The following is a 267,799-nucleotide window of genomic DNA, read 5'->3' on the forward strand; positions in this document are numbered from 1 at the left end:
CGTTCCTTGCTTACCATCATCTTTCTCATTTGAAGATCCTAATTCTTTAGAAAGAACTTTGCAGTTATACTCCAAGAAATACATGTTCATTATAGGAGAAAGCAGGTAGAGTTAAGTGTTATTTAAGGTATTTTCATGATGACTCCCCGTCTCCTCTCCGTTCCCTCCAGTCTACCTCCGACATCCTTCCCAATTCTGGGTGTATGTGGATTATTAGCCCTCCAAACAGTAGGACAATGTTTTGTTCTCTTTTCAGTAATTGTCAGCATAATGTTTACAACTCTGTGGATCTTTCTGGACAAGGCAATCGATCAGGCCATGTCTTCAGGGAAGTCCTATTTACATGCGCTAAAACAAATCCAAGGACACCTAAGGCATTTGGTGAAATGGGCAAAATATAAACTCCCAAGTCTGTGATCTTAAGTCAAAATGTTCCACTAGACCAGGAGATGTGGCCACTTTTTATTCACAAACTTTCCTAAGAACTCTGGACGTTACATTATATTCTTTTTACTTAGGTAAGTTGAAGCCAAAAAATGAAGTCTTAGAGAGGCTATTGGTTCGGCCTCCTGGCCTTTGTTCCTACTGCTTCCTCAGCCAGGACCTCTCCCAACATCTGCACCCCCTTCCCAAACCCTGCTTCCTACCTGACCTTCCTGAAACTCCTCACACGGCCCCTCCTCTGGGAAAACTTTGACCTCCAAAGCGGTTACGTGCCCTTCCTATATATACCCAGTGACCAGCACTTAATATCTATTTCAGTTGTCTACTTATTTCTCTAATTTGTAGTTGGAATTTATGTAGTAATTATACTTCTTAACCTAACTGGTACATGAAATTTATGCAGTAACACTTTATTTCTGGAAAAAAGTTGTGCCCTTGAGCTTTTAAACTTGGCTGTTTATTTTACAATCTCAAGAATAGTAAAAATATATGGGTTGTGGGCTTTGGCATTGAACTAATGTGGGTTTGGCATCCAGCTCTAGTTCTAATGGCTGTGTGACCTTGAACTGAGGCAGTTTTATCCTTTGGAAAATAAAGACCTACTGCTCTGTGAATATTAAAGCTTAGGAGCGCAAGAGCACATCACCTGTCCAAGTTCGTGCTAAGTGTTAACTGCTGTCGTATTTCTCAAGAGTAATTTAATTTCATCAAAAGGAGAGATTTAACCAAAAGAATAGAAAAAATAATGCCAGCTGATTTGGAACTACTCAAATGCATTTTATGATAAGCAACTTTACCTACATTGAGATTAATACTTAACATTTGTTATCTGTTGCTCTCTACCTATTCAATATCAAAATACATCTTAAATGGTTTGAAAAATGTATCTGACTCCTTTAAATGCTCTAAAAAAGAGATCTGAAAAACGAAAAACAATGTTGGCACCATCTAAGGGAGTATCTTTTAAGCCAGGAAATTAATAGTACAGTAAATGTCACCGAATAAGACCCTATCTTAATCTCTAGGAGACTGGAAACGTCAGTTCATCCAACTCTCTAAGCATCAAATTTCAAACGGCTTAGAAAGTATTTTGAAATTATTTACTTAAAGTAAATTGGCTTCTGAGCCAGTAAAAAATCCAGTAATCCAGTTGAGTGTTTAAACCCCTCTTTTTAACCCTTCTTAGACGGGAACTAAGATGCTTAGCGATTGATTGCTGCCAGATTTAACCTGGTAAGACCCACAAACAATTCTTACTAATAAAGACTATCTCTAATGAACTTTTCAACTCTGGACCATTCAGAATCCCACGAGGAAATGTGTCCCATTTCCCTGGATTTTCCTCTTTTAGATAAGCTTTAAGCTCTCTAAAGCCACAGGATTAAATAAGAGGATATTCTTTCAGCATCAGTATAAACCAAAAGTACACTAACATAAACAACAGCATTGTATGTTCATTCATTTATACATTTATTAATCTCCACTTGCTCTAAATCAGAAGCCATACGAGGTGCTGGGGGATCCCAAGATGAATAAAACAATCTATTCTTGCCCTCAAGCAGCTCTCCATTTGAATTTTATTTGCAAAACTGTAATACTTTAAGCCATCATTAATTCACAATTGAAGTAGGCACTAATTCATAACTGAAACCAAAGATTTGAGATGGCATAGAGAAATGGTACAACAGAGGTGGGAGTGGGCAGGAAACAAGACCACTAAAAAAAGAAAGGAAAAGGAAACTAGGGCATAATTCTGGTTTTAGGAGTCAGAGACTCATTCAGAGTCCAGATCTGCCAACTACCAGCAATGTAAACAATTTTGGTTTTTGCAATTAGTATGTTTAATTAAAATTTTTTAATTACCAAAAATGTTCCTTGCTTCAGTTTTGAAGATCAGATGAGAACACTGGAAAGTATACAGCACAGAGCTTTTTAGTGGGAAGCTCAACTAGTATAGTAATTTTTAAAAATGTAGTATCCCCTTAATGAATGTTCAATACAATTTTGTTAATTTACATTAATACACATTTTGTTAATACAGTTTTGTTCATGATGATAATGCTCAATAATAGAGAGTGAAACAAAAGGGTAAACAAAGAAGTAAAAGCCTTCAAATCAGCCAGATGTAAAGTCAAATTAGGGTTCGAGCTCTTGAAAGAAGTTATTTTATCATCATGGTCAAATTTTCACAGGGTGGTAAAGATTAAATGTTAGAGATATAAGGCCCTCAACATAGCGACTGACACTCCTCAGATATAAACTTCACTCTTCATGATCCCTAAATAAATGCATTTCCCAGCTGTCCTGGACGCCTGGGTTTTGGCTGCTCAGAATGCAAACCCAGTACTTCCTGAGCCCCTTCCCCATTCTTCTCTAAGGCTGAGGACGGGAGGAGACGTGCTTCCCCCTGCCCTCTGGTGGCTGAAGCGTGGCCTGCAGCCTAAGCACAGCTAAAACGATGCTCCCTCCTGGGGCTCGGACTCTGCAGGGATAGCACAGCAGACACTGTCTGGGCTGCTGGTGACAAGGGCGGTGCCTGCAGCAGAATCGGGGCAGCACGGCCCCACAGCAACTTCTCATTAATTCTGTGACCTACACACTCATCCAGTAAGTGAATTTTCTCCTTAGGTAAACAGTTCCTGTTGTTCGTAAACAAGAACCCTAAGCTCGTACACTTTTGTAAAACTAATAAAAGTAAATATCAGTGCCACGAAATTATTTTAATATCTTTTTCTCCATGACTGAATATACAAAGATAATGGAAGTAAAGTATTCTTCTGCTGTAAAGATGGGTGGAATATATCAAAATCCACTTGTTGAATTTTCTTTAAATAGTCCTCCAGAGCAACCTGAAAAAAGAGAATAATGGTCACTAGATCACAGAATGATTAAGTCTTTAAAAGAAACAAAAACAAACCCAGCAGGTATTAAGGCTATTGTAGTTTTCCTGAGATGGTCTTCTACATACTAAGAATGTAAATGAAAATTTTAAAAGAGAGAGAGAATAAAGACATCTTCTAAGAAGTTTTCTATGAAGCCAGTAAAACTATGTCACAGATCTAGTACTAGAAACATCAAGCCAATTCTGATCATAGTTTAGTGTTCTGGTCAAAATGTGAAAGAGAAATTATTTGTCAGGTCTTATTACTAGATTCTGTAGAATACAAAAGGGGCGTTTCATTTGAGGAAAATGAACCCCCCCTCCCCACACACACACAGAAATGCACAGTGCCATGACGGGGAGCTCAAGTTGTTTCTTTAAAAGATTATTTGGTGCAAAAGTTTAAAGGGTCTCCATGTTCTTGCTGGAAAACAATTTGCAACCAGGGAGAACAATCACAGGTCCCTATAAACGTCACACCATGCTCCCCCCCATCACACAAAACTTGACAAAGCTTTCTCTGGGACCGGGGGCCAGGATGGAAAACAGTGACGATGGGCAGTGCTCCTTATGCTTTTCAATCTTATTAATTTGTAAATTTTTATTAAACAGAGAAGCCACCTACTTTTGCACTGCACAATGTGAAGCGGCCCCACCGCCTTCTCAGCCCACGTGCACAGCTCCCCCTAGAGTTCTGCAGCGCAACCTGTGTGACCCACAGAGAGCATGCTTGTCCAAAGGACTGTGTGTTCTCCCAGACTTCTATACACTATAAACGGATGAGTGTACATACAAACAAATTCACTCTCTACTTTTGAAACCCTACACTTATATATGTACAGCAATAAACATGTGCATTAATGTGCACAGATGCAAAAAACCTGGAAACAATCCAGAAGTTCTTTGACAAAAAAATAAATGTTCACACAATGAAATATTAAGCTGCCATGAAATAAATGTAGCTAGATGCAATAATATGGATAAATCTTAGAAACACTCTGTGTGTGTGTGTGTGTGTGTGTGTGTGTGTGTAACCCAGAAGACATAAACAGAAAATGATCCATTTTTATACAGTTCAAAAAAAAAAAAAAACCTAAGGGACTTCTCTGGTGGCACAGTGGTTAAGAATCCACCTGCCAATGACATTGGTTCGATCCCTGGTCCGGGAAGATCCCACATGCCACAGGGCAACTAAGCCCATGTACCACTACTGAGCCTGTGCTCTAGAACCCTCAAGCCACAACTACTGAAGCTCGCATGCCTAGAACCCGTGCTCCACAACAAGAGAAGCCACCGCAATGAGAAGCCCGCACACCACAACAAAGAGTAGCCCCCGCTCTACGCAACTAGGGAAAGCCCACACGCAGCAAAAAAAAAAAAAAAAAAAAAAAAAAAAAAAAAAAAGGCAACATTTTGGTTAGGAATACATAAAATAGGGAAAAGCTTTTCTAGAATAAAAGCAAGATAATAATAAATACAAAATTCAGGATAGCTACTTGGGAGGAGGAAGGCAGAGGCAAGGGGATGAGATTGGGAAAACACATGAGCACAATTTAATGGTAACATTCTAGTTCCTGGATTAAGTGGTGAGTTCATGGGCATTCATTATGTTATGCTTTATAATACATGCAGACATATATATTCATCTGTAGACATCAAATAAAAAACACGTTAAGAGAAAAAACTTTGAAGATATTTTAGTGTACTTTCACATGTTCGCTTTTATTTTTGGAAAAAAAGAGCTCATGTTATTCATAATGTTCTGTAACTTGCTTTTTTTAAAAATCAATTCATATACTGTTATTAACTTTCCACCTCTAAGAACGTTATTATGTTCATTTTAATAGTTTTATAATATCCAATTATAAAGAATAATGAAATTAAGATACAAGCACATGAAAGAGTATTATACAGCCATCAAATATTGTATTAATAAATATTTCTAATGATGTGGTTAAATGTTTGATAAATAGGACACTGCCATATAAAGTGTGACTTTAAATATACAGAGAAATTCATTTAAAAGAAAGAACAGTGAAAAAAAAAAAAAAAAGAAAGAACAGTGTAAACAGCATTTATCTCTGGGTCTGGGAATTATAGGTGATTGTTATTTTCTTCTAATATTCTTTTTATATTGTCCAAATCTCTATTATGAGAATGTAATGCTTTTATAATTAGGAGAAAATTCCATTAAAATACAGATGAAACATGACCTCAAAATTAGGGCTCAACTGGGCATTCACAAATTAGGATTTGGTTCATGGTTAATGGTAAATAAATTGTTCAAAGTAACAAATTCATTGTGAAATTCTCAAAGATGTTACAATCTCTGAATATAGCTTCTTAAAACCTCATGTATAGAGCACAACATACTCTACCCTAGACTAGTCATTTTCAAACCATTTTTAAACAGCAAAACCTTTTCTTTGAACAAAGTAATTAACAGATGCTCCATATATAAAACAAATGAGAAGAGACGTGCCCCAGCTGGACTTCGGGTGTAGGATAGAACCAGCTCCTCGGAAACTGCCATGTAGTCCCTCCACTCTCTCCTGGCACAGGACGGAAACGGAGCTGGGCTCCAGCCCCTAGAGTTTCTGATCTGTGGTGGATCCCAAGATCTACATTTCTAACAATATCCGAGGCATATATTGCTGGCGCGGGGACCACACCACTAGCCTAAGATAGTGGTTCTTAGGCCTAGCTGCACTTCATGATTACTGGGGGAACTTTTAAGAAGTATCAGTGCCTAGATCCAACCTCTTAGGTATGATTTAACTGGTTTGGGGACGGGCCCAACATTGCTTTGTTTTGCTTTCAAAGTTCCCCAAGTGATTCTAATGGACAAGCAGAGTTGAGAACAACCTATTCCACAAAAGTGAACAAAACAAAGTCTTGAACTTTCTTGGAGCTTATAAGTCAAGACAGGTGATAGGGTACTTCCCAAGAGGTCCAGTGGTTGGGACTCCACACTTCCACTGCATGGGGTGTGGATTTGATCCCTGGTTGGGGAACTAGGATCCTGCATGCTGTGTGGTGCAGCCAAAAAAAAAAAGAAAAGGAAAAAAATAGAAAAAAAAAAAAAAGAGAGACAAAAGAGATGATAGTATATCACCAAATAACCAAATAAATAACAATTAAAAATGGTGATATAGAACAATGTGTTGACACAGAAAGAGATGCTTGGCACCTCATTTATACAAAAAATACATATATAATTACATGAACATAAGAAGTCCAGAAAGATGAACAGACATTATCTCTGGAAAGGACAGAACTGTGAGACCATTCTAATTTCTTTTGCCTCCTCTTATGTGAACATCTAAAACATTAACATATTACTTTTATAATAAGTAAACCCAGAAAAGAAAGAAAATGATTTCAAACACTCAGATCTGAGACCCAGGATAGAAGATGTGAAAGGATAGAAATGAATCTTTAAATATATTTTAGGGAAAAATGGAGAAGGTATGTTTGGTACTGTAGAAAATGCATGAATTTCCCTTTTCAAACATCACAAATCTTTGAATCTTGGTTTCTATCTATAAAATGAAGTAAACCACACCTAGGAATAATGTATGCAATGACCTAGCTCAGAACCTGTCCCACAGGAGGTGCTACTAACCGGAAGCTATTCTCATTTCTTTATGTATTTTACCACAATGGTTCCTGAACCAGGCTACACATCAGAATCACCTGGGGAATTTTTAAAAATCACAGATCCTCTTAGAAATGCTCCCTTCCCCAAGCTCAAGAGTCTTATTTGGTAAGAAGACCCCAGGAATCTGTATTTTTGAAGAAGCCTTCCAGATTATTCTGATGCAGCCAGCTCAGCACTGGTCTGTGAACCACTTTCAGGAACCAATGCTACAATATGGTCACTAAGGAGAAAAAAAAAAATAGACTATTAAGTCATACTTACATGGCTATAAGTAGCCTAACACTCCTATGAGGTGGTTTCTCCTATGATTCCCATCTTACCTATGAATAAACTGAGGTACATAGTGATTAAGGAACTTGCTCCACAGCTAGTAAGTGGCAAAGCAGATTCAAACCGATGCAGTCTGGCTGCAGCCAGTGCTAATGACAATTCCACTCACCTGCCTCTGGGGAACAGAGGCATGACCTTCACCAAAAGCAGAATGTAACTAACAAAACATACCATAGGGAGGAAAACAAAACAAAGACTCCAAACTAAAGAACTGCACTGGGAACCTTATAAAATAGAAAAAAAAATTATACACATCTGCTTCATTAATTAAACAACCTTCTCTGTTAATCTACTTACTGTCTGAAGGAAAGCAGGAAATGCTTTCACAGGAACACTTCTGTGGAAGGACCTAGCCTAGAAAAGGAAGACAAAAGGAAACTGGTTTGAAATACAAATATTTCTGGAAATAAACACTCTCCCTCTTGAAAGTGCGCACAAAGCAACACCAGCAGTTTAAATCAGCACTGCTAGGGACGCTCTCGAAAGCACGAAAATAGTTCTCATCTCCTGCCGGTTGAGATTAATTTGCCAGATCTAAAGGAATCAGGAAAAGGTACTATATTAAGAATTCTCTTCTTTCTTACATTTGGTTTTGGCATTTCCAACTGCCTTATAACTTTGACACCCCCAGCTCTGTGGTAAGGGGTAAATGAAGACATACAGGTGACCCTAGAATAACATGGGTTCACTTACACGCAGATTTTTTTCAACAGTAAATACTACAGCACTACACGATCCTTGGTTGGTTGAATCCAACTTGGATACAGAAGACCACCTATAAATTATACACGGATTTTCAACTGCGTGGAAGGTTGGAGCCCCTAACCCCCGTGATTGTTCAAGGGTCAACTGTACTTGCATACAAGTCCCAGCACCTCCCCAGCTTGGATGTCATTCCCTCCTGTCTAGATGAATATAAGATCCTTCTAGCTGATCTTCCTGCCTCTGTGTTCCCCAACCTTTAATTCATGCCCCCCAGTCAGCCAAATTCATGTCCTAAAGTCACTGTTTTACTTTTTCTTTCTTTAACTTAACCCCCTGATAGATCATGTCCCAACTATTCATCTTGGAATTCAAAGGCCTACACATCTTGAATCTAACCTCATCTATCCAACCTAACACCCTACTACACTGGACTACAGAGCCCTGATCCACTCAGGCTGATGCCCATCATCCAGGCCTCACCAAGCCCACTTCTGTCTAAAGGGCTTTGTTTATATTGTCAGATATCGCTTCTTATTCCTGACTCAGTTACCACATCTACTACAATTGCTCTCTTCAAGATCATCCACAATTTACTAATCATCATACCTATCTTTTCTCTCAATCTCTCCAAGAAATGCAAAACTTCAGTATTCCCCATTCTTGGAACTTGCTCCTCCCTAAGTTTCCAAGACACTGACTCTGAGTTCTCCCTCTTCTTTGATCATTCTTTCCTTCTCCTTCTTCCTATTAAATGGTCCTTCCTCCTCCTACCTGAGAAATGGAGGTGGGCTCGAGGTTCTGCCTTTGGTCTTATTGTTTAAATGTATATTCTCCTTGGACAACAGCATAGCCACACTTAGAGCTTTAAACATAAGCCTTCCATCTGGATGACTCCCCAATCTGTATCTCCAGTTCTGACCTCCTTTTAAAGTCACAATCCTGCAATCTGCATTTTAGCCCACCTCCCTAAATGCCCTCTAATCCCCTTACATTCAATGATGTCCAGCAGCTACCGATCAGCACCCAGCACACCACTGCTTTTGTATTGTAGTCTCGGACTGGCACCATCACCATCTATATTTGAACTCCATGCAGCCTTCGACTTTCCTGCTTCCTGATTCTGCTACAATCCAATCAGTTATCAAGTCTAGTTGATTCCTCCTCTGTTATATGTGTGTATGTATGTATATATGTATATATATTCACATATATACATATACATATAAAACATCTACCCTCTCTAAATCACTCTTTATTTTTTAATGACTTATTATAGCTTAATTAGTTGGTTTTAATATTATAGTTTTAATATATTTAAGTTATATTAAATATGATAATCACTTGTTTGTACTTTCTGGGCTTTAATAATTTACGTGTAAATTTTAGTTTCAGAAACTATTTTGACTGAGCAACCTAGATAAGTTACATTCGCTCATATCTTGGAAGCATTTAGAGTAAAGCTACCAAGAAGGTTTAAGAATGCAACAAATCAGACACTTCTTTAAATGTGGCAGTAAGGAGATGATATACTAGAGATTATTATTAGAGTAAGCAGGATGAAAGCCAAATTACACTATGGTGAATGGTGCCATGGTGGTGAGTGCCTTGAGGTAAAATGAATGTAGAACACTTATGCAAAAAAGGTTAATTGGGAGGGAAAAATAAGAAACAGAAGGGTCCAATGGGCTGCCTGTAACTTCAGAAGGCAGTAGCAACAAACCAGAAGATAAAAGGGGCAAGTTATCAGAAAGGCCAACTGAAAATGCCAGCTGGGAACTGCTGACGATGCAAGGTCCTGGAAGAGTAGAAGACGCATCAGCCTTGACAAGGCAGAAAGACACACCGTCCCCTGAGAGAGAAAACAGTGAGTGGATGGATCAGAGAGGAGCCTAACTGAGGAAGCTGAGAGGGAGAAGGAGATTTTTTTTAAGTAGAAAAAGTTTATAATAATCCCTGAGATAAATCTATTGGGATTTCAGTGAGCGATGGATATGGACTGCCAAAGAGAGAACACTACAACCATGCTCTAGGAGTAGCCACAGCTAGAAATGATAGTTTCCTAAATGATTTGGCCAAAAGAGGCTACTTACATGCTTTAGGTGCAAGTGTGCCTGGCTGGCCATGTCATATACCACATCTCTCACATTTTTATCTTGGCTCTTCCGTAGAAAATCCTCTTGTGAAACACCATGCTGTGTGGGAAAATGTACATTACATCAGGATTCAAAAAGCACAATTAAAACTAGCTCAAGAAAACTGGTGATAGAACAGTATATACAGTATAATGCCTATTTTGTTTTCTTGTTTTTTGTTTTTCTTGGCCACGCCGTGCAGCTTGCATGATGTCAGTTTTCTTTTTTTTTAATATTTATTTATTTATTCGTTTGTTTCTTTGTTTGGCTGCACCGGGTCTTAGTTGCGGCACACGTGGCATGCAGGCTCTTTCATTGTAGTGTGTGGGCTTCTCTCTAGTTGCGGTGCGCAGGCTCAGTAGTTGCAGCGCGAGAGCTCTCTAGTTGCGGCGCAGGGGCTCCAGAGCGCACAGGCTCACTAGGTACAGCGCTCAGGCTCTAGAGCATGCAGGCTTAGTTGCCCCGTGGCATGTGGGATCTTAGTTCTCCAACGAGGGATCGAACCCACGTCCCCTGCATTGGAAGGCGGATTCTTAACCACTGGACCACGAGGGAAGTCCCCTATTTTGTTTTTTTAAAATACATCTATATGTATGTGAGTGCGTATATAGACACACCCACAGACACTCTCTCTCCTGGAAGAATATGCAACAAGATGCTAACTAATGACAGTTGTAGGTGAAACAAAATAAAGCAAGAAACAAACAGATAAGAAGTTTAATAGAACAGACAATAATGAACCTCCTCCAGAAAACAAAAGTTCTCATAAACAGTATTCTTTTTTAATGGATTATTTCCTCCTTTAAAATAAAATAAAGAACAGGCTAAGGTGACCACTAGGAATAATTACTGTAATTGCTTGAAAGGGAGTAAGGCATCAACATGAAGGTACACCAAGTGAGGTTCTCTGAACCTTCTTACTCATAGCTCCACCACAGACCTAAAATGCCTGACTGATAAAATTCTGACTTGATAACTCTGGAGCAAAAAAGCAATAAGCATGTGTTTCAAAACGGTCACTTGAATAGACTAAGCAAAGAACCAAGACAGGACCGTCCCTCCCCATATTCTTGAGGTAAATAATTACAGGGTACAAACAACGGCCTTACCAGCATACAAATATCCATGGGAAGGAATACTCTTCTTCTACTACCATGATACGGCGTTGCTCTCAAGCAAGTTACAATGCCTTGTGCTTTTCCAATGTGACTTGCGGCATGATCTGCATGAAGATCCTTTATACCTATAATTTTAGAAATCAACTGGGCTGCTCTTTTCTCTTTAAATGCATAACAAGTCAACAGAAGCAGCATAGAGAAATGACCTAAACATGTAAAAGGTGTTTCTCCCATGTTTTATATCTGAAAAACAGGATTTATGAGAGCAAAACTGGGCACAAAGACAAGCTGACCATTTACCATAAACAGGTTTCTGAACGTCAACTTTTAAATAAAAGAGTTTTCCTCAGAGTACAGCACACCAAGAGCACATTTGGAATTTTAATTAGCTATTCTGGAAAAACACTGCAAGTCTTGCATTTCTTCTCCTCAGTGCAATTTCCATATGACCTCATTTTAAGTATATGCTTAACAAACATTCTGCTCTTTGCTCCCTCCTTTCATTGTGTTGGCAAACATGTCACTGAATGTGCAGGCAGAACAGGTCCGGGACATTTGGTAGGGACTTGTGTTATTCTTTTAGGGTGACATAAAGACATATTACCTTCTTCAAATGGATGATATTGTCCTTGTCCCAAATAATTTCCTCGTTACAATAAGACCTCACCAACTTAGAACAAAATCAAAGGAGGAAAAATACCATCTAAATGGCATAGTTTTTTTATTTTTAAGACAAATCTCACAAAAACTTTTAGATATACAGTTTTATTTCTTCTACCTTTTGTTTTTAAACATGGGGAAGTATTATTGACAGAGAAGGAAGGAGTCAGGCCACAGGCCTTCCAAATTGTAGCAGATGCATAAAGAAATAAAATCATCTGCAATTACCAGATTATTAATTACAGCATTCTCATGAGGTAGCTAAAGTCCTTTTATGAGAGCCTGGGTATTCTGATTAGCCTGCATTCCATTCCAAAGAAAGGTATATATTATATTCCCCTTCTTACTCAAAAAAAAAAAAAAAAAAAAAAGCTATTCCTTTCTAGTTGGTGCAAAGAAAAACTTCAGTGTTAAACTGGTTAGACTGTCAAATTATGAAAGAGTGAAGTCTAAAAGGTGTTTTCGTAACAGTATTCAGAGTTACCACATCATCCAGCAATCCCACTCCTGGGCATATATATCTGGAAAAGATGAAAACCAATTCGAAAAGATACATGCACTCCAATGTTCAACGTAGCACTATTTACAATAGCCAAGACATGGAAGCAACCTAAGTGTCCATCAACAGAAGAGTCAATAAAGAAGATGTGGGGTGTGTGTGTGTGTGTGTGTGTGTGCACGCACACACACACACACACACACTGGAATATGACTCAGCCTTAAAAAAGAATGAAATATTACCATCTGCAGCAACATGGTTGGACCTAGAGATTATCATACTGAGTGAAGTAAATCAGATAAAGACAAATATTATATAATATCACTTATATGTGGAATCTAAAAAATAATACAAATGAACTTATTTACAAAACAGAAACAGACTCATAGACTTAGAAAACAAACTTATGGTTACCAAAGAGGAAAGAAGGGGAGGGGGATAAATTAGGAGTACGGGATTAACAGATAACACACCACTACACATAAAATAAACAACAAGGATTTACTATGTAGCACAGGGAACAATATTATCTTCTAATAACTATAATGGAAAAGAATCTGAAATACAATATATACATATAACTGAATCACTTTCCTGTATACCTGAAATTAACACAAATTAACACTTTCCTGTACACCTGAAATTAACACAATTCTAATAACTATAATGGAAAAGAATCTGAAATACATATATATATGTATAACTGAATCACTTTCCTGTACACCTGAAATTAATCACTTTCTTGTACACCTGAAATTAACACAATATTGTAAACCAACTACACTTCAATTTTTTTAAAAAAAGGTGTTTTCTTTAAAAAAGAGAAGTATAAAATAGAAAAAAAAAAACTTACCCAATATTTCTAGTGTTAGATAAAGAAGAGAGCTCTGTGTGTTTTCAGCATAATTTTCCAGTTCCTGGATGTTACGATATGCTTTGTCATCCAAATTTTTTTCCTACAAACAAAATGCTTTATTTGCTTGACGAATTGTCAATATTTTATTTTTAAAAGGCACTATTTTTTTGCCCTAAAGAATTGAGTAATAAAGAATAAAAACTTTTAGTATAAATTGTTTATTACACAATAAAATAAGATTAAAATAAAATTAAAATATTAAAGTCCTACATGTTCAGTACTTACAAATCACCCCTCAAAATAATATCTCAGGAATAATCTCAATGCACAAATCACCACGGACATGGGGTTGGCTTAATTTTTACTTCCTTCTAAAGCCTAAGATATCATTAGAAACTGACAACTGAGCTCTTACTTAAGTACTTCAGACATTATCTCCTTAATCCTAACAACTCCCTCAAAAGGAATTGATACTTTTTTCATTTTGCAGATGAAGAAACTGAGTTACCACGAAGTTAAGGAATACGCCCAAGGTCGCATAGCGAATTAGTGGTGGGGAAAAGATTCAAACCCACATATTTTGACCATTAAGCCCGTGCTCTTAATATGGAAAAGGTGCCTAGAAAAAGAAAGGAGATCACAACCAGGCACTGCACCCCATTCTCCACAAAAGAAACTATGCTCAATAAACTAACGGTTGATTACCAGAACACACTATATCCAAGAAACAGAAAAATGTAAATCTTAGAACATCCAGCAACTTTTATAATAATACATTTACAAAGACTTGATAGCCAAGGTAATATTATTCCTCCACCCCTTCCTCCTTTTTTACAATCAGGAGAAACTGGCACCAGCAATGAATCCCAGGGGAAAAAATATGCTCCAGCTCCATTACATTTAAACAAATTGGAACATAATTCATATACCATAAAATTTACCCTTTTGAACTATACAATTCAGTGGTTGTAGTATATTCACGAAGTTGTGCAACTATCACCACTAATTCCAGAATGTTTTCCTTTCATCACCTCAGAGAGAATCCTGTATCTATTAAGCAGTCACTTCCCAGTTCTCCCTTTCCTTATCTCCTGACAAACCTCTAACCTACTTTGTCTCCATGGATTTGTCTGTTGTGAACATTTTATAAAAATGCAATGATACAATATGTGGCTTTTTGTATCTGGCTTCTTTCAATTAGCATGTTTTCAAGGTTCATCCATGTTGGCACATCTTTTAGTATCTCATTCCTTTTAATTGAAGAAAATATGAATAATATTCCATTGTATGGATACACACATTTTGTTTATTCATTCAACTATGAGTTGTTCCCACTTTTGGACTATTATGAATGAACATTTGTGCACAAGTTTTGTGTGGATACGTTTTCATTTCTCATACCAACCTAGGAGTGAAATGCTAGGTCTATGATAACTCTATGTTTAACTTTCTGAAGAACTGCCAAACAGTTTTTCCAAAGCAGCTGCACCATTTTACATTTCCATCAGCATTGTATGAAGGGTTCCAATTTCTCCACATCCTCACCAACACTCATTATTGTTCATTCTTTTTATTATAGCCATCCTAATTGGTATGAAGTGGTATTTCATTGTGGTTTTGATTTCCATTTCCCTCATGAAAAGATGTTGAGCATCTTTTAAGGTACTTATTACTCATCCGTATATCTTCCTTGGAGAAATGTTTACTCAAATCCTTTGCCCATGTTTAAGTTGGGTTATTTGTCTTTTTATTGCTGAATTATAAGAGTTCTTTATATATTCTAGATACTAGTCCCTTATCATATATATAACTGGTAAATATTTTCTCCCATTCTGTGGATTGTCTTTTTGCTTTCTTGAAGTTTTTACTTTTGATGAAATCCAATTATCTATTTTTTTTTTTTTTATTGCTTGTGCTTTTGGTATCATACCTAAGAAGTCACTGCCCAACAGAAAGTTACAAAGATTTATGTCTAGGTTTTCTCCTAAGACTTTTACAGCTTTAACTCTTACATTTAGGTCTTTGGTCCATTTTGAGTTAGTTTTTGTATATGGTATGAGGTAGGAGTTCAAATTCATTCTTTTGCATGTGGATAGCCAGTTGTCCCAGCACTGCTTGTTGAAAAGGTTATTCTTTCCCTCACTGAATTATCTTCATACCCTTGTCAAAAATCAGCTGACTATCAATATATAGGTTTAGTTCTGGACTCTCAATTCTATTTCATGCCAATATATATGATCTATATGATCAGTATATATTGATCTACATGTCTATGGCAGGTCAATACTACACAGTTTGATTACTGCAACTTTGTAGTTAAGTCTCAAAATTGGGAAATGTGAGCCCTCCAACTTTGTTCTTCTTTTTCAAGATTCTTTTGATGATTCTGGGTCCCTTGCATTTTCATATGAATTTTAGGATCAGCTTGTCAATTTCTCCAAAAAAGGCAGCTGGAATTTTTATAAGGATTATATTGAATCTTTAGATCAATGCAGGGAGATTGATCCCAGTCCTTTACTTTTAAATATCCCTCCATACAAAAGCCAAATGTTATATTCCATTAAACAATGGAAAAACTGCTATTTTTTCATTAAGAAAAAAAGAGAGATTTTCCATTATCTGTCTTGAGTTCTCAAATTTTCTTTACCTCATGAAAACTGAAGACACCTGAAAAATACATTTTCTTAGTACTAATTAATTCTATAGGCCAACTGAACAATTTTTTAAATGTTAAAGTCATTATCTCACTTTTGCTTATATTATTACTACTATAGCCTATGGTTATTAATAGATTGTATCCAAATAAACTAAGTAAACTTACATTTTCAGGACAACAGTATATGATAAATATCAGGCCAACAAGGACACTTAGACAACAATGTGTCAGAACGATTACACAAATCAGCCCAGGTCATCAAGCAATTTGCATGCTTGGTTAGAACTAGAACTTAGTTCTAAGAACTCAGTATAAGACTCCATTTGCTAGAACTGTTGAACTTTCCTTATTCCCTCTATTTGGACAGAGATCCAAGCACTGGGTATGCATAATGATGTGTGTACAACTACTCAAGTTTTGATGATATTAAGGAATTATCCATATTTTTTTTAAGGTCTGGTAATCATATTATAGTTATGTTTTATACAAGTTTTTTTCTCTCTTTTTTTAAATTTTTATTTATATTGGAGTATAGTTGATTTACAACGTTGTGTTTAGTTTCAGGCATACAGCAAAGTGATTCAGTTATACATATACATACATGTATTTTCAGATACTTTTCCCATTTTAGGTTATTACAGAATATTGAGTAGAGTTTCCTGTGCCATACAGTAGGTTCTTGTTGATTATCTGTTTTATACAAGTTTTTACCTTTTCAAGATACATGTATATGTACAGATCAAATAATAACATGTCTGGGGTTTACTTTAAAATAATCTAATAGGGTTTAGGGAGGGAAGTTGGTAGAATATAGATGAAATAACATTGGACATGTATTTATAACTATTAAAGCTGGGTGACAGATACATGAAAGTATATTACACTATTCTCTCTACTTTTATATAAGCCTGAAAATTTCTGTTTTAAAATATTTCTGTTTTTAAAAAACAAACTAGTCGAGTGTGGTGTGCACACGCATGCCTCCGCCTGGGTGCCTGTCCTTGCTTGTCTGTCTCTAGGTACGGGGGTGGGCGGCTGAGGTGGGTGGCATGCAGTGATGGAGAATGGATAAAATGGTACAGTTCTCTGAAAGTTTCCTTCCTCCAAATTTTTCTTTTTTAATTTTTATTTATTTATTTATTTATTTTTGGCTGCGTTGGGTCTTTGCTGCTGCGTGCGGGCTTTTCTCTAGTTGCAGTGAGCGGGGGCTACTCTTCATTGCGGTGCACGGGCTTCTCATTGCAGTGGCTTCTTTTGTTGCGGAGCACGGGCTCTAGGCACGCGGGCTTCAGTAGTTGTGGCACGCAGGCTCAGTAGTTGTGGTTTGCGGGCTCTAGAGCGCAGGCTCAGTGGTTGTGGTGCACAGGCTTAGTTGCTCTGCGGCATGTGGGATTTTCCTGGACCAGAGCTTGAACCCGTGCCCCCTGCATTGGCAGGTGGATTCTTAACCACTGCGCCACCAGGGAAGCCCTCTCCAAATATTAATACACATACTAAAACAGTTCCTCCCTGAAGATTAGCTTAAGGATTAAAAAGGAAGAAAAAACTTAAGACTTGAGCAATTTCAACTTACTCTTTCATCAATGATTTTCATAAGCCATCTTTTAGTCAGATTATGTCTTTTGACAGCCTAAAAAAACAAGAGTTGTAAGTTTTAGAAAGTACTAGAAATGACTTCTGTAGACCCGAATAACATAAACAAACCAAATACAAAACTAGGTAAGGGAGCATTTGTAATAACGCATCACCAGATAGATAGCTCTGTTAAAGAACTAGGGAAAAAAGAGAATGTCCCTAGAAAACATTTCAAAACATTTCCAAGTAAAGATAATATATCCAAAACTTTTCCCCTAATTTGTCTTTTTTTTCTTATACTATTAGTAATTTAGTGATTCCACTTTCAAAACAAAAACGAAACAAGAATTAAGCAGAGCGGAGTTTCTCTGCTATGTGATATGCCCCAACTTCTATGCTTACTTATTACACACAAACTTTTTTCCGTAAAAATGAAGATTCTATTTAATGAAAATAAACACTTTCCAAAAAGAAAACAGTAATAAAGTTCCAAAGAAAACAATCTGCAGGGTACAGTGTTATCTTACAAGTAAAGACACTCTAGTAAGAAAGAGAACACTAGTGCTCAGATCTTGGCCTCTAATACCACTCCTCGCAAAGGAAACAAGAGTCTAGAAAATGGGTGATTCCAGAGCTGGAGCAAGGGAGATTCAAGATGATTCAAGACTATTTTATTGTGCCAGAAAATAGAAAGTGCTCAAAAAAACAATGGGAGGCATGTCAGGACACAGAAGCCAGTTTGACAGGACTCCCACTGTCCAAATCTGGGACTATTTGAACACCAAAATAATTAAGTATAGTAATAAGTTATAAACTACTGAAAAAAACAGGAATTCATGAGTTTATACCAATAATTAATAAACAAATAAATAATATAGGAGAGCGAGAGCACTTGCTCATAGTAGAGTGCCAAGAGGTAAATGTGAACAGAGCATCAGAGTTGCGAAATTATCATTCTGCAATCATAATAATAAAGACTGGATAAGACAAGAACCATCAGTGAATGCAGGAAATTTCACGAGAAGCTGATGAGGAACAGGGCATTTGCATTGTCTTAAAGTTGATTAGTTACAAGGGGAACTATAATTATACAGTAGATTACACACTGGGAAAACCAGGCAACCTCTTGACCGTTAACGAAAATGAACAATGCCAATAAAGGACAGATGGACAAAATGTGTCTCCAGATGTGATACCCTGAGAATACATCACCTATGCAGTATTCTGGCCAAGAATGCATAACCTGAATCATTTAATCATGAGAACACATCAGACAAATCCAAAATGAGGAATGTTCTACTACCAAAAAAAAAAGAAAGAAAGAAAGAAAAAAAGAAGGGGTTACATTCTTCAAAAATATCAATGTCATAGAAAACAAAGAAAAGCTATGGAAATGTTCCAGATTAAAGTAAGCTAAATAGACATAACAAAAAAAATACCTAACTGGATCCTACACTGGAGGGGGAAAAATACATTAGTGGATATTATTGGGTCAAGTGACAAAATTGGAATATGAATGGAAAATTAGATGAAAAGTGTTATATCAAAGTTAAATTTACTAAAGTCAATAACTATTCTGGTTATATAAGAGAATGTCTCTATTAGGAAATACTAAAGTATTTAGGGACAAAGGGACATGATGTATGTAACTTACACTCAAATGATTTAAAAAAATGTGTGAAAATATATACAGAGAGAGCATGCTAGCACACACACACTTGAGTGAGCACACAAAATGATGAACAAATGGGATAAAATGTTAACAACAGGTAAATCTAGGTAAAGGATATAGAAATGTTCTTATACTATTTTTAATTTTGTAACCTTTCTGAAATTTTGAAGTTATTTCCAAATAAGTTTTTAAATCATTGTTTTCTTACCAAGTCAACACTAAGTATAATATATTTTCACAATAAATAAATATAGTAGTGAAACAAAGTCTTAGGAATATCCTACACTTCAATTGAGACTCTAAGATGTCACTGATACTAAAATGTAAAGGCTGACATGCTCATCAATACACATTGATGTGACAAAGGGTGGATCTGTGGAGAATGGAGCCCACTTTGCCCTACAGGAACTTAACAGAAGCTAAAAGGGCTACATGGAGCTGGTTTCCAAGTGCTCTCAGCATTATAACTACATAGCAGGACTCTCTACAGGCCTCTCTCCCCAGGGCCAGGAATCAGCCTGGGATACCTCAGTCATTAGAGTCCTGCTCTTGCTTTATTTTGCACATGTCTGAGTAGGGCAGGACTTGTTTGATCTTTGTAACCACATCATCAAGCACCATTCCTGGCATAGAAAAGTACTCAATAAATACTTAACCACTGAAAAGTCAGACTCCTATTTACTCAAGACTGACGCTATAACAGCTCCAGTTCCTTGACCACAAAATATAGCTCTCTTGTCTGATTCTGAAGGAAATTGGAGATCAAGATAAAAAATAAATATTTATAAGAAGCTGAAAACCTGCTGAACAAAACTATCAAAACTTTGGAAATAGAAGCCAAATAGAACAAAAACCTTGGCTATAAATATTAGAAATTATAGATATTCAACTATTTTGTACCCTAAAGGCAACAATGAAACAGTGTGGCAAGAATGTACTCTTTGGACAACATGTCACTCTTTCCCTATTTAATCTTCTAAAAAACCTGAAACTCTTCAAAGAATCAATTGAAAGTTTGACTGGACAGTGGCGCAATAAGGGTATGTTCCAACAGAATGGGGAGGGGTAGGGAATATGCAATCAGGACAACTGGTCTGAACACTACCTGCTTCTTTCAAATACTCATATTAACCTTCAATACCTGTCATACTAGAAAGCTGGCCAGGGACTTCCAGCCAGTCGCACAGTGGTTAAGAATCCACCTACCAATGCAAGGGATATGGGTTCAATCCCTGGTCCGGGAAGATCCCACATACTGCAGAGCAACTAAGCCCATGTGCCACAACTACTGAGCCTGCACTCTAGAGCCCGCGAGCCACAATTACTGAGCCCGTGCACCTACAGCCTGTGCTCCGCAACAAGAGAAGCCATTGCAATGAGAAGCCCACGCACCGCAATGAAAAGTAGCCCCCACTCACCACAACTAGAGGAAGCCCGTGCACAGCAACAGAGACCCAATGCAGCCAAAAATAAATTAATTAATAAATTAAAAAAAAAAAAGAAAGTTGGTCAACATTAATCAACAAAATTTAAGCAGCTATTAAAACTGGACAAATTGGCATACATGTAAACACTGTGTAATTCAGATATGTTTTCCAGAATTTTTTTAAGAGAAGCGAAGGCAAGATAAATTTGTGTTAAAGAAATCTCTGACCTTTCACATTATTTCCTGACAAAAGTCAGAATCTTCAGTGCAAGTCTTAGCATAAACCTCTAATGCAATCAGGTTTGTATATAAAATAAATAGAGTTTCTGGATTTTTAGAGAAACTTTTTTCTAAACTGAGTCACCTAGGATGAGATTCTTGAAGTGGGATGAATAAAGGTAAACAACTAATCTAATACTCACAAGCTTCCCATCCACTCTTTCTTCTCAGTCCCCGGTGGAGGGGCCTGGCTTTCCATCCTTACTGAGGCTCTGTGAAGTCAATCTGGGGCCCACAAATGGGGCCTGCCTCTGCTGGGGCGCAGACCTGAGAAGAGGCGTACCACTGTCAGGTCTGTCAGTGGCTCCCATGACGGAAACTATCTTTTGGCATTCATCATATTACAATGGGGACACAGATCAGTGATGAAAGGCACCTAATTCCCTTTCTCTGTTCATAGTTCAGCGTATTTCTAAACTGTGCATGGCTGTTTGTGAATGAGGAATCCATACAGCTTTAATGTAAAACTAATTACTAAATACATCTAGTTTACAAATAATACCCTAGCCCATAGGTTTCCATTCTCGGACACCTAAAATTCATCAACAAATACGCAATTCTATCAAACTAGACAAGGCAGTTTTAGATTTGTGTCTGGACAATGATGAGAGCACGTCTCCTGTCACAAAAGATCAATGCGTGATTTTCTACTGCCCAGAGTACGGATTAAAGCACTGGAATAAGGAGCTGCTGGGCGGTCAGACAGAAAATGTACCTGCCACTGCTTCAAAATTTGTACGGTTTAAATTCTGCAATGAAATATGTGGAAAATAACTTATAAAGAGACCAGATTCCTCCTTCTTCCTTTAATAAAGAAATACACTGAAGATGTGTGCAAATTATTCATGGATGATTTTAAATTCTGTCAAATCTAACATATATCTGAACGTTACATGAGCCTAAAACTATTTTCAGGATAGATTCCCCATTGACACTATCCAAATGGTATGTAACAAAAAGTATGCTCAAATAACATTCTTGCAAATGAAAAGTAGGGGTCTTTTTTTGTTTTGTTTGTTTTTTTACCTTCCATAGTTCAATGGCCACAGGCTGATGTGGTGGACTGTCACAGTATACATCATCCACAGTTTTTTTCCAAAACTGCATTCTCATCAGTCCAATTGTTTTCTCAGAGACGGAGTCCTTAACCTGTAAATAGTGTTTAAAAACTTTAATAAATGCACTGTTCACAGTCTCAAAAACCAGCATTTGTAACTGCATCATCATATAATTCAGCCAAAAATTAAGTTTCTCTACATTTAATTTTTCCTTGAAGTTATGTATCATTTAAATTATCATCATTATGAGTTTCCTAAGTAAAAGCTACAAATTATTTGGTGCTTATTCAAAACTATTTTCAAGGTCTGCATTCAAAAATAGGAGCAATTCTTCTAGAAAAAAATTGTAAGAAAAAACAAGGAGAGGGAGGGGGATCATTTCGTTTAAAAGAAATTTAAGAGAGAGATCAACCAGTCACATGTAGACCTATCTGAATCCTAATTTAAAGAGACAGAGACAACTAGGAAAATCTGAACACCAGACGTTTAATGATATTAAGAAATTATTGTTAAATTTTTAATATATAATAATGGTATTGTGGTTATTTTTTTAAGTGAGTTCTTTTAGAGATGCAAGTGAAATATTTGCAGATGGAAAAATTTGAGACTTACTTCAAAATAACCTGGAGGTGGGGATGAGGTGGGTGGGGAGTAAAGATGAGAAAACAAGACTGGCCATGAGTTAGTAACAGTTGGAGGTGGGTGATGAGGTATATGGGGGTTCATTATGCTTCTCTCTCTACATATGAATATATTTCATGCTGTATATGACTGAAGTTTTCCAAAACAAAGTTTTTACATAATAAGTGGAAGAGAAGAAAAACAATCCTCACAGGGTTAGTGATAGTAAAAATATTTTTGAGTCTTAAGATAAACCTAGGAAATAGAACCAGAGGCTTTTTAGAGGAAGCAGAGAAGGAACTAATATTTATTTATCAAATGTCAACAGGTACCAGGTACAGTACCAGAGGTTATCTGATCACAATCCTCACAACAAACTCACAGGGTCCTTACAAATACACCCATTTTACAAACACAGAAATTATGGCTCAAAAAGGTAGAAGTTTATCCCATGCTCTGCATACTCACAGCTCTTATAATGGAACCAGAAGGATATGTAAAAGATTGTGGGTGAGGGGAGGGGTTGACTACAAAGGGACACATAAGGGTTGATGGAATTGCTCTGTATCACGACTCTGGTGGTAAATATGTGACTCTAAGCAGTTCTCAAAACCTACAGGACTGTACACCACAAAAAGTGAATTTTACTGTGGTACATTTAAATAAACTCATTTATTTATTCACTAAGTAACTTTTTAAAAGATGATTATTAGACTCTCTCCCTCACTTACTACTGATTAAGAATGGCCCTGGGTCAAGCAAGAATCACCAATGCATGCTAAATCTAGGAGGTAAATTTTTTATTTTTAATTGAGCTATAATTGACACATAACAGTATCTTAGTGTCAAGTGTACAACATGATTTGATATATGTATATATTGTGAAATGATCACCATAGGTCTAGTTAATATCTATCACCATACATAATTAGGAATTTGTGTATACTGAGAACTTTCAAGATCTACTCTATTAGCAACTTTCAAACACATAATACAGTATTAGCTGTACATTACATTCCTATGACTTATTTACTTATAACTGGAAGTTTCTACCTTTTGACCACCCTCACCCATTTCACCCATCTCCCACCCACTGCCTCTGACAACCAGAAATCTGTTCTCTGCATCTATGAGTTTGGGGGGTTTTTTGTTTTGCTTTTGTTTTTGTTTTAGATTCCACATATATGTGAGATCATATGGTATTTGCCTTTCTCTAACTTACTTCACTTAGCATAAAGCCCTCAAGGTCCATCTGTGTTGTCACAAATGGCAAGATTTCCTTCTTTTTTATGTCTAAGTAATATTCCATTGTGTAGATATACCACATCTCTATCCAGTCATCCACCAATGGACACTTAGGTGGCTTCCATGTCTTGGCTATTGTAAATAATGCTGCAATGAACAAGGGGGTGCATGTATCTTTTCAAGTTAATATTTTCATTTCCCTTGGATAAACACCCAGAAATGAAATTACTGGATTATATGGTAGTTCTAGTTTTAGTTTTTTGAGGCACCTCCATGCTATTTTCCACAGTGGCTGCACCTATTTACACTCCCACCAACAATGCACAAGGGCTCTCTTTTCTCCACACACTCTACAACACTTGTTATTTCTTGTCTCTTTGATAACATCTATCCTAATAGGTGTGAGGGGATATGTCATTGTGGTTCTGATTTGCACTTCTCTGATATTAGTGATGTTGAGCACATTTTCATATACCTATTTGCCATATATGAGGTAAATTTTGATGAGGACCATGGTCTTAAAATGTCTCCTCATATTTAACAAGGAAAAAATTGTTAACACCTTGACTAGTGACCAAAATTGGTATCGCCAATAAGAGGCATACAGACCTGTAATGCCTCCTTGTGATTCACGGAGGAGGACATACACCATTTAGGTAGTTAAGCATTAGACTAGATATATATAAATATAATCATGACAAAAAATAAACTCCAAATGAGAAATACTCAATTTTTGAAAAGGAACAATATTGTTTTTAAAATGTCAATGTAATAGAAGACAAAGAAAGGCTGTGGAAATGTTCCAGATTAAAGGAGGCCAAAGAGACATGAAAACTAAATGCAATACATTATCCTAGATTGGATCCTGTACAGAAGGGTTAAAAAATGCCATAAAGGACATCATTGATAATCATCTGACAAAACTGGAAACCAGAAGGTAGATTAAATAAATGTACTGTATCAATCTCAAGTTTACTCAAACTGATAACTGTTATGTAAGAGAATATTCTTATGGTAATGAAATACAGCTCAAGTTTACAGGGATAAGGGCCATGGTGTAGTCAAGTTACTGTAAAATGATTCATAAGAAAAACAGTGCATGTACGTGTGTGCATATTTGTGTGTGTGTGTGTGTGTGTATATACACAGAGAGAGACAGAGAGAGACAGAGAGAGGGAGAGAGAGAGGGAGAAGGGGAGAGGGGCACAATATGATAAAGCAAATAGGGCAAAATATTAACAAAAGGGTATATGGGTATTTGTACTATTCTTACTTTGGTGTGTGTGAAATTATTTCCAAATAAAAAGTTTTTTTTTTTTTTATGGTCTTGGTGCTGGGTAGGTCTCTTAGCAATGTTTAGTGTTCAGATCCCATGGCATACGGTCTAGTCTCAATACAGCATCAAGAGTAATCCTTTAAAGAAGATGTGGCATATATACACACACACACACACACAATGGAATATTACTCAGCCATAAAAAAGAATGAAACAATGCCATTTGCAGCTATAAGGATGGACCTAGAGATTATCATACTAAATGAAGTAAGTCAGAAAAAAGACAACTACTACTTACCAAAGTGATATCATTTATTTGTGGAATCTAAAATATAACACAAATGAACTTATCTATGAAACAGAAACAAACTCACAGACATAGAGAACAGATTTGTGGTTGCCAAGAGGGAGGGATGGATTGGGAGTTTGGGACTAGCAGATGCAAATTATTATATACAGAATGGATAAACAACAAGGTCCTACTGTATAGCACAGGGAACTATATTCAGTATCTTGTAATAAACCATAATGGAAAAGAAAAAAATAAATAAATACATTTTTAAAAAAGAGTCAATCCTTTTAGGAGGGAGATCAAGAAGGCAGAGCAGGAGGACACTGAGCCCACCTGCCCCCATGAACACATCAAAAATACATCTACATCGTGGAAAACAACCTGGAAACTGGCAAAAAGGCTCTTCTACAACCAAGGCTGAGAAGAAAGATGCACATGGAGTTGGGGAGGAAAGGAGAACCAATTAGGTTGGGACCCAGGCCCTTAGCAGGGGACACAGAAGAGGAGGGGGATATCACACACAGGCTCAAGGAACCACCCTGGGAAGCAAGGGGTTTGAGCCACACATCAAGCACCCCAGCCCAAGGGTCTGACACCGGTAACACAATTACCCTTAGCTGGTTTGAAAACCAGTGGGACTTACTGGAGGGCTGTAAGAAACCAAGACTCTGCTCGTGAAGAGTGTGCACACACTTACTTATTCCCGGAATAGCATGGAGGCTGCAGACTGAAAACTGCCTGCGGCTCTGACCAGCTGCCTGCTCCAGCCTCTCCTGCTCCAGCACTGCCCTCCACTAGGGCGAAGGCCATCATGGCTAAGGGGAGTGCACACACTTAAAGAAAAGGAAGCCAGCTTGGGCCTGACTCTGCCTCTGAATAGGGTGAAGGCAGCCATTAACAGCATGCACATCAGGCTGCAGGCTGAAAACTGCCTGGGGCTCTGACTGGCTTCCCAGACCATTCCAGCATGTACCCCAGCCCACACCGGGCACCTGCTCCAGCCCCTCTTGCTCTCGACTAGGGCTAAGGCACCATTGCTAGAGGAGTGCACACACTTAGAAGGATGGGAGCCAGCTCAGACCAACCCTCAGGGCTTGTGCTCCAGCACCTTGGGCTGGAAGAGCAAAAGAAAAGCCCCAGCTCACACCTGGCTCTGGCTATAGCCCCTTCATCTATAGCCCTACCTCCCACCAAAGTGGTAGCTGCCAGCACACCCCAGGAGAAGACATGACCTATGCTCACTTCAGATCCAGCTCTCCCACCAAAGTGACTGGGCACAAGCAGACTGCATAGGGGCAGTCCCACCCAAGGACACCCCTTCAAGATTGGGACAGGTAACCAATCTTATCACCTAACTCACAGAGACAGAGAAAGTTAAACAATATGAGAAGACAAAGGAATATGTTTCAAATGGAAGAACAAGAAAAAAACCCTGAAAAAAACCCTAATGAAACAGACATAAATAATTTACCACATAAAGTATTCAAAGCAATAGTAAAAAGAATGCTAACTAAATTTGGGAAAAGAATGAATGAACACACTGAGAATTTTAACAAGGAACTAGAAAATATTAAAAAGAACCAGTCAGAGCTGATAAATACAATAAATGAAATGAAAAATGCACTAGAAGGAATGAACAGCAGACTAGGTGATAGAGAAGAACACATAAGTGATCTGGAAGAAAGAATAATGGAAATCACCCAATCAGAACAGCAAAAAGAAAAACAAATGTTAAAAAATGAGGATAGTTTAAGGGACCTCTGAGCCAACATCAAGTGTATTAACATTCACATTATAAGGATTCCAGAAGAAGAGAGTGAGAAAGGGGTAGAAAATGTATTTGATGAAATTATGGCTGAAAACTTCTTGAAGCTGAAGAAGGAAACAGATTTCCAGGTACAGGAAGCACAGAGAGTCCCAAGCAAGATGAACACAAAGAGACCCACACCAAGACACATCATAATTAAAATGGCAAAAGTTAAAGATAAAGAGAATCTTAGAGGCAGCAAGAGAAAAAAAAAACAAAAAGAGAGAAAAGCAGAAAAACATACAAGGGAATCCCCCTAAGGCTATCAGCTGATTTTTCTGCAGAAGCTTTGCAGGCCATAAGGGAGTGAGTAGCATGATATACTTAAACAGCTGAAAGGAAAAAACCTACAACCTAGGATACTCTGCCCAGCAAGGTTATCTTTCAGAACTGAAGGAGAGATAAAGAACTTCTCGGATAAGGAAAAAACTAAAAGAGTTTATCAGTACTAAACCAACCTTACAAGAAGTATTAAATGGTCTTCTTTAAGTGGAAAAGAAAAGGTTACAAGAAGTAAGAATTTATAGGGAAAAAAAATGCCACTAATAAAGACAAATCATATAGTAAAGGCTGTGGATCAACCACTTAAATATTAAAGCCAGTATGCAGATTATAAAAAAAAAAACTGTAAAAGCAACCATAACTACAATAAACAGTAAAGAGACAGACATGAAGATGTAAAATATGACATAAAAAACACAAAATATGAGGGAAGGGAGTAAAAAACGTAGATCTTTTAGAATGTATTTTAACTTAAAAGACTATCAGTTTAAGTCACGTAGATATAATTATTGGTCAACACATATGAACCCCATGGTAACCACAAATCAAAAACCTATAATAGATACACAAAAACCAGTAAGAAAGGAACCCAAGCATACTACAAAAGAAAATATAACCACAATGGAAGAAACAAAATGAAGAAGAAATTAACAGAGAAGAACTACAAAAACAATTGGAAAACAAGTAATAAAATGGCAATAAGTACATACCTATCAATAATTACTCTAAATGTCAGTGGACTACAATTACTTTAAATGTCAAAAGACACAGTGTGGCTGATTGGATAAAAAACAAGACCCTTCAACATGCTGCCTACAACAGACTCACTTCAGGGATAAAGACACACACAGAGTGAAAGTGAGGGAATGGAGAAAGATATTTCATGCAAACAGAAACGACAAGAAATCAGGAGTAGCAATATGCATATCAGACAAAATAGACTTTAAAACAAAGGCTATAACAAAAGAAAAAGAGCATTGTATAATGATAAAGGAACCAATAGAGCAAGAGGATATAACATTCATTATCATATATGCACGTAATATAGGAACATCTAAATACATAAAGCAAATATCAACAGACATAAAGGGAGAAATTGACAAAAACACAGTAATAGTAGGAGACTTTAACACCCCATTTACATCAAAGGACAGACAATCCAGAAAGAAAATCAATGAGTAAACAGTGGTCTTAAATGACACATTTGACCAGTTAGAATTAATAGATATCTACAGGACATTCCATACAAAAACAGAATACAAATTATTTTCAAGTGCACATGGAATATTCTCTAGGACAGATCACATGCTAGGCCACAAAACAAGTCTGAAAAAATTTAAGAGGATAGAAATTATATCAAGCATCTTTTCTGACCACAACAGTAGGAAAGTAGAGATCTATCACAGAAAGAAAAATGGGAAAAACATTTAACACATGGAGACTAAAAAACCAATGGGTCAATGAAGAAATCAAAGAGGAAATCAGAAAATACCTCGGGACAAATGAAAATAAAAGCACAACTTTCCAAAATCTATAGGACACACAGCAAAGAAGTTCTAAGAGGAAAGTTTATAGTGATACAGGCCCATCTCAAGAAACAAGAAAAATCTCAAATAAACAACCTAACCTACCATCTAAAGGAATTAGAAAAAGAAGAACAAAGCCCAAAGTCAGCAGAAGGAAGGAAATAATAAAGATCAGAGCAGAAACAAATAAAACAGAGACCAGGAAAAGAAAAAAGAAAAGTTCAATGAAACCAAGAGCTGGCTTTTTGAAAAGATAAACAAAATTGATAAGCCCTTAGCCAAGCTCATTAAGAAAAAGAGAGAGAACACAAATAAACAAAGTAAGAAATAAAAGAGAAGAAATTACAACTGATATCACAGATACAAAAAAATCAGAAGGGAAAACTATGAACAGTTATATGCCAACAAATTGCACAATCTAGAAGAAATGGATAAATTCCTAGAAACTACAATCTTCTGAAACTAGACCAAAAGAAATAGATAATCTGAACAGACAGATCACTAGTAATGAAATTGAATCAGTAACCAAAAAACTCCCAGCAAACCAAAGTCCAGGACTGGACAGCTTCACAGGGGAATTCAACCAAATACACAAAGAGGAGCTAATACCTATCCTTCTCAAACTACTCCAAAGTATTGAAGAGGAGGGAAGATTCCCAATCATGAGGCCACCATTACCCTGATACCAAAACTAGACAAAGACACTACAGAAAAAGAAAATTACAGGCCAATATCTCTGATGAATGTAGATGTAAAAATCTTCAACAAAATATTAGCAAACCAAATTCAACAATATGTAAAAAGGATCATACACCATGGGATTTACTAAATCCAATTGGGATTTACATCCCATTTACAAGTGGGATTTACTAAAATGATGAAAGGATGGTTCAATATCCACAAATCAATTAATGTGACACCATATTAATAAAACAAAGGATAAAAATCACGATTATCTCAATAGACTCAGAAAAAACATCTGACAAAATTCAACATTCATTCATTCATGATAAAAACTCTCATCATGGGGCTTCCCTGGTGGCACAGTGGTTGAGAATCCACCTGCCTATGCAGGGGACACGGGTTCCAGCCCTGGTCTGGGAAGATCCCACATGCCGCGGAGCGACTGGGCCCGTGAGCCACAACTACTGAGCCTGTGCGTCTGGAGCCTGTGCTATGCAACGGAAGAGGCCAAGACGGTGACAGGCCGGCGCACCGCGATGAAGCGTGGCCCCCGCTCGCCGCAACTGGAGAAAGCCCTCGCACAGAAACGAAGGCCCAACACAGCCAAAAATAAATATAAATAAATAAATAAATTTATTTAAAAAAAAAAAAACTCTCATCAAAGTTGGTATAGAGGAAACATCTCAACATAATAAAGGCCAATTATGACAACCCCATAGCTAACATCATACTCAATGGTGAGAAGTTTCTTCTCTAAAATCAGGAACAAGACAAGGATACCCACCCTCGCCACTTCTATTTAATATGGTATTGAAAGTCCTAGCCACAGCAATTAGACAAGAAAAAGAAATAAAAGGCATCCAAATTGGAAGGTAAGAAGTAAAACTGTCACTATTTGCAGATGACATGATACTATATAAAGAAAACCCTAAATCTCCACCAAAAAACTATTAGAAATAAGAAATGAAGTCAATAAAGTTACAGGATATAAAATTAATATACAGAATTTTTTTGCTTTTCTAATACACCAATAATGAACTATAGGAAAGAAAAAGCAAGAAAACAATCCCGTTTAAAATCACATCAGAAAGAATAAAATCCTAGGAATAAATTTAACTAAGGAGGTGAGAGACCTATACTCTGAAAACTAAAAAACACTAATGAAGAAAACTGAAGATAATACAAAGAAATGGAAAGATATCCCGTGTCCATGGATTGGAAGAGTTAATATTGTTAAAATGTCAAGCCTACTCAAAGCAATCTACAGATTTAATGTAATCCCTATAAAAATACCCATGACATTTTTCACAGAACTAGAACATATAATCCTAAAATTTATATGGAACGACAAAAGACCCTGAACAGCTGAAGCAATCTTGATAAAAAAGCATAAAGCTGGAGATACCACACTCCTTGATTTCAGACTATACTACACAGGTACAGTGATCAAAACAGTATGGTACTGGCATTAAAACAGACACATAGATCAATGGAACAGAACAGAGAGTCCAGAAATAAACCCATGCATTTATGGTCAATTAATCTTTGACAAAAGAGGCAAAAATATACAATGGGGAAAGACAATCTCTTCAATAAGTGGTGCTGGGAAAACTGGACAGCTACATGTAAAAGAATGAAATTAGAACACTTTCTCATATTATATATGAAAATAAACTCAAAATGGATTAAAGACCTAAATGTAAGACGACACCATAAAACTCCTAGAGAATAGGCAAATCACCCTCTGACCTATGTCATAGCAATATTTTTTTGGATCTTTCTCCTCAGGCAAAGAAAACAAAGGCAAAAATAAACAAATAGGGCCTAATTAAACTTAAAAGCTTTTGCACAGCAAAAGAAACCATCAACAGAGTGGAAAGACTACCTACTGAATGGGAGAAAATATTTGCAAATATTTGCAAATGGTATGTCTGTTGAGGGGTTAATATCCAAAATATATAAACAGCTCATACTCGATATCAAAAAAACAAACAATGCAATTAAAAAATGGGCAGATGACCTGAACAGACACTTTTCCAAAGACAATATACAGATGGCCAAGAGGTACATGCAAAAATGCTGAACATCACTAAGCATCAGGGAAATGCACATCAAAACCACAATGAGATATCACCTCACATCTGTCAGAATAGCTGTCACAGAAAAGACCACAAATTAAGAAATGTTGGCATGGATGTGGAGAAAAGGGAGCTCTAGTACACTGTTGGTGGGAATGTAAATTGGTGCACCCACTGTGAAAGCAGTATGGAGGCTCCTCAAAAAACTAAAAATTGAACTACCATATGATTCAGCAACTCCAATCCTGGACATACATCCAAATTAATCAAAAATAATGTACATTATCACTTGTATGTAGAATCTAAAAAATAAGACAAATGAATAAACATAACAACAAAAAAAAAAGAGAAGCAGACTCACAGATATAGAGAACAAAGTAGTGGCTACCAGTGGGAAGAGGGATGAGGGGAGAGACAAGATAGGGATAAGGGATTAAGAAGTACAAACTATTATGTATAAAATAAATAAGACACAAGGATATACTGTACAGCACAGGGAATACAACCAATACTTTGTAATAACTTTAAATGGAGTAAAATCTATCAAAAATATTGAATCATGGTTGTACACGTCAAACTAATATAATATTGTAAATCAACTATACTTTAATAAAAAAAAATTTTTTTAAAGGGTAATTCTTCAGAAACATGACAAACAGGTGATGCCTTTCTCTGCTCAGAACCTTCCAATGGTTTTCCATCTCACTCAGAGTAAATGCCAAAGTGACTGAAGTGGTCTCCAAGACCTTACTTTTCTGGCCCAGATACCTCTAACCTAATCTCCTCCCACACTCTCCCTCCTTTCTCTGTTGTGCCACACTGGCCTTCTCGGCTTTGAATATGTCAGGCACACTTACATCTCAGGGCCTTTGCACTTGCTGCTCCTTCTGTCTAGAAGACTCTTCAGCCACGTATCTCACTCCCTTGCCTCCTTCAAATCTTTGCTAAAATGCCACCGTCTCAGTGAGGTTTTTCCTGATCACCCTACTTAAAACAGGAAGCCCTGCTATACCTAGCCTTCCCTATCCTCCTTAATTTTTCTGTACAGTATTTACTTGTTCCTTGAATACAGGGACTTTGTATGTTTTATTCAATGCTATAACCCAGTACTTAAAATAGTGCCTAGCATATTTTGGACAATACCTGTTGAATGAATGAACAAGACTGTGTGTGTAAAAAAGCAGTAAGACAGACAGCCATAGGGAGATGGAAGTGGCATCTTGTGCAGGGCAGTGGGACCAAGGGGCAGCCAGGTGGACACTGCCTGGAGTGGCACACAGGTGAGAGGCTACCTGCACAGTTGAATTTATTTAAATTAAAAAAAAAAAAAAAAAAGCAAGACATTCCTATAAGGTGACAGAGAATCACGGAAAATATGGAAGATTTATTTATTAAAAATGGAATTTTAATTATTTTAAAGTTATAATGGAAGATCACATTGGGTACTATTTATTGTTAAATTGTGACTGACTTAAGATGCTGAAGTGTAGTTTATACCTGAAAAAGGATGAAGTAAAAAAATATAGACCCATGACTTCTAGAAATATACCGAGGACAAACAGCCAGACTCTATTACTCTCTGCAGATTTATAGTGTCTAACCACAATTATGCCTCAGTACTATACTCACATCCTTTCATTTGCCCCTACTTCACGTCCTATCATATTCACCAGAAAGGCTGTGTCAAAACCTGTCATACTCTTCAAGATTCCAAACCCTCCTGTGCTCCCTCACTCTCAATAACTAACCTCTCCATTTCATTTACTGAGAAGATCAACGCCATTCTATCTCAACTCCCTCAATTACATTCTCCATCTCAATTTATCTTATATCAGCACACATTCTGTCCAGTCTAAGAGAAAGAAGAGTCGCTCCTTTGTTTGTAATTCTTTAGAAAAAATGTGAGTTAGTATGATATAAGGTCTGGGTTTGCTATAATTGCTTCAATTTCCATTTCACTTTAAAGCTAAAAACTCAATTTAAAAAGTGCTTTGAAGAACTGCCATATACATGTAAATTATGCAAATGTTGTAAAGAATAAGCAGTAATACTCTGATTAACCTATTCAATTAACAGACAAATGTGCAGTGTTAATTGCATAGTTTTATAATATCCTTAAAAATAGAAATTCCAGGATGGTCCTTCCAAAAACATTAAGTTCATTAGCTAGTTTTACTTTTGGAATTGAATTGTTACGCAGGAGAAAGAAATCACCAGCAGAAACCTTAAACACATCTAGCATATAAATTACAACTATATTTCTTTATTGTTCAGCATTAAACATATTACATCACTATTTTTACAAATAATTTTTAAGGTATTTTAATACCAGCCTGAGCCAGTTCCACATTGAAAGCTCTCAGTGCAAAAGCAGAGCTTCTGGATTCTGCAGGGAGTAGCAGGGAGCATAAATAGCCTTCATAATCTCGTTTCCTATAATAAATAAGCAAAAAAAGATAATTACTTTTCACTTTCCAAACTGCACACAAAAAAATACTGACCAAAATGAACTGAAAACAAGGCTTCAACTCAAAATAGCCCCCAAGTTTCCTATATTTTATATGTTTCTCTACAATTATAAAAAATTTATGTGCTTCCAATCCCAGACCAGTTAAAATGAATAATCAATCTCTACTAATTTATTTTGACTTATATAATATATATATAATTTTAACTGTTTCAGAATCACTTTGGTTTTAGTAAGAATTCAAATGAGTTACAGATGTAGAAATCAAGAAAACAGTGCCAGCAAGTACTGGTATGAACTCATGGTTTTGAATGCATAGACAAATATATACATAAGACAAAGACAGAGAACAATATGCGAGGTGTGTGGGAGGGTGCACCTGTGTGTATGCGCGCACACTCACACTTACTTCTATTTCCCTACAGCATCTGCTGACAAAGCCTAGAAACAATGATATCCGTCCCCCCATACCCACAGTGTCAGCGAACACACCTTGATTTCTCCACTGAAAGAAACTAAGGCTCCTTGAAGGAATGACTGTCTCCAGGGCTGGTGCAAGGAAAATACCAGATAAGCCTGAAACATCTTCTTGAGCAGAAAGTAAACAAACGTTCAAAGAATGGAGTGACTTGTTAAAAGGACAAAGAAATTGGCTTGATGAAGTTCTATTGGCCAAGTCTGGGACAATTTGAGCAACAAAAAAATAATGACAGTAAAAGATTGTAACAGGACCCCATGAGCTCATACCAATATAAATGAATGAATAAATACAAAGAGAAGGAAAAACTTGACAACCAGTACAATGCCAACTGATAAACCTATAAGACATGATTGAATTTTTAAAATCACCACTTGATAACTATTAAAGTAAAAACTCATTCAAGCAAATATCAATAAATGTCTGAAAATGTTAAACAGGTGAAAGTTTGAAAGAAAAAGAGTATTTACATAGTATTAAAGTATCTCCTCACAAAATAAATATTATTTGCTAACATTCTTATTAATTTACAAGGGAGAAACCTGAAAGACACTTGAGAACCAAGTAACAAAAAGTTCACTCCACAGTAGTAGGATAAATCAACACCATGTGCTTTCTGACATGATACTGAGAAAAGCACAGCATAACTTCTGTAATATTCCTGCAAAAATTGTGTAAATCATGAGTAAACATTAAAAAAACGCAAACTGAAAGTCTACAAAGTAGCCTGTCCTGTTCTCTTAAAAAAAAAAAAAAGTCAAGTTCATTAAAGATAAGGAAAGACTGAGAAACTGTCCCAGATTGGAGAAGACTAAAGACACATGACAACTAAATGTAGCACATGATCCTGGATATATGAAAGACATAACAGACTAATTAGCAAAATGTCAATGGAGTCTGTGGATTAGATGGTAATACTGGATCAATTTTAATATCCTGATTTTGATGGTTATACTATGGTTATATGGGAGAGAATCCTTGTGTATTAAAAACACACACCAAAATAATAAGGGGGGTAATGGGGCATCTACATCTTATTCTCAAGTGGTTCAAAACGTTAACAATGAGGGAATTTGGGTGAAGAGTACATTGGAGCTCTGTGTACTATTTCTGTAACTTTTATGTGAATTTGAAATTACTTTAAAATGAAAAGTTAAAAAAATATAATCCTTACTATATTCATTCTAGGATGACTTAAGTATAAAGTGCTTACCAGGGCTTCCTTGGTGGCACAGTGGTTAAGAATCTGCCTGCCAATGCAGGGGACACGGGTTCAAGCCCTGGTCCGGGAAGATCCCACATGCCACGGAGCAACTAAGCCCGTGCGCCACAACTACTGAGCCTGTGCTCTAGAGCCCACGAGCCACAGCTACTGAAGCCCATGTGCCACAACTACTGAAGCCCGCGTGCCTAGAGCCCGTGCTCCGCAACAAGAGAGGCCACTGCAATGAGATGCCCGCGCACCACAACGAAGAGTAGCCCCCACTCACCACAACTAGAGAAAAGCCTGCGCACAGCAACGAAGACCCAGCGCAGCCATACATACATACATACATAAATAAATAAATATAAAGTGCTTACCAGACTGCCTATTGACAAGGCTACTTTCACTGTAATACACTGGAACCTTACTATAACAGTATTTCCTATAAAACAGTACTCAGCATAAAATGGGTCCAACCTCATTCCATGGAGTTTAGGTTTTGAAATTCAGACTACTCCCACTTTTCAACTGGTTCACACTTTGTCGTGTGGCTAACAGAGAACTTAAACCTTCACAATTCCCCCAACTTCCACATAAACAAAAGGAAGAGATCATGAATAGATAGCAGTAACCTTGTTATCACAAGACAGCTCTACTAAAAAATCTCACCATATGCGGTTTCAGCTACAATATGGAGAGTTCAGACAAAACTTTATAGCTTATACTTGTAAATATATATAGATGTAAACATTTCTAAATTTTATTTTATTACAAACAGTCTCTAAACTCGGCTGGCTAATCTGAAGTTATAGCCTAGTATCTTGTCTGATATTTGGAGGCCTTGCCTAAGATACATGTCCAGAACAACCCTGCACACACAATTTCGGAGGCCAAATCTTGCAAAGATTAACGGACAATTAGAAGCTAAAAATTCTAATCTTCCTTTCAAGTTCATTTTGTTTTTATTTTAAACTATTTATTGAGCATTTGTTATGTACCAGCATTTTTATATACATCATGTAATTTAATCCTCACAACCATGTTATAAAGTAGAAATCTACAAATGAGGAAATAGCTGAATCTTAAAGTAATTAACTTTCCCAAGTGACAGAGCTAGGATTAATAAACTCAGATAAGGTCTGCCTGCTGCCTACTTTTCGATAAATCGCTAGAGTCAACAGCCTCCATTCCACTTAAATACCAATATGGACAGATTAAGTATCTGGCCATTTATAAATATATATTTGAGAAAAACTGTTATGCGATATCCACAGACTATTTCTAGAAGAATATATAAGAAATTAGTAAGACCCTGGATAGGAAAGTTAGGACACTATTGGTGTCAAAGAAAAACTGCACTGAACAAGTGGATATGGATGGTATACGTTTTGGTAACTTAAATTTCTTATCATCAAAAAATGATAACTTAAAAATATATATAGATGAATATAATCTTTTTGGCTTTTACAATTCTTAATGACCTGATTTCCACTAATGCTACCATGTTTCTCCTACAAGCAATCAACAAGTAAATAAGGTGGGGTAGGAACACTATTTTAAAAAGTGATTAAAAACAAAACAAAATACTGAAATGCATGGGAATGTTGTCGTTATGCTACATTTTGCTACAATGGAATTCAAACAAATTGGATTTACTAGCCCAATCAAATTCAAGATAGTTTAACTATTCTAGCACTTCTCAGAAGTCCTTGAGACCAGGTACTTTGAGACTTTTTGCCACTGTTACGAATTAAGGGCAGCAAAAGGGCAGCGGGGGCGAGGCCGGGGGGTGGTGGTGGTAAGCCATTCACTCCTGAAGTCAGGCCTGGATTCCAAGGCAGGCCCCTGCCCACATGTACCAGGTAACCTGATTCATCCAATTTATCCCACAAATGATTAACAGCGACTCCGATGTGCTATGCCTTTCGCATGTTACCACAATAACTGACTTTATGAGGCTTAGATTCCACTGAACTCAGGTAAATTCCAGAATCTCTCTAAACCTTCATTTCCATGTCTGTTAGATGAGATAATAAAGTTTACACCGTACTCACTGTACCCCTGCTTTGCGCCAGGCACTGTTCTAAATGCTCTAATCCACATAACTGTAAGTGGTAGGTCTACAACTGTTCCCTCATACTTTGTAACGAAAATTAGATAATTTACTTGTAAACTACTTTGCATAGTGCCTGACACATAGGAAGAACTCAAAGTTAACTACTGCTTAATTAAAATTAGTTACTAGCCATCTTTCGAATGTTAAAAAGCAATTCATGCAAAACGTTTAATTAGGTAAAAGCTAAGGCTCGGGCCAAGGGGACAGACGAAGGAATTTTGCCACAATTTTGTGACCAGTCTGAAAGCTCCTGTTGCTTCACTCCCCCATACACCCGAGCTCACACGCTGAGGGACACGGGGAAGGTGCAGGTCCGCCCCGAGGCCCGCCGCGCCCACCAGGGTCCCTTTCGGCCTGCTCCCCGACCTCCCGGCCGGGGGCAGTCGGGCTCGCTCACCGCAGCAGCTCCAAGCAGTAGCGGTCAGTGCCCGAGGCGCCAGGTCCGCTGACCGCGGCCACGCTCCGCCCGGACCCCGCGGGCTCCGGGAGCCGCCGTGCGTGCGCCCACAGGCCCCTGGGCGGCCGGCGGCGGCACAGGCCGGGGACGCCGGGCCGTAGCGGGCCCCACGCCGACACCAGCGCGGAAGCAGCCATGACAGGGACGCCGCCGCGCCCTTCGACCTCGCGCTGTTAGCGCGCGGACACGCCTCGCCTCGCCACGCCCCGCCACGCCCCCGGCAGCTCTGTCTGCGCACCTCTTTGCGGCGGGAAGGAGACCGCTGGGCGCCCCTCGGAGATGAGACAGGTGTCGCTGTGGTCCCCTGCATCTGCGCCTCCGCCGCGCTCCTCGGCCTTATAGGTTCCAGGAAAGCCCCGCCTAAATTCGACGGATCTCGCCCGGGCTCTCCCCCTTCCTTCCAGGTCCTTCTGAAGATGTATTGATATTTATCGAGGCAGGAGGAAAGAGAATAATCTGACAGTTTACTAGCTTGATTTATAACTTTTAAACATTTATTCACATGGTATGTGAGCCTCCTTTGGCACTCTTACCATCAGGCCCCTCAAATATTAGAGTTGGGTCTAGTTGCCACCACCTGACCTGGTCCAAGCCAGCAGCTGCCTACATCTGGATCCCAGTAACACCTCCTGCCTCCAGATTTGACCAGATTTTTCGCGCTGCAGCCACACTTGTTCTTTCTAAAGGGTGCCTCTGATCATGGCCCCTCCCTGCTTGACCAGTTTTACTGCGTGTTGGATAAAGCTCCTCCACGATAGTAGCCTCTTTTTACCTTTCAGCCTCAACCCTAGCTATCTGCATTTGTGACCCCATTTTAATGTTTCTCCTTAAACCCATGGGAGAGTACTCTGTTGTCTGGACCTAAGAACTCCAGCCAATTCACCCTGCTTTGGTTTTCCTCCCTGACACTGGCTCTCTTCAGCCTATGCAGGGCCTCAGTCCCTCCTGCATAATATTCTGTTTTCTCTCTGGGCTTCTGTCCTTTAGTTCTGACAGACACACACTAGTGTTTCTGATACCAAAGTTTAATAAACCTGCTCAGTTAAAAAAAATCACTTATCTACATCTCTAGTTCTGGTCTCCTGCCTAGCTGGACTTTTCCATCTCCACATCTTGCCATTACTTCAAAGTTTATGTCTAAAAACCAAATTAAACTAACTCCTCTCCTTAGTCTTTTTATCTGGACAGTGTCCCCCTTCTCACAACCAGGGGAAACACTTTGGAGTCACCATTACCTCTTCCTGCTTCTATATCTAATGTAATCTAACTTGTCAGGTCCTGTCAATTCTTTTACCTTCCTATACTCACATCCATGGCAGCATAACTTATGCAAAACTACCTGGATTCAGATCCTCGTTCTACCTCCTACTATCACTGTGACCTTGGGTGACAGACTTACCTTTTCTTGTGCTTCAGATCCCTCCCCTGTGAAATGGTAATAGTAATAGAACCTACCTCATAAAGTTCTTGTGAGAATTAAATGAGTTAATATCTTCCAGGCATCTAGGGCAATGCCTGGCCCATAAATAGTACTCAAAACAAGTCATCTGTGTAGGGAAAACATTAAGAAAGACTGTTTAAAGGGACCAAAAAGATTGCTGGGTGTCTTAATGGAAAGTTAGACATTGTCCAGTTTATCTGATTTTATGGGGTTTTTGTGCCTTTCATTGTCTTTGAACTATTTTACAATTCTGTAAGTTGCAGAATATTGACAATAATGCAAATAATTCTTGTCCATAATTTATGCAAATTATATCCATAGGAGATTCAGTTGATTATTGTTCTATAGATATTATCTGTTTTTGCCAGTTTCATATCTATTAAGCAGATTTACTTAAGCATTCCTGACTGCCTATAGATGTCTAGTAGTTTGAATACTTCTTTTTTTTAATACTTCTTTGAATTGGTTGCAAAATCTTACTGTTTCCCCCACTAATTAATGAGTTAAATGAAATTTTTAACATGTGTTGACTTTATATCTGTACGAGATCATGACTATACAGTTTTGTTAAAAATTATTTCTTAACAGTTATCATTGGCTATTATTACCTTCTCTTTTGTTTTATTTCCCATACCCAATTTCACATCTTTCTGATAGACCTATTTCATTTGTTTTCTTGTCTCCAGGACAGTCAATCTATTTCAAAAAATATAGCCATTTCTAATAATTCACATAATCATAAATGCATAATAAAGATGTTATGAGCCTTTAGATATTTAAACTTGAAGGCAGAATTTCAATTAACGGCAATAGAAGAAAAATTAAGAACTTTTAAAATTATTCTATGGATAACACACTGTCACCAACTAACATTTATTGAACATCTATTATTTGCCAATCTTGAAGTTAATTTTTTTTTAGAATTATGAATACATGAAAATATTTCCTTAGTGTAATTTCTTGGTATTAAAATCAGTATATTTGAAATATGCATACACTTCTCTTCAATCAAGGTTATAATCCAGACAGAAGCTCAGTGCTTAACCAAAAAATTAACATTAAGAAATAACTGCCCACAGAAGCACAATTTGTTAACTTGGCCTTTAGCTGTGACAGTTGCTTACTCTGTCATCTTTGAGTTTATGACTGTCTTCATGGAGACTATAACTGATTCATCTGTGTAATTGTGAATGAAATATAATAAAATTTATTTCCAAGCTTTAGCCCAATAAAGATTGTCCTATGGTTGTTGCTACATTGTAAAGAGCTGTGCATTATTATTCCAGAGTATTGCTCCACGTCTTATTTTTTTCCATGGCCTCTGTTAAGAAGCGAGTGTCATTCTTTATGTTAAGAGTCAGGCTGGCCTGTTGGCTTTTTTTTTTTTTTTAATAAATTTATTTATTTATTTTTGGCTGTGTTGGGTCTTCGTTTCTGTGCGAGGACTTTCTCTAGTTGCGGCGAGCGGGGGCCACTCTTCATCGCGGTGCGCGGGCCTCTCACGATCGCGGCCTCTCTTGCTGCGGAGCACAGGCTCCAGACGCGCAGGCTCAGTAATTGTGGCTCACGGGCCCAGTTGCTCCGTGGCATGTGGGATCTTCCCAGACTAGGGCTCGAGCCCGTGACCCCTGCGTTGGCAGGCAGATTCTCAACCACTGTGCCACCAGGGAAGACCCGGCCTGTTGGCTTTTATATGACACCTTGAGTATCTAAAGGGTCTGAGAGGGTCTGCACCAGACCACAGCTGGTTAAATCTCCCCAGACAAGAATACTCCACACACCTCCTCCAACTTTTCCATGGCCCTCAGGGATCAACTAACTTCTCCTAGGTCCATTTTGTTTTGTTATATGTTTTTTATTATATATATGTTTTCTTTTTCTTAAATCTCATTAAAGGAAATTTGGAAAATATAGGCAAAAGTAGGAAAAAATCATGCTAGAGCCTATAATTCAAACAGTTACTATTCACGTTTTGTATTTTCTTCCAACCTTTTTTCTATGCATAGGCTTTTTGCTTGTTTTTACATACTGCCTGTACAATGTTATTTGATTAGCCTAATATGCTCATGCACATTTTCTTATGCTATTATTTCATTCATTTTGAAACATTTATTAAGAATCTACTCTGTGCCTACACTGTACCAGTTGCTAGGATTCCAGTGAACAAATACCTATGTTCCATGTCCTCAAAGAACTTAACTCTTTAGTGGTAAAGACATTTAAACAAACAAAAATCATCACAAATCAATATATAATTACAAAATATGATAACTGCTGTTGTATTAATAAGGATATAGGTTCAGCTGCTCAAATAAAGACACAAAATAACACTGCTGTAAACAAAGTAGACATTATTCTTCTTTGAAGTAGCAATTTGTATGTAAGCAATCCGGGGTTGCATGGAGATTCCAGGGTCCCAGAGACCTAGGCTCTTCCAGTCTGGTTGTTCTATCATCTGAAGAGGTGTAATTCTCACCTGCGTGTCCAAGATGGCCCATTGCTAGTTCCACATGCCAGCCAGCAGCGAGAGTGAAAGGGGAAGGGGCAAGATGCCCTTCTCTTTCAGACAGGAGCTCCTTAATCATTTTTGTGCCATGGCATATATGTGCTTCTTTAAGCGTTAAATAATAAGATTGAGCAGTGAGTCTAATTTCAAGTTTCATAGTAGTGATGAACATAAACAATATTGAAAAACTATTTGTGATTTCATTTGGTGACAAGATCACAGTTACTCCCAATACTTTTGTGCTTTGTTGCCTATATTCATAACTGAAGCCAATGCTAAATTTTAGTTAGCAGTTAGTAAAATCAGATGTCGTTTTTTTTTTTTCCTATTCAAGGTCACAGACCCCTGTGAATTCTGTGCACAGCTTCCTTGAGTTAAGAACCCTCTGCTATAAGGGCACAACCCTGAATTTGCACGTATCGCATCTGCTCATATCCCATTGGTCAGAATTTAGTTTACTACAGTGGAAGCTGGAAATAGTCTTCCAGGCCGCCATGTGCCCAGTTAGAAATCAAGGACCCTATTATTATTGAAAATGAGAGGAATGGATATTGGGGAACCACTAACAAGAAAGAACCAGTTACTATGAAAGAGTTTAACAGGGAGTCCTAATCCAGATTATGGGGTCAGGAAAAGTATCTCTGAGAAAGTGACAGTTAAGCTGAGTTCTGAAATAAAATTGATAGTAATAGTAACAATACCTGTTACTTAGTGGGTGCTTACCATGTACTAGGCATTCTTCTAGATATTCATTCAGTCTCACAACCGCCATATTCAGTTTAGGGTGACTGTTCTGGTTTTAGCACTGAAAGTCCTGCATCCTAGGAAACCCCCTGGTCTGGGGCAAACTGGATGGTTGTCACTCTATTGGTACTATTGTTATCATCCCCATTTTACAGAAAAGGAAACTAAGGCATGAAAAGTTTAAATAATTTGCTAGTAATTGTCAGAGGCAGGATTTACACCTAAGAAGGCTGCTCCAGAGCTCACCTGCTTAACTACTGTGTTAGTTTGCTAGCAAAATACCACAGATGGGTGGCTTAAGCAACAGAAATTTATTTTCTCACAATTCTGGAGTCTAGAAGTCCAAGATCACAGTGTTAGCAGAGATGATTTCTTCTGAGGCCTCTCTCCTTGGCTTGTAGATGGCTGCCTTCTTCCTGTATCTTCACATGGTCTTCCCTCTGGGTGTGTCTGTGCCCTCATCTCATCTTTCATGAGTATGCCAGTCATATTAGATTAGGACTCACCCTAATGATCTCATTTTACCTTGAATTACCTCGTTCAAGATGCTGTCTCTAAATAACAGTCATATTCTGTGGTACTGGAGGTTAGGACTTCAACATATGAATTTGCAGGGGGACATAATTGAGCCTGTAACAACTGCTGTATAATACTGCCAGGCAAAGGGGGTGAGGGTGGGGTAGTGTCTCACAAGAGGGAACTGTATGTACAGAAGTCCTGAATCAGTAAAGGGTTCAGCACACTCAAAGAACAGAGTGAAAGCCTGCGTAGCTGGCGCTTACTGAGTGTGCAGGAGGGTGGACCATCTGAGACTGGAGAGTTCTCCGATGGTGATGGGACGTTTTGTAAGCTAGATTGAAATTGGAGGATTTTATCTTAAGTGCCCTGGGAAGCCACTTAAGGAATTAAAGCAGGGGTTTGACATAATGGGACTTAGATTTTAAAAGACAACTCTGATGACTGTTTGGAGAAGAGATTTGAAGCAGGGAGATGGGTTAGGAGTTCATGGCTGCAAACTGGGCCAGAGCTGTTGGTGACTTGGACAGGTGCCGTAGTGGAGATGGAGAAAAGTGGGTGGATATCAGACATGTGGTGAAGATGGCACCAGCAGAACACAGAAGGGGTCAGGAAAAAGATACTGCCTGCTTCTTCCACCTGGCAGAACCCTCTTTGTGCATTTATCGGAGGAGCCGGGTACCATCCTCAGTCCACAGAGGAACATCCAATGAGCTAATGAGCCTAAGCATAGTGTTTCGACTTGCATCACCAGTGACTGGTCCAGGACTGTGCATGTTTCCCCGCTCTGGCCAAGGACACTTATGGAAAAGTCCACTATGGGGTTTCTGAGAAAAAAGCCTCACTACTAAAAGGAGACATAAGGTACAATATACTACTTATGAAACACTCTTGCCAAAAAGATTTAACATAAGTCTAATTAAGCTTCTAAATCTAATTTTGAAGTTTATAAGGAATACAAAGACAAGAGGAACAAGATAAATGATACCGTGGGGAAACATATCAGAATAATTCAAAAGAAAATCTCAGTGAGACAACAAACTGGGAGAATGTTCTAAATTAAAAAGGACCAAAGAAATATAAACCAAGTGCAATGTTTGAAACTTGATTGGATTCTGGCTTGAAAAAGATAAGCTATAAAACACATTTTAGGGATAACTGAGGAAATTTGAACTTGGGACTGGACGTTAAGTAGATGTTAGGGGATTACTAATTTTTCCTCAGTGGGATATTGTGGTTCTACAGGAGACATCTACAGGAAATATAGGCTGAATTATATAAGGGTAGAGTGTTGTGATATCTGCAACTTATTTTCAAATGGTACAGGAAACAAAATATAAATATGTATACACATATCAATCACAGAGTGAAGAAGAGAGATTAAGCAATTGTGGCATGTGGCAAAATGTTATCAGTTGCTGAATCTAGGTGGAGGGTATATGGGAAGTCATTGCACCACTCTCAACTTTTCAAAATGTTTACAGTTTTTCAAAATAATACCTCTTCTTCCTCTGGATTTCTGAAGGAGACACCTGTAACTGAAGCAACCATCCTGCAGCAAGACTAGTCTGAGGATCAAGCTGAAATGCTGACATGGCTCTGGGTCCCTGCTGACATTAGTGAGTAGATGCATTTTCAACCACCAGAGCTGCCCTTCCTCAGCACTTTTTGTTCTGTGAAATAATCCATATTCCTTACTATTTAAACCATTTTGAATTGAGCCATTATCTCTAGTGAAGACAGGAAAAAAAGACTGAAAATAGAGTAGTCAAGGAGGCAGCAGGGAAGCCAGGAGACAGTGGTGTTACAGATATAAATTGTTAATTCACATACAAGTTTGCCTTCTGTTTTTTAAAATATTATAACATGAATTTTCCCATATCATTAAGATTTATTTATAAATATTTTTATTTCATATGTTTGAATAGGTAATATATTCCTGTGGTAGATTAAATATGACCACAGATTTTTTGCAGCTACTCTCATCAAGAGGTAGAGTCTGTTTCCCACCCCTAGAATATGAGCTGTCTTTGACATTTGCTTTGACCAATGGAAGATAACAGAAGTGACGTTGTGCAGGTTCCAGAGCCTGCACTTCAGAAACCTTGCAGCCTCTGCTTTCCCCTCTTGAACACTTCTCCGAGTCTGCCATTAAGGAAACTGATTTAACCTACTAGAAGAGAAGAGGTCACGTGGAAGAAAACCAGGCAAGAGCCAAGACCAACTGCCAGACATATGAATGAAGTCCATTTGGACCTTTGTGCCCACCAGATCTCCCAGTCGAATTCCACCACATGACTGAGGCCAGGTAAACAAGCAGAAGAACAACCCAGCCAACCCACAGAACCAGGAGAATTAATAAATCATTGTTGTTATAAGTCATCCAGTTTTGGGGTGGTTTGTTATACCGCAGTTGAGTACTAATGCAATTTCCATGGTGCAAAATATTTTAAATATAAAAATATACAAGTGGTCTTCCCTGGTGGCGCAGTGGTTAAGAATCCATCTGCCAATGTAGGGGACAGAGGTTTGAGCCCTGGTCTGAGAAGATCCCACATGCTGCAGAACAACTAAGCCCGTGCGCCACAACTACTGAGCCTGGGCTCTAAAGCCGAGCCACAACTACTGAAGCCCGCATGCCTAGACCCCGTACTCCACAACAAGAGAAGCCACAGCGATGGGAAGCCCGTGCACCACAGGAAGAGTAGCCCCTGCTCGCCGCAACTAGAGAAAGCCTGCACACAGCAGCGAAGACCCAACGCAGCCAAAAATAAAATAAATAAATTTCAAAAAAAAAGAGAGAGACAAATTACTTCTCTGTTGAGGACCAACATCTGCATTCCTATAAAAAAAAAATATATATATATACAAGTAAGGACTTGAAGAGATATTTGTACACCCACAGTCAGAGCAGCATTTTTCAAAATTGCCAAGCAACCCACATGTTCACTGACTGATGAATGGATTAAAAACGTGGTATACACATACAATGGAATGTTATTCCGCCTTAAAAAGGAAGGAAGGAAATTCTGACACATGCTACAACATGGATGAATCTTGAGGACATTATGTTAAGCAAAATAAGTCAGTCACAAAAGGACACATACTACATGATTCCTCTTATATAAGGTACCTGGAGTAGTCAAATTCATAGAGGTAGGAAGTAGAATGCAGAGGGAGGACTGGGGCATTACTGTTTAATGGGTACAGAGTTTGTTTTGCAAAATGAAAAGGATTCTGGAGATGGATGGTGGCGAAGGTTACACAACAATGTGAATGTACTTAATGCTACAGAACTGTATGCTTAAAAATGATTAAGATGGTAGATCACAGCTTTTTCCCAGTTTGTTTTTGGTTTTGGTTTTTCTTGTGGAATCTTGCCATGTAGAAATTTTGTAATATATTTTTATATAGTCAAACTTATCAATATTTACTTTTATGGCTTCTTTTATGTCATCATTAGAAAGGCCTTCCTGATTCTAAATTTTTTTAAATAATTTTTCTCCCTTGTTTTCTTCTAGTACTTTGGTTCCTTCTATAGGGCTTCTACAGGTCCAATTTATATATATGTGTGTGTGTGTATGTATATGTATTTATTTTGGAGGGAGTAATGTTACAAAGGCATGGATCCAACTTTTTTCTTTATATCTATCTAGTTGTCTTACCATCATTTATTCAGTAGCCCACCTTTTCCTCCTTTGATTTGAGATGCTTCCTTTTTCGCAGAGTAAAGTCATGTATGTGTTTTTTGTCTATACTCTTCCATTTGTCTCTCTATTAACATTCTAGTGCTACACTCTTTTAACCATTGATGGCCTAACATATGTTCCCATATGTATCTGGTACTATTAGTTCTCATTGCTCTTATCCCTTCCCAAAGTTTTCCTGGCCATTCTTGTTTATTTTTTCATTTGACTTTTTGGATCAGTTTTTTCTACTAAAAAAATTCTGAAGGTATATTTATTGGAATTATGTTAAATTTGTAGCTAACTTATATTTTCTCCAATTTTTGTTTTTATAAATCATTCTTAGATAAGCCATTATATTTAGTTGAATCTTTTCCCATAGCTGTGATTATTGCCTTATGATAAATTCCTAGAAATAAAATGTGAGCTTTTGAGATATCTGTCATTGCCAAAATCCTTACCAAAGAAATTATATACTCCTACAAACTGTGGATGAAAATGATAGATTTATTAAATTTTTTAAAAAGTCTTGCTACTCTCATAGGCAAAAAGTGTTATCTCACTTTTAATTTTCACTTATCTGATTATTAGTGAGATAGAAAATTTTTTGTTTGCTACCTATTTGTATTTAATTTTCAGTGATTTAATATTAACATCATTACCCATTTTTTGGTTAAAAATCAAAGTTTTATTTCAAAGTACAACTTTCCTTATGCATTTTAATGCTGATGGTCTTAATGTTTTTCTTTTCGAGCGTATAAGCTTATATATATTATGTCTATCAAATCTATTTTAAGTGTTTATCATATTTTTGTCAAATACTTTTCCAGTTTGTTTACTTTTAGTTGTTTATAGCATGTTTTATTGTATGTAATTTTTTAATTTTAAAAGTTGTATAGGACTTCCCTGGCACTCCAGTGGTTAAGACTCCACGCTTCCAATGCAGGGGGTGTGGGGTCGATCCCTGGTTGGGATCCTTTTATTATTTTTAAAGTTGCACTTTTATTCACTGAATAAATTAAATAATACAGAACCATTTGTTTATACTTAGAAAGACATTCCCACACAGAAGTCAGAGGTGGAGGGGAGGCAGAGCGACTGCAGAGAAACCAGTAGGTGGGCTCCTGAGGTTGTCTGGGCATGAGATTATTGTGGCTTGGACTGGGATTGTGGCACAGAGATAAAAAGAGGTGGACAGATCAATACGTAATTTGGAGGTTGACTTACAGACTGATCAATGGGGGGAGGTAATGAAGAAAAGAGAGAAATAAATGATGGCCTAGATTTTTGGCATAAGCAACTGGTGGAATGGGGATATTTTTTCACATTCCTGAGCTAAAGAATGTGAAGTCTTTATGGGGTGATTAAGGGTATCTTGGTATATGATACTTTCCCAACGATATTCGTCAACATGTGATCCCCTTTAGCAGCTTCCTTAAATATGGACTGACACACCCCTCAGCTCTCTGTGGCTGCCCTCTTGGACCTGCCATGTTTTGATGTGCCTGCTTACTTTGTAGGAATCTTCTTTTTATGTTTACAAAGTGGTCTTGAGTTTGTCACGCATTCTCTTTGACGACTTCTTTCTAGGTGCTGACGTGGGCTAACGTTTTCTATTCCCCAGTCAGTGGGAGCTTCAGAAGGAGTGTTTTGGGCACCAGAGGATCACAACACAGTCTGGGAGGCACTCCTCAGTGCTTTCTGCAGTTATCAGATTGTTGCAATGAGGGCCCTCGGGCAGTTCCTGAGAGCTGGTGCTGTATAACTCACTGCCATCTTTTATTTCAACATTAGGGTCATCAAAGGAGAACTTGGTTTATGAGTGTGTGGCCTGGAATAGCTAGTCTGGAACTAATCAGTAAAAACGGCGTCAGCGGGTTTATTGTTGGTGTTGCTATTGTACAGAACAGTGCCCAGTGAAGCTTCTCGTCTGCCTTGAACTCCACAAACAGGTTCAGAGAACACCGTCATTTCAGAACATCATGACAATGTCAGAGGAAGAAATAAAGTTCTAGGGGAAGAAAGAAAGTTCATTGCCTCTGACCCTTGCGCCCCAATACAATCAGTCTGATGCCTGTGTATGACTGCTCTCCCTTAATGACCCAGAAAAGACATCCCTGACTTCCTGCCAAAAGGACACACAGAGAGCTGCTTCTCTGAGAGTGACAGTGGCTTGTGTGGAGCTGTGTTTTCTAGCAACCAGTAGCATGTACTAACAAGGGAAAAGGTTTACTAGAGTTAGAAATGTCATCTGTGGTCTTGGAACAGCTTTTCTGGGCAAAACTAATTGATCCTTCTAGGGAAACAGCAGTCTAGGGCTTTCAAAAATTACATTCTAGCTAATCCACAATTCTATTGCATAACCAAAGGTCACACCTGCAGGCAAATTAAGTGTTTGTCACTAATATTTCCATCTGGCAAACAAAATACTGTGGGATTATGCTGCTCCCTCTTCCTGGAATGTCCTTGCATGCTGTATCTTCAAGGAGGCCATTTGGCCACGCTCCCAAATCCCCAGCCTTTGACCAGTCACCTCCTGCCTCCTCAGGTGCCCAAGAGAGAGCTATGCAGGGGGACAGTCCTGGCAAATGAACACTATTTATTACTCTGTTTATACAAGCCCCACTGCTGAGCTTGTCTGGATCACTCCAAAGGCAAAAAGAGACATAGACAAATCCAACAAAAATGGTGGGACCCAAGACCTAGATCAAAGGGATAAAGCTGCAGCTGAAGCTTTATTGAGTTTGTGGGTACCAGAAGAAACCCTTGAGCTCGTCCTTATCACCAAAAGTCCCAATACCCTTTCCCACCTCATAAACGTCCACTCATCACACATTGAACCCCAATTCAAATGCCTCTTCCTTTCTGAATTTTCCCTGACTGCAGCCACATCCAAGAGAAATGAGTGGTTCTTTCATTTGTGATTCAACAGCAATCTCTGTGTGTTTCTCTTTGATCACTTTACTAGGTCTTATTGTGGTAATCTGTTTACATGGCCCTCTTCCCAGTCTCCAAAAGTAGACTCTGTTTTATTCCTCTTTTTATTTCCAGTACCTGGCTGAGTGCCCAGCATTGGGAGGTGTTCAGTGTATTGTTCTGATGCCAGTGCCATGTTTTTTTGGCACTGGCATCAAGGCACCTGGTTGTGCAGTTTGTGCACTGCACAAACATGCCTGGGAGTGGGGGTGAGTGGGGCTGGTGTATGGTGGTCTGGGGCTGCCAAAAGTGAGGGGAGCCTTCCTCTCACACAGAGGCACAAGTTGGCAGGGCTGCATGAGCCCCGAGGGGGGCATCTCCTAATTTGCACCAAGATGCTGTATAGGCTTGCACTCTTCCTTATTGGAAGAGGAAACCAGCCACTTTAAGAATGGCAGAATGTGAAGAAATTCAAGCTTGAAAGGAATAGTTCCCCTTGTGAAAAGTTTCCACTACTCATTTAATAGTCAACCAGTGACCTGATTTTGGAGAACTTATTGTCAATTACGAGTAAGAAGAATTTGAATGCATCATGCTTTTCAGTGTAGTGTACTTATCCTCAATTACTATTTTTTTAAATACACAACTATACAGTTTTAGTCCTGAAAGAAAGTTATCTACTGATGTTTTTTTCTGAGCATTTTAATGCTGGCTATATGCTTACTATGGACTAGGCACTAGAAATTGTAATAAAGTTGGCCAAAGTCAAACACTTAATTGGTGGTGAGTTTCTCATTTGCTAAAAAGTTGTCTATCATACATTTCTATCAGAAACAGTAAGAGGAGGGACTTCCCTAGAGGTCCAGTGGTTAAGACTCCACACTTCCACTGCACGGGTCACGGGTTCAATCCCTGGTCAGGGAACTAAGGTCTCACATGCCAAGTGGCATGGCCAAAACAAAAAAACAAAACACAAAACAGAAAAGAAATAAGAGACAAAGTGGTCACTGTGTTAGTGCAATTGCAGTTTTATCCATTTTACTCTTCAGTTTCCACTGTGGCCTTATATTGCCAATTTTTCAATGCAGAAGCTGCTGCTTCTTTAGTTTGTTTGTTTGTTTCTCTCTGTGTTCTCACCCACCTACCACAAATATACCGTCAACCATTCTGGGGATAACACTGCTAAATACTCCACAAAATTATGTCTGTGAAGAAGGAAGATAGGTGGTGGCCCCTGCACAAGACGCAGACATGACCTGTCATGGTTGTCATGTGGTTATGGTGAGTTGCCTCTGCACAAATTGTTTTGAATCAGAATTAAAAATTCAAAGTTTGAAAATAGTTTGCTTTTCATATATATTAGAGATGATTCCAGGTTTTCCCTATGATAATGTCGTTCCAATATGGGAGAGAAAAGAATGGAGTTTCAGTTTTGTACCAGAAATTGCAAATACCTTCCTAAGCCACAGCCCCTAAATCAAGTGCCCTGGGGGGAATGGCGTATTTGTGAACAATGCCATGGATAGGTAGGGGGAAATAGTTAGTACCCCAAGAGCTTATGATGTCATTTATTTTTCTTCTTTTCCTCTTTCTTCATCTCTTCCTGTTTCTTCTCTTCTTCTTTTCTCTTTTGGCACCCACATTGGGTTGCCACCCACAACTGTTCCAAGATCAGTTCAATACAATTTGTATTTAATGAGCATCTTTACCCATGTGTTTTTATCCTGGTGTCTGGGATCTACATTCCTTCTTTCCCATTTCCATACACATTCTTCCCAGGTGTTTTCTTATCTGCTCCCACACTACTAGATTGGGAGCACCTTCAGGAAAGGAAACAAGTCTCAATCTTATTTGTTTTTACTCCCTGGATTTATAGTAGAGTAAGTAGTTGCTAAATACGTCTTTTTTTAAATGAAAGTTAATGAATGAAGGCATTAACGAATGAATGGAGGTGATAAGTGACAAGAAGCCTTCCAATCTGTGATGTTTTATTTAAAAATTCTGAAACAAACATCAAAATATTAACATTTTCTAAATTAGGGTGGTAGACATGAGTGTACATTATCTTATTCTCCATAACATTTTTCATATTTGAAGTTTTCTGTAATATTTAAAAACCAGGATGAGCAATGAAGGTGGTAGCAGTATGATAAAAACGCCTTTCTTCAAAGATCTCATCACTTAATTAGGGAATTGTCCCAAGAGCACATGATTGCAGAAGTCTATTGGACTGTACATTTTTAGGAGTTGACTGGCTAGCTATTTAAAAAAAAGCAGCAAATAACTCTAAACCTAGAAAAGCAGGAGTTGACATTACTTGTCCAGTTTGCAGGGTATCCTAGGAATCAGCAGATAAGCACTTCTGGTATTTTTTAATACATATCCAGTCTCTATGAACTATGAAATATAGTCAACAAGAACTGGATGGATCTAGGCAGCATGGTATTGGCTAGCTATATACCTGGGGGTTGGTAGAAAGCCTGTTGAGAACTATGGCAAAATATCTCTGTTTGCTCCTTCAGGCTAAACAGGTCTACTCTTCCTCTTCTCCATCGTACTCTCTGCCTGGAATATTGACCCTGTATGGACCACATTAGTGGCTGCTCATGACTCTGCTTTCTGGTTGGGTTCAGCTAGAAGTCAAAGGAAGGGAAGAAGGAGAAGGAGGTCAGGTTGCTTAATCCCTTTGTTTCCTTCCTATAAAGTTGCCTCCAGCTGGCTGTGTTTCTCGAATAAAGGTCACTGCTCCTCTCATATAGAGTGGCAGCGCTACATGACTCTGTGTCTCTGTCTCTGTCTCTCTCTCTCTGTGTCTGTCTCTTGGGTCCAGGAAACATCTCTTCTCCTCATCTCTTTGGGCCTGGGTATTAAAGGCTCATTAAGAAGCGCCAGATGCCTGCACACACACACCTTTGAAAACAGTCCCTTTGTATATAAAACATCCCAAATTAGCCTCTTCTGAGTGTGCCATCTGTTTTCCGTTGGGAGTCTGATTAATCAAGGGCCTAGACCACAACGTCCAAGTTTTACCTCTTCACCAGTGGTTAGTACCCAGGTTTCTGTCCTTCACTTAGCAGATGCCAGGAGGGAACTTCAGAGAATTACCTTTAAATACTAAACTCCTGTATATACCTGGTGTCCTCAGCTCTTTCTAAACCTCTTTTTTTTTTTGGCTGCATTGAGTCTTCGTTGCTGCGTGCGAGCTTTCTCTAGTTGCTGCGAGCAGGGGCTACTCTTCATCGCGGTGCGTGGGCTTCTCATTGCAGTGGCTTCTCTTGTTGCGGAGCATGGGCTCTAGGTGCACAGGCTCAGTAGTCGTGGCGCACGGGCTCAGTTGCTCCACGGCATGTGGGACCCTCCTGGACCAGGGCTCAAACCCATGTCCCCTGCATTGGCAGGTGGATTCTCAACCACTGCGCCACCAGGGAAGTCCCCTTTCTAAATCTTATCATCTTCTTTCCTACCACAAAGTTATAGAAACCAAAATATTAAATTACTATGAAACACCACTTGAAAACATATTGTCAGCGTGAACTAATTACAATCATCCTTTAATAAATTCTACCTTCTGATCACTTTTTGTCACTTTGTGATCTTCATATTTTAATACACTAATATATGCAAATAATAATCAGAGGGGGAAATCTAAATATTCATTCTACCATGTAATGATGAAAAGGGAATGTGTGTGATTTATTTAATTTGAAATATAATGGGGACTTCCCTGGTGGTGCAGTGGTTAAGACTTCGCCTTCGCCTTCCAGGGTGCAGGTTCAATCCCTGGTTGGGGAGCTAAGATTCCACATGCCTCACAGCCATAAAACCAAAACATAAAACAGAAGCAATATTGTAACAAATTCAATAAAGACTTTAAAAAAAAGAAAAGAAATATTATGGAAAGCAACAAACAATGGAAATGTAAGTGTCTGGGATAATGTCCCTGGGGCTGGCCAGGGATGTCTGGTGATACCCAAACTCTTTAAGGCCTTCGCACATGCCATTCCCGCTGCCTGGAATACTCTCCCTGCCTCTCCCACTCTTCATCTGGCTAATTCCTATTCATCCTTCAGCATTCTGCTTCAATGTCACAACCTCAGATAAATCCCTGATCCTAATCTAAATTAACCCCCCACCTCCTGTCAGGTCTCTCTGATAGAACCCAGTTCTTTTCCTTTTTCATACTTATCACAGTATAAAGTATATATTTATATATGTGTTCATTGTCCAATGTCCATCTCACCCATGAGCACAGAAACCAGGTTTGTTTGGTTCCCCCACTATATTTGCAATTCCTAACACAGTGCCTGTCCATACTAGGGGCCCAACCAATAGTCATGTAATAAATGAATGCACAAAGTTCTTAGAAAGGAAGAGCCATTGAATTTATGAATTATAACTCGATTTATACTGCTGTTATCAAAGGTGGATTATTGACATTCCTTAAGTTGAGTATGCCCCTAGATAAGTTAAAATAAATGTATTTAGATATCTACTGTAGATTTGCATTTTATGAGTCATATTTTGTTCCAGGAAGGGAAAAGCCCAGCGAAGACCTTGCCATAAATAGTCTTTAAAAAAATAAGTCCTTTCTTAAAGTTATAATTAGATGTACTAGGGTATACCTGCTGGTTTTGCCCGCACAGCTTCCTTTCTCCCTTCTTTAGGTTACAGAGCCAAGGACCACCATCTATGGCCTCTCCTGAGTTGTGCACTCCCCAACTCCAAGAGGTCCCGTTCACATACACTATAAGATGAATTAGAGTTCTGAAGCTGTGCAGCATGGTGGCCCTGACATAACTCTTTCTGTTGGTAAACGCTCCTCACCCACCATATCATTCAACCTGTGGGTCAGCTCCCTTGCCAAAGAGGTGGACATGTGATCCAAGCCAGTCAATCAAAAAGCTCTCTCTAGAAATCACCATTGCTTACTGTAGGACTATATATAAATTGGGATTTCCAATACTAAGAAGGATGAAAGTCTAGAGCTGCTAGGGGTTCTTTTGCCACATAACAATAAAAACCTATCTGCGGGCTTCCCTGGTGGCGCAGTGGTTGAGAATCTGCCTGCCAATGCAGGGGACACGGGTTCGAGCCCTGGTCTGGGAAGATCCCACATGCCGCGGAGCAGCTGGGCCCGTGAGCCACAATTACTGAGCCTGTGCGTCTGGAGCCTGTGCTCCGCAACAAGAGAGGCCGCGATAGTGAGAGGCCTGCGCACCGCGATGAAGAGTGGCCCCCGCTTGCCACAACTAGAGAAAGCCCTCGCACAGAAACGAAGACCCAACACAGCCAAAAATAAATAATAAATAAATTTTAAAAAAAATTATAAAAAAAAAAACAAAAAAACATATCCTTTAAAAAAAAAAACAAAAAAAAAACCTATCTGCAAGTAAAATCAACATAGAGGAAGGCAGAACTGAAAAGAAGGAGAAAATGAAACAGATTTTTGATGATAAGGGTTGATCCCCAGCTCTGCCTAAACTATTCATGGGCTTTTTGGTTGTGTGATCTAATAAGTAAGTTCCCTCCCTTGCTTAGTTGAGTTTGAGTTGAACCTCTGTTAGTTACAACTCCAAGAGTACTGGCTAATACAGATACATAACTGAAACCATAAATTAGGAACTTGGACCTTGCTTTCTACTTAACAGAAACTAAATATGCTACTTGTGACAGCAATGATGTCATTTCTCTGCCCATAGTCCTCCAATGGCTTCTCATCTTACTCAGAGAAAAAGCCAACTGTCCACACATGGCCAGTCGGTCCCTACATGGTGTGACCTTTTCTCCTCCCACTTTCCCCCCTTTTGCTCACTGTGCATCAAGAATCCTGACCTTGGTGATCCTTATACCTGCCAAGCATGCTCCCACCAGAGGGTATTTGCACTTGAGGTTCCCTCTGCCTGGTACATGCTTCTCCCAGTTCTCTGTTCATATGTGAACTTCCCTCATGACCCCATCTAAAAATCTTACTTTCCCTCTCTGTCCTAGGTCCCTAGGGGTTCCATAACAAAGTACCACAAATTGGGTGGCTGATTCAACAGAAATTTATTGTTTCACAGTTCTGGAGGCTGGAATTCTGAAATTAAGGTGTTGGCAGAGTTGGTTTGCCCTGAAGGCTGTGAGGGAGAATCTGTTCCATGCCTTGTTCATAGATTCTGGTGGTTTGCTGGCAATCACTGGCGTTCCTTGGTTTATAGAAGCATCGTCCAGATCTCGGCCTTCATCGTCACATGGCATTCTCCCTGTGTGAATGTCTGTCACTGACTGTATCCTAATTTCCCCTTTTTATGGACACCAGTCATATTGGATTAAGACCTACTCCAACGACCTCATCTTGACTTGATCATCTGCAAAGATCCTATTTCCAAATAAGGTCACATTTACAGGTACTAGGACTTCAACATCTTTTGGTGGGACACAATTCAACCCATAACACTCTCTTGTGCTATCTTATTTTTTCTTTATAGTATGTATCTGACATTATAAACTTATGTTTATACTGATTTAATGTCTCTCTCTCCCTCAGCGTACGTCCCATGAACATGTAGATGTAATATTATAACCACAGTTTTTAAAACAGTGCCTAGTATACAGGCAGTAAGCAATCAAAATATGTTAAATAAGTTAATACTATACAGGAAAATGGGATCTCCTATTTTAAAATATATAGTCTGAAACTTCTTTTTTTTTTTTAATTAATTTATTTTATTTTTAATTTATTTCTGGCTGCGTTGGGTCTTCCTTGCTGTGCGCAGGGGGCTACTCTTCGTTGTGGTGCGCAGGCTTCTCTTGTTGTGGAGCACAGCTCTAGGCACGCGGGCTTCAGTAGTTGCACCACATGGGCTCAGTAGTTGTGGCTCGCAAGCTCTAGAGCACAGGCTCAGTAGTTGTGGCGCATGGGCTTAGTTGCTCCGCGGCATGTGGGATCTTCCTGACCAGGGCTCGAACCCGTGTCCCCTGCATTGGCAGGCAGATTCTTAACCACTGCGCCACCAGGGAAGCCCTGAAACTTCTTTTTGCATAGTCAGCTATTTGAAGACGCTAATGCTCCTCAGATGGCTTTAATGTGTATATTAAGAGTCTAACACTCACTGGAGATGTATAAAAAAATCTCTATCACAAACTGACAAATACCATTCCTATGAAAATAGAAGGGTGGATAGAAACACTCTGAGGAAGAATGGAATTTGGGAGTGATAGGTTGAGAGGGGACATGTGAGAAGTGTCAGAAGTTGAATAGGGTTAAGAGTGGTCAAGCTCTGGCAAAATCTAACAGTAGCGATCTTTTTGCCTGACTTCATGATAAATGTATGCCAGTGGCCTTCAATGGAGTTACATTGTTTTCATTACCAATTGAAAAGTAATACTAATGTGAAAACAAATTTTGCCTGCTGCAGATATTAGAAGTGCCCCCTCAGGCATTTATTGAGATGTACAACCTTATCAAGTTGTATTATCATTATCTGTCTTTCATCTGATGCCCGCATCGGAATACGAGGTAAGGGGTAGGGGTCTGTGTCTTTGTTAGCCCACAGGCAGTCAAAAGACAAGTGATAAATTAAGTATATATGTATTTGCAGCATACACATACACAAAAAGAGTTAGGAGCCCTTACTTACATAAGGCTTTTTGGAAATCAATAAGAAGACAGATGACCCAGTGGATCAAAGGAAGTGCAGTTGCCAGTAGGCAGGGAAATGCAAATTAAAATAATAACAAAATTGAATTTTTGCCCATCTGCTTGGCAAAAGTTGAAAAGATTGATAACTTCCAGGCTGGTGAGGGTGTGGATGATCAGTCATTCTCATACTTCTGGTTGTGGGATAGTACACAGAACTATATGTTCAAATTCAAAATACACTGACCTTTTGACCTAAAATTCCTACTTTTAGGAATCTATCCTACAAAAAAGGCAGGCTTCAAAATAATACATATCAATAAAGCTCCAGAATTTCAACATGGGAAAGACATAGGGGTCCCATTTGGTTTTAAACAAATCAAGAATATGATATTTTTGTACTTCTGAGTTTATGTAGTAAAGTTCCTGCTCTCAACAGAATTAATTACCAATTAAATAGCAAAAGCAACATTTATCAAATGTCAAATGTAGGCAAAGGGTGTTGTTTGATTCCCTAACATTCTGTTTAGTCATGAATAGTTAAGAAAGTAACTCCTCAGCTTCTACCAGTCTAAGCCACCCTAAACCAGTCTCTGATGTACATGAACCATTAAGCCCCAAAGGCGAGCTTAGAAGGTGGGAAGTCAAATGGGCATGCAAGGCAGTAAAAGTCTCAGCTTTTGCTTCCAAATGTCCCTCCGTTCCCAGCATCCCTAGTTGTTCGTGTGTATAATAAAAAGGGGAAAGTGCTACTTAGAACAAGAATTGACACAACTATTTTCTCCTACTAAGGGAGTAGCTTAATATTTTATATTTATATCCAGGGAAGATACCAGGTAGGCCTCTTTGAATAGAAAAGATGACTCCTCCCACTAAAAAAGAAAAGTTATTTTTATCATACTGAAGTGCTCTGCCTAACAAAGCGAGAAAAACCTAGACTTTTCCTAGGGATAGGGAGGAGGTGAGGCTCAGGGAAACAAGGGAGGTTTGAGGGGTTTGGGAGGGAAAGCAAAGGCTCCCCTCGGCTAGCGGGGCACCGGGGGCCGCGGCGGTGCTTCCATGCGCCCTGTACGGAGCAGCGCGTGGGCTGAGAGCCCCTTCCCCAGCCGCTCCAGCAGGGAGTGAGGCGGGCGGTGCACAGGGCCCAGATGTTTCCACCAGACAGAGGACTACTTAACTGTACAGGCGGTGCCCCGAGCGCCCCTGGTCCCGACAAAGCCTTTGTCAGGTCGGCCTGGGTCAGATGACTTCCCTGCCCAGCCGGCTTCCCTCCCCTTTCCCACCCCTTCCCTCTGTCAGTACCTGCTCCCCTGGAGAGCCTGGCTGGCACAGCCAGAGACCCCTGCCCAAGTTTCACACCAGTGAGTTTTCTTTTAAAAGACCCTGAAAGGATATATTTCTCATTTTAATTTCAAGTTCAGGAATTAAAACCGAGTAATTGCCAGTTTGTCTCTGCCGCAGTCACTGCTTCACTTAAGATGATGACTGGCTTTGTCTGGGGGAACAATCGCAAATTCCCTCAGGAATATATTCCTTTTCTTTTTTTGTTGTTAAAGAGAAATGAAAGAAATTCTGGGGGGAGAAAACCTGCAAATGTTGATACAAAAGCTTCTAACTTTTATGAGCAGTGGAGTCCTAACTTTAGCATACAAAAGTACCTCCCAGTTTATCCTAATTAAAGACCCTAGCTTTGCATCAGAGGGTTGGTCCACAGAGCCCTTGAAAATTGTAATCTAGATCTCCAGTTACAAAAGCAAGCAAGTAAACAACAAAAAAAACTTTGCGACCGTCTTAGTAAAAACAGTTAACATTCCAGGTAATTATAACTTGTGTTTGCATTATTCAGAATTACTGTACTACTAGGTGGTAACACCCATCTAGATAAACTAGCATTTATGTTATTAAAGTAGATAAAGCTCAGTGTTTAGGATCTAATGTTTTTTTCAGTTGGATGTATTTTTCTTTTCATTGTTTTCAACTTACCAATTGTATTTGTTAAAGGGACAATTCCATTTTCTTTTTCAGAAAAACAACACGTGAGGCCACTTGGCATTTCTGGTCTATGTGCTGGGGAAATTGCAATCATATGAATTCAGTGCAGTGTATTTATTGGGGGAGGGGCATTCTGTGTTTTGTTAAGAAGAGCAAAAAAGCTTAAAAATCTGTAACTTTTAAAAGAAACAAATAGTTATTACTTGTTTAATAAACTTTTAAATATATCATGGTGGAAGCTGACATTCAAAATGGTTTTTCTGAGTGTTTATTAAGGGAATATATTTGTCAATTCCGTTTATTCTCTAAACACTCCTTTCTCTGCCCTCTTTTGCCATCTCTGCTGAAATTACATCTCCACTTGGCTTTTTCTCCTTTACAAAAAAGAGAAGTTCACCTGCAGACCCAGGCTGCTTAACCTTCATTAATCCACTTTCTACCTGGCCTGGAGCTTATGAGGTTATGGTGAGATTTCTCAGCGTCTTAGGAAGACCACAGTCCCTAGACCTTTCAGTTGCTGCTTTGAGGGTCCTGCTGCACCACCCACCCTCTCTCTTCTATGACCCACTGACCTAGTAGTTCCCAGGGCAAAATGGCTGATGATCTAAGTCCAACTATATCTGGTTTCTATTGACACCATAGAACAGCCAACTTGTCTACACAAAAGGGTGGTTTCAGCTACAAATTACATGCAGATGGTCAAGTATCTTTTCTGTGCTACTAAAATGGAGACAGAATTTTTTAAATCAAAGACAATCACTTGAGTGAATGATATTTACTTATATATGTATGTATGTATGTATATGTGTATTATATGTTGGCTAACAGTGATGGTGTCTGTGTTCAGAAGCACGGGGTTCAGGATATTCCCACATCTATAAATATATGTGTGTAAATCTTAGTGTCGCCCATGTAATAAATAGAAAATTGTTTTTCTGTTTAAATCTTAAACAGTTTAACTGGGAATTACCCAATACTATTAATTGCCATTTTTAGTAAGATAGAGTTTCTCTATAAGGAGCTTGTGATCTAAATAAGACATAGCAAACCAATACCTATAAAAATTAGCTCAGAAAAACCTAGGCTTCCGCACTTGGGGGAGAAACTGGCCTTAGAATTTGCCCTTTATTGCGTTTACCCAAGCTAGGATTATTCAAAGTTTTTCTTTACACCACTGGAATGCATAAGACTTGATGATGATCATCTTTAATTCATGATGTATTACTAAATAATAATGTGAGGGAGAGGAAGAGGAGGAGGAGGAGAGAGCACAGAGCTGGAAGGCTATCTGGCTCAGGTCCCACATTTATAAAGGGCCTGGAATTTAGGCTTTTGATTCATCTCCAAAGGAGGTAACACAAAAATATTCTGATGGTATTGAAAGAAGATACCCCCATCCAAATTCAAAACTGAGATTCCCTAGCTAAACTACATCACCTTTAGTGTACTACAGACTTTTAAATTAAATCTTTTAATTATCTTCTGACTAGCACAGCTGTCTTGTGTTGTAAATTTTTTGTGTTAAAAGTATCAATTGTTAAAATTTAAACGTTCAAAACATCACCAATTTTTAAAACTTTATTTTAGTATTTTTAAGAAGTTTAATATACTGGGAACCTCAAAAATAATGGAGGCAGCCTGGATCTCCCTCAGCCTTTGAGAAGCCTTGAAATTATTTGGTTAGAATACAAATATTTCCATGAGGTAGCAGGAGCATTTTCATATAAGCCTAAGAACTGTGACGAAGAAATCTGGAAACAAGGAAATTGTAGGAAAGAATGAGTTATATGTATCAAATGAAAACTCAATGCATGCCGTTTTGTTTTTCCTCTATGCTGAATTTTACAGACTTCAAGAAGTCTTACTATTCCGCCTATTAATGCATATTAAAAATATATACAATATTTACACCTTTAAAGCATGCTTTCTCAATCTGAAGTCACAACTAGCCTTGGTAATCTTACAGAAATGGCATGTGTGTGAAGTTGTGAATGTTCAACCAGAGTAAACTGCATGATGAAAAGTGTTCTTGAACACTGAGGCCTAGAGTGCTAAAATAAAACCTGATATGTAAGATTCTTTGAAACACAAGTCTTACAGAGATGCATTGAAGGAGAAAGGGGTGACAACTAGAACAATAGGAAAGTCAACTTTCATGAGCTAGAAGGGAAGGTTAATTCTGGGTAGCAGGTCAACAGAGGTCATTATTTGAATTATAAATATCTTGAAAGGGAACTTCTTCCTCTCATCTGCCCAGTTCCCACAACTGCATTGTTTCCTGGGGAAGCATTCATAGTTATTTCAGCAAATCCAGTACAGCAGGGGTTCCCAGCCCCCTGGCCACATACCGGTACCAGTCCTTGGCCTGTTAGGAACCGGGCCGCACAGCAGGAGGTGAGCGGTGGGCAGCGAGCGAAGCTTCCTCTGCCGCTCCGCGTCACTCCCCATCGCTCACATTACGGCCTGAACCATCATCCGCCCGCCTCCACCACCCCTCCCCCTGCCACTCCCTGTCCGTGGAAAAATTATCTTCCATGAAACTGGTCCCTGGTGCCAAAAAGGTTGGGGACAGCTGCAATCCAGAGTACTGGAGACGACCATTTGGGGACTGAAATATGAAGCCAGCTGCCTAGCTGGGGTGGGGAAATTATATCTTTGAGACCAATAGGAGTTGGTCTAAGGACACTTAGAGAAGAATGGAGGAAAAAAAGATACAAAGGGCACAAGGGTGAAAGGAGGGTTTGAGTCTGAATTCCATCTCTGCTATAGGGTTAATGTATTCCTAATGGTCTTAACTCAAGTGCTTAAAGTAAAAACACAATAAAAGGAGGAAGGCTCATATCATTAGCCACACCCTGAGAAGTCCAGAGTTCTAAATGCTAAAATAGAATCTATTGAGTAATGATGGCACAAGTTGTAACTTTCTAGAATTCCACAAAAGGCAGGTGGAAGGAAGATTTAAAAATCCACAGTGATAGTCCAGGAAAGAATGTAGCAGACACAGGTAACTAATGGCTTGTTTTATGGTGACAAGAAATATACTTCAAAGGAAAACTCCGTGAATGGTCCCTGATGTCTTTGGGTCTCTGTGTCACATCTCAATATGTCTAGCTTGGTGAAGGTCTCTCTCAGGGTGGGTATATGCTCTCCATATGTGATCTCAAGTATTCCTCATAGCAGCACTATGAGTTGGTGGTTTTTATTCCCATTTTATAGACAATGAAACGATCTCAAAGAGGGATGTCAAGTCATTTACTCAAGATTGAGTGGGAAAGTTGGGCTTTAGATTCTTCTGACCCTAAAAATCATGCTATTTCTTCAATAACATTCTGTGTCATTCTCACTGTTACTTTACTGCTTGCAAATTAACCTGACTGCTCCTTTCTTTAAGGGGAATCACCCAGCCTTGAAACTTGGAATCATCTTTGCCCCTTTCAATCAATTATTTATTGGGTACCTACTCCAAGCTAGCCATTGGGATAAAGAATGAATGAAATATAATGCCTGCTCTCAGAAAGTATGCAGTTCATACACTGAATCAGTTACTAAACCTTGTAGAGTTCATTTATTGTACATCTATTCCCATCTTTCTTTTCTGAGTGTCTCCCCCTGCTCAGGCCCTCGCTCCCTGCTGCTTGGACAATAGTCTTATAAATGATCTCTATCTGTTATTAGCTAGGGTCACAGGAGAACTACTCACAGAGTTGTGAGCACAGTGAAGAATTTTTTAAAGTAATGGGGAACTCACAATGGCTTAAAGACTTAAACATAAGACATGACACAATAAGACTCCTAGAAGAGAGCATAGGCAAAACATTCTCCGACATAAATCGTACCAATGTTTTCTTAGGTCAGTCTCCCAAGGCAACAGAAATAAAAACAAAAATAAACAAGTAGGATCTAATCAAACTTACAAGCTTTTGCACAGCAAAGGAAACCATAGAAAAAATGAAAAGACAACCTACGGAATGGGAGAAAATATTTGCAAATGATCCAACAGACAGGGCTCAATCTCCAAAATATACAAACAGCTCATACAACTCAATAACAAAAAATCAAACAACCCAATCGAAAAATGGACAGAAGACTTTAATAAACATTTCTCCAAAGAAGACATACAGCTGGCCAGTAAGCACATGAAAAGATGCTCAACATCACTAATTATTACAGGCATGCAAATCAAAACTACAGTGAGGTACCACCTCACACCAGTTAGAATGGCCATCATTAAAATGTCTACAAATAACAAATGTTGAAGAGGGTATGGGGAAAAGGGAATCCTTCTATACTGTTGGTGGGAATGTAAGTTGGTACAGCCACTATGGAAAACAATGTGAAGGTTCCTCAGAAAACTAAAAATGGAATTACCATATGATCCAGCAATCCCAGTCCTGGGCATATACCCAGAAAAAACCATAATTCAAAAAGATACATGCACCCCTATGTTCATAGCAGCACTATTCACACTAGCCAAAACATGGAAACAACCTAAATGTCCATTGACAGATGAATGGATAAAGAAGATGTGGTACATATATACAGTAGAATACTACTCAGCCATAAAAAAGAATGAAATAATGCCATTTGCAGCAACATGGATGCAACTAGAGATTATCATACTAAGTGAAGTTAAGTCAGAAAGAAAGACAAATACCATACGATATCACTTACATGTGGAATCTCAAATTTGGCACAAATGAACCTATCTACAAAACAGAAACAGACTCACAGACATAGAGAACAGACTTGTGGTTGCCAGGAGGGAGGGGTGTGGGTAGGGAAGGACTGGGAGCTTGGCGTTAGCAGATGTAAACTATTATATATGGGATGGATAAACAACAAGGTCCTACTGTATAGCACAGAGAACTATATTCAATACCCTGTGATAAACCATAATGGAAAAGAATATAAAAAAAAAAGAATGTCTCTATGTGTGTAACTGAGTCACTTTGCTGTCCAGCAGAGATTGGCACAACGTTGTAAATCAACTCTACTTCAACTAAAAAATATATAAAATAGGGGCTTCCCTGGTGGCACAGTGGTTGAGAGTCTGCCTGCCAATGCAGGGGACACGGGTCCGAGCCCTGGTCTGGGAAGATCCCACGTGCCGCGGAGCGGCTGGGCCCCTGAGCCACAACTACTGAGCCTGCGCGTCTGGAGCCTGTGCTCCGCAACAAGAGAGGCCGCGATAGTGAGAGGCCCGCGCACCGCGATGAAGAGTGGCCCCCTCTTGCCGCAACTAGAGAAAAGCCCTGGCACAGAAACAAAGACCCAACACAGCCAAAAATAAATAAATAAATAATTTTAAAAAATATATATATATATAAAATTTAAAAAAATAAAAGTAATGGGGAGACATTCAGAAACTAGCAACAGTAGGAAGCAGTGACCACATCTAGGGCCAAATTGTTGCAGAGCTGCCACCCCTTAGGAGCTATAGTCATGGAGGGGGGCGGCTAAGAAGCCTTTCTGCTTCCCTCTGATCTGCTGGTGCTGCCCTCTGCTCAAACTCAGAAGCCAGCCAGCCCCAGGTCTGAAATCTGCAGGCGTCAGGCTCCCTGTGCAGAGAAGTGGGGAATGAATCAAGTAGCAGCAGGTGGAGAATAACCAGTTCTCTATCTATTCATTGACTCAACAAATATGTACAGAATGCGTAGTCCACAACAGGCATGGTGGCTACAATAGTGAGCAGAATAGATCTTTCCTCCTTGGAGCTTACAGTTTGGTGAAGGACACTGAGAAAAATCAAATAAAACACAAATGAGCCTAATTCAAATGGAAGTAGAGCTGTGAAGAAAAGGAACCCAGTTCAGTAAGAGAGTACAGTGAAGGAAACTGAAGCAAATTTGAAAGCCAGGAAGGCTTCCTTGAGAAAGGGATAGTAGCTGAGAAATGAAGGAGGAGATTAGAAAGGAGAGAAGGAACTGGAGAGCGCATCTAAGCAGAGGGCACCGTAGGGCAAAGTGCCCGCCCATGGGGAGGGAGCAAGGCTCATCCAAGGAACCAAGAGAAGTATAGTGTGGAGGACAGGAATGCTGGAAGGACAGAGACCTTAGTGAAGCTAGGAGGGGGGCCAGGGCAAATCAGGGGAAGCTTTGTGAGCCAGGTTAAGGATTTTGGTTTATATTTTAACAGCAAGTGGAAAACCAACAGAGTTTTCATTCAGGGAAGGAATGAGGATGGGAGTGGACGCAGTCAGACGTCAGAACTGTTTGGGAAGATTATTCTGGGTACAATATGGCGCCTGAATTGGAGGGAGGTAGAGACCAGCTCTAGCCTATTGTGGAAGTCCAAGTGAGAGAGAATGAGGTCATGACCTATGATCGTGGCAATGGAGATGGAGGGCAGTGAAGATGTTAGGAGTGATTCAGAAGCTATAACAGGACTTGGCAGTGCATTGGGCATGGGAGTGGGGGAAGTGAAGTGCCAGGATGACTCCTAGGTTTCTCACTTGAACAAATGATTAAAGTATTCACTGGGCTAGGAAAACATGGTAGGCCAGGTTTGGGAATTGTTATCAGTTGAATTGTGTCCCCTCAAAAAAGATATGTTAAAGTTCTGGGGACTTCCCTGGTGGTCCAGTGGTTAAGAATCCGCCTTCCAATGCAGAGGATGTGGGTTCAATCCCTAGTTGGGGAACTAAGATCCCATATGCCGCAGGGCAACTAAGCCTGAATGCTGCAATTACCGAGCCAAAGGGCCACAACTAGAGAGCCCGCATGCCGCAACTACAGAGCCCACATGCTCTGGAGCCCATGCACCACTAGAGAGAAGCCTACACACCACAACTAGAGAGAAGCCCGCGTGCCGCAACAAAAGATCCTGCGTGCCGCAACTAAGACCTGATGCAGCCAATAAATAAATAAATAAATAAATATTAACGTCCTAACCCCAGTATCTCAGAATGTAACCTTATTTGGAAATAGGAACTTTACAGAGATAACCAAGTTAAAATGAGGTCATTAGGGTGGGCCTTAATCCAAAATAACTGGTGTCCTCTTAAAAAGGGGAAATTTGGACACAGACAAGTGCAGAGGGAAGATCATGTGAAAACACAGGGAGAACACCATCTATAAACCAAGAAATGCCTGAGGCTACCAGAAGCTAGGAGAGAGACATGGGACAGATTATTCCTCCTCATCATCAGAAGGGACCAACCCTGCCAGCACTTTGATTTTGGACTTCTAGCCTCCAGAACTATGAAATAATAAATTTCTATTGTTTAAGCCACCCAGTTTGTGGGACTTTGTTATAGCAGCCCTAGCAAACTAATACAAGGATGAAAATCAGAAATTTGACCCTGTACAAACGGAGTTTAAGGGGTTATTTGAGAAGCAGTATAGCAAAATGGTTGAAAGCATGGACTACGCAGCCATCTACTTGAGTGTGAACCTCTCTCTGCTATCTACCAGCTGTGGGAGCATGCACAAGTTAACGTAAATCTTTTAGCCTCAGTCTCCTCATCTGTAACTAGGAATAATATTACCTTCCTCACAGAGTTGTTCTGAGGAGCAAATGAGCTGATTGTTAAGCACTTAAAACAGTGCCTGGCACAAGTAAGCACTATAGAGGAGTTTATTTAAATGTAGGCTATAAATACATAAAGCATCCACATATTGAGTAAAGTTGGTTATAGGAGTCTGGAATTCAGAAGAGAGTTCTGCATTTTAAAATTGGGAGTCACTGGCATGTAACTGAAGTTGTAAGGGAGAACACAATGGCCTAGAGAGAGTGTGTGGGATCGAGAAGAGGATAGGGCTTCTGGCCAAGTCTTGACATCTCCAACATTTAATGGCTGAGTAGAGGTGGTTGAATGATCAAAAGAGATAGAAAAATGGCTAAAGAAAACCACAGTGAGATACGATCTCACACCTACTGGGATGGCTATTAGGGACTGACTTGTGTCCCCCAGAATTCATATGTTGAAACCCTAACCCCCAATGCAACTATATTTGGAGAGAGGGCCTTTAAAGAGGTAATTAAAGTTAAATGAAGTAATAAGGATACGGTCCTAATCCAGTAGAACTGATGTTCTTATAAGAAGGGGAAGAGACAACAGAGATCTCTTTCTCTACCTACACAGAGGCCTTTTAGGCCATGTGAGGACATGGCAAGAAGGTGCTGTCTGCAAGCCAGGAAGAGAGGCCTGATCAGAAACAAACCCTGCTGGCATCTTGATCTTGGACTTCCAGGCTCCACAACTGTGATAAATTTCTGTTGTTTAAGCTACTCAGTCTGTGGCATTCTGTTATGGCAGCCCAAGCAAACTAATACAATGACTGTAATTTAAAGAATGGAAAATAATAAGTGTTGGTGAGGATGTGGAGAAATTGGAACCCTCATACTTTGTAGGAGGGATTGTTAAATGGTGCAGCCACTGTGGAATGTATTATGGGGCTTACTCAAAAAGCTAAAAATATAATTACCATATGACCTGGAAATTCCACTCTTAGGTGTATATCCAAAAGAATGGCAAAGAAGAACTCAAACAGCTACTAGCATGCCGGCAGTCCTTGCAGTGTTATTCACAATAGCCAAAAGGTGGAGACAACCCTAGTGGTCATCAGCAGATGTGATATATCCATACAATGGAATATTATTGAGCCATAAAAAGAAATGAATTTCTACTACATGCTACAACATGGATGAACCTTGAAAACATCATGATAAGTGAAATAAGCCAGACACAGAGGACAAATATTGTACCATTCCACTTATATGAGGTGTCTAGAATAAGCCAGTTCATTAAGACAGAAAGTAGATTAGAAGTTACCAGGGGCTGAGGGAGGGAGAGATGGGAGTCATTGCTTAATGGGTACAGAGTTTCCATTAAAAAAAAAAAGTTATAGAAAGAGTTAGTGGTGACTGTTTTATGGCATCATGAATGTAATTAATACCACTGAATTGTACACTTAAAAATGGTTAAAAACACAAACTATATGTTATATATGTTTTACCATAATAAAAAATAATAGCTAGAGAGGTTGGAAGAAAGGAAGAGAGTGTGGCATTGTGGAGGCAAGGAAAAGAAAGTTTGCAGAAGTAGAAAGCAGCTAATAGTGTTAAGAAAGGTGAATAATGGAACTGATTCACTTAGTAAGAGCTACTCAATGGAAAGATGGCAGCAGAAGTCAGATGCTGTGGGTTGAGGAATAAGTGAAAGAGGAGAAAATAAGTGAAAGAGGATGGTTGTAGGTAAGTCCTTCAAAGAGCTTGGTGGTTAAGAGAAATAAGATGGGGTAGTGGCTGGAGGGGGCTAAGGAGTTGGGACTTTTCCTTTGTAAGATGAAAGAGTTGAATACGTTTGACGTTGATGGGAAAGAGTTTAAAAAGAGTAGTTACATAAGAAGGATCAGCTAAGGGTAAGGCACTTGAGGAGGGGTACAGAGTCCAAAGCCTGGGAGCAGGGATTGGTCTGGGACCGCAAGAGGAATCCACTGCTAAAGCCAGATGAAGAAAAGGGGAGATGAGGGCGGTGGGAAGTTGAGAGGATTCAGTTCTCTGGAGTGGAAGGTGAGGTCCATCAGCTTGGAGGTAGCAGCAGGGTGAGAAAGGAGGATAGAGGTTTAAAAGAGTGGAAGAGATCTGAAATCTTCATGTGAGAAAATGAACAGAAGAGCAAGGGTGGGTTGTCTGGCCAGGCAGAGGGCTCATTGAAAGTTGGCCATCTTGAATTTATCTTGCACAGGTTTGCCCCGGAGCACTGCTCAGCTAATAGAGTCAGATATGGGGAAAGCACAGAAGGAAGGGCTCACCCTGGGTTAGGGTTTTCCCAGGTGGAATTGGAGGTGCAGGAGAGTTTAAGGCTGAAGAGGCAGAGACCTCAGGGAGGTTCCTGGGGGGCCCAGGGTTCTGGAGGTGGGGGAGGAGTGGCAGGCAGAGGTCAGCGGCTGGGAAGCACAGAGCATTGCTGTGTGCCACACACACTTGTCAGGGGAGCGTTTTTAAATTATGATTCTAATCACATCCCTCCCTTTGAACACACCAACTTAAGTATAGACTGAGCTTGACTGAGCTTGCTTTAAAGCCCTTCCCCGGAAGGGCCTAAAGTCACCACTTTAGATATATCTCCAAAACCTCCTCCGTCACCATCTACCCCTTCTGTTCTTCTTGGTATACCTACCTGGTGCTGAACCAAATCGGACCATGCGTATCTCCATTGCTTTCTCACCTCTGTGCCTTTGCTTATGTATTTTGCTCCTTCAGGAATGCCCTCTCCATGACATAAGTCACTCCTTTATCAGTGCTCTTATGGTAGTAAATGCACATCTCTATTACAGCCCGTGTCACATTTGTAGTTTTTTGTTTACATTTGCAGAGTTTATCTGTTGTGCTCATCTGCCCAACATCCCTTCCTCCTTGACCCCTCCCTTCCTTTGACAGCAAGTTCATCCTGCGGTTAAAGAACTGACCCTCCTTCACGCATTGTGGATCTAGTGTGACTCCCAAACGTGGCTCCAGGACTGTCTGGCTATAATTATAGGCACTTGACCCAACCGGGCCAATCAGCATCCCTTCTCAGGATCGTATCCGTGGAAAGTGAAAAGATCTCTCTTTCTTTAGGTCTACTAGCTGAGATGACATAAGCCCAAAGTTATCTGTGGCCAATTTCCACACCATAACTTCTAACCATTACCACATAGAGGAAGCCCAATTGTAATGGGGAAAAAAGAGGAGAGCCGAACAGGGATTACATTATTTAACTTCTGAGACCCGCTTATGCCTGATGCCCTCCTGGGCCTCGCAGTTGTACAAGCCATTCAAGTGCCTCTTTTGTTTAAGTTGGTCTGAGCTGGTTTTGTTTACTTGCCCCCAACAAGGCCTCGATGAATACACGTTATCTCCTGTGCTAGACCATAGGCTGTCAACTAGATGCAGAGACTGTATCCCAGCACCTGGCTTAAAGAGTGCTCAATAATGTGAAATAAATGTTGAAATCCTAACAATCATTCCAGGTTCAATTTAAATTTCATTTACTTCTATAAAAATTTACTGAAACCCCAAGTCAATTCTGATCACTCTCATGACCCTAAAGCTATTGCCTGTTGACTCCTGCTGGCACTTTATAGATTCTGCTTCAAATTTTAGTTGTGTTCTTGGCCATCTCTCCCTACCAGATAACAAGTGAGTTGGGTGCAGGACTTAAGTCTGTGAAGTAACTCAGTAACAGTTAACTGTTCAAAATTGAACTCCTATGTGCCAGCTGTTGTGCAGGGGTAAAAAGAAAGGTGAGACTCGGTTTATGCTCTGAGGAGCTTACAGCACATGTTCAACAAATAATGTTGTGAATTGCCTTGGCCTGAATAGAAAATGAATAGAGAAGAAAGGAAGTAACATATATCCCTTATGGAGAAACAAAGCTCTAGGCTGAGAGCAAAAGATATTTTTATCAGGAAGTGTCAAAACAATGCGGAACAAGCTCGGAAACATTTATAAATAGATCAGGGACCAAATATACTGGAAATATAAAACCACTCATAAATAAAGTCAAACGCAACATTTCCCTGAACATAATTTAGCAAGTGTGCAAGTCACTAAATCCTCTTTCCACCATCTCCAGATTTCTTTCCAGCTAAATAAGGGTAGGTTAATCTGATCCTCTGTGTATGTTTAACCCTGTGTAAACACACTGGCTATAAAATGCTCTGCTTCTTCAGAGAACACTTGATGAAGCTGACATTGTTCCAACTATTCCAGCTCTATGTTAAATATGGTGGCAGAAGTTTGTTCAACTTGGAGGCCCCCTTGGTTCCCCAAACAGAGAGTTGCAATCTGCAGATGCTCTGGCAATGTGTGTTGAATGAATTGTGAACGACTCAAACCAAATCTTCTCCCCCTGAGATGGGATCGTATCCAACTTCCTCACATTGTTTCCTCTTCTGCCCCCTTTAGAGGTTTAAGAGCCCAGCCCTGGACAGCCAAATGGAAGCAAAAGTTTATGCAAGGATCCAGGACTCTTACTTAGTCTAATCTCTAGAGAGCCTTGGGGAAATCAAGCAAAAGGCATCTGGGCAAATACACCCAAAGTGATTATGTCATGTCAGTAGTAATAGTGTTGTTCAGTGCCCTCAGTTGCCTGAAAGCTTTCTGTTTGCAGTTAAGATGTGGAGTGACCAGCTGGCTGGCAGCCTAGTAGGATGTCATCACAAAGTGACATTACCAAGCTGAGGCACCAAAGGCTCAGGACCTCAACTTTTCTGGATCAAAAACTTGATTAGACCTACTCTTTCAAGATAGGTGTATTACTCAGGGTTCTCCAGAGAAACAGAACCCACAGGATATACAGAAATATGTAAGAGGAGATTTAGTATAGCAATTGGCTCGCTTGGCTGTGGAGGCTGAGAAGTTCCACAATGCAAGCCGGAGAACCAGGAAGACTTGTGGTATAATTCTGTCTGAGTCCAAAAGCCTGAGAATATGGCAGAGGGGCTGATGGCTAAGTCCCCATCTGAATCAGAAAGCTCAGGAACTAATATACGCAATATCTGAGGGCAAGAAAAGATGAATGTCTCAGCTCCAGTTGAGAGAGCAAATTCACCCTTCCTTTGCCTTTTTGTTCTGTTCAGGACCACCACATTGGTGAGGGTGATCTTCTTTACTCAGTCTGCTGAGTCAAATGCTAATCTCCTTCAGAGACATCCTCACAGATACACTTAGAATTCATGTTTTACCAGCTACCTGGGCATCCCTTAGCCCAGTGAAGTTGATACATAAAATTAACCATCATAGTAGGGATAGTCAAGCTCTGGGAAATGAAGTTGTACTCCCCAAAACATTTCCCAAAGGCTCAGAGATTCAACCAACCTGAAATTCAGTCCTTCTTTCCTAATGAAATAAATACAGAAATTTTATGCATGAAAAAGTAAGGGTTTTTTTTTTCTTTTTTTTTTTGCTTATAAGAATAGGGGATTCATAAAAGATAAAGAATAGGGGATTTGTATTTTATATGCTTTTACATGCTTTGAACTTTTTTACAATAGGTATGTTTTACTTTTATACTAAAATATGCATTTTTAAATTATTGCAGCAAATAATTCATCTGTGGGACCAAATTTTAGTTCTGTGAGGGTAGGGACCATGCTTTGTTTTGCCTTGCCCCTGTACCTCCAGCATGTAACGCAACGTCTAAGACATTGTAGGTGATGAATAAGTATCCAAATAAGCTTCTTGACTCTTATCAATCTAGTCTTATTTAAAAAGTGGTCACAGCCATGTAAATCAGGGAAAGGCTGACCATTTTATAGACTATCAGAGTCTTTAGACACTAAATACTCCATAATTTCCCAACTTGCAGATAGTGCCTATTAGTGGTTTGTGAAATCAGTGTAGTGAGTCATGACTGGCATTATAAAAAAAATAGAATGGAATCCAGTAGAAAAAAAAGAGTACATATAATAAGGGTATTGTTTCATGAAATATTGTTTCCGTTTTGCACACACTGTCTGATGATGTAAAACATGTTTCTTAACTTGGGGTTGTGGTCAAAGAGTTTGAGAGCCACTGATCTAGTTTAACACACACTCTCTCTCTCTCTTTCTCTCTCTCTCTCTCACACACACACACACAGACACACACACACACACCCTGCTGTCCAGCGATAACAAAGCACTGTCAGTTCCCCAAAACACCAGGCCATTTTCTACTCTAGAGGACTTGGCACTTAGTTTTCCCTCTACCTGAAATGGACTTGCCCTCCTTGTCTACCTGGGGCCCCTGGCTTATTCTTCAAGATGCTGCTCAAGTATCTTGCCTATGAACCCTCTGTCCCCCTTCTGAGCCAAGCCAGGCTCTCTCCTGCGTTCCTCCACCTCCCCTTCCACCTGACACAACTCAGTGCTGTGCACTTCCACAGGTGGCCGCCTCTTCTACTAGTGTGGGCTCCTGAAAGCATGAACTTTGTGGTCTTTACCTCGATACAGGGCCCCACACGATGCCTGTAACACTCAGTGCATGACTGTAAAATAATTACAGGGAAAGGCCTTTGTGAGGAACAAGGCAGCTCTTCATTTGATGAAATAGAATAGCATCCAGATTTTCAGTAGTAAGTAAGTGAAGTGAAAGTAAGTGAATAAAAACAAGGTGTAATACAGTATGCATAATATACTGCCCGTGTGTGTGTGTGTGTGTGTGTGTGTGTGTGTGTGTGATCACAGAGAATGGCTTTGGAAGAATACAAAGGAAAGTGGTAACAATTGTTGCCACCTCAGGACAGGCATAGAAAGGAGACTAATACTTCGCTGTCTGCCTCTTGTTTTTTGCGCTATGTGCATGGGTTACTGAGCACTAAAATTAATTAATAAATATTACTCCAAAAATTTTTTATAAGCAATGAATATGAGAAAGACAAGATTTATGGCTTCCAAATATTTCATAACGTAGAAAGGCATAATTGTTTTTTCCTGACTGATTTCTTTAAAAAAGCCTTTATTCTTCTGTGAAGCTGAATAAACCTAGACATCTTCTGATTTACAGCGAAAAGGAGAATTGGCATTTCCCCTAACCAGGGGAGCAGCCCGGGTGTAAGAGGGAACCTGGGGCGGATGGAATTACTATTTCTGTGAAATAAGCAAGCCTCCAATCTTTATGGAATATGCAGATCCTAGGAAGGCCTGACTCATAAACACTCAGCAGTTGTCAAAGAAGGCAATTGTAACAAAGAATAATCTAAACTAATTTTGTAACCCTTTGGAGAGCAAGGTTCTTCCGCCAGTCCTCTGGCTGGGCTCTCCAAATTCTTCATCTCATTAAAATATTCTTTTATATAAGCCTAATTGTCAGAATTTAAAAAGCTGCTTATTACAGACTTGGGTTTCTATGGCAACAGTTAAATAAATGCCAAAGTGTCTGAGGCATTGAGAAAAATAATATACACTAATAATAGGTAGCCCTGTGAATCCTTTCAATAAGACAACTAATTGAAAGCCAGGTACCCTACATGTTGTAACAAGAGTGGCTATGGAGATCTGCAAACTTTTTAAAACCCAGCAAAACGTCCTCTGTTAAAGTCACTGAAATGATTCTAAGTCAAAATATATGTTCCAAGTATATCTGTTAGTGAAAGAAAAGATCGTTTTCCCTTTTACATTGTATGTTCAAAATCTGTTTCTTGCATTTTCTCTCTCTTTTTTTCTTTCTTCCTTCCTTTCTTTCTTTCTTTCTTTTTTTTTTTTTTTTTTTTTTGCTGAAGTGCTCCCTGAAATCCTGGCAAGGGTGATCTCGGCCCCAGGTTGGGGCCTGCCCTGCGGCAGTGTGTGAAAACACAGGGGAACTTACTCCCTTCTGCTGCATCTGCCATGTTCCTCTTCTCAGAACGGAGGATGAACTCTAAACAGAGTTCAACTTCAAACAGGGTCCCTGAGATGGGCCCTTTTTGGTCCATGTTTTTGAACATAAGTTCTTTTCTGAAATAAGTTATTTTCTTGATTTATTGTAAAGCAAATGGCATAATTCTTTGTATTAGTTTGCTAGGGCTGCCATAACAACTACCACAGAGTAGATGGCTTAAACTCAAACACTTATTTCCTCACAATTCTGGAGGCAAGAAGTCCAAGATCAAGGTGTAGGCACAGTTGGTTTCTTCTGAGGTCTCTCTCCTCGACTTGTAGAGGACCACCTTCTCCATGCCTTCAAATGATCTTCTCTCTGTGTGTATCTGTGTGCTAATCTCCTCTTCTTACAGGACACCAGTCACATTGGATTAGAGCTCCCAGCCCAAAGACCTCATTTTAACTGAATTATCTCTTTAAAGACTATCTCCAAATACAGTTACATTCTGAGGTACTCAGGGTTAGGACTTCAACATATAAATCATGGGGGCACAATTCAGCCCATAACAGTAAGCGTGCTCATTTACAATGTGACTTTGATGTCCTTCCCATCAAGGTAAGCTCTACCCAGTAAAACTGGTGGCCTTGCAAGAAGAGGGGATTAGGACCCAGACATACATAGAGACATAGAGGGAGAATGCCATGTGAACATGAAGACAGCCATCTGCAAGCCAAGGAGAGAGGACTCAGAAGAAACCAGGCTTGCTGACACCTTGATCTCAGACTTCTAGCTTCCAGAATTGTGAGAAATTAAATTTCTGTGTTTTAAGCCACTCAGTCTGTGGTATTTTGTTATGGCAGCTTTAGCAGATGCACACACTTAAAGAGACAGGAGGAACTCCAGCAGCTACCTTTTCTGACCATCTGCCACACCCCCAAGACCTTAAGCTCCCTGTGGCTTGGGATTCTGTTGTTCTTGTGCATCATCAACATTCAATAAATATTCCCTATTTTTAGGCTGTTTTTCAAAGCAAGAGGAGAAAGAGAAGCCAGACAAGGTGGTGAAAGATCAGAGAAATATGAGAAAACCAGAAGAATGTTTGTGTCACAGAAGCCAAAGGAGGAGAGAATCTTGGGAAGCGATCTTTGGAAATCTCAAGGAGGATGGGGACTGAGAAATGGCCACTGGTTGCAGGGAAGAAAAGAGTGTTGGCCAAGGAGAACTTTACATTCTTACTGTATATTTCTACTTCTTAAAATATTTTACCATGAGGATATATCATATGTGAAAAAACTTTAACATGTAGAAATTTTTAAAGAAAGAAAGAAAGTCAAAATCCTCTCTGGACCTTCCACCCCTACTTTCTGCAAGTACTCATTTCTAGGAGCTTAATGCACATTGGCACAGTCCCTGGGAGGGCAATTTGGCAAAAATAATAATAATAATTGTACCTGAGTAAAGTTCTTTTAAAAAGTTACAAATGCATATACCCTCCAGATATACTCACACACATGCAAAATGACACTGTGTACAAAGATGTTCACTGTAGCTTTATTTGTTATGGGAAAAGTCTGGAAATAATCCAAACATCTTCCAATAAAGGATGGTTAAATAAACTGTGCTATAGTCACGCAATGGAATCTCCATGCTGCCGTTTAGAAAGCAAAACAAAACAGAATGAGGAACATCTCCTTGTAGTGATATGGAAAGATTTCCAAGATAAAGTGAAAAATAAAACAAGGTACAGAGCAGTTGTATGCTCCTTTTATGTAAGCAAGTAGGCAAATAAAGAATACATTTACACATATATTTTAAATTTGCATATGTTTGCATTAAAAAAACTCTAGAGGGATAAGAAGCAAACAGAATTGGTTATCTGGAGAGAAGGGTGTAGACAGGAACAGAGGTGGGATTGTTCCAGATTATTTTCTCATTTTTTTATACACAGTGTCCTTAGATCTGAGGCAAGTATTATTATCCCAATTTTACAGATGAAGATTAGAAAGACTAAGTCACTTACTTGCCCAGTTACCAACTTACACAGCCAGTAAACATGGAGCCTGATTCCAGCATAGCTCTGCCTAACTCCAAAGTTCATGCTATAACATCATTCAGACTGTACCCTGAATAAACATGGGCCCATCTAAGGCAGGATAATCAAAAGTCATAGCCAAACATATTTTAAGGTGTTTATACAAATATAAGGGGCTAGAGATGGGGAGAGATTTTTTATTAAGTGGAACGGTTTTCCAGGCAATTCGTGTTTATTTGTTCCTTTGTTGGCTTCCTGGATTCTCAGATGTCTATTTTGGAATAAATAAGTGGAGGAGGGGATGGGAAGATGATCTACTTTATGAGGTACATACAGTTTCCTTAGGCAAGGAATTTTTTGTTGAGGCTTTTGAAGTTCAGGGTTTATGCTGTTTAGTTCCTGGACATATTGTCCAAGAAAGTGACTAGAGGTATAGGAAGGGAAATAAAAGATGAAGGAAGGTCCCTTCCTGGATAAGCCTTCTGCTATCCCTGCTGCCAAGTCTCCTGGATCTGTCTGAGTATAAAGGGAAAAATCTGGAGTTCATCTATCTGTGAGAAGGCTCTGGCACCCAGTTAAGTTACACTGTGTGTTCTAGATCTTTTCTTAACTAATTGTATCTTTTTTGCCCTGTTATAAGGAAATTCTCTTAAGCTAGATTTATTTTCTAAATGGAAATGTCCAGGCCTTGAATGTAGTAACTCTTGCTCTGAGCAGTCCAGATCCTAAAGTCCTTCAGTTACATGTTCATGGTTGTTATTTTTGTGTAAGACCTAAGTGGTCCTTCAGAGAGGTTCTAATTAGAACTTTGGGAGTTCTAATTAGAAAGAGAGAGGGGAGTCTCGAGAAAACATAGCAGGAAATGGAGAGTTCTCTCCTTGGATTACTTTCCCCCTTGATTTCAGCTGCAAGGGACACTGGTTTGCCATGAGGCCAACTTGGGCCGAACTCACAAGTCCTTTCCCAACTGGTAAAAATGGAAAAATAGAATAGTTGCTTCTCCCCAAGGCTGGTGACTCTTGTCCCCATCACAGTGACTCACAATGCCAGGACCACCCAAAATTGTTGTCCTAACTCCAAACCACCTTGCAAACGCCTTGCCCTCGTCTTGCAGCAAAGCAGGCCTCCCAACTTGCCCCATAAGCCCTCAGTGCCCCCAGCATAATAGACCAGACCTTATGATGCTTTTGTTCTGGAGACCAACCCTCTCCTTGGACCAACCCATGGCTAAAATAAAGTGAAACTTAGCCATGACACTGATAAAATCTTTATAGAGTAAAACTTCCCCTCTCTGAAGTCTTGAAGAGAAACAAGAACTATTGTGATTTGTAACACTTGAAAGAGAATTAACACTCCTTTGGCAATGGAATAAATACAAGACCCAAATCCCCAGTCATTGTCAGTTATCAAAGCAAGAAGCTGAATGTGCTGGCCGGTAAAATGGTTTATTGGCTGAGTGAAGGTGTCTCATCATTTTCATTCAGTGACCCTCGGTTCATTAGTTTCATCATTTATTCTTCATTATTAATTTATTTGTTTATTCACACTTATTGAGCCAGACATTGTATTAGACACTGGAATTACAACAGAGAACAAGAAACAATGCCTGACCTCAAGGAGCATACAGTCCAGCAATTGTTCCCTCCCCTCATCACTCTCATGAACTGTAAACTGCTCCCTTTTATTTGACCTTCATGCACAGAGCTGTAAGCAGCTCTGCCTCTCTGGTCTCTATAAATGCCAGTTATCACTGGAGAACTCTTTTAGTATATCAGCTCCTAACTTAAGGAAATAATGAAGTCTAAAATTAATTACCATTGTATAGTTTGACATACTTTTCTTATTTATAAAACAACTCATTTGAGCCTCACAACATATCTGAGTTGGGTAGAAATTATTGTTTCTTTTTTTTTTTGCTTTTTTTAATAACAGCTTTATTAAAATATTCACATACCATACAACTTACCATTTAAAGTGTACAATTCAGTGGTTTTTAGTATATTCAGGGTTGTGAAAGCAAACATCACCACAATCCATTTTCATCACCCCAGAAAGAAACCCCATACCCATTAGCTAATATACTAATCTGCTTTCTGTCCTTATAGATTTAGCTATTCTGTACATTTCATATAAATGGAATCACATAATACATGATCTTTTGTGTCTGGCTTCTTTCACCTAACATAATGTTTTCATGGCTCATCCATGTGGTAGAATGTGTCAGTACTTCATTCCTTTCTATGGCTGAATAATATTCTATTATGTGGGTATTTCACATTTTATTTATCCATTCATCTTTAGATGCTGTATTTCATTTTATATTTGAAGAAACTAAGGCAAAAAAATGGCTGAGTTGAGACCATTCAAAGTCAGGTCTCCTGGCTCCTGATCCAGTGCTCTTTTTATTAAATCCACTGGGTCCCATAACTAAAAACTACATGTTCATTTCTATTTTCAAAATACACTTACCTAAGAAATTCTAAAACAGGGAATGAACCTAAGAAATGAAACATAGCTTCTAGGCCTGCCTCCTAGGAAATCTAGGAAGTCTCCTCGTTATTTGCTATTGCTATTTAAAGGTTTTTCCCACTTTGCAGGGAAAAAAAGAATTTTGAGAGTGAAAAAGAAGTCAATAAAAAATGGTTCTTTGTAGAACCTAACCCCAGCTGATGCCCCTGTCCCTTCCTCTGATTCTATGTCTCTCTTCTCTGTTGTCTGTGTACAAGTCATAGGTCATTAGTACAGGCTTGTGGGAGCTGAGAGAGGAAGAGTAAGGTCCTCATTAAAAAGGAGTACATCAGAAGTTGACAGCCATTACCACTCAGCTTCAGTTGCTAACAAACAGGCTCCAGAATCCACAGGCCATTGCAAATATTATGAAATTCATCCAGATTACTTTTGCCTCTCTAATAGTTTTACACACTTACATAAGGCCCTTAGCAGGGGGATAGCCTAATGGAGGCTACTATAATATGATAATTTTTTTCTGTATAGAGATTTTTTTTTCAATTTTAAAAGAAAATGACTTTAAACAAAGCAAATCCATCTTTAAACCAAATTCCAAGAGCAGCCAACTCCTATTTTTCAGCAGCTGGCAAGGGCACACAATGAGCTCTGCTGACATTTCTTTTTCTTCATCCCATATGGTATAAAACAAAACCAACCTAGAATCTTGATAAACTTTATGTGGTCATTTGAGTTTTACAAATGGTTTCTCTAATGGTATGCCAAAATCATTTTTGTGTTCTCTCCAGACAGCTTTACTGTAACATGCAGCAATGTTTAGCCTGGTGATGAGTCTTCTGTAAACAGTTAACCAGTGTTGTATGTTATGGAAACCAATCTATATATAAATGAAACAATCCACAGGCTCTAACCTGGAAATACTAAGAAAACAATCTGGATGCATTAAAAAATCACAGCACTATGAAGATATGTTCAGGCTGCTGTAACAGAATACCATAGACTTATGGTATAAATAACAGAAATTTATTTTCTGTGGCTTATAAATAACAGAAATTTATTTCTCACAGTTCTGGAGTCTACGAAATCCAAGATCAAGGCGCTGGCAGATTCAGTGCCTGATGAGGACCCACCATCTGTTTCATAGATGGCCATCTTCTCATTGTGCCCTCAGATGGCAGAAGAGGGCAAGGGAACTCTCTGGGATCTCTTTTATAAGGTCATTGATTCCATTCATGAGGGCTCCACCTTCATGACCTAATCACCTCCCAAAGGCCCCACTTCCAAATGTCATCACATTGGGGATTAGAATTTAACATATGAATTTGGGGGGACACAAACAGTCAGTCTATACCATATACTAAGGATAATAAAGGTGAATAAATTAACACAGAAGATTCAGAATTAAATACCAACCTAGTAAGCCAGGCTAAGAGAAGGAGACTGATAAGTTAAACAAGAAAACATTGTCAGACCTTATTATGCAGAATACCAATTTGAGGTTTCAACCTCATTGAGTTCTTTGCAGTTCATCTCTCACTTCCTCTTTTGCTTCCAGCTTTCCTCTCTTCATCGGAGAGATTGGGGCTTCCACTTTGAGGACCCCAGTTAGCTAACCAGCCTAAAACTAGGCAGATCCACCAGCCAGGACTGTTCCAGTCAACAGTGGCCACTGCTCCTCTTATGAAAATGTGTGTGCTGAGATCTAATTCTACACCTATTCTGATTCTAGTGCGTCTCCTAATGTAATGCTCTGTCCTGGCATGGCTAGGGACACCCTGCATCCCACAGATAAGCACCTCTGGACAATGGACCTCCTTCAGGAGGGAAACTCCAAGGGAGAGGAAAGAACGGTATGCATGGGTGGGGGGTTATGGGGAGGTTTGTGTGTCTAAAATGAAAAACCCAGTCTTTTCCTCCTGTTTTAAGGGAAAATCTCAGTTCAGTCTGTCTCCTGTGTATTTCTTTCACTACTCACACAAAACACTTCACTTCTGACACTTCTGGTCACCAAATGTGTGTGTGGTTTTCTCCACAACAATGAGAAAGTCTCCGACGCAAGCTGGGTGCCCTACAATTTAACTCAACTCTGACACTATCTACCCAGAGAGAGCATCAGATCCCACAGGTTAAGGGCTCGGTCTCACAAGACTGCCCCCCCTTCCCCACCCCACACAAACACACACACACACATACACACACATACCTATACCACACTCCAGTTGAAAGCCAATTGAAAGCCCAGGTGCTTTCTGTGCTTCTGACCAACTGGCTGTAGACTGGAAGTTTCAATGACCCTCTCCTTGGGTTCAATTAATTTGCTGGAGCGACTCACAGAACTCAGAAACACTTATGTTAACCAGTTTATTAAAGGTACAGATGAACAGCCAAATGAAGAGACACCTAGGAAAAGGTCTGGGAGGGCCCTGAGCACAGGAGTTTCTGTCCCTGTGGAGTTGGAGTATGTCCCCCTCTCTGAACCCTGTACTATTGGAATTTTATGGAGGTTTCATCATGTAGGCATGATGGATCATTAACTCCATTTCAACCCTTCTTCCTTCTCAAGAGAATGGGGGTGGGAGGTGGGCCGGGCTGAAAATTCCAGGCTTCTAATCATGGCTTGGTCTTTCTGGTGACGAGCCCTCAACCAGGAGCCATCCAGGAGCCCATCCAGAGTCACCTCATTAGAGCAAAAGACACTCTTTTCACCCAGGAAACTATAAATATTTCAGGAGCTTGTGTCAGGAGCCAGGAGCAGAGACCATTGTATATTTTCCATTATCTCACGGTGTTCCACCATAATTTCTGAAAGGAACTAGAAGCAAGACATCAAGGCATGCTAATTAAGTACTAGTAAGAACTGCACCTCTGATTTGGGAGAGATGAATGACCAAGGGCACCTGTAAGGGTGAACGAACCAAGAATAACCAATAAAAGTTACTGCATTGGCTTAAAATTTTTTAACTATGTGTCCACCGAGATATACATAAATTTTTTAAAAAACATAAAGAATGATGAACATCAAATCCTGAATAGTTGTTACTTCTGGGTGACAGAAGCAATGCATTCAGGGAGAGACACACAAGGGAATTCAACGATATTAGGAGTTTTATCTCTGAAACCGAGTGGTGGGTACACCAGTGTTAGTAGCACAATCTGTTCACAACAGTCTCTGTTTTTTTTTTAATTTCTTGGTTTTAATGACTAATAAACATTAATAGATATAACCCACATAAACAAGAGCCCTTTTCAGTCCCCAATGTGTTTGTTTCATGTGCCAGGTTAGTCTTTTTTTTTTTTTTTAATTGTGGTAAAATAAACATGACATAAAATTTACCATTTTAACCACATTAGGGTTCTTTTAACACTACTGGCTCACATGTGATAGATGCATAGGGAAGGGTATCAACATAACACAGAAACCAAGTTGGTTTATGTGCGATTATTCCAGTATGTTGATATTTTGAAGTCATCGAGGCAAGCTTTCTCACAAAGAGAAAGCCTTCATCATATTTGAGGATCATAGGGGGAAGCTGAAAATCCCACAGACGTGCCTTCCTTAATGGCTGATTTAGTAGCTTCAAGATCCTCTACATTTTTCACTATATTAATCTATCTAGGGAAGTTCAGAGTACAGATGAGAAATTATGAAGACTCTTTTCCTTGGGTTAAAATAAAGTAACTTAAGAAAGCTACCTCTAGATTGTATTTTTCGTTTTGGGGAAAATAGTCCCTTTGGAAGCAAATGGCTTTAAGAACCCTCATCTCTAAGGAGGAAACAGGCTATAAGGCTGCAAAGAAAGGTCTGGCCATGTGGTTGGCTGCAAATGCTAACGGAGACTGAACCGTGCCAGGATATTTATCTGAATGGTTATCATTTTTATCAGGGCTAGGCTTACAAACTTCTTAAGATTTTGAGTGGCCTGTTCCTAACTCTATTTTTCCCATAAGCCATTTTACTTCTTATGCACGATTTGGCTAGACATTTTTCAAGAATATAAAAGAATTGTTATTACTCTCTATACATACTTGTATGTTCTAAATATTTAATTTTAAAAATTAAGGCTGCAAAGGAGAAATAATCTAAGTTGGGGAGTTATTTACAGTCAGCCTTCCATATCCACAGTTCTGAATCCACAGATTCAACCAACCGTGGAGCAAAAATATTTGAAAAAAAATTCCAGAAAATTTCAAAATGCAAAAATTGAATTTGCCATGCACCAGCATTTACATTGTATTAGGTAATATAAGGAAGCTAGAGATGATTTAAAGTGCACAGGAAGATGTGTGTAGGTTATACACAATCTGAGCATCCTCAGATTTTGGTATCTGTGATTGGTGGGGCGGGGGAGTGGCAGGGTCCTGAACCAATCCCACACAGATATGAAGGACAGCTGTATTTTCTTTCCTGATTTCTGGGCTGATGTTAACCCAGGGATTAAGCAAATCCAAATGGCTTAAGCAATAAGGAAAATGTGTTAATTTCATACAACATAAAGTTCCAAACATAGGGTGGCATAGACAGAGTGACATAATGATGTCTTCAAGGACTAAATCACTTTTCATCTTCCTCCTCTGCCATCTTCAGTACCTTGGCTTTCATCCACAGCTTGTGCCCTCCTCGTCACAGGATGGCTGCCACAGCTCCAAAGCTCACACTGTCATACAACTGTGTTCAAAGGCAAAAAGAAGTTTTTGCTTTAGAGTCTTTTTTTATTAAGAGGGAAACTCTTTCCAGAAGTCCCCCTGCAGATTTCCCTTTGGGTTCCTTTGGCCAGAGTTGGATCACATGACCATGCCCTAGCTGCAAGAGAGTCTGGTAATGAATATCTGGCATTTTCAGCCTTTAGAAATGGAGGCAGTTCTACTAGGAAGGAAAACACATTGGGAATGATTCTTGGGTTGGCAACCAGCACTGTCAAGCAAGGCAGAAGGTAAACAAATAGGTCTGTCTGCAGACAGAACTTGTGCCTTTAACCTCTGCCCCATGATGGCAACTTTAAGATTCTTCCAGCTCTTAAATTGCCTTCCATCGCAAACACTATAATATAACCACACCCTCAAACTCACCCTGAACCTTCCTGCCTCCCATCTTTGTACACACAGTTCACTTAGCCTGGGATTCTGTCTCCTTCCACATCTGCATTTAGACGTAGAGTCTACTCTTGAAGATGCCACTCAAACACCACTGACTCAATAGAGCCTCCCAATAACTTGTCAAACTTCCCAAGTCTTCCTTCAGTCTCCTATAGCTAGGAAACTCCTCACGGGGTCTATCACAGGGTCTGCAAAGCCTCAAGTCTGGTGAATTGAATTGAACCGTTTTGCCCTTTGGGCTACAGAAGGAAGTGTAATAGAAAACGTTTCTCTTCACTTGGGGGGATTTGAATCAAGTGATATTCTACAAAAGAGCTGTCTTAAAGGTTAACGTTATCTTTATTCTGTTTTACACTGTATTTTAGCTATAAAAAAGATTTCTTACCCAAATCATGTAAGAAATTTACCTAAATATCATTATTTTTCCTCTCCCCAATTATTTGAATGACTGTTTTAACCCTTCCAAATTCTTTAACTTCTAAGCACTGATCTTTAAGGATTTTTAAACTGCTTCTCAAAATTAGTAAAATGTTAATAATTGTTGAAGCTGGGTGAAAGGTACATGGGAATTCATTACACTATTCTATTTTTGTCTATGTTTAGAATTTCTATAAATAAAATAAAAAATGAATGGTTCTCCATGTTCAGAAACTTTGAAGCCAACGCTATGAATTCAGGAGAAAGCACAGTAAATATTCAAATGGGATGTTACACATGGGAAATTAATTTCAACTCAATCTAGACACAAAATCTGCAGGCCCTTTGGTAGGGTTTGCTTCTTTGCTTCCCCAGACTCAATGAAGCTTCAGTCTTCCATTTACTTTGGACAAAAGAGTGCCAATGTACTGTGGGAACTTAGCTCATCAGTGATGGTAAAGTTCATTTTTGATATGCACTTACTTTCTTTTCATTAGATATTCAATACTTCCTTGGCTATTTGGGTCTTTGTCAGGCGGGTTCCACGTTTGCTCAAATAAGCCAGAGAACATTCATTTTAAAAACTAATAATAACTTTGACTCAGCTGACACCAAAATTTGGCAACAGTAGTTAACCAGGAGCGAAATTAAGCAAAATTGTTTTAGTGAGATAACTTAACTGCTCAAGTGATCTCAGTAAAATGTCTTTTCAGTTCATAAACAGGGAACTGCAGAGGTTGCATTTTATCACATTCTTTTGTACAAGATATACACAGTGGAGCTTCCTCCCTTGTTTCCTCTTTGAAAAGTTCTGTCTGTTCTCCATGGCTTAGTTTAAATTCTGCCTCCTTTGTGAAACCTTCAAGATTGAGGTTGCTGTTATAATAAAAACTATTTTTATTACAATCTTAGCCAACCTGTGTTGAACCCTTATTATATGGAGGCAACAGGTTGAAAAGCAATTATCTGCTTACTCACCAAACTCATTTGGGAGGAATATTAAAAATAGATTCCCAATTGGGATTGACATGTATACACTGATGTGTATAAAATTGATGACTAATAAGGACCTGCTGTATAAAAAAAAAATTAAAATAAAATTCAAAAATTAAAAAAAAAGATTCCCAAGTCCTTCCCCTAGAGATTGATCCTATTTTGGTAGCTCCATGGTGAGCCCTGAATCTGCACTTTAATAGGGTTTCCTGGTGATTCTTCAACCCAGGCAAGTTTGGGAAACCAGGTAAAACCATTAAGCCATGCGTCATAGACACCCTTGGATGCAGACTGCCTGGTTTGAATCCTGGCTCCACCACTCACAGGGTGGTCTTAGAAAAGTTACTTAATAGCCATAAGCCTCAGTTTTCTCATTTGTAAAATGATAATAACAACAGTACCTATCTCATAGCATTGGAGTGAGGTTTAAATGGGATAATACCAGTACAAGATTTGGGGGACCTGATTTAAGATAAATAATTGCAAACATATCTTAAATTTGCAAATTTTACAAAAACATATGACCATGTGAACACATTATCAGAATCCCTCCCAGGGCCCTGAAGTTTTATTAGCTTCCTAAAAAATCGGTTGCTAAGTAGCTATTCCTTTATTGTGCTCAGGCTTTGTGTATATTGCTCGATTTAGTTTTTGCAATGACCCTTTGAGAAAAGTATTATTGCCTCAACTTTATAGTAGAGGAATCAAAACAGAGGTTTAGGGGGATGGTGACCTGCCCAAGACTATACCAAAAACAGGGGCAATCAAACCCAGGTCTACCATGTCCCAGAGTTCACTGGTATTGTCAGGACCACATACTGGATATGCACAGTCTGCCCTTATTAACCCTCTTTTTATGTGAATGACCTTGTCAAAGTTAAAAAGAAATATAAAAAGACTTTTTTTAATTTATTTTTTATTGAAGTATAGTTGAGTTACAATGTTGTGTTGATTTCTACTGTACAACAAAGTGAATCAGTTATATACACATATATACATTCTTTTTTATATTCTTTTCCATTATGGTTTATCCCAGGATGTTAAATATAGTTCCCTGTGCTATACAGTAGAAATAAGGAGACTTAAGTTGATTGGCTTCTCTGTGTCATGGTGGGACACCATGGACCTGGGATTGTTCTTAGCTTTGTAGTCAGAATCTCAAGGTTAAGCAACTAATTGCTTAACCAAACTCACAGGAGGCTGACCAAGTACACGTCATGCCAGTGTGTTCATGGACAATGGGAGGGTGCCTACCTAGTCATCAACCTAGTCAAGGGGCTAAAGGACAGGTCAGAGGACAGGTTAGTAAATCTGGAATCAGAAATAGGAGTTGGGTGCCATGGTGATACATTTTCATCAAGCTAGGCTAACCGAATGCATGACTGTTTCTCCATGGGAGAGTTATTAATACATCTGCCCAACAAATAGGAGTGGAGGTCAGGAATCAGAGCATCAGCTCTGTTAAGAAAGCAGTGGATAAAAGGCAACACATTCTTATTCTCTAGTCCTCCTTTTAAAGTGAATCTCCAGGGACTTCCCTGGTGGCACAGTGGTTAAGAGTCTACCTGCCAATGCAGGGGACACGGGTTTGGGCCCTGGTCCGGGAAGATCCCAAGTGCCCTGGTGCAACTAAGTCCACATGCCACAAATACTGAGCCTGCGCTCTAGAGCCCGTGCTCCGCAACAAGAGAAGCCACTGCAATGAGAAGTCTGCACACCGCAAGGAAGAGTAGCACCCACCCTCCACAACTAGAGAAAGCCCACGCACAGCAACGAAGACCCAACGCAGCCAAAAAAAAATAAAACAAAATAATAAATTATTTTTTAAAAAGTGAATGTCCATAAGCACAGTTTGTAGAACTATTTTGGTTCTAAGTGTCTAATAGCCCAACTCAGCCTGACTCAGGAAGTGTGTTGGCTCACATAAATGAAAAATCTAATGGCAGAAGACCTGGTCTCAGCAAGGCCAAATTGGCGTTCAGATCATCTGCTCCTCTCCATATGTTACTGATTTCTCAGGCTCCACATGAAAGCAAGATGGCTACAGCCACATCAGGCAACAAGGTGCAAGTTCAAGTACAACATGAAAAACAAAAAGAGCCTCTTTGTAGTGGCTTCAATTTAACTGTCTTAATAACTTGCTCACTTTTGGCCAATCATGAGGCAAAAGGAATGTGATGTGCTGACTGCTGTAGGCCGAGATCATGTGCTGTGGCTCTTGAGGCAAAGGTGGAGCCCAGACACTTCATGGGTTGTTGAGGGGTTGGATGCCCAAACAAATAAAAGTCACTCTTGCTGGAAAAATGGGGAATCGAGGTAAACACATATGTAAACCAGGGCTTCATGCCCGATATATTACAGTACTGTTGGCAGTGTTCGTTTTCTTCTAACAATAACCACATTCCAGGCGCATCTTCATCTTCCTTCTTCTTCTTCCGGGCACACCCCAGTCAACTTCTTTGAGCCTGGGTGTCTCCCACAAACAATTTCTTAACGTGGGCATCTTCTGCAGTTGACTAAACTCCTTTAACATGAGTGGTTCAATTTTCCCACCCATTATGAAAAAAGTATGCTCTTTAAAATATATATATATATATATATATATATATACTATATAAATATATGAAGAACAAAAAAGTAATTATACAGTCTCACCATGTAAATAAAACCACTATTTTTATGTATTTCATCCCACTTTCTCTCCCACGAATAAAGTTTGCTTTTTGTCACTGTCTTATTTTACACTGTTGTCATCCTCCTGCATATATTTCTACTTTTTCCCTTAGCATTTTATCATAAACATTTTTCCAGATTATTACCTTTAGACTTTATGAATATAGTAACTTTTCATAAAAATTTTTTTAAATTTATTTATTTATTTTTGGCTGCATTGGGTTTTCATTGTTGCATGCAGGCTTTCTCTAGTTGCAGTGAGTGGGGGGCTACTCTTCACTGTGGTGTGCAGGCTTCTCATTGCGGTGGCTTCTCTTTTTTTTTTTAATTAATTGATTAATTAATTTACTTTTGGCTGTGTTGGGTCTTCGTTTCTGTGCGAGGGCTTTCTCTAGTTGCGGCGAGCGGGGGCCACTCTTCATCGCGGTGCGCGGGCCTCTCACTATCGTGGCCTCTCTCGCTGCGGAGCACAGGCTCCAGACGCGCAGGCTCAGCAGTTGTGGCTCACGGGTCTAGTTGCTGGCTTCTCTTGTTGTGGAGCACGGGCTCTTGGCACACGGGCTTCAGTAGTTGTGGCTCGCAGGCTCTAGAGCTCAGGCTCAGTAGTTGTGGCGCACAGGCTTAGTTGCTCCACGGCATGAGGGATCTTCCTGGAGCAGGGCTTGAACCCGTGTCCCCTGCGTTGGCAGGAGGATTCTTAACCACTGTGCCACCAGGGAAGCACCATAAAAATATTTTAAAAGATATTACAAAAGTAATATATATGTGGGGAAATAATTCAAATAACACAGAAGTGTATATGGTTAAAAAGTAAAATCACCAGATTTTAAGAATGTGGACTAAACTCATGCTGAAATCTCCACTTCCTCATAAGACCCTGAGAAGAGATCTTTAAAGATATGAAAAGGAAGGAAAGAAGGAGGTAAGGAAGGAAGGGAGGGAGGGAAGAGAAGGGAGAAAACTGAAAGATAATATAGCCACTCTTGAAAGTGAGAAAGGGCACTCACCATAATGGCTGGAGATGGAAACCTCGTGGTAAGCCGAGATACCCCATCTCATAACATCCACATGGGAATAAGTGCAGCCAGGCCACAGGAAAAGCCCGGGGTGTAGGAAGAGGTGTAGCCCAGGTGGCAGAAGGTGAGCTCACCCAGCCTCTGAAAAAGCCCAACACATCCAAAAAATCTCAACACAAGGAGGAATTTGCACCTGAGAAAACATTTACCAGATCAATGAGAACTTGAAAATTAGGGATTTCAGATCCTCGTAGACAATGGTTCTCAGTCCTAGCCGCATGCTGGAATCACCGGGGAGCTTTCACAAGTCAGATGCCCTCTGCTCCCCAGACCAGACTTAACTGCTCCCCAGATTTCGCTAGTCCCAGTTAAGTCAGAATTTCTTGGGATAAGACCCAAGCATCAGTATTTTTAATGTCCCCAGGTGATTCCAGCGTGCAGCCAAGATTGATTTCAGCTCTTCAGTCGGGAATCGTTTCCATGAAATGAAAACAAGAGACTATAACACAATACATGATCATAAGAAAGAATCAGCTAAAGATGATGAAAATAAAATATAAATCATTGTTGACAGAAAAAAATTGATAATGGTCTGAATATCAGACTGGACATGACCTTGAAGGCAGTCTCTTCAGATGTGTCACTTCCCAGAATTCATTCAGCTTCTTTCCTCCCACCTGCCCTCTCTCCCTCGCTTTCTCTATTCCCAGCCCTATAACCTATAAATGTAGTCAAAGAGCACCATACAAAAGTCTACAGAAAAGATCAACAAAGAAACTTTCCAGGAGACCAGCAGTTGCAGGTCACGGGAGTTCTGTTAATGTGCTCTTTCTGACTGCCCTGGCTCATCTCTGCCTGAGCCTTGGCAGGAGTTGAACTCAGGGCCTGGGAGGCACACCTGGAACTTTCTATGAGGGTACACCTGGAGAGGGAGACCTTGGAAGAAGGAATAGTTCAGTAGACATCTCACCGTGCCTTCTTCTTCTCTCTTTTCCTTCCCCAACTCCCCCCTAGGAAGGTAAAATCTGGCTGAAACGATCAATTCGGACAGCTTTCAAAGGAGAAGTAGACTCAAGAAAGCCACCTGCAGAGTGTGAATGAAAGGGGCCCTCCATCCCACCCACCTCCCTGTCTCTGCCTGACCCCAGCAGCTATGGGAGGACAGAGAAAGACTTGCCCTCTCCTAGGGGCAATTCAGCATTTGGATGACACAGCTGGGGCTGGCAAACACCACAAGTGGTGATCTTGGTAGGCCAGGAGGCGTAGCAGCAAGGAGCTGGCATTTTGGAGACAGACCTAGATTTGACTTCCTGGCTGGCACTTACTCCTTTTTAGCCTATAATGCCTTGGGTTTGAATCTCAGGTCAATTCTTGAGGCAAATGTCTTCACTGAGGCACTCAGAGACTCAGTGTCTGCTCTGAGGATAATATTACCCACCCCCTAGTACAGGGCTAAAGATTAAACTGGATAATGTAAAGCCCCTAGTGCAGGGGAGGTGCTCAACAGATGGTCACTCAATCTGCCCTCCTAAAGGAACCAGCCACTACGACCAAGTCTCAGTTACTAACCAGAAGCAGCTCTCTCTCTCTCTCTAGGAACTGAGAGCTGAAACTCACAGGTGATATATTCTCCAAACTATTTTGTAAACATGCACTCTTGCTACATACATATACTTTGCATATTTACACTACCCTGTTGATACCCACTTTTAGGGCTGTAAAATCATCTGGATTTATTCAACTTTCTTCAGATATTTTTGGATTTAATTTTGCCAATGATAAAAGGAGTAAATTTAGTTTTGGAAGGCCATTAGCACTTTCAATCTACCAAGACCTTCTGAAAAGGATAGTTCCATCCACCAGTAAACTTGCATCTGGGGGATCCTGGGCTGGGACCTCACTGACAACCTATTAATCTGCATGAGACTTCTATCTGAAAGTATAGCAGATATTCCTTGCAATATTTTTTTTTTACTTAAACTTTTAAATTTTGAGATCACAGGCAGTTTTAAGGAATAATACAGAGAGATCTCAGGTACCCTTTACCAGTTTCCCCCAGTGGTAACATCTTACAAAACTATAGTAAAATATCAGAACTGGGATAGTGACATTGAGACAGTCAAAATACAGAACATTTCCATCACCATAAGTAAGGGTGCCTCTTGTTGTCCTTTTAAATCCATACCCACCTCCATCCCCTCCTTAACCCCTGGCAACCACTTATCTGTTCTCCATATCTATAATTTCATTCTCATCATTTCAGGCATGTTATATAAATATCATCAAAAATTTACAAATAATAAATGCTGGAGAGGGTGTGGAGAAAAGGGAACTCTCCTACACTGTCAGTGGGAATGTAAATTGGTGTAACCATTATGGAAAACAGTATGGAGGTTCCTTAAAAAACTAAGAGTTACTATATGATACAGCGATCCCACTTCTGGGCATATATCCAAAAAAGATGAAAACTCTAATTTGAAAAGATACATGCACCACAATGTTCATAGCAGCACTATTTACAATAGCCGAGACATGGAATCAACCCCAGTGCCCATCAACAGACAACTGGCTTAAGAACATGTAGTATATGTAGTATATATATATGTATATACATATGTATGTATATATATATATATATATATATATATACACACACAATAGAATATCACTCAGCCATAGAAAAGAATGAAATATTGCCATTTGCAGCAACATGGATGGACCTAGAGAATATTATACTTAGTGAAGTAAGTCTGACAGAGAAATATTAATAGTATATGATATCACTTATATTTGGAATCTAAAAAATAATGCAAATGAGTCAATATACAAAACAGAAACAAATTGACGGTTACCAAAGTGGGGAGGGAGGGACAAATTAGGAGTATGAGATTATTAGATACAAACTACCATGCAGAAAATAGATAAGCAACAAGGATTTACTGTATAGCACAGGGAATTATATTCAATATCTTGTAATAACCTATAATGGAAAAGAACCTGAAATATATATATATATATATATATATATATATATATATATATATATATATATATATATATAATTGAATCACTTTGCTGTACACCTGAAACTAACACAATATTGTAAATCAACTATACTTCAATTTTTAAAAAGGAATGTTATATAAATGGAGTGATACCATATGTAATCTTCCGGGGTTGGCTTTTTTTACTCAGCATAATTCTCTGGAGATCATCCAGGTCATTGCCTGTTTCAATAGTTTGTTCCCTTTTACTGCTGAGTAGTATCCATGGTATGAATGTACCACAGTTTGTTTAACGGTTCACTCATGGAAAGACATCTTCATAGTTTCCAGTTCTGGACTATTAAGAAAAAAGCTGCTATAAAGGATCGTGTCCAAGTTTTTGTGTGAACATAAGTCTCCATTTCTCTGGGATAAATGCCCGGGAGTGCAATTGCTGCACCATATGGTAGTTGTATGTTTTTGTTTTTGTTTTTTTAATTTTTGGCTGCATTGGGTCTTCGTTGCTGTGCGCGGGCTTTTCTCTAGTTGCGCAAGCGGGGACTACCCTTTGGTGCGTGGGCTTCTCATCGTGGTGGCTTCTCTTGTTGCAGAGCATGGGCTTTAGGCACGCAGGCTTCAGTAGTTGTAGCACGCGGGCTCAGTAGTTGTGGTGCACAGGCTTAGTTGCTCCGTGGTATGTGGAATCTTCCCAGACCTGTGCCCCCTGCATTAGCAGGCGAATTCTTAACCACTGTGCCACCAGGGAAGTCCCAGTTGTTTAATTTTATTTATTTATTTATTTATTTATTTATGGCTGTGTTGGGTCTTCGTTTCTGTGCGAGGGCCCTCTCCAGCCGCGGCAAGCGGGAGCCACTCTTCATCGCGGTGCGCGGGCCTCTCACTATCGCGGCCTCTCTTGTTGCGGAGCACAGGCTCCAGACGCGCAGGCTCAGTGACTGTGGCTCACGGGCCCAGTTGCTCCGCGGCATGTGGGATCTTCCCAGACCAGGGCTCGAACCCGCGTCCCCTGCACTAGCAGGCAGATTCTCAACCACTGCGCCACCAGGGAAGCCCCCAGTTGTTTAATTTTAAAAGAAATAGCCAAACTGTTTTCCAGAGTCGTTGTACCATTTTACATTCTCACCAGCAATGTATGAGTGACCCAGTTTCTCTGCATTCTCACCAGAACTTGGTATTGTCACTATTTTTTATTTTAGCTATTCTGAAAGGTGTGTAGTAAGTAATATCTCACTGTGGTTTTAATTTGCATTTCCCTAATAACTAATGAGGTTGAACATCTTTTCATGTGTTTATTTGCCATCTGTATACCCTCTTTGGTATATCTTCATGTGTTTTTCCCATTTTTTAATTAGATTTTTTATTTTACTGTTGAGTTTTGAGAGTTCTTTATATGTTCTAGATACTAGTCCTTTATACGATATGTGGTTTGCAAATACTTGCTCTGATTTTGTAGCTTCTCTTTTCATTGTTTTAACAAGGTCTTTCTCAGAGCAAGTCTGTAATTTTGATGAAGTCTGATTTATCCATTTTTCCCTTTATGGATCTTACTTTCGGTGTTAAGTCTAAGAACTTTTTGCCTAACCCTAGATTCTGAGATTTTTCTCCTATGTTCTTTTCTAAAAGTTTTGTCATTTTACATTTAAGCCCATGATCTATTTTGAGTTAATTTCTGTACAAGGTATGAGGCATAGACCCAGGTGTTTTGTTTTTTGATTTTTGTTTTCTTCTCATGATGTCCAATTGTCCCAGCATCCTTTGTTGAAAAGGTTATCTTTCATCAATTGAATTGCTTTCTCATCTTCATCAAAAAAATCAGCTAGACCAGTTTGTCTGGATCTGTTTCTGCGTTCTCTGTTCTGTTTCACTGATCTCTGTGCCTATCCCTCCACCCGTACCATACAATTTTGATTACTGTACCTATATATAAGCCTTGAATTTGGTTAGATTGAGTCCTCCTACATGACTCTTCTTTTTCAAAGTCGTTGTAGTTATTCTAGTTCCTTTTGCCTTTACATATAAATGTTTGAATAATCTCATTTATATCTATAAAACATCTTGCTGGTATTTTGATAGGAGTTGCATTAAACCTGTATGTCAACTTGGGAAGAACTGACATCTTTACTAGGTTGAGTCATCCAATCTATGACCATGACGTGTCTCCATTTATTTAGATCTTTGAGTTCTTTCATCAGCATTGTGTAGTTTTCAAGATACAAGTCCTACATGTGTTTTGTTAGGTTTATTTCTAAGTATTTCTCTCTTTTTTTCTTGAGCATTTGTAAATGATATATTGTATTTTTAATTTTGGTGAATAATTTGAGTAATCCTTAAAAAACAAAATAAAACCAGAAGAGGGTACGATCTTTCTGACTGTTCTGAGAATGTAAGGCTCAGCATGTCTGCAATGTTCTATCCACAGTTCTACTGAGAAGAATCCTTAGATGGTTCCTCACACGTTGCTTACAACTGTGACCACAGAGGACTGGGCCAGGGAAGGCACAAGAACTACTGATCCCTGGGCAACCAATGGCTGATGAGGTCGGCACCAATGAGAGCCTTGCCCAGTAGGGACAAGTTACTAAATGAACCTTTTAGTATCTTTCTCTCTGAAAGTTAAACCAGAGATATGTGGAAAGAGTTACCAGGCTACAGTAGAAGCAGAAGTGAAGAAACACACAAAGAAGGAAAACAGAAGCTAGGAGGCATGCATGGGAGAGAGCAGTTAGTCTTGGGAACAGAACCCAACAGACATGCAGAAAAGAAATGCATATGGCTCCAGGTGGACACCAACAACTCCTGGTGCAAAGGGGCGAGAAAGTGACCCAGTCAAGAGAGCCGAGCATTGTCCCAAGTGACCTTCCAGTTCCTGACCAATGACCAGTCTCCACGGGGTACAGAGCCGCCAGTGTTCCTGTTCTAACCCTGAGGACTGATGGAAGGGCTTTCCAGAGTTCCCATGAAGATATTTGCTTTCCTCACTTCCATGAACACCCTTAAAATAAAACTTCTATTAAAATAACTGCACACACGGGACTTACCTGGTGGTCCAGTGGTTAAGAATCTGTCTTGCAATGCAGGAGATGCCAGTTCGATCTCTGGTCAGGAAACTAAGATCCCACATGCTGCGGGGCAAATAAGTCCACATGCCACAACTAGAAGCCTGAGTGCCACAACTACAGAGCCCACGAGCTCTGGAACCCGCACGCCACAACTAGAGAGAAGCCCATGCACCGCAACTAAGACAGGATGCAGCCAAAAAATAAATAAATATTAAAAAAAATAACTTCACACAACCCAGCCCAGGTGTATAAGAAATAAATCAACGTCTACAAAGTCTAGTATATAAGAAATATCACCTTCTACATGCCCTTTAAATCAATCTAAATCTGATTTCCAAACCCTGTCCCGCTGGGTTGAGAGGAAATCCCAACTCAAACTTTGCTTGTCATCGAGTTTTTTACTGTCTGTCCCGCCAGCGCACCCACCACGTAAGCTCCACAAAGCAGGATCTTTGGCTTTGTGCATCAGGCATCCTGGGAGTCGACATGAGCGCCTGGTACAGTGTTTCCTGACCTTCTCAGCACCCCTGGTGTTTCAGCAGATTTTTCATGGAGTTCCTAGGCCAAAAGAAATACCTAAAATTTCTGTTTTATTAAGTAGTTAGGTCCAAACTATAAGTATTACATTCTAAAAACTTAGCAGTTGTTTGAAAGAAACCATCACACAAACTAAAAGAAAAATATTTTTAATTCATTCTTTTTTAAATTTTTATTGGAAAATAGTTGACTTACAATGTTGTGTTATTTTCAGGTGTACAGCAAAGTGATTCAGTTATACATATACATGTATCTATTCTTTTTCAAGTTCTTTTCCCATTTAGGTTATTACAGAATACTGAGCAGAGTTCCCTGTGCTATACGGTAGGTCCCTGTTGGCTATCTATTTTAAATACTGCAAGGTATACATGTCAATCCCAAACTCCCAATCTATCCCTCCCGCCCACACTTCCCCCCTGGTAACCATAAATTCGTTCTCTAAGTCTGTGAGTCTGTTTCTGTTTTGTAAATAAGTTCATTTGTATCATTTTTTTTTAGATTCCACATATAAGTGATATCATACACTATTAATATTTCTCTGATTTAATTCACTAAGTATAGTATTCTCTAGGTCCATCCATGTTGCTGCAAATGGCATTATTTCATTCCTTTTTATAAGCACCATTACTTACCAATAGGACATGTGTACCAACCAGGCACTGCAAACTCCTGCCACGTTGGAATTAGATTGGACGTTGCCACCCTCATTTCCGTTCCACATTGATTTTCCTATAGTACTTGAGCTTTTATCACAGCAGCTGCTGGAAACCCAGCTTCGCAAAGATGAACAGCATCTAAAGAGGAATGTAGCTTGGCCTAATATTGAAATTGATCCTCCTTGAGTTAGCAGTGCCTGGTGTTCAACACACGCTTCCCTCAAAAATGTAGACACTCCTTGAAGCCTCTGTGAGTTCACTGCAGCTTGCTAGGATGCCTTGACACACATTTTGAGAATGACGGGCCTAGCACACGGTAGGCATTCCATAAATATTTGTTGGGTAAAAAATTCGGGGTCCCCTTTCCCAGTCAAAGTCACACTAGAATCCAGGAAGGCTATGTACAACCAGGAAAACAAGAGAAGAGCCTCTAGCCTGGCCTGTCCAATATGGTAGCGACCGGCCACATGTGGCTATTGAGCACTTGGAAATGGCGCCAGTCCGAATGGAGATACGCTGTAAGCGTGAACTACATACCAGCTTTCATAGACTTGATACAGAAAAAAAGTAAAATACCTCAGTAAGTTTTTATATTGATTACTTGTTGACAGGATAATATGTTAGACATAAAATATATTATTAAAATTAATTTCACCTGTGTCCTTTTATGGTTTTTTTATGTGGCTACTAGATTCTAGTAGCTAGGAATTTTGGAATTCCAAATGTGGCTCAAATTATACTTCTATCGGTCAGTGCTGCTCTATCCATTGCATTCTCATAGTCAAGGCTGACATCGTCTTAGTCCATCTGGAGCTCCTTGCTTCTGGGCCACAAGGCATGGGAAGATGGGTGCCACCTTCCTTAGCACACAGCACAGCCATCCCTCTGAGGGGCCGCCACCACTTGGGGCCCTGCACGGGCTCCCAGCCCCTAAGCCTTTCTCAGGAACACTCCCCGTCTCTCCTCTCTTCTTATACTCATAGGCCTCACCCATCTCCACCTCTCCTGGGACACTCAGCATCACCCATCACTTCAATGGGCTTAGGCTTTCCTTAAAGACTAGAAGAGCCCCTGGCTTCAGGCACCTGTTGCTCCCATGGGCTTCCTGCTCCAAAAGAATCCCTCAAGACACAGACACAAGAGAGCATGGCTACCTGCTTGAAAGGGGGAGAACAGGACAACTAGAGGAAGAAGAAACCTAGATGATTACTTCAATACATTGTCACTATCGAACTATTTCATGTGCTTATTTTTACTTGCGGTGACTGCTTTTTTTAACAAGTGATAGCAAGAAAAAATAGCATTTACTTTTAGTTTATTAATGGTTTTATTTAACAAGCACTTACACAGCGGGTGTCACATACCAGGTACTGCTGAGAGCTGTTTACAAAATACTAACTCATTTGATTCTCATTACAACCTTACGGGGTAAGTCCTATTATTGTCCCGATTTTACAGGAAAAAACTGAGACACAGAGAAATTAAGTAACTTGCTCAAGGTCACACAGCTAGTAAGTGGAAGAGCCAGGATTTGAACCCAGGCAGTTTGTCTTTAGACATTGCATTCCTAATTATATGGTAATTACTGAGAGTTCCTTTTGAGAATCGAATGTTTTAAATGTAACTTATTTTTATAATCAAAAACTCATTTTCCTTGAGGTTGACCTCTAGGATCTCTTTTAAAGATCATGCCTTTGCTCTCTAAATCAGTCTTGCTATGCCATTGACTAAAACACCTAACCATTTGAAAATAACCTCTTTCACCTTTTCAGAAAAGAGCTTTCCAGGAGAGTTTTCTCCCTGATGCTATCAGAGCCATTATTTTTCTTATTTAGCATTTGTCAAATAGTTGCAATTTGATAGGTGAAGGACTCAAGGTTGAGGTGGCCCTGCCAGAAAATAAATAACACGGTTGGTTTCACAGCCAATGACACCATTCTTCAATTTGCTGGTGAGTTAGAATTTCTTTGAGATATATGTAAAGGACTCTAGAAATAGAAGGTATGGTTCTCTGTCTTCTCCATCCATGAGAAACTTGAAAACAGAAGCATTCGCAGCAGGAATGACCCTGACAACACAGCAGGAACCTCCAAGCCAGTCTTCGCCAAATAGGTGGGATATGGAGAAGCAACCCCAGAGGGAAGAAGAATAATGACTCACCTTTGGTTTCAGGTGCTCCTGGGCACCAAACCTCTTATAGCAGGAACTTCGATCACAAGTCCTGTTAAGAAACACCAGCTTCATTTTCTGATTCCATTAGCTATTCCTTGACTTTCATTCCTTTGGGGTCAAGGCCACATCAACTCCAGCACTGGGGTCTCCATCAACTGACCACCCAATGCCCTGTCACCTTTGACCCTGGGACTGCAGGTCTGGACAGAGCCATCAAAGGGCTAGCTGTGTGGCTGAGGTTCAGTTTGTGGCCGGGCTCAGTTTTTTAGGGTTTTTTTTATAACTATATTTTTCTTCCCTCTCTTTGTTTGCCAAGTGCTATTTAAATTTATTTATTTATTTTTATTTATGGCTGTGTTGGGTCTTCGTTTCTGTGTGAGGGCTCTCTCTAGTTGTAGCAAGCGGGGGCCACTCTTCATCGCGGTGCGCGGGCCTCTCACTATCGCGGCCTCTCTTGTTGCGGAGCACAGGCTCCAGACACGCAGGCTCGGTAACTGTGGCTCACGGGCCCAGCTGCTCCGCGGCATGTGGGATCTTCCCAGACCAGGGCTCAAACCCGTGTCCCCTGCATTGGCAGGCAGATTCTCAACCACTGCGCCACCAGGGAAGCCCTGGGTTCAGTTTTCCTGTGACTTTTTTTTTTTTTTTTGGCTAAGCCACGCATCTTGTGAGATCTTAGTTCCCTGACCAGGCCAGGGATCAAACCCAGGCCCTTGTCAGCAAAAGCACGGAGTCCTAACCACTGGACCGTCAGGGAATTCACTCAATTATTTTTATATCTTTTGAGACTTTTACAACAGTTTTTCAAATTTTAGTTAGATGCAAATTCTTCAAGGGCAGAATTTTGGGGATTATCTTTGTAATTCCAGGATTTGGCACAGAGAAATCAGCACGGAACTCAACAAAGGTGTGCTGCAGGAAAGAAGGTAGCCAGTCTTCCTCTGTGACCTGCAGGGAACATTGTGATGGGTTTCCTTTTGTCTATAAATATTTTTCCCTTAGGTGAGAATATAAGACACCATTTACAATCCTACTTTTTTTTCAATTAACATGATATAGGCATTTTCATGTGTGCTACAGTCTGAATGTTTGTGTCCCCTCTCCCCAAAATCCATATGTTGAAAACCTATGCCCAAAGTGATGGCGGGTCATCACTTTGGAGGTGGGTCCTTTGGGAGGTGATTAGGCCCTGAGGGTAAAGCCCTCATGAAAGGGCTTAGTGCTCTTATAAAAGAGGCCCTGAAGAGCTCTCTTGCCCCCTCCACCATGTGAGGATACTATGAGAAGTCTGCGACCATAGAGGGCCCTCACCCAACCATGCTGGCACCCTGATCTCAGGCTTCCAGCCTCCAGAAATGTAAGAATTAAATTTCCATTGTTCATAAACTACTTAGTCTCCAGTATTTTGTTATAACAGCCCAAATGGACTAAGACACTGTTACCGTAAATTCTTCTCAGTTTTGGTATGTATATGTGGTTGATTAATATTCCATTTATGAATGTACCAAAATTTTCTAAGCCATTCTTTTGGTGTTCAGCATTTGGATTATTTCCTCTTATTAACTATTATAAATAAATCTATGGCCAGCTCTTTCATCTGCATTTTGGCTTAGTTTCTTAAGATTCCCTGAACTGGAATTACTGGGTTAAAGGGTATGAACAGCTTTTTGCTAATTCGATAGTTTAAAACACGTCATCTTGCGGCTTTAATCTGTATTTCTTTCCTGGCTAATGGCACCAAACATTTTTCTTTATCTTTGTTTACTAGTTGTATTTCCTCCTTTGTGAATTGCCTGTTCATGCCCTTTGTCCATTTATCTATTCGGGTCTTCGTATTTTTCTTATCAATTTGCATGAGTTTTTTTCCATTATGAAGATTCTAACTCTTGCTATATTTACTAAGAACAGTTTCCCTCTTTCTGCAGTAAGGGTTTTAATGTTATAGTGTTTGTTTATTGATACAGACATTTACCAATTTTTTTATAACTTAATAAGTGTTTTCCCTCACACTTTTATTGTTTCTAACATTGAAATTCTTAAAAGAGAGGCCCATACCCACTAGGTCTCTTTCTAAACTTCATTCTCTCCAAAATTCACCATCATCCAGCTCTTGACTCCAGGACGCTTTGCAGACTACCCTTTCTAATGTCACCAATGACCTTCTACCACCTTTCAAGTCCCATAGCCCCACTGGACCCCCTGGAGGCATCTGGGAGGTGGAGAACACCTCTCCCCACGGCCTCAAAGGTAGAGCCCGTTGCCTGCCTCGCCGGCACCATCCACTGTTTCTTGTTGGCTTCTCCTTCTCAGTCCCCTTCACCAGATCTTCCTCATCCTCCCATTTCCAAAAGTTCTGAGAGATGTCTTCTCTTGTCCATTAAGACATATTCCCCAGGTGAGTAAGCTCATCTAGTCCTTTGGCTTTAAATGTCAACTTGATGCTGATGACTCCCAAATTTCTGTCGCCAGCCTGAACCTTGCCCCTGAACTCCAGACTCCAGCTTCCTCTGCAACATCTCCACTTGGATATCTAACAGGCATCTCAAACTTAATGTGGCTACAAGACCAGAGTCAAATCCTTGATTTACGCTCCCAGATTTGTCCTCCGCATCCCAACAAATGGCAACCTCAGCCTCTCAGGTGCACGCGCTAGAAGCCTGAATCGTCTTTGACTCTTCTCTGTCATACCCGAAATCCAGTCTATCAGCAAGTTTTATTAAATATGTCTGGAATCCAATCCCTTCACTTCCACCCAATCCAAGACTCCATCATCTCTCACCTGGGCTACTGCTGTAGAATCCCAACTGGTCTTCCTGCTTTCACTCTTGGCCCTTGTATCATCTGTTTCCCACACCACAGCCTTTTAAAAGTAAGGTGGGTCATGTCACACCATGGCTCAGAACCTTCCAATAGAGACTTTACTGTGTCCTATAAGTCTGCACATAATCTGATTCCCACCCCACCTCCCCATCTCCTCCCTTGCTTACTCTGTTCCAGCCATTTTGGTTGAGTGTCTCCTTAAAGACACCAAGCAAGCTCCTGCCTCAGGGAGTTTGCTCCTGCTCTTCGCGCCACCCAAAGTGCTCCTCCACACATACCCATGGCTTACTGCCTCATCTGCTTCAGATGCTACTAAGATGTCCTCTCATGAGAGACACCTTCCCTCACTCTGCTTTATTTTTCTTCATAGCACTTATTATCACTTACATATGATATGTCTGTTTTCTGTTTCCACTGACTAGAATATAGCTCTGGGGTAGAGCACCGCAAAGTGGTTCCCCATGACCCCCACCTCCTGGTATACATGCCCTTATGTAATGCCCTCCTCCCCTTGAGTGTGGGCTTGACCTGGCAGCTTACTTCAAAACAAATGCAACCTGGAAAAGGTGATCGAATGCCACTTCCAAGATTAGGTTACAGAAAGACTAATTTCTATCCTACCTCCCCGTAACCTCCAGCCAAACAGTAAGGCCCACATGGCCATGAATTGATGTCTCTGGCCAACAGCCAGTGAGGACCTGAGGCTAACAGCCACCTGAGTGAGCGGGACACAGGTCCTCCCCAAAAGGCCTTGGGATGATGGCAGCCCCCAGCTGATATCTTAATTACAGCCTCAGGAGAGTCTCCAAGTCAGGCCATGTCCAAATTCCTGACCCACAGAAACTGGGAAATAATAAATGTTAGTTGCCTTAAGCTGCTCAGTTTTGGAGTAATATGTTATGCAGCAATAGATGACTAAGACAAGGTCCAATGGGGGAAGAATCTCTGTTTGTCTTATTCACATTATCCCCAAAATCTAGAAAAGTGCACATAATATTACCCAGCAATGTTTCTGAGTGAGTGAATGAATGAATGAATTTCAGGACTTGTGCTAAGGAGATGGTCTGTCTTGCTCTGGACAATGTGGCTTGCATATTTGAGTCCCAGAACTACTTCAGCCATTTTACTACCATTTGTGAAGCCAACCTGAAGGCAAGGCCAACACAGAGGGGGCAGAGCCAGGAAAATAGCAAAGTTGCAAAACCAGAGCCCCAACTAACACACCTGCCCTACCTGCAAATTTTTTTGGTTATCTGAGCAAAGTTTAAGTTAGCCTGGGCTGAGTTTTCAATAACTTGAAACTAAAAGCATACTATTACATTTTTTTTATGGCATCATTTTCTCCCCTGCCTCCATATGTTCTTCTTTACCTTTTTCTTTCCTCTGCCTACCCCGTTATGGCAGAGATTACTGTTGTCAACCCAGTTTCCATTCTCCCTTCTTCTCTACCAAAAGAACCACGATTTAGTTGGAGCAGTAAGGGGCCTAGCTAAAGAACTACATCTCCCAGCTGCCCTTGAAGATCGGTCATGTGACTAAATTCTGGCCAATGTAAGCTATGGGGTGGGTCTTCTAGAAAGACTTCCTTCAAAGCAGGTTCACTTGGCAGGCAGATACACTTTTCTCTTGGCCTCTTCTGTTTTCCCTCTGCCTGCAATGGGATGGTGGGACCTAAAGTGACCATTTTGTGATTGAAGTAAATTTGAGGAGGCAATACATACTCTAAATATGGTGAGGAAAAGAGCCTGGCTCTCTAATGAAGCCAACATACTAACCCTGAGAACCTCACCTCAGAACTTCTGTGATGAGAGAATTACAAGTCCTAAGCTTATTCCTTGTTTTTTCTGTTACCTGTAGTGTAACTGATGTAACCCTTAAACCCAGAGTCTGTCCTTGTCTTCTCTTTTCATACCACACACTTCTCCTGGCTGCTCTCGCAACTTCAGGAACCATCTACATAATAAAGACTCCCAGACTGATGCCTGCACCTCCTGCCTGTCTCCCAAGCGCCCAAAGTGACTCCTAGATATCCCCACTGGGTGGCACTTAAAAACACGTTAGGGGACAGCATGGACTGTGGAGTCAGGTAGATATCATTTCCAACCCTGACTCTGTTACCCTCCGAGAAACCTGGGGTGAGCAACAGCCTTTCTGAGCCTTATCTGTGAAATGAACATAATAATACTACTTCATAGGGTATTTTTTTTTTTTAGAGATTTATTTTTATTTTCTCTTTTTTGTAATTTATCTTTTTTTTTATCACCTTTATTGGAGTATAATTGCTTTACAATGTTGTGTTAGTTTCTACTGTATAACAAAGTGATATATGTATACATATATCCCCATATCCCTTCCCTCTTGCGCTTCATAGGGTTTTTATGAGAAAAATATATGTGAAACAGTGCCTGGCATATAACCAGTGCTAAATACGTTTAGTTCTCTCCTCCCCATCACCCCCTCCACCCTCTCCTCTGCCTTCTGTTCTCTCACCTTCAGGTAAATGGCTTTACCAACTACCCCATCTCTCAAGCTAGCAATCTTGGACTCTCCTTCAGCTTCTCTCTCTGTCATTCCCCATTATTCCCTCACAGTCAATCAATGACTAAATTCTGTTGCTTTTATCCCAGAACTGTGACTGTGCTTTTCTATCTATCTCCATTATTACTCCCTGCTTTAAACTCTTACTAGCCCTTGTCCGGCTTATTCCTATGGTCAACCACAGGCTCTTCACAACTTACCTTCTATCAGAGTTGCCCCTTTAAAAAAAAAAAAACAGGGTCTTGTCTAAACATATCATATCAACCTTTCCTGAATTCTGTTGCCTACAGAATAAAATCCAAATTCTACAAATGATCATCCAAGGTGTCCCCTTCAACCACTTCCTCCTCCCTCCCCAGGTACTCACCATTCTCCAAACATATCAGGCCTTCCCTGACTCTGTCTTCACACCTCTTGGGATGTGTGTGTGCTGCCCCCGTCCCTTAGACCATACCATCATCATCAATATGTGGCCCAGTAGTTTAAACTTTTCTCCCTGCATTTCCCCTTTTGCCTTCACCCATTCTAAAAGGATCTGTTCCTAGTCTCAGGGGAGGTGGACAGTAGAGTTGGATTGGAGACACTTCCCTTCCTGGCTTGTATTTCCCCAGCCCTAAGCTCGTTGAGCTGACTAGGGCTTGAGGTGAGGGAGTGTATCTCTGGTGGAAACAGGACCAGAGAGAGATATTTCCCCCAAACCAAGAAGAGATGCCTGGGTCTGGGGAGAGGAAAGAGAGGCCTCTGGGGCCCACCAGCAGCAGGGACTTGAGCCCTGCTATCTAGAAGCACCAGAAGATATATCAGGCAGTTGGTGGAAATAGCCATGATACATCAGGGTGATGGGATCCTCCAGCCAGGGTTCCTGTGTCAGAGAAAGCAGCACAGGGGACTGCAGGGCCCTGCAGGCTAACACACCAGGATATTAGCATGGCCTTGGGTGCAGCCGGAAGCCCCGGGAAGGACTAAGACTGAATTTCCTGCAAGCCTAACAGAATGGGGGCTGAGAGTGAAAATGAAGTTGAATGACAAGAAATCATGAAATGGGGTATATAGTGCCCTGAGTTCCTTACCTGCTTGAGAAGCAAGTCTCCACCCATCTTCTTGGGCTCCTGCCCTGTCCCTTCCCATGTGCCCTCTGATCTCTTGCTCTTGTCTTTCAGCCCCAGATTTCTGGCTCCCTGGACCGCTACAAGGAGTTCTTGCCAATCCTCACAACTTCCCTCCTGGTTCTTTGGACTTAGAGTTTCCTGCATAGCTGTTGACTCTGCTGGCTGCTTGTCCCAACATGCCCCCAGCCAGGCCAGCCTCTGGCCCCACGAGGGTAGGAGTGAGAAGGGACACAGTGAAGAAAGCTTCTTTTTTCCTCTTCTCTATCTGGCAACTTTATTCATCCTTCAGGACTTTGCTAAAATGTCACATCCTGGGAAACTTCCCTGACCTCCCTAGGTAGCGTTTCCTTCTCTGGGTTTCCACAACATTTTGCTTCTACCTTTGTCCTTGTCACATGTATTATTATTTGTGTAGCTACATGGTGGCCTTTTCACCTTGACTATGAACACCCTAGGGGCGGGAACCATGTCTCATTCACCTGGCACAATGTCAGCTACAGAATAGGGTCTCCCAAATTCTTGTTAAGTGCCACTTCTCATGCACCTTTCTATCCTTCTTTTTTCTCTGTATCAGGTAGGCATGTATTTGGCTGCAAGTAACAGAGAACCCAACTACACTGGTTTAAATAGAGATTTACTTTTCTCACTCGAAAAGAAGTCTGGAGGTAAGCAACCTAGGGCTGTCAGAGACCCAGCCTCTTCCTATCTTCCTATCCCGCTAGTTTCAATGTGTTGGTCATAGATGCTCTTGTACCTCCAAGCATTACATATAAGTTCTAAGCAAGAAGAAGTGGGAAGGGTGAAGAGCCAACTATGTCCCTTTTCATCAGGAAAGCACAGGTTTTCCCAGACTTCTGCTCACATCTCACCGGCCGTAATATGTCACATGACCACCCGTAGCTGCAAGGGAAGCTGAGAAGAGGAAGGCGAGGGAGAAAGTGGAGGAACCTGGGTGTGAATGAGAACATTCTTGGGCCTCAGCCCAGACCTACTGAAGCAGAAATGTTGTGGGTGGAGCTCACAGTCTGTGTTGTATCGAGCCCCCTAAACAATTCTGATTCAGCTGAAGTTGGAGAACCATAGCCATATGTGATGGCCAGTGTTCTCGTAGGGAAAAATCCTAGACAAGAATTCAAATCACCCATTTTTTATTATAAATTTTGTTACTGGCCATCCAGGAAATGTTGGTTTTCTGATCACTGAGTTGTTGTAAGGACCAGTTTAAATATTGTAGATGAAAACGTCTTGAGAGCTGTAAGTCATTGGACAATTATACTAATTTTGAAATTATAAATTTCTTAGTTCACAGTTTATGTAGCTGACACATTCAGCAGACTGCAAATGCCTGGGAAAAGCAAAACTACCCATAAAAGGTATGAAGAGATTGAAAAGTTACGACAGTAAGGGACAAAAATAGAAATTGAAACCACAGACGTTCAAAATACACTGTTATCAAAAACAAATGTTTGCAGCCGCCCCAGTGGTTGCTGCTACAGGTGGTTTCCATGAGAGGAAGGAGGACATACGTGGTTTCAAAACAAATACTTTGGAGGATAATGAAATGGAGCATTTAGGGGAAAGGGTTGGTAAGAAGATGTGGAACAAATACAAGGGATTTGGTGTTCTGCCATTTGGATTAAGCATACTAAGACCCCATTGTCTGAGTTCCAAGTAGAGTGTCCGTCCCTCACTGTAGTAAAACCTGCTCACTCAGTCTATTTATTCCACAGCAGTCGCCCATGTAACAGACACTGAGTGGTTTTCACTGGTGAACTTGGCCACTTCATCAGCTACTCACTAGGCCCCAGGGACGTCATAGTCAGATCTACATTTGCCTTCAGATAACATTCTCCGGTCAGGAACTGGCCATGACTAAAATAGCGGAGCTGTACCAACACTGGGAGCGTGACCTGTCTGCTCAGGTGAAAACCACAGTGTCAAGAAGGAAGTTCTGACGACTCTGTGAATACACTAAAAATCAGTGTATGTACAATTTAAATGAGGGGATTTTATGACAGCTGAGTTATATCTCAATAAAGCGGTTTAAAAAAAAATGAAATGTTTGCAGTCAGAGACCCTGTGACACAGAGGCAGTGAGCAACTCAGAGACTGTGTGTCCGTGTGTCAGTTAACTTTGTACAAAATGTGAAGCCAAGGTTTATTTACTGATTGATTTAACATCTGGGCTCCAACACACACGTGCTGTGATAAGAGAGCTTATAGAAGCAAAATCACAAAGCCACGTGCTCCTTGGCCTGGTGAAAGGGGGTAGCAATCTGCATGGGAAAAGCTGATGATGTAACCAGCTGAAACTGGTGGTGACCTGAAGCCCAGCTCAGTTCAAATAAATAGGCCAACGCTGGGTCACAGATTCCAAATATTCAACCACTTTTGGAACTGGACTTCCTGGGGGTGTTTCAGTTCATCAGTCAGTCAGATAGAGCCTCACCTATTGCTCCTCCTTCCCCTTCCGTGGACCCAAGTCTTCCCTCACCCCAGCAGAGCCCTGAGTGCAGTGCTAGTAGGTACCCAGGACAGCTGTAATTCCATATGTGATCGTGTTTCCTCTGCTTCTTTCCTGGGGAATTATTACAGTTATTGCTGGTATTGAAACGGAGTTGGTGAGACAGTGAGTCTCAGGGTCAAGTTAGTGACCTCGTTACGTTAGTGACCTGACACTTTAACACCTCTTGATCCCATCCCCTCTCAAAGCGTTGGAGGACCCTGATCTGTAATGACCTCCTTCCTCTCTCCCACACCGTGGTCTCCGCTTCTCTGCTGTGCCTTTCTCACTAGCAGTACCAGCGGCTGGAACTTCTCCCAGAGTAAAAATCCAAAATAAAGACAAAATCTCCCTATCTCTCCTGTCGCTTCTAGTGCAGTCCTTCGCTCTCCTTCACAGCAAAATCCCTGAGAAAGAATTGCTTAGTGTTGTGTCCCCCTGCTCTGAAATTCATGTATCGAAGCTATAACCCCCAGCGCTTCAGAATGTGATTACATTTGGAAAAGGGCCTTTCAAGAGGTGATTAGGTTTAACTGAGGCAGTCTGAGTGGGCCCCAATCCAATATGACTGGTGTCCTCACCAGAAGAGAATATTAGGACACAGACAACACGGAGAGACACCATGTGAGGACACAGAGGGAAGGCAGCCATCTGCAAGTCAGGGAGAGGGGCCTCCGGAGAAACCAGTTCTGCTGTCGACATCTCGATCTTGGACCTCCAGCCTCAAGAACTGTGAGGAAATAAACGACTGGTGTTTAAGCCACCCAGTCTGTGGCACTTCGTTATGAGCCCTAGCAAACTAACACACTTAGACTTTCTGCCTCTGCTTCCTCCTCTCCTAGCTCTCTCTCGTGATTTTCCTCTCTCTTGTTAACTTTCTCTTCCAATCAGGGTTCCGTAGCCACCGATCCACCAGCCTGCTCACCCAAGGTTACCGCTGGCCACCAACTTGCTGGCTCCAGAGGCCACTTCACCGTCCTCATCAGACTCAGCTTCTCTGCAGTCGGTCGCACTTTCCTTCCGATACCATTTTCAGCACTTGGATTCCAGGATACTTCACTCTAAGTTTTCACTCACCTCATTGGCTGCTCCTTCTCAGTCTTCTTGGCTGAATATTCCTTATCCTTCTATCTTCTAAATGTCAGAGGCCCAGGCCGGCCTCAGCCCTCTTCTCTGTCCATAGTCTTTCCCTAGGTCATTCCATCCAGCTCTATGGCTTTAAATATCAGTAAAAAGCTGACATGTCACACATTTGCACCAGCAGCCCCCAGCTGTCCCTCGAGCTCCAGGCTCAAATATTCAATTGCCTGGAACATTTCTCCTGAATATCACAAGAGCATTTCAGACTCAACATGTCTGAAACTCCAGGCTCTAATTTCCCATCACATTTAGAATGAACTCCAAATTTCTCATCCCTGCTTGCACGTTCCCTCATTACTCTTCAGACCCCATCTCCTTCCACTGCTCCCTCCCTCACCACCCTCCAGCCACACTGCCGGTCCTCTACGTACAGCTGGGGTGGCCTTTACACTTACTGTTCCTTCTGCCTCTCCTACGAGTCACTGGTTTGAGCTTCACAGAGCCTATTTTGTCCTTTACATCACTCAGGGCTTGACTCAAAATTCACCTTCTGGAGAGGATTTTCTTGAACCACTGTCTCAATATCACTCTCCTGAAGGCTGTAGAACTCAATGTTACACTAATGACATTTAATAACATGTTATTAGGTTACACTAATAACATTTTAATAAGCTCATACTATAGTACCCAGCATTATATTAAATGCTTTACATGCATGATCTTATTTAATCTTCAGAACCACCTAATGAGACATTCTTATCATCCCCATTTTATAGGAGAGGAAACTGAGGCTAAGAGAGGTCAAACCCAACATCATATAGTTTGCACTAAGGGCTGATTCCGGAACTGTGCTCTTAACCATTAAATTCAGTTGCTTCTCTCTTTAAATGCTGTTCTTTATTATGGACAATATGGTTTCTAGGAGTTTACTTTCCAGGATTAATTAGTTTCAATTGCACTTGTGTCTGAGGAGGTAAAGTAACTCTGGTGTATCAGTGTGTACTAGGGAAGGGTTTATTTTCCAAACTCTGGTTTTAAACACTCAGATAATACAAAATGCAGGCTTCATAGGGACAAATTCAAACATGGGTTCAGACCACCTCTGTGGTTCTTGCTTATAGACTTATTAAAGAAGATGAGGGTATTTGGCTCTTAACTTTGTTGTTTGGGGGCACTCAAGTTCTCCAAAGCTATTAATGCTTTTAAGCTTAGGTTTTTTCTTTTTAAAAAATCTTATTTCTACAAGGTGATTAGAAATAAAATCCTTAAAGTAAAATCCTTAGAAAAAGGTCAATGTGCTGATGAGAACAAACATTATCAAAAACTTTTACATGTCCCAGGCACTTTCCTGCTTTCACTGTCTCTTAAGTAGGTATTATTTCCCCTCTTTTACCATGGAGGAAACTGAGGCACTCAGAAGATAAATAACTATCCCCACTACAGCACAGGAAATCTGCAACTTCCTGTTCCTTCCTTCTTTACCAGACAGCACATGCCCCGAAGTGGTTTTGCCTTCCCAAGATGCCACACAATTGACTACCTGAGAGCCATTCTGTGACACTTGTTCTTAGGGCTCTGAAATTTAGTTCCATGATATAATGATAAACACGAAAAGTTACTTCTCAGGGACCTATACGCCTTTGTGGAAGTGTGGCCAAAACCCAAAAGGCTACAAAGGAATTTAAAGTTCTGGGCCAGTCCTCTTCAACTCAGGTAACCGTCAGATACCAGATTGTGCTAAATTCTCAGTGACACTGTCTAGTACGAGAACAACGCTATTCCTTGAGCACAGGGACTCTCTACTTGCAACCTTTGCACTGGCTCTTCTGGCTGCCTGGGCTGCCTCTTCCCTCATGTCCTTCTGTCCTCAGAGAAGCCCGTATGACCATCCTACCTCCCCACCAGCTTCTCTCTAACCCTGTATCCAGCTTTGTTTTTCTTCACAGCACTCATTACATACCATACTTATCAGCTGATTGTATCTCCTCCATTAGAGGGAAGCTTCCTGAGGGCTGAGACTTTGTTTTGTTCACTGCAGTATCTCCAGTGCTTGGCATAGAGTAGGTGCTCATTAAATAATTACTGAATGAATGAATGGATGTTGTAAACACAGCAGGCCTGAATGAATGGGTGGGTGATGTTCAGTCTTTTTGGGGCTATACTATTCACATCCCCCTTCTGTCTGAGCTACAAAGGGAGAGATACGACTACTCCTGCCAGAGAAGTAAACAGGAAAAGAGACCCCAAAAGAATAGAAATCGAAAACCCTCCTGCCTCTGATGAGCAAGGTTTTCATGGACAAAACCATGAAAAACGTGGACATTTAAGAACACGAATTAATCTTGCAAAATGTAATGGATCTTTAAGGTAGTTAATTCCAGCAAAAAGAATAAGCCAATAAACAAGTTTTCCTTAAATAGGCAGACTATGCAGGCAGTATGCAACTTACATAAGTAGCAATCACATTGTCTGCGTCACCTTTTTGAGAAAGGCAGCAAGACACGTTCTGCTCAAGCTGTCCCCATAACAGAGTGATTCATGCTTACAGACCCCACCTGGGGCTACCTCTGGCACATGCAGGCTGTTGGGCAATGACCCAGAAGTAGCCGTGTGAGTGAAGAGGTAGCTTTAGCAGCAGAAGCTACAAAAGACCTCTGCTCACACACTTCAGATAACGGCTGCCACTGCCCTGGGACTGGTCATGACTGCCCCACGCAGCGGGTCTCTTCAGCTTCATGGCTCCCTGGGGTGTGTGCTGGCATATGGAGGGCCATTCTAGATCATAGATCTAGGCCACATCCATGAAGGGATGACTCACTTTCTGCTCTGCTGTAAGGATGAGTTTTAATATAATTTTAAATAACTGGACACTTTTCTGTGCATTCACCTAGAAAATAAAAAGCCTTTAAAGTCAGGACTTTACAGAAACTGGAGAAAGCACACTAGGTCTGGGGAACTGTCATCAATCACTCACAATCCAGCACATGCCACCACAGCTCTTGGGGGCTCTTCTCCCCAAACACTGGCTGCTGAGTGAGGTGGTCCGGCCTCCCTTCTCCTTTCTGGAGGCTCAGCCAGAACACAGACCCTTTTCATTTTAAGGATTTTATTTCTAATCAATCATCATGTGGATACAGGGTTTAAAAAAACGAATCTGCCAGAGTTACAAAGGTTCCAGAGTCTTGAAAAGCTAGCACACAATGGCCCTAGTATCATTCCTGACTTCTTCCTGAGATGGTAACTGGCAGCCCAGTTGGATTTCTGTTGCCTGTTTTTATTTCAGACAGTGGAGTTCACCAAACCTCTCGCTTCCTTCTGTTCCAGGCTTTCTGGAGACCAAGACAGACCCTTTCTTTCTTTCTCTTATGACAATAGATTTCACTGGAATTCCAAATGATTGTTTTCTCAAAATTCACCAAAAAAACCCCCAAAAAACCAAAGTCTTTCCCAGATACTTGACAACATGCTGGTCGGATGGTAGAAGCCCATTAGACCATATGTGTTGATGGACAGACTGAAAATTACCTGGGAATACTTCATGTTTGGAATCTTCTCAGTACAGACTGAACGGCTTGTTGCTTTGTTGTTCCAAGGTTGCCCTGAGCAGCCAGCCTATGGGGTTCTCCATCTGCAGCTTGGTAGGAAACAACATTCTTCAGCAGCCTTGATGCAACTGGCAGGGTAATGGCCATAGACTCCTTTTGTTAACAGGAGGCAGAGGTATTAGCTGTACTGTTTCTGGATGTTGGCAGAAATGTGGTCCTGCCCTGTGGTCCTTCAGAGCAAAACTTGAGGTTGAATCTCTTTTGTTGGGGTAGATAAGGCAGTGTATTGAGCTCCATGGAAAACAGACAGGAGGACGCTGACAGATGGGGAAAGGGTCACGCCCACAGCAGGGGCTCAGCCTAGAAGTGGGTACTATAGCAACCCACTGAGAATTACCCTGTGAATTAAAGGATGGTTGGATTCACTGGGTCTGCCCTGGTTGAGTCTTTGTCAGCCAACAGACAAGAGGCTGGTTTGCAGCTGTGTGATTTGACAGTTTGGTTGGGTTCAGACAGCTCTGTGCTGTGGAGATGACATTACTCCTGAGTCTCACTGCATGTATGTATGTAAACCAGTGGCACACCACGGAGGAAGGCAATGGGAGCCACCCACTCTACATGCAGGCAACAAGTAGTGAATTTCTGTGTGTGTGTGTGTGTGTGTGTGTGTGTGTGTGTGTGTATAGAATTTAAAAACAATTAAAAAACTGACTAAAATTCAGTTTGCTTTTTATTATTTTCATGCTCCAACAGTTCCAAACAATGTACAGTGATAAAATACTCCTCCCTCATAGAAGCAGACTTCTCCCACGCCCCCTCCTCCCACCCTTGGTGTAACACTGGGATAAACAAGCACCAGGTGGGACGATTATAAATCAGCAAGAGAGTAAACAGAAAGCAAATGACTCCTGAGATAAGATAAAAAAAATTATCCCCAAAACTCTGCTTTGTGAAGTTTACAGAAGGTTGATCTATATGCTATGGGCCTTTCTCTTGTTTAGCTTTGTGTTTTGGTGTCCTATTGCTGCTTTTAAACCCCCCCCCCAACATTTAGTGCCTTAAAACAACAATCATTTATCTGCTCACAATTCTGCAATTTTGGCAGGGCTCAGTGAGGATGGCTCATCTCTGTTCCATGTGGTGTCTGCTGGGCTTGGACCTTCTTGGAGGGCTTTTTCACTCACAAGTCTGGTACCTCAGCTGAGACAGACTGAACATCTAGGGGCTAGTCAGGCATCTCTCTCTTTCCATGTGGTCCCTCCACATAGCTTGGACTTCCTCACAACATGATGGGCTCTTCTTATGTGGTGGCTGGCTTTCCCCAGACTGCAAAGCAGAAGCTGTTAGGCTTGCTTAATGTCTGGTCTTGGGAGACCTCAAACATTATTTCTGCCACATTCTATAGGTCAAAGCAGTTACAGGGTCGGCCCAGATTCAACGGGAAGAAAAAATAGACTTCACTTCATGATGGTGATATTGTTGTGACCATCTTTGGAATCATCTACCTCACATTGTTTTTCTATCATAACAAGGCATTGTATGCTTTCACATTGTCTGTAATGGTGATAAATCTTATCAAGTTGGAAAAAGGTAGGTCTCCATGTGACCTTTTAAAAATTAGACCCTTAAAATTATCATCTTGCCTGGGTTCTGAATGGGAAGATGGTCTCTTCACGAATTGCTAAGAAGAAACAAGAGATTATGGGGCTCCTAATGTAGCAGTGACATTTGAGAGAAAATATTAGGATTAGCCAAAACCTAAAATCCAAGTTAAAGGTTTGGTCTACTTTCTGAGAAAAAGTCAAATGGCTCCCAAATTTTGGTTATTACTTCTGGGCGTCAGACAATCCCCCGCACTTTGATTTACACCCTTTAAAACCAGTATTGTTGGAAGCAGACTGACCACAGGATACTTGTGAGGGCCAGAATGCGAGAGTCAGATACTTTCAGATACTTAATGTATGATACACCTGTTGAGGGTCGCTATAAATTTCACCCTAGGTTAGAGAACCGCATCTCAGTCCAAACAAGATCCATCTAAGAGTGGAGACACATCAAAATGACTCCCTTGCCTTTGCCAGACAGTGAATCCATCGATACGTGTACAGAGCTTTGGTTTGGAAAGTATTTTCAAGCCCACTGTCTTACTTTCCTCTCACTATAAATAACGCGGTGAGCAGGTAGGCGTCGTGTGAATGCCCACAGTCTGTACTGCGTAAACAGCAGAATAGAGGTCATGGGCTCCCTAGGTCACAGGAGAGCCTGGATGCAGCCGCTCTCCTAACTCTTCTTCCTCCAGGATGCTCCTCGTCTTCCGGAGCAAAGGGCCTCCAGGCTCCTGACGTCTCTGCCTTCAGGTCTGGTCTGATGGCCTCTTCTGCCTCGCCGGCCTGTGGGCTGAATCCTGAGCTTGTAGGCGCGTTCAGTCAGCTCCCACTGTCAGTTACCACAGCGAGGTGGGGCCTGACTCCTGGTCTTAAAAAGGAGGCTGGGTGGGCGGCATCCCTGTATCTGGAGGCCAGACTTTCTCTCCTAAGAAGACCAAGAGGTTAAGTGGGGCTGCGTCACAGTCTTTGGCCTCCATCACCCTCCTCAATGCCCTTAATTTTCCTCTCAGAGCAGAAAACACTTTGTGTCCCTTTACGCCCCAAACGCTCGGCCCCTCACTTGGCCAAAGGGATAGCTGGGGCCGGGGCTCTTCCTCTCCCCTTCCAGTTCCAGTTCGTCCTCACACTCCAGCGGGTTCCCATTTTTGTTCGTCCCCAGCCCCTCCTCTCCTCTCTCCCATGCGCCCCGTGTACCAGCCCCCCACCACCACCCCCTTCCGCTCGCCCCTCTTCTATCCCCTCGGCGCCCGGGCTTTGTTGCCCGGGCTTGTTTCTAACTTGAGAGCGTCGCCCGGCTCGGCTCCAGGTCACGTGCGTTAGTGACAACCTCTCGCAGGGCGGCCCCGGTGCCCCCGCGCCGCCGATTGGTGGGCCGGGCCTGGCGCGGCCCCGGGGCGGGGCGGGGCGGGGCGGGGCGGGGCTGCCCGGCGGGCGGGCCCGACGGGCGGGCGCAGCGGCCGATCAGCTGTTCCGAAGCTGCACAACAACAAAAGGAACGAGACGGGCCGGCGGCGGCGGCCAGTGGCGCGGCCACAGGAGGGCTGGACCGGCTCCGCGCCCCGAGCCCCGCGCCCGCCGTCCGGGAGCCGCAGCTACCTCAGCCGCCCCGCGCCGCCAGCGCACCGGTTCCCGCCGGTCCCCGCCGAGCCGGGCGCCCGCTGCCTTCGCCGCCCGTCCGGCTGCCGGTCGGGCCCACGTAAGTGCGGGCGGGGCCGGCGTCCAGGGCCGCTCGCGCCCGGCCGCCCCGCAGCGTTGCCCGACCCGCGCGCCCTGCCCTCGGGCCGGCCCGCGAGCCGCGGTCAGTGCGCTCCCGGCCTCCGCTGCCTCCGCTCGCCGCCGCGGGCCGGCCGCCCACCCCCTCGGCGGACCCTCGTTGGTCCCGGGGTGCGGGCGGAGGCGGCGCCCGGACACGGGCCGGCCAAGCCCCGGCGAGGGGCGGCGGTTGGGTGTTCGGTTTCTGCCTCCTCCCCCGAGCGTGGCCTGTTTTCTTGGCCGCGGCGGGACCTCCTCCTCTCTCTCCTCCTCCTCCTCACTCCCCTCCACTCCTCCTCCTGCCCTCCGCCGTTGGACTGGAGCTGCCCGCTCGGGACTCGGCGTCGGAGCCCCCGGCTCCGGAGGAGCGAGCGCGGCCGCCGCCCCGGGACACATCCCCCCCAGGCCGGCGGCGCCGCCGCTGCTCCTCCAGCAGCCCTCCCAGCGCAGGGTCGCCCTCGGCAGCGCAGCGGCTCAGTTACCCGGCGACCGGCGCCCGCCGAGTGTCCGCCTGTTCGTTGCATGTTCCTTGACCCTGCTTGATCTTCCGCATCACTATTTGAGGTTGCACGTGTGGAAAGAGCAGTTTCCCTGCCCATCACAATTAAAACCCTCATCGTTTTGATCAGTCGCGCTGATTGGGTGCTTCTCATGTGCCATATACTATGTGAGGACTTTACGTGCGTTATCTCAATTGATTCCCGTAATAACCTTATGAAGTAGGCTGTATTACGCATAGGTAAACCTGAGGGCCCAGAGAGATTGAGTAACTTACTCAAGACCACACAGACAGTTAAAAGGAATTGGTTTTTCTCTTTAAAAAGTTGCAGATGAATTTTACTTAGGGATTCCTTGTTTTTATTGTATTTCCTAATTACACCTGCTCATTATCTTCTATGTTAATTCCAATTTAGAGTAGATTTAGGAAGAGCTCCCCTTCCCCCTTCCATCATTCGGAAAAGAACCTTTTCTGAATACAAAGTAGTTTTGGGAAAGGGGAGTGGAAAGTGACCCATGGGATCATTGAACAGAGTTAATAATGAGGTGCCCCAAGATCTTGCAATCACTTGCTTGGTAATTGAAATATATATTTCATTGCAGATGTGAAAAGCGTTAGGAAGCTTTTGCTTTTAAGTCACAGCCACTGTAATCCTGAATTGGCAGCGTAATTTTCAAAGGCTCCTGCCTGGAACCAGGACCTTACGAATTTCTATGACTAAGGTCTCGTTTGTTTTTCCATCCTGTCTTTTGTTCTTTTTTGTGACTGCTCCATCGATGGCTCATAGTTCTCTTGGGAATGCTCCCACTTTCAAAATTTAAGGTGAACAGGCTATGAATTACCACTTACTGCTGTCTTTGTCTGCTGTCATTCAGCCTTCAGAGCCAACCTGGTGGATCCCGGGGAGAATAACCCCCTTGTAGCCAGTTGAATAGGCTGGGTAGAGTGGAACAAGCAAAGACAACTTTCTTGGCTTGGTTTTAATGCAGTTTAAAATTTATTTAAAATCACTCGAATCAGCATGTTTATTTTTCTAAACTAGTGAGATAACGATCATTTTGAGGCTGCTTTTTGATGATGATGTGTAAATTTAGCCACTTGATATTTCAAAACTGTCAAGAAGCCACAACTGTACACATAGAAGTTAAATCTTTTTTTTTTTTTTTTTTAATTTAAAATGTTGTTTTGGAGCCGCCTACTGGCAGCCAAAACCAACAGAAAAGTGCTGTTCTCTGAAGTTCTTAGAGCCAGAGTTGAGGCTGGAAGGAGCCCGAGAGATCCTGTGCTGGGGTGGGGGATGGAGGGCAGGGGGGAGCAAGGCCCTTGGGACCAGACACACTTACACTCTAACGCTGGCCCCAGCCCTGACCAGCTCTGTCGCTTTTGAGCAAGTTACTTAATTTCTGAGCCTCAGTTTCCTTATTAGTCAAGTGGGACAAATAAGTACCTCAAGTCTGTCACATATAATAAGCATTCAGTAAATTGTAGCTCTAATTATTATATAAACATTTTGTCGATAAAGACACTCAGACCCAAAGATGCTAAGTGACTTGCTCACAGTCATACAACTGGTTTGAAGTGAACTTGTGGTTAATATTTACTGGGTGCCTGCTGTGTGCCTGCTTTTAAGTGATACATACTCAATCCTCACATTGGCACTACCCTGAGAAAACTGAGGCACCGAGAAGTTACTATATATCCTAAGTACACACAAGTTCCAGGGAGCAGAGTCAAGATTTCAAACAAAGCAGGCCAACTCCAGAGCCATGTGGCCTCTAGGTTGGTTGCCTGTCTCAAAAATGAGAAAATAAATCACACGAACAAGCTCTTCCAGACTAGTAACTCCTTTTCTGAGTTCTCAAACTAGAATGCTGTACCCCATAAGTATTAAACTCAGCCATCTTTCTCTGCCCACAGAGCATTTCTATTCATGAAATATGAAAACATTGATGATTAAAAAAAAAAAGAAAACATTGATGATAAAATGTTAGGTAATAAAGCGGGATACAAAATTGCGCATGCATCAGCCTACAATTGTGACAAAAAGAAACTGTTGAAGAAAATGCACAATATATTAACAATGATTGCAACAAAGCATGGAATAGAATAATAACTAGTTTCCTTATTTATTTTCAAACTTTCTATAATGTGGTTTGGTTCATTTTATAATGAAAAAGACATTTTTTAAAAGGGAGGGAATGGAGGTATTTTGAGCCAAGCAGAAGAGGGACAAAGCTGCCTTCTCGAAATGCTGGGGACCAGACACTTTGTCTCTTTTCTCCACTGGGGTGAGACTGCCAGGCTTGCAGGTGCCCCAGAGAACAGCAGCGCCACCTAACCTAGCCTTCATTCCTCTACCTCTTTCCTAAATTGCAGAGCTGTATTTGTAAATTTGTCCTCTTAGGACACTTGCTTTCTCTGGAATTTTTCACTTTAGTTTTATCATTGTCCTAGAGTTGTGAATATGAAAAAGTCAGTGATATGTGGTGAGGAGTGAAGTCAGAAGTTCTGCTTTGCCTTTTAGCTCCACATAGAACCAGCCCCATGGAGAGCCTCCATTCCTGGGTGGGAGCCAAGGTCAAGAGTAGCAGTGCCTTGGTAGGGACAGTCTCTGGGTCATTGAGAGGATAGGCCATCAAGACACTGGAAAGACTTTTCTAAAACAGTATTGTCCAATAAAAATATATATGCATGTTTAAATTTTTAAGTAGCCACATTAAAAAGGGGCAAAGAAATAGGTGAAATTAATTTTATTTATATATTTTATTTAACCTAATATATCCCAAGTTAAATAAGATTAAAAATTTAGTTTCTCAGTCACACTAGTCACATTTCAAATGTTCATTCACCTCATGTTCCTGGCAGCCACCTCCCTGAACAATTTTAGTGTATTGGGGTCTCTCCAGCAGCTCCTCGTCCTTTGTGACAGCTATAGAAAGCAGGGCCAAAGGAGCTTTGCAAAGTTAGACCAACCTCACTCCAGGAAACCAAAAGAAGATTGACTTGTGCCGGCCCATGGAAAGCTCCTCCGGGGACACCTTTCCTGTGGCAGAGCTGCGTGTGTTCCAGGCAAAACCTGGCTTCCATGTTACGGTTTTGGAGCTGCAGCCAGAGGGTGCAGTTTGCAGTTGGGAACCTGCAGCTGCACAACCACAGTGGCCCCAGCAAGTTTTCTGCCTTATAGCTGCCACTTAACTGGCCTGGGCCCCACTGACTTACCTCACGTGGCGTCACATTTGGGGGATAAGGGCTCATTCAAGACGAGCAAGGTTTTCCTGTGGGGTGCTCCCTCCCCACCCAGCAGCTCTCACTGGTGCAGGGGCTGAGTCCAGCCCTGTACCCTGGAGAATTGGCATTATTCTCCCAACCGGGTCAGCAGACACAGAATTGTGGTTGGGACCAATACCTGCCTCCATAGTTTAAGAGGAATGGGGAAAAGATTTTGAAAATACCTTTTTTCCCTCCTAGCTTATATGCTCAAAACCTTTATTTACACATCACCTCATCAGCTATTTGCACATGGGGTAGGTCATCTTTTGGGTTATGTCAGGCCAATTACACAGCCCACTTTTCTTCTAAATTCTCTTACATGGAACATAAAGCTGACTTTGTGTTCTCGTACTAGAGCTCCAGACTTCTGGCCATGTTGCTTTCCAGAAGGGTTTCAGGAAGAATGGTTATGCAAGTGATACTTCCTGTTTACCCGCTTTTCATAATGAATGGCTGAGGATGACAGATTGTGACCACAGAAGTATTCCAATGCGGTTTATTTGAGCACAGGTTTGTAGTACTGCACATGGGCAGTAGCCTGCAGTGTGCACATAAAGAACTGAACCAGGAGCCTCATCAGCTACAGATTCCAACTACATTTACAGCTAAAGACGATTGTCTTGAAAGTGAAATGTCAAGAGTCTGAAGTTAGGGATTCAAGACTGACACTCCCTGGATGGTCTCACCCACTCTTATGGTTCCTGGCATCCCCTTTGTGTTGATAACTCCCAAAGCTGTGCCCCCAGCAGACACCACGCTCTTGGACTGCAGAGTCCTATACTCAGCTGCCTTCCAGACATCCCCGGTGTGGGATTTGCAGATTTCCACAATTCCATGTGTCCAGGGTGCACAGCCTGTACCTCCGCAGTGTTCCTCTTCCACTGAACTATCCCACCATCCCCCCAGTTGGTCAGGCCAAAAACCTGGGGCATCCTTGACTTTTCCCTCCCCTTCACTTCTGGCTTACAGGGTCCTGCAGGATCTGGTCCCCGCTTAGCCCCCGAGCCCGCTCTCACGACCGTCCACCTGGATCTTGAGCCACACAGCAGGCGCCACGTTCTCACTCACCTGCACATTTTCACAGTGTTCTTTCTCCTCCTTCCTCCGCTCTTGAGCTTCTCAGCCATTCACGATTGAAGTCATTGATTTCAGGTGTCCTTCCCTGACCTCTGCCTGTGTGGATTTGAGGAGCACTGGTACTTCTCCTCACGTGGCACTCATCACACCGGGTTGTTGCACTTGCCATGGGAGGGCCTTGTCCACTGCAGCCTCCGCTGCACTGAGCACACTCGGCCTGACCCATAATAGGTGCTCAGCAAACATTTGTGACTAATAGTTGACATTGACTGAGAATTTTGTACCGAGTGCCTTGCTAAGTAGGTTGCCTGCACTATCTCATTTGACAAGGGTAGGATCTGGGACACTGTCTAGGAGGTGGTGATTGGCAAAGTCTGGAGAGACACCAGTTGGCTTCAGCCAGGGTGAGAGTGGTGGAGAGAAGTAGGTGGATTCGAGCCAAGTGTGCAGCTAGAGTCAACAGGACTCGCTGAGAGTTTGGATGAGGGGTGGGGTGCGGGGGTAAGGATCCAAAGGAGTCAAGGGTAAGGGCTAGGCGTTTGGCCTGAGTAACTGCTGGATGTTGCTGCCTCTCCTTCCTGAGTAGGGGGGGAAGGGCAAGTGTGCCTGAGCATGTTTGTAGGGGAAAAGGAAAAGATCTCTTTGCTATTTTGGGGGTTTGATATGCCCATCAGGTAGGCAGGCAGAAATGGACATATAAATCTGGAACTCTGGAATAAGATCAGATGAGGCTGGAGTTCCTCATTTAGAACTCACGAGAACTCCATGAAGTAGAACCGTTGCCTCCTGAAATAGTGTGAATTCCTTACCCTTAGGGCACAAGCCACAGAGCCAGCATTTGAACCCAGGCACAGTGGTCGTTTCCAGTTCTGGTAGCTGTTCACCTGAGTTTTGTACAGTGTGACTTTCTCCATGCCAGCTGTAAGAATTGTTTTGAAGGTCAGAGTACTTACAGATTTTAAATGTAATTAGGTGTGCTTACGATCATATACAAGAACAGAGCGGAGAAAAGGTGCCAGGGAAAGGTGAGGGCCTGGCGTGATAGTGGTCACTCACTGGCCTCTATTGCTGGCTTCATTTGGCAGCTTCTGGCCAGTTAACCATGAATACCTAGTTTTTGCTCTACTTACAGAAAAGTAGTATTTCAGTTGACATACATTGTTCAAATTCATCCCTTATTATGAAAGCACAGATGTGAAAAAGAACCAACCCCTTCTATTGCACATTTTGAGATATTTACAGGTTGCGTTTGAGTACTCAATTCATAATGTTTGTAAAAAAGAGATATTGCATATCTTGTGTTTGAAAGAAGGGAAGAGCCATAGCTGTAGGCTAAGGCATGTGCTTTTTTCTAAGGGTGGGGATATGTGTGTGTATTTTAAAACCACATACACATAAACGTGCTGATTTGAAATAACCTTCTTTTTCTGTTTTATTTTAGGGATAATGACTCTTCTTGCTTCTCGCCTAAGTTGAATAAGCAACTTGTGCACTTTAATCCCCTGTCAGTGCCATCAGGCTGACAGAAGACAGGTTTTTGAAATCTCAGCTATAAAGACATCCAGCCAAAGTCTCAATCTTGCCTTAACAATGTTTCAGAGACTGAATAAAATGTTTGTGGGTGAAGTCAGTACTTCTTCCAACCAAGAACCAGAATTTAGTGAGAAAGAAGATGATGAATGGATTCTTGTTGACTTCATAGGTAAGGGTATTCTTAGCCGTTAATCATCACGGCAAAAGTGGAAACTCTTGCATCTAGTTTTTGCATAAGTAAACCAGTAACTCTGAAGGTTTTTAAGCCTTAAAAGTAAATAAACAAGAATTTGTCTAAAAAAATTGCAGGAAGCATTCTGTGCCAGATGATCAGTCAGGGAAATTGTTTGATGTCAGACTTTGCAGTTTTGCAGCTCTTACACCCCGATCAAATCAGAGGCACTTTAATAGAAAATCCTCATACTAGACAAGCAGTAACCCATTTGGCGCATTTTGTGTTTACTCAGCAGAATAGAAACAGTCTTAAAAACTGTTCCTGCAAAACCAACATAATCCATCCCATACAGTGATACACACCCCCCCAACACACACACATGCACACACATGCTAGGTGCTGGGAAGTTATAATCATTACGAGTGAATATGAGTGGTTTTGTTTCTGACCTAAGTAAAGGGAGGCACGTGAGCATCAGCTAACAGCATCATCTCTTCTCTTTCTGTGCTCTGATGTGATACCAATGTGATGCTCCAATCCCGTGGGAATTCAACGACGTGTGTGGACTACGATCTAGACACTTGCACTGGTTTCTCAGCAGCCGAAGACGAGGAAGAAGAAGACATCAGTGAAGAGTCACCTTCCGAGCACCCTTCAGTCTTTTCCTGTTTACCCGCGTCTCTTGAGTGCTTAACTGATCCAAGTGATTCCTGCTTCCTCCAGTTTGAGTCCTGTCCCATGGAGGAGAGCTGGTTTATCACCCCTCCCCCGTGTTTTACTGCAGGTGGATTAACCACTATCAAGGTGGAAACCAGTCCTATGGAAAACCTTCTTATCGAACACCCCAGCATGTCTGTCTATGCTGTGCATAACCCCTGCCCCAGCCTCAGTGAGGCCCACTGTGGGACTGAGGAATTTCATAACCCAAGCAGTCCCAGGTACGTTGCTCTCCACAGACAGTCTGTTTAGTATGCATTGTATTTATTTCTACTACAGTTCAAAGCTGAGTTTTTAGAAGATGCAGAGTAATCTTAGAGAGATTCATGAAAGTATATGCCTAGTGCACAAGGCGGTTGATGGTATGAAAAAAGTTAATTATAGCACGAGTTTTCAAAAAAGTGAGTTATAGCATGGCCCCAGTTACGTAATGGAGAGCTGTCTCATTTATAAAATCATGCTACTGAATGGAAAGAGAAGACTGGCATTTCTGCTAAGTATCTTAGAATATAACTCTGGCACTTTATAGACTGGATTATTTGGGGCATCAAATTCGACAAGAATAGTATATCTTAAAATAAATCTCTTATGATCTTCCAAGTAGTCCTAACTAGGTCACATCAAATGGCGCTTAAGCTTAAAACCTGAGGAATCTTAAGCATGAAGTAAAATGGCAGATTTACCAAAACATTTTGCTCAGAGAGTTGTTTTCTGCCTTACAGAGGAAAGATTTCCTACCCAAACAATGTTTTGCTGTTAATATGGGTGTCCCAAGTGGTCTGAAAGGCTTTGCTCGAATGGCAGATAGGTGGAGGGCCTGGAAAGGTTCAGGGAGGGTGCCTGGTCAGTGATATGTTCCAAAACAAACTCACAGTCTGTGGCCTTTATTCAGAGACTATAATCAAGATTGCTCCCACCCACTAAAATAAAACCCATGGCCATGTTAATTAGCTCAAAGTCCAGCTAGTCCGTGTTGCGTGTGAGTGGAAGGTTTCCTATGGGAATAAAGTATTTGCAGGATGCTGGTACTGACTTAGTTCCCTTAGTACCTGTCAAGGGAACAGGTGAATTGTGGTTCGTGCTGTCATCCAAAAGGCCTCTTTTTCGATTGTCCAGGTTCCAACTCTACTAACTAGACCATTGTATATATCTTCTATTTCCTGTTTGCCAAATATAAACAAAGCCCAGGCAGCTCATTAATTTGTTAACTTTACCAGAGTTTGCTGCACTCTCAAGTCTCAATATTGTAGATGATCTTGAATGAGGATAAACATACACTTGTACCAAATTGAAAAACAATTTGCTTATATAGTTACCCAGGCTTTATACTGGCTAAGATCTTTGATGGGAAATGTTACTTTAACTGGCACTTTATTCCACACTATAAATTTATCAAGAGGTTAATGTTTCAGGCATTCCAACAAAAGTTTAAAATATAATTTTTTGGAGGTGGTATTAATTGCTTTACAGTTGATGCAAATTAATTTCTTCAGTTCTTAGAAATTCCTTCCACCCTGATTTTGATCTCATCTCTGAGGAATTCCACTTGAGAATTTAGCGTGATTAATAGCCCCTTTAAATTAGTAACATTTGTATATTTACGTTTCAATATTTTTTTTTAATTGTGTGTGTATACGTGTATGTATTCAGCAGCTTTGTAGACAACTTATTATAGAAGCAGTACATATGCACTACAGAAAATTAGAAAATGCAAAAAAATTTTAAATGACGTTCTCACTACCAAGGGATGAATACTGTTAAGACTCTAGGTCATATCCTTCCAGATTGTTTTTTCTGAATGTGCCCATGCACAGGTACATACACCATTTTAACCTAAACGGTATCAAGCTGTATGTACTATTTTACAATCTGCTTCCTTAGGCAATGATCTCTACCTTTTTTCCAGTAAAATTTTCCTTCATCAACTACACTAACCATTCTCAGATTTGCTCGCTAGAGTCCAGAATATTTCAGCTAGTTTGTCCAAACCAGCATCCAGTTCAGGACCTTGCACTGCATTTGGTTATGTGTTTGCAGTTTTGATGCAGTGAGAATGTTCATTTTTTTATATCTTGTTTGTTACTGTATCTTGTTATATGTTTTGATATAACACATAGGGTAGTTAAACATAAAGGATCAAGTGAACACAATTTTATATGAATTCTTTTTGAACATAAGAAAGTACTGCAAATTATTATAGTTTTATAATAATTAAAATTTTTTTAACATCTTTATATTTGGATTTGAAATTCTTGTAAGAAAGGCTCACTAAATCAAGATAGAAATAAGATGTCACCAAAATTAGGAGGATGGCTCTGTAGTAAATATTTGTATTTTCTGAGCAAGAAATAAATCATATATCTTTTAAAAGTTAGATTGTTTCCATCCTGTCTATCCTTGAAGAGATTACCGTAAAGCACATAAAAGTAAGGTGCTTCATAATTAAAGGTGGGCTTCAGAGTATGTACTTTATTGCATTTTAGCCTTTATAAATATTGTTTGTGAAGGTTTATGTGCTATCATAATCTTGAATTAAGTAATACATGTGCCTTTAATGACCCATAGTAAACCAGTTATAATAAAGAAAAGTTGACCACATACTAATAGTAAAATTAAATAGCATTTTAAACCTTACTAGTGATTTAATAGTTCACCATTTAACATTTGTAGGGCCAGGAAAAGCTGCTTTTAAGACTCACTGGCACAGAGTAAGTATATTCCCTTTGAGACTGTGTGATATGTGTATCAGTCTGAGCAGGGAGGCGAAGGACTCAAGGCACCCACCTTTTAAAAACCACTGTCTTTATTTTAACTGCTCTCTATTAGTTTCTTAATGTGACCTGCTTTAATTCTGCCATTTAATAAAAACAATATATTAAAAAAGATCATTGTGTTTTCCTCTAGTGGTTATAGGCAGAATATATAACTGCCTTTCCGTGTAAAATAACCCTTAAAAATCTTGAAGTTCTTCATTATGTGTTAATATAGTTTAGATCTATTGATTAGCTTTTAATATAGAAAACATATAATAATTATATGGTTTGTAGCCATATTTTAAGATTGTGTTCTCCCTAAGGGTTTTTATAACATTGCTATGCAAATGCCATTACAAAATGTGCCCTGTTGTGATATAAATTTAAAACTTAGAATTGTTTTCTGTAATAAGCAGGTAGCTTCTTACTGAGAATTTTAAATGAGTAGAATTTCCTTATGCATGTTTCTAGTAAATACAGATTTAAAGCTTGTTTCCTAGAACATTTTACTTATAGACAGAAAACATCCGTGAAGGTGCTATTGGCGCAGTGCATCAGTATCAACCCTGCCTCATAACCATGGTCTTCGGAGTGTGACCTATGTTAGAATCTTGGTTGAGTCAGTTAATAATTGTGACCTTAACCTCTCTGAGCCTGAGTTTTCTGATCAGTAAAATCTGGGAATTAAAATAGTTTCCTTTTAAGGTTATAGTGAGAATTAAAACACATGTTAGTTCCCCTCCTAGGAAGCTTATATAAATGGGTTTGGTGTATAACTGAAATTCACTCAAAGTGTAAAGCATTTAAAAAAAAATACAGCCCACTTAATTAACCACCTGTGGATTCTACGGCTTATTTCGATTGAAAGTTGGCTTCTCCTTTCTACCATTATCAGTCAGTGTGGTCACAAAATATAAACTTGTCTGTCAGCCGTGAGACACTAAGCTCTCATTCAACCATAATCAAATTAGTGTCGCAAACTGAATTGCCAGGTAGCTTTTTCAGTCTCATTAATAACATACTCTGTTACTTAATACATCCCCATTTTTTTCTGTTTCAGAGTGGAAGCTCAGAATGAAATGGGGCAGCACGTTCATTGCTATGTTGCAGCTCTCGCTGCTCATACAGCTTTTCTGGAGCAACCCAAGAGCTTTCGCCCTTCCCAGTGGATAAAAGAACACAGTGAAAGACAGTCTCTGAACAGAAATAGCCTTCGTCGCCAAAATCTTACCAGGGATTGCCACTCTCGGCAAATCAAGCACAATGGCTGGGCTGTCCATCAGCCCTGCCCACGTCAGTACAATTACTAAGAATTTCAAGTGTGTTTGGTTGGTTTCTCTTGGTTTGTGCATATGTGTGTGCATGTGTGTGTATGGACGATGAATATGCTGTCTCTTTACAGACAACTGATGACCAATCACACAGTTTTATCGGTATGTTTAGACACTATCTTGAAGACCAGATTTACATGCTGTGTATCACGTAATGCCTTGCTCTTAACATTTACTTTGTTGTAAATTTTTTCAGAATATTTTTGGAAACATATCAATACAATTACAGTGTTTAGTGTTTGGGAATGTCTTTAAATCTATTAAGGTGTACACAAGTTAGCAATTTAAAGACATTTCTTCCCAAGTACGAGAATAGGCATCTTTCAATTTCATTTTATTTGGTATTAATCAATCTTTTGAGTAAGCAGAAATTTATTCTCAGGGTCAGCCATACACTTTATTGACCAGTACTTGATACTCTTTTCTGTATATGGCGAATACATTTTTACACACTAACATGAGCATTAACAAGTGATGTGGTTGCCACAGATATAATGGAATTATGGCTGAACTTTCTTTTGGAAGAAAACTTGATATATTTCTGTGTGTGTGGGTTTTTTATTTCCCAGATTAGCCGTACAGTTCATTTCGGAATTCAGGTACATTAAGTGTTCGTGAACAGTACATTCAGTAACTCCGACGTGACTGTGTGACATGGTACAGACATTACAGGCATCGTGGGACAACAGCACTCGTCTCACATGCAGAGGGATTAAATTCGACCTGTGAAATTATATTTGGGAAAATGTGTGTCCATAACTAACCCACTGGTCTACTGTTGAAGTTGTTTGGATTCTTTCCTGCCAGCTCTGCCTACTCGCCACCTCGCATCAGCTGTAAATGCAGAAGTACTTGTCCTGGCACTTGAGTGACTTCCTATTTATATGTGCCCAAGGGAAGAGAGAGGCTTTATATTTCTGATGCAGTGATAGATCCTCTGCCACGGAGACTGTCCTGCCAAGTGGCAAGCAAGGGTGAAGGGGATCCCTGGTGACATCTCTTCATAGCATCTAAATGAAGGGGTGACAGGTTGGCTTCCTTGAGTTTTCGTATTTTTGTTTTAACTCGGGCTTCGGGCAAAATCTTTAACCACTTTGGCCTCTGTTTCCTCCACCAGTGGGGGAGCAGTGGTACGTACCGCCCTCACAGTTGTTGGGAGGACTGTATACTGATTTGAAGTGGGACTGCCGAGAACTGATCCTTGCGTGAAATACCAGGGGGCTCTCTGCCGAGTCTGGTGATGGGGGTGGGGCTGTGGCAACTCCTCTGCCACAGCTGCTCCTCAGAGGCGACGCTGATGAGGCCGGGGCAGGGCTCTGTTCACACAGAGGCCAGTTAACTCAGCGCAGAGGAAATCGATTTCCTTACCTCTAGCCACTCACTTTACTTTTTAGCAGCTGTAATGGGTTTTGCTGAGCCATCTGCACTCTGACCAGCTTCCTCTGAAATTAAGTTAAACGCATTTACAATCCAAAGCACGTTCTGCATAGACAGAGCAGTACTATCACCTTCATAATCAAATAGCTTATTTTTCCATCTCCTCTGCAACCCTAATTAAATAAGTACATGGCTATACAGTGTTGTCAAGGGAGAAAGCAGCATATAGTTATATGAAGTATTAGTATATACTTCAGTAACCCTGTAGCAGTTGGATGCAGGGAACCATGGGAGACTTTTTTTAAGCGAAGAGCTGGGCTCTTTTCTGACTAGTCTGGGGTATGTGGAGTCAGAAGAGGTTCAAATAGCTTAGTTAGATGGTGGTGGGTTCGTCCACTGGCTGTGCCGAAGGGCCAAGAATGTCTCTTTAGAACAAGAGTCTAGATCCCCCTTCTCTCCTTAGTCCCCTTCCATTTCAGCTACCCCTTTATTTATTTGTTTTCTAATAAGAGGCCAAGTCTGTAAACTTTTGTCAAACTGAGCTAGAAGTTATTTTGTTACTATTTGTGTTTACCAGAGTTGGGAGATAAGGTAGAGTTTTCATGAAGGTGTGTATGTTTTCTACCATGACTGTTAAAGGGCCGTATGTTGCTAACTTGAGCATAGATGTAAGCCTCTGAATACATGGGGGTCTCTTTTTTCATATATTAAATGCAAGTTGTTAGTACCTCACGAGTTAAAGAAGTTCAGCCATGAGAATTTGTTTGGCAGCATGAACAGATTTGTATATAAAACTGCAATGGTCTTTTTTTACTATTATTTTTTCAGATTTCCAAATACCTTAAATACATTTACATCTCTATCAGTTATTGACTTTTTGTTTGCCTTATTTGGGCCAAGTTTTTTATGCTTTGTACCTGGAAAACAAATGATTTCAGTCTTTGCGATGTTTTTTCAGTGTAAGGGTTACCACACACCATCCATGATATCATACTGTCATTTCTGTATCAGTATCTAAGGTTTCTGTCTAAAATTGGCACATGTAAGCATTAAAGAAAGTGGTTATATGATGCAGTTGAAGTTCTTGGTCATTAGATGTTTGTTAGGGATCTACTATGTGCGAGACATAAGACCAATAATAACAGAGAGTGATGTTGATCTGTTAAGTATTCTTTGAAACGTGGCTGACATGCAGCTTATTATAAGTTTATTATTTTTGCTATTGTAAATATTAGTGGTTTACAATGTGCTTTAGTGCATATTCCTTAAAAATTCAAGCAGTGAGAAATAAGACCCCTTTGAATTTAGCGCTCTGTTTCTAAACTGATAATATAGAATGTTACTTGGAAAAAGTCTGGAATATGTGGTGCACACAGCAGTGTTTCATGAATGAGTTTCTTAGTTTTTATAATGCACCATGTTTCTCAAAGTTTGTGTTTTTTGTTAATAAAACATTTTATAATGTATATCCTATGTTTATTACTTTTTCTTCTTCACTTAGTTTGATTATGTACTGCACCGTAAGTTGAAGATTAACCACCCGTTATTTATCTTCTGTGGCAATTTATAATATATGTTTGGGTGGGTGGGGAATTTTTTGCAGAAGGTGCAAAGTGATTGGATTTTTTACTTACTGTTCCAGGGAGCTTTTTTAACATTCATTTCCTGTGCATGTTTTCAGTTCCCATGCAAACTGTTCCTGTTTACATACCTTCCATGTTGTATCAGTACTTTGATTCTAGTGAGATAACAGTTTACTTAAAACTTGAGAGGGCCATTCAGCATTGCCTAATGTTTTTACTTCTCAAATCTGTGTAGTACACTGGTTTGTAATCTCTATGTCTTCCTTGAATCTGAGTGTCTTTGCTATTTCTCTTCCTCCTCAAGGAAATATATTGTCTTATATACTCTTTAAGAAAAGAGAGCAAAGAAGGGTATCTTTCTTATTCTCATTTTCTTTGAGTTGGAAACAAACAAACAAAAAAAATGAAGGACTCCACCTAGAAGATAGACATTTAAATTTAAATAGCTTAGTAGAAACAGTTTAAGAGTTTCCAAGTATTAGTTTTTGTTTTTAGAATCGGTTAAGAGACTGCTCCTTGTACTGGAGATACTAGCATATGTTTGTAATGTTACCTTAAAATTATCTTTTTATTTTATAAGTCCCATACATACTGGTTAAATTCTTTAAAACGTTGGGCTACTATCATGGATAGGTTCACTGCCATCGGCCCTGTTGATTATTATAAATGGCATCCTTATCTACTTAATGCTTAAATTTTTATATAAAATGCTTTATTTAGAAAACATATAATATAGTGGTGTCAGCCTTGCCATGTACCAATTTCACTTGAAATGTGACACCAATTACAGTGGTTTGGGGTGGAGAAAGAGGTCCTGGAAAGCATACAGATAAGGATATCTTTTCCTCTTTGCAACAGTATCCTTTATGTGGGAGGAGAAGTTACTATTCCAAGGAAGGCAGCTTAAGTGGATATTCTTTTGTGTGTCATTGAGAATTTTCCTTACAACATTTTTTTAAATTGTTATCATTGTTAAATGCCCAATTTTGCTCAGTATTTGCCTGAAGTTTTAGTATTTGTTTTCTAGGAGGGCTTCTAAAAACCAAACCAGTACTTGGGGAGGTTGGATGTGTGTGTTTCCAGGCTTGCTGTGTATGAGTGGTTTTGCTTGCTTTTTGGTTGTGTTTTCCTCCAGAGGTTTGGAACCTTAATCAGTAATTGTGTGTGTGTTTTTTAAGTGGCTTTGGTTTTTTGTTTTTGTTTGTTTGTTTGTTTCTCAAGTAAAATTGTGAACACATTTGCTTTTCAAGGGCAGGGCATCAGTTCTAGAGACTGAAGAGTATTGTAGGTTGTACTATGTGCCTTCTTGATGTGTTTCTGGACACAATTTTTGTTCGACAACTTGAAAACTCAAAAGGGACATTAGATTAGGTTATATACTGTACATCAATCTATGCACAAATGGCAGCTTGTTTTCTTGAGCCACTGTCTAAATATTTTTTTCTGTTTTCATAGAAGGTTTTTATACTGATTAGTTCATAGATGGTCAGTTTTATACACAGACTAAACAATACAGCACTTTGCCAAAAATAAGTGTAGCATTGCTTAAACATTGTGTATTAACACCAGTTCTTTGTAATTGGGTTCAGTGGTGTATTTTGCACTACCTGGAGTTATGGTTTTTAATCTGTCAGTAAATAAAATGTCCTTTAACTTCACATTTGTCAGATTCTCTTATTTTTGTCTTTATGGTCATTAGTCTTAAAACTATGTACAACTTACTTAAAATACTTGCTTTTTAGTTTTACTTGTCCAAAAGATATATTTAATATGCACTTTAAATACTTTTTTTAAACTAATTTTTATTGGAGCATATTTGATTTACAATGTTGTGTTAGTTCCTGCTGTACAGCACTTTAAATATTTTTTTTAAACTTGCATAAATTAGCATATTAACATTTTTCATCTAAAATGAATAATCATTTATGTGAACATGAATTTGAGGATGACCCGCAGCCAGAACCTTTTCCCTCCAGCCAATCTGTATTAAAAAACAAATATAGAATTTAATACACTGGTTCTTAGCCTTTTTAAAGCAAGCTTGGTGAATTCTTAATAGCGCCTCTTCCAGATAAATGCAGACACAATCTTACATAAATATTTCAGGACAATACGGACATCCCTGAGGTCCACTGATACCCCGTATTGTGGCACTGTAGTGTTTTTTGGGGTTTTTTGTTTGTTTGATTGTTTTTGCCACACCACTCAGCTTGTGGGATCTTAGTTCCTCGACTAGGGATTGAGCCTGGGCCAGGACAGTGAAAGCGCCGAGTCCTAACCACTGGACAGCCAGGGAATTCCTGTGGCACTGTAGTTTAAATAGGCCAGTAAACATTCAGAATACTTGAATAGGAAGCACAAGGAATAACTCCTATATTAATGGATCCTTGGGGAAGATAAGCATTCTAGAACTATAGCTTATTATTTCAAGACATTTTTATCATCTCTTGAGACTCTCAGCTGAGATGAAAAGATTGGGGGCAGGGGTGAAGAAGAGGGGGTCACTCCAAAGATGAAAATAAGGTCATGAAAGTTGTCGTGGGATGGAGCAGCTTGAAATGAAAGAGCCTAACCTGGAGTGGCGGGTGAATGGTTGTTTCTGAGAAGAGTGTTTAAAAAGGTCCACTTACAAGGTGGCTGGAATGTCACAGGACTCTATTAGCAGCGCCATCACATCTCAAGGGCAATGACTGCATGGAGTCTAACGTAGGTGAGTCAGAAGCAACGGTGGCTTGTGGGGGATGGGTTTGTCGGGGTTTCACAGTTTGACATATGGCCTAAGATTATCTGCTCCTTTGTTTGAACCTGTACTGACCAGAAGAATATTCACTGTCTGTAAAATGTAAAATATTAGGAACCACCAAATGTTTACACACAGGAGAATAGTTGAAAATACTGTGGTTCATTGCACAATGGAGGTCAACAGCACATCAATAATAATTTAAAAAAAGGGGCTTCCCTGGTGGCGCAGTAGTTGAGAATCTGCCTGCCAGTGCAGGGGACACGGGTTCGAGCCCTGGTCTGGGAAGATCCCACATGCTGCGGAGCAACTAGGCCCGTGTGCCACAACTGCTGAGCCTGCGCATCTGGAGCCTGTGCTCCGCAACAAGAGAGGCCGCGATAATGAGAGGCCCGCGCACCGTGCTGAAGAGTGGCCCCCACTTGCCGCAACTAGAGAAAGCCCTTGCACAGAAACGAAGACCATAAATAAATAAATAAATAAACAAACAAATAAATAAATAAATAAATAAATAAAATAAAAAAGATCTGTGAACTGATTTGGAGTGATTTCTGAGGCTCTTAAGTGTAAAAAAGCGAAGTGCAAATGAGTATCTAAGAGTAAGATACCCTCCATGCAAGAAAGAAGAAGATGTAAGAAAACACGCATGTATCTGCTCATTTGTACAAAACATAGGAAGAATAAACCAGAAACGAAATCTTCAGAGGGCAGGTAAAAAAACTGAAGAGAAGAATTGGAACAGGTTCTTGGGGGTGAGGAAGGAGGAATATTTCTGAGTATCCCTTTTGTATAGCTTTGGCTTTTAGAACCATAGTAATGCTTCCAACACCTCCCAAAATAAAAAATGAAAATCAACCAGGGTGTGTGTGGGTGAAGGAGGAACCCCAAATAGGAACCAATTACAACTGGACCTATTACAAATGATAACATAACCACACTGAAGGGAATTGGGACAAAAAGAATTAAGTAACTGGAAATTAGTATTTTGACTGGGTACTATAAGGCTAAGATGAAAAGAACTGTGCACAAATAAACTAGTAGTAATCTGTTGTTCACAGAGGTATGAGTTAATAATTCTGTCATTTTGTATAACGTCATTGTGTATATTAGGACTGAACACACCCCATGAGGCAGACATACCCTAAAGTGACCCCTAGTGAGTCACAGCTTCTGTAATCCCTTTTCCTTCAGTGAAGGCTGAACCAGTGCAGTGGTTGCTTCTAACCAGTAGAATATGGCAAAGGTGAAGGGACTTTGCAGATGTAATTACAGTCCCTAATCAGCTGATTTTAAGATGAAAATAGCCTCCTGGATGGGACTGACCAATCAGGCAAGCCCTTTGAAAGAGAGTCTAGAGGTCATGGACTTGAAGCTCTCTTTCCATTGCTGGGTTTGAAAAAGCAAGCTGCTAGGAATTCTACAGTCACAAAGAAATGCATCTGCCAACAACCCAAGGGAGCATGGAGACAGATTCCCTCCTCAGTCAAGCCTCCAGATGAGAAGGCAGCAGAGAACCTAGTATGCTGTGCCAGACTTCTGACTTACAGAAACTGAAATAATAAATGGGTGTTGTTCTTAGCCACTAAATTTGTGGTAACTTATTATGAAGCATAGAAAATGCATTAAACTGTTGGAGAAAGAACTTACAACTAAGGAAATGGGGACGACTAGAATGGGCTTTAATGGTGTTAAAATGGAATGGAAGGTGTCAGGGTGAACTAATTTTTAATAGATGTACAGATAAATATAGAAATAAATACAGATGTGTATGTGTGCGAATGTACACACACACACGCACACACAAACACTTCCTTGAGAGGGCCGCTGAGAGTAGCTATGTTAACACCTAGCACCCAGATCTTGGTTCCTATACTCTTTCTCCAATAAGAGAAATCAGAGCTCCTTGAAGAAGTGATTCATTCCAGGGCTGCACAAGGAATATTAAAGATGATCTCGGGGAGCCAGAAAATAAATCCTTGAAAAAGGATAAGGGTATGTAAAGAAGATGGAGGAGCCAACTGAGGCAGCTCCTAATGGTGAAAAGCTGGAATAATTTGAACAAAAATTTTTAAATATTTAATTATTACTCATAGAATGAAATAAGTATCCATGACTCTATATTGATAAAAATAAATAAATGGGGGAGAAGAGTGAGCTCTTCTATATGGAAGAATTCCAGTTCATAAATTGAGTAAGCAAAATACAAAATCATCTTTAGGCAAACACCACAGTAATAACTGTCACAGGCAAATTATTGTGGGCAGAGATTTGAAGATTTGAAATGTGGCATCATAGTCTCAAAGTATCTCCCCCATTATATTTATCAATCATTGTACAAAGGTAAAAATAGTAACTCGATAGTGGAGATACCCAGTAGACAACACTTAGCCAAGTGATCAAGGTTAACATCACCAGTAATAGGACATATTAACATCAGGTACCCCCTTAATGTGATACACTGAGAAGGACACGTCACTTCTGTGGCAGTCTTGTCAAAAAGACCTAATCTTGATCTATGAGAAAACATCAGACAAACCCAAACTGAGAGACATTCTTCAAAACGCCTGACCAGTACTCATCTCAAGTGTCAAGGACATGAAAAATAAGGAAAGAATGAGGAACTGTCACAGATTGTCAGAGGATGAAGTAGACCCAACAACTAAATGCAATGTGAGGTCCTGGAATAGAAAAAAGACAGTAAGTGAAATTCAAATAAAGTTGTAATCTTATTTAATACATTAGCGTTTATGTCCTGATCATGATAATTGTACTGTGATTATATGTTTTTAACATTAGGGGAAGTTAGATGAAGCGTATTACTTTTGCAACTTTTCTGTAAGTCTGAAATTACTTCAAAATAAGAAATGTTCCAATGAGTGAAGAGAAAAGCCACAAAGTGGGAGAAGATTTTCACAACACATAATCAACAAGGAAATACATAAAGAATACATAAAGAAATCTGACAAAACATTAAAAAAAAATTCAAAAATGTAATAGAAGACTTCCCTGGTGGTCCAGTGGGTAAGACTCCATGCTCCCAATGCAGTGGGCCTGTGTTCGATCCCTGGTGGGGGAACTAGATCCTGTATGCCGCAACTAAGAGCCCGCATGCTGCAACTAAGACCCGGAGCAGCCTAAATAAATAAATAAATAAAAGTAATTTCTTCTCGGAGTGTACTAGGTATAAAATTTAGTTTAAAAGAATGTAATAGAAAAATGGTTAAAAGCCTTGAACAGCCACTTCAAAATAGAGGAAACTCAAAGGGCCAACTAATATTTGAAAAGATGCTAATTAATTATGATAAGAATGCAAACTAAAAGCATAGTGAAATACCATTATATATTCATTTGATTGGCAAAAATTCAACACTGACAATACCAAGTGTAGGTGGTTTACTGTTGATGTGCATGCCCTGCGTCCTGGCACTTCCATCCCAGGTGTAGACCATACAGAAATGTGTGCTTCTGTGCATCAGGACTCATGTACCACAACTTTCATTTCGGCACTTTTTTTCCAACAGCCAGAAGCTTGAATCAACCCGAATGTCCACCAGTGGTAGACTGGATAAATTGTGGTGCACTCGTGCAATACACTACTATATAACAGTGAAAGTAAACAACCTGTAGCCATACACATCAGAATGGGGGATTCTTAAAATGTGTGAAAAAAGAAAATCACAGAAGAATGTTTGCAGTATGATTTCAACAATATAAAATTCAAGAGTTAGGCTGAGTTAACAGTACATCATTTGGAAGAGTATTCATAGCTGCACAAATATGAAGAGCAAGTGAATGATTACTACCCAGATTAGGATGGTGGTTAGCAGGCAGGGCAGAGGAGGTGTGTTTGACAGGGCCCAGTATAAGATGGGGTCCCAAAACCCTGGACCTGTCCTATTTCTTCGCCTAGGTATAAGACTGTAGTTATGTGTTATACATCGTTATACACGAATGGATGAATAGCTCACAATTCTTTTTTTTTTTTTTCTTTTTGGCTGTGTTGGGTCTTTGTTGCTGCGCGTGGGCTTTCTCTAGTTGCGGCGAGTGGGGGCTAGTCTTCGTTGCAGTGCGCGAGTTTCTCATTGCAGTGGCTTCTCTTATTGCGGAGCAGGGGCTCTAGGTGCGTGGGCTTCGGTAGTTGTGGCTCATGGGCTCTAGAGCGCAGGCTCAGTAGTTGTGGTGCACGGGCTTAGTTGCTCCGCGGCACGTGGGATCTTCCCGGACCAGGGCTCGAACCCGAGTCCCCTGCATTGGCAGGCAGATTCTTAAACACTGCACCACCAGGAAAGTCCCTTCACAATTCTTAAAAGATATATACGCACATACTTATTTAATACCTCCCAAAGGCTAGACATGAAACTTCCTCTAGGGAGAACTGGGGTCTAGGAGCTAGGGTTGGAGAGAGATATACTTTTCACCGTGTACATTCTTTTGTATTTAACACTACTTAAATAAAACTAAATAAATTTTTTTTCAGTTTTTTGGTTCTGTTCCAGACCTACTGAATCAGAATCTTGGAGGATGCCTGGGAATCTGGGTTCTTCCAGCTCCCTGTGTGATTTTTAGGCAGCTGAGGTTGAGAACCCCTGGTGTCAGTAGAGGGAAGTCAGCAGACTGTGCTGTCAGGAATTCCATGGGCTAGAATCCAGTCCTCCTCCTTCCCCAGAAGTCGAGAGCCCTAACCCTCTCCTTGGGAGAGGAAATCCCAGACACGAGTTGGCTGAGTGGAGGAAGCCACGGGGTCTGGCTCTTGAAGGCTGCTTGTTCACGTTGCTGCTCTGGACATAGGGAGGCACCAGCACCCCCACCATAAAGTTCCTTCTTGGTCTCGGGGGGCCAGCCAGAAAAGAGTGTGACTGCTCCCTGTGCTGTTTTCTGTCACATCCTTCTTTCTTGATCTCCTTTCTTCCTTTAGTGGTACTGCCTCAGTCATCTGGCTCATTAGATCATGGATTATATGCAACTGAGGAGTAGTATGACTTGAGTTCTGTGTCTTTGGGTTAATTTTAGTTTTAAAATACTACGGTATCGGGGACTTCCCTGGCGGTCCAGTAGTTAAGACTGCCCTTCCAATGCAGGGGGCGTGGGTTTGATCCCTGGTTGGGGAAGTAAGATCCCACACGCCACGGGGCCAAAAAAAAAAAAAAAAAAAAAAAGATAAAATAAAATAAAATACTAACGTATCCTTCTTTAGCATACAAATTCATACTTCAAACAAAAACTTCTGCCTGAATTTACAATTTAGGATCCCATAATACTGCAAATCTAGACCTGGCCTGTCTAGTATGGTAGCCCCTAACCACATGTGGCTATTTTAATTAAAATCAAACAAAATTTAAAATTCAGTTCCTCAGTCACACTAGTCATATTTCAACTGCTCCACAGCCACATGTGGCCAGGGGACACTGTATTAGACAGCTCAGATATAGAACATTTCCATCATCCATAAAGTTCTACTGGGCAGTGTTCTCTAGACCTATCAACAGTTCCACAGCTCCTACGTAGCAATCTCAGACCACTACTCTGCCATGCAGCTTTCCCCTCCACTTCACCTGCTTCGAGTTATTAGAAATATACAGGCTGTCATCCTCTTTCTTCACGGCCACCCTCCTTCCTATCCAGCCTTGACGCCATTCTGCACCATTTGGGCCATTCTCATGATCACATGCTCAACTCTGAATCTTTTCTCTTTCAGACATGCCTGCTCTGCTGATCTCCAACCTCCTGTCAATCCGAATGCAGGACTTTGTTTCTATGCCTGAGCTGCCTAAGAGCTACTGGAGGAAATCACCCAACTGTGGGGATCGGGGCCATGAGACACTCAGGGGTACAAGCTCAAGTGCCACTGTTGGGCCATCCTGTTGTGTGCCCCTCGTCAACTCTATGCAATTCCCCTTCTCTACTCTCCTCAAGACCCCACACCCAGTGCTATCAAACTTTAATGTGCAAGCGAATCACTTGGGAGACCTTATTAAGAATGCAGATTCTGATCCAGTAGGTCTAGGGTGAGGCCAGAGATTCTGCATTTCTAACAAGCTCACCTTAGAGAAGTTTGTAAAGCTGAAAAATGGATTAGTAGTTAAAGAGCCGACCAGGCTTTGTCTGTGATAAACGAAGCCTCTAAAGTAACAGCAACAGAGTCTGAAGTGGTGGCTTCCCTGGACAGCTTTTTCTTAACCAGCCTCCCAGGACCCACCCTGTCACTATTACCTCTGAAACCCTGGGAGGCCCTGGCCAATGTCCCCTGCTTCAAACCAAGCCTGGGCCGCAGGAGACAAGAAGAGCACCTGGCTTTGTCTGCCTGATGAGCCGACTGTGCCAATGGCACTGCTCGGGAAGGGAGTCAAACTGGTTAGTACATTGCACTTAGAAGTTCCTGAGTTTTACAAGTAGGCAGTAGTTTTTCTGGGGGAAAAAAAAGTTACAAATATCTATCCAGAAATCCAGAGCAAGTTAGAAAGTCTTGGAACCAAGGAACAACTTACAAAAAACAGTTTTGCTGATCCAAAAATATGTTGCATTTGGCAACACGTGCTGGAGAATGAATTTGCAGCCCCAGAGTTCTGCAGAAGTACCTGAGGGGCCTATTAGCATAACAAAACTTCCGTTAATACTTTTGCCCTTAAAAAGCAAACGTGATGAGACTTCTCTGGTGGTGCAGTGGTTAAGAATCCACCTGCCGGTGCAGGGGACACAGGTTCGAGCCCTGGTCCGGGAAGATCCCACATGCCGCGGAGCAACTAAGCCTGTGTGCCACAACTACTGAGCCGGTGCTCTAGAGCCCATGAGCCACAACTACAGAGCCTGCGCCTAGAGCCCCTACTCCACAACTAAGAGAAGCTTCAACAAGGAGAAGCCACCACAATGAGAAGCCCGCACACTGCAACGAAGAGTAGACCCCGCTCGCTGCAACTAGAGAAAGCCTGCGCACAGCAACAAAGACCCAACACAGCCAAAAAAAAATAAAATAAATAAATTAAATAAAATAAAAAGCAAACATGGAGAATTTGACATTTTATATTCTTAAAGCAACGTGAATAAACTTAAGAATTCTTCCTTGTATACCCTGTCATAAAATTGGATTGGTAAAACATTAATGCATGAGGCCATAACATTTAGGGGAGGACTTGACAAAGTGAGATGACATTAGTTTTAGGTTCCAACTAAAATTTTTGCCCCCCTCTTTTTTTTTTAATAGACTCTGTACATTTATTGACATCTTCTAAAATCTCTGTAGTGTTGTAGTTTTACAACCAGTTTTGGGGGGTGCCATTGCCATACACTTACGGGTAATTCAAATACCTGGTTATTACATAAAAATAGCCCATTTCAAACCCAAAGTTTTACTGTCAATTTTGGCAGAACTTACTTTCACTTCTATTTTCCAATTGTTATATTGGGAGGAAATATCCTAGTCAGACCCTGGGAAACGTGGGTTCTGGTTGTATTGCACAGCAACACCTGTGTTGTAGTTGAAATTCCAGTAAGTATGTGAAACTACCACAAGGATGTAAGGCTAATTTGAAGATGTTAGTAAGTGCCTCCATAGCTGTCACATGAGGATCCTTGGGAACAGGTAGAAACCAGAGGACTGCAATCCTTAGATTATTGTAGTTTTTTGTTTGTTTAAAAAACAATTTTTTTTTGGCTGCACTTCTCATTTCACAGGATCTTAGTTCCCCAACCAGGGATGAACCCATGCCCCCTGCAGTGGAAGCACAGAGTCCTAACGACTGGACCACCAGGGAAGTCCTGATTGTAGTATTTTTATTATAAGAACTTGTACACTGATACCACCCTTTTCAGTGGTTTGTCTTCTAAGTCTATCTTTTGTGGCTGTTTTGTTTTGTTTTGAATAAGTAAAGTAAGCTAAAATTGGGCCTACTCTGTAGTAATTCCTTTAAATGTAAATACTAAATACACTTAAGTGGCTGACAGGATGACATGACGGCTGGGATGTAAAAGGAGCCGGGTCATTGATGAGGTGTTAAAGGCAGGGCACTGGCCTTTCCCACTCAGATGGATGGACCGGTGGACAATGTCTCTATTAAGGAAGTTTCTTGCTGTTGGGTGGCACTGATCCCACGGGACAAGGATCTGGCTGGTCTCCGTGTTATTTGCTGTGTTGATTCAGTGTTGAACTGCTATTGAGAAACAACAGAGGGAAAAGTATTGCATCAGCCTCTAAGAACTTGCACAAGGCTTTATTTCTTCTCTTTTCTATGCCATCTTGCTACTTCCCCAGCTACTTAATGACCTTCAGACTCACCACACGTTCATGTCTCACTCCCTAAGTTGTATACACCATTTCTGCTTATGTGCCACTGGCTAGAATTCAGTCAGTGGCCTCTCCTAGCTTCAAGGGAGAATGGGAAGTTTAGCCTTTCTTTCAGCCAAATAAGAAGATCTACTACTGATAAAGAGGGAGGGCACAGATATCAGGGTGGGCAATGTCTAGAAATCTCTCCCACTCATCCACTAAAATCCACTCATTCTACAAAGTCAAGGACAGGCAACACTTAACTCTGTTAGGTCTTCCTATTTCTTCCCTAACCTCCCTAGGCGGACTCCTAGTCACTCATTCCTCTTAAGTCCCACTTCTACTTCTGCTTGCTTTTTCGCCTTGAGTACAAGATCTATGAAACTTCTCAGAGCTCATTCTAAATTGTAAGTCCTGAGCCATGGACACCTACGGCTCAGCTTCATATGGGGGGCTCCATGTTACTCACTTTGTACTTCTAAGAACTGTACGTTTACTTTTGTGTGCAGAACCTGGGACATATGTGGCAGTTAGCAGCCTGAGACCCTTGGACTTCGAATCTATGCTATTTTCAACATATATTTAAACTACAATATATATTAAGCTAATAAATTTTATGCATATGCATTATTATTATACAAGTCAAAATATTTGTTGTTTCTATAAATGACATTTCAGTTTGGTTAAGCTGGTTATCCATACTGATCAGAACCTGTGTTTGGCAGTTGTATATATAGAGCTCCAAGGCTAACGGGGTCTCTGGTTAAAAACAAAAAAACTGGGAGTCACTGTCCTAGGTGCTCAGGAAACATGTTTTAATGAATGTATGAGGAAACTGTTATTTCTTTCACTACATAAAAAATTTCTTCCAAAAAATTAGGCCCATATTCCTTATTGGCAATTCTGAAGTCTGAAAGCTCTTAAAACCAAAAGTTGTTCCATAAGTTTGGCACAAAACTTATTTTGCAGCAAAACCTGGCTTGAACTGACCTAAGACTCAGTTGTGTCATAACATTCCTCCCAAAATATCTGCTGAGTGCTGGTGTTTTGTTGCTTTTTTTTGTTCTTTGTAACCATGAAAACGTCAAACAGAGTCAAAGATACCCCTGTTGTAACAGTGAGAAGATAAACAGAAGAAAAGAAGCGTCTCTCATTAACAACAGCACAGACAGTGAAGTTATTACAGAAGCTTGATCCTGGTGTCTGTGAGGCATTTTACTGAAGATTATGGAGTAGAATAATTGTTAAATATGACTTAAAGAAACAGAAGTTGTTTAAGATATATAGTGATAATTAACAAAAATTAATAAAAACAAGAAAACGCTGCATAGGACAAAAATGTAAGATCTTGACCATGTTTTGGTTGAGTGGATTCCACAAGAAGGGAACATATATCTAGAATATAGCTAGACTGTACCATGAAGAATGGAACCTGAAGGTATGTGTGAACATTTATTAGAATTGGCTACAGATATTAAAGAAGCATCATTGTGTAAAATAATCTGAAAATCAAGTGGAAAAAGCTTCTAATGATCAGAAAACATCAGAAAATTATGTGGGTAAATTTGATACAATCATATCTGGTAAAAACCTTATTCTTGAGCAAATTGACAATGCTGAAGAAACAGCTCTTTCCTGGAGATACATTCCTGGAAAGACATCAACAACTCTGAAGAGTGAGATGCACAGGTCTTGGGTGTGCCACAGCTGCTGCCCACGTTAGACAAAACTGGCAGTGACTGGAAAGAGCAGCATCCAAGATGTGCAAAAGGTGTACATGCCTTACCTGGGCTGCACTATGCAAACAAAACATAGGTAACCAGAGAAATACAGTAAGTACCCTACATGTGAACCTTCAAGTTTTGAACTTTCAAACCACGTTGTTAGTTCATGTGTCTGGCGTACATTGTCACGTGTGTGCATCCTCTACACGTGGCTGTGCTTTTGTGTACTTTACTGTACAGTAGTACAGTATCTTTATTTCAAGCCCAGGATGTCCGGAAGCAAGCATAAAAGCAGCGGTGATGTAGCTGGTACTGCTAAGAAGTGCCAAGTGATAACGATGGAAACAAAAGTGAAAATAATTGAGAGAGTGGAGCGAGACGAAAAGATGGTAGATGTCGCTCATTCTTATAACATGAATCGTTCAACCATCGGCACGATTCTAAAGAACACGGACAAGATCATGGAACATGTGAAGTCTGCTGTGCCGATGATGTCGACAATAATATGGAAGCATGGAAAAGTGAGGGAGGAGATGGAGAAACTTCTCAGTGTGTGGATGCAGGATCAGCATCAGCATCGAGTCCCGGCTCAGCTTAATGCTGATTCAAGAGAAAGCTAAAAGCCTTTATGAAGACTTGAAGAAGAAACACAGTGAAGAATCAGAGGGCGCATCTTTTAATGCCAACCATGGCTGGTTTCATCTGTTCAAGGCTAGAACCAACCTTCACAATGTAAAAGTAAGTGGCGAGGCAGTGAGTGCAGATACGGTAGCTGCCCGGGAATCTCCTGCAACACTTCTAGAAATTCTTGATGAAGGCATGTATTTACCCAAGCAGGTTTTTAATGTGGATGAGACAGGACTGTACTGGAAGAGGATGCCAGACCGAAGTTACATCAGGAAGGAGGAAATGTTGATGCCAGGCTATAACTCAGCAAAGGATAGGCTAACTCTGTTGTTTGGTGGCAATGCTTCCGACGATATGAAGCTGAAGCCTCTCTTAGTTTATCATTCAGAGAACCCAAGAGCCCTTAAAAACATAGCCAAGGGCTCGCTTCCTGTTGTGTGGAAGAGTAACCTCAAAGCCTGGGTTACAAAGGCCATTTTCCCGGACTGGTTTTTCCACCACTTTATCCCGGAGGTAGAGAAATATTGCCTGAAGAAGGACATCCTATTCAAAACTCTTTTGCTGCTCGACAGTGCTCTGGGACACCCCCCATTCATGGATGACTTTCATCCCAATGTCAAAGTAATGCATCTACCACCGAATACTACGTCGCTCATCCAACCTATGGACCAAGGAGTTATAGAGACTTTCAAGAAATATTATTCACATCACACTTTTCATCAGGCAGTAAAGGCAAGTGATGAATCAGGAAAAACCTTGTGACAATTTTGGAAGGACTATAACATCTACAAGGCCATAAAAAACATTGACTTCGCTTGGCGTGAGTTTACAGCCATCACCATGAATGAGGTTTGGAAGAAACTTTGCCTGCAGTTTGTTCACTATTTTTGTAGATTTGAGAAGGTGGATGAGGAGTCCAAAGAGGTCTTCAGCGACTGAGTGACCCTCAGCGAGAAGCTGGAGCTAGATCTGCAAGAGGACAACTTCACTGAACGCCCTGCTGTGCAAAATGAGGAGCTTACTAATGAAGACCTGATGCAATTGGAGGCCCAGAGAAAGGACGAAGACAGACAAGAGGAAGAAGAAGTAACTGAAGAACCGAGGAGATTCACAACACAGGAAATGGCAAGGGGATTTTCCTTGAGGAGGTACTGTTAGGTTCTGAGGCACAGGACCCAAACGTAGAATGGTACACAAAGGTTGCAGGAGCCATTCAGTATGCAATCCAGTGCTACTGTGTCATTTGTGACGAGAAGAAAAGAGCTACTACCCAGACATCACTGTATCATTTTTGGAAGAGGGTAGATAGAATTGAATCCAGCAAGGAACCAGAACCTGTGCCATAACGTCAGGCGTGAGTGAAAGTGCAACTTGCTCTCCGTCTCCTATTGCCAACGATCTTCAGCTCTACCATCTCCCACCTCCTCTCCCTCCTCCAGTCAGTAACTCTTCTTGCCTGTTCACTTGATGTCAGCCCCTGTATACCAGCTGTTGTACTTTACTACTGTACTTTTCAAGGTACCATACTGTAAGATTAAAAATGTTTTATTTTTTCTGTTTGTTTTTTATGTATTATTTGTGTGAAAAATATTATAAACCTATTACACTACAGTAGTATATAGCCAATTGTGTTAGTTGGGTACCTAGGCTAACTTTGCTGGACTTACAGATTGGACTTACGAATGGTGCTCTCTGAACGGAGACTTCGTAAGTAGGGGACTTACTGTACTGTGACGGGTCAAGAAGGATTTTACCATGGCAGTGGGCGTTCACTGCAGGCAGGCTGCTCAGGAAGGACTGTGAGGTTTTACTCTTCCTAGAGAAGTGTTGCACATGCCCATCCTGAACTTCTTGTGATGCCAATGTGAAATTTTACCCTCCGGGAAGAACAAGTAAAATCACTTAAGAAATAAGACAAAAATTGCCCTAGGTGCTTGCTTGCAGCAGTTAACGAGCGCCTCAGAATCAAAGACTTCCTGGAAAAGTTCAGTCTTCACTACGCCATTAATACAGGCGCTAAGGCTTGGAATTACGGTGATAAATCAATATCAAAAGTGCTTGTCATTGATATGATGCAAAACCACACACTAATCATGAGAAAAATCAGACAAACTCAAATCGAGGGACATTTTACAAAATACCTGACCAGCACACCACAACAGTTTCAAGGTGATAAAAAGGAAAGACTGAGAAACTGCCACAGACTCAAGGAGACCAAGGAGACATGATGATTAAATGCAACGGGGTAACCTGGATTGGATCCTAGAACAGAAAAAAGGTCATTAATGGGAAAACTGGTGAAATCTGATAAAGTGTGGGCATTAAGGAATAGTATGATACCATTGTTAATGTCTTAGTTTTGGCAGATGTGCCATGGTTACTTAACATTAGTGGAAGATGGGTGCAGAGTATATGGGAACTCTGTAGTACCTTTGCAACTTTTCTGAAAATCTAAGATTATTTCAAAATTAAAAGTCTGTGCTTGGACTTTGGTTTACAGTGGTGTTTGAAGCTAAATCCACAGATGAATACTTTGAAGGATTTCATATTACTAATGAGAAGACCACCTTTTGCTAAAAGTTTATCAGCTAAAAGTATAAATTGACATCAATGAAATATTCCACGTTGACAATGATGCTTCCATTATGCATGTCTTGAGTGGGGAAATTGCTGAAGTGGTTTTTTTTTTAAGACTTTGTGTGGATGTATTTTTTTTTCTTGTGGTAAAATACACACCATAAAATTCACCATCTTAACCATTTTTAAGTGTACAGTTCAGTGGTATTAAAATACAGTCACACTGTTGTACAACCATTGCCATCATCCATCCCCAAAACTCTTTTCATCCTGTGAAACTTAAACCCTTTTCCTTATATAAACAACTCCCCAGCCTGCCCTCCCCTCAGCCCCTGGCAACCACCATTGCAATTTATGTCCTTATGATTTGGGCTACTCTAAGTACCTCAAATAAGTGGAATCATATAGTATTTGCCTTTTTTGTGACTGGCTTATTTCACTTAGCATAATGTCCTCAAGGTTCATCCATCTTGTAGCATACTGCAGAATTTCCTTTTTTTAAAGGCTGTATATACTACATTTTGCTTATCCATTCATCAGTGACGGACACTTGAGTTGCTTCCATGTTTTAGCTAATGTCAATAGTGCTGCCATGAAAATGGGTGTACAAATATCCCTTCGAGACCCAGTTTTAAATTCTTCTGAGTATTTAGCCAGTAGTGGAATTGCTGGATTATATAGTAATTCTATTCTTAATTTTTTGAGGAACTGCCACGTTCTTTTCCACAATGACTCTACCATTATACATTCCCACCAACAGTGCACAAGTCTTCCACTTTCTCTACATCCTTTCCAACACTTGTTTGTTTGTTTTTTAATCAGTTTAATACACATCAGTGTATACATGTCAATCCCAATCGCCCAATTCATCACCCCTCCACCCCCCCGCTGCTTTCCCCCCTTGGTGTCGATACGTTTGTTCTCTACATCTGTGTCTCAATTTCTGCCCTGAAAACCAGTTCATCTGTACCATTTTTCTAGGTTCCACATATACGCGTTAATATACGATATTTGTTTTTCTCTTTCTGACTTACTTCACTCTGTATGACAGTCTCTAGATCCATCCACGTCTCAACAAATGACCCAATTTCGTTCCTTTTTATGGCTGAGTAATATTCCATTGTATATATGTACCACACCTTCTTTATCCATTCATCTGTCGATGGGCATTTAGGTTGCTTCCATGACCTGGCTATTGTAAACAGTGCTGCTATGAACATTGGGGTGAATGTGTCTTTTTGAATTATGGTTTTCTCTGGGTATATGCCCAGTAGTGGGATTGCTGGGTCATATGGTAATTCCATTTTTAGTTCTTTACGGAACCTCCATACTGTTCTCCATAGTGGCTGTATTAATTTATATTCCCACCAACAGTGCAAGAGGGTTCCCTTTTCTCCACACCCTCTCCAGCATTTGTTGTTTGTAGATTTTCTGATGATGCCCATTCTAACTGGTGTGAGGTGATACCTCATTGTAGTTTCGATTTGCATTTCTCTAATAATTAGTGATGTTGAGTAGCTTTCCATGTGCTTCTTGGCCATCTATATGTCTTCTTTGGAGAAATGTCTATTTAGGTCTTCTGCCCATTTTTGGATTGGGTTGTTTGTTTCTTTAATATTGAGCTGCATGAGCTGTTTATATATTTTGGAGATTAATCCTTTGTCCGTTGATTCGTTTGCAAATATTTTCTCCCATTCTGAGGGTTGTCTTTTCGTCTTGTTTATGGTTTCCTTTGCTGTGCAAAAAGCTTTGAAGTTTCATTAGGTCCCATTTGTTTACTTTGGTTTTTATTGCCATTACTCTAGGAGGTGGATCAAAAAAGATCTTGCTGTGATTTATGTCAAAGAGTGTTCTTCCTATGTTTTCCTCTAAGAGTTTTATAGTGTCTGGTCTTACATTTAGGTCTCTAATCCATTTTGAGTTAATTTTTGTGTATGGTGTTAGGGAGTGTTCTAATTTCATTATTTTACATGTAGCTGTCCAGTTTTCCCAGCACCACTTATTCAAGAGACTGTCTTTTCTCCATTGTATATCCTTGCCTCCTTTGTCATAGATTACTTGACCAGAGGTGTGTGGGTTTATTTCTGGGCTTTCTATCTTGTTCCATTGATCTATGTCTCTGTTTTTGTGCCAGTACCATATTGTCTCGATTACTGTAGCTTTGTAGTATAGTCTGAAGTCAGGGAGTCTGATTCCTCCAGCTCCGTTTTTTTCCCTCAAGACTGCTTTGGCTATTCAGGGTCTTTTGTGTCTCCATACAAATTTTAAGATTTTTTGTTCTAGTTCTGTAAAAAATGCCATTGGTAATTTGATAGGGATTGCACTGAATCTGTAGATTGCTTTGGGTAGTATACTCATTTTCACAATATTGATTCTTCCAATCCAAGAACATGGTATATCTCTCCATCTGTTGGTATCATCTTTAACTTCTTTCATCAGTGTCTTATAGTTATCTGCATACAGGTCTTTTGTCTATCTAGGTAGGTTTATTCCTAGGTATTTTATTCTTTCTGTTGCAATGGTAAATGGGAATGTTTCCATAATTTCTTTCAGATTTTTCATCATTAGTGTATAGGAATGCAAGCGATTTCTGTGCCTTAATTTTGTATCCTGCAACTTTACCAAATTCATTGATTAGCTCCAGTAGTTTTCTGGTGGCAGTTTTAGGATTCTCTATGTATAGTATCATGTCATCTGCAAACAGTGACAGTTTTACTTCTTCTTTTCCAATTTGTATTTCTTTTTCTTCTCTGATTGCCGTGGCTAGGACTTTCAAAACTATGTTGAATAATAGTGGGGAGAGTGGACATCCTTGTCTTGTTCCTGATCTTAGGGGAAGTGCTTTCAGTTTTTCACCATTGAGAATGATGTTTGCTGTGGGTTTGTCGTATGTGGCCTTTATTATGTTGAGGTAGGTTCCCTCTATGCCCACTTTCTGGAGAGTTTTTATCATAAATGGGTGCTGAATTTTGTCAAAAGCTTTTTCTGCATCTATTGAGATGATCATATGGTTTTTATTCTTCAGTTTGTTAATATAGTGTATCACATTGATTGATTTGCATATATTGAAGAATCCTTGCATCCCTGGAATAAATCCCACTTGATCATGGTGTATGATCCTTTTAATGTGTTGTTGGATTCTGTTTGCTAGTATTTTGTTGAGGATTTTTGCATCTATATTCATCAGTGATATTGGTCTGTAATTTTCTATTTCTGTAGTATCTTTGTCTGGTTTTGGTATCAGGGTGATGGCGGCCTCATAGAATGAGTTTGGGCGTGTTCCTTCCACCACAATTTTTTGGAAGAGTTTGAGAAGGATGGGTGTTAGCTCTTCTCTAAATGTTTGATAGAATTCACCTGTGAAGCCATCTGGTCCTGGACTTTCGTTTGTTGGAAGATTTTTAATCACAATTTCAATTTCATTACTTGTGATTGGTCTGTTCATATTTTCTGTGTCTTCCTGGTTCAGTCTTGGAAGGTTATACCTTTCTAAGAATTTGTCCATTTCTTCCAGGTTGTCCATTTTATTGGCATACAGTTGTAATAGTCTCTTAGGATGCTTTGTATTTCTGCAGTGTCTGTTGTAACTTCTCCTTTCTCATTTCTAATTTTATTGATTTGAGTCCTCTCCCGCTTTTCCTTGATGAGTCTGGCTAATGGTTTATCAATTTTGTTTATCTTCTCAAAGAACCAGCTTTTAGTTTTATTGATCTTTACTACTGTTTTCTTTGTTTCTATTTCATTATTGCTGCTCTGATCTTTATGATTTCTTTCCTTCTGCTAACCTTGGGTTTTGTTTGTTCTCCTTTCTCTAGTTCCTTTACGTGTAAGGTTAGATTGATTATTTGAGATTTTTCTTGTTTCTTGAGGTAGGCTTGTATAGCTATAAACTTCCCTCTTAGAACTGCTTTTGCTGCATCCCATAGGTTTTGGATCATCGTGTTTTCATTGTCATTTGTCTCTAGGTATTTTTTTATTTCCTCTTTGATTTCTTCAGTGATCTCTTGGTTATTTAGTAACGTGTTGTTTAGCCTCCATCTGTTTGTGTTTACGTTTTTTTCCCTGTAATTCATTTCTAATCTCATAACGTTGTGGTCAGAAAAGATGCTTGATATGATTTCAATTTTCTTCAATTTACTGAGGCTTGATTTGTGACCCAAGATGTGATCTATCCTGGAGAATTTTCTGTGCGCACTTGAGAAGAAACTGTAATCTGCTGTTTTTGGATGGAATGTCCTGTAAATATCAATTAAATCTATCTGGTCTATTGTGTCATTTAACGCTTCTGTTTCCTTATTTATTTTCATTTTGGATGATCTGTCCGTTGGTGTAAGTGAGGTGTTACAAGTCCCCCACTATTATTGTGTTACTGTCAATTTCCTGTTTTAAAGCTGTTAGCAGTCGCCTTATGTATTGAGGTGCTCCTATGTTGGGTGCATATATATTTATAATTGTTATATCGTCTTCTTGGATTGATCCCTTGATCATTATGTAGTGTCCTTCCTTGTCTCTTGTAACATTCTTTATTTTAAAGTCTATTTTATCTGATATGAGTATTGCTACTCCAGCTTTCTTTTGATTTCCATTTGCATGGAATATCTTTTTCCATCCCCTCACTTTCAGTCTGTATGTGTCACTATGTTTGAAGTGGGTCTCTTGTAGACAGCATATAGATGGGTCTTGTTTTTGTATCCATTCAGCAAGCCTGTGTCTTTTGGTTGGAGCATTTAATCCATTCACATTTAAGGTAATTATCAATATGTATGTTCCTATGACCATTTTCTCAATTGTTTTGGGTTTGTTTTTGTAGGTCCTTTTCTTCTCTTGTGTTTCCCACTTAGAGAAGTTCCTTTAGCATTTGTTGTAGAGCTGGTTTGGTGGTGCTGAATTCTCTTAGCTTTTGCTTGTCTGTAAAGCTTTTGATATCTCCATTGAATCTGAACGAGATCCTTGCCGGGTAGAGTAATCTTGGTTGTAGGTTCTTCCCTTTCATCACTTTAAGTGTATCATGCCACTCCCTTCTGGCTTGTAGAGTTTCTGCTGAGAAATCAGCTGTTAACCTTATGGGAGTTCCCTTGTATGTTATTTGTCGTTTTTCCCTTGTTGCTTTCAATAATTTTTCTTTGTCTTTAATTTTTGCCAGTTTGATTACTTTGTGTCTTGGCGTGTTTCTCCTTGGGTTTATCGTGTATGGGACTCTCTGCGCTTCCTGGACTTGGGTGGCTATTTCCTTTCCCATGTTAGGGAGGTTTTCGATTATAATCTCTTCAAATATTTTCTCTGGTCCTTTCTCTCTCTCTTCTCCTTCTGGGACCCCTATAATGCGAATGTTGTTGCGTTTAATGTTGTCCCAGAGGTCTCTTAGGCTGTCTTCATTTCTTTTCATTCTTTTTTCTTTATTCTGTTCCGCAGCCGTGAATTCCACCATTCTGTCTTCCAGGCCACTTATCCGTTCTTCAGCCTCAGTTATTCTGCTATCGATTCCTTCTAGTGCAGTTTTCATTTCAGTTATTGTATTGTTCATCTCTGTTTTTTCTTTAATTCTTCTAGGTCTTTGTTAAACATTTCTTGCATCTTCTCGATCTTTGCCTCCATTCTTTTTCCGAGGTCCTGGATCATCTTCACTATCATTATTCTGAATTGTTTTTCTGGAAGGTTGCATATCTCCACTTCATTTAGTTGTTTTTCTGGGGTTTTATCTTGTTCCTTCATCTGGTACATAGCCCTCTGCCTTTTCATCTTGTCTATCTTTCTGTGAATGTCGTTGTTTGGTTTTTTTTGATAGTAGCTATCCTCATGGGTGTGTGAAATGGTTTTAAATATAGTTAATCATGAGGATAACAGTGATGATGGAGATGAATTTGTAAACACAGGTGGTAAAAAAATCCCTACATGAGATGGTGAAAATGTGTGATCAGTCAGTGGCTAGCTTTGAACCATGCACATTTATCAATGAACACGAGCTTATGGAGGTTTTCATAATTTAGCAGGGACTGCTTAGATGGAAACCTAAATTAATGAAGCATTTGACCCAGGAAAAAGTGCTTAAAATGGCCCTTAGTCCTGCTCCTGCAATCACAGGTGCCCCTCCAGCTGCTGCTGGTGACAGGCACTGAGGTTCCTCTAAGATGCTCAAGCAACCAGAGGAGATGGAGGTTCACGGTTTGTGTATGGCCCAGCACATTTAGCTGAAATCGAACCTGCATAAATTTAAAGATTTATAAAATGTTTTCTTAGAAATAAGATTACTAGAATATTTATATTCTGTATTTATCCCACTATTTCATTTAGTGGTTTGTTATTTAAATAAACTATACACTATTTGTTCTAATAAATACTTCACTACAGAAATATTAATATGTTTGACTATCGTGTGCTGCCTCAGACCCTGCTAGGGCTACTACATTACATACTACTTCTCAAGAAGTCTGAAAAATTCTGAGTTCCAAAACTCACCAGGCCCCAGGGATTTTGGATTATAGATTGTGGACCTTCTTTTAGTCAAAAAGCAAATAATGCACTTGTGAGACATCATTCCATTGTTCCAGGTTAAAATCCTTTTTGAACAATTTCTAACATCTGCCACACTTGGCTGTCCAGATTTCTAACTATAGGCATCTACTCTATCTTTCCCTCATAGGATAAAGACCTCTGTTATATTCTGGCACTAATACAAAAAGAAAACTCACTTTTTACACAATGAAACTGAAAAGTTTAATCATCTTTGGTGGTAATACTTCTAGACTGTATCATACTCTAATTAGGGGCCTTTACAAGATTATATGAAGCATGAATTAATTTCTCCCTAATAATCCAGCATCATCATTATTAAGATCAGTTATTAATTGTGAAAACAGGGCCTGGCCCCAGACCATCCGGCTTCCTGAGTACTTGTGTTTGCATTTTAGTCTACCATGCACCCCTGGGCTCGGACCCTCCTGGCTGCTCTCTGGGTAACTGCCATAGCATCATCACTGGAAAAGCTTGTTTGGGTTACCTAAAATAAGAATAAATGATCCAGCAGCAGCTTGAACTTCAGACATCTGTTTTGGCTATTCAGAGGTCCTCTTCCCTCCTCCCTACTTTGCAACTGGATTACTAATAACTGAGGTACCAGGTAAATAACCCTGGAGGGCCAAGGCACCATTGTACATTATTCTTCGTCTCTATAAGGATTAAGGGGGCAAATAGAGTCACTAAATCACCCCTTTGGTAGGCCAATGCCACACTGTGCACATCAGGGTAACACACACTGGTAGCAGCGCCAACACATTTTGCATGTGTTTTAATATTCTACTCCAAATTGCTTGTGTGGAGGGAAAAAGAAACTAACATTTATAGATGGATTCCAATGTGCTACATGCTTTGTATACTTTACTTCCTTTAATCAAACACAGTGATGTAGATATTATTTCCCTTTTACAGATGAGGACTGAGGTTAAGTACTTCACCAAACCTCTCACAACTATTAAGTGACAGAATATAGATTATAACCCATCTATCTCTCAAACCCACTCTCTCAAAATTTTTTCACTTTATTAAAAAAAAAAAATCACAAAATCAATGCATGCTCGTTATAACAAGACAAACAACACAGATATGTTGATGTCTGTTTCCCAATCCCAATTCTACCCTCGAGGCATACATTTTATTAGCTGTGACCAGGGATCGAACCCGGGCCTCCACAGTGAAAGTGCCGAATCCCTAACCATTAGGCCACTAGGGAACTCCCTGACTCACTATTTTTTGACTTTACTACAGTTCAAAAGCGACACGCAGTCAGTGAAACTGTACTCGAATTTTGAATTTTGATCTCTTCCCAGGTTAGCGATATGTGGTCTGATACTCTCGAGATGCTGGGCAGTGGCAGCAAACCGCAGCTCCCAGTCAGCCACACCATCACAAGGGGAAACAGCCAATACTCTGACAACCATTCTGTACCCTGACAACTATTCTGATGCTCACTTTCAATAAAGTATTCAATAAATGACATGAGATATTCAACATTTTATTATAAAATAGGCTTTGTGTTCAAAGATTTTGCCCAACTCTAGGCTAATAGAAGTGTTCTGAGCACGTTTAAGGTAGGCAAGGCTAAGCTATGAAGTTCGGAAGGTTAGGTGTATTAAATGCATTTTCAACTTACAATGGGTTTATTGGGATGTAACCCCATCATAAGTCCTGGAAGATCTGTAATCACGTATACACACATATGAAGATTTTCTTGCTTTTTCCAAAAGTAAGATAATTCCATGAATGTTACTCTGTGACTTTATTACTATATGATATACTCTGTATTACAGATAAACCATAATTTATTCAACGTTTCCTGACAGAAATTCAAGGGGTTTTTAGCTTTTTGCAATTACAAACAGAGCTTTAGTAAACTTTCTTGAACATATAACCTTACAAACTGGAACCTTGATTTCCACAGGCTAAATGAACAAAAATGACAGTACTGAATGTAATCTCTGTATTTTTTAATAGATAGCTGGCCTCATTCCCAAAAGGTACAGCAATTCATATTTACAGCAGCAACATATGAGCGCTCGTTTTCTCACCCTCTTGCCAGCACAAAATATCAATCTCGCTACTTTTTGCCTATTTGATGGTCAAAAGGGTATTTCATTACACTTCTTTGATTACTGGTAAAATTTAGATTTGTGCTCCTCTGTTATCAGATTTGACTCATAAAAAAACTGTGACGTGCAAAGCCAAACAATGGAATCTATCTTCTCTAAGGCCTGGTAGCTATTCCTACAAGACAGGGGCAAGATTCTGTTGGATTCTGTGCAAAGCGCACCCTCAGGTAGCCAGCAGGGTCTATACCCAGGGCATCATAGAAAGAAAGGAAAACAAAACTGGACTCTGAGGTGTAGACAGTTCAAAAACAATAAATAAATGAAGAGGTCAGTGGCATTATTTTTATTAACTTTCAAACTTGGAAACCTTTATCAAAACCAGGTCTTATAGGGGAAGGAGTAGGGAACCTTGAAGACTGGATGCCTCTTTTACAACCCTCGCCCCTCACCTGCTAGGTAAATAAGAAAGAGGAAAAAGAAATGACAGAAAGGGGGAGAGAGAAAAACCCTGTTTCCTTCAGCGAGGGCCAGGCTCCTGTCAGAAAGGGCCCGGCGTCCGGGGCCTCTGATGCAGGAAAGCAGAGGGGAGCTTGGTCTCCCACAAGCTCAGTCCACAATCTCCAACTGACAATGAGATCTGAGGACAAGCCAGAAGCAGTCAGTGGAAGAGCCAGCTTCGGCGTAATGACTTCTCAAACCGGAGGTGTGCCTTTAGACACGTCATAGAAATTCTCCAAACCTTCTTTTCCTATTTTGAAAAATGAGAGAGGGGTTTGGAATTTGTGATGCGTAAGGCCACTTCCACCTCTAAGACTCTATAATTCCAATGATACAGTGTTGACAGTGTTCTAATAATTCCACCTCATCTTCAATTGGTATCCATGAAAAAGTTGAAAGATCATACAATTTGGAGTCAAGTCTAGGGTTCAAGTCCCAATCTGCCAACTGTGTAACCTTAGACAAGCCCCGTAATTCCTCTGAGCCTTTTTCCTCATCTATAAAACTGACAAAATAAATCTCATAGCGTTGTTGTAAGATTCAAGTGAGGGGATATTTGTGAGGGTACTTATAAACTGTAGAGGTTAAAACAAACATAGCAGAACATTCTTACTAAGTCTGAGCCCTTTCCACACTACCCAGACAGGGGTCCATACGACATTGTTCTGGATTCCCACTGTAACTTAAAGGGAAACTTTCACAATGTCCGGAGCCCTTGATTTCCTGCAAATGAAGGAGGAGGATGTACTCAAATTTCTTGCAGCAGGAACCCACTTAGGTGGCACCAACCTAGACTTCCAAATGGAACGGTACATCTACAAAAGGAAAAGTGATGGCGTCTACAACATAAATCTGAAGAGAACCTGGGAGAAGCTTCTGCTGGCAGCTCGTGCCACTGTTGCCATTGAAAACCCAGCTGATGTCAGTGTCGTATCCTCTAGGAATACTGGCCAGTGAGCTGTGCTGAAGTTTGCTGCTGTCACTGGAGCCACTCCTATTGCTGGCTGCTTCTCTCCTGGAGTCTTCACTAACCAGATCCAGGAAGCCTTCCGGGAGCCAAGACTTCCGGTGGTTACTGATCCCAGGGCCGACCACCAGCCTCTCACAGAGGCCTCTTACGCTAACCTGCCTACCTTTGCTCTGTGTAACACAGACTCTCCTCTGTGTTATGTGGACATTGCTATCCCGTGCAACAAGGGAGCTCACTCAGGGGGTCTGATGTGGTGGACGCTCGCCGGGGAAGTTCTGCGCATGCGTGGCACCATCTCCCGCGAACACCCATGGGAGGTCATACCTGATCTCTGCTTCTACGGAGATCCTGAAGAGATTGAAAAGGAAGAGCAGGCGGCAGCTGGGAAGGCTGTGACCATGGAGGAATTTCAGGGTGAATGATCTGTTCCAGCTTCTGAGTTCACTGCTACGCAACCTGAGGGGGCAGACTGGTCCGAGGTGTGCAGGTGCTCCCTGTGCCTATTCAGTAGTCCCTCACTGAAGACTGGAGTGCTCAGCCTGCCACTGAGGACTGGTCTGCAGCTCCCAGTGCTCAGGCCACTGAATGGGTAGGAACAACCACTGAGTGGTCTTAAGCTGTTCTTCCGCAAACTCGTAAAATGAAAGTAGGTTGACGGAAAATAAACAGTTTCCAAAAAAACCCCCCAAAAGTCTGAGCCAATCATTTCCATTTTTTCGCTCAATTTAAAATTCACTAATCAAATACTTAAATCATTCATTCCATAAGTATTGACAGAATGTCTCCTGTCTTAGGCACTAGAGATACTTTAGTGAATAAGACACTGGAGGTCACGGATATCATAGAACTTGGAGTTGAAGATGTTCTTTTAACATCTGCATCAGAAAAGGAAATCTGGACATATAAATATTTTAGCAAGATACATAAAAGGTAAACAAGCTGTGTCCAGTATTGTAGAGATATGAATTCAATAAATATGTATGGAGCTCCTACTATGGCCCCAGACATAAGGACTAGGCACTGTTTTAGGTGTTGGGAGGCTCAGCATTGAACAAGACAGACCAAGTCCCTGGCTTTTTGGAGCTTACATTCCACCAGAAGAATTGAATCAATCAGACTATCACTAATTACATATGGAAGACACAGCCAAAAAAAAATATGAGGCTGATGTGAGAGGTATGAACATAGCTCTGGAGCCAGAGCTTCAGGCTTCTTTTCCTAGCCACACTCAGTTTCCCCTTATCGAAAGGGAAGGCACAATAAACTCTAACTTGCCCTCCTCATGCCTCATTTCTCCTTCCAACTATTCAGCTTGGACAAGTTAACAGCCTTTACCAAGTAATGAGACGTTTGGGTGTAGAAAATAACCACTACTATTTTTCAGCTGTGGTCAGTCGTTATGGCTTAATTCGATTTTCAAACAGCATTCATGCATTCTGCAAAAGTGTGATTCAGCTTTATCCTTCTTTCAGGTTCCTTTGAATCTACCCCGTGACTCACTTAACATAAGGACTCCCACAGCCAATAACAGACTACCGGTTTCCATTTAACCTCTAAAGTATTGATCATTGTGCTGTATATTCAGCTGTATATTCAACAACTGTGGATTCTTTTATATGAGGCACTGTACTAGGTCCTTGCTTCTGGCATTTACAATCACATTTGAAAACTTACGTTAGTTATAAGTCATTTGCATTTCTCTTTTAAGACAGTATGAGTAGATACCATTTGATTAAATGAGATATAGGAGCTCCCACGAGGGAGACATCACTTCTGACTCGAGTAACTAGGGACGAGGAGGATGCAGCTCTGATGAGAGCCTGCTTTATCCTGGACATTTTATGTAGATTCTTCAACTTGATGTGGAATGCGTCACAAAGAACTTGGAGTCTAAGACCTTGAGTGATGGGAAGAATTAGGAAAGGCAGAAATGAAGTTTCAACTGAATACTAAATGACGGCCCAATGCTGGCCAGGCATAATGCAAGGTACCCGGCACCCAATGGTGAACAGTGTGGACCTTGCGGTAAAGGGCTTTCAGTGGGGGATACAAACAAATAAACAGGCAATTACAATCACCATATGGTGTGATGTGTGTTACGACAGGTAAAAACACCAGGGTGATGGGAGAACACAGTAAGGTGTGTTTGTTAGGAGTCTTTCAGTTGCACTTAATCTAAACTGTGATCGACTGGCTTATGTCACCAGGAACTTCAGGGTGGATCCAGGACTTAAACAAGGAAACTCTCTCTCTCTCTCTGTATCACCATATCCTTTAATTTTGCAGATGGTGTGTTCTTCCAGATGAATATTCTTTGACACAGTGACACCAGCGGCAAGAGGCAGGCTTCCCAGCTAGCTCTAGTGGAAGGAAGTCAGGGAGGGACTCTGGCCCTACTTGGACCATTCAGCTTTCCCTGAAACTGTTGCCCAGGGAAGGGGCACCATGATTAACAAGCTGGGTTTATGCATCTATCTCTGTTGATGGGTGGTAGAGAAAGGGAGAAATACATGCTGGGTCACCAAAAACAATGGCTACCGTAAAGAAGTCCCCGAAGGGAACACTGCAATTGTGGAAAACAGTTAGAACACAGAGGAAGGAATGTGCATGGTGGGATGGTGGGAGATTAGTCTGGCTGGACCCGTGGTCACACCTAAGAGCAGGGAGAAAAACCAACGTCAGCCTGTGGAGGGCTTCGAATGCCTGGCTAAGGACTCTAGGTCAGCCTGAAGGGTACATGGTGACAGCTTTGTTCAGAATCTTTCCAATTTTCCTGAAAATCATTCAGAGCAATGAGAACAAGGGTATGAAATGCCTACATGCTTACATCTTCAGTAAAACAAGGAAGTGAGAAATTTCACAAACTTCATATTGTGTATAGCATCATCCCCCCCTCCCCGAACCAGCACAGGAAACCATAACGTGCAGTTTAGCAGGTGCCCCAGGGAAGACCAGAAATGGCACAAGAGTCCAGAGGGTGGAGGTACAGCAATTCTCAGCAAAAATTCAACTCAGGAGAGTGCTCAGCCTGGGTGGGAATAGATGTGAGCAGGATTAAGAAGGAAGAGGGTACGAATACTGGGAGAGGAAGAAATGAATCCGTAAGTGCCTGGAGGAGCCACAGGTGCAGCTTAGGAAAAAGAGAAGAGCAGGCTGGCAGGAAGGGGCAGAATGCCTGGAAACCAGTGGCTGGGGGAGGAACCAGGGGAGCTCCAGACTAGTTGTAGGAGCTCAGCTGATCCAGGTTAGAATCCTAAATTGAGAGGAGGTCCCGTTACAGGTAGGTGCCCTAAAGTAAAGTACACACCCCCAGACCGACAGAAGGAAGCCTTGAGCTGAGAAATGAGGAAAGCTCCCTTGTTCCTATCATGGGATTCTCTTGCCAATAGTTGTTTTAGAAAAATCCAACTCATTCCAAAACGATAAAAACTTATAACTCAACATCCAATCAAAGGTACTGTAAGAAAAACATCCATACAAAGGTACCGTCAGAAGAAAATCTGGAAAGGAGTAACAAAACTTCCCTGCAGACTAAGAAAACTCATCAGAGAAATGTGGCCACAAAGCAGAAGAAAATTTTAACCCAACATCCTATTATGAATTTTCAAAAATGTAACAAGGCAGTGGCAGCTATGCAGGGAGCTGACAAAGCAGAAATAACTCAAGGAAGTGATGGTGAGGTCAAGGAACGGAAGGTGACAGACAAGAGGAGGACAGGGAAGAGAAATGGGTAGATTTACTAAATAAGTGTAAGAAAAATAAATACAAAACATTTCAGATACAAAAACCAAATTACAAGAAACACAAGAGAGAGGAGACACCACTCTAAGGGACACCATGGAAGATAAAAAGAATAGAAATAAAAGTGAAGAAGATAAAATGGAAATGAATAAAAATCATTAGAGAGGGAGTGATAGGGAAGACAGACAAAGGAAATTACACAAGTGTAAAGTCAGAGTTCCTGAAGAAAAAACCCCAAAACAATGGAACAGAACAGATATTTTAAAATAAACCCAATTTTAAGTAGGGTTTGGAACTGGGATTGGAGGGAGAGCTAGGTCCAGGTCACAGACCTAAATTTAGGAGCAAGGTGGGGAAGGCAGGGCTGGAAGTCATCTGCAAGGCTGTGGTAACCGGGAGCAGGTCAGGGTGCTGTCTGCCAGGCCGTCCTACCTGGGGTCTCTGGGGAGCTTCCCCTGAACCGTGGCAGCCACGTGAGTGAGACACAGTGGGAGCGAGCAGCTCTGCTCCCACATCCGGGCTCAGCCCAGTCTCCACCACCTGCAGAAGTAGAGGGCAGGGGCAGCACCTTAGATAAGGTGAACCAAAAACTAGAGATTAATATAAGGAACATGTATCTAGCACCCAACTTTATAAAATCTTAACCTTTTACCATATTTGCTTCAGATGTTTTTAAGGAAATACAACTTTACAGATATAGTTGAAGCCAATCATGAACCCCTCTGATCCCATTCGTCTCTCCAACCCCCACCTGAGATACCACTATCCTGAAATTGATTATTTTTGCAAAGCTTGCTTTTATGCTATTACTGCATAAGTAAGTATCCATAACTATTATATATTTCTTTCACAAGCTTTCAAATTTTATATAAAGGTATCATACTGCATGTTTTGATCTAAAATATGCCCCCCCAAAAATTATGTTTTTGAAATTTACCCATGTTGATACATGTGGCTCTACTTGATTTTAACCATAGCACAGCATTCCATAATATGAATACAACACAATGTATTTATGCATTCTTTTGTTGATGGGCCTTTGGAAAAGGTCTGACAGTTATCTTATAAAACTAAAGCATATACCTACCCTAATGACCCAGCAATTCCACTCTTAGGTATTACCCAAAAGAAATGAATATGCTTGTCCACAAAAAAGAAAGGAGCCAGATACAGAAGAGTGTATATGTGATATTCCATTTATCCATATATATTCATATATATAAATACTCCCTAGTACAGAACTAGTAAAACCAATCTATGGTGGAAAAAATCAGAACAGTGGCTGCCTCTAGGAAGATGGAAATGGGAATTAACAGGGAAAGGAAACTTTCTGGAAGTGACAGTAACGTTCTATAATTTGTCAGGAGTTTGGGTTACGCAAGTTTATCTGTTAAGAATGTACACTTAATATTTGTACTTTTCATTGAAATTTTACCTCAAAGGAAAAAAATACTAAACAAATACTGAACAATAGAGAAAAGACAGTCTCTTCAATAAATGGTGCTGGGAAAACTGAACAGCCCCATGTAAAAGAATGATATTAGAACATTTTCTCACACTGTATACAAAAATAAACTCAAAATGGACTAAAGACCTAAATGTAAGACCTGAAACCATAAAACTGCTAGAAGAGAACATAGGCAGAACACTCTTTGACAAAAAACTGCAGCTTTTTTTTTTTTGATCTTTCTCTTAAGGCAAAAAAAAAAAAAGAAAAGCAAAAATAAACAAAAGAGACCTAATTAAGCTTAAAAGCTTTTGCACAGCAAAGGAAACCATCAACAAAATGAAAAGACAACCTACTGAATGGGAGAAAATATTTGCAAATGATGTGACCGATAAGGAGTTAATATCCAAAATATATAAATAGCTCTTACAACTCAATATCAAAAAAAAAAAAAAAAACAATTAAAAAAATGGTCAGAAGACTGAAAAGACACTTTTCCAAAGAAGATAGACAGATGACCAACAGGCACATGAAAAGATGTTCAACATCGCTAATCATCAGAGAAATGCAAATCAAAATCACAATGAGATATCAACTCACACCCGTCAGAATAGTTGTCATCACAAAGTCTACAAATAACAAATGTTGGTGAGGATGTGGAGAAAAGGGAACCCTAGTACACTGTTGGTGGGAATGTAAACTGGTGCAGCCACTATGGAGAACAGCATGGAGTTTCCTTAAAAAACTGAAAATAGAACTACCATATGATCTGGCAATTCCACCGCTGGGTATATACCCAAAGAAAATGAAAACACTAATTCAAAAAGGTACATGCAACCCAATGTTCATAGCAGCGCTATTTACAATAGCCAAGATATGGAAGCAACCTAAGTGCCCATCAACAGATGAATGGATGAAGAGGATGTGTATATATATACAATGGAATACTACTCAGCCATAAAAATGAATGAAATTGTGCCATTTGCAACAATGTGGATCGACCTAGAGGGTATTATGCTTAGTGAAATAAGTCAGAGAAAGACAAATACTGTATTTTATCACTTATATGTGGAATCTAAAAAATAAAACAAATGAATATAACAAAACAGAAATGGACTCACAGATACAGAGAACAAATTAGTGGTTACCAGTGGGGAGAGGGAAGAGGAGAGGAAACTACTATGTATAAAATAAATAAATACAGGGATATATTGTACAGTACAAGGAATATAACCAAGATTTTATAATAACTTTAAATGGAATATAAGTTATACAAATATTGAATCACTATGTTGTACACCTGAAACTAATATTAGAAATCAACTCTACTTCAACTAAAAAAAAACAAAAACAAAACAAATATTGAAGTCTGTTAATGGGTAAGTGTATTGATAACCCCAACTTTTTTTTTTTTTGGAAATGCATCAAAAAATAAAATGGAATGATGGATGTTAGAGGGATGGATAGATGGAGAGATCAAGCATAGCAAAATGTTGATGAAATTTAGGTAGTGAGTATATGGGTGCCCATGATAAAATCCTTTCAATTTTGCTGAACATTTAAAATTTTTATAATAAAAATTTTCCCCTACATTTTAACATTTAACTTGTCAAAAACCAACTCTTGACTTCATCCTGCCCTAAAGCCACTTTTCCCTTCATGTTCCCCATTCCAATAAGTGACAAACGTTCATCGAGGTGCTCACCTTTGGGTTGTCTCCATCCCACACATCTAATCCATCAGTACATCCTTTCAGCTCTACCTTCAACATATGTCCTGAATGCAACCACGCCCTGTTCCAAGCTACCACAGTCTTTCACCTGGACCGACTGGTCTACTAAGTGGTCTCCCTGCTTCTACTATCCCCGTTAGAATTTATTCTCCATACAGCAGTCACGCTGATCATTTTAAAACGCTTCCCCCTGCTGCCTCTTCTCCCACTCTGTCCCTTGCACACTCCCTTCCAGCCATCCTGACCTCCTTGTGGTCCATTAACTATGCCAAGCTTCCCCTGCTTGGAATGTTCTTCCTCCTTATCCACACGGCTTGTTCTCTCACTTCACAGCTCTCTGCTCAGCTGTCACACCAGAGAGGTCCCTGAACATCTATCTAATATAGTACTTCCCATCACTTCCCTTACGCTGCCTGTATTTTTCCTCTGAGTTCTTATTACTATCTGACATGTTTGTTTTCTATGCCCCGCCCCCCCCATACTAGAATTAAGCTCCGAAGGGACAGGAATTTTTGTTTACCTTATTACATATTACGCCCTAGTGTTTGTTGAATTAATGAATGCACTAGGTAAAATAGCACCTCCTCTTTGAGTCCATCCCATATCCCTCCCTACCCCCTACAGCTAAAGTAGTCCCCTCTCTCCTGTTAGAACATTTTACCTTTTCCATAGTGCTCATTGATAGTTATTTGTTACACATCTGTTCTCTGTCCCAACACCAACAGAACGTAAGCTCTTGTGGACAGTCCACGCCCTGCAGTTAACGACAACAGCGCCTGGCCCAGAGCAGGCTGAGCCAACCAGCGCCCCCCTGCCTGTTTCAACCTCCACCCGGAGCTTCTGGATTTCCAACGCTGCCGTTTATCCCTGTTCTTTCTTCGCACGGTGGACTATCATGAACCCTGGGGGGGCTGGACCGATCGTCTTTAGGGTGCCCTCTAGCTCTCACACCCTACGATGCCTTCCTTCTCAAGGGCCTCCCTCTGAGATGGCGGCCAAGGGCAGCTGCCGCAGAGCCCGCGCTCTCGGCCTAGTCTCCGTGGTGCTTCTGCAGCCTCCGAGTCCGGGAACAGTTCCGCCTCTAGAGGGCAGAGCTCACCCGCGACCCTGCTGGCCCGCCAAGGTGCCAGCTGCAAAGCTCTTTCAAGGGAGCGGTTACTGGAGTCTAGTTAGGAGGGCCGTCCCCAGGGAGCACACCTCTACTGCCCCCGCCATTCATCCCACAAAGGGCGCTGTGGTCAGCCAGGCCCCAGGCCCGGCGTGAGGGTCCCAGCGACGGAGGCGGCCCCTGCCCCCAGAAGCTGCCAGCAGCCTGGGAAGGGCAGTGGTAGCGGCAAGAACGAGAAGAGCGCGGAGGAAAGGGTGTAGAGAAGAGCCCTCCCTCGTGCAGGGCAGGACAGCTTCTGCAGAAGGCATATTTGCATATTAACAGATCCCTGGGAGTTAGCTAGGGAAGACAGTGGAGGTGGGGCAGAGAGGTACAGGTGCAAAGGCCATAAGTGAGAAGGCAGGTATGTGCGGAACAGCACCCAGGTGGACTTCCTGGGTTCAAGAGGCTTTGTGTGTTAAGTTAGGGGCTTTGGCCTTTAACCCAAAGTGATCCATAACAGGCCGGTGGCTGCGTGGGCAGATCTGTGCTTTAGAAAGAGAGCTTGGGAGATACACTGTAAGGCAGAATTGAAGGGGCAACACACGTCAGGAAAACCAGTTAGATTACTGCACTAGTTGAGAGAATGGAGTCCTGAACTAAGGCAGAAGAAAAAAAGAGAATTTGGGAATGATGTGATGGTAACTGGAGGCAGCACAGCGAGGGGGGAGGGGGGAGGGGGGAGGGGGGAGGGGGGAGGGGGGGGCTGGAGCCAGATTCTACCATGGGACTCGGGCAAATTACGTTTGTGCCTTGGCTTCCTCATCTGTAAAGTGGGAGTGACAGTAACAGTACCTGGCTCACAGTGGTGGAGGATTACAGGAGTCAATACAATGTGAAAGCTCAGAGTACAGCTTCACAACATCTTACTCAGGAAGTGCTAACTGTAATTATGGAGCTCAGAAAAAAGAAGAAAGGAATGACTAAGATGACTCCCAGCACTCTGGTTTGGAAACTAGGTCTGCAGTTCTCAAAGTGTGTTCCATGGATGTCTGGGGGTCTCAAAGACCGTTTCAGGGGGACCAAAACGTCACAACTATTTTCACAATAAAATTAAGACATTTGTGTTTTTCACTGTGTTAATGTTTGCTCTGATGACGAAAGTGCAATGGTATTTAAAACTGTTGGTGCCCTAGCACAAATCAAGGCAGCGGCACCAAACTACACTAGGAGTCATTGTACCACCACTTGCCATGTAAAAAATAAATCCAGTTTACTGAAAAATGTCCTTAATGAGGCAATAAAAGGAACAGTCTGATGGGCAATCCAGTATTAAAATTTGGAAGGATTTTTCTCCTATAGTTGTGTTTTGGCTAATAGGGATAATAAGCAAGTCTAATCAAATGGGGGGAAAAGTTTTATTCCTCTCCTATTACGTGAGAAGTGCTGATTATCATTTAGCCACATTCATTTTTAACTTCAAATCAGCCCTATAACAATAAACAGGTATTACCCTGACCAAAGGTAGAACAACTTGAGCAACAAGATAAAGATATAAATAAATCATTGAATGACTTAATAAATGGGGGAGAAGAGACAAATCTCACACACAGAAGAATTCCAAATAAATTATGTAGATATTTCAGCCTAAAGGAGGGGGGAGCATAACATTCCACTCATTAGGAGTGGGCTGCACACAGTGACTTCCTTCCAAAGAGCAGGTGGAGTATGGAAAGGGTAGGGGATGGGGGGCAACTTTACAATGGAGAAACCTGACATACACTACCAGGTGATCAAGGTCAACATCAGCAGCCATAAACCATGATGATCGCATGTACCTTTGATATGATGTGATGAAAATGATACTTTACCTCTGTGATCTTCTTCCTCCAAACCCATAACCATCTAACCATGAGAAAGTCTAACCATGAGAAAAACTTCGGATAAATTCCCCTAGAAAGGTATCCTACCAAATATTAATATTTGACCAGTACTCCTCAAAACTGTCAATATCATCAAAAACAAGGAGAGTCTGAGAAACTGTCAACAGCCAAGAGGAACCTTAAGGAGACATGACTTCTAAATGTGATATCTGTATCCTGCCACAGTAAAAAGACATTAGGGTAAAACTAAGGAAATCTGAATGATACATGGACTTTAATAATTACTATTAGCTTTGCATTATAATAATAATATAATGCATCGACATTGGTTCATATGGTAACAAATGCACCCCACTAATATGAGATGTCAATAATGGGGGAACTGTGCTGTGGTGGGGAAGGGTAGAGGAGTACATAGAAGCTCTGTTCTACCTGCTCAATTTTTCTGTAAATCTAAAACTTTTCTAAAAAACAGTTTATTAACTTAAAAAATCCTAATATTAATTGGGAATAATTTTCATCCATTACTCTAACCTTACAGAATTAAAGTTCTATAATGGGATATCCTATCCATAATTCAATTCAGTATTTACCAATGTCTTATTATGTATGCATGCCTCTGAACTAGTGGGTACTGGCTATAAAAAAAATGAATAAAACAAGGTCCAAGGCCTAGTTGGAGATAAAAGACATTTTAATTGGTAATTATTGTCCTGGGAGGTGAGCATGACTGAAGAGTACAGAGAAAGAGGTCTGGGAAGGCTTCACAGAGGAGATATGGCACAGAAAAGGTGCAGAAACAAGAAATAACTGGGCTGGGCCTGATTTTTTTTAAAAAAATCTGTCCTTCTAAGAATCTTTTTTTTTTTTTTCTTTTTCCTGAAAATGAAAGCACTGTAGAGGCCAATACTTTATTTACCATGGTGTTTTAACTTTGCATCTTCAATGGAGAAAGTATACTTTAGAAAATGCCAAAGTTTCTAAAATTATTACAAGTATAAAGGAATTCCATACATTTCAAAGTAAGTGAATTTTAAAACTGGGATGAGTAGAAAAAGAGGGAGCTAAAATTGAACATATACAAATATGAAACAAAGACAACATATTGAAAGATGATACCTAAAATAGGTACCCAGAAGGACAACTACAAGAACAAAACTCTGGGAAACAGCAATTTCATAATTCGGCTTCCTGTTTTATTCAGGATCCTTAAAACTACTTCTTAATTTCTATGGGTATAAACTAGTAAGGGGGGTGGATAGGAGAGTGAAGATAGCACTTGGCATCTGCTCTGTGACAGGTACACATGCAAGAGAGGGTCTCTATACACAGTATAAAATTTAATCTTTGAAACAACCCTTGAAATGAGTGTCTTATCTTTTCTAGAGGAAACGCATGCTCAGAGGGATCCAAGAACTTACAGCCAAAGCAACATGGGAAGTTCCCTCCATCTGAAAGGTAAGCACATGTTCTTTTTAGTCCCACTTGACCAGTGACCAGGTACTTGTAATACGGCAGAATTCACCCTGTCCGTTTCCACACAAAGCAGTCTTAGGATTGTTTTTAATTTCTCCTTTACTAGGATTGCACCCTGTTCATTTCATAGTCAACGGCATTGTCCAAAGAACACTTCTAATCACGGTGTCTCAATTACAAGTAATCTACTAGTTGGCTCAGTGATGGGCGTCAACACTGTAAGCTTGGTTTTCGGTTTGACTACCAAATTCACTCATGGAGGCCACCAGTTTTGCTTATGTTCAGGTCACCCGCGCTTGCTGGAAAGCCTCCCATTTCTTATTATCACGCTGTTAGCTCTCTAAGCTTTACACCGGAACAGCACGGCGTTTTGAGGTAACTACAAAAAAGAGCCAATTCACCGCTCCGAGAAAGCCATCAAAGCATCATAAATAGTATGACGTTTCTCGGGACTGAGAAGATTCTGGGTCTTTTCTGATTCCATGTCACCTTGAGCAAGACTCTTATTTCCTCATGCGTAAATTTGGGAGAAAAACAATTACTTTGCCGGCGTCTCGAGACTGTGGAGGGAAAATCTTGAAAGAGGACTTTGGCCGAAGAGCACTCGTTATTTCTAGGCTCTGAGCCCCGCACGGGCGGCGCGACACAAAAGGCGCAGGGCGGGGACCCCGGGACGGTCCCCGCCGCCGCCTCCTGGTGCATCTCGGGAAGGGCTCCCGCCTGGGCCGCAACTCCTGGTCGGCGCAGGCGGCCAGGTCTCCTCGGCCTCTCCCAGCGGCTCACTCGAGTCAGGGCAGAGAGACGAACACGGCCTGCCCGCTTCCGGCCCGAGCTGCCGCGGGTTCAAGGAAGCCTTCGCAAGGCTCCTCCGCCCCGGGCGTCTTTGTTCCCGCCGGCGTCCCCCAGCCCCACTGCTCCCGCCGCAAACCCAGTATGCGGAGTATCAACGGCATGGAGATGTCCAATCTTGGTGCGCACTGGAGCGGGGCGTTAGTAGAGGCAGCGAGGGAACCCAAATTTTGGATACGGGAGAAGAGGAGGGAAACGCGTCGGACCGCCTCCTCCCATTACAGCTCGGAGGCGGTCGGCTCCCTCCCGCGCTGACGGCTCGCGCGGGCTCTGCAGGGCGCGCTGGCGGCGGGGCGGGATCCGAGACTGCACGTGGTGGAACCGTTCTCCCCGCCCGGCGTGACCCCCGGAGAGCCACTGTTCTCTTGAGGAAGGGGCAATGCCACCCTCAGCCCCGCTCCGGAGAGGTGTTTACCCTTGGGGGCCCCATAATTGGAGATTGAGAGGAGAGAGGGAGCGCGCGGCTTGGCGCCAGCGTTTCCTGCGCTGGAACTACTGAGTGGGAAGCCGCCAGGCAGTGGCAGGGCGGCGGGGTGCGGATGACCCACCCACGGGGAGGGTAACCGGCTCGGCGGAGCAGAGAGCGGGAAAACAGGGTTGATACGTACCTCGGTCGGCGGGCTAGAGCAAAGTGCACGACAGGCATCCCTGAGCATGGCTGCCCTGGGGTGCCACAGGCGGCCGCCAGTGGTCCCAGGGGACTGGGTGGCGCGCGGGAACACACGTGGCCAGCCGCGCGCCCGGCTGTGTTTACGTTCTGCAGCCGCTCCACGTTGTGCTGCAGTCCTCGCCTCCCATTGGCCAGCTCGCCAGCCAACGCTGCGCTCCTCCCGCAGGGGCGGGCCCTCCTGGTCCCCGAGTCTCTTCGGAAAACCCGGGGTCTTGGAGGCCTAGGCGGGACAGCCAGGGTGCGCCACAGGATGGCCACTTCCTAGCCACGCTATGCTCGCCCGAGCCGCCTCCACCTGGCCGTACGCCGGGGCTAGGCCGCGGCCTGACACCCCCGGCGTCCGAGAGTTGAGAGAGGGAGGGGACAGACACGAACTGGCGGGAGATGAAGCCGAGCGGCGGGGAGCCGGGCTGCGGAAGAGGAGCCTCTGAGAGACTCCCTCCCGCCGCACAGGCAGGTGAAGTTCAGGTGACCGCGGACCGAGGGCTTAGGCGAGCCGGCTCTGCGACCCCTCGAGGTGGGCGGGCGCGGACTCACGGCAGGGCGCGCCGCGCGGGCCTGCGGACGGGCGCGCGGGGGAGGGGAGCGCACTGTCCGGAGGTGTCAGTCTGAGGCGCATGCGTGCGGGGCGGGCCTGGCCCGGCCTATATATTGGGTTGGCGCCGGCGCCAGCTGAGAGCCGAGCGGTAGCGGGTCTGGCGGTGAGGAGGTGCTTGGGCGTAGGGCGGGATGCGGGAGGAGAGAAAGCCCCCCCCTCAGGGCCGATCCATCCCGCGGGCGGGAGCCTGGGGGAGGAAAAGTGGGAGGGCTGAGAACTAGGCATCTGGGGTCGATGGGTCCCCGCGTTCCGTCCCTGTCAGGACCCTTGGCAGGGGGCCTGGGAGGCGGCGGTGGATGGAGGGCTGCCCCTAAGTGGGAGGCCACGGAAAGCCTCTCATTCTGGGGGCTTCTCTCTGCCATCCCCATTTGGGGAGCTATCCCGCAGGAGAGAGGATGGGGGTCTGGGTCTCCTTCACGGGGAGAAAAGTTCCCCCACAAGCCCAGTTTCCCCCTTTATTAATTGAACTCCCTTTCCTTCACTCCCATCCCCCATCTGTAGTCGGGGTCCCGGTGCCCCTCCAAGCGATGGGCAGGGTCCGCTGGGGCTGGGAAGGAGGGAAAGGAGACTGAAGGACGTGACACAAGTTCCCTCCGCCCCCTGCTTCCCCGCCACCGCCGCTCTCCAAATTGGCGCGGAACCGGCTTCTCCACAGTGTTTCGCCTCCACAGCCCCCTCTCCCCGCGGCTCGGGCAGGATGGGAGGGGGGAAGTAGGGGCGCTGCCCAAGCCCCGCTCGGGCTGTCCGGGGGAGAGACTGCAGGACGCAGAAGAGACCCATCTGCCTCCCTGCGCTTTCCGGGCGCTGAGGGTGGTTTGCAAATTTCTGAAGACGCTCTCATCCGGGCTGTACATTTCGTTGAGGAAATGCAGGCATGTGTCCAAAAGCATGAGTCCGAAATCATGCACTAACATACTGCAGAAATCATCGTGGTAAGACGGCTCAGGTCATCTCCTGAGGGACTTAGTTATAACCTCTGAATGGCCCTTGGAGAGTATGGATGACAATGTATTTGACTCTGGTTTTTCCTCTCCCCTCCAGAGGTTTCATACACCTGAAAGAAGAGAATGTCAAGACGCAGGTAACGTTATTTGTCTTGGAGATATGTTTCAGAGTTGGCTGCTGCCTTTGAAATGCGTCACTTACTAATTAAACTTCCTTTTTAAAAACTCTATAGTAGCCGTTTACAAGCTAAACAGCAGCCCCAGCCCAGTCAGACGGATTCCCCACAAGAAACTCAGATAATTCAGGCCAAGAAGAGAAAAACGGCCCAGGTGAGTTAAGGGGGGGAAGAGAGAGAGGAAAAAGAGAAGATTCCTTGCAGGGACCTTAGTTTAACAATGGCCTTTTCTATTTTCCAGGATGTCAAAAAAAGAAAAGAGGAGAAGGTCATCAAGAAACATCAGTATGAGATTAGGGTAATGCAGAACTGGGCTGGGTTTGGGGGAGACAAATGCAGGACAAAAAAGAATAGAATTGTGTTATTGCTTTGTGATAGGAAGGGTCCTCTGACACTTTTAATGCCCCTAGAGGTCAGCGGGAAGGCGCTTGTCTTTGGGTGGTTTTTATGTCCCTGAATCCTACTACAGCTACAGAGTAAGCCTTGACGCAGCTGGTTCCTCTTTGTAAATCCCTCCCTCTAGGAGCTGCCTGGTGCACCAGGGCCCGCCTAATCTGTCCAATGGACTGCTCTTTGTTCCCTGTCTGACTACAGTGGAGAGTCCTAATGGTTGATCCTAGGGCATAAATAGGATGTGAGGTCACTGACAGACTGGCACCCAGCCCTTTGCTACCTATTCTTCCTATGTGTCGTACAGAAGACACTTTAGAAACAGTGGTTCTCTTTGAAACCAGCATTGACTGGCGAAAAGGTCCTTTAAGTATTTAAGTAATTGTTTCCACTTTTAAGGTCTTGTCTTTGTATTGTATTTGAAAGTACTGGCACAGGCCTTAACGAGTGGGGGGCAGGGGGTAGCTGTCTATAAAGCAAGGTGCCCTGGCCACTATTGCTAAACATAGAGGGAAAATTTTATAATCTTGAAAGTGATTAATATTTGACTACACACGTGTTTTGTTGTTTCTCCTCTCCCTCAATACCTAATGTCTTGTATTTCCAGAATTGTATTTTGTCTAAAACATCCTACCTGTTATTCTTTATGAAGATTGAAATGAGCTATATGGCTTATTTATAAAATATGTATGTCAGCTTAGTCAGCAATGTTAGCTAACGATGGTGTTTGGGGAAAAGTGTAGACTGTTTAGAAGTATTAGCTTTCATTTATAAAAGATCCGAGACAAAAGCTGGTTTCCTATTTCACAAAGATATTTTTATTTTTTTTAAATGACAGAATTGTTGGCCACCTGTATTATCTGGGGGGATCAGTCCTTGCATTATCATTGAAACACCCCACAAAGAAACAGGAACAAGCGACTTCTCCAGATTTACAAATTACAGATTTAAAAATCTTTTCATTAATCCTTCACCTTTACCTGATTTAAGGTAAGAAAAATTTCAGTAATTTAATGTCGGAGATTAAAATTTACTGATGTAATATATGGTGCTATTTTGAGTTATTTTTTGCCTTCATTATAAGATAGAAAAACTTGTAGAAAAACTGCTTTTTTTTTAACTAGTCTTTAAGCATATATTATTTTATCTGACAGTAATGCTATATGCAAATAACATGGGTATTTAAAACATTGATTCTATATCATTATTTTCACTTGCTTGCTGAAGACTGTAAGCCTTATCAGAAGAACTCAATCACCTTTTAATTTATTTATTTATTTATAGATTTATTTATTTATTTATTTTTGGCTGCGTTGGGTCTTCATTGCTGCACGCAGGCTTTCTCTAGTTGCGGTGAGGGGGGGCTACTCTTCATTGGTGTGCACAGGCTTCTCGTTGTGGTGGCTTCTCTTTGTTGTGGAGCATGGGCTCTAGGGCACACAGGCTCAGTAGTTGTGGCTCATGGGCTCTAGAGCACAGGCTCAGTAATTGTGGCGCACAGACTTAGTTGCTCCGCGGCATGTGGGATCTTCCTGGACCAGGGATCGAACCCGTGTCCCCTGCATTGGCAGGTGGATTCTTAACCACTGCACCACCAGGGAAACCCTGAATCACCTTTTTAATGGAGTTTAAATAATTTACCTAAATTGTTAACATGGAAGAATTTTAACATGTACACAGCATTTTCATTTGATCAGCTATTTTTCTTACCAAGCCTACTTATTAAGGTCTATACTTTTTTTTTTCTAGTTAATGAATAAGAGGTACAAATTATATAAAATGTGTAGTGTAATAATTTATATTTGGCTTTAATAAGCAAATTAATGGACTCATACATTTAAACTCACCAGTCTTCCTCTTCTCCATACTGTCCCACCTTAACCCCACTGTAATGTAGTGATGATATATTTGGAGGTGATTGAGACTGTCTCTGCTGGGATCATATGCTTTAAATATTTACTTTTTTAGTGTTGCTCTTGAGAAAACATGGTTATCTTAAACAGGTGCCTTTGTAAATTATAAATAAATGGGGACTAGAAAGCACTCTTGAAATCTGTCAATTTAGATTCTCATAGTCCAAGTTCTTGCTGTATAATTTCATGCTAGAGAAATGGTTTCTAAAAGTAGCAATTTTTCCCGATTTACTTTTAAGAGGTTGTCCTTCCAAATTCTAATTCAAAGTTGGATTTCAGTGTTTGAAAGTTGAGTTTACTCTTTGTGAAACAGGTAGCTTGTATATTATGTAGGTCACACAATTATTTTGCTCCTTTCCATAGCTGGGGATGTTCACAGGATGTTTGGCTAAACATGTTAAAAAAAGAGACCAGATACGTTCATGACAAACATTTTGAAGTTCTGCATTCTGAATTGGAACCACAGATGAGGTCAATACTTCTAGACTGGCTTTTAGAGGTATGTTCCAGCAATACAAATTTCCTTTTTTGTCTGTATGGTGGAAAAATATTTAGACATAAATATGCTTTCCATGTGCCTTCATGGTATATTACCTATTGCCAGGAGCCATTCTGGGGCGGGCTACTCACTGTAGTTGAGGATACCAAAATGGAAACTGACTGTCTGCTTGATAAGAGTAAAATCATGAGGACACAGCCACTAGATCCCATACAACCCAAACCCAGTTCAGAAATTGTGGTATCTGAGTATCGCTGTGTACTAGGCACTGTGCCTGGTGCCAAGGATACTCAAGATGAACAGAATTTGACAAGGTTTTGAACTCTGCTATGCAATGTAAAGAACCAGGACTAGGCTTCAGGACCCTCAGAAGTCCTTTTCTTCATCACCAAAATCAAATTATGATTTGGAATCCTAATTTCTATATCCTAAATGATAAGGAGGCTTTGAATATCCAGTAGCCCTAAGCCCTCGAGGCTCCATGTAGCTTGCTTTTGTTATATCCCTCTATTCCTTTCAGAAATGAGCTGTACCATTAATCAAAAGGAATAATAGTTATCCAGAAGTCCCTAAATATCTGTGCCCTCTCTTGTTTAGGCCCATTCCCTTTCTCTGGATAATAATTCTGAAAGAATCTCTAAAATTATTGAGATGATTACTTATATTGATAACAAACTAATGTTCCCCCAGCCCTTGGATATTTGCTCTGTAGTTTCCCTGTCTTTAATACAGATAGAGACAATGAACTCTAAGGGGGAACTACCACAGGCTTTTTGGTGGAGAAACACATGGCAGAATAGATCTCAGAAGCTATCAGAAAAGTTCGTTAAGACTGCAAAATGTTTTCCTTTTGAGTCAGGTCATCTTATTCCTTATTCTGACTAGAAGGGAAGATTATGTTTCAATCATGTGTGTACAAGAATGTAGTTGGATTTTGACTTTTCTGAATGTCTAATGATCATAGATGCAACTTAAGCACAATTATGTTGATGTTATTTTATTTTGCCTTTTTATGTTACATTGATTTTTATTCAGTGGTTGTCTATCAAATTTATCCCTATTTTCCATTAAATATATGATTATATATACAAAACCAAATATAATATAAATAAAATCCAGCAGAGCATTAAACTCTACTTTGTCTTAGTATTTCTTTCAATCTAGGAATGCAAAAATGGTCCAACATTTGAAAATCTATTAATAGTTTAAGGGAGAATATCATAAGGTTATATATCATAGATGTAAAAGTTATTTTTTGAAATTCAGTATACATTCCTGATTTTTAAATATGCAATAAACTAGGGATAGATTTCCTTAACACATTAAGTGTTTATTAGAAACTCATATATGTCTGTCCCTCTGTTTCCTACTTCATGAAGTTATTTTGAGAATTAAAAGCTTTCCCTATATTAAGTGTGGAAATGACAGATACTACTTATTATTAATAACAATAGTGAAACATTAGGGGAATTCCCATTATAGTCAGAAACAAGGAATAAGATAAAAATTTTGTCAATCACCATTGTTATTCATTCAGTTTTCTTCTATAATTCTTAAATGAGGTAAGAACATTGAAAGGAACAGAGTTGTCATTTTGTAGTTAAATGTATATGTAGAATGATGAAGAGAATCAGTTGGAACTATTAGAGTATAAACTAAGCATAAAAACTTACCCATTTGTCATCAATAAAAATTAGATGACATATATACACTACTGACACTATGAATAAGATAGGTAACTAATGAGAACCTACTGTATAGCCAAGGGAACTCTACTCAGTGCTCTGTGGTGACCTAAATGGGAAGGAAATCCAAAAAAAGAGGGGATATATGTATCGTAAAGCTGATTCACTTTGCTGTACAGTAGAAACTAACACAACATTGTAAAGCAACTATACTCCAATAAAAATTAATTTTAAAGAAATAAGAAACTTAATAGGAAAAAAGTACTCATCCATAGTCAGCAAAAGTGTAAATGTATCTGGGAATAAACACAATAAGTCTATGTGAAAAAAACCTATAAAACTAAGAGGACTGTAATAGATTTATCCTATTAGCACATGTTAATTTTTCCCCCATTTTAGCTTTGGTATCCTAAAAAGCAAGTTGGGCTTCAGAAAGTGTTCTGAAATCTGGTATGCTAAGAGGTAACTTTCTAATTTGGAGAAATTAATGGAATAATATTTAAATGGATTCTTCTCTAGGTGTGTGAAGTATACACACTTCATAGGGAAACATTTTATCTTGCTCAAGACTTTTTTGATAGATTTATGTTGACACAAAAGGATATAAATAAAAATATGCTTCAACTCATTGGAATTACCTCATTATTCATTGCTTCCAAACTTGAGGTAAGTTCTCAAAGTTTATCCATAGATATATTTACCGCAAACTTTTTTTGTCTTAACCAATGCATTAATCCCAGAGAATACTGTGTACCACTTTTGATATGTTAATCCTTAGGAAAGATGAGTGAGTTTTTTCCAATACATTTGCTGAACACTATGATTTGGGTGGAAGGATAATTATCATGGTTCCCTTCAAAGTATCTGAGCCTATTATAAGTCTCTGGTTTGATTCTGGAGCTAGTATCTAGGTGAAATATTCCATGGCTAACTGTGCCAAACAGAAAGACCAACGCTGTCTCTCTATACCTAGTTATGGCACTTGGATTCAATAAAATGGTCTCTGAAACCTAATTAACCAATCAAATGCAATAAATGCTATGTTAGGTTAGAATAATGGTCTATATCCAGCCTAGTATTTTTATATCTGATGATGGTGCTAGGACAGAAGGAAACACCTTTCCTGCCTGAGATTTTCCTTCACATGATCTCAATCTACTTTTCTTAAATTCAACACATATCATTAGTACCTTCATCTGAAATTTTTGAAGCCTGTATTGTTTTGAGGGTAGAAGAGGGACTGTGAATCATGCATTAATTTCCTTCAGTGTATTTTTCTCCTCTTCCACATTTGTCTTTTGAGCCTTAAGGGCTATCCCCAAATTCTGCCAAATTTGCTGAATAAGTTTGTATTCAGTGTATCCTTACCTGAAATCATACTGTGTGTTTCAGATACCTTTCTAGACTGAAATCTTGATCTTTAGCCTGTTCTCATCTGTGGCAGCATCTCTTCTACTCCTCTGATCATTCTAGTTGTTATTCTCTGAACTGTTAAGACAGACCTGTCATCAACCAAACTGCACAAATTATTGTTTGAATAACCATACTTTTGTACTAGGATAAAGTTAATGTTTTCAATTTCTAGACCTTATTTGTTGAGTATCTTGTTTTAGTCTGATATACTAGGCAATCCTAAAACAAGTTTGGCTTTTTGTTTTAACCAGTCACTGAAATGACTGGTTAAAATAGTTTAATTGTTTATTAACTAAGATTCAAAATCAGTTCTATAAAAATGTTTCAATCAATATAGTTGGCTAATTTAGATACCCAGATACGAAAAATATCTTTAAAGGTAAGGTTGCTTTGGCTATCGTAGAATTATTTTATTAAGATTTATAATCATTTTGTCCTTTAAAAATGAAGCCTAGATTGGTTTGTATATAATTCTGTTGTTTTAATCTCACTCTCAACTGTGCTTGGTATTAATTAAATCTATTTTAAAGGAAATCTACGCTCCTAAGCTGCAAGAGTTTGCTTATGTCACTGATGGTGCTTGCAGTGAAGAGGATATCTTAAGGATGGAACTCATTATATTAAAGGTAATAATATATCTTTATTATTTCTAGTTGCAATTTAATAACTCTGTAATTTACTAAACTCAAAGACTACAATGTTAAGTAGTCAAAACTGAGATTTTAGTACTAGGATCCAGTTCTAAGATGGGAAGGGAATTTGCTTAACCTGTAAACTCTATTTTTCTGTATCTTTCAATTTTCCTATATTGAGAATATTATTTCTTAATTTAAAAGTGTTTAACACTTTCAAAACTTATAGGTAGTTAGCATAGCATGTGTATATAATGAATTCCAACAGTGATTCTCAAATCTTAGTTCTGAGTTTCCACTTCTTCCAGCAGGTGGAGAATGAGAATTATTTCACTGCCTTTTTTCTTTTCTATATGCATGGGAAGGGCTATTAATTGAAGGGTAGAGAAGCATTAAGATGTTTAATTGGGCCTTGAATTAGAGATTAAAGGGTGAATGTTAGCTACTAGAAAGTATGTTATGAAATTTGAGCATCCTGGTTTTATAAATAGGACACAAGAAAACACAATCAATATGACTTTCATTTACAAGATACCTATATACATTATAAATTTGTTATGTTTATAAACATTCAGATTGATAGCTCAGTAAGAATGGGATCTTGTTGGCATGCTGATATTGTTCTTTTTAAAAGAAATTTTTTTATTGAAATATACTTGATTTTCAATGTTGTGTTAGTTTTAGGTGTACAGCAAAGTGATTCAGTTTTATATATTTTTTTTTTCAGATTCTTTTCCATTATAGGGTATTATAAGACATTGAATATAGTTCTGCTATGTTCTAGTAACAAAGTTATCCAGATTCAGACTTGTAGTATAAGGAGGATATATAATGGGAAGATGGAATTCTCTGGGTGGTCCTACAGGCATTAAGACTCTCTGTTCTCTCCTAACTATTTTTGACTTCTTATAAATGGTAAAGTCCCAGGGCTTCATGGAGAGAAAGATATCATAAATTAGGATTTGTCTTTTTTTTAGCTTTTACATGTTGAACAGAAGCCATTATAGATCACGGAAAGAAAAAGTGTAGAATCAGTTCTTCAGATATCTGAATGGAATTAGCTGTGGAGTTATTGAATAAAATTAAAAGGGCAGTTTCGATAAAGAAGAGAATACATTTGGAAGATGAGGGGCTGCAAGAAATGAGAAAAGTAGGAATGAAAAATAGGTCCAAGGAACTTTGTCAATAAAGATAACTAGAGAATAATAAAGGGGTCTGTATCAATAATAGACTAAAACATAAGCAGCCTTAGATTGTGAGGTATCTATAGATATTGTTATGAAAATAGGAAGAAATATGCCCAAAGCAAAAAGTTTCTTAAATGACTATTTAAGGAAGTACCTATATAATGTGGTATATATACCTACATTTATTAACAGGCATTTAAATTTCATTAACAGGCTTTAAAATGGGAACTTTGTCCTGTAACAGTCATCTCCTGGCTAAATCTCTTCCTCCAAGTTGATGCTCTTAAAGATGCTCCTAAAGTTCTTCTACCTCAGTATTCTCAGGAAAAGTTCATTCAAATAGCTCAGGTATTGATATTTTTATTGAATATTTGCTAATGTTTTTAATTACAGGTTTTGTTTAGTGTATTTATAGTGTTAAATAGGCTACACAACAAAATGACGGCATACTGAATTAAACTCATTCCTTAATTGACTAGAACAAAACTTCTGATGCATAAAATTCTGTCCCCAATATTTACATTGCTTACTGAAAATTCTAGAAAACAAAGTTTTAAAACTTGCGTTTAAATATATTATGAGCACTTTTTACTCTTTAGGAGTATGAGGTAGAGAGTTAAATACCTCTCTTTGATGTAACATGGGGAAAGGTATTTTTCAGCCAGTTGTTTTAGGTTTTATAATAGTATGAAATTATTCTGTAAAATTATCTTACTCTCTTATATTTGAATACACAGGGAACCTATTTTACGTGTTAAAATTAAAATCACCTAATTTAGTTATAACATTATTTAAAAATTTAAGTTTAAATTAAACTTTCCTAGGCCAGTGTATAACAAATATTCTAAGAAAGTAATTACAGGAGGACGGTACCATTCTTTCCTGCCTGCTTCTCATAAGTAGGATCTTAAGGCTGCTGTACCTGCCATATATAAGTGAAGAACACCCAGATTCTTATTCTGTGTAGGATGTGAAAATCTTACACATGGAATTGAAGAAACTGTGGTACTCTGGATGGGTTTTAAGTAACCTACGTTGAAATTCAACTTGTGTTTTAAATCTAGTAAACTCATTATGAACACTAAAACTGGAGAACCAGTAAATATATTAGAATTGGTTCATTTTGTAGAACTTTCTAATGAAGTCATATTAATCTTTTCCATCAGATTTCCTAGCATCCCAGATTATCCTAGGCAGCTAAACGCTTTTGATAGGGCAAACCTTTGATAAGCTGATAAACAGTGTGGAAAGTTTCTAGAGGTATATAATAGTAATAATTCATTTCCAACTCCTCTACTCGTGTTTCTGTCTTCTGGACCCATGGGGACAAAAATAAGTTTTATTTCACTGGACAGGTATCACCTCAGGCCTCTGAAATCTAACCTTTTTACACAATTTCACTGATCGTTGTTCAGATCTCTTATTGCCTGGATTGTACTACCTCTTAACTCATCTATTTAGAAACATGTTCCCTTCTTGTGTTTCTGCTTCACCATAGTCTAAGGGATTGTTCTTAAAATGTAATTTCCCTGATTTAAAATCTTCTAGTAATTTCAATAATCAATAAGAACTTTAAAGTTCTGACTTCTTAAAGACCCTTTATGATCTAACCTAGGCCATGCCTCTCCAGCAACCCCCTTTTTTTAAAATAATGAAGGAAAGATATTCCTTATTTCATTTTTTACCTTATGTGTTCTGAACTACTTGAGTTCCAAAGAAAAGTAATCCTTTCTCATTTATCTTTGTAAATTCTGTTTCCTATATCTAGAACATTCTCTACCTCCCAGTCTTCCTGGCTACCTTGTATTTTAAGACTCATTTAAGCAGAAGTCTTCCCTGTCTTTCCCACTCTGGATCAGGTGCACTTCCTAATAGTACACATCATGCTATATCGTAACAATCCTTTACTTGTTTATTAACAAGACTGAACTTCCTTCAGGGTGGCAGCTTATTTCTCTTTGGATCCCTGTAGTTTTAGCAATTCTTGGCATATGGTCCACATCATAAGCAATCTAAAATGTTAGCTGACGGATGTTTAGTAGTGACATGTAGTACTCATCCTTCTCCTAAATTCTTATACTTTTTCCTCTGTTAGCTTTTAGATCTGTGTATTCTTGCCATCGATTCATTAGAGTTCCAGTACAGAATACTCGCTGCTGCTGCCTTGTGCCATTTTACCTCTCTTGAAGTGGTTAAGAAAGCCTCAGGTAAGACAGTATATTTTGTTCTCTTATTACCCATTCACAACTTTTAAAGGGACTATTTTGAACTTAGCATCCTGCTAAACAAGAATTTAAAATTTTAATGGAAAAGAGTTAGCAGTTTAGCGATTATCTTCCCTTCTGTTAGAAGTACTTTCTAATCCTCAATAAATATCCACAAACAAAAAGTAAGGTCTAATGGAATTTAAATCCATTTGAAGTTAGTCAATGTAATTATAGCTCCACATTAAAGAGTTCTTTGGGTTTTGACAATTTCAGTTTCCTATGCAGCAGGTACTGGCTAAGAAGCTCTAAGTCTTTTTCTCCCTCAAAATAGTCACATTATAAACATATTTGAGAGTGATAGTCTGTTTTGACTTGCTAAACTTGTTTTTCTTTTTAAATTTTTTTTAAGTATAGTTGATTTACAACGTTGTGCCAATCTCTGCTGTGCAGCAAAGTGACTCAGTTATACATATAGAGACATGCTTTTTTTATATTCTTTTCCATTATGGTTTATCACAGGATACTGAATATAGTTCTCTGTGCTATACAGTAGGACCTTGTTGTTTATCCATCCTATATACAGTAGTTTACATCTGCTAATCCCACATAAACTTGTTGATTTGGGTTTATATTATGTGCTTGTTTTGGTTTCCTTTTTTACATGAATTTTAAATTAACTATCTTTAAATTTTGAAGCACAAGCAAATAAGTAGGCATATGTTTCTGATGTAACCTTCACATTTTTCTAACTTTTCTTTATCTAGGTTTGGAATGGGACAACATTTCTGAATGTGTAGACTGGATGGTGCCTTTTGTCAGCATAGTAAAAAGTACTAGCCCAGTGAAGCTGAAGGTTTTTAAGAAGATTTCTATGGAAGACAGACACAATATACAGACACATACAAATTATCTGGCTATGCTGGTATGTTTCTTTCTTGTAGTTTTTTGGTCTTACTATTTGGTAAGTCACTGAAACTGATAGTAAGGATACTATGGAATAATATTTCAAGCAGTTATATAAGATGGTAAGGGGATAGAAAGTTCCAATGGGCACACTGATTTCAAAATGTAGAAAAGCTAATAAAATAACTTTGAAGTCAAAGCAAGATTTGTAAAGTGTCTCAAGATTAATGCCAATAGTCCAGGTAAGAGTTTTTAAAAATACAAGTTGCAGGCAGTTGAACCTCTAAAATATGACTAATCACAGTTGCAAACACATAAAGAGATGATTATATTAGGCCTAAGTAGTCTCAAATTAGTACACAGAAGTCTGGTTTGACTTTGTTTTACCATATCAATGCTTTATCTTAGCTGTTAATCTCTGCGTGATTTCTTCACATGTATAGGATGAAGTAAATTACATGAACACCTTCAGAAAGGGGGGACAGTTGTCACCAGTTTGCAATGGAGGCATTATGACACCACCGAAGAGCACTGAAAAACCACCAGGAAAACACTAAAGTTAACTGAGCAAACAAGTTGGAACTGATGAAGCACTGCGTAGCATTTCATAGAACTTAACTACTTAAGTTTTACAGGAAAATAGTGCTGTGGCTATCCTGGCCGATTCAGAAGTTTCACTGGCATTCTTTGATTTAAAAAACCACTTAAAATTGGCACTAACTAAGGAGGAAATTTAATGCCTATGTTCGCTGTTTAAAGAAACAGCAGGACTTGTTTACAAAGATGACTTCATTCCCAACACTGACTGGATAGAAGCCAGCCATGATTCATGACATAAGAATTTTTTTGATATGGTGTTACTGTGTTTATCTTGATAAACTAGGAATTTCATCATTGGAGTTTTTGACTAGATAAGTGCTACCTTAAAGGGTACATTAAGTGATACAGTACTTTGAATCTAGTTTTTAGATTCTCAAAATTTATAAACTCTTAACTAGTGCAATTTGGTTCTTGAAAATAAAATTTAAACTTGTTTACAAAGGTTTAGGTTTGTAATAAGGTGACTAATTTATCTATAGCTGCTGTAGCAAGCTATATAAAACTTGAATTTTTAAAAATGGTGAACTTTAATCTGTTTGACTATTTTTATTTGCCTTGCCATAACATTTTTAACCAGTAAATCTTAGATGAACATGGTGTTTAAACTGTGCTCTAAACAGTGGGAATACCAAAGAAATTATAAACAAGATAAATGCTGTGGCTCCTCCATGGGGCTTTGACGTATAAGTTGCTTTATAATAACTTTTTCGTACATCACAATTTGGGCGAAAAACTTAAGTACCCTTTCAAACTATTTATATGAGAAAGTCACTTTATTACTCTAAAAAAAAAAATCTTTAGGGTTATCTCAATTTAGTGTGACTAAGGCTTTATTTATGTTTGCAAAACTGCTAAGGTCCTTTTTAAATTCCTACATTATGAGTTAAGGACAGTGTCAAAGTGATAAAGCTTAACACTTGACCTAAACTTGTATTTTCTTAAGGCAGAAAAGCAGTAAATGTATACGACTCCTAGAAATCTATTTATTTAAAAAAAAAACAAAACCTTGACATAAGAACTTGCTGTATATAGCTACTTCTACATAAATATTTTAGTTTTTTAAAAATGAAATTTCAGCCTCAAAAGTGGATTTGATTAGAAAAATTATACTAGATTACTAGTTTATTCTGTTACTGGACATGTGAATCTCTTCTTCCTTTGAAGAAATTATAAATTTAAGCTTATTGTTATGGTGTGAAGTCTTCTGTAGAGTTTTTGTCTTTAAACTAATATGCTTCAGTATTTTGTCTGAAAAGAAAACGCCACTAAATATGTAAATATGTATTATATAAACTTAATCTTTTAATACTGTTTATTTTTAGCCCATTGTTTAAAAAATAAAAGTTAAAAAATTTTAACTAACTGCTTAAAAGTAAAGTTTTGCCATTGCTTGAAGAAACTTTTTTTTCCTTCTCTGCGCTGCCAGCTGTAACACTTCTTCTGGGTTGCTTGCGTTCAATTCTGTCTGGCCGATGGCTTTGATCTTCCAAAACAGAAAAGTGATGTTATTAGAGGTCTGGTCAAAAACAAAGTTTTGCTAGTATACAAAATATAAAACTACCTACTTGCTAACAATGATAAACTGAACCTCTAATTGTAGATGCTAAGAGGTGTAGAAGAAATTAACATAAAGACTGACTGGAGCCACTCAATTACTGAACCATAGTTTGTGGAATTATCTTCAGTAACATTAAGTAAATTCATGTAAATTTATTTGACTAAAAATACCAGTAAAGGGACTTCCCTGGCGGTCCAGTGGCTAAGACTCCATGCTCCCAATGCAGGGGGCCCAGGTTCGATTCCCTGGTCAGGGAACTAGATCCCACATGCCGCAACTAAAGATCCCACATGCTGCACCTAAGACCTGGTGCAGCCAAATAAATAAATTAAATATTTTTAGAAAAACAGTAAATAAACTCTACATGTAATCTGACACATTTTTACAATTAAGGCTCCTACAAAATAACTTGAAATATCAAAATTCATGTTTCAGGGCTTCACTTTTTTAATATGTAAAAAATATCTAGTTTGCTCAGCACTATATAATATATAGTGACCCTTCTCTTTCATGATTAGAAATACTTGAGCCTGATAAAAATCCATAATAGTATTCTGCCATGGAGTGTTTTGTGAGAGCATGTTTTAGGACCTTAAAATTACCTTTTGTTTAAAAAAGTTCCTATATATATATATATATATATTTTTTTTTTTTTTTTTTTTTAAACAACAGAGACTATTCTGATAGGTAGCTTGAAGGGAGCTAAGACTATCCAGAAATGATCATCAGTTAGGTTCGCAGGTAGGAGGAATTGCGGATGATGCCATTTCAATATGAAAGAATACATGTGGAAAAACCTAGTAGTGGGGTATAACTAAAGAGTTATTTCAAACAAAGTATCCTGAAGACGACTGGCTATAAAAGTTCAAAGTATAAGGCAGAAATTGGAATAGGAGCCAGATATTTGAGAGAAATAACACATCCTAGGTGGGTAGTGGTCAAAACCATGAGTGGATGAGGTTATTACCTAGGGAGAATGTAGGGCAATCAGAAAATACCCAAGGACTAACTTCTTGGGAAAACCAAGTTTAAGGGGTAGACAGAGGGAAATACCCACAAAGAAGAAAAGGCAGAAGAGTCAGGGAGAAGAAATGAGTAAAAATGCCAGGGAAGCCAAAGGAATAAAGAATTTCAAGGAGGAAGGCGTGTAAACAACAGGATAAAGACTGAAAAGTATTCACTGGCTTTGGCATTTGGTGATCCTTGAGAACAGTTAATAGAGTGGGGACGGCAGAAGTCAAATTGTATTGGGTCAAAGAGCTTTAAAAAACTAGGCAGAGGAGGGATGAGAGAGAGGTGGAGTACAGTCAAGAGAAGTTTCTATTCAGGATGAAATAGTTTATAGGTATGGGAGTGGTTGACAGTATAGGAGAGGAGGTAATTAACTGAAAGGGACAGAATCACTGAAAGGATAGAATCAAAAGCATAAAAACTTGTCTTCAACAAGGAGTAGCATAAGCTTTTACTGACTAAAAGCGTGGACTTAACAATGAATACAGTTGTCAATTATTTTGAAGGTGGAAAGCAGGGACCTGAAACAGGAATGTGAAGCTGGCACTCACAGGGCCACAACTCCCAAGACTACAACTTTCACAAGGATGGGGGCTGATCAGTCTTTTTTTCTGGTCTACTCCAAACAGACAAGGAAGTTACTGAAAATGGAAAAGGGAGAGAGGACAGGGGCTTAATAGGGTGAAAGTCTAAAATATTCCCTAAAAAAGAATGCAGACCACTGACCACTGGCAAGTAAACAAAAGAAATGAGTGGCCAGCTAAGGTTGGAGGCCATGGTTTGGTAGTGGCACAAGTTTATACAGTTGTAGGATTTTTTCCAACAGAACTCAGTGGCTCAGGGGGAAAAAAGCATAAATTTTTGAACTGATTCAGGGTTGGGACTTTTCCAGATGAAGCAAAAGACAAAAAAGCAAAGATGCTGAAAATATTAATCAGAGTAGTCCTGATAGTCAACCATAGATAGAAGGGGTTCCCAAATCTGGTTTATAATCAGAACTACCTGGGAAAACTTAAAAATTGGATCCCAGGGTCCCATCTCAAATCAAATGAATCAGTATCTCTGAGAGTACACAGGCCAGTATTTGCTGTACTCAAGGTCAGTAGGGAAGGAACGGAAGTTGGAAAAGGGCTGACAGACTGGGGAAAACTTGGTCATGAACTTGAACGTCTCACTGATCATGAGGAACATGGGAGCCCAGAAGTAAGAAAGGGATAGATTACTGGCACAGAGATCTTATGTAGAGCAATTCTGACAAAAATGCCTGGCCGTGGGTGGCTGATGAAGAGTAAAGGTAATAATGGAACCTGGAGTGCCAGGGTTGTTGGATAAGTTGATCACATGTCTTTTGATGCATGTAGAGGAACAGCCAGGTAGTTGTTTAGATGAGCTAGTGAGGTAGGTGTAAGCTTCCAAGGAGAAAGGGCTTAAAAAATGATACAAGTAGAGATAGTCTAGAAACGCCATCAGGGAACTGGGAAATTTTCAGCATTGCCTTCCAGCCCTGGATAAGTTGGAAATGGGAGAATGAGTAGTCTCCAATTAAGTGGAACTGGCACCATATTCTTTTTCCTTTCTCTTTTTTTTTTTTGAAAGATGCTGTTGTTATTCTGTTTCCTCTAAATAATGGCCATACAATTTAGTCCAAGTACAAAGCTTTAAAGGACACTTAATAAACAGCATATACTTTTATTAATGAGTGAAAGAGCGAAGAGAAAACATATATGGTAATAGTGACACAGCAAATGTTAGGCTAGTAAAAATGACCATGAATTTGTAATGTTTTGGTTTATAAGTCAAATTTAAATAAATAATTCATCCAGCCAGTAACTACTGAGCATCTGTTATTTGCCAGGCACCATTCTAGGTATCAACTGTGACAAAACCAATTCCTACCCTCATGGGGAAACAGCCAATAAATAAGTAAATATACACTATGTCAGCTGTAGATAAGTGCTATGGAGACAAGTTTTAAAAGGGAAATGACAATTAAAAGTATTGAAGGGAAAGGGGGGAGAGACATTGCTATTTTATAAGATGGTCAGGAAAGGACAATTACTTCTTAAGAAGGTGACATTTGAGAAGAGACCTGAGGGAAGTTAAAAGAATGTTCCTGAAAGAGAAAATTTCACAAGCCATTTGGTAGTGAATGTTCTTGGCATGTTCAAAGAACAGTAGGGGTATTGGTGTAGGAGAAGTTAGCAAGGGACAGTCGAATGAATAGCTAGAGGTCAAGTCACATGCGGCCTTGCAGGCCACTGTAAGGACTTTGATGCTGTTATGAGACAGGAAATAGTTTAGTATTAGGGAAATTAAGCACATCATTGAAGAATCAGGCATAAAATAACTTACCGCAATTTGTCTTTTATCTGTTTCTCCTCTTTTGTGATGAAGATCTAAATGAATCAGTTAAGAATAATAAATTTGATACTATTAAATATCATGATAGATTCTCAACTGTTCTTTGTTTTTTATTTAGAAAATATACAATATTAAACACTTCTTTAATTTACAGAAATGAATTGTTCTAACATCACACATATATGTTGATGAAGGATACAAGTCAAGTATTCCAAAATGGTAACATCCCATATGTAGTCATAGTAGGAGTCCATAGCATCATGACTGAAAAACAGAACTCAGTTACTTCCTCTTTCTTAAGCAGAAAAATTTCAACTGCATTTTATTTCAAAAACCATTCATACCTGTTTTGTTCCTGCAGTGATTTAAAGGCTGTTTTGTAGTCAATCTCTCTGAGGAACTGACATAAAATTGCCACCTACATAAAAAAAAGAATTGAAAATGGTTTCATGTAACTAGTATCAACAATGACTACTGGTTTTGGAGGGGTAATTTTTAATGATTCTCATGTCAAGAGTACATTATTTAATATAAGAGGCCTTGCAGATCAGGATGAGTGGATCAGCTCATATGTATGGAATCCATCCAATTTTAATTGTAAAAAATCCTTACACAAGTGTCTGTCTGCCCAATATTTTCTTCCCCAGTGACCTAAATCATAAATTTTTAGAGCTTCACCTGAATGAGAAGCTGGCAAAAAGCCAGTTTAGAAAACTGAAGGAAATGGAAAACTGCCAAACATAAGTGTCAAACATTCAAGGACATATAGAACGTCCAATTAAACCTTTCACAGCTGGCAAGTACAGAAGCTCATTTTGGCAAAATGTAGGCCAGTCTGCTTAACATAGAAAACAGATCCATTTCAGTCAGGTATGTAGGTCATAATGCTGATCTCTTTTTTAAATATTTAAAGATTTTTAAATTGATTATTATTCACATACCATAATGTAAACCCTCTTAGAGTATAAAATTCCGTGGTTTTTAGAATATTCACAAAATTGTACAATTATCACCGCTTTTAAGTCTAAAACATTTCATTACCCGCCCCCCGCAAAAAACAAAAAACTCCATACCCATTAGTAGTCAGTCTCCATTCCTCCCCTACCTCTCCACCCCGCAGTCTCTGGCAACCACTAATCTACATTCTGACTCTATAGATTTGCCTATTCTGGACATTCCAAATGAATGAAATCATACAATACAAAGCCTTTTGTATCTGGCTTTTTTTTACTCAACATAAAACTTCCAGGATTCATCCCTGTTGTAGCATATATCAGTACTTCACTCCTTTTTATGGCTGAATAATATTCCATTGTGTATATGTGTGTGTGTGTGTGTATATATATATATATATATATATATATATACACACACACACACACACACATACATATACACACACACACACACACACACACCAAATCTTGTTTATCTATTCATCAGCTGATGAACATTTGGGTTGTTTCCACTTTTTGGCTATTATGAATAATGCTGCTATAAACATTTCACGTACAAATTCTTCTGTGGACATATGTTTTCACTTTTCTTGGTTATATACCCAGGAGTGTAACTGCTGGGTCATATAGTAGGTAATTCAATGTTTAACTTCTTGAGCAAGCACCAAATTGTTTTCCAAAGAGGTTGCCCCATTTTATATTCCTACCAGCAACATATGAGGTTCTAATTTCTCCACATCTTCACCAATACTTGTTACTATCTTTCAGTTACAGCCTCCTTGTGAGTGTGAAGTGATATCTCATTGGGGTGCTTACATTTCCCTAATGATTAATGTACATATCTACTTTTAAATATAAGAAAACATACTTGAGAATGCTTTTTCCATTTATAAGGTTCAAAGACCAATGTCTTCTAACTCATACTTTCATTTTAGTTAAAATTCTGTAAATTATTTTAAAAAAATTTGAAGAACATGCAAATTCTTAAATACCATAAATTTAAGCAATTATGATATGGAAAATAAAAGCTACTTCCCAGTCCAATGCCTTACATTTATTATAAACTCTAATATTCATGAAAACAGACCAGCATCATAATATTATAAACTAACCTGTGTGTGGCAATTCAGCAAAGAACAGCACTTTATCATTCGTTTTATTACCTACAAAAACAAAACTCTGGTTATTTTCAAAAACTAGTTAATGTCAATTGTAACAAATGTACCACTCTGATGTGGGATGTCAATCGTGAAGTAGGTTGTACGTGTACAGGGACAGCAGGTACATGAAAACTCTGTATTTTTCACTCAATTTTGCTATAAATCTAAAACTGCTCCAAAAAATAGAACTTTAAGTTAAAAAAAATCTAGTTATTAAAAAATTTTAAATCTTATTTCAAAAACCATTATTGTAAATATTAAAAGATGCCATTTATTAAATTATTATATTGGTGGCCAAAACCAGAGGAAAGGGTAATGCATATTGAGAGAAAATGAACAAAATTTGAGATGTAGGAGGCAGAATCAATATGCCTTGAAGGCTGAGTAGATGTTGGTGGGAGAGTTAGTAAAGAAAAGAGGACGACACTCAGGATTTATGCTTAGTCAACTCAAAGAGCTAAACAAAGGTGACTGCTATTTCAGTGGGGTCTTCTGTTTTTGTTGTTGTTTTGGTGTGGGAAGGTCATCAGGAGGAGAGACTGGTAAAGTAAGACGCTGAATCAGGGGACTTCCCTGGTGGTCCAGTGGGTAAGACTCCACGCTCCCAATGCAGGGGGCCCGGGTTCGATCCCTGGTCAGGGAACTAGATCCCACACGCATGCTGCCAACTAAGAAAGAGTTCGCATGCCGCAACTAAGAGCCTGTATGCTGCAGCAAAGAGCCCGCAAGCCACAACTAAGACCTGGAGCAGCCAAAATAAATAAATAAATACTAAAAAAAAAAAAAAGATGCTGAATCAGTTTTGGACAGGTTGAGTTTGAGGTGTTTTTGGGAAATCAAAGCAGCAATAGCTGTGGGCACTGGAAATATGGAGAGCAATCTGGTCTAGAGCAATCAATTTGGGAGTTACCACCACATACATGGAAATGAATAAGCTCATGCAAAAAGAGGCCCAGGAAGAAGAACATTTAAAGACAGACAAGAAGAAAGCAAGCCCGCAAAAACAACCTACCTGGTCTGTATAAACATCTGGGGGCACAGCCTTATTAAAGAAATCAGAACACACAGCTCCTGCCTGGAGGTAATAGTGAAGAGCTGCCGAATACTGATTTGTTGCTTGAAGTAGAAAACAGAGATAAAGAATTACCTGCCATTAAATACACAGCTGGAAAAACAGGACCTCTTTTGTGAAGAGTCAGGTATTACTTCATGTTTGACAAAAGCAGATTCAAACCACAGACCTAGGGATAACACTTCGCCAGGCCAACAAGGAGAAAAATTTGCTTTATTTTTTCAACCACTTTAAAGTAGTTGTATAATAGAGTCTTTCCTTCTAAAACTGATTAGCCAAATATTTAGCTCAGATTCCTTGTCAAACTTACTGGTACAGAATTTAGTATCTGGAGGTATTTATTTCCCAAATGACTATACTAGAAACAGACCTTATTTTTCTGAGGCAGTTTAGAATCAGAAAATCTATTCTGAATAAAGATATTAAGATCCTGATAATAAATTCTTTGCAGGGCTGGGGTAAAAATGAGCATTAAAATTGGCAAGTATTTATTTCAAAAATAATCCAGGAGAGAGTAGGATGATGTAGGTGAAGGTACAGATGAAATGAGACTGGCCATGAGTTAATTACTGTTAAAGCTGAGTGGCACCAAACTATTATCTATAAAATAAATAAGCTACAAGGATGTATTGTACAACACAAGGAATACAGCCAGTATTTTGTAGTGACTATAAATGGAATATAACCTTTAAAAACTGTGAACCACTATGTTGTAAACCTGTAACTTATGTAATATTGCACATCAACTATACTTCAATTTAAAAAAATGAAAAAAATAAAAATGACTTAAGGCTGCTTGCAATAAGTCACTTAAAAAAAAAAAAAGCTGGGTGGCAGACACAGGAGATACATGGGGGTTCATTATACTATTCTCTCTACTCTTACATTGTGAACTTTCTCTTTAAAAAAATCAACTCCTAAAAAAGTGACCCAGAAATGACACCAGTCAAAACTTTAATTTGATCTGTATAGTAATAGAAATATTAGAAATTCCCTATCAAGTTGGAAAATCTATCACATACAACCGGGGGGAAAAATTAGGAATCTATTTTCAAGAACGCACATAATTATCAAGAGTGCATGCAGCTTCCCTGGTGGCGCAGTGGTTGAGAATCTGCCTGCCAATGCAGGGGACACAGGTTCAAGCCCTGGTCTGGGAGGATCCCACATGCCGCGGAGTAACTAGCTCCGTGAGCCACAACTACTGAGCCTGTGCGTCTGGAGCCTGTGCTCCACAACAAGAGAGGCCGCTCTAGTGAGAGGCCCGCGCACCGCGATGAAGAGTGGCCCCCACTCGCCGCAACTAGAGAAAGCCCTTGCACAGAAACGAAGACCCAACACAGCCATAAATAAATAAATTAATTAATTTAAAAAAAAAAAAAAAGAGTGCATGGACATATTTTAGAACCTTTAAAGAGCAATTTTGTAAACTAAACTTTAACCTCTTTCCTTAAGAATGTTTTACCAACTTTTTAGATGACCATTTACTATTTAAAAAAAACACAGAAAAAAAGTAGTCAACATAAAACCAAAAGCATCTGAATCAAAGTCTCAGAAAAATGCATACATATAACAATAATAGTTACTTTCAATTTTATCTAGGAAGAAGAGTTAGAGAATGTCAAAAACAAGACTTAAGTTTAATAAAGTATTGTAATAACAAGTGTAATATATTTATTTTCACTTCTAAAACTGCTACAAAAACAAAACACAAAGCAACCATACATCTCACTTACCAAAATAAATGTCTGCCTGAATAATTAACCAGGAATGGTTGTTTGGGTTTATACTGAGGGCATACCGAACTAGCTCTTTCACTGTGATAGCCACAGCTTCAAAGTCCACGGACTGGAGGCTATATGAAAGACAATAAACATAATCTCTATTTTAAGAGTCAACTTCAAATTCCATACACACATTTATTAAAAACAAAAAGACTTAGTCAAAATGTAGGTGATCATAAATACAATGTTAAATATTACTAGGAGTAAATATTTTAAAACTATCAAAACAACTAAATCTGAGGAAGTGTGATCAGCTAACTTTTTATAAGGGGCTGAAAACAATCTGATTTTTGATTCCTTTTTTTCCCCAAAATGCCAAAGAAGGCCACTCTAAAAAGTATCTTTAAATATTCGACAATATAATGCACAAAAAAGGTCGTAGGATAAAACCCTGTCTCCACTTTTTATGCACAATTTACAGGTAACAAAATTATAAAGAGACAGACTCATAAAAATTTTCCAAATGATTTTTAAGTTCTGTTTATCTAGAGGAAGCTACAGAAAATAAGGGCTCAAACACTAACAGTACTGCTACGTGGCCTTAAATTCACCTTGTGGCTTCTTGTAAGGGTTAACTAACTCCTCTGGATTAGATGTTTCACCGAGGTGGGGCGAGCTGTGGCAAGGGTATCACTGCAGCACATTTGGAAGCAATGAAGAATCCAAAAAAGAGTACGGAAGGGGGCCAGCTGCTCTGAGCCTAGTTAAGCCTGAAAGTCCTGAGATGCAGAATTAGGAGGTAGAACTGTGAGGATAAAGCCAAGCCAGCACCCAAGAAACACGCTGACAGCCCCTACAGCGAGACCCAGCGGGGGAGAACAGGCTTTGGCTTCAGAAACACACCGAGATTCAAGTCCTGGCTCTGTCATCTAACAAGGTTGGACAAAGTACTCCTGTTGCCCTGAGGGGTTAGATTTTACCATAACTCACCACTGTTCCCAATACAGTGGGAAAGTATTGTGGTGCCATTAGTAAATACCCAACTGTTGATTTACAACTAATTTATTTACAATTATTTAAATGAGTTACACTGGTTTATGTTTCCTAGAAATTATAAAATGTTAAGTCTAAGAATTCTATCTACATATCAAACAATCAATTTTAAAATAGTAATACTTAATCCATGCCATCCTCACACTATTCTTGGAGTCAATAAAGACTCCTGCTCAAGAGAAATATCTTTTCTGGTCAAACATTTAGTCACATTTTATTTTCTCTGGGTTAATCTACATTAAAATAATTTTATCATGAAAATAATAGTTAAGCCTACTATGTGGCAGCCCTTATTCTAAACACCTAGCTTAGAAAGTTTATTATTTAATCCTCACAAGGTAGGTACTATTCTTATACCCGTTTTACAGATGAGGAAACTGGCACAGAAAGCAACTAACCCAAGGTCATATACCTGAGAAGTGGAGAGGCTGGGACTCAATCTCTGAGTCTGGCTGAGAACCTCTATGATAAACCATTCTTTTGCCCCATTTATAAACACACACCGAAAAAAATCAATCATTAGTTTACAGTCTAAACTTAGGCCAAAGAAGTAACACCAAAGAGGTATTACAACCATCAATTAAAAAGGCAAAATGACCTCTACCTGATTCTTGGATTGCTATCTAATATACCGAATTTTATGTAAAAATCTGCAGTTATTTGCTTCAGGAAGCATAGTGCTTCTGTGGGAACTAAGGCTCAGTAAGCAGAGGGAAGGGTCACTCACCCACTTTAGACTCTCCAAATCCCTGTCAGAGAGAGAACGGCTTCCAATCTCTAAGACTGAGACAGAAGCAAATTGCTCTCATTCTACTGCCTGCTTACCTACCTACTACAATCTTTTCTTCTTCAAAAATGCCACTAAAAGCAATAAAATAAGGCCTAGATCTGCCCTTCAGGCACAAAGAAGATGATTGGCCGGGAAGGGAGAAAAGGAAAAGTAACTTTTGTGAGGAAACAAATGGACTCTCTTGAATGAGAAGTTGCTATGTGTGGGAAGAGAAAAATATAAATGCTTTCTTTTCCAGAAAAGGAACCTTTTCTTCCTCCCGCCCAAATTTCCCCCATCCTCTTACTGTGATTCTCAGGCGATGAAAGTTAAGAGAGAAGATTTCTTAAATTACTTAAAGAACTTCTTAAGGCAATTAAAAAGGGTTGGGAACCTCTGACAATCACTGTTAGAAAAACCTGATAGAAAGTCATTCTTTCATTAGCCTCAATTTTCTAGTTCTACCACTGACAAGGAATCAGGACTACTGAGAGACTGTCTAGGTTCTACTTAAGGCTAGTATACCTTAGCTCTTACTTAGTTATGCCTTATCCATAATTTTTAGGAAGATTATTACTGTTAATAGAGAAACATGAAGTTGGCTATAGAGTCCTAACAAATTGCAGCCTTTTCATCAAATTATTCAAGGTTATCTATATCAGTCAGGATGGTTTCTAAATATATAAACAATTTAATAAAATGTAAGCTATAATACTTCTTACTTGGGGATGGAGGATGGCCAGATAGAAATGTGTTCAGCTGTAATATCATTCACAATGTCCTCCTTATTTAAAAAAAAAAAAAAAAAAAAAAAGCATGATTTAAAAGGAAATTTCTTCCAAAGATTTTTTAGATGAAATTATAAAATACTTACCCGAACATTGTGAAGTTTCACAAAGAGTGATAAAATAATAGTCAAAACCAACGGTTCCTATGAGAAAGAAAACACAGTATCCTTAAATATTATATATATTTTAATATTTCTCCCATCAACCTCAAGGATACCAAGTATTTTCCTTCAAAAGATTCTTATGGTTTTTAAAATTACCACCTGCTTTAGTTTACAGCACACTAAAGAGCAACTTTATTTTTAATCTCATGAAAGAAATGACAACACACAATTTACACAAAAATGACCAAATTTAGGTGTCTGTCCTCACATCTTTTGAAATTGAGTAAATAGACCTCTTTCCAACTAGTACTTCCAGCTACCTCTAGAAAAAGTTGACTTTTTATTCCTTAAAATAATATTTAAAGGATGGAATTTAAAGAGTGGAATCTATGTCCAATAAATAAATATGACGTTAATCCTATCAAGAAAAATTAAAGTTAGGCTTCACCCATCTAGCCCTATTATGAAGAATTCTTTACAGTTTAAAAAACACCTGTTCTGGGGCTTCCCTGGTGGCGCAGCGGTTGAGAGTCTGCCTGCCAATGCAGGGGACACGGGTTCGAGCCCTGGTCTGGGAAGATCCCACATGCCGCGGAGCAACTGGGCCCGTGAGCCGCAATTACTGAGCCTGCGCATCTGGAGCCTGTGCTCCGCAACGGGAGAGGCCGCGATAGTGAGAGGCCCGCGCACCGCAATGAAGAGTGGCCCCGGCTTGCCACAACTGGAGAAAGCCCTCGCACAGAAACGAAGACCCAACACAGCCATAAATAAATAAAAATAAATTTAAAAAAAAAACACCTGTTCTATTCACTAAAACATGGTAAGGTAAATGCAAAACAAACTTCTCCATTCAGACTATCCCATCCTCAAAAAAATGATCACTGAAGATAAAAAGCACATTAACAGATTACTTAAATAATCAGCATTTAAACACTCAATATTCTTTTGTCATATTCTACAGAAATCAGCAATAGTAATTAGATCAACGTTTATAAAGCTTACCCGTAATTTTTTGATAAAAGAAAGCAGTTCACTCCTACAAAAAACACAAATTGTGTATATACATTTAATATCAGAAATTAAAAATAAAAACAAGAAAGTAAATTATACGTGAAGGTTTATTCCTAACTTTCCAGTCCTGCATGTATAAAAGAGTATAATATTCTACTGTCGTACTAACCTAATAAAATGTCTTTCCTGTTTTAATCACATGAGACATCTTCAGTACTATCCAACCAAAACTGTTGATTTTGAACTCAGGTTTGATTATATTAAATGATTAATAAGTAGTTTCTTAAAGTAACATATAAACAAGGTATTTCCTAAGGTGGCCATATCAGACAAGTCCATCGGAGATCAGCACCACAGAATTCTTACATTGTCCATCTTTATGATACCCAAGGATAATGGTAGATGTTCTTACAACAGTACAAATAGTATAAATAAATAACTAAAAGAACAAACTGATAGAAACATACCGATACATTATACCTAATGTAGACTCCCTCTGCTTTATTAAACTAATTCTGCCATCATTTCCTCGTTTGTGTTGACTGGACACACTACAGATCTGAACAACAACTTCCCAAAGGTCTTTAGCAGTCCGTCTACTTTCTTTAGGGCCTGGAAGTTCTTTGCATGTAGCTGCTAAAAGCTGTCCAAGCTATAACATGAAAAACAGACAGAAAATACACAAAAGATAATCTGTAATGTCATACATGCTATTTCTATTACTGAGGAACATCTGAAGAAAGATAAATAACTGCCTACACATACGAAGCACAGGTATCTTATGCTGTGCCTTCTATTCAACCACTGAGGAATTGAGAGCTCACTGTCTACTGACAGATCTGAATCCAATCTGGGAAGGGGATTCTCTGGTTCCGCCACATTATAAACTTCCTTGTTTCTAAACAATTACAGTCTAATGAGAATAAAACTGAGACAATGCAAAGAGGTATGTGACCTATTAAGTGGGAAAAAAACTGCTAGATACACATAGTATGATCCCACCTTAAAAAAAAAAAAAAAGCCCGTAATGGAACATATACACTACAATGTTAACTGTAAAAGTCCAGAGATGAGACTAAAATAGGGGTTAAATTTCACTCACACACACAATTTTTTTTTAATTTTAATGAAAAAAACGAGGAAAAAATATGGACATTGAAGTTGGCAGAATAAAGGAACAAGATCTAGAGCAACTTTTCTCTAAGAAAAATGATAGCAACTGGGGATGGAGCTACTGCTGATGTGAGGAGGTAGAATTAAGGAAGGACAGATTACTGAAAGTGACTGACCTGAATAAAGGCAGCCTTCAGGACCAAAGGTGTAGGAAGGACCCAGAAATAAAGAATGGAAGGGCTGAAAGCAAAAGGCAGAGAAAAGACAGGCCCAAAATGTAGAGAAAGAAATAGGCTTATATGCCAAATCCAGCACGTCTTTCCCTCTATAATTTAAGCAAGAGAGGGCCCCTCTATCCTTTGTTTATAGTAATTCTTATACATCATTTCTCTTTAGAGGGTAAAGTAGCCAACGATAATTCACGTCCATCAGGAATCCCCAGTTCCCTGACTGGACCTAGAAAAGGTTCATAATGGGGTCCCACTGCTTAAAGAAAGAGGCAGGATTATGACAAAGGTGAAAACAGTGCTTTTCCCCCAAATTTCAAACATAGTAAAGTTGAAAGTACAGTTCAATAAATACCTGAACACTTGACTTAATTTACAAGAATTCTGGTGCTTCCTAAAGCTAGTGAAAATGGTGTTAAAAACCCTAGCTAGGGGGCTTCCCTGGTGGCGCAGTGGTTGAGAATCTGCCTGCTAATGCAGGGGACACGGGTTCGAGCCCTGGTCTGGGAGGATCCCACATGCCGCGGAGCGGCTGGGCCCGTGAGCCACAACTACTGAGCCTGCGCGTCTGGAGCCTGTGCTCCGCAACAAGAGAGGCCACGACAGTGAGAGGCCCGCGCACCGCGATGAAGAGTGGCCCCCGCTTGCCACAACTAGAGAAAGCCCTAGCATAGAAATGAAGACCCAACACAGCCCCAAAAATTAAATAAATAAATAAATAAATTTTTTAAAAAAGGAGGAAATTATGTTCTCTGACTCCAAAAAAAAAAAAACCCTAGCTAGGCTATGTGAATGGAAATCAAGGGTCCCTGATCTAGGAGGACATTTCATCCTGCGTGCCTACTGCACATACTCTTCTCTAACAACTAGGATCACAATATACACAAGTTATTTACTGCAGTTCTCAATTTCATTTTCTGTTGTCAGAGATCACATGCTTGGCTGAAGGTTACTACATTAAGCAAGTAAATTCACTTAAAAGTAAGAATTTTCAGAGGTATTAGGCCCCAAGTCAGTTGAATTCCACAAACATTCTTGAGCATCTCCTATGTGCTGGGTATCAAGCAAAGCACTGAAAATATGAAAATTAACTGTCCTCAAGAAGCTCACTGCTTTACGGGGAAGACACACAGGTGAACAAATAATTTACTATACAGTATAAGTACAACAAAAGAAATATGTCCACAGTACAACAGTACAGAAGTAACAAGAACAGCAAGTTTGCGAAGAAAAGAATTATGGAAAGCTTCAAAGAAACTACACAAACAGGCAAAAGTGGGAAGAGCATCTCGGCTAAATGAACAAACAGCACACAGAAGTGCAGAAGTGCGGAAGCCTGAGAAAGCACTGTGTGTACAAGGGCCGTGAGCACTCCGGCACCACAGACAGAGCTGGCATGACAGGGAGGGAGAAGGAGAAGCTCCCACACCTTAAAAGGCTTTGCAGGCCATGGCAAAAGCCATGGTCTTTGTCTTATACCATTATGACTGTTAGCACCAACCTCTCCTCCTCCTCCCACTAGCTAGTTTCTCATAATCCACGTGCCCATAAATGCTGTACATTTTCCAATATACTACACTACCTCCCATACTGATCCAAGGGAGAGGCTGGACTGTTTTTATTATTTCAAAAGGTCATATTCAGTCACATGCTTAAGACTTTTTCCTTTCCTTTTTCCATTCCTAAGAGAATGGAAAATAAAATTGATTAAAGATCACTTAATATTTCACTACCCAGGGATAATGACTGTTAATATCCTTCCAGACTCTTCCCTAAGCATCTGTATATATATTCCACACCAAATTCAAAGTTTGAAAGCTGCTCTAAATTGTATAATTTTTAATACCTAATCCCTTACTCTAGACTTCTCAATCTGATTACTTTCTCCTCTACATTAACAAGGGAACAAGGGGCCCATTAGGGAAGGAGACACACAAAACCCTAATCCAGATGAGACGATGAGATGCCTCAGTGGCCCCTGCAGCAAGGTCACCTCATACCCTTCGTCCTCTGCGGCCAGATCAAGGGGAAGTGCAGGAAGCAGTGAGCTAACCTAGCCCAAGGTTAGGCAACCTACAACACAATACCCCGTGCCCTTCCACACTGCAGGCCCTCAAACATGCGGCCAGGCTTCCTGGTGCACAGCTCCACAGAATTCACAGCTAAGAGAAGCAAAGAGAAAAGCTACTGCACTGTCATAATACTAAGCAACGAGCTACCGTTCTAAGTGGAAATGATAATCTTGAAACGAAACGGTCGTCTCATCTGAGAGTTTACTAAAGACAAGAGACCGCTGGGCATAATCAGACAAATACCCTAGATATTAGGAACTCCTATCTCAGAAAGTTCACTAAAAAAACAGATATAATCCAATGTCTGAAATTCCAAAGAGAAGGATGACTCAAGTATGACAAATTTTTATGAACGACCATAAAGAAAACAAAAAGGAGGAAAAAAACAAAAGAAATCAGTAAGTCTTCAAAGGGTTGAAGTGAAATGAGCTCAGTTTTTTAAAGGCCATACATGAAATAAGGAGGAAGAAACAAATAACCAAAGGCAAATGTAAAAACTGGTACAGTGTTGCAAGGTTTCCAGATAACCATCCATTTAAGGGGCTGTGTACTGAAGATGAGATGATGGCAGGTAAGAACAAAAGGTAACACAAGCATTAAGAAAAGAGTAAGGAAATCTGAAGGACCAAACATATACAAAAAAGTGGTAAACCATGAATTTTTTTTTTTTTTTTTTAACTACAAGACCAAAAAGGGAGAAAAGTTCACTGCTTATTCAGGGTAAACATAATATTAACACATGAAAGAAAGAATCTTAGGGAAGACCTCCTGTCTCTCTTTATTTTTGATGTTTTCTCCACCCAGAAGCATTTTCAGTCGTGCAGGATAGGTGTAATTAAGAAAGGAGAATAAACAAACAACATACCATCAATTCACTGAATGAACTGTTTCATATGGAAATAATCACTAATAACAAACATGTAGCCTAATAAGAATCAGGTATCAACTTGGAGAGTTTAATAGGCTTTGAAGAAGGGTAAGGTGCTCAAATGGAAAAATGGGTGCAGCTCACCCCTAACGGCCCCCCCAGTCCAACCCAGCTAGACCTGGGTATTCCAGAGCTGAAACCAGGGTTTGACTACATCAATCAAAGCAAGAAAAGCTGACTAACTTCTCACTAGTTTAGGATTATACCAAAATGTTGTCTATTAACGAAATAATTTTTGCTTGCATTCTTATAACTATAGGGTAGAAGAAAAAAATATTAGAGAGGGCAAACTCAAGTGCCTGAATTATCAAAAACTATACTTTTACCTACAAACCAACAAGCATCTGTCCAAACTTAGACTGAATCTTAGAAACTGGACAAGCTCCCTAAGTAGTACAGATCTAGAGAAACTGGTCCAATAATCCCAGCCTAATAACCCTTTTATTTAGATTAAACATGAATTACCTTTACATATGGATTACTCTGAAGCAGAAAGGCAGGAACCTGCAGGGTAAGGTATTCATTTTCCCTCCAGTTTAACATAAAAGCAACACACTCCTCGGCAATAACCTGACGAAGAGGAATATCTAAACAACAAAGAAGAAAGTAGTTGGAGTTACCGTCATAACACTAAAAGAACAAAGCATGGGGCTTCCCTGGCAGCCCAATGGTTACGACGTTGTGCTATCACTGCAGAGGGTGCAGGTTTGATCCCTGGTAAGGGAACTCAGATCCTGCAAGCTGTGCAGTGCGGTGTGGCAATCAATCAATCAATAAATAACAAAGCAAACAGTTGCTCAGATTCCAGCTGAACAAATTAAAAACAATAGTTACAGATGAAAAAATAGAAAAACACTAATATTTTATACTTTTCTCTTGAAAGTTTTAAGGTTTCCCAATAACAGGTTGCCACAGTCCCCACTATTAATCAACAAAATTCTCTGCTAAGAACACCTTAAGATGCCTAATACTCTACTGTGGAAGTCTAGGAGTTGGTACCCAGCCTCTACAAACTTATAATTTAAATGAGCAGAGAGGGACTTCCCTGGTGGTCCAGTGGTTAAGAATCCGCCTTCCAATGCAGGGGGCGCGGGTTCGATCCCTAGTCAGGGAACTAAGGTCTCACATGCCACGGGGGCAGCTAAGCCCACATGCCGCAACTACTACTGAGCACGCAGGCCACAACTAGAGAGCCGGTGTGCTGCAACTACAGTGCCCACGAGCTCTGGAGCTCATACGCCACAACTAGAGAGAAGCCTACGGGCTGCAACTAAGACCCAACGCAGCCAAAAATAAATAAATAAATGAGCAGACAAGAACCACACAAACAAAACAAATATATAATGGTATGGTATAAACTTCTAGCTATTTAGAGCACAGAGATAGGTAAACCACGTTTAAAGCTGTAATAAATTCATGTTAATATGTTTTTCATTTTTTAATAATTTTTCCTGATTAAAACATGATAAATATTCATAAGAGACCAATCATTCACTCATTCAAAAATTACTTACTATACCTGTAACAATTTTAAATAAAAAGATATGGGGGGAAAAAATCACTCAGAATTGTTTGACCATTATTTCCTTTGAAATAAATAATTATTAAATATACCTTAATATTAAATACATTGTGAATTTTTGTAGCTCAAAGTATATAATACTCAGGTTTTAATGTGTTTCAAGAAAAAGGAAAAGAAACCCAATGAATACTAAATAACAATGTTAAAACTTAAAATGGGGAGAGCTATTAAACTTCTTGAGTACCAATATTTTTCAGTCTTTCTAAAAAGTCTTTGCCTGTGGCTATTTGTTTATATCTCACTTTATCCCAAAAAGCAACTGGAGAGGACAAAAAAGAGGCACAGGAACACACCAAAATTAAGTAAAAATACATTATTTGCATCATCTTCTTAAAGAAGGAGTGAAGATAGAAGTAAATTTAATATCCCAGTGTACAACATGTCACTGTGCATTGTGCACCATACACTTTGCCAAAGGAAGGCCAGACAGCATTTGGCTCTAAGGCGTCCTTTATTCACTGGGCATCTCTCATTAGTGAGTCCACAATGGTTCTTAAAGAAGAATCAGCATCTAGAGAGTGGGGTTCAAACGTTTTCTTGTTCTTCCTAACAGTACATCCTTTCCTTCTCATTTCAAACACTGCTTATAACACAAACTACGGGACAAATAGATGAACATTCAGTAAGTTAGGGGAGAGAAGGAAGAATGGAGGGAGGGAGGGAGGGAGGAAAAGTGAAGTGAACTCCAAACTACTCAAAGGCCAAAAAGGTAGTACAAAGAGACTATAATAATTTGAAGGCATTTCCAACCATTTCAAAGAGTAAAAGCACAGGCTTAAGTTGGCCTGATGAGTTCAAAACACAGTTCTGTCTCTTACTTCATGACTTTGGCCAAATTCTTTAACCTTAGTTTCTTGATTTACAAAACGGGGATAATTAAATAAGAAGCTACTTCATGAAGCTGCTGCGAGGACTAAATCAGTTATGCACCTAAGCTCTCAGAAGAGTGTCTGACATGTAGTTAGCACTCAATAAATGTTAGGGTTTTTAAAATTCTTTTTGCTTTTCATTTTAGAGAACCAATCTTCAACCTTTAAAAAGAAAACACTCTGGGGAATTCCCTGGCAGTCCAATGGTTAGGACCCTGTGCTTTTACTGCCGAGGGCCCAGGTTCAATCCCTGGTAGGGGAACAAAGATCCCACAAGCCGCGCAGCACGGCCCGAAAAGAAAAAGGAAAAAAAAGTTTTAGAAAACACTCTGTTGACAGTTCGTATATATTAATTAGATCAATTTTTATTGTGATACTGAAGGGCACTGATGCATTAAAACTCAAAGGTATTCTACCTACAGAGTGCTAAAAAGTTGTAATTTCTTCAAGAAATCACAATGTTACAACAAATTAATTCAAAAGACCCCAGAGGGCCAGCAGCCATTTGTTTGGGCACATTATTAGGACCTTGCTTTACACTTCAATTTTACTATTTACAGTATTAAATGTGTACAGTATGATTGAAATGCTCTAAATATTATTAAAACATGTAAAAGAAACTGCTTTAACTAAGCAAGATTATATGTAACAGATGATAATTCTTATGATAAAAAAAAATTCTTATGATAAGCTCCTTTTCATAATAAGATCTTTACATTTAGAACTGGACAGTCAAAATCTGTTCCTAAAGTGACCACAAGTGACTTCCTGACCCACAGACAATCATGCTGAGGGCTGTCTATGGCAGCTATGAGGAAATAAACCTTCAACATGCAGCTTCAAGGACATTTTGAATCTTTTAACAGAATATCTTAAAATTGCAATATAGTTTTTGTAGTGTGTTGAATGCTGTCCCCTCAAAATTCATGTACACCCGAAACCTCAGAAGGTGATCTTACTTGGAAACAGGGTTTTTGCAGATGTGGTTAGTTAAAATGAGGTCATACTGAATTAGGGTAGACCCTAAATCCAATGACTGCTGCCCTTACAAGAGGAGAGGACACGGACACACGCACACACAGGAGAAGGCCACGTGAAACAGGGAAAGACTGGAGTGATGCAGCTACAAGCCCAGGAACACCAAAGGCTGCTGGGAGCCACCAGAGGCTAGGGAGAAGCAAGGAAGGATCCTTCTCTAGAGCCTTTAAAGGGAGTGTAGCCCTGCAGACCCCTTGATTTCAGAAATCTCATTTCCAAAACCATGAAAAAATTCATTTCTGCAGCAATGAAGACCCAAAGCAGCCAAAAATAAATAAATAAATTTTAAATTAATTAATTAAATAATTAATTTCTGGTACTTATTTATGGCAATCCTAGGAAATTAATAATTTCCTACATTTTCCCCAATGTTTTCAAGTGAACTCCACATCTGAATTCTGTTTTAAAAGACAAATAATTTTTTCATAGATGGTAAAAAGTCCAGTAAATATTCTTTTAGAATATTCCCCACAGTTACTTGAGTACTAAATTTCTGAAATTTGGCTTTGTGAAAAAAGTCTTACCAGGAAGCCTCATTTCCAGATATCCTCGCACCCTACTAATAAGATCAGAAGGCGGTCTCTCTCCAGATTGCCCTGTTCCAGCTTCGTGTGTATGAATATCCAAAAGCAGCATCTCATTCAGCATGACCTGACGAAGTTTTGGTGAGAATTCTGTCACCAACTCCAAACAAGCAGCAAAAAGCTGTTTAGCATGGGAAAAGTCCTATAAAAAGAAACAGAATAGCCTGGATCACCTTTCCTCTGGAGTCAAAAAATACGTCTTTATAAGTACAGAACAAAGAGGAGAAGAATTAATTTAAATGGTTAACACTGGTTATCTTGGGAGATGAGGCTAGACTATCATCTTTTTATCATCTCTGCATTGTTGATTTATTCCAATAAATACTTAATTCTTTTGTAAATTTTTTTTTTTTTTTTGGCTGCACCACACGGCATGCAGGATCTTAGTTCCTCGACCAGCGATCGAACCCGTGCCCCCCGCAGTGGAAGCACAGAGTCCTGACCACTGAACCGCCAGGGAATTACCTGTAATTTTTTTTTTTTTTTTTTTTTTTTAACTTTTTTTTTTTCCTTTTTACAAACCCTTGTGTCGAGGGCTGACTTTCAATAGATCGCAGCGAGGGAGCTGCTCTGCTACGTACGAAACCCCGACCCAGAAGCAGGTCGTCTACGAATGGTTTAGCACCAGGTTCCCCACGAACGTGCGGTGCGTGACGGGCGAGGGGGCGGCCGCCTTTCCGGCCGCACCCCGTGTCCCAGGACGAAGGGCTCTCCGCACCGGACCCCGGTCCCGATGTAATTTTTAAAAAACATCCAATAAACAATCAATATAATATACATGCTATATTACTAAACAAGTTTTACGTAAATTATAAAATAACAAAACTAGGGGACTTCCTTGGCAGTCCAGGGGTTAAGACCCCACGCTTCCACTGCAGGGGGCACAGGTTCGATCCCTGGTCTGGGAACTAAGATCCCCCATGCCACGCAGCATGGCCAAAAAAAATTTTTTAAATAACAAAACTAAAAGTTTTATATAAATATTATATACATATATCATACAGGTATAAAATTCCATGATTAAACACCCTTCTCCACCTAAGATAGTCAGAATTAGACCTTACCCCCTTCAACAAGGTTCCACATTCTAAAATTTTGCACACGACTCTATTAGCCTATATAATTGACTAATAAATAAATCAAATCAACTATGATCCAAGCCCTTTCCTACACATCTCTTTCTAATTTTTCCAAAGAGTAGCCTTCGCTTACTCTCTCCACATTGATTCCTTCACTCGTACAATATGGCTTCTATCCCCCACATCGTGAAGAAGAAATAGCTCTTACTAAACAAAGATCTTCTAATGGCACAATCTACTCAATACCTTTCAGTTACCTTACTGGACTTAGGGGCTGCAACCCAGTAATGTCCATTCCCTTTTCTTGACATCCTCCATCCCCTTAGCTACTATGACCCCACAAGTCTGGTCTTCATACCAGACTCTTTCTCACGCCACTCTTTTTGGACCCTGTGCTGGATCCCCTAGGTTCTGAATATTCTCCCAGGGTGATCTTTGATGATTTCCAAATCTGTATTTCCATCCCAGACTACTTCACAAATAGATCCTTATGTAAAATCTACAAAAGTAATTTTAATGATTTTTGTTTTTTTCTTTAGCTTGGAATACAATCTTTACTAACTGAACCCTGAATACAAATAAGAACTATTCAAGTTCTCTAACTTTTTAAAAGAAATAGAGTAGTAGCCATATGTCCAAGACCATTTTCGTATAGTTACGAGGGTAAAAGGAAAAAGAATAAACCAAAACGTCTTTTCAAATATCCTCCTAGGCCTACAACTATGATTTTAAGATCAGGAAAACACAACTGATTCTGATTCCTGGCTTCATGCTAAATTTACAAAGCATATTCTTAACCAGACGTCAATGTATGCTTTTACTCACCTTAACAGTACTGCAGTGTAAACCTTTGGCCATTAGAATGTAAACCAAATCTCTTGTTAAATTGTCTTTGATTCCCAGGATAACACCACTATAGACAGAAGGTATTTCCCACTAGAAGAAATAAAAATCCACAAATACACACACATAAAGCCAAATCTAGATAAGAATCTTTCAGTAATAGTCAACCCCATTTAAAAAATCATTCAAAAGTCATTTTTGAAAGAGAAAGGAAAATGACAGCTGTATTGAAATGCTAATCAAAATGAACATAATCACTATAATAAGCTAGTAATAAATAATTAAATGGATTGGAACTTTCTGAAGGATAGCCTATAGAAATAAAGAAGGAAAAGAAAATTCTAGGAGTTTAATACGTATTAACTCATATGATCCTCACAACAGTATTAAGTAGGTACTATTATCTCCATTTCACAGATGAGAAAATGAAGACACACAGAAGTCAAATAACTTGCCAAAGACTATTCAGCTAGTTAAGTAGAGAGCTGGCATTCAAACTCAGGCAGTTAGTACCAGAACTCCCGCTCTTAACTATTATGCTATATACTTGCTCTCTATATAAATGAACACAAATAACAATGTCAATGCTAAGAAGCCCAACTAAGGTTCAGACCAATTTTTCATTTCACTGCACTTTTACGTTCAAACCTCACAAAATATACAGCAATTTCTTGCTGCTTTTTATTACATATTCAGCAGAGGAGGAGTATGCAGTTAAATTAGAAGCTCTACCATAGTACTTTAATTTCACCTGTATTTGTGGACTGTTTCCCTTGTATCTCAAGCTACATTCCACTGAAATGTTTAAAAAGCTATTTTCATTTGCACTTTCCACACAGGAAAACTTAAATAGACAACTTCAGAAACATTAGCTTGGCATTTTAAAAAGAATATCTAGAGCCAAAAATGTTCTAAAAAGAAGTTTTAATGAAGTGGTTCTAAACTGTAGGCTTTAGACTTCAAGAAGATATGAAAAAACTAAACCAAAAATACTCTGTAAGCACACAGCAAGTATTAGCTCCAGACTGCATAAATATTATACCTTACACACATATTAACAGCTATACTGAAAATGCATGTAGGTGTTATGACAACAAATGAAATATAAACTCATTTTTTGTTGTTACTGATTTAATAGTATCTTTTTTGGATATTTCATATTTTCTCTGTCAATGGATGTTCAAAGTGCAATTACTCTCATGTGCAGGTCTTTCACGTTGTTGATGAATTGTTGACAAATAAAAGGGGTTCTTATTCCCAAAAAGGTCAGGGAACAGCTCTTCTATGAAATTACATCAGAAAACAAGGATAATTTTCTTATCTGTTCTTTTTTTTTTTTTCCTGGCTGCATTGGGTCTTCTTGCTGCACGCGCGCTTTCTCTAGTTGTGGTGAGCGGGGGCTACTCTTCGTTGCGGTGCGTGGGCTTCTCATTGCGGTGGCTTCTCTTGTTGCGGAGCACGGCACGGCATGGCTCTAGGCACGCAGGCTTCAGTAGTTTTGGCACGCAGGCTCAGTAGTTGTGGCTCGCGGGCTCTAGAGCGCAGGCTCAGTAGTTGTGGCACACAGGCTTAGTTGCTCTGCGGCATGTGGGATCTTCCCGGACCAGGGATCAAACCCATGTCCCCTGAATTGGCGGGCGGATTCTTAACTACTGCACCACCAGAGAAGTCCCTTCTTATCTGTGCTTAAGAGAGGGTTTTCTTACCTTATTAGACACTGTCCAGAATTGGCGCTCTGAAGTCATACCATGTAATTCAATTAAAATCTGTCGAATCCTCCAGGGATCTACTGACAATATCAGCTGATGCTCCAACTGGCCAATGTTGACACTTGCTGAGGCTAAGAAAGGAAGGAGAGGTTTCCATTTAAATAATGATTTGATTCAAAGGTATACATAATCCTATAAATATGAGAATGGTAATTTACTGAGAGAAATTGTGCATGTTTATAAGTATTATAAGTTAAAAGCATCTCTCATCTTGAAAACTGATTTATTCAACTTAATGCAAATTATTTTAACTTCACTCTCATATAGAAAGCCTAACACAATTTTTATTATGTCTTCATTTAATAAATGAATGCATTTAATAAAGATAATGAAAATAAAAACATAAAAATCAGTAACTGGTACATGGAAAGAATTATGTGGGATATATGGAAAAATTTAACTTATATAGACAGTCTCCTACTTTGGAACATACTGTGTTAAAAGCACATATAAAATGTTTTGAGCAATAAACATTAAGAATGTGTTTTCTGAAGGGGAGAATGAGGGGGTGGAGGCACTGCCTTCCCCAGAAAATGAAGAATTGATCATTAAAATCCCTCACTACAACTCGGCTTTCAGATATAGTCTTCAATAATGCATTTCCAGCATTTTATCTGTGTTAATATTATTCTTTCCCTTTACACCTGGACTGTCAAAGCAGTTTAAATCTAATGAGGGTCAAAGCAGCTAAAAGTTCGTTCAGCCAACTGAATTCTCTGTCTCCCCCATATTAAGTGTTGAAGCTTGTATTCCTTATTAATGAGCAGCACTATATTTTCTACTTATATTTATAAAATAAGAGAAAAAAATGCAAGAAAATCATCAAATAAATAAGGCAAAAATGGCAATGCTATCAAAGCTGAATGTTTAGCCAGAAGACAGGATCACGGTGATATATAGGCTGAAATGCATGCAAGCCTGTACCTTTTATTGTTCTCAACCACTCCCCTCCCATCCTCTTTTACCTTCAAGAACACAGCAGCAGAGTTACGTGGGTCTACTTCCCCAGCTAAAATCTTTTATGTATCTAGGCCTATATCTCCATGAACCAGAGACTCAGCAGAGTCCCAAGACTTAACTGCTTAGACAGAAATATGACTACAAAAGACAGGTAAATGTCTATTAATTACCAGCATTCGTGTAATCTGAAACAAATTAAGAGGATATCCTCAAATACACTGAGGGGCAGAATGTGCCAACATTTTAGCTAGCAGAGCTAACCTGGGATATCATAAAATGAAGTTACTGGTTTAATGCACAGATTTACTCTAGGGGATCTCTTCCTCATCTGATCAACAAGTAGCTTTCGTTCTTCATCTTTCAACAATGTAATGAAAAGCTCATGTGAAGAAATCATGAAAACATACTGCAGGTCTTCCAACCCCAGACACACATTCCTAGATCAGTAAGAAATATTATAAAACAAAAAAGTGTATAATTTTAGTTTGGGGAAAACAATCATATTAACCAATTTTTATTAATAAACTGTTTAAAAAGCCACCATTCAATAACTGCACAACAATAATTTGAAACAGCTTTTAAAATTTCTTTTTGGTCCTTATTTAAAATTTGTGATTTCAATGCTACAATATACAAAAGGAGTAACTGACAGAATCCTAAGTTTTATGCGACTACATGAATCTAAACCATAACTGTTCTTAAATACCAATTATTGCCTGGTTATAAGATAGGCAGGGCAAATCCAAAACAATAAGGAATAAAATATATTTTTCTCACAGGACTAAGTTCAAAATTAAGAAAAAGAAAAGAAAGGCACTTACTTTAGAAAAGCTGCCATGTTTCCTTTCAAAGAATCTGAAGCTTTTTCTAAATTTATTGATCTTGAACATACCTAGGAATTTGAGTAATTTTTATTTGAATATGGGTACTTTAAAATAATTATACTACAGTCTGAAAAGTTTAGATTTAAAAACAACTGAATTTTCCTTTCAAACATTATCAGTCACAGATTTGGTTAAGAAATTTAAGAGATGAGACCAAAGAATATGCAGTAAAGAATAATCTATTTAGCATACGAACAAGTCCTGCCGAAATTTACAAAGTACGTTGCCAAATTAAATGGAGTGATAAATTTAAGAATCAGAAGTTCCTGTCAGAAAAGTGAGAAAAGGGTCATCTTAGATAGTTGAAAAGAATGTTCGATAATAGTTAAAGTATATAGAACCAATGGTTAAGAAGATAACCAAGGTTTAAAAACTAAACAATGAAAATAAAGAGTAACAGAAACCAGCTATGAAAATATTAGTTATCTAAAAATAATATCCTTATAATATTATTGAGTTTATTAGATTAGGCTTCCTTCCCACATATTATTTACAAGAAGTCAAAAAATATATATTATTAGTGTAAAAGCTCCCTAACCTTAAGAAATTGTCAAATATTCTCTAATATGTTGACACAAAAATTAAATTATATAATGTTTATAGCAGCATTATTCGTAAGAGCTAAAAAGTGGAAACAACCCTAAAGCCCATCAACTGATGAATGAACACTCAAACTAGACACTGAAGAGCATATCCAGTCAATGGGATACTATTCAGCTATAAAAAAGAATGAAGTACTGATACCCACTCCAACATGGATCAAATTTTTCAAGTTTTCAACATTAAATGAAAGAAGTTATTTATATGACATGTCCCGAACAGGCAAATCTACAGAGACAAAAAGTAGATTAATAGTTGCCTAGGGTTGAAGGGATTGAGGGAAAATGGGAAATGACTGCTAATGGATAAGGAGTTTTGTTGCAGATGGGCAGAGAGGAATGAAATGTTGTCAAACTGGCTGAGGTGATGGCTGCACAACTCTATGAACATACTAAAAATCACTGAACTGTACATTTTAAATGGGTGAATTGTATGGTATGCGAATTACATCCCAATGAAGCTATTAAAAGAAAAAAAGGAATAATAGTATTTTTAATTACCATGCTCAGAAACAGTATCTTAAAAGTACTTTGCTCAGATGAATAGGTCATGCTATCAGTATATAACACATCTGAGCATCTTGGAGTATGTACAATATATTTACATTCTAATAATTTTGCCCCACTGTATACATAATTAAGTTTGCTACCATATGTAAGATCTTATGATAAATAATACTTTAGTGTCCTTTCATGAGATTGTTTATTCAAATATAGAGATGCATTGTACATGTGTCGTCATGTGTTTGGGAATATGTGGTAACTCCTGATAAGCAACATAACAGAGATGTTATGTGAATTCACCTCAACTTTTTAAAAATGAAAAATATGAAATAGGTGACATCTCTACAGATGCTATATAACTGAAAAGATAACTAAAAACATTAATATTAATCAACTTAAAAATTTAGATAAAGTGGACAAATTCTTAGAAAAGAACTTCTCAAAACTAATCAAGAAAAAAGAACAGCAGATGAAATCACTGAGATTGAATCAATGCCAAAGATCTTCCCACAAAAAAAATCTCCAGGCCCAAATACATCATTGGTAAATTTTACCAAACACTGAAAAAAGCAATGAGTCCATTTTCTTTTCCAGGCAAAAAGAAATGATCCATACCTCAATTTATTTATGAGGCACACATGACCTTAGTAACAAAATCAAAGACAGGACAAGAAAGAAAAAAAACAGATGCATCAATCTCACACACGAATGTAAAAAAATCTTAAAGTATTAGCAAGCCAAATCCAGCAATATGTATTAAAAACAATCATAACATGACCTAAAACTAATACAATGTTACATGTCAATTATATCTCAGTTTAAAAAAAAGATCACAACCTAGTTGGGTTTATCCAGACAAGGTACTTCAATATAATATACTTCACTACATTAACCAATTAGAAGAGAAAAATTACGTGCTTATCATAATAGACATAGAAAAAGCATTTAATAAAATCTAAAAATAATTCATGATTTTTTTTAAAAAAAGAGCCTTCAGTGAATTAAGGATAAACAGAAACTTCCTTAATCAGATAAGGAGTAACTGTAAGAAAAACCTATGATAAACATCATTCTAAACAGTGAAAGAGTGCAAGCTTTTGAGACTAAGAATGAAACCAGGAAGCCCATCAGAGCCCTTTCTACCAAACATTGTTCTGGAGATCATTGTCAGCACAGTAAGAACAAGTACATAGAAATAAAAATGAAAAGGCTAGAAAATGAAAAAACCAAAATGCATTATTTACAGATAAAGACTATTTAGAAAAACAAATGAACCTACAGATAAACAGAATTTTTAAGAGTTTAGCAAAGTAGCTGGAAACAAAATCATTATACAGAGTTCAACTATACCTCTATACCAATGCATAAACTATTTTCAAGTTCATAAAAAAAATAAAAAGACTTCTATGGAAAAATTATAAAGCTTTAAAGGGCATTAAAGAATGCCTAAATAAATCAAAACCTACACCAGTTCACAGATTAGAATACTCAGTATTGTAAAGACACTAACTTTTCACAAATCGGCTTTTAAAGGTAATGTAGTTCCAAACAAAAATCCAACTGGCTTATTTGCGGAACTTGACAATCTGAGTCTACTGTCGACAAGAAAACGCAAAAAGACGAGCATAACCGATACAACTTTGAAAACCAAGGTTTGTACTTCAGATGATATCAAGACAGGGATACTGATGTATGGGTAAACAAACAGAAAAGTGGTACAGAACACAGCCCAGAGACAGGCCCACACACGTATGGATACTTGGCATTCAAGAGAGGTAGTACTGGAGATTGGTAGAAAAAAGATGGAACTTTCAATAAATGGTACTGGAACAAGTGAGGAAAAAAATGACATCAGACCCCATACTTCATGTTAATAAACAAAAATCAATCATAGGTGGATTAAAGACCTAAATGTGAAAAGAAGGCTAAGCTCTAGAGCTTTTAGAAGGTAAAATATACGACAATTTTCACGACTACAGGATATGAAAAGCTTTCTTGAACAAGACACAGAAATCCACTAATCTTTTCCTTTATGGAAAAGATTGATAAATTTTATTATATTAAAATTAAGAACTTTTAAAATAATAAAAAGTTAAAAGAGAAGTGAAACGCAGAAAAGATACCTGCAATATTTAAAACTAGTAAAGGACAGAATATATAAAAAACTCCTGCAAAAAAAAAAAAAAAAGACAATTCAACAGAAAAATGAGGCATACCACTTGGAATGGGTACCTCAAAAGACAAAATCTGTATGTGCAAAAAATAAATGAAAAGCTGCTAAATTCCTCAGTAATAAAGGAAATGGACATTAAAACCTCAATAAGATACCATTATACCATGACCCTGACAGGAAATCTGACAATACCAAGTGCTGACAAAGATCCTGACCAACGAGAACTCTCATGCATGCTAGTGGCAAAAACATTTGGAAATTATATAGTAATATTGCAGATAAACCTTCTCCAGGAATGTAACAGATAAATCGTATGTGGGTGCACCAGGATTTATGTACAGTATGTTCCAAGAAGCACAATAGGCACAAATTGTAAATAACACAAATGTCCATCATCTTAAGAATAAATAAATAAATTGTGACATGGTCATATAATGTTGTAACACCTTACAGCAATGGAAAAAAAAACTGTATCTGCATACAACTTGAAAAAACATCTCATGTATGTTCACTGAGAGGCAAAGAATTTATTTTGAATGATTTCATTTATGGAAAGTTCGAAACAGGCAAATTAAAGAATATTCTTTAAGGGTACATACAAAGGTGATACAACTGTAATGAAAAGCAAGGAAATGATTATCACAAAACGCAGGACAGTGGTTTCCTCAAGGAGAGGCAGAGAGGGTTTGGTAAGGAGCATAAGAAGGACTTCTAGAGCACTGGTAGTGTTGTATGTTTAGAACTAAAAGGTATTAATTGTACTCTATGTACTCCTCTCAAGGTCTATTACATTAAGACTATTAAAGAAAGAGAAAGATCCAGTAGAAACACAGATTCTGGAGCTCACATGAGAGGCAAGAAGTATGATCCAAGGGTTTTTAGTGAGCAGGTGACTGAAGTTTTGGATGAGAATAAAAAGTGATATGAGAAGTTAAGTGAGCCAAGGACAAAACTTTTGTAAATAAAAACATTAAAGGGAGAGCAAAAGAGAAGTCAGTGGAGGACTAAGGAAAATCCAGTGATGGAGGAGAACCAGAAAAGAGCTCCAGCAGAAGACAGGGTTGGAGATCATGGTCTATCAGTAGTAACGTCTATCAGCCAGAGAGGCAAGTCAGATGAAGACAGAAAAGAGGGCACTGGATTTGGTAGCTAAGAGATCACTGGTAAACTTAAAGCAAAATTATAAATCAAAAGGGGAAAAGACATCTTACCTCAAGAAGAAAGTCTATTTTCTCTTTATTAGGTCTAAGAAATAGCTGGTTAAATTGAACACCAATCGCTCTACCTTCCAATATATCACGGACTGTGTTACAGGCACAGACTTTAAAACAGATTTCATCTAGAGCTTCATTTCTGTAGAATACAAAAGCAGATACACTAATTTTTTTTAATAAAAAGGAATATATTGCAAAACTAAAATCACAAGAATGAGCCATTTATTCTTGAGAGGTAAGATCTTACGATATTCAGGCACGTTAGTAAATACCTAAGTCATGGGAAGTTCTTGAATTTATCAAGGGACAATTTAGCTATACAGATTAGGTAACAGAATCAAATTCTGCTATGTAAATTTTTTTTCCCCAAGCACTTTTAAAATGGATTAGATGAACATTAAAGTGGCTCCTCTGGCCACGTTAACTTCCCATATACTAAAAAAAAGTGAAAGTATTGTGTCAGACATACAGGTAGTTTGGAGGGATGTTTTTGATAAATCTGAAATGCACACTTACCCTTTTATTCAAAAATCAAAAAGTAATTCACTTCCTTACCCTTGCTGAGCTTTCTGAAAGAGCTCTCTTAGGACTGACTGCCGGAACTGCACAGGTAAACTGAAGGTTAAATTGTCTTCAGCGAAAATCTTTGTTACCTCCTAGAACACAGACACAAAATTGCATCCATTTCAAAGATCATGAAAGAATCTTTCCAAAAAAAATTTTTTTAATAAAATTTAAAAAGTCTTTCTATAATAGAAATTACACAGTGAAGAAAATCATTAAAACATCTTGCTAGGAAAAAAAAAAAATATCTTGCTAGGAAAATCTTCTCTTTCTAAAATTTTAAAATTACATTAGATACAAATAGCACCCCCTCACCCTTTTTGAAAACTGAAGATCAAAAGGGAGAGGTGAGAGAAGAATCAATGAATAAGAAGTAATTCAGCTATGTTATTAGAGAGAAAGTTTTTAAATTCTTCTCATCCACTTTAAATAGGGGTTCAGGGACTTCCCTGGCGGTCCAGCGGTTAAGATTCTGCACTTCCACTGCAGGGAGACTAAAATCCCACAGGCCGTGCAGTGCAGCCAAAAAAAAAAGGGGGGGGAGGGGTTCATACAACAAACTTTTTAAAACACTAAAATAATTAATTAAAAATAATTCATCTAAATATAACACGTTAAGAAAGTATTCTAATCAATTTAAATGGTTTAAAATATATTATTTAGTGAATTACAGAAACACCCACATTATTAGAGTCTTTTTCTGTTCTTTATCAACTCTTTATCTCTTTATCAATGGAAGAGAGAAAGAAGGGGTGATAGCGTGGGGATTTCTGGAAACAGCTAAAGCTAATCAGCTCTACCACAAAAGCACTGACAAAAATGGTTTCAAAACTATAAAGCAACCACTGTTTCACCTCCATAGCAAAACATAAGCTACACAGGGGCAAGTAAGCCACTTCCTAAATATGAGAAGACATATTTGTTACAACTGTTCAATAACTACTTCATCAGCACAAAACAAAAATATACAGTTAATACAAACAGAATCTTATTACCAAAAAACAAAAAAACAAAAAAAGGTAAACATGATTTCTAAGATACTCCTGCATACATAACTGAAGTGATAAATTTCAGAGTTGCAACAAAATTGCTCTTTCCCCCTTCCTAGCTACCCATTACACTACTTTCTGAGTGACACATTTTGGCACTTGATTGTATTCACAGTAATAAGTGCCTATTTATGACTACTATTTCCAAGGTCTTGTTTGCACAGGTCTTACCATTCCAGGGACCTTCTTAAAGATTCTATATCTTATCGTAATTGATCCCCACCCTCCATAAGCCTGTACTAGGAATACGTAACTGAAAGATCTCTAGTGTTTAATAACTTCATCTGTATCTGAAATCTATCTTCAAGAAAGTTTCATTTTCTTCCCTAGGGCAAAGCAGAATTTGCAAAAAAGAGGCCAGAGGGAGGGAGAGGAAGTACTTATCCCCTCTCTTCTATTTTCTCTGAAAAAAAATAAACTCTAGTTGAGAAGACTGAACTAAAAACCTAGGCTAAAAGTCCGTTTGGAGACACAAAACTAAAGGTATGCTATAGCTTTGTCATTTCATAATTTCTGTTTTGAATTAAATAACATGAAGGCACTGTTCACTTCCTAGAATGAAGGCTTTCCAAAAAAGGTTTTAAAAGTACAAATTCTAATTCCCAGTGATTTTCATTACAAAACTAAAGATATATACACAGAGGGTGCAATAAAAATCTCAACAGACTAATTTAAGCCCTTTTCATGATTAAAACTGAGATGATGACCAGACCCCCTGGCAAAATGGGCTATGCAATAGACCATCCAAACCTACCAAAACCGCTCTGCTCACGCTCTCCTTCAGTCTTAACGTTCGCAGTGGCTAATAAGGCAGGGTTACGAGGTCATACTTTCAGATCAGACACAAGACTTTAGGCTCCATAAAACTAAAAGTTCTCTACCTGTAATTTTAAAACTTAAAAGTTCTGCCTACAGAGTTTCTTATAGAATGTACTTAAAATGGGCAAATGCTACACCTTCAAGAAAGGATAATATCAATAATGAGTCAACATCTGTCCAGTGCTTTGCCTTAGAGTTTATAAACTATAACTTCTCATTTGATTCTCATAAGAAGCTTAATTATTAGAACTATTTTGCAGGTCAATCTGACAGTCTGGCTTGCCCTAAATGGCACAACTGTAAATGGTGGTGTCAGGATCTGAACTCAGCTGTCTGGCTTCCAGTGCTTTACCATTACACTATTGTATCCCCATCACACATCTTACCTGATAGTTGCCAGATCTCAAACAAATATGGACTTGACTATATGGAGTCAATTGTTGAGATGTACTATCAGAAGAAGGTACAAGAACATCACACGCTTGACAATAGCCAGCTAACCGCTTCTCATCTATGGTACAATGAAGAGATAATGAACCTATCTGTAAAGTAAGAGGTATATATCATTATCCATCAATGTAATAGAAACAATAGTCTAGCACCCATTTAGTGCATTTTAACAGTACAAGAAAATGCTAATGGAAAATTCAGGGCTGGAGGAACCATAAAAAGTTAAAAGGTTTAGTTAGAGCAGGGGTCAGCAAAATATTGCTCACAGGCCAAATCCAGCCCGTGGCTTGTTTTTATAGATTTCTTGACCTAAGAACAATTCTTAGGGTTGTAAAGGGGGGGGAAAAAAACCATAACAACAAATTAGACTATACCACAGAAACTGTATATGGCCCACAAAGCCTAAAATATCTATTATTTAGCCCTTTACAAAAAAGTTTGCTGACTCCTGGTTTAGAGTTTTCAGGCCAACACAAAGGTAGACATTATTATTACTCTATGTAGGTATGAAAATTAAGACACTAACAAAGAGTGAACACTGTTAAAAACAAGCTTAAAATATTTTAAAATACATATACTTGCAGAGATTTAAAGGGGGACAGCAAAGAAAACTCAATCTTCACTCAACTGGAATAAACAGAAATGCTTCCACCAAAACAGAAAAAAACTTTTAAAAGACACACTTTTTTAAAAAATTAAAGTTTTAAACTACTATACCTGAAATGCCATAAAATTAGAAATCTGATGAGTGCCCCAGGCAAAGTAAAATGGGGATTCCCAATAAAGTAAATCTCTAGTACATTTAATCAATGTCTCTGGTGAAGAAAGGAAAGATTGAAGTGGGAATTTTCCTGGGCACCAGGCATACAAAAACCTAGTTATATACTTTAAAATTCAGTTTTCTGAATCACAAAAAGAAAAATGCAAACAACATACACATGAAAATGTTTACCCTACTAGGAACCAAGGAAATGCAAATTTTTAAAAGATATTCTAGATCACACATCAAATTAGCAATTAAAAAAAAATTCACTGCTGATCGGAGTGCCTTCGGAGAAATGTACCTAACAAGCAATTTGGCTTTACATATTATTACATCCTTTAAAAAATTAATGACCATTGACATGGTAATTCTACTTGCAGGAATTTAACCTGAAAGTATCTAAAGTCCAAACAAAAGTTTATGCTTGGAGATATAAATTTTGCAACTTTATAATAAATAAAAAAAATAAACAATGTAAATGCCCAAACATTAGGAAAATAAAGTCACAGCACAACTATGTAACAGAATAGAATACATTTAAAATATCTATTCAAATATTTAAGCAAGATACAAAATAGCATATTACAGCATGAGCTTAACTGTATAAAAACATAAAGAATAAAAACTGGAAAAAAAATAAGCTAAAACTACGAAAGGGGTATTACAGATTTTTTTTTGATGTTTTCACTACTGTTTTGAACTACCAAATTTACAACAATGAACATTTACTGGGTTTTTTTTAATCATCAGAAAAATTAAAGCCAAAAAACATATAGATGTTTTCAAGGACTGAAAATCATATGCCTGTTATGATTGTATTTACCTCTGCAATTAGTTCTTTGGTTCTAAAGAATTTTTCTCTGGCATTTTCATAGGCAGCTGGATTTGTAGAGCCTTGCTGGAAGTATGCTGCACCCAAATCATAACACACCTAAAACGGTAATGAACACCAGTTTGCTCAGTAATTTTCCATGAACTTAAGAGCTGACAAAACTCAAAGGCGTCTTCATCTCAGCAAAACACAGGAACATATACAGCAAAAAAGAAAAAACCATTTCAATGAGCAGTGAAACAATCCATGTTCTTAGTCACGAGCAACAGGAGTCAACTCTGACTGACTTAAGCAGAAAAGAGATTTACCCTCAGGATGTCAGGTGGCCTACAGAGTTATAGGGAAAGCCAAAGAATCAGGCTTGGAAAACAAACAGGGGAAGGGAAGCAAGCAGCCAGAACAAGAGCCAGAACTGATGCAGTGAAACACCGCTGCAGCCATCTCAACACCAGACTCCACACATCATGCCACCTGCAGCCACCAGCACTAGACACTGAAAGCAGCAGCTCCACTTCTGCCAGGGCTGCCCCTGGAAACTAGATGTTACTGTCACTGTTGCTGTTGGCTCACCATCACAAAAGGACAACTGGATTATCTACCCTCCCCACTTCACTGACTTAATAGCTAGCTCCTAACTCAGTCTAAACTAAATGTATCTGTGTGTCACACCTATGTGACATACTTGCCCTGGAACAGGATAAGGGGTAGAGAACGCTAGTGTCTGGAGTTTTCAGTTTTATTATAGGAAACAGGCTCTGCTTCCCATCAAGTCTCAGAAGGTAGGGGGTTCTTCTAACATAGAATATGGGGACAGCCACCGGGGTGTCTCTCCAAAAGGGATAGAAGGGGCAAATGTCTACTATCACAGAACTGGCCAGAATAAAATATTGAGAAATTTGAATTAATGACTATAAAATGATAATGCATTTCCAGTTGTCTTTTTCTAATAGAACCTGTATATTTTTCCAAGAACATTCATAAACTGATACCTAAATTTAATGAATGCAGAACTCAAAGACTGAGCTCAACTTGGCCATTTTATGAACAAGAACACTAAGGCCCAGAAAGTGACATCTCTGCTTAAAAGCATATGACCAAATACTGGCAGAGCCCAGACTTGAAGCCAGATCTCTAGGTTCCTAATACTCTATCTCAAATTTACTCTACACAAGGCTGACTGATCTGTCTTCTCAATATGACTTTCTTAAAAAGCCTTCAAATTATTCCCCCAGGTAAGAGAAAGTTCAAACCCCAAGGCCTGATCTTCAAGGATCTCAGAATCTGGACTAATTTCTCTCTCCAAACCTCTCTATTCTCCTCTATTTCAATCACACCAGTTTTCTCAATTCCCCATTCACATCAGATCTACAAATGAACTTCATTCCACACCCCGTATTTCCATTTACACCAAACCAACCTTAGCCAACAGATACTCATTCCCCCTCTGAACTCCTAAGCTGTAATAGTCTCTGGTACTCATGACTGAACTACTCTTTACTGATATGCATTACAGATACTGTTCTGCCCTGTTCAACAAATCAAGATTAATTCTTCTCAGCCTCCAGAATACTGCTTTGCACTATTTAATCCACATTTAATGTTGGGCTGATTTTCATTCTAGAGCGCTTCCTTCCATCTAGGGTAAAAGAGTGTTAAAGCAATTTTTAAAAATAGTATGTGTGTGTATACATAATAGAGAAGTTTTAAACACACATAAACACACATACATATGCATACATATTACAGTTACATATAATTCCCCTTTCCAGGCAGAGTACAAGATACCAAAAAGATACTTTCAAGTATAATTATACTGACTAGCCATTAAAACGAGTTTAAATTCTATAGTTAAGAGGTGGTCAATAGGTTAAAACAAACAAAAAAACAAATCTGATAATGAAGCTGCCCTGAAGGACAGTAATACTTATGGTTTAACTAAGGAAAAATTTAAGATTTTTCTTTTGAGTCAGGTAAATTTTAGTAACATAAAGACCGCAAATGCACTTTAAACATTAACATGTCAGGAAATGAGTATTAGTACTAATTTGCTATTCAAAAAACAGAAATTATGGCTCAGCTATGTAATTAAAAGAATATTTCATAGGGTTTACCTTGCACATTTATGTAAGAGTTCTGTTTTTTCAGGTCATATCATCCACTACATTGTGAAAATCAGACATGTTACCAAGACTTTAAACAGACTCAGTGAGTGTAAGATATGACAGTACCAGAAACCTCCTACATGGAAGTTTCATTGACCATTTAAAGTGGTTACCAACTGTCACTGCCTCTTGACTCCTACTCCTACTGTACAAGACTCCATCTTAACAAGTCTTGAAAAGGGATTATTTTCAACTCCAGAACCAGCTAATCTGAAAAGGTACCTCCAAACCCTTTAAAGTCAGAGCTACTTCTGCTCTTTCAAGATTGGGAAATAGTGATTAAAGAAGTCATGCCAACTCACACAATGAACATAGAATGTAAAAAGAACACAGAAAGTAAAAGGCTAGTGGCCCTCTCTAGGCAATCATCAAATATTTTAAAATTTTTATTATATTCAAGACTCTGTGCTAGAAAGTGAGAAAGAGGCAAATATATTAAAAAAAAGAGACCTCAAAGAGTTTACAATCCAGCAGGGAAAAAGAAGACATCAATACAAAAAATATCTAACAACAAACAACAGCTGAAAGCAACAAAGGAACTACAGCACAGAGTTACAGAAAGCAGGCAACCTTAAGATCTTGGAAAAACTAGGTGTTTCTCTAGTACCCCACATTTTTCAAAGTTTAGCACAATATTAGTTTTGTTTTTTTGGTATGATTAGATTTCTAATAATATTGAATGAACTGTAAATTAGTTACATACTCACTGCATTGTCAGTCTCCTAAATACAACTGGGAAACCAGTTCAGAGACAAAAGATCAAATGAAATTTTCCTTCCATTTCTTTTAGAAAAATTTCAAGTGAGGTCTTATAAAATTCACAAATTAAATACAATGCAAAGTCTTAACAGCATCTGAAGTCAAAATCAAAGGGACAAGGGCAGAAATAAATTCTAATTAAAAATAAGATTTTCCAAAAATTTGCCATGCATTGATTAAATACTGAAATAAATACCTGGCACTGCATCTCCTCGGTTTTGATTTTCAATCCAACAGTGGAACTCTCAGTCTCTCCATTTACCACGCCTGGCTCCATGGCCAATAAATCTAGAGTTCTCATCGTGTGGACATAAAGATCCTTGTTTAACTTAAGGGCTGCCTCTAGTACCAAGATAGAATCAGAAGCTTGTTCTTTTAGCTACAAAAGATCAATAAATAAATTATTAAAATACAAAAATGGCAGCACTGGACTATATTAACCAAAAAATATTTACAGGATACTTAGTAGCTTAGTGTATTAATCTATTTTTAAAATGTTTCTAACATAGCAGGAGTGCAATTATATTTGTTAAAATTATCTTAAAAAAAAAAAAAAGAGGGACTTCCCTGGTGGTCCAGTGGCTAAGACTCCACGCTCCCAATGCAGGGGGCCCGGGTTCGATCCCTGGTCAGGGAACTACAGCCCATGTGCCGCAACTAAGAGTTCGCATGCTGCAACTAAAGATCCTGCATGCCACAACTAAAAGATCTTGCACACGGGGGGGCTTCCCTGGTGGCACAGTGGTTAAGAATCCGCCTGCCAATGCAGGGCACATGGGTTCAAGCCCTGGTCCAGGAAGATCCCACATGCCGCGGAGCAACTAAGCCCGTGCGCCACAACTACTGAGCCTGCGCTCTGGAGCCTGCGAGCTACAACTACTGAGCCCACGTGCCACAACTACTGAAGCCCGCAGGCCTAGAGCCCGTGCTCTGCCACAATAGAAGCCACCGCAACGAGAAGCCCGCGCACCACAATGAAGAGTAGCCCCTGCTCGCCGCAATTAGAGGAAGCCCGCGCGCAGCAACAAAGACCCAATGCAGCCAAAATTAAATAAATAAATAAATAAATAAATATTTTTTTTAATTTAAAAAAAAAAAAAAAAGATCCTGCACATGGCAACGAAGATCCCAAGTGCCACAACTAAGACCCAGTGCAGCCAAATAAATAAATAAATAATTTTTTTTTTTTTAAATGAAACAGTAGGTTCCTATTGTGAAATTAGAAAACACATATTGGAAAAGATTGATGTCTTTCTTCTATAAAACAGTTAATAATGAAAAATGTTTTAAAGATTTGCACAGTTCCACTGATTTATTCAAGAAATGTTTTGTATGCTTCAATGTGCCAGCCATTTTTAGTAGGCATTAGATAATAATAATAAACTGATGCAGGTTTTTTGCTTCTACATTAAAAATACATTATCTGTTGTATACAGATACAGACTGTCTCTTATCTTCCTTCTCCTCTCCCAGCCCCTGCACTTTAGTTGTTATCTCTGGCACACTGTAGGTGTTAAATAAAGAATTACAGAGATCATTTTTAAATTACGGGAACTACCGTGTTTCTACTTTTATACTGACTAGAGCAATTAAAAAATAACTGTATTTTTCTGACTACGTAAGTAGTTTTAGGGAATTCCTTGGCAGTCCAGTGGTTAGGACTCGGCACTTTCACTCTCAGGACCCGGGTTCAATCCCTGGTTGGGGAACTAAGATGCCGAGAGCTGTGCGGCGCAGCCAATAAAAATAAAAATAAATTAAAAAAAATTTTTTTAATTTAAAAAATAAAATTTAAAAAATAAATAAATAAATAAATAAATAAATAAAATTTTAAAATATAATGCATGTTTATTGTAGAATTTGGGGAGAACATAAAAGAATATAAACATATCACCTATAAGAGTGATTTCTCACATCTGCTGAAGTACTGTGAAATATGTGACAACAGAATTGGTGGTAAAGCACTCTCATTAACATTAAAAACATGTACAGGGACTTCCCTGGTGGCGCAGTGGTTAAGAATCTGCCTGCCAATGCAGGGGACACGGATTCGAGCCCTGGCCTGGGAAGATCCCACGTGCCACAGAGCAACTAAGCCCGTGTGTCACAACTACTGAGCCTGCGCCCTAGAGCCCGCAAGCCACCACTACTGAAGCCCGTGCGCCAAGACCCCGTGCTCTGCAACAAAGAGAAGCCACCACAATAAGAAACCCACGCACCGCGATGAAGAGAAGCCCCTGCTCACCGCAACTAGAGAGAGCCCGGGCACAGCAACAAACACCCAGCGCAGCCAAAATTAATTAATTAATTAATTTTTTTTTAAAATGTACTATTTAGAATATTACCAAACTATGTTCTAACAAGTAAAAATCTAAATGCCACTGCATCTAGACCTTGCCAACTCTTATATACCTAAGATTAGAAGAAGCTCCTACACATGCTCTAAATATGTCCCAGAAAGGTTAGAGCGTAACTGATGCCAGTACTCACCACTTTCAAAATATTTTCTGTTAGCTCTTTCTCCTGTTGCATCTGATTCATACTACAAGAGAAATGATCGAAGAGTATCAAACATTACTTGAAAGACTGAAAATTCACAGCTTAAAGATCATTCTTGAAAGTGAGGTTGAATTTATATAAAAATGTTTTTAATGCTATTTCTTTTCATGCTTAAAAAACAAACAAAAACTCAATGCTGATGCTCCTTTACCATTATTTTCTCATCTGCTTTGTATTACAAAAAAACTCTCAATTTTTTTTTTTTTTTTACTTCTTCATTTACTCATTTCCTCAAACAGTTTTTTGGTGTTTAAAAAGTAACAAAAGATAAGCATCTGCATGGTGATATAGACATGCAAACAAACAAAAATATAACACAAATGCTAAGCATCAAAACATTACCCAGAAAATGATTTTCTAATAATGATATATATACTTTTTAATTTATTTTTATTTTTGGCTGCACTGGGTCTTCGTTGCTGCGCGTGGGCTTTTCATTGAGGTGGCTTCTCTTGTTGTGGAGCACAGGATCCTAGGCCCACGGGCTTCAGTAGTTGTGGCTCGCAGGCTCTAGAGCGCAGGCTCAGTAGTTGTGGCACATGGGCTTAGTTGCTCCACGACATGTGGGATCTTCCTGGACCAGAGCTCAAACCCGTGTCCCCAGCATTGGCAGGCGGATTCTTAACCGCTGCGCCACCAGGGTCCCTCTACTAATGATATTTTTAGGTGATATTTGTAGGTAGCATTAGAAAATAATGTTGCCTAGAAATAATGATTTCTTCCATTTATTCATTTACTTATCAGATATTTCTTAGGCATTTAAAATGTGCTAGGAATGCTGCTAAACTCTTCAGATGAACTAATGATTAAGACATTAAGGATAAACAAACCCTCAGTTTAAGAATAAAACTTACTGATAGCAAAAGCTCATTTGTATCAAGTTAGAAACTATACTCTCTTCCTCCAAATTTGGGTAAGTTGCTATCTGGAACTTAAGAACTAGGTTTAAAACTCTGGATATGATCAAACTATGGTAATTAACTTTTGCACTCTAAATTAAAATAATTTCCAGCATACAAAACAAATATATCTCCTTCAAGTAAATTTAATTAAATGAAAACAATCTTAATACTTGGAAGCAGGTCAGCTAATGTTAAGATGAAAGGCACAATTTACAAAGTGCTCCCCTTCTTTTTCAGAGCTCTCTACTCTAGATATCCAAAGCACTATCTGAATCTCTCACCCTTCTAACTCCTCCAAACCCACCTTTGTGCAGGCCTTCTGCCCTCCAATTTCTGCTCTACTCCTTCTGTACCAGGAGTTATTAAAAACTTACAAAATTAAAAAAAAATTCTGATGAAAAAAGTGCCAAGTAAGGGTCTTATTGGCCAACTTACACACTTAACTGAGGAGGTCCAGGTTTTGCTTGTTTGACAGGAAAACTACTTTGAACAATTGTCCTAATTGCCCTGTAAAAAAGACCAAAAAACCAAAATTTAACACACTATAAATAACACTTCAAGTATTTTTTCAAGTACTCCTTAGAAGACTTAAAAACTATCTGAAATTCTAATTGATATATAATAAAAACTTTGTAAGTCATCCACATCTTTATCAGAATTCTTTTCATCTATGCAGTCATAAATTTTCTCCACCAACAGATTCACTGTTCCCAAGATCCTCTGAGAGATCCCTAGAGTAGAAGGGGTAACTTAAAAGCATATTCCTGAAAGTCAGAGTGCAATTAAAGAGAGGCTGCCCAACACATTTCAGGTTTAAGAAAACATTTACCATCTATTGTAGAGAAGTATAGCCATGGCAGTGGTTGGAGGTAAAGTGGCCAGATCCATGTCTACGTGCTTTGTTCCAGGAGGGACTTTACTGATGCACAGCAGTTCATTTAGTAACATATTCAATACTGGAACAGACAAACTTAAAAAGGAAGAATCAAAAGATATATAAGCTGTGTAAGCACAAAATACACAATTCAGTATTTTCACTAAAAATAATTACACTGCTAAAGGAGTAAATCTACAGGACCATTTTATTAACCTGTCTCAACAACTTATATGAAAATATACCTATCAAATTCAAAAAGACTGTTTAAGCTTTCATTATGAAAACAATTGAAACATATACAAAAGTAGACAGAATAATATAATATGGCCCAATGTGCCCATCATCCAGCTTCAACAATTATCAACTGATGGCCAATCTTGTTTCATCTCCACTCCACCCACTTCCCTCCTTCCCATATTATTGTGAAGCAAATTCCCAATATTAAATCATTTTTTCCACAAGTATTTCAGAATCTATCTCCAAAAAATTACCTCCTAACATAATGACAGTGTAAATTTCACATCTAAAAAAATTTTAATTGCTTACCATCAAATAGCCAATCAATGCTCAATTTTCCAAGTGTAACACATACATCATATTTTTTTGTACACATTGCTACCTGCTGATATGCCTCAAATCTATTAATGGATAAGTTTCCCCCTAGATTAAAGAATAAAACTTTTTTTTTAATTCTAATTTTAATGCTATAGAAGATATGGTGAAAAAACAATGTTTAAATACTACTAGTGTGAGTATAAACTAATACAACTCCCTTGGAATGCAATCTGGTAATATGCATCATGTGCTTTAAAAATGTTTATACCACTTGACCAAGCAATTTAACAATCTATACTAAGGCCGTAACTCGAAATTCAGATAAAGTTTACGGACATAGACATTTAAGGCTCTGTCATTTATAAAAGTGAAAAACTAGAGAAAACTGTCAATAGAGGAACAGTTAATAAATTATCTATACAATGGAATAAACTCCAAAAAACAAAATGGGAAAATGCTCATGATATCCTGCTACGTGAAATAAAACAAATCAATACAGTATATAAGGTATGTTCACAACTTTGTTTAAAAATAAAGGGAGAAAAACAACAAAAATCACACAAAAATGTTAAAAATACTACTCTTCCCTCCTCTATTACTTCCCATTTTCTGAATTTTCCCAAATGTTCTATAAGGTATTTCTTTTTAAATTGTGAGAAGGGGATGAAAACAAATCATTTTATAACTACGCCTTTGAAATTATTTATTTGTAAACAAATAACCACTGATTCTAATAAGACAGCTTAATGGTTTGGGAGATAGTGATTGATTTATGCCCAGTAAAATTAACTTATTCAATAGGGAATCATCCATAACATTATGTACCATCCATCATTAATTTTTATTCATTTTCTTCAGATATGTAAAAGTAAACTGAACATTTAAAACTGTTTAGGCGTGGATTTTCTCTACTTATCACATCAAAAAAAAGAACAATAATAAAATGGCTCATTATTGATAACACCAAGTTTATACTTTAAAAGGTTATTTAAATTCATCTAATAGTCAAATATTTTCTTACACCTTTTGAAAACTACTTGCATATTTTACCAAGAATGCAGAGAAAAATAATTTTCATTTTAAGGGCCAATATTATAAGAACACATATTGAAATAAACCAAGATATCTAACAGTACTAAAAATAAATTCATTTAAATCTTGTATACCTTTTCTCTAATACATCTAAGTCCCACTTCAAATGTGCAGCAACTTTAAGAGCAAGAAGCTTTAAAATACGATTTCTCTTGTTATCAGGTGGAGGTTGAACTTGATTCTGTTCATTAACTGAAGGTTTAGAAGCCTGTTCCAAAAACTGGACTATAAGTTGAACTGGTGCAGGATCTAGGATTTAAAAGAAAATAATTCTTGAACTTAAGTTCTAATTATGAAGATCCAAAGGATTCACTGTATTAGTTTTTGACCACAAAGGAATCCAAACAGGCCAACAGGCACATGAAAAGATGCTACATATCGCTATTAGAGAAATGCAAATCAAAACTACAATGAGGGGCTTCCCTGGTGGTGCAGTGGTTGAGAATCTGCCTGCCAATGCAGGGTACACAGGTTCAAGCCCTGGTCTGGGAAGATCCCACATGCTGCGGAGCAACTGGCCCCGTGAGCCACAACTACTGAGCCTGCGCGTCTGGAGCCTGTTCGCAACAAGAGAGGCCGCGATAGTGAGAGGCCCGCGCACCACGATGAAGAGTGGCCCCCGCTCACCGCAACTAGAGAAAGCCCTCGCACAGAAACGAAGACCGAACACAGCAAAAATAAATAAATTTATAAAAAAAAAAAAAAAAAAAACTACAATGAGGTATCACCTCACACCAGTCAGAATGGCCATCACCAAAACGTCTACAAATAATAAATGCTGGAGAGGGTGTGGAAAGAAGGGAACCCTCCTACATGATTGACAGGAATGTAAACTGGTGCAGCCACTATGGAAAACAGTATGGAGGTTCCTTAAAAAATTAAAAATAGAGTTACTATGTGACCCAGCAATCCCACTCCTGGGCACATATCCGGAAAAGACGAAAACTCTAATTTGAAACAATACATGCACCCCTAAGTTCATAGCAGCACTATTCACAATAGCCAAGACATGGAAACAACCTAAGTGTCCACTGACAGATGAATGGATAAAGAAGATGTGGTACATATATACATTGGAATATTACTCAGCCATAAAAAAGAATGAAATTATGCCACTGCAGCAACATGGATGGACCTACAGATTATCATACTAAGAAAAGTAAGTCAGACAAAGAAAGACAAATGTCATACGACATCACTTTATGTGGAATCTAAAAAAGTGATACAAATGAACTTATTTACAAAACAGAAATTGACTCACAAAGAAAACAAATTTATGGTTACCAAATGGGAAAGGGGGGAGGAATAAATTAGGAATTTGGGATTGACAGATACATATAAAATAAACAAGGACCTACTGTATAGCACAGGGAACTATATTCAATATCTTATAATAACCTATAATGGAAAAGTATCTGAAAAGGAATATATATATATGTATCTTAATCACTTTGCTGTACACCTGAAACACTGTACATCAACTATACTTCAATTAAAAAGAAAGTTAAAAAAAAAAATCCAAACAGTTGTGTAGTTAGAATAACTAAGGATTATGATTTATAAGAAGTGTGCCTGGGGATTAAAGGGAAAGATCAGGAAGGGTGTAAGGAAGAAAGGATAACAGATTCCTGCAGAAGAAAGCACTTTACAGGGAAGAACATAATGGTTATAGATTTCCAGTTCAGCAAACAACGAATGTCAATTAGAGGAAAGAGATGTCATCTTTAGAATCACTGTTTTAACGCTTAATTAGTGGGACCTGCATCAAGTTACCTCTGCACCTGTTTCTGTCATGCAAAATAGAGGATAATGCCACCTACCTCACAGGATTACTATGAAGACCGATTAAATGAGATAACAGATACGAAGCATTAAGCACAGTGACTGGCACGCAGAAACACTCAACAAACGTTAGTCAAAAGCAGTGAATTAAAAGAACATAATATAATATAGGTGGTAAAACTGCCCAAGTGAAGTACACTAACTTCTCGCACAGCAGTCTCCACCAGGAGACTAAGGCCAGGCTATTAGACTGAACAAGCCACATCTGGATTCAAACTTAATCAGCAAAATATCATCCAAGGAACTTAACGTTTTCATGCCAGTACCTCTTTCCAGAAATGCCTGGGGTTTTCCACCTTCCCTGAGAGCACTCATTAACTGGGATATTAATCATGATCATCATTATACAATAACCATCTAGCAACTAGTTTTTTTCTGCTTTCAAAGATTTCCTCATTTTGATTTGCAGCCTAACTTTGAAATATATAATTAAGAGTCGGTAAAGTCTCCTCGTTGAGGAATAAAACAGTTAAATAGGAACCTAAGATAGTTAACTAATTAGTGTCAGGATTAGCCCCCGAACAGCTGATTTCTCTCCCCATCTCCCCAAACTGTGCGGGGTTCTGTCAAGAGGAGGGGTCGAGCCAGCCTCCCCAAACCAAATACTCTCACAAGGCCATCTCGCAGGTGTTAAAACCCCGAACAGTAAAAGAGGGTGGATGCGGAAGCGCCTTTGTTTTGCGCCTTTCTTTGGCCTCCCACAGCAGTGCCCTCGCACTGGTGTGTTTAATACTTAGCCGGGGGCCTCGCCAGAGCTCGGCTCCGGTCCCCGCCTCCCGAGCCGCAGGTTCGTGGCCGAGAAGGCGTGGGATGGTGAAAGACGGGAGGGCAGCGCCGGTGGCCGGGTCCCGCTCCACTCGAGCTGCAGGCGCCGCGCTTACCCGGGCAGGGCTTGCGCAGATGTTTCTCCAACAGCGACTCCTCCAGCAGGAACTCGAACCAGCAGGTCTGCGGCGGGGTGCAGGGCCGGCTGGAGGTGGCCGCCTCCCGGTCCGCCGCCTCCGCGCTCATCCTGCCCCCGCCGCCGCTACCCCCCGGGACGTTTCCCGGCTCCAACCTGACACTCGGACGCGGGCCCTGGGCCTGTGATCTGCAGAACCCCTGGGACCTAGGACGCACTCAGAACGTCCCGGAAACCCACACAGTCCAAAATGGCTGCGCGGCCCAGCCAGAGCTGGGTATCCTGGATCCGCCTCCCGGCGCCACCGCCGCGCCTCCAAGCCAATCGTTATTTGAGTTGGAGAAAGAGGGCGGGACCTATCCTCAGGCCACGCCTCCTCCCAGTTGCCTTGGGAGACGGCTTGCGGGTAAGCTGGGTCGCAGGTTGGTTTTCCCGGTTCCCTGGGAGTTTCTCAGCGAGCAAATGAAACAGCCTCATCAATAGGCCTCATTGTCTTCGTAAAAGGCAGTGAGCACTACAGGTTCAAACTGTGATCTACAGGTTCAAACTGTGATCTAGGCAAAGTTTGTTTCGGTGCTTTCAATTTTCCCACTTACATTTCTGAGATTTCCTACTACCTAGGTCCTCTCGGCGGATGTGCCCTCGTGTCTTGGGCGCCAGCGTCCCCGCCCCCTTTCCGAGACAGCTGATGGCACACGTGAGATCTAGCTTTTCTGCTGCTTCTCAGGACTAGCTCTCAGTGTTTAGCGCCTAATTAACTCTCTTGATATCCCGGCTAGAGTTACTAAGCCCATTTTACATTTACCTTCATTCTGTAATGTTCTTGTGTTTTTTATTAACGAAGTTGAAAAAAGGGTATTCATAGATCGTGCACACGATCTATACTGAGTGCAAACTAACCTCTCTGAACCTTAGTTTTCATATTTGTAAATCAGGAATTATAATAGTGCCTAATCTTACGGTTGATAAGAGAATTAAAGGCAGAACTTGATAATACAGGTAAGCTTTTTAAACAAGGCCTGACATCTAGAAACATGGGCAAATGTTAGCAAATATCATATAGTGCTTTCTTCATATACATGATTCTAGTTTTCTCCTATAAACGACCCTGTTACACATGTTTTAACCAATGAAAACACTGAAGTTCCAGAGTTATCATTTGCCCAAGGTTTCCCAACAAACAAGGGGTGGAGCCAGAGCTTTGGTGATCTTTCCACTGTACTCAGGCTGCTTCCAACGTTCGATAGAGAGGATAAGACTGATGGCTTATGGTCTTTTCCAGAATGAAATGGTAGAGCTTTGAAAAGTTTTAGGAAAAATAAATGGAAGTAGCTCCTCCATACGTGAAAGTAAATCAGTGCTTCAGTGGCAACCATTGCCTTGTTCTCTTGCTGTGCAATCCTCTTTCTGGATTCTGCCCTGCCTCTCTCCCACTCTTTCATTCTGGTGCTTCCTGGGGTCCTGGTATTAGTCCTCTTATCACTGTAAAAACCATCCCTGCATCACTCCCCCCACTCCTGAAACTCTACCCTAGGCTCTAAAGAACACAGCTTGGAAATCATGTATTAGAGTAATAAAATCATGAGGACCTAAATTAACAAAATATCAATAGGAAGACAGTCTCTTCAGCAAGTGGTGTTGGAAAAGTTGGCCAGCCGCATATAAATCAATGAAGTTTGAACACACCCTCACACCATACACAAAAGTAAACTCAAAATGGCATAAAGACTTAAAGACAAGACGCCATAAAACTCCTAGAAGAGAACATAGGCAAAGCATTCTCTGACATAAATCGTACCAATATTTTCTTAGGTCAGTCTCCCAAGGCAATAGAAATAAAAGCAAAAATAAACAAATGGGACCTAATCAAACTTATAAACTTTTGCACAGCAAAGGAAACCATAAGCAAAATGAAAAGATAATCTACAGACTGGGAGAAAATATTTGCAAATGATGCGACCAACAAAGGCTTAATTTCCAAAATACACAAATAGCTAATACAATTCAATAACAAAAAAACAAACAACCCAATTGAAAAATGGGCAGAAGACCTAAATAGACATTTCTCCAAAGAAGACATACAGATGGCCAATAGGCACATGAAAAGATGCTCGTCTTTGCTAATTATTAGAGAAATGCAAATCAAAACTACAATAAGGTACCACCTCACACCAGTCAGAATGGCCATCATTAAAAAGTCTACAAATAATAAATGCTGGAGAGAGTGTAAAGAAAAGGGAACCCTCTTACACTCTTGGTAGGAATGTAAATTGGTGCAGCCACTATGGAAAACAGTATAGAGGTTCCTCAAAAAGCTAGCAATAGAGTTGAACTATGATCCAGCGATTCCACTCCTGGGCATATACCCAGATAAAACTATAATTTGAAAAGATGCATGCACCCCTGTGTTCATAGCAGCACTATTTACGATAGCCAAGACATGGAAACAACCTAAATGTCCATCAAAAGATGAATGGATAAGGAAGATGTGGTAGGGACTTCCCTGGTGGTGCAGTGGTTAAGAATCCGCCTGCCGATACAGGGGACATGGGTTCAAGCCCTGGTCCGGGAAGATCCCACATGCCGCGGAGCCTGTGCGCCACAACTACTGAAGCCCGTGCACCTAGAGCCCGTGCTCTGCAACAAGAGAAGCCACCGCAATGAGAAGCCCGCACACCGCAACGAAGAGTAGCCCCCGCTCACCACAACTAGAGAAAGCCCGCGCACAGCAACGAAGAGTAGCCCCCGCTCGCCGCAACTAAAGAAAGCCAATGCACAGCAATGAAGACCCAGTGCAGCCAAAAATAAAAAGATAAATAAATAAATTTATAAAATGCACTGAATTTATAGAAAGATTTGAGAAGAATTGACATCTTGAGTCTTTCAATCCATAAATATGGCATATTTTTCCATTTATTTAAGTCTTCTTTAGTATCTCTCAGCAATGACTTGTAGTTTTTCAGTACAGAGATCTTTCACATCTTCCTTTAAATTTATTTAAATTTCTTCACAATTTATTTAAATTTTATTACAAATAATTTTTTAAATTTCAGATTCCAATTGTTACTAGTATATAGAATATGAATAGATCTCAAAAACATACTGCTGAGTCAAAAGAAGCAAGTTATGGAAAAAATAAGTACAATATGATATGTGTGAATTATAAAACCCCTGGAATGCCATATACTGTCCATAGATATGTATGTATGTATACATACAAATATGTACACATAAATGGACTGAAGTGGCATTGTCAAAGTATAGTCTGCCATCCCCAGAGGACCTCCCAGATCCTTTCAGAGAGTCTTTGAGGTCAGAATTATTTTCACAATACTAAGATGCAATTTGCCTTTTTGCTGTGTTAACATTTGCGCTGATGATTCAAAAGCAATGGTGGGAAGAACTTGTAGCAACTCAGCATGCATCAAAGCAGTGACATTGTTTTTCACCAACACCACTTACTGGCAGTTTTAAAAAATGACGATTTCACTTATGTCCATGGTGACACAGTAACAAGTATTAATTTTATTAACTCTTGAACCTTGAATACATGTCATATCTTTTTAATATTCTCTATATGAAATGAGAAGCACACATAAAGCACCTCTGCTGGAAAGCAAAGTACAGTGGTTGTCTCAACTTGAGCTATTTGAGCTATGATCCGAACTAGCAGCTTTTTCATGAAACACCATTTTTACTTGAAAGAACAAGGACAGGCTAATTATGGTTATTCAGACTTGGGTATTTGGCAGACATTTTCTCAAAAATGGACGAAGTGAGTCTGTCACTTCATGGAAAACAACTGACAGTATTTGTGGCTAATGATAAATTTTGAGTTTTCAAGTAAAAACTAGAATTCTGGACTGTGAACTTGACAGCTTTCCAATGCTTACAGACTTTTCTAATGAAATAGGTAGTGATATAATTAGGTTTTTTTTGATATTGGAATAAAATGTGTCAACTTTTGGGTGGTCATATAATTCAGAAAACCAATCAATATTCTTGTAATGGGTACAAGATGCATTCTAATTACAAGACAGAGCAATGGATTTTAATAGAACAGAGTTTGAAAATTGCAGGTTCCAAATTGCAACTAACTTTTAAAAAACCACCACTGGGCTTCCCTGATGGCGCAGTGGTTAAGAATCCACCTGCCAGTGCAGGGGACACAGGTTCGAGCCCTGGTCCGGGAAGATCCCACATGCTGCGGAGCAACTAAGCCCGTGAACCACAACAACTGAACCTGCACTCTAGAGCCTGCGAGCCACAACTGCTGAGCCCATATGCCGCAACTACTGAAGCCCACATGCCTAGAGCCTGTGCTCCGCAACAAGAGAAGCCACTGCAATGAAAAGCCCACGCATCGCAACAAAAAGTAGTCCCCACTCGCCACAACTAGAGAAAGCCTGCGTGCAGCAACGAAGACCCAACGCAGCCAATAAATAAATAAATTCATATATACATATAAAAAAATTAAAAAACACCACTTTCTCGAGTTTTGGTATAGTATCAAAGAAGAAAATCCACAATTATCTGAAAAGGCTCATAAAATTCTCCTTTTTCAACTACATAGCTATATGATCATCTCAATAGATGCACAAAAAGCTTTTGACAAAATTCAACACCAATTTATGATAAAAACTCTCCAGAAAGTGGGCATAGAGGGAAGCTTCCTCAACATAATAAAGGCCATATATGACAAACCCACAGCAAACATCATTCTTAATGGTGAAAAACTGAAAGCATTTCCTCAAGATCAGGAATAAGACAAGGTTGTCCACTCTCACCACTATTACTCAACATAGTATTGGAAGTCCTAGCCACGGCAATCAGAGAAGAAAAAGAAATAAAAGAAACACAAATTGGAAAAGAAGAAGTAAAACTGTCACTGTTTGCAGATGACATGATACTATACACGGAAAATCCTAAAGATTCCACCGGAAAACTACTAGAACTAATCAATGAATTTGGTAAGGTTGCAGGATACAAAATTAATGCACAGAAATCTCTTGCATTCCTATACAGTAACAATGAAAGATCAGAAAGAGAAATTAAGGAAACAACCCCATTTACCATCACAAAAAAAATAATAAAATACATAGGAATAAACCTACCTAAGGAGGCAAAAGACCTGTACTCAGAAAACTATAAAACACTGATGAAAGAAATCAAAGATGACATAAACAGATGGAGAGATATACCATGCTCCTGGATTGGAAGAATCAATATTGTGAAAATGACTATACTACCCAAAGCAATCTACAGGTTCAATGCAACCCCTATCAAATTACCAATGGCATTTTTCACAGAATTAGTACAAAAAATTTCACAATTTGTATGGAAACACAAAAGACCCCGAATAGCCAAAGCAATCTTGAGAACGAAATATGGAGCTGGAGGAATCAGGCTCCCTGACTTCAGACTATACTAAAAAGCTACAGTAATCCAGACACTATGGTACTGGCACAAAAACAGAAATATAGATCAGTGGTACAGTATAGAAAGCCCAGAGATAAACCCACGCACCTATGGTCACCTAATCTATGACAAAAAAGGCAAGAATACAGTGGAGACAAGACAGCCTCTTCAATAAATGGTGCTGGGAAAACTGGACAGCTACATGTAAAATAATGAAAATAGAACACTACCTAACACCATACACAAAAATAAACTCAGAATGGATTAAAGACCTAAATGTAAGACTGAACACTATAAAACTCTGAGAGGAAAACATAGGAAAAACACTCTGACATAAACCAAAGCAAGATCTTTTATGACCCACCTCCTAGAATAATGAAAATAAAAACAAAAATAAGTGAATGGGGCCTAATTAAACTTAAAAGCTTTTGCACAGCAAAGGAAACCATAAAAAAGATGAAAAGACAATCCACAGAATGGGACAAAATATTTGCAAATGAAGAAACAAACAAAGGATTAATCTCCAAAATATACAAGCAGCTCATGCAGCTCAATATCAAAAAAACAAACACCCAATCCAAAAATGGGCAGAAGACCTAAATAGACATTTCTCCAAAGAAGACATACAGATGGCCAAGATGCACATGAAAAGATGCTCAACATCACTAATTATTAGAGAAATGCAAATCAAAACTACAATAAAGTACCACCTCACACCAGTCAAAATGGCCATCATCAGAAAATCTATAAACAATAAATGCTGGAGAGGGTGCAGAGAAAAGGGAACCCTCTTGCACTGTTGGTGGGAAAGTAAATTAATACAGCCACTATGGAGAACAATATGGAGGTTCCTTAAAAAACTAAAAATAGAACTACCATATGACCCAGCAATCCCACTACTGGGCATATACCCTGAGAAAACCATAATTCAAAAAGACACATGTACCCCAATGTTCATTGCTGCACTAATTACAATAGCCAGGACATGGAAACAACCTAAATGCCCATTGACAGATGAATGGATAAAGAAGATGTGGTACATATATATAATGGAATATTATTCAGCCATAAAAAGAAATGAAATTGGGTCATTTGTAGAGATGTGGATGGACCTAGAGTCTGTCATATAGAGTGAAGTAAGTCAGAAAGAGAAAAACAAATATCGTATATTAATGCATATATGTGGAATCTAGAAAAATGGTACAGATGAACCTATTTGCAGAGCAGGAATAGAAAGGCAGACGTAGAGAACGGACGTGTGGACACGGCGGGAAGGGGGAGGGTGGGATGAACTGGGAGGTTAAGTTGGACATAAATATACTACCATGTGTAAAATAGATAGCTAGTGGGAACCTGCTGTATAGCACAGGGAGCTCAGCTCAGTGCTCTGTGATGGCCTAGTTGGGTGGGACAGGGGGGAAGGAGGTCCAAGAGGGAGGGGATATGTGTATTCATATAGCTGATTCACTTCGCTGTGCAGCAGAAACTAACACAACATTGTAAAGCAATTATACTCCAATAAAACAAAACAAAACAAAACCAACAAAAAAAACCCACCACTCTCTCGAGTTTTGGTATAGTATCAAAGAAGAGAATTTACAGCTATCTGAAAATGCTCATAACATTCTCCTTTTTCAACTACATAGCTATATGAGGCTGGCTTTTCATTGAAAAGAAATTTTGATACTTCTACCAAAAGAACATATTGTAACAGTTTGAATGCTGAAGCAGATATGAGAATCCATTGTCTTCTATTAGTCATACATGAAAGAGATTTGCAAAAATATAAAACAATGCTGTTCTTCTCACTATATTTTTAATGAAAATAAAGGGTTTTTGCATAAAAATTATGTGTTAACACATAATAGGCCTGTTATTTTAATTTTTAAATGAATTACATATTTAAGTTTTTCTCAGTTTTAATTTTTAATATGGTAAATATCAATAGATATAACTGACATAAACAAAGGCTCTTAGGAGTGCTTAATAATTTTTAAGAGTGTAATAGGGTCCTGAGACTAAAAAGTTTGAAAAACTACTTTATTGAGGCTTGCACAGCAAAGTCTTTCCACTGTTTGGCTCTGAGAGAGAGGGGAAAGGGGCTAGGACAGGAGTAGGGTAGGAAGGGGCAGGTGGGGTGGTGGAAGGGTCACAGGTACTGCAGCTTTATCTGTAATATTTATATATTTAATATTTATATTTTATAATTAACATTTGTCAATTCTGGGTGGATGGTGAAAACATATGTCTAGTATATTATTTTTTGTACTTCTGTAAACGTTTTTAAATTCTCAAAAATTTAAATAAAACATATTATTCTTAAGAAGTATAAAAATGTATTCATGTTTTTACAGTCCCAAATATCTCCTCAAAACCCATGAAAACTGTTATGGGCTTATAGAAACAAACTATTACGGAGCATTGGTTATATACCATGACTCATACCAGGTACTCTACCCTCATTTTCTCATTCTATACTTACAACATCCTACAAGGTAGGTATTATGACCCCATCTTACAGCTGAAGAAAGTGAGGATCAGAGAAGTTAAGTAACTTTCCCAAAGTCTCCCAGCAAACAATCCTGGTGAAACCAGAATTTGAGCCCTTATTTGGGCTTCAGTATAATGGACCACCTTCTACCTGATAACTCTAAATTATAATTAGACCGTATGCTGTATTTAAATTGATTTAAATGTTCCAACTGAAACTTTTCTTGGAAATACTTCACCATGTTAAAAAACAGAAAGAGAAGCAATTTTCTGCAAGTACCAAAAAATGACAGTCTTTCTGTCACGGCCCGCTGCCTGATGACATTTTCAGTATCTATATGTGCTGAGTTTTTTGTTTCTAAAGATGAGCTATTTTACATTAGAATCTTATTCCTCACAAATAAAATTACATGCCAGAGGAATTATACTTAAGCATAAATTCCTTCACTGCAATTCATAAGCACTAATAATAATTTTAAAAAGAGGGCTAAGTAATTGTTCTAGGTTTCTGAAATTGTAGTTCATCTTCATGGGCTATTTCTATTTTCTTTCTTAACATCAGTTTAACTAACCTGCTCCTTTAAGCTTTGACAGTTCTACCCATGTAGAATCATTTGCTGCTCTTAAATGTGGTAGAAGGAAATATAACCCATTTCTGCATTAAAAATAATAGTTCATATACACTTGTACACTGTTGGTGAGACTGAAAATTGGGTGCAGCCACTGCAGAAAACAGTATGGAGATTTCTCGAAAAATTAAGAATAGAACTACCAAGGACTTCTCTGGTGGTCCAGTGGTTAAGACACTGAGCTCCCAATACAGGGGGCACGGGTTCGATCCCTGGTTGAGGAACTAAGATACTGCATGTCACGCAGCATGGACCAAAAAAAAAAAGAGAGAGAGAGTAGAACTACTATATGATCCAGCTACTCTACTTCTGGGTATTTATCCAAAGAACATGAAAATACTAACTCAAAAAGATATATGCACCCTTATGTTCATTGCAGCATTATTTACAATAGCCAAGACATGGAAACAACCTGCAAGTGTCCATTGATAAATGAATGGATGAAGAAGATTATATATATAATGGAATACTACTCATCCATAAAAAAGAATGAAATCCTACCATTTGCAACAACACGGATGGACTTGGAGGATATTATGCTAAATGAAATAAGTCAGACAGAGATGGACAAATGCCATACACTCGAATGTGAAATCTAAGACAAAATGAAACAAATGAACAAACAAAATTAAACAAAAACATAGGAACTGAGAACAGATTAGTGGTTACCAAAGGGGAAGGTGGTTGAGGGGTGGACTTCCCTGGTGGCACAGTGGTTAAGAATCCGCCTGCCAATGCAGGGCACACCGGTTCGATCCCTGGTCGGGGAAGATCCCACATGCCGTGGAGCAACCAAGCCCATGCGCCACAACTACTAAGCCTGCGTTGTAGAGCCCGCAAGCCACAACTACTGAGCCTGCGTGCTGCAACTACTGAACCCGCGCGCTGCAACTACAGAAGCCTGCGTGCCTAAAGCCCGTGCTCCGTAACAAGAGAAGCCACCGCAATGAGAAGCCCGCGCACCGCAATGGAGAGTAGCCCCCACTCGCAGCAACTAGAGAAAGCCCGCGTGCAGCAATGAAGACACAACGCAGCCCAAAAAAAAAAAAAAAATGGGTGAAGGGGGTCAGCTGTATGGTGATGGATGGTAGCTAGACTTGTGGTGGTGATCACTCTGTAGTATATACAGATGATGAATAATAATTCTGTACACCTGAAACATATAATAAAAAGTAATAGTTAATATAGTATTTATCATTTATGAACAAGGCACTGTGCCAAGTGTTTTACATATACCATCTCATTTAAGCCTCATAACAGTCCTACAATAGGTAAGTACTATTAAGTGTGCCCATTTTATAGATGAGGAAACGGAGTCTCAAAGGAATTAAGTGACTTACCCGGTATCACACACCTAGTTAGTAGTAAAATAGGGATTTGAGTCTCCATTTTATTGGATCCCAGAAGCCAAACTTACCATTCTACTTCATCAAGAAGATACCTTGCGGGAATTCTCTGGCGGTCCAGTGGTTAAGGCTCAGCGCTTTCACTGCCGTGGGCTCAGGGTTCAATCCCTGGTCAGGGAACTAAGATCCCACAGCCACACAGCGTGGCCAAAAGAAGATACTTTGCTGTTTGTTTGTTTGTTTGTTTTTTAAATAGTTGTAAACCTGCAGAAAAGTTGCAAGAACTCTCACAACCCTTTCACCCAGATGTCTCAATTGTTAATATTTTACTACACTTCCTCCATCATCCTCTCTCCGCAACATCTTCTCGGACCACCCTGCTTCCTTGGACACTAATAGGGTGACCAGCTCATCCTGGTTTGGCCAGGACTGTCCCAGCTTTAAAAGTGAAAGTCCTACAACCCAGTGACCCTGGCTGCCTTCAGGACAAGCCCTAATGCTAGGCAAGTCGCCGTGCAACAACTCCTCACTTTGCTCCCAACTGCTTGGATGCTGGGTGCTGACATCTCCCCTTGGAGGAGGAATACAGGAAGGAAAAGGAAGATGGGAAGGGAAGCTTGTTGTAATTATTAATTAATCAAATGGCCTGAAGGCTGACACAGGACCTGAAAGGCACTGGAGTGTGTAACTTTAGGTCAAGGAAAAATTCACAAAAGAGATGGTACCAGATTTAGTAATATCATAAGAATAAGTGGAATTCTAGCAAACACTTTTACTATGTTGGTTATGTGTCACAGAGTATCTTGCAAGGTCCATATTCTGTATATGCTCAACAATTATTCAAGTAGGAGTTTCTGGTTTATGCTGATAATAAACAGCAGTAGCTGGTCATAGTCTCCTCATGAAGCCTTCATGTTATAAGAAGACTTCGTGAGAGTTTAAAATATTTTCTCTTATATCCTCCCAGCATTCTTGTTCTTCCAGTAAGTCATAAACTCTTGCCTTCTGAAATCTGGCCTCCCCCACTGACTACTATAGGAAAATAGAGTTACAATGAAAAAAAAAAAATGAATAGAGATATTATTACTATTGTGCACCCTAAAGATTTTTTTCACAAAGGGCCTCTGAGAATCACATAAATATAAATAAATTTAAATGCAGTTCATTTATTTGAAATTTTTTTAAAAAGCCATTGCAATACAATTCAATTATGAATGTGTAATTTAAACTATTCAAGTATTTTGCTAATAGTTACACTGCCATCTTGTGGCCTTTTCGGAGTGGTATTCATACCTAGATCACCTCTGATACTTCACAACGTGGAAGAAGGAACATAACATGAGGCTGGTGATTGGAGGTAATCTAGTCTTTTTTTTTTTTTTTAATAAATTTATTTATTCTTGGATGCGTTGTGTCTTCGTTGCCGCACGCAGGCTTTCTCTACTTGTGGAGAGCAGGGGCTACTCTTCGTTGCAGTGCACGGGCTTTTCATTGCAGTGGCTTCTCTTGTCGTGAAGCATGGTCTCTAGGTGCACGGGCTTCAGTAGTTGTGGCACGCGGGCTCAGTAGTTGTGGCGCACGGGCTTAGTTGCTCTGCGGCATGTGGGATCTTCCTGGACCAGGGCTCAAACCCGTGCCCCCTGCATTGGCAGGTGGATTCTTAACCACTGTGCCACCAGGGAAGTCCCAGAGGTAATCTAGCTATCCTGCTACACCTAACTGAATCACATCTTCATAGAGACTTCCAAAAATAGATCTTTGGAGAGATATAATAAGTGAATCCTATAGCTATCAAACATAAATTCCTTACTCTTACATTAACTTTCTCTGCAGCCTTCTCTGAGTCCTGTTCCGTGTTGCCATAGCACTGCACATCCACATCCTGGCATTCATCTCACCTCCTTGCGATTACTTAATAGTCTAATGTCCCTGCTAGACCCTAAGCTCTCAAGGGTAGAGTGGGAAGGAGCAGGTTAGTGGTTGCATTGTTTACCTAGTACAGTCCCTGGTACATAACAGGCACCCAATAAATATTTGCCAACTAAATAAGACATTTTATTGAACACGTAGCACCTACATTTCACATACAAGCAAATGCGTCCCTATAAACCAGAGCTGCAATCCTTTATCTCCCTTCTCTGACCTATAGCATTACTAAACTGCTCCTAAGACTTGTGATTCACTGTTATGTTCTAGGTTTTACAACCAAGCAACATATTTAAAGCTCTTACAAGGCAGCATTCACATTGCAAACATCTGTCCTTATATTACCCATAAATAATTCCCAGCTGAATGGGTAACTAAACATAGATCTTCTTTACCTAATACAAGGAACAGGCACATGCTGATCGCCACGATGGAGTCAAAGCTGCGTCCTCGAGATCTTTCTGCTCCGACCTGCCAGCCTCATTCCACCTTCTTGTATAACCCTGTCTACAGTGGCAGACAACCTTAGTTAGGGTCTGGGCCAGACAGGTGCCTCCATTTCTGCATTTCCAGTTTTCACAGAAAAAGGCACAGCCCTTCTGACTAGTTGGTAGTCTGTCACGTCCGGTCTATCAGCAGGGCATCTGGAGACAAGAAGTCATGGGAACTTTCATTTTAATCTCTTTTTGTTTTACTTCCAAGTACTATATACCTCTACATTAAAGGCTTGAAAACATAAAAATTTCTCTGCGTACAGATAGGACAAAAATTCAAGGTGTGCTTTCAGAATTGGACCCCAGAACTTTACTGACATTCTCAGTAGCTAGAAGAATTTTGTTACATTAACATATCAACCTGGGCACCACAGGCCATATTTACTCTCAATTTCCTCATGCTGTGGAAGAATCATAAGTGACCAAGGCAGATACTCAGCTCTTAGCAAGCACTTGACTTCATTCAATCTCATGGCATAAGATGAGTTTCCAAAGTGTTATCCAGACAAGCTCAGAATCAGGACAGATGAGAATATGGTGGCCAACGATGTGACTGCTTCAAATCACCTGACTTCAGACCCCATACACACAAAGTCAGAGAACAGCAATGCTTAAAGTGGGGTCCACAGACTGGTGTCAGCCCGCAAACTGCTTGTTACTGGTCTGCGGCGAGCTAAGCACTGGGATTGAAAGTATGAGTTTGGAAATGTTCACAGTACGTGGACATCATCCTGGCCTGCGGGCGCATTCAGCAGAGTTTGGAGGCTGGGGACCTGCGTGACAGCTCAACATGCAGTGTGAACTGGAAAACCACACGTCAGTCTGTAACAGATTGAAACTAAAACACAAAACAAAAAACTCGTTCTTCACCATGGGTGGTTTTGAGAAGCACTGTTCTAGCATGAAAGGAATTCTCAGCCACGTTTCAGAAGCCCGAAGTTCACTGTACACAACAAACAACAAAACCCCGGAAGGACCTTTATGAACGAAAAATAATTCAGTTTGTCATTTAAGCCAAATGAGACCTGACCCAATTCCTTCACGTGCTTCTCCGGGAGCCACACCCCCTCGGTCTGGAGGCAAGGTCAGCAGCGAGACAGGACAGGAGAATGCTCTGCGCACGCGCACTCACGCTTTCCCCACGCGTCCCCGCAGCGAGAAGGACTGCCGGGGCTTGGTGTGGCAGCCTGAGGAGCAGCGCCCGGCACAGTGCCTGATCCGCCCATGGCCACAGCAGACCCCACACTTGTACTGTCCAGAGGTAAAGGTCTTCCGTTCAGCCGCCTGTCATGTATCCAAACTACATTGTGAGAGAACAACACAGGACTCGAGACGAAGAGCCGCAAGACTGTCACGGGCAACGAGAAACCTAGATGCTGGAACGACCCTGACTGTCACCAAGAGCCGCATTCCTTTTGCAAATGTGTGGGGAACTCAGCTCTCGGCTCTAACTAGCTGCAAAACACTTGCGCTTTTGGTGACTTCAGCTGTGCTGATAATAGAAGCAGGTCACTTCTGATACCCTGCCCTCCTCTACTCCGACAGTTCAGGTGGTGCTGCCCCCCATGAGCTCCTGGGAGAGCCAGAGACCGTCACTTAGCCAAAGGCAGGCAGCCCCCTGGCTGGTCAGCAGTCTGTGACTTCTGCCACATGCCTTCGATGGCTGAACTAAGGGGCCCAGAGACTAACGCTGCCTGTGGCAGGCACTGGACCTGGACGATCACGAGGCCTAGGAGCTGGAAGCAGTCCTTCGTAAGCAGAGCAAGCGGGTCTACGAAGAGATGAGAATGGAGCAGACATACAAGGAGAAGCAGAGATACGAAACCAGGTTTAGCTCCAAGGAGAGAGAGAGTAACTAAACGCCTAAAGATTTTTTTTAGTATCCATTTCAGGCCAGTTGCTGCAGATAGAATTAAAGAGACTTTAAGCAGTATTGTGTTTTCCCTGAGTTTCCTGTCTTCCTTGAGATTTGTTTCTTTCCATGACGATGATTGTCTGTTCTTTGTAATCCCTAATCAGTATACCTCGTCGTTGCCAGTTCCCAGTTTGGGACACTGCATCACGTGAATGATTTGTCCCTGCAATATCTTAATGATCCATTGCCACGAGGCAACCGTTGTACGATGCTGCATTTCACAGCGCACCCCTGGACAAGGTGTCTAGACCAATAGAATGGCATTACCTCTAAGCACTTGCTTTTAAGAGTCTGCTTTCTTACTGAAGGTGAGACTCATTGCCACAGCTGATTTTAGCTTCTTCTTTTTTTTTTTTAATTTATTTATTTATTTATTTTTGGCTGTATTGGGTCTTCGTTTCGTCCGAGGGCTTTCTCAAGTTGCGGCAAGCGGGGGCCACTCTTCATCGCGGTGCGCGGGCCTTTCACTATCGCCGCCTCTCTTGTTGCGGGGCACAGGCTCCAGACGCGCAGGCTCAGTAGTTGTGGCTCACGGGCCTAGTTGCTCCGCGGCATGTGGGATCTTCCCAGACCAGGGCTCGAACCCGTGTTCCCTGCATTGGCAGGCAGATTCTCAACCACTGCGCCACCAGGGAAGCCCCATGATTTCAGCTTCTAAGTGCTGATATAATGAACGCAAGGAGCTGGTGTTAGCAACTCCAACAATGAAATTCCCATAGAAATGTCCTAGAACAAAGTACTAGAGTGCTTAACTTTGGACCAAGAAAAATTCACAGTAGAATTCGTAATTCTACCATAGATAGAGAAAGATGTCTTTCCTTGTTGGTCAGTGAAGGTGTCCATGGCCAAGGATGATGTGTGTCTCATATAATCTGTCTCTCAAAAGAAATTAGGGGATTTTAAACTGTGTTACCTAGGGTGTGCAGTATGATCCAGTGGGATTGCCCAGTGGGTGCTTGAGTCTCACCAATATACCAGCAGCGATCACCTTCTCCCCCAAATCCACAAGGTGAAAAAGACTGGCTCTCTAGACCACGCATTCTCTAAGGGAGTGATATTAGGCCCAAAGAGGAGAAAACTCGTTCTTGGAGGAGTGAAAAATTCTCTTTTTATGGATAAAGCACAACCTACATTCAGGTACATAGACAGATATATACAGTATGTCTGTGGTATTAAATTTTCATGGGGGAAACCATTGCAAAAAGAATACCTGAAAAGGCTCCCTAGGAGGCCATAAGAAAACAGAAGAAATTGAGAAACATTTGTCTAGACTCATGCTAAATCCTGAGATTTCCATATGGAATGTGGTATAGAGTAGAGAACATTAGACAGAAGCCAGAAATTCAATTCTGGATTCAGTTCTGGCACAGCTGTGGGAACTTGGGCAAATCAATCCCTCTGAACCTGTTTTGTCTCTTCTAAAATGAGGATAACAATGACTTTTATAGCGTTGTCATCAGGCTCAAATAAAATGATGGATATGACTGTGTCCTGCCCTCATTCTTAAGCCCTTATCTCTACTTTTCTGACTCTCCAGGTCAAAGTCCCCCTTTTTGTTTCCTCCTGCAATTTTATGTAACATGCCACTGCTGTCAAGATCCATAGCATGGACAGTAGCTACTAAGGTATTAGGACCAGCATCTTCTGAGAGAAATATTTTAAACCAAAGTACAGAAAAATGTTCGAATACCATCATGAGTTTTGTTACTAGGACAAGAATCATTCAATCTTAACAACGAAACAAGCTAACTTACTATTTGTTAAGGGTAGACTCCTTTGGGCCTTTGTGATTTTTGGAAAATTTATTCTGGCTGGAATTTTACAATTTTATAAAAACGTAATCATCTTGTTTGATTACAGATGCATACACTTTCCAATGTCCATTCATTCTTTCATCCACTTTGTTCTTAAAAGGATTTCAGGTGGCTTTATTCTCCAATATATGTCACATAAGGGCTGCTCATTAAGTATCCTCTCATTCATGGGTTACTCAGAGTACTAATCCTTTCCGTGTATTTGTGGATAAGATTCTATACCATCCAAGGATTTCTTGTGCTTGGAGAGGAGCATTCACTACTATTTGGACTTTGTTTATTGCTCACATAGTTAAATCCAATAAACACATTTCTGAGAACCAATGTTTCTTAAATATTTAAATATTAATTATAATTTAATCTCTCAAACAATGTGAACTACAATGAACAAATTTAGCGTGGCTGATTCTGATTCAAATACTTTAAAAAGCAGTCAAAACCTAAAACAATTACAAAATATATTACTCTTTATACCTAAATCTATTCTAAAATATTAACACTGTTGGTCTAATTAAATTATGGTGAATCCAATAGTTACTGCTGCTGCTGTTACACCACTTTAGGTAGTAACTAAACTGCATAATCAGTTCTCATTGATTTTCCAATTAAAATATTAGGTTGCTGATTCTACTTTTCTTAGAGAATGAGATTTAATCCATCATGAAATGTTTTCTTTATTACTGATAATATTTAACCACAAGAGATCTGTGTTAGTTCCTCAGAGCTTCCCCCAACCCCCGCCAAAAAAAGGCTTAATGGACACTTTCTAATAGTTATATCCGCACAAAACTGTATCGTTTTAATTCTTCTAAAATTTTTATAATTTTTTGCCACTTTTTAAATTACAAGATCAATACATGTTTATGGAATTAAAACTAGAAAATACAGATAAGCAAAAGGAAGAAATTAAAAATTGCCAATAATCCTATCACTTTACCATTATCAACATTTTGATATATAGGCAGTCCTTGCTTTGCATAGTAGTGCTGAACCATAAAAATGGCCATGCAAGCTGAAACGATGCAAAAATGATCTCAATAATCAATGGAAAACATTACTATTGTTTCATAACCTTTAAAAATTTTTGTCAGAACATTAAAAGCTCTCTGATGGTTATAAATGAACAGGGAATTGAAAAAATAGAAAAACTAATATTTATGTAGTACATTGTAATTTAAACATTAGAAATATTGGAAATTAAAATATTTTATTTCCTCATAAAAAATTTATTAGAAGTGGGCTTCCCTGGTGGCACAGTGGTTGAGAATCTGCCTGCCGATGCAGGGGACACGGGTTCGAGCCCTGGTCTGGGAAGATCCCACATGCCGCGGAGCAACTAGGCCCATGAGCCTGCGCGTCCGGAGCGTGTGCTCCGCAAAAGGAGAGGCCACGACAGTGAGAGGCCCGCGCACCGCGATGAAGAGTGGCCCCCACTTGCCGCAACTAGAGAAAGCCCTCGCACAGAAACGAAGACCCAACACAGCCATAAATAAATAAATAAATAAATAAATAAATAAACCCAAAAGTTAAAAAAAAAAAAAATTTATTAGAAGTAGTTTCAACAGAGCTTGCCTTCTTCTCATAATATAACTCATGAAATGGAGTGATCATCTTTTCCACACCTTGGCAAATTCCCATACTTTTTTCTAAATTTGGATCAGCTTCCAAAATCTTATCTTTTGTGCTTTCAATGTCATGAAATATCTCTGAGAGGTCCTTTAATGTTAAGGTTTTTTTGCTGATGTGACTTCCTCTGGGACATCTTTGTCTTTCTTCATTTATAGCAATACATTCACAAAATTCCTCTGGTCGCATATCTAGTCTCTGAACAGTGACAACATTGATATACCCATGGTCAGGTATTTATTCCACAACTCCATTTACATTTGGTTACAATTTCATTCAAACATTATCACTTGTTCTTTCTTTCCTGTAGTTTTATTTTGGTTGGTCAACTCCCTCTTTCAATGATCCATTTCTGTAAAATGTCACTTGGGGTTCTCCCTGGGAGTCAAGGAATCAACATGCTTTGCTGTCTGTGTGTGAACTGACTAACAGATGTGCAGTTACCAATCACAGACTTTGAAAGAAGTGACCTAATGGGTCATTGATCATGACTCATCATGTATCTGTTATTTCCATAGTGACTCATAGATTGAACGCCTGGCAGCGAAGTTTATACTTTATTTAATTCCTTACAGTTAATAGACCATGGTAACTGAAATTTGAACTGTATTGTGGAGGGACTGGTGTTATTTAACTAAACCAAGGTAAATGACATCAGTGTATACTGGAACCATGCAAAGCAAGGAAAGCCCATTTACCCTTCCCAGTCCTTTTCCTATTTTCCTAATTTTGCATCTGTATGCAAAATTCTTTTTAAAACTTGGATCATCCTTGTGGCATATATGATAAATTGGCTCAGCATCACTCATCCCAATGACCCTCTAGTGGCTTCTTTTCTGTAAGGAAAGCTAAAAATCAACATTTCCCAGAATCCCATCCAGAGCTCTGCATGTGACCTAAGGTCCAAGCAGAGGTGGTAGGGATTGTTCTAGAGCAGTTCCATGGTGTGGTTGTTGTTTCTTCTGCCTATCAGTCTTCCTGAAAATTCCTTAAGGCTATAAAGCTACAGTAATCAAGACGGTTTGGTGTTGATGAAATAATAGACAAATAGGTCAATGGGACAGAATAGAGACCCACATAAATAGAGTCAACTGGTCTTCTACAAAGGAGCAAATACAATTCAGTGGAACAAAGGCAGTCTCTTCAACAAATGGTGCTGGAACAATTAGGCATCCACATGCAAAAAAAAAAAAAAAATCTAGACACAAGCTTTACATTCTTCACAAAAATTAGCCCAAAATGGATCATAGGCCTAAAATGAAAAATTATAAAATGTCTAGAAGATAACACAGAGAATATCTACATGACTTTGGGTATGGTGATGACTTTTTAGATAAAATACCAAAGGCATGATCCATGAAAGAAATAGTTGATAAGCTAGACTATTAAAATTAAAAACTTCGGCTCTGTGTAAGGCAATGTCAAGAGATAGAGAAGACAAGCCACAAACTGGGAGAAAATATTTGCAAAAGATATATCTGATAAAGGACTGTTATCCAAAATTGTACAAAGAACTTTGCCCTCAGGAAAAACTATTTAACCACAGCTTAACAGCTGGGGCTTTATCAGAGCCTAAGTGTCCTGGGAGAAGGGAAATACCCAACCCCAGGCCATTCTAGCCATCCTTTCCCACCTAAGTGGGGGAAAGTGAGAAGCACTTGTGAAGTTCACATTCCAGAGGCACAGACTCACTAAAAGGCCAAGACCTAATCATAGGACTAGAGAATGCTTCCCCTTCCTCCACACCTTCCCCCACATATGCTAAAGGCGTAAGTACAGCACTTCAGTAGATTATGCCTACTTATCAAGAAAAAATTACAAGAGACACTAAAAGGCAAGCAGCATAGTTTGAAGAAACATAGCAAGCATCAGAACCAGACATAGCAGGGATGTTGGAATTATCTGACCAGGAATTTAAAACAACTATGATGAATATGCTAAGGGCTCTAATGAATAAAGTAGAGAGCAAGCAACAAGAGATGGAAAATGTAAGCTGAGAGGTGAAAATCCTACGAAAGAACCAAAAAGAATGCTAGAGATCAAAAACGCTGTAATAGAAATGAAGGGTGTCTTTGAGTGCTTATTAGTGGACTGCACGTGGCTAAGGAAAGAATCTCTGAGCTTGAGAATCTATTAATAGAAAACCCCAGAATATACAAAGAACTCTTAAAACTCAGCAGTAAGAAAACAGCCTCACTGTTGTTCTTACTAAATGGGCCAAAGACCTTAACAAATACTTCACCAAGAAGATATACAGATGGCAAATATATGCTCCATATCATATGTCATCGGGGAAATGCAAATGAAAACAGTGACATACCACTACATACCTATCAGAAAGGCCAAAATCTGAAACAGACAACACCAAATTTTGGGAGGAAATGGAGCAATAAGAACTCTCATTCATCGCTGGTGGGAATGCAAACTAGGACAGCCACTTTGGAAGACAGTTTGGCAGTTTCTTACAAAACAAAATCTATTTTTACCAGGCAATTCAACAGTTGTGCTCTTTGGCATTTACCCAAGGAGTTGAAAACTTACAAAAACCTGCACATGGATGTTTACAGCAGCTTGATTCATAATTGTCAAAACTTGGAAGCAACCGAGCCGTCCTTCAGTAAGTGAGTGGATAAATAAACTGTGGTGCACCCACATGATGGAATATTATTCAGTGTTATAAAGAAATGAGCTGTCAAGCCATGAAAAGACATGGAGGAACCTTAAGTGCATATTACTAAGTGCAACAAGCCCATCTGAAAAGGCTACATACTGAATGATTCCAACTATATGACATCCTGGAAAAGGCACAATTATGGAGACAGTAAAAAAATAAGTGGTTGCCATGTCTTTGGGGTAAGGAAGGGAGATGGATGAATAGGCAGAGTACAGAGGATTTTTAGGGCAGTGAAACTACTCTGTATGATACTATAATGATGGAAACATGACATTATACAATTGTCCAAACCCACAGAATGTTGATTTCTTCTCCAAAATCCTCAATCCACTTAAATTTTTGCACCTTTTCTTCATGGGTTTCTCAATTTTCCTGATCTTTTTTTACACTGAACATGGATTGCTTTCAGTCTATACTATCTAATTACAGAGAGAACTAGAAGACAGAGGCAGCTCTGCCATTAGGTGATGTAGGTAATCATCCAGGGCCTCCCAAAGGCCAGCGTGTTGCTAAGCCACAGACTTCCGACTTCAACCAGGGCATTCTAGCCTAACAAGAAAATGTGAAATAATCAACCTGTTCTTGCTTCTCATCAATATTTTCCTGCTTCTCCCATAAAGTGAACCTTGTATAAAGCATACAGTATAAAAGTCTCCTAATTTTCAACTATTTATGAAGGAGAGACATAGCATCTTGGAGCATTTCATTGGCACAATTTGTTGAACTACACACTGTCAAGTATTCGTTAGAATAAATAAAACTATCATTTAAATATATATAGAAGATAAAAGATTTCATTACACTTCATTGCAAGTGCAGTTATTCCAACAGTGTTCTCAGTGACCTGGGTTAGGATTAAGAGAACGTCAAGTAATTCAACCCAACAAACTCAACAATAACCATCATGAGCTGGTCAGAGAATCATTTACACCAGCTGTCAGGGCTCTCCTGGTAACACATGGCAGAAGTTGATTAGCATTTCATTCGCAGCAAAAAAACAAAAACAAAACTGAAAAATAAAATCACCAGTGCTCAGTGACTACAGAACATTAAATAAATATTAGATAATAGAATTATGCACAATGCAAACATGTCTAAAGATGGGAGAGAGAACATGACAAGGGCAGAAAATTTGAATCAGGTTGCAGAAAAAAGACTGAAATGGGGCACCATAGATGAACACAACTTACCTGCCTCTCCTTGACTCTGCCCAGGCCCTCGGTGGCTCCAGAGCTGCCTGTGCTCACACAGGAATCCCCCATCCCATGACCACCACCACGATACCACCTTGAGGACACCTTGTGTTCAAGGGGCACTGACAACCAGGGTCTGAGAGATAATCAACAATACTGAGCTCATTGCTGGCATTTCCCAGGCCAATATCCCTTTTCAAAGTGGTGCTGTAAATTTCATTGACTTCTCATAGGAACTGAGTGGCTTTTCTTAGGGAAGTTAGCAGGTAGCCTAGCAACAGCACACTGTCGGGAACTCACACTGCTTGAGAAAATGTGGCCCTTCATCATCCACACTGGCCTCACAGAACTGGGTGGAGGTGGTACCCATCTGTGCGGGGTGCCCCTTGTCCATCGCTAAGACAACAAACTAAGTGCAAAGGGGCTGATTTCTATGGACTCTAGGCCTGGGTCCCCTTGTCTTTGGCTTCCAGTTGGATTCACCCAATGGGAGGCACTGGCAGGAGAGGAGAGAAGGAGGGGGGAGAGGTCAGGTATGCACTTCCTGCCCACCCCCACTGCCCTCCCTCGCTGTGGTACCTCACTTTGAGCAGTGGCTCCTATCCGGTGGCCCCTCTTCAAGGCTACAGTTCTCCCCTGATTCCAGTAACACCCCTGCCCCCTTTGCCTCTTCAGGGCTAACCAGGGCAGCCCTGGGTAATTTTCCATCCTTTGTGGGCCCCTTATGGCCGCCCGTACCTCTCTTCAATTAACTGTTTGAGTGTGCTGCTCATCTGTTTCCTGCTGGGATCTTGACTGCTACCCTTGTGGCTCCTTTGCTGGTGTATTTTCTGGAATAAGAACACTGTGAATCACATTCATAAACTGGGGAGGCCTGGAACCCACCAAGATGGAGATGGATGCAATTAGGCCTCTGCAGCCATTCTTGTCAGTGGCCTGGACGCCGACCACACAATCCAGGTTCCAGGAAAGCAGCAGCCAGCCAATTATGACAATAGTCACTTTAAATCATAGTTTAAATCATACTTTGCCCCCTCAAGAGGAAGTCAGATCCCGGGATAAACTAACTCCACAGACTTAACAAGGATGAGTTTAGTTGTGGAATCATAGCTGTTAATTATAACTTTCCTATTCTTCAGCAGTTTTCACAGAGTTTTTTTAAAGACAAAAACATTTAATATTTAGAGACAGTGCAATAGAAGAGTCTCAGGAATGCAAAATACATATATGTTTATTTTCTGTGGGTTCTCCTCAGTTACATCATGCTGATTTTTTTCCTCCAGCTTTGAGATATAATTGACAAATAAAATTGTATAAATTTAAAGTATATATGATGATTTGATACACATATTTGTGAAATGGTTACCACAATATAGTTAGTTAACACATCCATTAACTCACATAGTTACCTTTTCTGTGTGTGGGGTTTTAAGACTTACTCTCTTAGCAGATTTCAAGGACGTATATAATTCAGCATTGTTAGCTCCAGTCACCATGCTGTACATTAGATCCTCAGAACTCATTCATCTTCTGACTGAAAGTTTGTAACCTTTGACCAACATTTCCTCATTTCTTTCAGTCCCTACCCCTGGCAACCACAATTCTACTCTGTTTCTGTGAGTGACTTTTTTAGATTCCACATATAAGTGAGATCATGCAGTATTTGTCTTTCTCTGCCTGTCTTATTTCATTCAGCCTCATGCCCTCAAGGTTGATCCATGTTGTCAAAAATGGCAGGATTTCCTTCTTTTTATGGCTGAATAGTATTCTATTGTATATATATATATATACCACATGATGGACACTTAGGTTGTTTACATGTCTTGGCTTTTGTGAATAAGGCTGCAATGAACGTAGGGGTGCAGATATCTCTTCCAGATAGCGATTTCTTTCACATTAGCTACACTGACCATGTACTGGGTCACTGGGCACTATATTAAGTATTTTACATCAAACACCTGTTAAAAATCAACAATGAAAAGCAAAAGAGATTTCATGAGAAAACCCTCTCAAATATTTTAAAACAGCAAGTTCGTCTCTATTTAGAATGGTTTGAAGTTTTGTCTAAAGACAGGAAGTCAGAATGGATAAATGACATGAGTCCTTCCCAAGTTTATTCATTAGGAGTAAGTTCAGCTGTGAGTGACAGAAAATCCAAAACAACAAGAATCAATCAAGACAGAAGTTCAGGGAATTCGCTGGTGGTCTAGTGGTTAGGGCTTAGCACTTTCACTGCTGGTGCCCTGGTTCGATCTCTGGTCGGGGAACTAGGATCCCACAAGCCATGAGGCATGGCCAAAAAATAAAAATTAAAAAATTAAAAATAAAAATAAGAGGTTTAAAAAAAAAAAAAAAAGACAAAGTTCATTTAGCTCTTGTAGGAAAGAGATCCAGAGGTAATATGTCAGAAGCCCAGGCTCCTTTTGTCTTTGTAGCTCTGCTGTCCTCAAAGTGAGGTATTCACCTCGTGGTGCAGGATGGCTGCTCCACCTCCAACCATCCTGTTCACATTCTAGCTGGCAGAAAGGGGTGGGGGATGGCACATAGCCGAGGACACTCCACTTCATTTAAGGACACACTAAGAAGTTGCACACACCACTTCTGCTCACATCCCATTGGCCAGCGCTTAGTCACATGGCTGCTGTGCCTCGCTGCAAGGGAGGCTGGGAAATGTAGTCATGGTTCTGGGTAACCGTGTGCCCAGCTAAAGTACTTGGAGGTATAGTAGTATCCTACTCTAAAGGAAGAAGGGGGGAATGGGTGTTGGGAGACAATTAGCAGTACCTGCCACATCAAACTGGAAAGAGTTTCTTCTCTACTCTTCCTCTACTCTCGTCCCTTGTCTCCATCCTCTTTGCTGCTATCTCTGCCTCAGTTAAAGCCCTTATCATATGTGACCTAATTGCTCCAGTGACCAGCTCACTGGTCCCTCTGCCATCATTTACACACATCCCCTGCTCTCCTTAAATCCAGCCAGCATTCTGCTGCCATAGGATCTTTCTCTGACATTAATCAGATCATTTTGAATCTCCCTAAGGATAAAACCCAAAGTCCCCAGCAGGGCACGCAAGGCCTGCCAGACCTCGTCCATCTCTTTGATCTCTGGTCTTGCCATGGTCTCAACTCCTTACACCTTGATTCAGTCACACAGACTGATCTACAGCTTCCCAATGGTGCCACATACTCTTCTCCTCACAGTCTCTCTGCTGGAGCTCATGTAGCCTAACACAAGGCTGACTTAGAGACTCTGCTCAGACATGGCCTCTTCTGGCCCTCTCCCCACCACTGGCCTGTCAATGCCCCATCCTGTGCTTCCATGGCCCCCATCACAACATTTACCACACTGTACTTAAAATGTATGTTTGCTTGTCATCACCAAATTTTGTCTCCCTAAAAGCAGGACTTATATTTAGTTCAAGAAAGTTTTCCTGGATGTCTACTACATGTTATCTGCTATGCTAAATAAGCAGCCTGCAGCACAAAGATAAAGACTGGCATAAGCATTTGCTGTTTTTCATGTCCAGAATACACTGAACTTTCTTTCACCATTGCACCCCAACTCTCCTCTGGAGAACCAGGGACTCAGACTTCACCCCCAGATTCAGAGCTGGGCATGTACTAGTGGAGGACACTCAAGAAGTCTTTGGAAAAGTCTCACATGGTGAGGAACTGAGGCCTCCTGCCAATAGCCATGTGTGTGAGCCATTTGGGAAGAAGATTCTCCAGCCCCAGTCACGCCTTAGATGACTATAGTCCCTGCCAACATCCTGATGGAAACTTCATGAGACACCCTGAGCCAGAAACACCCAGCCAAGCCACTATCAAATTCCCAATCCACAGAAACTATGAGATAATGTTAATTTTTGTAAGTCACTAATTTTGGGGTAATTCATTACATAAACATTGATAATAAATACTGTCATGTTCATTTGATTTCTAGTTTTCCAGGAGAAGACAATGAAAACTCAATGAAATAAATTTGTGTTAAATTAAAACTACACACAGAATGTTTCTCAGCATTATTGTATTCAACCAGAAAACTGGCTTTACACTTCCTGTTGGCCTAAAACGTAACACTGGTCTTTGAGTTTTGACCCCCTAGCATTTTGAAGACTTGATGAGAAACAAATGAGCAAACTAATAAAACACACCTTAACTCCACAACTTCATTCTCTAGCAAAAAAGTGATTTTAGATGTAAAGAAATGACTCTCTCTCAGCACCACTGAAATGGTTCAGAGGATACTGAAATGGAGCACCATGGAATCCCAGCCGTATCACACAGTGTTGGGGAGCACCCACCACTGCAGTATCTCCCACTCTTACAGCCATGGAATGTTGAAATTATGGAATGTGTTAAGTAGGGCAGAAATCAGTCTCTGTTCCTTGAAGAATGCAATTTAAGAGAAATGTTTAGTAAAGCAGTGGGTGATGGAGTTGGCTCCCAGACTGACCAACTTAAAGGAAGAGAGATCTCCTTCAGCCTCACCCTCTCACTTGTCCCAGTGTTACCCATCGCTTCCACTCAAGTGATGAGAAATAAATGAGAAAAAGAATTTCTCAATATCTTTCTCTAATTTTTCTCCCTGCTTTGTAACAGAACCCTATTCATGACATAGCTTTCCTAAACTGAATGTACTCTGCCTGGGTAGATATAACTAAACTAAGAGAGTCAACTACTAGTTGTCAGGGGTTGGTTTGGGAGGGAGGAGCAAGTGGGTAGAAAAGAAAATGTTAACTGACATCACTCTCATACAGTGGTTCTCAAAGTGTTCTTCCTGGGCCAGCATCATTACCATCATCAGATTACTTGCTAGAAATGCAAATTTTCAGACCCCACCACAGACCTACTGAATCAGGAAGTCTGGGCATGGAGCCCAAAGAGCTGTGCGATCACAAACTCACCAGGTGATTCTGATGCATGTATTATAGCCATGGGTCTCAAACTTTGATGCACATTAGAATCACCTAGGGAGATTTAAACAATCCTAATACTCAGACCAACTTAGTCAAAATCCCAGCCTGTTGAATGGAGCCATCAGTATTCTTTTAGAGAGAAAAATTTTAGAACAGTTTTTAGGATTGCAGCAAAATGGAGAAGAAGGTAACGATTTCTCGTATACTCCCTGCCCCAAAATATGTAGCCTCCCCTATTATTAGCATCCCCCACCAGAGTGGTACATTGGTTACAACTGATGAACCTGCTGTGACACATCATAATGACCTAAAGTCCATAGTTTACATTAGGGTTCAATCTTTGTGTTGTACATTCTAGGTGTTTGGACAAACATATAATGACATGTATCCATCATTACAGCATAATATAGAGGAGTTTCACTGCCTTCAAATCCTCTGTGCTCTGCCCATTCATCCTTCCCCTCAACTCCTGGCAACCACTGGTCTTTTTACTGTCTCCATAGTTTTACTTTTTCCAGGATGTCATATAGTTGGAATCATACAGTATATAGCCTTTTCAAATGGGCTTGTTGCACTTAGTAACATGCACTTAAGATTCCTCCATGTCTCTTTATAGTTTGACAGCTCATTTCTTTATAACACTGAATAATATCCCATCATGTGGGTGCACCACAGTTTATTTACCCACTCACTTACTGAAGGACAGCTTGGTTGCTTCCAAGTTTTGGCAACTATGAATCAAGCTGCTATAAACATCCACGTGCAGGTTTTTGTGTAGATATAAGTTTTCAACCCCTTGGGTAAATGCCAAGGGTCACAATTGCTGGGTTGCATGGTAAAAGTAGATTTTGTTTTATAAGAAACTACCAAACTGTCTTCCAAAGTGGTTGTCCTCCTTTTCATTCCCACCACCGATGAATGAGAGTTCCTATTGCTCCACATCCTCACCAACATTTCGTGTTGTCTGTATTCCACATTTTGGTCATTCTGATAGGTGTGTAGTGGTATCTCGTTGTTATTTTCATTTGCATTTCCCTGATGACATATGACATGGAGCATTATTTGCCATCTGTATACTTTCTTGGTGAGGTATCTGTTAAGGTCTTTGGCCCATCTGGTTGTTTTCTTATTGTTGAGTTTTAAGAGTTCTTTGTATATTTTGGGGTTTCTATTGATATATTCTCAAGCCCAGAGATTCTTTCCTTAGCCATGTCCAGTCTACTAATAAGTCCATCAAAGACGTTTTTCATTTCTGTTCCACTATTTTTTTTTATCTCTAGCATTTCTCTTTGATTCTTTTTTAGGATTTTCATCTTCCTGCCTATATTTCCCATCTGTTCTTTCATGCTGTCTACTTTGTACATTGGAGCCCTTGGCATGTTAACCATATCCTAAATGCCTAGTTGGATAATTCTAACAACCCTGCTGTGTCTGGTTGTGATGCTTGCTGTGCCTCTTTAAACTGTGTTGCTTGCCTTTTTAAATGAGACATTATTTTTTAATGGAAAAGGAGAACTTTTGTTTCACTTGAGCAGTGGTAGTTCTTTTACAAACCAGTTCTTAGCTCCCAAAATGTCTTTTCAACTCACACAGAAAGTTTAAAAACATGGTGTCCAACACTGAAACCCACAGGTTGGGTCAAGAGCTTGAAGAGGGCAGGACCCACACCATTTCATGGTACCGTTCCTCTGGAAGAGTTTAAATGTGTACACGTATCCAAGGCGCATTCCACGGGCACCTCAAATGCAGCTGGCAACAGTGGCCCTGCAGGCACCCCCATGATGCCCACCAACCCAGCATTGGCCAAGGCCACGCTCTGCCCACCTCAGGGCCAAAGAAGCCACAGAAGGGCTGTTGGCACCCACTGCTGGACTCACTCACTACACCTCCTGCTCCTTGGTCTCATCGCCCCAGAGCCCTTGGGAAGATTAGCCTTGAGAGAAGCCTTACCTTTTGGCCTTTTAAGACACACAAAATTAGGGCCACATGTGAAAGGAGGCTCAAAGTCTATGATTACAGGGCTGAGAGAAGACCAACCCAGCCCACAGGTGAGCCAGGAGAGAGATAGATGAGCCACCAGTTACAAGAAAACCTGTGAAGGGCCTCATGTTACAAACTCTTAGGCAGTGTAGTGTGTTCGTTTCCCAGGGCTGCTGTAACAAAGTACCACAAACTGGGTAACTAAAGCAACAGAAATTTATTCTCTCAGATTTCTAGAGGCTAGATGTTCAGAATCAAAGTGTGGGCAGGGCTGATTCTTCCTGAGGGCTCAGAGGGAGTGTCTGTCCCATGCCTCACCTAGCTTCCTTGGGTTTCCTGGGCCTGTAGACGCATCACTCCAATCTCTGTCTCTACATGACTTCTCCCCGTGTGCCTGTGTCTTCACATGGCATTCTCCTCTTACAAGCACACCTATCACATTGGACGAGGGCCCACGCTAATGTCTTCATCTTAAATTGATTACATCGGCAAAGACTATGTCCAAATAAGGTCACATTCACAGGTGAGGACTTCAACATGTCTTCTGGGGGACATAACTCAACCTATAACCTGCAAAGAATGGACTCGTCTCTGAGGGTGAAGGCAGGCCTCAGAGAGGAGGTAATGGAGAGCAGGAGAGACTGGCCAGGACCTTTACCTGAGGCGCTTCAAAATCGTGGACTGTTTTGATAGGTAAATGTGCAACCCAAGAGTTGCTGGGAAATTGAGAGAGGGCAGAAAGCACGGGCCTGTGTGGCAAATTCCACTACCCTCACGCCAGTTCTTCAGACACAGGCAAGTGCTCTCCTGAGTCTCCTGTTTCCTCGTCTGTAAAATACAACTATCACTACCTACCTCACAATGTGGATGGAAGGATAAGTGTCTGGCACAAATAAGCCCCCAGAAGACTGAAGTCCTACCTCCTTCCTCCCATCCCCTGCCGCACCCCCCGCACAACTCCCTCAATGCTCTTCGCATGGCTCACTGTACCAGACTTTGAACATCCTTGGAGAATACAAGCATGCCTTCTTTTACTGAGCTTCACTTCATTGTGCTTCACAAATAACGCTTCCTTTATACAAATTAGTTTGAGGCAACCATGCATTGAACAAGTCTATTGGCACCATTTTCCACAGCATTTGCTCACTTAGTGTCTCTCACATTTTGGTAATTCTCACAATATTTCAAACTTTTCCATTATTATATTTGTTATTGGGGATCAGTTACCTTTGACGTTACTATTGTTGTTGTTTTGGGGTACCACGAAGCGTAGCCATAATAAGACAGTGAACTTAATGAAAAAAAACTAGGCTTCTTGCACCAAACAGTTAGCCAAGTGGTGAATGTAAAAGAAAAGTTCTTGAAGGAAATTAAAAGTGATACTTCAGTGAACACTCGAATGATAAGAAAGTAAACAGCCTTACTGCTGACATGGAGAAAGTTTTACTGGTGTGAATAAAAGATCAAACCACCCACAACATTTCCTTAAGCCAAAACCTAATTCAGAGCAAGGTCCTAACTCTCTTCAATTCTATGAACGTCAAGAGACGTGAAGAAGGTGCAGAAGAAAAGTCTGAAGCTGGTTGGTTCATGAGGTTCAAGGAAAGATGCCAGCTCCAAAACATAAAAGTGCAAGGTGAAGCAGCAAGTGCTGATGTAGAAGCTGCAGCAAGTTATCCAGAAGATCTAACCAAGATAATTCATGAAGGCGGCTACACTAAACAACAGATTTTCAATGTAGATGAAACAGCCTTCTATTGGAAGAAGATGCCATCTAGGACTTGCATAGCTAGACAGGAGAAGTCAATGCCTCGCTTAAAACTTCAAATGACAGGCTGACTCTCTTATTAGGGGCAAATACAGCTGGTGACTTGAAGTTCAAGCCCATGCTCATTTACCACTGGGAAGTCCTAGGGCCCTTAATAATTATGCTAAATCTATTCTGCCTGTGCTCTATAAATGGACTAACAAAGCCTGGATGACAGCACATCTGTTTACAACAAGATTTACTGAATATTTTAAGCCCACTGTTGAGAATTACAGCTTAGGAAAAAAGATTCTCTTCCAAATATTACTGCTCATTAATGCACCTGGTCACCCAAGAGGTCTGATGGAGATGTACAGTGAGATTCAAGTTGTTTTCATGCCTGCAAACACAACATCCATTCTGTAGCCCATCAAGGATCATTTGATCAAGGAGTCATTTTTACTTTCCAGTCTTATTATTTAAGAAACACATTTTGTAAGGCTATAGCTGCCATAGATAGTGATTCCTCTGATTGATATGGGAAAAGTAAATTGAAAATCTTTTGGAAAGGATTCACCATTCTACATGTCATTAAGAACATTCATGATTCATGGAAAGAGGTCAAAATATCAACATTAACAGGAGTTTGGAAGAAGTTGATTCCAACCCTCATGGATGACTTTGAGGGGTTGAAGACTTAACTGCAGATGTGGTGGAAACAGCAGAACTAGTATTAGAAGCGGAATCTGGGGGGGACTTCCCTGGTGGTCCAGTGGTTAAGAATCCGTCTTGCAATGCAGAGGACACCACTTCCATCCCTGGTCAGGGAACTAAGATCCCACATGACTCGGGGCAACTAAGCCTGCGTGCCATAACTACTGAGCACACGAGCCACAACTAGAGAGCCCTCATGCCACAACTACAGAGCCCACACGCTCTAGAGCCCACGCACCACAACGAGAGAGAAGCCTGCACACCGCTACAAAAAGCCCACGTGCTGCAGCTAAGGCCTGACACAGCCAAGAAATAAAATAAATAAATTAAATAAATATTTTTTAAAAAAAAGAAGTGGAGTCTGAAGATGCAACTGAATTGCTGCAATCTCATGATAAAACTTTCACGGATGAGGAGTTCCTTCTTATGTATGAGCAAAGAAAGTGGTTTCTTGAGATGGAATCTACTCTTGGTGAAGATGCTAGAAGATAGCTGAAATAACAAAGGATTCAGGATATTACATAAACTTAGTTGATAAAGCAGCACCAGGGTTTGAAAGGACTGACTCCAATTTTGAAAGCAGTCCTGCCGTTGGTAAAATACTATCAAACAGCATTGCACGCCACAGAGAAATCATTTGTGAAAGGAACAGTCAATCGATGCAGCACACTTCATTACTGTCTTATTTTAAGAAATCGCCACAGCCAACCCAGCCTTCAGCAACCACCACCCTGACCAGTCAGCTGCCGTCAACATCCAGGCAAGACCCTCCACCTGCAAAAAGATTACAACCCTCTGAAGGCTCAGATGATGGTTAACATGTTTTAGCATTAAAGTATTTTTAAATTAAGGTATGTATATTGATTTTTTTAAGACATGCTATTGCATATGAACTTAATAGACTACAGTACCACATAAACATAATTTTATTTGCACCAGGAAACCAAAAAACTCATGTGACTCATTTTACTGTGGTGGTCTGGAACTGAATACCTTCGAGGTATGCCTGTAATCTAATGAATTGAACCCAACCTTCCTTTCAAGAACAAACACCTCTCCTTTTGCTTCAGGCTGGATGGTTCAGCTTCGGCTATTTCACATAGAGTAGGACTTCTAAAAGAAGTTTGACATCATCCACCTATTATACAAAAGTCTACTCACATAACTGGTATGAATCTCAGTCTCATTCAGTGTTACAGCTGACTCCAGACTCCATCCCGCCAGGCTGGCAGAAAATGTAACCCAGGTCATTCCTGGGGGTCTCACTCACCTTCCTAGGGGAGTATCAAGCTTTGGGTCTTAACACGATGCCAAAGTTTCTCTCATTCCAGCCCACATGAGCTCTTGGGTCTGTGGCTTCCATGCCAAGCATGGTGTCCCCACCAGCGCTGCACTCAGCCAGGCCCTGAGGGGCTCTGCCCTCCTCCACACCTGGCACAAGCCGGGGTCTCCCCGACTGGAAGAATCTGCCAGTGCCCTTCCTTCCCCACCAAAGAATGCATCCCACACCCCACCACGTGCTTGAATGGGAGACTATAAAGGGGAAAATACGGGGTGAAAAACAAATTTCCCAAGAATCAGTCTTTCCCCCACAAGGTTTTTCCTAAAACTTACCCAAATAGAAGCATGAGAATACCAGGAAGTGAGATCCTCTAATTGCACACTTAAACAACCACCTTTAATATTCTAATAAAAATGTTGGTCGTTGCTCCCTTCAAAAAAGGTTTTTTTTTTTTTTTTTCTTTTATTAATCAAGGGTTGACAAGTTAAACTCCTTGGAAACCATTTTATTACAAGAGAAGCTAAAGAGAAAGAGAAAACGCCGAAATAAAAGTGTTTGTGCTGGAGAGGGAGGCGTCTGTGAGCCTGGGAAACCATTTCCCCTCTCCTAAAACCATCCACCTCATAGGACTGTTGGGAGAGTTCAAGGAGAGTAAGAGCATGAAACAGACCGTTCAGGCTGCACAGAACTTGATAAATCTTGTGTATGTTAATGTTGTTGTTATTACTGCATGTGGAAGGCAACTAGAAACCATCAACACCTAACACAATTTTTCTTTCACTGTAAATGCACACAGATTTAGAAGCAGCCTGACCATTTTTGCCAAAATTTTAAAAAGCCCTTTCCTGAGATTTTTTAAAGGAACACCTAAACCCACAATCTGACCCCAAAGGCCAGAGTGAAGGGCACATCATTTGACTTCCTCCCTTCAACACAGTGGATAATCCCAGTTGTGACCTCAAATTCGGGGGCTGACAGCACTGGACGCAGAGCTCCCTAAACCACAAAACCATTTCTTCAGGCCACAGTCCATGTGGAGAGGAAGGGCCGTGCATTAAGGTTAGACGTGCAGCTATAAATCTCATGCATATTTAGCATTTGGAAACTAAAAATCTGAAAAAAACCAAACAGTGAAAGTCAGACTAGGGGCGGTCCAGTGGTTAGGACTCGGCGCTTTCACTGCCGAGGCCCGCGTTCAATCCCTGGTGGGGAACTAAGATCTCACAAGCCACAGGGCATGGCCAAAAAAAAAAAAGAAAGTCAGACTAGCATGCCCCCTCTCCAGAAAGAAGCACAACCCTACCCTGTGCCTTCCCCAAATGGGCAACTGAGAAATTAAGTTTTCTTTTTTTTTTTTTGCCACAATACTTATATTTTATTCTCTCTTCTTCCTAATCGTGTGACTCCCCCCAAACATGTTGAGTTGCATCCCCTATCCACCTCCTTAACAGTAGGAAAAAGATCTGATACGAAAGCGTTGAAATTAAGCTTCCTAAAGAACCAAACTATCAAGAAAGCTACACTTGAAAACTGATACTTGGCTCACGGTGTCACACTATGCCACAATAGCTCTCAAGTACAGCCAAAATGACAGGCTGAGTGTAATTCTGTTAAAGTCAAGCAAGTTTCGAATGTTTAAAATAACAGTTGAAATAGCAACAGCTATACAAACAAGTGCAACTGCTTCAATGAAATGTGACTTGCTGATCTCTTCACTTTTTGGTTTACACCAACTGGCAGCTTACTAACTGTATGCCTGGGGAGTAAACAGCTATAGGCACGATTCTCTTCACACACCCAGACAGGGACTCGGGGCACATCTTGAATAATGGTCTCAGGTCCAAAGGGCATTAGTCAATAGGCATCATGTGAGTTCTCAAAAGAGTTAATGGAAAAACAGAAGCTGAGAAGACAGAAGCGGGGGGTGCAGTAAGAGCAGAGGGGGTAGGGAAAAGAGGAGTTCTGGAATAAAAGAGCCATCTTTGAATGGCATACACGCACTGAACAGTGCATATTACACTTAAGCTAACAGGACCAACTGGTAGAGCTGGAGGCAAGTAAAATTGTACCAATTTTTATTTCAAGGTAGTCATATTTATTGTAGTACTTATAAATTTTGCAATCACTTAACATGTGTAAAGCTGTGTTACTGTTTTATCTCTTTCTTTAAAGAAGTGTCACTGATGAAGTTTTTCAGGATAGTGTCCCAACCCTACTTATTCCATAAGCCCTATAGTTTTTCTAAATAAAACTTTTTATGTTGAAATAACTTACAGGAAGTTGCAAAAATAACACAAAGATTCCCCTATATCCTTCACCCAGCTTCTCCCAATGGTGACATCTCATATAGCTGTAGTACAATATCAAAACAGGAAATGGAACGTTAGTCCATTATTGTTAACTATAGGCCTTCTATATATTTTCAGCATTACAAAAAAAAAAACTGCATTCACTCGTGTGTGTGTGTGTGTTAAGTGACCTCTTTTGGTGTCATACACGCTCTCTCACCTCTCCTCACTACTCCTCCCTTTCCCATTCTACGAGCCAAACCAACCACTTACATAACCTAACTCGTCCTTATTTCCCTATTCTGAACTCCTCCCCCAATTATTTTCAATTTGTTTATCTTGTGCTACTATATTTATGTAAACTATTTAAGAACCTTTTGGAATAAGCAGGGGAAATATATATATATATATATATATATATATATATATATAGCCCTTTATCTGGTTTATGCCTCAACACCTTTACAAAAAAGTCATTCCTTCTTGAGAGCTTCAAGGCTGGTGATCAAGCGGAGATTCAGGGAGAGCTGCGAAGCTCAGCGAGGACACGGAAGCTCTGCACTGTTTCATTGCGCCTTGACCTGTGCATCTCTTCCATCTGGCTGTTCCTCAGTTATATCCTTTCATAATAAACTGATCATCTCAAGGGGTATTGGGGCTCAGGGCAGGTTGCCCCCAAATATGCCTAAGTGGCATATTAATTATTTTGAATTAAAGTTACTTAAGAAATAGCTGATACAAGAGGGACACTGACCCTCCTCCCTGTCCTCCTGAGAGCAGGAACTGAGTCTCCCATGTGAAAGGTTTCCTCCCTGTCTGGAGGTAAAAGGACACCCTTATCACCAGAGGCACCCACTGCCTGGGCCGCAGGGAGAGAGCGGCCCAGGCCTTCCCGGAGCAGGGGCGCCCTCCATCCACACTCGACTGCTGCACTTTGCTTTGACTAGGTTTGCTCCTTCTTCCCATCAAGGTGCCTTGAACTAACTCTTCACCAGGTCGTTCCCAGCTCCCAAGTAGGCGCCAAATCTTTCCCATGACCACACTTCGAAAACTTCAGGAACAATAAGGGAATCAAAGCCTCATCACTTCCCGACCACCCCGCCCCCAACCTGCAGTTCTAAGTAGCTGTAGTGGAATTAGTCTCAGAGAAGGTCAACTCTACCAGGAGCGTCCGGGAGAGGGTAGCAATAAGTGAGCGCACCCAAGAGCCAGAGTCCCCCACCGCTCCGGCGGCGCTTCGCTCCATTTGTGTTTGCAGCTGTGCCCCAAACTGCTGGCTACTTGCATCCGCCCCATAAAATCAAAAACAACGCTTGCGAACATTAGTGCCTCTGGGAGGACCGAAGAAAGGGCGCATCACCCACAGGACTCCAGAACTCTCGGGCCCTCGACTGGCCGCGGACCCCGAGGTCCCAGGCTCTCCCTCTCCGCTTCCCCGGTGCCCCGACGTCGCGCGGCAGTCGGCCACCTCCACTCCCCCGGCGGCGGCGATGCAGGCGCAGCCTGGGGAATGGACCCGGGGGCCGCGGAGCTCGGACGGCGCCTCGCCGCCCGGCGCCCGCCGGTATCCACGCGGGGAGCGGCGCACCCGCTGCTCCGCCCGCCGGCGGGATTACAGTGTCTACTGGGCAGCTGCGCCTCGACGCGCACCTGGGCACGCCCCCGCCGGGCAGCCGCTGGCCGCCTCCGAGCAGTTCAAGCCGGCCGCGCCCCGGACAAGCGCGGACCTGGGGCACCGCGAACAGCTGGTGGCCAGGCTGTCCTCCCGAGACCACCTGCACGAGGTGTGACGCCCTCCAGGAGTCCCACGGAGGCGACAAGGAGGGGCGGGGCCCACGACCCTGTGAAGCCGTCTGGGGGAGCGCGGGACTCTCTGAAGCCCAGGAGGAAAGGAAGAAGCAACGCCCGCCCCGGAAACCCGAGACCCAGACGCTGGGGGCTGCAGGCAGGAAAGCGGCGGCCTGCGACTGGGATGCTGGAGCTCCCAGACACTAGGACGTGGCTCCGCTCCCCGATCCTCAGCAGCCAATCCGCTCCCCTCGATTGGCGACGGGCCCCGCCCCCTCTCCATTCGCTTCCTGGGCAATTGGTCACCGAGCCTTTGCAGCTGTTTGCTGCGGGAGGGTTAGGCTTCCCTTCACTTTGTCAACTCGGTTTCCATTAATTAGTGCCAAGCAGTAGTCTCTAAATACTCGTCGATTTCAGGATGCCTCGCAGCGTTAGCCAAATCGAGAGACTTGGTCTCAACACAGACCACCCACCAGGGGCGCTTCCCGGGGTGCCCATCCTTGCTGCAGTTGCCTAGATTCCAGGAAGAGGGCCCTTTGCGCACCGTGCAGCTGCACTCAGACGGCTCTAGAACTGGTACACTGAGACCTCACGTTAGCCTCTATCACATGGTCTCTTGGCTTCTGTTTCCTTGAATAAAGCTTACGCACCTGAGAATAATCTGGAACTGATATTGAACAGGGTTCTTGGCCTTCCCCAGTCAATAGAAATTGATCAGAGGCCAGTCAAGAAATTCACACAAGGCTTTATTGGGGCCCCTGCTACAGCAGGGAGGAGCAATAACAAGTAAGGTTCCCTTGCTCACTCCCTGAGGGCGGTGAGCTGGTTCCTTATATGGGATGATGGTAGGGGTGTGTC

At 40.0% G+C, this 267,799-nt stretch overlaps 4 protein-coding genes, 2 long non-coding RNA genes and 1 pseudogene across 28 annotated transcripts; 3 read left to right on the top strand and 4 right to left on the bottom strand.

Moving 5' to 3' along the window:
* Positions 1-3,149: 3,149 nt before the first annotated feature.
* Positions 3,150-38,667, bottom strand: NDUFAF6 (NADH:ubiquinone oxidoreductase complex assembly factor 6). Of its 9 annotated transcripts, XR_014236361.1 has the most exons (10): positions 38,426-38,667; positions 34,097-34,196; positions 21,921-22,043; positions 17,516-17,572; positions 13,284-13,386; positions 11,263-11,396; positions 10,112-10,213; positions 8,010-8,091; positions 7,614-7,670; positions 3,150-3,293 (listed from the first exon to the last, which is right to left on the bottom strand). XR_014236361.1 is itself a non-coding variant. In XM_082363330.1 (9 exons), exons 1-9 carry the CDS (start codon positions 38,620-38,622, stop codon positions 3,165-3,167), a joined length of 1,002 nt encoding a protein of 333 aa, XP_082219456.1. In that variant the 5' UTR covers positions 38,623-38,664; the 3' UTR covers positions 3,150-3,164. The 9 variants fall into 9 exon arrangements, 8 of the variants coding, with proteins under 8 accessions (XP_082219456.1, XP_082219461.1, XP_082219458.1 ...); XM_082363330.1 differs by lacking the exon at positions 8,010-8,091 and having other exon boundaries at positions 38,426-38,664; XM_082363335.1 differs by lacking the exon at positions 8,010-8,091 and having other exon boundaries at positions 34,093-34,196; positions 38,426-38,566.
* A 14,526-nt stretch (positions 38,668-53,193) lies between these two features.
* On the bottom strand, positions 53,194-59,599 carry LOC309614918. The gene is made up of 2 exons (XR_014236465.1): positions 55,674-59,599; positions 53,194-55,315 (listed from the first exon to the last, which is right to left on the bottom strand). It is a non-coding gene; the product is annotated as an uncharacterized lncRNA (long non-coding RNA).
* Positions 59,600-100,847: 41,248 nt separating this feature from the next.
* LOC309614917 lies at positions 100,848-169,496 on the bottom strand. The gene is made up of 2 exons (XR_014236464.1): positions 169,362-169,496; positions 100,848-115,418 (listed from the first exon to the last, which is right to left on the bottom strand). It is a non-coding gene; the product is annotated as an uncharacterized lncRNA (long non-coding RNA).
* TP53INP1 (tumor protein p53 inducible nuclear protein 1) lies at positions 115,899-144,894 on the top strand. 6 transcript variants are annotated; one of them, XM_082363821.1, is made up of 6 exons: positions 115,899-116,189; positions 121,167-121,322; positions 122,533-122,793; positions 123,377-123,737; positions 127,330-127,562; positions 138,996-144,894. In XM_082363821.1, exons 3-6 carry the CDS (start codon positions 122,682-122,684, stop codon positions 139,307-139,309), a joined length of 1,020 nt encoding a protein of 339 aa, XP_082219947.1. In that variant the 5' UTR covers positions 115,899-116,189; positions 121,167-121,322; positions 122,533-122,681; the 3' UTR covers positions 139,310-144,894. The 6 variants fall into 6 exon arrangements, with proteins under 6 accessions (XP_082219947.1, XP_082219945.1, XP_082219950.1 ...); XM_082363819.1 differs by lacking the exon at positions 121,167-121,322; XM_082363824.1 differs by lacking the exons at positions 121,167-121,322; positions 138,996-144,894 and adding an exon at positions 126,187-126,224 and having other exon boundaries at positions 115,911-116,189; positions 127,330-127,468.
* Positions 149,766-160,702, top strand: LOC309614916 (small ribosomal subunit protein uS2 pseudogene; annotated as a pseudogene). The gene has a single exon. The product of its transcript is annotated as a small ribosomal subunit protein uS2 pseudogene (transcript).
* Positions 169,497-169,661: 165 nt separating the features above from the next.
* CCNE2 (cyclin E2) lies at positions 169,662-183,932 on the top strand. 6 transcript variants are annotated; one of them, XM_082363814.1, is made up of 12 exons: positions 169,662-169,880; positions 171,063-171,102; positions 171,199-171,295; positions 171,383-171,439; positions 172,370-172,521; positions 173,808-173,943; positions 176,148-176,294; positions 177,572-177,667; positions 179,074-179,208; positions 180,956-181,067; positions 181,832-181,989; positions 182,414-183,932. In XM_082363814.1, exons 2-12 carry the CDS (start codon positions 171,089-171,091, stop codon positions 182,525-182,527), a joined length of 1,218 nt encoding a protein of 405 aa, XP_082219940.1. In that variant the 5' UTR covers positions 169,662-169,880; positions 171,063-171,088; the 3' UTR covers positions 182,528-183,932. The 6 variants fall into 6 exon arrangements, with proteins under 6 accessions (XP_082219940.1, XP_082219942.1, XP_082219938.1 ...); XM_082363816.1 differs by having other exon boundaries at positions 169,662-169,876; XM_082363812.1 differs by lacking the exon at positions 169,662-169,880 and adding an exon at positions 170,065-170,124.
* INTS8 (integrator complex subunit 8) lies at positions 183,845-230,982 on the bottom strand. Of its 4 annotated transcripts, XM_082363808.1 has the most exons (27): positions 230,682-230,980; positions 228,033-228,207; positions 226,264-226,404; positions 225,870-225,941; positions 224,464-224,515; positions 222,170-222,352; positions 219,044-219,151; positions 217,394-217,549; positions 215,131-215,231; positions 214,573-214,714; positions 210,023-210,093; positions 209,463-209,638; positions 208,179-208,312; positions 206,455-206,565; positions 204,491-204,692; positions 200,943-201,064; positions 196,605-196,789; positions 196,129-196,162; positions 195,109-195,165; positions 194,957-195,018; positions 192,425-192,543; positions 190,629-190,732; positions 189,569-189,619; positions 187,845-187,918; positions 187,700-187,764; positions 187,492-187,535; positions 183,845-184,053 (listed from the first exon to the last, which is right to left on the bottom strand). In XM_082363808.1, exons 1-27 carry the CDS (start codon positions 230,809-230,811, stop codon positions 183,937-183,939), a joined length of 2,988 nt encoding a protein of 995 aa, XP_082219934.1. In that variant the 5' UTR covers positions 230,812-230,980; the 3' UTR covers positions 183,845-183,936. The 4 variants fall into 4 exon arrangements, with proteins under 4 accessions (XP_082219934.1, XP_082219937.1, XP_082219935.1 ...); XM_082363811.1 differs by lacking the exon at positions 187,700-187,764 and having other exon boundaries at positions 230,682-230,982; XM_082363809.1 differs by lacking the exon at positions 225,870-225,941 and having other exon boundaries at positions 230,682-230,981.
* Positions 230,983-267,799: the final 36,817 nt, after the last annotated feature.

This window comes from Balaenoptera borealis (genome assembly GCF_965194805.1).
Source record: "Balaenoptera borealis genome assembly, chromosome: 17".
In the NCBI taxonomy this organism is placed as follows: Eukaryota; Metazoa; Chordata; class Mammalia; order Artiodactyla; family Balaenopteridae; genus Balaenoptera; species Balaenoptera borealis.

What these genes read in the sequence shown, in the direction of transcription:
- NDUFAF6 (XM_082363330.1), bottom strand. Translation starts at nt 38,622, where the DNA reads ATGGCTGCTTCCGCGCTGGTGTCGGCGTGGGGCCCGCTACGGCCCGGC. An exon ending in TGAAAATCATTGATGAAAGA is followed by an intron (nt 13,387 to 17,515) that starts GTAAGTTGAAAT and finishes TTTTGTTTGTAG; the next exon opens with GAAAAAAATTTGGATGACAA. An exon ending in TCTAACACTAGAAATATTGG is followed by an intron (nt 11,397 to 13,283) that starts GTAAGTTTTTTT and finishes CTAAAATTATAG; the next exon opens with GTATAAAGGATCTTCATGCA.
- TP53INP1 (XM_082363821.1), top strand. Translation starts at nt 122,682, where the DNA reads ATGTTTCAGAGACTGAATAAAATGTTTGTGGGTGAAGTCAGTACTTCT. An exon ending in GATTCTTGTTGACTTCATAG is followed by an intron (nt 122,794 to 123,376) that starts GTAAGGGTATTC and finishes ACTACGATCTAG; the next exon opens with ACACTTGCACTGGTTTCTCA. An exon ending in TGTCCATCAGCCCTGCCCAC is followed by an intron (nt 127,563 to 138,995) that starts GTCAGTACAATT and finishes TTTCTCTTTCAG; the next exon opens with ACATGCCTGCTCTGCTGATC.
- CCNE2 (XM_082363814.1), top strand. An exon ending in TCATTGCTTCCAAACTTGAG is followed by an intron (nt 176,295 to 177,571) that starts GTAAGTTCTCAA and finishes TCTATTTTAAAG; the next exon opens with GAAATCTACGCTCCTAAGCT. An exon ending in CAAATTATCTGGCTATGCTG is followed by an intron (nt 181,990 to 182,413) that starts GTATGTTTCTTT and finishes TCACATGTATAG; the next exon opens with GATGAAGTAAATTACATGAA.
- INTS8 (XM_082363808.1), bottom strand. Translation starts at nt 230,811, where the DNA reads ATGAGCGCGGAGGCGGCGGACCGGGAGGCGGCCACCTCCAGCCGGCCC. An exon ending in TCTGCGCAAGCCCTGCCCGG is followed by an intron (nt 228,208 to 230,681) that starts GTAAGCGCGGCG and finishes TTTAAATCCTAG; the next exon opens with ATCCTGCACCAGTTCAACTT. An exon ending in CAGATAAAAGACAAATTGCG is followed by an intron (nt 184,054 to 187,491) that starts GTAAGTTATTTT and finishes CTGTTTTGGAAG; the next exon opens with ATCAAAGCCATCGGCCAGAC.